This window comes from Carassius carassius, chromosome 43, assembly GCF_963082965.1.
Source record: "Carassius carassius chromosome 43, fCarCar2.1, whole genome shotgun sequence".
Classification (NCBI taxonomy): domain Eukaryota; kingdom Metazoa; phylum Chordata; class Actinopteri; order Cypriniformes; family Cyprinidae; genus Carassius; species Carassius carassius.
Window position 1 is genome coordinate 12,422,507 of NC_081797.1, and position 278,286 is coordinate 12,700,792.

Below are 278,286 nucleotides of genomic sequence, written 5' to 3' on the forward strand. Positions count from 1 at the left end.
TATTTATTCATCTTTGTTGGCATTAATTAATAAAAATACTACTGTAATTGTAAGCTCAGTTACCCCAGGTCCAATACATCATTTTACTATAAATACTTTAGATTTTAACAACGTATTAGTACATGTCGAAACAAACATTAACTAAGATTAATAAATGGTTTAAAAGTATTTTTTCATTGTTAGTTCATGTTAATGTAGTTAACTAAGTAAGGTCAACAACTGGGACCTTAATGTAAAGTGTTATCAATTACATTTCAGATAAGTCAAAATGAACAAATCTCTAAATTAATCTCTAAAATGTTCATTACAGCAGTGATATTTTAGTTTTACTTATAAATTATTATAGGTTTTATGAATATTTTAATTAGCTTTTATTTTTTATTTATTTTCATTTTAATATAATTTTAAGCTTTAGTAATTTTGTAATAAATATGTGCTTTTGTCATTTTTATTAGTTTTAGTTATTTTTAAATAAAATTATTAACATTTATTTTGTTATTTCAGTTTTAATTCACTTTCAATTTGTATTCATTTCTAGTTTATTTTTTAATCAGGTATGTATTTAGATAATAAGTGTATTAATTTAAACTTATTTTTAGTTTAAAAAATTCTTATATTTATTTCAGCTTTATTTCAATGAGCAAAAATGTATTTTGAATCGTTTTAGTTTAAGTTAACCATAATAAGCCTGATTGCAAGCTGCTAGTGCAACAGAGAAAGAATTGATGACCCCTGCACTAGTGTGTGTCATTTGTAAATGCACATGTCCTTGTTCTGGAGGACATTCACACCCCGCTCTGTGCAAATGCTTCTGAGCAAGGTGGAGATTGGAGAACAAATTGCCCAGATATTTGCACATGTGAGTACAAAGGGACGTAACAGGGGTCTATTTTAGTGAGCCATTCACACGCAGGATTCAACCCATAAATCCATCACGAAAAACATATAACGTTTATTGTTCTTCGACGCCACCACACAACTCATCGTGCTCTGATTGCCTCCTAGTTCAAGGTAAGTCCTGCGAGCATTCACAGCATGTTTACACCAAGTTTAAGGGAACCAGACATGTTGTCATAAATACTTAAGGACATTGGGTTTATTGCTAAACATTTGAGGGGATTTGTACTGTATGGTCTGTTTATCGCTCATAGATTTACAGCACACATTTGAACATTCAAAGATAATCATACTCGCACCTTCACTGTTGGAGGATGGATGTATGTATATGTACATCCTACATTCTCCCGTGTCATGACCGCGGCTCCCCGCAGGGATTAGTACACACCACACCATGTATTTCCGTAACAAGCCAGTTGTGTCAACTTTAAGGAATGTATGTTATGAAATACTATAGTTGTTTCATGGCTAGCTTAGACATGGAGAAGTGTGGATACAAGATCCAACGTTCTTGACTTGCCAGAGATTTGGCTCGCAGAACCAATTAGACCATGAAACCTGTTCTCAGGTGGTTTGTCTTGTACTCAAAAGCATACAACTTTAAACGTCATTGTTTCCTCATTATACTCAAATAATTTAGCTAAAAATAAATATATTTTCCAAAAATTTAGTTCTGGCTACCAAGAATTAAATGTTGCAGGGTTTTGGAAATAAAATGCATAAAAAATTAACAGTGCCTTTTTTTTACTATTTAGCAAAGCAGTGAAAATATCCTGACAAATGCATTAAAAAAAATTAACAGTGCATTTCTTTCTTTTGTACTTATAAGCAAAAACTCACAATATCCTGACAATTTATTTTGAAATAACAGCTATCTTTTCCAAAACATGATTCCTAGCCAGGATCCGTATAAAAGCATTAATATCCAGTGTGGTGAGTTCAAGACTAGAACTTGAAACTGGGCCACATGAAAGCATGTTCAAATTTAGCCAGGCTGGGAACACTAACAAGCATGTGCTTTATAAGGCACAATAGGTATGAAGGCAATGAATAGGTATGGATAGAGTGCTTGGCACCAGGGCTTTATATAAACAGTCTCCTTTGGATACGAGGGCCCCAAATTACATTTTCCTCTACATTGTGACTCCTCTGCCTTTTAAATACTTGGCACTCGTCACTTTTCCAGACTATGTTCTATGTGTGGACTGTAAGAATGTTTCCTAGCGACGCAAATCTGACGCACAGATTCATACACACTGAATGATATCATGACCTCCAAGACATTAAGGATCACATGGACAGCAGTTTTCCATTTAATGCAAGATATAATGTGATCATATATGTAATCTTGTGAAAGTGTCTTTATAAATACTTTATATGTGTTTTTAAATTATTTTTCAAAGAATTATAAAAAAAGTATTCCTTTTCAGCGTCTATACAGAGAAAAAAACATGTCTGAAGGGTAAGTATACTTTGACAGCCTTATTATCAAAATTCTAGATTGGATCAATTGCTCTTTTGTTAATGCATTTTGTTGTTTCTTTTTTTATTTCTTATCACACTGCTCTGTGCTTTGTCGTTGTAGACCGGTAAGTTTTGGGAAGATATACCATAATTCATAAATTAGTAAAAAATAATTTGGAAAGATTAAATATGACTTGTTTTTTTTTTTTTCAGAAAAAAACTAAGTATACTGCCACAAGGCGGCTGCTCTTGAAAGTAAGTTGCCTGTTTGTTTTTTAATCAAATACACTGTTTAATAAGTAATTTTTCAAAGAAATTCATTCATATTAATATTTATAACATAATCCTTTTATTCAGCAAGGATGCATTCAATGTATCAAACGTGACAGTAAAGACATTTATAATATTAGCTACCAAATATCTAAGTTTCATACTAAAAATTTCTTTTTTTGTCAGTTTTTCGCACAGTTTTGAACAATAATATGAAATGTTTCAGAAAATCACCATATTACAATGATTTCTGAAGGATCATGAAAACGCTGAACACTGGAGTAATGATCAGTAAATACAGTTTTGCATCACAAAAATATATTTTTTTATATATTCAAATAAAAAATAGAAGTTATTTAAATTTTTACTGTACAGTTTTTACTGTATTTTTGATTTAATAAATGTACCAATGGTTAGTATAACTTTCTGGTCCCAAACTTTCAACGGTATGTCATATTTGTAGTAATATTAATATGGTTAGTGAACAAATGCACATATTACTGGGGAAGTCGTGGCCTTGTGGTTAGAGAGTATGACTTCTAAGCCTAGGGTTGTGGGTTCGAGTCTCGGGATGGCAATACCATGACTGAGGGGCCTTGAGCAAGGCACCGAACCCCCAGCTGCTCCCTGGTCGCCGCAGCATAAATGGCTGACCACTACAGTGTGTGTGTGCATGTGCGTGTGCGCGCACTTTTTGATGGGTTAAATGCAGAGCATGAATTCTGAGTATGGGTCACCATACTTGGCTGATTGTCACGTCACTTTCACTTTACAGTAAATGTACTGTATGTAATGAAAAGTGAGACTAGAATCCATGATGAAACGGCTGGCTGTGTTAGCGCTAAGCTATGTGCTAATCTTCTGGAGCTTTATAGTCACATCAGTGCTGCTATGTTACAGAGCAAATTATTGAAGAAGGCCACGTCCATGCTGGCAGCTGAAAAAGAGCAGAATAAAAGAGAGAGGGATGAGGCTCTTAATGAGAGGGTTCCTCCTCTCAAACTATCTGGTCTGCCTGCACAGGAGCTCCAGGTATTTTCTTGAATAAGCATTTCTCCACAAGCTACATGCAGAAATAAATATTAATTATGAATGTCTTCAAGGTTTTTTTTTTTTCAGGAACTTTGCAAAGAACTTCACCGCAAGATTGATGTTGTTGATGAGGCGCGATACGATCTTGAAATTAAAGTGGCTAAAAATGAAATAGAGGTAATGCTTTTGTGATGTTTTGTGACTACTTTTACAAAGACAATCAATTGATTAAGTAGTAGTTTATTAATGAATACAAAAGTTAACAAGTATTTAGATCCCGCGGTTCTACTAAATAAAGCAAGAAATATATGAATTGGGATTCAAACCCATAACCTAACCGTTGTTAATGACACCAACAATGATTATGATTATGGATTTGAATCCCAGGGAACATGAAAATTGTGCTTGCACAATGTCTATCAAGCAATGATATTTTAGTATTATTTATAAACTCTTACAGTATGGATCAATATTTTGAATTTGCTTTTATTTTTTATATATTTTTAGTTTTTTTTTTTAATTTTAATTATAGTTAATGTGTTCTTCTGCCAATTATTGTCATCATATTATATATATATATATGTATGAATATATATATACATATATATATATATATATATTATATCATCATATAATTTTAATCTTTATCTTATTTTGATTTCAGTTTCAGTAATTTTAGTACCTTTAACTTATTTCAGGTAGTTGCAGAGGCAATGGTTCTAATTTACATTTAAGTTTATACAGTTTAAGTTATTTTTTTGGCATCTAATATTTATATTTATTTTATTCAAGCTTTATTTCAATTACTGTTTTTTTTATATATATTTTTGTCAGTAATGAATCTTTCCTATTACATTTAAAACACTCCTCTCAAATGAATAAATACAAAGCTGACATCATTGTGGTCCATTTCAGATCCAGTCGTTGACTCAGAAGATTTGGGAAATGAAGGGTACAAAGCAACGAACCAAACTGAAGAGAGTTAAGAAGTCACACGATGCCAAGCTCGATGCGCTGACTGAATCCAAAATGTCATCAAAGTCCGATTTCAAAGCCAACCTGAAGACAGTAAAGAAAGAAGAAGAGAAGGTAATGCATTTGATCTATGCTTTAGTCTTTTGGCATATAAATTCATTCATCATTTAAATAAATCAAACCTCATTCTAAACCTATATTTATATTCGTCTCATTTATAGAAAGAAGAGGTGACTGACTGGCGTAAGAATGTGGAGGCTATGTCTGGAATGGAGGGCAGGAAGAAGCTGTTTGATGCTGGACAATAAAAACGTAGCAAAGTAAACTTGTGACTTGACATCCAGCACATTTACCAACCAAGTTTGTTAATTCAAGGTTGCCATTGTTTTTTACTTCTCAGACTCTGTAACAAGAACAAATTGTACAAATTGGATTTCTTGTGACTAATAATATCAATTCAACACACAAAAACTGTTTATAATGTGCATAGTTTTAAGTGTTTTTGTAGGTGACATTAACACTTTGTTTATCTTTATCAGTTGTCCTTTGCTGCAATTTGTGGACAGATTATGTTTCAATGCATCTGAAATTAAATTTGATATCTTGTATATGAAATCTTAAATATTAATAATAATACGCATGAGAATTATAATCACACTGAAACTAATTGAATGCAGTGTTGTGAAATGGTGCTGTTAAGGAATAAAAGATGTCCAATATTGTAACACTTTCTATGCTACTGAAAGTAAAAACTGCAATTTAATGGCATTCCAAAATTAAATGACCCCATGCACAAAGATACACGTTGTGTCACTGTGCAGTTCCCTTGCAAAACAAATGCCGTCCTTGAAATGCATCGCTACACTTGGTTGTGTACCTTGCAAGTGTTAGCAAGTTACCACATGCTTTGTGTATATTTAATCAAATGCAATGCAGCTTTGGTATCATTTATTTGTATTTCATACTTTTTGGAAATCCATTGCAAACCAAGATTGTAGGAGTATAAAACATGGACAGACAACATAATACACTGATTCATATCTTCATATCAATTTAATATGTTGTTCCATATTAAAATGCTGACTAAGGTTTTTGAATAAAAGTTACTTTTTTCAAGTCTCTGTGATCACTTTCATTTGCAGTACAGTAGAGGTCATACAGCTATGGCTGACTTCAGCAAAGCCTTTTCTGCCTTGTAGGGTCAAATAATGGGAAATGAAGAGTGACTGGCAGTGGACAATGTGTGCAATTGTGTTTTGATGGTGCTGAGTAAAATGAGCCTCAGGGTGTAAGGCTTCAGTCTATTTTAGTGAGCCACTCAGAGGAGGCCAAAGAGGCCATAAAATGTGCCTGGGTTTTCTTCTGCACTGACATTGTCACACTCTCATTGCCTTGGAGTAGTCTTTGGAGGAACAGGTATGAACTACTGCACTATTTGGCACCATTAACTGTAAAACCAATGCATTTAATTTCTTTAAAAAGGAATATAACTGCTGACATAAAATTAATGCGTAGCATAGCTCAGATAGTTTGATCTTTAAAAGATTTGATGAGACATGGCTGGTTACATTGCTGAGATCTCTTCTGAAGCCAAAGGATAGTGTCAATCTGCACCTTTAATCGCAATGCTGACTGGGAGAAACAACTGAAGAAAGAATTTTCTTTTTTTTCTTTTCTTTTCTTGTTTCTAAATCTGGTTTATCCATCCGAAATTTATTTTGTGTGTGATTTGTGTGTGAACGGGTGCTACAAAATTTGGCTACAAGGTTTGTTAAAGTGTCATATGCTTCCAAAATACTACTTATGAACTGTGCTTATCAGTCACCAATCTTTATATTTCAGATTTACACTAGATTAAATCATAAAAAGGAAATACTTAGAAGCTTACAATGTCTGAGTCGTAAGTATTAAGTCTTTTAAGTTGTTAATATCTATATCTTGCTGTAAATGTAAATGTTTAAAACATGCCTACTTTTATTTCTTTTCATAAATTGAAAATTGCCAATTTAGACAGGTAAGTGGATTTTTATTACTTTTACTTTTTGTATATGGCAATATCATTCTTTTCTCCCCAACAAAATCTGATTGTGCCTAATTCTTGCAGCGACCCAAATCTAAGATTACGGCATCCAGGAGGTTGTTCTTAAAGGTATTTGGTTCTGTTGGTTTTACAGAGGAGATATAATTCCTGAAGATGATGCATTTAACAATACCTCTTGACATGTTTTCCTTCAGACAAAGCTGCTGAAGAAAGCAACCTCTATGCTTGTAACTGAAAAAGAAGAAAAGCAGAGGGAGAGAGAGACCACCTTGCGTGAGAGAGTGCCTCCTTTACAACTGTCCGGTCTGTCTGTTCAAGATCTTCAGGTAAACCAAATTCAAAAATTATACTTTTAATGAATTAAAAAGTATATATAAAATTAATTAATCAAACATTTTAATGAATAAAAGTAGGTTTTGAATAAATGTTTTATTATGTTTTCAAATTTATTACATTGTTAAGATTATAATTATAGACTTAATTAATAAATTAATTTTTTTTTTTTTTAAGTTATTATTTAAGAATTGGTGCCATCTGTACGGATCGTAAATGTAAAAAAAAATAAAAAATAAAAGTAAAGTATTGTAGCTTCAGTGATTTTCTAAATCTAAAAATAGCATTAACAACTGCATCAGTAATTTCCTGAGGTCATTTCATTGGTAAAATACTTTGTTTTCAGGCTCTCTGTAGAGACCTCCATCAAAAGATTGATGTTGTCGATGAAGAGAGATATGACGTCTCCGTCAAAGTGGCCAAAAATGAAAAGGAGGTACTACACCACCATTTATCTTATTACGTAGATTCAATGGAAATACACTTTATGTTGATCCACTATAATGTGTCTGCTTCAGATTACAGATTTGACCATCAAGATTACCGAACTTAAAGGTAAAATGAAGAGACCTGCACTGAAGAGGGTGAAAATCTCTGCCGATGCCATGTTGGGTGCTCTTTTGGGCTCCAGGGTCAAAGAGTCTGTGGATTTCAAAGCCAACCTCAAGACAGTCAAGAAAGAAGAGGAAAAGGTAAGCCATGTGACATTTTAAGGGAAAATTTTTTTTATTCTGAGTGGTAATGCATATGTAGTTTTGAGCTATTTTAAGACACCCCTGTTGTTACACCTGTTCTTCTCACAGAAAGAAGAGGTGACTGACTGGCGTAAGAACGTGGAGGCCATGTCTGGAATGGAGGGCAGGAAGAAGCTGTTTAATGCGGCACAATAGAAGATACATTTAAAAAACTTGATGGTTTGTTTGTCAATGATTGTCTTTTGATTGAGAATGTCTTACTTCAAATATTGTATTAAATATTGCATATGCATTGATTTATACACTTTAAGCACTGAATTTTATTTGTTTTCTTTCAGGTAACAACTACACCAGAATTAATAAACTTATTAAAATTAATGTATAAATCAATGCAAGTTCATAAAACACATATATCCTATTGTAATAATATCTTAGGATTATGACTTAATATTTTATTTTAGTTAAAAAGAAACTGCATATAAGATATTTAGACAAGAAAACAGTGTTTGAAACTTACTTGATGGTTTCTGCAATGTTGAGCCCATGTTCTGTCTTAAAAATAAAAACAAAGAAAGCCATAATATTTTGACCCTTACTTTTTTTTTTTAAATCTAAGTTTCTGCAACAAGGCCTGACGCTTAGGACTTCAGATCAAAAGACCTCTGGAAATGTTTGGATACAACAGCCCTAAATGTAGCAGGACCTGAAGTCTCTGAACTTGCCATGCACTTTTATCTATTTGACCTCACTTCACATAACACAACTGCTGTCTCCCAGGAATACCTTCAGTTGTTCTAACATCAATCAACGATATTTGTAAATTTGTGGAACAAAAAAAATACATGCACTTTAAAAGCTTTCAAACTAAATCACTAATTTAATTTTGTTATTAAAATGTCCCAAAAACTCTTAAGTATACCAACTGAAATCGTCCCAGTGCAATTTCTGCAATGTCAGACTAAGGCCCAATCCCAATTCTACCCCTTAGCCCTTCCCCTTTCCCCTGCCCCTCCGTTTCACGTGTTCACGTGAAGGGGTAAGGGTGTCTCAATTATCGTTTGGTTGGAGGGGTAGGGGAAGGGGAATCAGATAGCCCTTCAAACGAAGATTTTTCGGGACCACACTTCAGACGAAGGGGTATGAATTATCTCGGAAACATGGCAGCTACAGCGAACAAAAAAACACATAAATGTAAGCTTTTCTGGCATAAATAAAGATTTTAACGAAAAGTAATCATTTGTTTAATGTTACATTCAATTGTGAGTTCATATTAGCGGTCATGTTACTCAAAGAAATGTTTGCAAAAAATCGCTAATATTTGCTAAGGTCATATCATTACAGACTGATTGATAGTGCCACAGCATATGTCTGATCAGGGCGATACCGTAGACTAATCCCCCCAATAATTAGAAATCGCTAAACCATTTTCTCAAATATTGCCTATTCGAGAGAGAGAGAGAGAGAAAGAGAAATGGAAGTTGCGTGTATTCGCGTCTGTGCGTTTATCTTTTTTAGTGTGAGTTTACTTAAAAACAGCGATTGTATCCTCTCGTCGCTGGAAAATGTAATGTAGTGATTCAGTATTTAAACTGTATTTAATAAAAGTCGTGGGGCAGCGTTGACAAGTTTATTTTCTCCTGGATGTGTGAGCTGCGCGATTTCCGATATGTGTGTGTGTCAGTAAGCAGCTCATTAATACAGAACGATAATTAAAGGCTCTAATGTACACCAGTATATGTGTGTATTGTAAGAGCTAGACGACGAATGATGGCGTGTGACGTCATAGTAGTGGTGTCCCAATCCTTAGGGGAATATCTTCTCCCCTACCCCTTGACACTCTCTGTTTCAAGGGACAAGGGGAAGGGGAAGGGGTAGGCGGAGGGGTAGGGGTAGGGGAAGGGGTATAAAATAGAATTGGGATTGGGCCTAAAAGACCTTGATACATGCTAATTGACAACAATTGTCATTTTTGAGTTTAAATGTCAAAATTCTGACTTTTTTTTCTCAGAATTGCTAAATTATTTCTCACTGTTGCAAGTTATAAACTTGTAATTGTGACTTTATTTATTTGACCTTTTTTCTGAGAATTCTGTTTACATGTTGATTCTGTTTTGTTTGTTATCACCATGGAATAAAAAAAATTCAACTTTTTGTCAGAATTGTGAGATTATTTATCTGAGTTGCAAGTTATAAAATTGTAATTGTAATATTTTACATCTGACCTTGTTTTTTCAGAAATCTGAATTTACATTTAGCAATTTTGACTTTTTCCGAGAATTCTGCATTTATATCTCACAATTCTGTTTTCACCATGGAATAAAAAAACAGCGTCTGACAATTCCGACTTTTTTTAAGAATTGTGAGTCTATATCTATAGACCATATCTCACAATTCTGAATGGGAAAAATTGAAGAATTGTGAGATTAAAATGTTTTTTTATGACAATTTCTGTTATACAACTAGTCTTTTTTATTCTAATAATCTGTATTCTAAAATTCTGAGGTTTTATCTAAAAATTCTGAAAAAAAGAATAATTGTGAAATGTAAAGGTTAGTTGTTTTTCTATGACATTTTCTGTTATATGACTTATTACTTTTATTCTAAGAGTCTATTGTCAGGGTTTGGGTAGAGGGATGAGGCGAGGACTCAATGATGCAGAGAGAAGGGCTCTTTAATAGTAGTAATAATAAAATAAACAAACAAAAACTACCCCGTAGGGGAAAACAGACTAAACTTGACTGGCAAGGAAAGGCAAGGCAAGACACGATGTGCACAGACAAATGTTTGACGACGAACTAGCAACCAGACTGCAAACACAAGGACAATAAATAGGGAGCTAATGAGGAGGATAACGAGGGAACACATGTGGGGAAAATTACATCAATAATCAGGTAACAAGATGGGTGGGGTCAAGACAATTGACGAGAGCACATGGCACATAGGAACTAAGACAAAAGCCATGTGCTCACACAAAACAAAAAAACACAAGCACATGGCCAGCAAACCAATCACTAGCCATGTGCTTGAATAGACACAAACACGCAGCTAATGAGCAAGCTCATAAACCGCGTGTTCACACGAGACGGCAGGCAGCCAGTAAAAACTAAGCCGCGCACTCACATGAAAACAATGACATGAGGAGAGTATCAGGGCTCTGTCACAAAACCATGAATAACACTAGACTGGAGTGACAGAACCCTGACATCTATACCTTGCAATTCTAAGTTTATATATCACAATTCTGAGAAAAAAGCCATAATATCAGAATTGTGCAATTACCTTTTTATTTTGTGATGGAAACTGAAGTAATAAGCAACCAACTATGATACAATGATCCAATCAATTCCTGATGGACAAAAAAGTCCCGGCCTACATTTTTTCCACATGGATAAATACACACATTCACACACAAATAAAAATGCTGTGGCTTGAATGTAACTGCATGTAACATATTTAATGTATTTTTTTTTTATCTCTTAATGGCTCTATGAAAACAACAACAAATGCTCTCAGAAAAACAGGTACACAAGCTGTCACAGGGCATTAACTTTCCTAAAGAGTCCATACTGTGTCCTTAAAGGTACATATTAGTACCTAAAGTGTACATATTCATACCTAAAAGTTACCGCCCCAGTCACAGCTTTTGTATCTTTTTCTGAAAGTGTACAAAGCCATTTAAAGACAAGGACTTCTTGCATTTGGCATCCAATCATCTGGCCATAATGCCTAAAAATAAATCCAGGACAAACGGCAGGTGGTAATTCACTACATATCTCTTGGAGTGTCACCTCTCAGGGAAAATGAGGTGTGACGAGGGAAGCTCACATTACATTAAGGCAGTGCTTCCACCTGCTTGCTGTCCTCTAAACCCTAGATATGACTGATAGCATATCGTCTCCTGCCAGCTACTGGTCGCTTAATGTGCATGGAAATTATCACGTTCATGAGATAGCTGTAATAGCGTAACATCATATTGCAATTAACTGGAATAAACGTAGATTCCAAAAATATCTGTTATTTCCACTTCCTCACTGTTTAATTGTTGTCTTGACATCTTATCCTTTCCTGTTTTTAATAGATAATGTTTCTAATTTGAGTACAAGTTAGCTGTACCTTAATAAGTGCAAAATTCTTGCCTTATTTACTCTTTATAGACTGTCATTTCCACTCAGTTTATTTCCCTTATGACCAGCATTACCTTTAGACCTTTGAAATGGTCATCAAAATGGTTTTGACCACCAAAAAGAGGCATACAAACTGGTCAACAGTCACACTGCATAGCTGCATGTCTCTGTCCAGTTTTATACACTAGTTTACTGTGTGTATGGTAAATGTCAGTAGAGTGGCACAGACAGGGGTCTATTTTAGTGAGACCTTCCCATGCATGCTGAAACTATAAATCTAAGGATTTTCTTCTTTCCTCGGTCAGCCAGTTAACTCGCACTCCTGTCTTTTCTTCTTCTAGCAGGTATGTCTCTTTCAGTGGTCAGAGGCTAAAAGCTGTGTGTTTGGTTATTTGCAAATGCATCATTATACTGTTGTTAGAAAGGGTTATAGATTAGCTGTGATGGTAAAGGATTTATTTATTATTTATATAAAACTAGTAAGAAATTGGGCACAGTTGCATTCAGATGTCTCTCAAATTGGTGACAATCCTGGAAGATTTTCACCTATGCAAAAACTCACGGACGCTATGCACAGAACTCCTACCACTGTGTAGAGGACTAATAGGTCAAATGGATGGATTACCAATGTCATTAATAAATTAGAATTAAGTTATACATTAACTTTTATGGATTGCATAGATGCTACATTATATGAAACATGCTAAATTTGTCTTTTAATTTTGTATATATTTTTGCTGTGCTATAAAAAAAAATCTGGAATTGTAACTACAAAAGCAGCTTGAATTTTAAATATGATGATTATCCTAGTGTAAAAATAAATAAACTTAAAAGTATTCGAAATACATTTATTTCATGCTAACTATACAACAGATACATTTACATATTCATATACTTAATAAAACATACCGTGAAATTGGAACAATTAATTTTGTACTTAATACACTTTAATTCTGCAGAAGTAGTCCTGAAGTCCAAATACAGATATATTGAATTTTAGGCTTAATTTTAGGAAATGTGCATTATGCACAAGTAGTACTCCAAATAAAGTTTAATTATAACTTTTCTGTCTATAAGTCTCGAGTGATATGTCAGTAAATATATTTATAGATTTAAACTATACTTATTATGAAATAAATGTATTAAATACTTTTTTAACTAGTGAAAATATTTTGCATATGGTAGTCAACTTACAACGTCTAATACATCTGTGATAACAGTGACTAGCAATCAGCACATCAGATGGTTCCAACATTCTCTTTAAATGACTTTGTATGTAAAATAAAACTTTTTTTTCAGGTCATGACAACTACAGGATCAGTGTTTATTAAATAAAATAAAGCTGAAAAAATAAATACATAAATATTTAAACAAACCTAAACCTAAAATTACCTAAACTAAAACTGAAATAAATATTAAACATAAAAAAATTAAAATGGAAAAATTATAATTCTAAATACTACTTAATACTATAAAAGTGTCTAAAATACTAAAATCGCAGTGCACAGGATATGAGTCAAATGCTTGTTATCTTAAATATTCTGATTTGTTCATTTCCTTTATATGTGTTTCAGAGAAGAGATGTTATATTATTTATACAGTTATATTATTTCACAGATAACTGAGAACTACAGAAGGATGTCTGACGCGTGATTACCTCCATCAGTAATAACCAGCTATTTATGAATTCTGATATCTGTCATATGTGATATGTCTCTACTAGGACTTATCCCAATTTACACTGAATGATGTTTATACCATTGTTTGATGCAACTGCATGCCATATTGTTATATGAAAATAAGCTAAAAAACACTCTTAACTGCAATTTCTTTTTTTGTGCTTTTCTACAGTATTAAGGGCTCAAATGTCAACTATACACTGGATAAGCTTCTTATTTAAATTATATTAAAAAAAAAAAGGATGGATATATAAAAATATGAATTGTATTATAATGTTATACTAAAACTAAAATAATGGGAAAATCCCATAAGATAACATGTAGAAAGAAAAAAACACATCTTAAACACGCAGAATAACATAAGTGGACTTTGAACGATTAATTGCCACTTTGAACGATTACGTAATTGTTGCATCCATAATTGTAATCGCGATTAGAAATTCGATTAATTGTGGAGCCCTAGTCTCTATCTACATTCTCTTCTGTCTATGCTCCCAGGATCACTTCAGCTCGTCGGCTGGGCTTGAAGGAGAGCGCCACCTGCTGAACACAGTTATACACACAGTTTGCTGGATACTATTGGAACTTTTCCCTCCTCAAGTAGAGATTCTACACTGATAACAAAAGTAATAGCTCTTCGCTTTGATGTGACAACAGTGGTCCTGCCATCCTGAAGATAAGGCTGTTGAATACAGCTCTAGATATGCTGATAAAGAGAAGGAGAGAGAGCAAGAGCTCAGGGAGAGAGTTCCTCCGGCCTGTCAGTACAGGAATTAACGTTACAGGTAAATGATTTAAATGGACAATTGAACTCCTTTTATAAAACTTAATCGAATGTTAACCCAAAACCGAAACCTCTGTCATCAATTACTCACCTGCCTCGTGACCTTCGCAGGTGACATGTTGATGGAAAAAATGAAATGGTAGAGGAAAAATAAATGTATTTTTACGCTTGCATTCGCACGCAAATAATTTGCTTTGAACCGTGAGGCTTTGTTTGTGTTTGCTCGCAAAGAATGCAAACGTTTCTTAGGGGAACGCAAAAGTTTTGCGCGCAAACGTGGGGTATCTCGGGAAACGCAAGAATTATGCATCTATGAGATGGGATAAAATATATATTTCCATGCCTCTCACAAAAATATTACGTTTTAGGACATTCCAGGAGCAAAACAAATATGTTATATATCTATATCATTATCTCAGTGGTTGCGACCAGCTTTGATCTCGCCGGCGTCGCCACGCGGTCACGTGGTTCATGGAGCTCACCAGACAAAACTTCACACAATCCATTTGAATAGGTTTACGTAGAATAGACGACAGCTTCACTATACAGGCATTTGCAGCATTTTTTGGTAAACATTACAGCATATTATGCAGTGATTATTACATCGATGACATTTACTGTATCATTTTATTCTGGAGAGTGATGGAGAGGCAACATTAATATGGTTCCCTTTCATAGGTCACTTCGATGCTGCGGTGACGTCACCACGTATGGGAACACCTTCGGTGTGACGAATGTCTGAAGCCCTATACCATCCCGCCAATCCTATTGGCCAAATAGCGCGTGGCACCGCCCAGCATGCGTAGGCCGCGGATTTCGCCACCATTTCGGGCATGGCGAGTCATGGCTATACAGCGATACCGCCGGTGGAAGAGACTCTCGCCGAACATCTTGCGCCTAATTCGGCCGCGGCGTGGAAGTCCCGCCCCCTCCTCCCCTCGAAGGCGTGTCGAGTCACGTCTAGTTTAGTGGGAAAATCCTATATGGCCGCTGGCCAAGCGGCTGCTTCGCTTCATTCTATGGCGGTCCTTCAGGCCTACCAAGCGGAGCTGTTAAAAGGATTGGACGAGGGGGACGGCATTACACCTGAGGCGGTCAAGGAACTACGGCGAGCAACTGATTTGGCGCTTCGTGCTACCAAACATACTGCTCGAGCAGTGGGCCGTTCCATGGCTGGATTAATTACGGTTGAGCGCCACCTCTGGCTTAATCTCACCGATATAAAGGAAAAGGATAAATCTTTCCTCATGGATGCCCCTGTGTCTAAGGACGGTTTATTTGGAGAGGCGGTCACTTCAGTGGTGGAGAAGTTCAGAGCAGCGAAACAACAATCAGCCGCTTTCCGCCAGCTGATTCCCCGCAGACCCAGAGAGGTTGAACGCCGTCAGGCGCCCGCGCGTTCTCACTCAACCTCCTCTCACCGCCAGCGAGTGCCCTCTCGGGAAGAGCCTTCACCTATGGCGCCCCCTCGCAAGGACTGGGGCCCTAGGGTTGTTCCACCGGCTCAACAACGCCAGCGAAAAAGGTTGAACCTGAGTTCGACGGCCAATGCCTCTCGTTCTCGGGCACCTAACAGCAGCTCCTGATTTTTTCGCTGCCTGCCAGGGACTGTGCCCTCCGCTAGAGAGCGCTGTTGGACCGCTTTCGCGCATCCAACACTCTCATTGCAGTCCCCACGCTCAAACTCTGACTGTTTCGCCGCAAACAGCGCCTCGAACAGCATTGGAACGAACTGTAACACCAATCGCTTCCTCAGACACTATGCACGATCCAGTTTTCAGAGCTCGAGGAGCGCTTCAAAGGGTCGTCATCGAACGGCCCGTCATGACGGCTCGCACAGCCGCCGCTGTTTCGCTAGCGGCAGAGCCCGATGCTCAATCTGTTGGCCTAATTCCTGCCGTGGACACGTTTCAGGATTACGTACAACGAGATACAACTCCTGCTATGCATATACTTCCCCTGTGCACGAACACCGTGAGTCTTTCGTGCCCGGACAATTCTATGCGTGCAACAGCGTTGCAGGAAACGAACATGTTGAAACCGCTAATATTGTTTCGGGCCGCGTGGGAACGCTTGCCCGGCATTTCTCAATGGGTGTTACGCACAATTTGTCACGGATACACCATTCAGTTTCGGAAAGGCCCGCCCCCTTTCCGCGGAATTCTCTCCACGGTGATGAAACCGATGGACATGGCGGTGCTGAGACAGGAAATGTTAGCTCTACTGAGCAAAGGGGCTATAGAAGAAGTACACCCCTCTCAGATGGAGTCAGGGTTTTACAGCCGTTATTTTGTGGTACCAAAAAAGGACGGCGGATTACGACCCATTCTGGATTTACGCCGTCTAAATCTTGCACTCAGGTCGAGCAAATTCAAGATGTTGACGGTAAAATCTATTTTGTCTCAGATTCAACCAAACGACTGGTTTGTCACGATCGATCTGAAGGATGCTTATTTTCATATTCAGATCATCGAGAGACACCGGAAGTTCCTCAGATTCGCTTTGGAGGGCAAAGCGTATCAGTACCGCGTTCTTCCCTTTGGCTTAGCGCTAGCTCCCTGTACATTCTCAAAATGCATGGACGCAGCTCTGGCCCCGTTGCGGCTCCGGGGCGTCCGTGTGTTAAACTATCTGGACGACTGGCTGGTGTTAGCGCAATCTCAGACTCAAGCACACTCTCATCGAGATATTGTGCTGAATCATTTACACAGCCTGGGTTTACGCACAAACTTCCAGAAAAGTGTATTAATCCCCTCTCAACGGATTACCTTTCTGGGAATAGAATTGGACTCTCGCGCGATGACAGCAAAGCTTTCTGTCCCGCGCGCTCAGTCGATTACGTCATGCGTTCAGCACTTCAGGGCGGGTCACACAGTGACAGTGAGACTGTGCCTCAGACTACTAGGTCTAATGGCGGCGGCGCTTCCCGTGATTCATCTGGGTTTGCTTTACATGCGCCCGTTTCAGTGGTGGATGAAACGACAGAATATTTCACCCCGTTGTTCTCCGCATCGAACGATCTCGGTGACGCGGAGGTGTGTGATGTCGTTAAAACAATGGACATCAGCCGAATTTCTCCTCACCGGGGTTCGGCTGGGAATTTGTGCTTCCCGGGAGACTGTCACGACAGATGCGTCTTTGACCGGGTGGGGAGCTGTTTGTCAGGGGCGCCCAGCCCACGGAGTGTGGACAGCGGCACAACGCAGCTGGCACATAAACAAATTGGAATTACTGGCGGTTTTTCTGGCTCTCCAGTATTTTTCGAGTCTACTGACCGGCCGTCATGTGCTTCTCAGAATGGACAACACTGCGGTCGTGGCTTATCTGAACCATCAGGGAGGATTACCTTCTCGCCCTCTGTGCAGACTGGCAAGGCGGATTCTTCTTTGGTCTCACGACAGATTTCTGTCGATCCGGGCTGTTCACATCCCCGGACGACGGGACAGGGGATGGGACAGCTGTTGCTGGTGGCTCCGCGATGGCACACACAGCCGTGGTTTGCGGATCTCATCAATCTGTTAGCGGGCTCTCCGGTGGAGATTCCCCTCAGACGGGATTTATTATCGCAAGCACAGGGACGGATCTGGCATCCGAGGCCAGATCTGTGGAACCTGTGGGCGTGGCCTCTGAGCGGAGTGAGTTGATATGTCCCGGTCTTTCTGCTGAAACTACCGAGACTATACTGAACTCTAGAGCAGTTTCTACGAGACGCTTATATGCTTTCAAGTGGAAACTGTTTATGACATGGTGTGAAACTCATGATGTGGATCCAGTTTACTGCCCTGTGGCTTCAGTACTGGAGTTTCTTCAAGACCGTTTTTCGGAGGGATTGACACCAGCCACCCTGAAGGTTTATGTGGCAGCTATCTCAGCTCACCATGAGCATATAGGTGGTGTTTCAGTGGGTCGTCATCCACTGGTTTCTCGCTTTATACAGGGTGCGCGACGGTTGAGACCTTTCCGCCCTGTGCGAGTTCCTTCATGGGATTTATCCATTGTGTTACTGGGTTTGTCAGGGCATCCGTTTGAGCCCCTGGAAACTGTATCGGATAAGCTCCTGACTCTGAAGACACTTCTTCTCATGGCTTTATCCTCCCTCAAGAGAGTTGGGGATTTACAGGCTCTCTCTGTCTCACCTTCGTGCATGGAGTTTGCACCAGGCTCTGTGAAAGTGTTGTTGCGACCTAGGCCTAATTATGTTCCTAAGGTCGCGTCTAATCCTTTTCATTTTCAGCAGGTGGTCCTGGAGGCTTTTTCTCCTGCTGCGACAGAGTCTGGAGATCTAAGTCTTTGCCCTGTGAGGGCGTTGAAGACTTATGTGGATCGCACTGCCCCATGGCGTGAGTCTGACCAGCTGTTTGTCTGTTTTGGACATAAGAATAAGGGCCATGCAGTTACGAAACAGCGCATGTCCCATTGGCTGGTGGAGGCTATTTCCTTGGCCTATGAGGCGCGCGGGCTCGCTTCGCCCTTAGGAGTAAAAGGTCATTCCACAAGAGCAGTGGCTTCTTCTCAAGCCTTTCTCAGTGGATCTTCTTTGAATGATATCTGTGCTGCGGCAGGCTGGTCCTCACCGAGCACTTTTATCAGGTCTTACAGTCTGGATGTGAGGATGGCTCCTGGCTCCCGGGTTCTCTCCGCTTGAGCAGATGCTTCCTTGGATCCAAGCTATCAGGTACGTCAGGCGTGATGGTATAGCGTTCCCATACGTGGTGACGTCACCGCAGCATTGAAGTGACCTATGAAAGGGAACATCTCGGTTACGTATGTAACCTTGGTTCCCTGAATAGGGAACGAGATGCTGCGGTTCTGGCCGTGCCATACCTTGATAGCTTTCTTCTCTTCTTCGTCATGAAATCTGAGGTAAATGGCGCGCGGCACCAGGTATATATATGCCTACGCATGCTGGGCGGTGCCACGCGCTATTTGGCCAATAGGATTGGCGGGATGGTGTAGGGCTTCAGACATTCGTCACACCGAAGGTGTTCCCATACGTGGTGACGTCACCGCAGCATCTCGTTCCCTATTCAGGGAACCAAGGTTACATACGTAACCGAGATGTTTTCTTTACCCTCAGGTATTGGTTATAAAGCTACCATACACCTTAACTATTTTTCAGTTAAATAAGTATTCTATATTTTAGCTCAATAATATTTATTTAATATTTTGAAAAGATATTTTGGTACTAAATACTATTTGTACAATAATTATGGTCCATTAGCATATTTTTTCTAATATTTCTATTACTTGTATTACAATTAGTGTAGTATTTAAGGGTAAAATAGAGAAAAGGGCTAAAAATTGCAATGCTAAGAGGCAAATTAGAGTAATTTTGTGGTCAGAATTGTTATTTTTTCGTTTGTAATGTCATGGTTAACCCACTAGGTACTTGTATGGCTATTTACTAAATATATCTAGAATATTGCAGGCCATACCTGCTTAATTATTTTTAGGTTCTTCATTTGAATAAATATTTAGACATGATTAAACTCTAGATTTTTAAATGAATAATTTAAAAAGTTAATAACTTGCATCCTTTTTTAAAATGATACTTGCATAATTACACACAATGAATGCGAGCAAATACTGAATTTAAGTTTCAAATTGTGCTAAAAAAAAAAATCAACAGCATTCAACAAAAGATTTTTATCTTAGATTGATACTGAATCAAGATTGAAATCACCCCCCACCCCAAAAAATTAAAATAAAAACTTAAAATTTGGCAACCCTGCTAACAGAAGCCTTTTTATTTAGCAGCCTAAGCTGCACTTTTAATTACATTTTGTAACACGTGCATTTTCACAGTTCATATTATAATATTTAATAGTTTTAAGTAAGTTCATTTCTAAATTAATTTAAATATTTTTTATTATTTAATTCATTATTAACTATTTTGCGAACTCTATGTTTTGTGTGTAGCAACACTGCAAGGATTTGCATCACAAGATAGACGTGATTGATGAGGAACACTATGACATTGGCATTAAGGTGACCAAAAATGACAAAGAGGTATGAAAACAGAGTAGCACACATCAGTATTTTGTAAACAGTTAACTTTTTAACTTTTTCTGTAAACAGGCGGTTTTTGTGTTAATTGAAGTGCAACATGTGGTCTGTGTTGATAAAGATACAGGAAATGAATCAGAAGATCTATGAGATGAAGAGCAAGCTAAAGAGGCCTAACCTGAAGGGAGTCAAACTGTCAGCTGAACACATGCTAAGTGTCCTTCTAGGCTCCAAACACTCACAGTCCATTGACTTCAAAGCTAACCTGAAGACAGTGAAGAAAGAAGAGGAGAAGGTAAAACTATATATATATAAAATAAGTGCTTATATAAAAAACAATTATCTGTATTTATCTTCCACAGAAAGAAGAGGTGACTGACTGGCGTAAAAATGTAGAGGCATTGTCTGAAATGGAGGGCAGGAAGAAGCTGTTTGATGCTGGACAGTAGGCCCTAAAAATATATAGAGAGAGAGTCATTTTAATATATATTTTATTGCACAAAGATCTCTCTAAACATATGACAAGTAAGGGGTAGATAGAGACTAGGAACAACAACATCATATCTGAGCAAAATCTCTTTAAATGTCTTGCAGATGGCAGCAGTATCAAACCAAAGATGACGTCAAAGATGTAATCACTGTTTTAACTTCAGATAGTACTTTTTCAAAGTGTACAATGAACTTTGAATTACAATGTTTCACTGTAACGTGTTTTCTTACTATTAGTTAAGGCAAACTGATCAGTTTCACAGAATCCAGGGTAACACTTTACAATAAAATCCCATTAGTTAATGCATTAACTACATTAACTATGAGCAGTACATTTGTAACACTATTTATTCATCTCGGATGTTAATTTCAGTTAATTAAAATAAAACCATTAGTTCGTGTCAGCTCTATTATCCGTTAAATATTATTTCATGATTGATTTTACTTGTGACTTTAGAATTTTTGATTTTAATACTGTATTAGTAAGTGTTAAAATAAAAAAATAACCAAGATTAATACATTTTTTTAGATTATGCCGTTATCTAATGTTAACAAATGAAACTTTAGAAGTCTTAGAATCTGATTTAGCAGTAAATCAAAATGAAATGTTTTAAATACTTGCTTGTAAAATGTAGTATTTCAAATTAAAAGCGCTTTCTTCACATCTTGTCATATTTAATACAGCTGCAGTGCTTCTTTTGCCCTACAGATGGCAGCCTACAACAACATATCAGGAAGAAGAAGAAACACTCCGCATTCATCACTTCTTCATGTTCAAGGTCCCTTATTGATGGTGGTGAAATTATCTGTGATTTCAGATCTGAATTAGTTAAGCATTTATGAAAATATTGAAATAAGCTTCATTATTCCAATATAATCTTTAAATACAATAATATTATTAATATTTTCTTGTATAGAAGATATGAGAGATTGTTTTTTCACCAAGATATGCAGTATATATAATTAAAAATAAATAAAACACAAAAAACGAACAATAATACTTGACACTTCATTCCAGTTCAAATGAAATTAGATCACGCAATGTGTTCACACATATGGTCTCATTAATGCTGTATTGTTGGGCTCACCCTTAGTCTAGAGAACATAAAGTACACTTGAGCAGCAGGTGCTCCGTCACTCTGCAGTCTGGGATGTAAAGCATTTGACAGTAAGAATGGTGTGGACACTAGTTTATTTTAGCAAGCCTCTCACGAGTGCTTCAGAATCTATAAATCTGCAGAGTTTCTTCCCTGTGGCCAAAACAGTCATACTTCCATCATCTGAGAGGTAAGGACCTTCAGCTTATAACGACTTCTAGCAATTCATGCATATTAGATAGTAGCTATAGATTGTTTTGTGTTGCTTTTTACCCTACATCTCTTCACTGACATTACAAAAAAAAAGTAAAAATATGAAATGTCTTTAATTTAAATTTGTACTGTAAATGCTTGTATTGTTGTATGAAGCACTTATGTGTCTAATCTAGTTTTTTTTTTTTTAGAAATATTTTGTAATTTATAAGCCTCCAGGAAAAAACAAAGGCATTAAAATGTCTGAACCTGCGTAAGTATTTTCAAAACTTTTAGAAATGTTATTGAAATAATATATTTTTTACTATATTATAAATATAAAATAAATATGTGTTTTCATTTCCGGCCCTATCTGTGTCAGTCCGGTGAGTAATGGACACTGTATTTAAATACATTTGGACACTAAATTTAATAATATTTGACATACTTTACAAGTACATTTTATATTTTCATATCAAATTGAGCACTGTGGAATTTGTGATAGTCACAATATTGTTTGTTTGATATTGATTCTTTTCTTCAGAAAAAGCCCAAGATTTCTGCATCTCGTCGATTATTCTTAAAGGTTTGTTTCTTTTGTGTGTGTGTGTGTTTCTGAAAAGATTTTGACTTATGATTTTTTTATTAACCATATGAATGAACAACTCCCCATGATCCACATACGAATATTTTATGGCCATGCATCTTCTGTCATTTTAACGCACTGCAGACCAAAATACTGAAGAAGGCCAGCACCCTGCTGGCAGAGGAGAAGGAACAGAAGAAGACTGACAGAGAGCAAACACTCAGTGAGCGAGTTCCTCCTCTTCAGCTGTCTGGACTCTCTGTACAGGATTTACAGGTTCTTATTCTTTGGCCTATTGTCAGAATGCTTTTGAAACTATTCTTTCTTACATGCCATTGCTCTGTTTACAGAATCTGTGCAAAGAACTCCATCAAAAAATTGATGTTGTCGATGAGGAACGATATGACGTTGAATCTAAAGTTGCCAAAAATGAAAAGGAGGTACATTCTGTTGCTTTAAAAATGCCGTTATTGATGCATTCATTAATTTATGCATTGTTTTAATAGCCGTGACTGATACTTCTGCTATAGATTGCAGATTTAAACTACAAAATCTTTGAGCTGAAGGGAAAAATGAAGAGACCTGCCCTGAAGAGAGTGAGGGTGTCTGCCGATGCCATGCTTGGGGCTCTGCTAGGTGCCAAACACAAAGAATCCATTGACTTTAAGGCTAACCTCAAGACAGTGAAGAAGGAGGAGGAAAAGGTAATCTCAGTACTTTGACATCAATATCACACTCAGACTTTATGGATTCAGTGCTTACATTTTTCAGTATTAAATGATTTGTTTTGTTTTGTTGTTGAATGGGTGCCATCAGAATGAGAGTCCAAACATTACAATAATCCACACGATTCAAGTCCATAAGTTACCATTGTTACTATTGTCATGAAGCAAAAAGCCGCATGTTTGTATTAAACAAATTCAACATTAAGATGTTTTTAACTTCAAACCATTTCTTCCAACTAAAATATGAGTCCTCTATCTATAGCATTGCTTTCTCCAAGAAAAAGTCATCTAGTCTTAAGAAATCTGCATAAATCAAGCACCATTTTTAAGCAAAAACAGTTCAAAACAGATTTAATCAAATATCATATTCTCATAATTTGTCCAGAAGTGACCATTTAAAGTTGAAACACCTCAACGTTCAATTTGTATCTTACAAACAGAGTCATGTGGGTTACTTGTGGATCATTGTGATGTTTGTATCAGCTGCTTGGACTCTCATTCTGACGGCTCCCATTCACATTAGTGAGCAAGTGATGTAATGCTATATTTCTCAAAATATGTTGACTCTTGATGACTCTTGAATGGCCTGAGTTCATTTTCAGCAATCTTTCATTTTTGGGTGAACTATTCATTTAATGTGCTTTCTTTGACTCTGGAAAACCTGACAGTGTGTTGAATACAAATAATAAGAATTATTAAAATATGCATTTATTTGTAATCTGCACAGAAAGAAGAAGTGACCGACTGGCGTAAAAATGTGGATGCTATGTCTGGCATGGAGGGCAGGAAGAAGATGTTTGCGGGACCAAATGCATAATGAATTCTTTAAAAATTATAAAACAAATTAAAGTCCAAAGTGAAAGCTATTTAAAAATACACATATTTAACTGCTGTTTAATTGTGGTTATGTATTTGTTTTATTGCATAAACAGCGGTATTAATGGAAAACAATTGTATGAGAAATTCACAAAGCTGTGCTATTGTTATAACCACATTGATCAGTTCAAATATTGAAACATGATTTACGACACATATAAAACATTTATTTATGTTAATACTTGTTTATTATATAATTGCAATTGTCATTATATAATAACGGTTATATTGTAATAATATTTATATGTGATCGGTTGTGTGAATATTGAGGAACAATAAAGCTATCACTGTTTTGACCAGTAATTCAAGTTTTCTTGCTCTCTGTTAAGAGTTTTTTGGGTGCAAATACCATTTTTCCACATGATAAAGAGTCTGATTAATATATATATATATATATATATATATATATATATATATATATATATATATATATATATATATATATATATATATATATATATATATATTATGCTTTAAACAACATATACAGAACAATACAACAGACAATATAAAGCCAGGGTAACAAAGGATAAAAATAAATAAATAACTAAATAATATAAAATAATAATAATAATAAAAAAAATCCAACCACAGACAAGCATGACCTTTACAATACTCAAATCATTTTAAATATAGAACACAAACGGACCGTTTTAATTGCCTGTCTATTAGTGGCTCGATTTATTAACCTAAAAATAAATGGAACTGACGTTATCAACCTCAAAATAACAAGCAGTTCCAATTCGCCACTGTACTATTAAACACGCCTACTTATGGAGAACACGTAGCTGATTGGATGACAGAAGTGTCACTCAAGCAAACGCTGTCGGCGTTTGTTGATGCTGCTCTGATAGTTCCACAGTTCCTTCCTGTTGCAGAGCTGCAGCTATTCTAAGCTGGGCGGTTTCTGATCTGAAGGTGAGCACGTAAAAATTCATAGTCATTTTCAATTTGCATGTCTTATTTAATCTTCATTTAGATTTATAATTAAACGATACAGATAAGAATGTTTTGCGCGAGCACTGTGCGATGTTATTAAGACATGCTAACAGGCTAGCTCAGTTGTGTTAAATAATAATAGTAGTATAATACAATAGTAACGTAGTTTTGATACATCGCTTCTTTTCATTTCAGATTCACTTCAATATTTTGATACTTAATCATTTTAGCCTGTGGATGCGATATTTATATCTATTTTAGATTTTGAAAATAAGAGTTGGTCAGCGCTGGTCAGACCATTTGTTAAATTAGCATTGACATTTAGTTCATGACCCTTAACCTTTCAATCTTAATCTCCAGTTTGGTTATATATAGTTCATTATATTTTAACATATTCTTGCCTTATAAATGCATTTAGCAGATAGGCAATAATGAAGTTTCAAATTTTTGATTATATAAGAATCGAGCAGTTGGAAATTTGCTGTATAGCAAATATCTGCATATGCATCTCTTTCAGGCTTCTGTACAATTTCTTCTGAATGTCTAAATACAAACTCTTCCTTCTCCGACACGGGGAGGGGGCCTGGAACAAGGAGAACCGCTTCTGCAGTTGGGTTGACCAGAAACTGAGCGTGAACGGGGTGGTGGAAGCCCAAGAATGCGGCAGGCTCCTGAAAGAGCAGGGCTACCAATTTGACCAGGTTTTTACCTCCATACTGAGCCGCTCCATCCAGACGGCCTGGTTGGTGCTGGAGGCCATGGGACAAGAGTGGGTACCAGTCACCAAATCCTGGAGGTTAAACGAGCGGCATTACGGTGCCCTGATCGGCCTCAATCGGGCCGAGATGGCATTGAACCATGGTGAGGAACGGGTTAAATTGTGGAGGCGGAGTTATGACATCACACCGCCCCCCATTGATGAGTCACATCCCTATTATACTGAAATTTACAATGACCGCCGATACTGTACGTGCGATGTTCCGAAAGAGGAACTGCCCAAAACAGAAAGTCTAAAGGAAGTGTTGGACAGACTACTTCCGTACTGGAATGATGTCATTGTACCGGTGATCAAGAGTGGCCAAAACGTCCTCATCTCTGCACATGGCAACAGCTGCAGGGCTTTGCTTAAACATTTGGAAGGTGAAACATATATTTTTTTTAATTCTGTCATCATTTACTCATCACCATGTCATTTGCTGGCTTTTGTGGAATGATTTATTTGTGCTGTTGTTTTATTTTTTGGTCCATACGATGAAAGTCAGTTTGGTTTAGTGTTGTTTGAACCCCACTGACTTTCATTTTATGAACAAAATCATTCTTCAAAAATCATCTTTTAAAATATCTTCTCAAACGTAGTTATATAATGCTTCTAAAGGCTGCTGAGTTCAAATGACATGGATACGTTTGACTATAACCCTTGACCTTAAAGCGCTTGGAAGGTTTCTTCAGCAACAAATCGGCATTTTAGAATGATTTCTAAAGGATCGTGTGACACTGAGGACTGGAGTATGATGTTAAAAATGTAGCTTTGCACCACAGCAATAAGTTCCTTTTTAAATGTGTATTAAAATAGTAAACAGTTATTTTAAAATTTAATATTTCCCTTTAAATATTATCAGTAAAGTAGCACAGAGAGGGGATAGTATTGGTATTAAAACCTTAAATATTTGAATATTCTCTCACACACTTCTGTTGTCTTTCTCATCAGATATATCAGAAACGGACATTGCGAATGTAACGCTGCCCACAGGAGTACCAGTCTTGCTGGAGCTGGATGAAGATCTTCGACCAGTCAAGCCCCGTCAGCTTCTGGGCGACCAGGCCAAAATTCAGGCGGCCATCAGAAAGGTGGAAGATCAAGGGAAGGCTAATGCACAAAATAAATAAGGATTTTATTGTCGTTCAGTTAGGAACTGTTCAAACAGAAAGATTATAAGTCACTTAGTAGCTTCAGTCATGAAGCTCCTGGTAAAGATAGTTTGGGCACATACTGTAGGATGTGTCTGAGGTAGACTGGTTTAGTGGTGTTTTAGGAATCATGAAGAGATATATAAGTCAATATTTTGAATTCAAGCACTGGTTACTGATCCAAAATGCACACTGGGTTCATATAGTTCGTCATAGCAAGAGGTCGGTTGACCAAATGATAACAATGAAATAGATATTGATATTATATTATTTAAATTGATCATTTAATAATGTATTGTTATTTTTTTTTGTTAGCTCTTGCTTAGTTTTCCAAGGGATTTGTGGCCACGGAAAACCAGTGGTGCCTTCCTTTGGGCAATAGGCAATAGGATCCATCAGTTGTGTTCTAATAGAATTTTGTATTAAGGTCAAGCATATGCTTTTAAACATCTCTGTACAAAACAAAAGTTTAGGGTCAGTAAAATGTCACTTAAGCTCACAGAGGTTGCATTTATTTGATCAAAAATACAGTAATAATCTTTTAATATATCTTAAACCATAATTTAATTGTCAGATGATTCAGAAAGCATTCTAATAATCTGGTTTGTTACTTAAAGAACATTTATTATCAATGTTGAAAGCAGTTGTACTGCTTAACATTTTTGTTAAAACCATGATGTTTTTTTTTTTTGATGAATAGAATGTTTAAAAGAACAGCATTTATTTGAAGTAGAGTTCTTCTAACTATGTTTATTGTCACTTTTAATCAATTTAATGCAGTCTTGCAAAAACAAAAAAGAAAACAACCTTTTAAAAACTGGTAGATAGATTAACCCAACTGGAATGGAATCATTCTTAAAATTAATGAAAAAATAATAATAAAAACAAGCATATTATCCACACCACTGTCTGGACTTCCAAGTCACATATTAAATCTAATCTCATAGAATTCATATTTATATTTCACAAATAAGGTTTATTAAGCTTTACTATTTAAAATTCAAAATAGAGACTTCATTAGATGTCTGAAGGATAATTATAAATTATTTCAAATATTTAGTGTTACACAGCACTGTTAGCATACTTTAGGCAGTATTTTATTTAAATTATTTAAAGGGACATTTTGTTTTTATCTAAAATATTTATTAACAGAGATATTATGTGTTAAGGCTAAGTTACGAGTTTATCATGCACTGCCAAACGCATCCCACACTAGCTCTTTTGTATCTCATTGTTTTCTCCATCAAAGTAAATGCAAAGACACACCAGTCATACTGGTGAGTCAAATCTAGACATAGTTGTGGTTTAGAATGTCTGTGCACTGTAATACCTCTGTTATTACACTGTTTGTTTTTATGTATTTAATGTTGCTCAACACTGTACTGTATCTGTAGAGAAATGTTATATGTGTGTTGTTTCTGTTATAATGGCCATTGTGGCTCCCACTGTTACACGTCTACATGTTTGACCCCTGTTATGGCACATTATAGCTCACCTAATGTGGTTTTACTTTCTTTTTCACCACCCAGAAGCACTGGTCTGATGGGTTAAGCACATCCCTGAAGCATTTTCCTGACAGAATAATATATGAAAATAAAGATTACAGCTATAAAAGTGTTAATGTGTATTAAATGATGTGTGTGAAAAAGTATAAAACACCTATTAACCAGGAGGAGGTGCTACAGTGTTTTCTGAGAAGACATTTCTCCAGTGGAACCGATGTTGATCTTAATATAATAGCGGTGGATGGTGAGTTTATTTTTACAGAAAGCACTAATGACATGGGGAAACTGATTTTGGTTATTCAATAGGATGTAGCATTTGGCAGACTGTACATATCCACTACACCTAATAGCTCACATTTGTCTTGTTGAGCTGGAATGTTTAAAAAAGAATTGTTCTCATGGTCTTTAATGTCTTCTCAGAAGAATATACATTTTAACACATTATATGCTCTTGGGAAAACGGGCCACATCCATCTCCCTCAAAGCTTATTAAAAAATAATGTGATTTTCATTGAGTTTATTTGCCGATGCTATGAATACGTGACTGGACAGGCCGTTTCTGATTACACTTGATATTTTTCATGGACTGGGTTCTGAAACATGGATTTCACAGTCTTAACTTTAAAACATAGTTTTGAAACAGTAGAAAAACATCACAGGAATCTGACTGTAGAAACTCTGCCAAAGAGCCAGTTTGAGAACTGTTCGGTTTGGCTGAACACCAGAAAGGCCTGGACACAATGTAACCTCATCTTCACTGCCAGTCTGACACTGGTTTCTTTTAAAATGGTTATGGTTTGGATGTTAGCATGCCAATTTTTTCAGGGACATTACTGCAACATCTATTATTTTCTTGATGTGGCTGTAAACTAGCCTAATCCATGTTTTCTGTTTCCAAGTATGTACACAATAACTTTACACCATGCAAGCACATTTACAGAGCTGCAAAATACCATATTTCAAACCAAAATATCAAAGTTGCTACAATTATTGTTAATGTTAACTAATGAAACCTTAATTGCAATTTAAAAAACGTTTCTCGAAGGAGATTCCAAATGTAAGTTACTATTAAATGTTGTGATTTTATTACAATACAATTTTAATTATATTATTTTTATATAATTTGAATTTTAAGACCGGTGCAGACACATAAAAAAAATATATAATTTTAAAATCTAATGTATGCAATATATAAGTACAACTTGCACAGAAGTCACTTTCAAGTTAAACTGATTTTTTTTTTCCTATAGAAATTATTGGGATTTGCCTATGAAAATTTACTGAACAACAGTAAAATGTGATCACAAAATAACTACTGGGAGTATAGCAGAAGCATTTTACGATGACAGTATTTTATGACAGTGTAACTAATAGTTAAATGTGAAAAAAAGTAATTTCACATTTACAACAAAAATAACACACTAAACTAATTTTGATTTTAAAAACTTGGTTTAATACAATGTTATTTTTAACTAAGCTGCGAAGCTGCTCTGTTGGGGGCGATATCAGATAGAGTGTAGATTATGACATTGATCTATTAGGCTTCTTATGGATGGAGGAAACGCTGGAAGACTGATGCCGAATGCTCTGAAGTGATGGAGCTCAGGCAGAGGCGGAGTCTGAACCGCTGCACGTTTTATAAATGTAGAGGCAGAGCTCGTGTCATTCCTGCATTGCCCTTTCAGCAGCACGATCACACTTCAAAACTTTCAATTGGACAGCGCGCTGAAACCCGCTCCAGATCCTTACAGGTAAGGGTTACAAGTCCTTCTAATTAACCATTGAAAAGCTTTCTTAACTGAAATAGACATGCTTTTATTTAAAATTATTATAATTATCATCGTATAAAGACATGCTGCTGATGGCAACATCATTTACTGAAATTACATTTGTTGGCAGCGCAAGACTCTTGCGGTGGACAAATGAATAGCATGTTGAAAATGCTGCCACTTGCTCCCTTGTCAAGAACATCTGTGTACTTCCTTTGCATTTAAATTACCGTCCAAGTTAATTGGAGGGTTTCCAACAAATTCACTAACTACTAGTTGTGTTTAGAATGAGCTCATGCATTCTTTGGATCTTTACAGCGAGTTTCTGTGCGCGAGTAACGGCCAGCACTGCACCTGCATCACTACTTCTAAATAGTTCCTGCTCGCTGCAGAGAGAGAGAGAGAGAGAGAGAGAGAGAGAGAGAGAGAGAGAGGCGGGGGATAGATGTCACATTTTTTACAACATACAGTGACTATTCCAGGAGTAGTTTGCGGTACAGTATAGACATTAAAGTCTTGGAATAAGGCGTTTCCATGCACCGTAAATCCCAGAGGAACGGAATCTATTCACACATTTGCCAATCGCGAGGCATGTTGTCACGCTGTATATGGGGTAAGTTGTCACAACTTAACTTGCCAATGAGTAACCCTTTATACTAAAAAATAAATAAATAAATAAAATTAACTATATTGTTTTAATTATTTTACTACTACTCCCAATAATAATAATAATACAAGTTATTGGTAATAAAGGTTGAGATACTTTTTTATCTAAAAATAGTAACATATATTTCATTTAAAGAAAAAATATATATATATTTTTAAATATTATTAATAATAATATAATTTTTTTATAGAAATAATGAAATAGTAAGGCAAACTAATAATAATAATAATAATGATTTTATATATAAAAATATATAATAATTATTTAATAATGATAGCAAAAAGCCTTCATAATAAATATTTATAAATATTTTCTTCATGTATATATATATATATATATATATATATATATATATATATAATGACTAACAAATTTAGCCAAAAAGTATTTCTCATAAGAAATTTATTTGCTTATTATTATTATTATTATAGATTTTAGACCATAATATTGATTTTAAAAACATGTTTTTTTATTATTATTATTATTATTATTATACATTACACAAATTAATATACATTTTTCTTAAAATAAGGTCTCATTATTTTATCCCAGATTGCAGATTTGGTGACAGATGAAGCAGTGTGTGGAATGCACCGCAGCAGCGAGTGCTGTGTGTGTTTTGTGCAGCTGAACAGAATCTGGAGGCAATTCAGCACACAGTGATAACAGGGCCTTGGCACAGGCTGCGGGCAGGATGTTAGGAGTACTGCCCTGTGCTTCCGGAGTGGGATGGGACCGAGCTTGGGAATGCTGCTGGTCCCTAGTGCCCAGACTCAGGGGGAAGTCAGAGAGGGAGGGATGCTGGGTAAGCAGGGGCCCGTCAAGGATCAGGTAGGTTCGTTTCGCTCAAAGGAATCATCCAACAACATAAAAAGACACTATGTTATGTGAACTGGTGCTTTGGTTGGCGAGAATTCCAGTTTGGATATTCAAAACTAATATAAAGACATTTAAAAATCACAATCACTCATTACACTCATTACACAACTGGCTCAATCCTGACATCGGTTCTGAGCGAATTGGATATGAACCAGACTATGTCCTTAAATTAATCTATAGTTATTTCAATTGTGCTTGATAGAAGATTTGGACCTTTAGCACCATTCGTTTAGTTAAATATAAAACAAGACACAATCTCTTAGGCAGCTCATTTAATGCATACTTCACTGCTGCCAGATGTCGAAAAGCAGGTAATTTGAAGACCGAGTTTCCATAGTGCTGCCTTGAATTATGCAGCATTCATTTTTTGGGATGGAATTATATATATTGGAGCTGGAGTACCACTTAACCAAAGATGATAGACAACTGGCACATGTAGCATTCCCAAGGCGTGAGGTCACAGTAAGACGAAACTGAACTGTCTTTGGCTAAGTCCATCAAAAATGTACAGGGAAGTTTGCAGCTGCGAGGCCAGAATCCCAAATTCCGTTTTGAGGTTTATTCCTTGAACATGTTCCATCACAACATACTGTTTATCATACGTTATCCAGGCGTCTAGCTGTGGAAAAGCTTCGGCGCTGAAGCGCGTGCGTGCCAAGACGGGCCTTTTCCTTACATGGTATAAGCCACTAGGCATGAGACCATCTCCTTCCTGATACATGTGGATCTGTCTGGCCATGATCAATGTCTTGCTGCCCTGGAGATCTGGAATGTGTTTAACTGCAGTTAAGGTTCCTTTTCGAGAATCTTTTTGTCCTGTAGTCCACCTCCTTCGCACTTTCGAACCAATTTGTAAACTCTGAGGAAACATTTTTTACTTGGAAAATTTCTGACATAGTTTAAAGTGGGATCATTCTTACCTTTTTGGTTTGTTTTGCTAAATAATGAGATGGAATACATATTATTGCTCGCTATTCTTGGTCACAGTTGGCCACCTATCCAATGGTGTATTTAAACAGTGAAGCTCCTTTAATATTTCCTTGAATATGGCATATTGGAAACGATTGTTTGTGGTCATATGCAGGAAGCACAGATCTAATTATAATCCAAACCAGTTTTATTTGACTCACACTGCTTGAAGGGGTCTGCTGGAATGCATTTAATAGACAGAAGTCTGCAAATGTTTCCTCTTTGAATGCTGGTGAGAGTTTAAAGAGACCAAATGCCTGTAGTATTTGAAAAGAATGTATAGTAATGCAGTAATTCAGAGTTTACTTCACCTTCTTCACCATATGTCAAAAGTATGTGCACGACAAAGTGTTTTAATAGGGAGCTGGTGCTTCTGCTTGCACTGTAAATATGATATAAAATGAGAGATCATAATAAATGATAAAAATATATATTATATTATAATGTGACGATAGATTACATAAAATAGAATTAAATGCAATTTACAGTTAAATATCAATCAAATGGTCATTTTGTATGTGTGTGCCAAAAACTGTTCTTTTAAACTTTCTATTCATCATAGAGATTCATCAGAAAGCACAGTTTACATTACTAATAAATGTTTCTTGAGCAGAAAATCAGCATATTAGAATGATTTCTGAAGAAATCAGATGACACTGAAGACTGGAGTCATGATGCTGAAAATTCAGCTTTGCATAAATTATAATTTGTTTAATATATTAAAATACAAAAAAAGCTATTTTAACTTGTAATAAAATTGTTAAAATATATGACTGTTTTCACTGTACTTTTTGATTGTGTAAATTCTCATCAAAAAAAAAAGTTTGATGAGAAGCTGAAGTGCAGGGTGATGAAAATCATAGATCCATATTAGCAGAAGCTTTGTTCGTTTTGAATGCTTATATCTTGTAAATGTGAATTTTGGCATTATTTTGGAGCACACTAGCTTATATATATCATATTCTTACTAAAAGCCATAAAACTTCCCTTTTGATTTCATGGGGACTGTAAAATGTGAACTTTTTAACAGTATGTCTATATCCTGTAATTATAAAAAATATGAAATCTACTAAATGTGTGACTATTTCTAGTGGCTAAAAGGCTGTAGCCCTTGGCATAGAATTAGACAAAGACATATGATGTGGTTGTTCTGAAACAGAAGGTTTTCTGTTCTGTAAGGGGCACAGGTGCAGCTACCCTTAATTCAGGAGGAAATGGGCAGGTCAGAGCAAGAAAGAGAAAATGACTCATTTAGATGATCAAGACTCCACAGTTTAAGACTCTCAGGACAGTTTGTGCTCCAATGCCTGCAGGGCTGCACTAAATAATCCCATTTCCCCAAATTCTCAATGCTTCACAGCTGGTGTACAGAAATGAAAGGCATTACACAGAGACTGAAGGGTGACAGAGGGCAAAACTACTGCATGTGGCCTATTTAAGACATCAAGAGTCATGACTAATCACTGATGCATTTTTATCCGAGTGTTTTTGTTACTTTAAGTTAATTTAAAACCATGATGCATCATGCATTTCATAACTTACTCTATAATATCAGTGATCGTGCAGTGAGTCTTGCAGTCTAAACTGAAGCCCATGTTAGTTTCACAGGGTGAGCATCTTTATCCATGTTTGGTTATGCAAGGCCTCACCAGTGAGCAGCAACTCTGTCCTGTTACACACGTCATGGCACATATTTATCGGGTCAGAATTTTACGAGCCATTGATTCAGTGCATCTGTGGTTGGGAAACCCCTGTCTGTGCATCTAGAGATTGAGCAGGGGAGTAAAGGGACTCGAGAGGACTTTATTCCCTGCCAATGACCAGCTGCTTCAACTGCTGAGGGCATGTTGTTCTTTATGTGATTTGAGGTTTTGGTGTAATTGCCAGCACTAACGCTAATGGCACATCAAAAAGATGGGTTGAGGAAAAACACAAGATGTCGCTGCCTCGGTCTTTGGTGATTTTGATGAATAAAATGATATGCCATAAGTTAAATCATTCATCTTGTCCTCATAAATCCAGAAGTTGTCCAAATAAGCTGTAGAGCAGCAAAAGATCTTTGTTCTGGTTTATTGTTTAACTTCAGTGAGTTTTTTAGCATGTCCGTTGACAGGAAGAGTGAGTGGGGGAGTGGGAAATGACTCCAGATTTAAACCCATGTCACCCATAATTAAATAAAATAATAAAATAAATAAAGATAAATAAATACACGTCAGCCTAATTGAAAAAAAAATCCACAGAATATTAAATCATTTTATTTTATTTTTCAGAGTGTCAGTATGTCTTTATACAAATATAGCAAATACATAACAAATATCCACCACATTTTGTGTCCCTGGTCAAAAATAACCTTTTTTTTAATTGCCTGTAGATCTCTCATTATGCTATTTTATGTTTTCTTGTTGTTGTTGTTGTTTTAAAGCATTATTTTGACAATTTTGGCAATCTTCACTCAAAAAATGAGGTGCATAATTTCAGATCAATAAAGCTTATCAGTTTCAAAAAGAAATACAAAACCTGTTCTAGTGGAAAGAAAACAATCCAATATTTAGTAATAATATCGCATAACAATAACATTTTTGACCAGCAACAAGGGTGGAAGAAGATCCCTATTTTTGTAAAATGGATAGTTCACCCAAAATTCTGAAACTTCTGTCAAAATTCTGTCATTGATTACTCACCCTCATGTGGTTCGAAACCCGCAAGACATTCATTCATCTTCTGAACACAAATTAAGATATTTTTGATGAAACTCTCCTGAGATGTGTCAAAGACTGACACAGAAGAGAAGAAATTGTAGAAGAAATAAAGTTATTTTGTGTTTTCTTGTACGAAAAAGTATCCCGTAGCTTCATAACATTATGGGTGAACCACTGATGTCACATGGACTATTTTAATGATGTCCTAACTATCTTTCCGAGCCTTGAATGTGTCAGTTGCATTGTGGTCTATGCAGAGTTAGAAAGCTCTCGGATTTCATCAAAAATATCCTTTTTGTGTTCAGATGAATGAAGGTCTTACGGTTTTGGAACGCCATGAGGGTGAAATTAATGACAGAACTTTAGCGTGAACTAACCCTTTAAGTTGTTATATCTTGTGACTGTGGGCAAATAAATAAAATAATGACCATAAAATGTTAAACTTGAAATTATTTCATTATATCCCAAGAAAGAGACCACAGAGTGATGCAAGAGAGATGAAACTATAGCATCGCTACCTAACGTAATACTCCTTTCTAATGCACTTTGTCTAAAGGTCTGAATAAGTGAATAAATCAAATGGAAAGCAGGTACTTTATCAGTGTCTAGAAAATCATTTCAGCATCTTGCACAGCTCTCGTTGGTTTTGGCTTGGACGTAGATCCGCCCTGATGTGTATTCTGGCTCCACACGTTTCTCCTGTCCGCACATAATAAAGCTTTATTGAAAACCCACTAGACAGCTCGTTATGTCATTGTAAACGACTTCACCCAGTGTTACCTGGGTGGTAGCAACGGCTTCCTGGCACACAGACAGGCTTAAGATACGCCATATAAATCTGTTTAACAGATTTGGACATGATCTGTCAGTCTGTACTGTAAAAGTTCTAATGAGATTCATTTCATTTCAAGCTTCTTTTCCATCTGTGTACTTTAGTGCAAAAGCATTATGTTGGTCATACTAGTGGAGTCTGGTGCATTCAAACTCTCTGCATAAAAAATGAATAACATGAAACAGGCAAATTTCAGTCACAGATGTATAAATTAGAATACAGTATGTTCTCCGTCTCCGTCATGTGGAAATGATTTGTGGACTCGACGATAACTCGTGGTAGGAAGACTGGACAGCGAAAGGGAGTCTGGGAATTGTATAACATGCCCGCTGTACCCAAAAGCATTCTGTAATGAGCAAAAGAAATGGGAACAGAAATAGAAAATGCCTTTGAATTCTTCAGGTCACGTTTTATTAGCCTCTATTTTAACAGCTATTTTGCATTGAGGAAATTCCTGAATTCTTCAATATCTCAATTTGGTTTTGTATAAATGGTTAAATTCTCGTATTCGGTAAGAACAATAACTATTAAAATTGTCTTCAGACAATATTTAATGAAAGATTTTTTATATCAAATATTATGGACTTAACTCATGTATAACATTTTGACCATTTAATTTTTAACTAAATGCCTGTTCTACCACGGTTAGTAAAACAGGACCGATGCTTGTCCATGGGTTCCTATAAAAAACAAGTGCAGGCAATCTTCCAAATTTCATTTGTAAAACTGACAAAAGTGTTAAAACTGATTTGATGAATGCAGTGAAAAGTGCTCCACTGAAATCTGATCAATTCGCTAGCTTTCCACTGGGGTCACCAACACTTTCATTCAAACCTAATGCAAATGTAGGAAATTGCATACATATTGTCTTATGTGTGGTTGCAATACATTAACCCAGTGGTCAAAGCACATCAGCCTTCTGCTGACAGATGTGACAGGTTGTAGGCAGGAGTTAAAAGGGTTCAGGAAAGCCTTATGCGTCTGTCACCCAGAAAGCCCTCACATGAGGTCACCATTACAGGACTTTTTCAGTTTATGCACATATGGAGACTCTTTAGACTGGTGCAAGAGCCTTGTTCCTCTGCCTCTGGAGGAGAGCCAAACCAAACACGCCTGCAGCTCCAGTGGAAGCGAGTCCACTCACCTCTAGCCTGCTGGGTGCTTTCTGTCTGGCCCAGCGCTCCACATATGTGATGTGGAGAGAAGAACACAGAACAGGCTTTGTGACACAACCAACCTAATTGTTCCCATATCGATGCAAAGGTATTATAATATAAAATAGAGGCTGGTGTCTTGCAGAGAGACGGACTATAAAATCCTTACCAGAATTATCCAACCAAGTTCTGTCACAGATGTTAAAGTGCTCTCAGAACACTACTGTATTAGAATTCAAAGGCTTCAGTGCTGTGAAGGACTAGGACTGTGTAACAAGCAGTCCACTGAAGGCGAGTTTGAGAACCCAAGTGTAGATTTATTCCAAAAGTAATCCAAAACATTCCCCAAACAGAGACTTGACTTGGCATGAACTTAGCAACAAACCCCACGCTGCAGACTGATGCTTAAAAATAAAATCAAGCAAGAAGTTATACATTTTAATCAATGTTATAAAATGTGGTTCAAGAAAATAATAACAAATTTAAATCAACAAATATTATTTAGGCTAATTTAAAAATAAATGGACATATTTAAAACCGTAGGCTATATACAGTACTCTCCAATTACAGTCCATCTTAAATCGACTTTGAACTGTCCAAAGACACTTTTTGAGGGTAAAGTAAAACCAAAAATAAAAAATTCTGTCATAATTTACTTACTCTTAAGTTGTTTCCATTTCTTTCTTTCTTCTATCCACTGACTGCCATTGTATAGAAAAAATATAACAACTGAAGGCAAGTAAATGATGACAACATTTTCATTTTTGGATGAGCTAAAGAAAAGTATTTGACCATATGACAAAGAAAACAAACTTGCAAATCTTGCAAAAAATGGTAACAAATTTGAATAATTTCATTCATTGTTTTATTTTACCAACATGAATTATAAACGTTTATAAACATGGCTTCGAAATGTGATATATTTCCACTTTTTAAATTATAAGTTAAAATGTATTTCTTCATTTTATTTTTAAGTGTCACTACACTTAACTTAAGTGTATTACTACAGAAAACATTCAAGGCAAAAACTAAAAACATTGTTTGGTTTGTTTTTCGTAAATGTTTCGTTTTAAGTTTAATGATTCAAACCGCATTTCAAGTTCTTTCGTGAATTTGAAGTCATTAAAAAAAGAACCGATTCAAATCGATCGTTGTCGCGTTCAGACAGAAAACATTGCAGTGCACTTTAGCGTTATGAAATCCAATGAAATCGCAAGAGGACACTCACACGTCACAAAAGTGTTGTGTTGCGCAATTTTAACTTTTGTCCCATTCGTGACCATTTTAGTCGCAGTTTGAACACTAAATAGCATTCTTAAAAGGTTTTATTAAATAAGAAGCACTCGAGTGGCAAGACAGAACCAAATGGCCACAAATAAACAAACCTTTATGAGGACGTCTGCTCGGCTGACACATGGCAGCTTATGGTGACCTACAGCTCGACAGACATTTTTCCGCAATCACAAAGCCGGGCGTTTTTTCAGGAAAAGCGGTAATGTTAGGTCATCATGACTGCAGCTGCTTCGTCACGGATTCGTCATACCTCCACAGATGATGATGATGTAGCACAGAATTGACTGCATCAATACTGTAAGAGGAATATTTCAGGGACACATTCTTTGCTATGTTCTGTTAAATGTTTTAAACTACTTTCTTCCATCTCAGTTCATTATTACAAAGTAATAAAGAAAAGTAAGCATGGCCAGTGTGGCGGTTAATGATTCCCGCCTAAAACACTGTGGCGTTTTCTACATAGCAACATTGGTTCAACCAATGGCTTCATAAGATTCCGACCAATGACAGATGAGAAGTGTATTTGGGTAAACCATAATTTTTTTTGTATTAGTGTTGAAACAAAATTATCCAGTTATGATATATTTAATTCCAGGAATTAGATGATTTTTGCCCTTTTATATTGGTTAATGCACTTGGGTCTTGACGGATTGTTGTTCAGGAAACCCTCTTTTTTTGACATCATTTACCCTTCTAGCATTCATTATTCTTTATTTTAGAGAATGTAAGCAAACATGCTCTGGTTAAATGAAATTGGCCACTTCCTTAACTCTGTTTGGTGTTGGGCATACAATCAGAACACACAAAAACATGACTTATTTGTATGATATTCTCTAAAACATGACAGAAGACCAGGAAATGCAAGATGGAAAATTGAAACAATACATATGAAAATAGCTTATACATTATAAAAATTCTTAAAATTGTACAAACATTGTTGGCCTATGGCAAGAGCCGAGAGTTAAGGAGAATATTGAAACATAAAATAAAATGTCCATGAATAAAGAAGGTCAGCGGTGAAGTTAAATGTGTGGCATAGTTTGCCTTTCCTGGTAGTTGTTCCAGGGAAATGGATCAAGAATCTGGAATATTGTGGTCTTGGTAAATTATAAGCCAAACAGCTGACCGGGAACATCTTGAATTTGAATTAAAGTGATCAGGACAGTTCAAATCTTTATAAATCCCACTCTGTCTGACTGTCTTTCTGTCTCTCAGCTTGCACCCCAAGAGCTCTGTGCGAATCATGGATGAGGACATTGACTTTGAGCATCGCAGAGAGTTACGGAGACAAAAGCGAGAAGAGATGCAGCGGGAGGCAGAGAAGTAAGTCACAAACATCAATTTACACATATTTTTTTTGCTCTCTATTGCTTCCATTATCTAATGGGATTCATCATTTTAGATGATGCAGTAACATTCAGATCACTGTCATCCCGATGATGAGTTTAATACTATTTTAAGCCACCAGCGTGCTGTCTGTAATAGTCTGGCCAAGTTGGAGAGGCCTGTGTCTGCGCCATCCAAACAACCGTGCCTCTGCTCGCCTCTCTATTCCTTATAAAGGTTGACATGCTCGTAAATGTCTTCCTACATTTACAGTGCTTTGTTACAGTTGACGGGTTTGTAGAGTAAATCCAGAGAATATCTGATTTTAGACGGATGCACACTGGATGCATATTAAAGTTTCTTTCAGACAAGGACTAGTTAGACTGGAAAATGGGATGTGCATAATTAAGGTTTAATTTAGTTTAATGTTCCAACCTTGAAATCTCAGTGCAATAGGGTGTTATTTTAGTATCAATTAAATACTCTTTTGATGTTAACTAATATTTTGAATCAGTTTTTATATATTCTGTTTTTCATTTGTTTTATTTTATTAATTGTCTATTTCAGATTTAGTTATTTTTTATATATAAAGTTAAACAAAATTAAAATAAGAAAAGTTGCTGGGGTAACTACCTGAAAAAAACGTTTTTTTTTTATTTAATTTTATTTCGGTAAATGTTTATTTCAAAGTAAATTATTTTTGTATCAATATTTTTTAATAGTTTTAATTTTTGTTTCCATTTGAGTTTGAGTCAACTACAATCACACTGCTGTAAAACCAAACAGCAGAAAAATGAAGCATATTTTTCTGTAATTATCATTATTTTAATACAAAATTATTATTATTATTATCTTATTACTATATTACTGTAATTAAAACATGTATCATTTAAATAATAGATTATTTTTAAATAATAGCGTTTGTTGTACTGTCTAAATTATGCTGATATCAATAAAAAAAATAGTTATAGTAAATTTCAAATGAGAAGAATAATGGAAAATAAAATCCAGGCTCAATTTTATGGAAAAAAATATTAATATATAATATAATTTGTAAAATGTAGTATGTGGACCCAATGGAGCTAACTAAAGGTTACTAAAAATGCTTAGTGTCGTTATAAAAAACAGAGAAATAGCATGCCATTGCATTATTGGTCTTTTGTAAACAGTAAATGTCAGTTACTCCGTGTTTACACTGGGTTTGTTTAAACCAGATTAGATTTATTCATATGTTTCTGTTTTGATGGAAGCCTTCTGTGGAAATCCGCCTTTATTTCAAGAACTGCTTGAAGTGCTACCCAGCAGCGAACATTAACATTCTTGTGTAATATGAAAAATATGGACATTTAAAATGGTCATGGTAAAAGGCTTGCAAAACTTTATTCTCTTCATATTAATTCTTGAAATGCATAAAAACTGTGTATTAGCATGGGTAGTGTTCAGTGTAGGTTTGGCAGGTCAGGTTTGTTCAGAGTGTTTATAGTTCAGGATGACATGGCCCACTCGTCGACCGAGAGCTGCAGTTTCTCCCACTGTCCAGCGCTCCATTTAAGGACTGATCCGCAGATGTGGACTACTGGAGATGACAGATGCTTTATTGCTCTTTGTGAGGGGATGAAAACAGATGAATGCACACAATGGTGACTGTCAGCAGCACATGTGATCATCTTCACGTAGGCTACAATGCACATGATCAGTTTTGTATTGTTTGTGTATTTGTGGAAGGTGGTGGTGGTGTTAATGGACGGTATAGTGTACTTGGAAAAGCTACGAATGTTAGATCTGCATCATTCCAGTTTTTTTGGTGGTTAGATACTTTAATGATAACACACTATCACCCTCACACTTTTCATGGATTTCTGTTTTGCAATATTTAGAGTCATACAGAAGATTACAGTGTTTATCGTCAGGGACATTTGTAGTTTTATACAATAGTCTTTGTGATGAAACTTCAGAAAAGAAGAATAACACTTTCTATTAATTTATTAAAAATATATCAAATAAACTTTCCTAAGAAATTCTGCCACTTCTTCTTGATGAGCATGATTTTAATTTCTTAGTATGTATTTATTTTGTCCAGATCCAGTCCAAATGTTATATATATTTAGTGATACAGCAGTCATTAAATTTTATTTTTAATTATTAATTTTTTTTTTTATTAAAATAATTATATTATATTATACATTATTATTAAATTCAGAATAACTAGTTTGGAATAATCTTTTAATATAAAAAAACTTTTAATTTAAAATACAAAATATTAATAAAAACTTTAATAGTATTTCAATGATACTTGATTTGATCTTTTTTTTTAACATCAGAATATTTTACTGATTTTTTTTAAGACAATTTCATTGATTATTATGACAAGGCAAGATTAGTTTAGGTTGTAAAATGTTGTGTGGTTTCAACACCCCACACCCTCCCTTGTGATATTTATGAATTCATATTTTTGTTAAAAAAATATTTTAACCTAGAAAAATATGTTTAAAAACATTTCTAAAAATGATATTAAATCATATAAAGAGACAATTTCTTAGAATCTTGGAAAAACATTTTTTATTTTATTTCATAGATACTCTTATTTATCTTTGACCCAGTGGTCTCAGCTCAACTAAAAGAAAGTGGACTTACAAAAAAATGTAATAAAGAAAATCACACAAAAATTAAAGCCACTTTTAAGCTTCATTCTTCTTTCAAAGAAAATTATTTTCAAGTCCAGCAAATACTCAAGCCAAATCCACCACGCCTTACTTAATAACTTCAATCTGGAGAAAAGATGTATTCTGACACTTTCTCCCATTGTGTGCATGTTAAACTCTGAGTGTGGGGGAATATATTTCTCTTCTTCACAATCCTTCACTTCTGCTGCACAATGTCATATTTCAGTCTGGTCTCAGAAACTTCATTGCATATGTGCTGGAATGACCGAGAGAGAAACTTTATTGAGATGGATGAGTCTCAAGAAAGAAACCTCAAGGCATTTCTACCACATCCATTGGCTTTGTAGTGGAGAAAACAAACTTTATTGGAATTATATCTGGAAAAGAAATATTGTCTATAAAATTATTGATGCTAAAGAATCTGAACTCCCCCAAATCCCAGCTGCCTGTCATGGTTTCCAGTTCAAAACAGCAACAGAGAGAACCCGCATATTTATCTCAAAGGAAGTGAACATGGCATCGCCCATAAATCCCTTGTGCTCAATTTAACAGCTCACCAGATGCATCAGCATATTTTCTAAATGCATTTGCTTATTCAATAGTTTTAGCATATTACCACTTCAAAATGATGGAATCATAATTCTGTCTAATTTAATTTTCAAGTATCAACTATATTGTCAAAGAAATCATGTGTCTTCTAATTTATTTAACCAGATTGTGAATTATAGGGATTCAGTCTTCATGCATCTTTCAGAGACCCAAAAAGGATTTCTCAATATTACATCCGTTCTTTGATTGACATAACACTTCACCAATCATTTAGGCTTCAACTGATGCATTTTAGAGCATGCAAGAGAGTGAAGGTCACATGATGAATTCAAGGCCTTTCTATAGCAATGCAAGGACCACTGAGAACATTCTTGTAGTGTTTTCTTTCATATTGCATTACAAAATGACTTGTATTTTGTACTTAAAATGTAAAAAATACTTTATTGTACTTAAAGTACATGCATTTTCTTGTTGAGGGTAATATATATTTTCACCACAAAGTTTATTGCAATTTATATATATATATATATATATATATATTTTTTTTTTTTTTTTACATATATATATATATATTTTTTTTTTTTAAACAAATGTTGACATATTTTCAAATTTTCAATTTTGTTTTTAATGTTTTCATTTTAATGTTTATTTTTACATTCTTCATCTTTAAAAAATTCTGTTTTTTAAAGAAAAGAAATAGACCACAGAGTGATATGAAATACATGAAACTAGCACAGCTATGTATTTTTGACTACCTAATGCTTCCCAATAGCATTGTAACCCTATGTAGACTGTAGAACCCATTGGCACCAGGTTCACCTCTCTGGTTTACAATGGTTTTGAGAAACGCAACGCAGTCCAGGTTTTCAGTACAGTGGGAATCTGGTCTGTCATGTGCTGAATCTCTCTGCAGCAGGTTAAGGAAACTCTACAGACTATGGAATGATTTGACTGCTGCTTTTATTCCAAGATTCAGCCATAATGTTTCAGTATCTGTCAGAAGTGTGAGCTTTCTCCCTCCATCTCTCCTTATATTTCATCTGCCGCGCTGGAGGTCTGAAAGCTATTGTATTCATCCAGCAACACTTCTTACAAAAGACAGACTGTATTCTTCCAGGAAAATCACAGATACTCCATCTGACTGTCTTTTTGGATGACCTTTTTCGTACGGAACACCCTGAGAGGAACGGATTGTTTCGGATTTCCGCTGTTGGTCTCGGGATGGAGAAACAGAATTGCGGTCCCTGTTATAGGTTTCTCTCTACCATTTACAACATCTGCAACTGATTGTGAAGGGAAGTGAAGAGGAGAAGGGGAAAAAAATAAAACCCATCCTCCATCAATTGGCCATTTCAAGAGCTCTCACTGCCTTATAAACAACAACATGCCATGGCAAACTCAAGCCAGGCCGGACTCGATCAACTACAACTTCAAGACGAAAATTTGAGAACATCTGAGCCCAACAACAAGGCAACTCTGAGGGAAAACAGTACATTTGGCATTTGGCAAGTTTACAATCTTGCTAATTTACCATGACGCTAGGATGTTAACAATGCTTTCCCCTCAGACTGCAGTCCAGATTTCTCTCTGTATACTCCCATGTCTCAAAGATTTCATTACACTTGAGGTTTTTGGGTCTGACCATTATCTTAAGCAAGCTGGCAAACCAAGCATAAATAAACACAAAAAACTGTTTATATGAATCTTAAGGTCTAATTGACTCAACAGAAACGTATTGGTATTGGAATTGTATTGCTATCTTTATACCAAGGTTATACAATTTAAATTATATTATACATTATAGAAAACATTTAGTAGAATGATATTTCCATTTAATGCCATTATTGTGCCATGCTGTTTTATTAGAATATATTTTGTATATCGCAATAAACAACCACTCTCAGCATGACCAAAGTTTCATTTAAATAAATATATAAAATCATTTATATTATAATTGCAGTTGTATTCATAATTGAATGAATTTGAATATAAATAATTGAAAAATAAATGTTGACTAGTATTTTGTGCATAAATGTATCAAATGTATGAGGAATTAAAAAAAAAAAAAAGTTGTTTATAGTTTATATTTTTAGTAGACTCTGTGTAGATTCATTTCCTAGTTCACATTTGTTCGGATAATCATTATTGAGTCTTCAGGATGATGTAAAGTTTATGAAGTGTGTTTCCCACACGCTCTTAGTCCAGCACTGAGCCAAGAAGCATTCATATATCTATCAGTATTGTCTGTCTGCGTTCTTACTGAAGAATGAAAGTCTTTACTTACATGTCTGTGTCCCACCGCGTCTACAGGATGAACTCTCACAATGATGATGAGGAAGCGGCCCGGGAGCGCCGGAGACGAGCCCGTCAGGAATGCCTGCGCAATATGGAGAATGAGGAGTCGAATAACACTAAAACGGAAACCAACAGGTAGATCCATCCAAAAACTGTTTCTCATGCATTTTGCACAAAAAAAGCTGTCTTATTAATCATCTTTAAAATGTATTTGATCTAAAGTTTTATGTATAAATGCTTGAAATTAGAATTGTCTAATTAAAATTTATTTACAAAATTTTACAAGAATATGTAAGTTTTCTTTACAAACAAAAAGGCTCTTTACTAAAAAAAAGTTTAAAAAAAAAAAATGCTGAAATTAAAAGTTGTCGTTAATTACTCACCCTCATATCGTTCAAAACCCGCAAGACCTTCGTTCATCTTCAGAACACAAACTAAGAAATCTGTGAGCTTTCTGACCCTCCATAGACAGCAACACAACTGACAACATTCAAGGCCAAGAAAGGTAGTAAGGACATTGTTAAAATAGGCCATGTGACATCAATGGTTCAACCTTAATTTTATGAAGCTATGAGAAGCAGCACATTTGGCTTCTATATAAAGAATTGTTGAATAAAGTCATTATTTTTGTTTTCTTTGCACACAAATGTATTCTTGTAGCTTCATAAAATTACGGTTGAACCACTGATGTCACATGGACTATTTTAACGATGTCCTGGGCCTTGAATATATCAGTTGCGTTGCTGTCTATGCAGAGTCAGAAAGCTCTCGGATTTCATTAAAAATTTCTTAATTTGTGTTCAGAAGATGAACAAAGGTCTTACGGTTTTGGAACGACATGAGGGTGAATAATTAATGACAGAATTTTACATTTTGGATGAACTCTCCTTTAAAACGAAAAAAATATATAAAAACAAACTAACCAATTACTAAAATTAACTTATAAATATAAAATATAAAAAATATAAAAATTTATATTCTTGACTATACTGATAATTTTGTTCTTTTCAGTACAGAGACGTCCTCCTTGATCACTAGTTCTGCACCAACTGAGGATGATGAACAGGCTCTCTTAGAGAGGATCGCCAAAAGAGAAGAGCGGAGACAGAAAAGGATGAAAGAAGCTTTGGAGAGACAGAAGGAACTTGATCCCACCATCACGGATGAAACTGTAACCACCATCACCACAGAGGACGAGCCAAGTGGTAGAAATGGTGAACAAGAGTCCTCCCAAAATGATGTTCAGTCTTCAGAAACCAACTCTTGGAAGGAAAGGGAAGAGAAAAAAGAGGAAGAAAAGATAGAGGAAAGCAGCGTTGAAGTTGAGGAAGCAATCACAAAAAAGGAGGATCCAGTGCCAGTCACAGCAGCCGAGGAACCCAAAGAATCTTCTGAGAAGACTGATGAACCAGAAGAGGAAGATGGATCACAGAGGTCCTACCTCAGAGAACAGGTCATTTCCTCAACACTTTTTTGCTGTCATTGCGTCATATGATGAAAGTTTAGTACTGTATGTTAGCAATGCATTTTATGTTGTTTCTACAATATTAGTTCGTTCTGACACTTCATTTGTTACAGAAATCCACAGAGGAGAAACCCAAAGAACCTGCACTGAATGAGGTATGAGATTCTAAGAATTTGCTTGGGCTTTTAATGCAAAATTGCCTTTGAATTGATTTATAGTCTGAAAATATTTTCAATTATTTGTTATATTTTTAGGAAGAAACTAGTATAGAGATTAAAGAACAAACAAATGCAGATTTAGCCAGTGCAGATTTAGAAAAGAAAGAGGTTGAAGATGAAAGTCAAATATCAGGAAAAGAACCAACAAAAGAGGACCAAATAGAGGTGGAAGTCATAGTGCAGCCGACTACACCACAGAGTGAAGAGAAAAAGGAAGAACAGGTCAAGAAACCTGAAGAAAAAACGGTTGTGGTGAAGGTTCAAATTCAAGATGAAGCTCCAGTGAAGAAGGAAGATGAGAAACTTATGAAGGAGCAAGCGAAACCCCATGTACCTGTTGAAGAAACATCAAAAAAATCAATTAGAGAAGTTGAGGTGAAGGCCAAAACCCCAAAGAAGGAAGAGGAGAAACCACAGCTGAAGAGGAGTGTTGAAGAAAAACCATCAACACCAAAGAAGGTTGAGGAGAAACCTGTGGCTCCAAAGAAAGAAGCTGAGGAAAAGCCTAAATGGAAGAAAGAAGCTAAAGAAAAGAAGGTCAAAGTAGAAGAAAAAGTCAGATCAGACAAGAAGGAGGTATTCACTTCTTAGCCTGAGTCATGCATAGAAATCACAGATGTACTTCATGCACAGCCCACGCTTTTAATGCGCTTTTTGGCTTGACTGGATGGACACAGTATTTGCGTCAATCTCATGAAACCTGTGATGTGTTGTATTTAATTTATACCCGTTTATTTTTGTTTTACATTATTTTACTGTAATACACTTAAGATGATTTTATTACTTATTACAGCAATAAGAATGTCACAATGCACCAAAAAATCTTAAATATCACCTGGATAAGTTTTCATGAGATTAACCCATTTATGATCACATATCACTTACTTTTATCACTTGCTTTATTCATGCAGTTCTGAAAACAATATTTCTGTCAACACTGCCTTGTGTTGTTCTTTTTGCTGTGTAATTTGCATGAGGTATGTTTTTATCTCTTTAGGTTGTAGAGGAAAAACCAAAACCTTCCTTTTTACGTGACAAAGTAAGTTGATGTCCAAATACCATCACAGTTCTACCAAAACATTTATGACTGATAGAATGACATCTCAACCTGAGAATAAAATAATATTCATTGTTTCTCTATTCAAAGTTGGAAGTGTCAACAAAGCCACAAGATGTAGCTGACAGCACCGCCAAAGCCAAGAAACCAGAGAAGACACTAAGGCAAAGACTCATTTGTCATTTCATTATTTACTCTATTTGTATTCCCAGATTTTTCTGGAGAGCCAAAATAAATACAAAGACATTTTGTCTTTACATTTTAGTCCCGCCAGCTTGCGTTCTCCTGACACAGAAAAGCATGATCCTATTGCTAAGCTGGAGGCAGAACGCAAGCTCCAAGAGCTGAAGCGCAGGCGGAATGAGACAGACAGCGAGGTGCTGGAGAAGATGAAGCAGAAGCAGCAAACTGCCGAGGCAGAGCTCGAGGAGCTGAAGAAGAAGAGGGAGGAAAGGAGAAAGATTCTGGAGGAGGAAGAGAAGCAGAAGAAACAGCAGTTGGCAGAAAAGAAAGCCAAAGAGGAGGTAGAAAAAGAAAGTTGTGCGAATGCTAATTTCCATACTAATTATGCTTACTAAGTATGTACCGTGGTGTCTGTCTAACGTTAGTTTACGTAGAAAAGCAATTGAAAAGTAACGCAGTGGAATGTAAAACATCTAACTCAAATTTACGTTGAAAAACATTATAAAAGTAGTGCATTATAAAAGTTTTCCAAAACTTAATTTAAGGCCCATATTTTTAGTTGTGTGAGAAACGAGTGGAATGCAAGCAATGATCAAAGGTGTCCATCTAACATAAGTTTACATAGAAAAGCAATTGAAAAGTAGTGGAATGTAAAAATGCATCTTAATTCAAATTAATGCTGAAAAACATTATTAAACTAGTGCAGTGGAATACAAAAAAAATGCATTGTGCTGTGCACCAAAAATGAGTGCATTGCACGTGCAAAGGTCAAAGACACCCGTCTAATGAAAAATGACAAAGTAGTGCAGTGGAAAACCAAACATACTTTGTGTGAACAGCCCCTCAAACACTTTATTTGTGAGACATATGTTGCCCTTGTCTTCTTCTCATCACTAAAATTAACAGGAAGAGAGGAAGAAGATGAAGGAAGAGATTGAGCGAAGGAGAGCAGAGGCAGCAGAGAAAAAAAAACAAAAGGAGGAGTCGAAAGAAGGGAGCAAAGCACCATTCATCGCTCCGAAGGGTGCCTCCGCAAAGGTTAATGGCTCTATGATCTATTCTGACTCTTACAAAAAAGCACTGTAGTATTACCTTGTTTTCTGAACATACTATAGTAATATGTTTTATGTGATACTACTCTGTGACAGATTGGAGAAAAAGCTGAATTTCTGAACAAATCTGCTCTAAAAAGGTAAGAAGTGTGTTTACTCAACAGTCAAACAAGTACTGGGCTCTGGCATATACTGAGTTCATACTGTTGTTTATTTACACCAGTCCGGTTAAGACGTCACACACTCCATTAGTTTGCAAGATTGGAAACAGACTAGAGCAATACACTTCTGCTGTTCAGGTGAGGAATTGTAAACATTAGAGCAGCCACCTATTAATAACTCAGTTTGAGACTCTTATCTGTTGTTCAGCAGACCAAAGAAGTGACCAAATCACCCAAATCTCCTGTGGATGTACCTGTGGCTGAAAGTCTGCGGAGCATCAAGAGTATGTGGGAGAAGGGGAATGTGGTCAATCCCAGCCCAAGTCCAGCCAGCCCCCCACCGATCACCAAGGTACAAGAGACGAGAGAGGAGAATACATGACTACTGAAATAATCAGATGAAGCAGTATTAATCTGACAAAAAAAAGTATGAATTCCTGCTAACTGTCCTCTCAGGAAACAGCTGGTCTGAACATAGGTGTGGCTGGTCGCATTAACAGCTGGAAAACCAAAACTCCAGAGCCCAAGCCTGCTGAACCCAAACCAGCTCCTGAACCAGAAAAACCACCTGCTAAAACAGTGAGTCTGTCTTCCTCTACATCTGACTGACTATCTATCTATCTATCTATCTATCTATCTATCTATCTATCTATCTATCTATCTATCGTCTGTCTGTCCATCTGCCAGTGCTACTGTAATATTAGTTATGTAATATTATAGTTTTTATTAATATTCTGAATTAAAATTAATTTTTAGATTTTCATTTTAAAGGTCACGTTTTTCGTGCTTTTTTGAAGCTTTGATTGTGTTTACAGTGTACAATATAACATGTGTTCATGTTTCGCGTGTAAAAAAACAGTATTTTTCACACAATTCACCTTTTTTCTTTATACCGCTGTTTTCACTGTCATAAAAACGGCTGATGACTTCCTTGTTCTATAAAGTCCCTCCTTCAGAAATACGTAACGAGTTCTGATTGTGCCAGCGGTTCCTGTGTTGTGATTCAACACCAGCTTAGAGCATGCTGCCCTCCTGGAAACGCGATTGGGCTAGTTTTGGACTAGTTTTGAGAAGCAAGTGGGCAGGATTTGTTTTGAAAACCTGGCAATCCTGATCTGAACCATAGGCAGTAAAAGAACGCACGTGCTGGAGATGTACTTATAATCACAGGAGCGTTTTTACTGACGAGATGTGCATGAAAATCGCATTCGATTTTTTTGCACAGCCCTAACATCTAACGTTAGTTAACAAACAGCGTTGCCCTTTGTGTAATAAGTTACAGAAACTGTTAAACGCACCAACATAAATAATAAAATACACTTACCAGTTGTGGTCCATAAACAACGCCTTCTCCAGACAAAGAGGGAACTGCTCCATCTTTCAAGAATAATCTTTGTGCGAATCCGGCATTAAACTGATTGAGATTGAGGAAGCTGTCCTCAGCAAAATGTGCTGCACATAGTTTTACATGTGGATTATAATTTTCGGGAACCGAGTTAAACATAAATTGTAACAATTGTACAGCGTCCCTTTGAAGCCCAAACAAAGGTGATTGGACTCCAAGATGAAAATTACAGCGTTTCGACGACATGGCGACAAACACAAACGCAACTCTTCCTCCTCCTCCGTCGGAGCGCAACAAGACCACGCCCCCTTTTTGTGTGTTCATGTGGGCGTTATGTCAAAGGTTAGTCAAAAAACTGTTTTAGTGACGTCATTACTGCAGGAACTAGAGGGATGTAGTCCAAACGGGTCTTTTTTTTGTAGGCGAATTCTGTTAAATAAAATATCTCGTTTGGCATTGAAAAAAAATCTCTCTATAGTTTTATTTCATTTTTATACCAATTTTAGTTTTTAGTAATTTTCATGCTAAAGTTTAAAATGATTTAAGTTACTTGCCAGGGGTTCATTTTCTAATTTTCCAATGTTAGTGAAATGCCGTAAATAGGAAATGCTTTTCACATGGAGAGGAGCTTAATGGTTGTTTAACGCCATCTGTTGATGAAGTGGAAAGCTGGTGAGATACCAGAGATCTTGTGAACTGAAAATGAATGGATTTGAAATGGAGTATTGTTTTGTCAGCCCTAGAAACAAATTTATGCTTTGACATGAAACAAAAAATAGTGTTTTTGTAGAAATCAGTGAAAGGTCAAGTGTTGAAACTCACTCTGCATTGATGTGGCACAGCTCCAACCCTCTCTCCAGAGCTATATTTCACTCATTGCTCTATGTTTATTTTAAGCTTCTTTTGCCAGCCTTCAAGATCAGAGTCACTCATACTGTAACACACATACATTAGGAAGAGAACTGGAGACTCCAGTAACTATATAAGAATCAGACATTGATTACAGTGGACCTGTTCGCACAATCAATGACCATCACACAACCCTCTCTGTGGAGATTTTACCTACTTTGTAGATGTGGTTAGAGTCTACAATTTGCAATGATTACAGTAATAAAAAACTGACTGTGTTATTTATTTATTAGATTTAATTTGAACTTGTATCCGTTTTAATGTGTTTTATGTTCACAGACCACAGAACATTAAGGAGAATGGTCTTTATTTATGTATCTACATTTTCTATCATAGAATTCAAATGAACAGTGAAGTGTGGTTTCACACAAGTAGAAGTAAAATTAGATAAACAGTTTTATATTCTGCATGGTACAAGGTGGCCCTCCAGTGATTCTTCAGTGTATTGCATTTATGGATTAGATTTAAAAAGTATATAGAAAAAAAGAAGAAAAAAAACCTATATATATATATATATATATATATATATATATATATATATATATATATATATATATATATATATATATATATAATTTAAAAAACTACCTTACCATTAATAAGCAGCAAATTAGGATCTTGAGGCAAAAGTCATAGTTAATAGTTAGATAACAGTTAGAATTGATAATTTTTAAAATAGATGTATGTTTACAGTTCTATCTCTAATAAATTGGGTGACATTGATTTTTGGGCATGTGCCATAGAAACACTATGATATTCTTTAAAGTACCTTGGAATACCATGTAAAAACCATGGTACATGTTTACAGTTTTCATTCTGTACAATTCATATAAAATCTGTTAACCAACCGTATGTAAATTTAATTGGGGTGGTGTAATTTTGTGTTTTGTGTTTTGAAAGGAGCAAAAGCCAGCTGAGGTCACTAAACCACGTGGCCCATGGGAAACAAAGGGCTCCACACCTGCCAAGGTAAGCTGAATGGGTGGAAATATCATATGATGTTTAAGTCCATTTAAGTCAGTTATTTTATTGACTGTTTCCTTTGATCAACCTAGAAAAGACTGACAGATCTCGAGGTGCAACAGGAAAAACTTGAGTGGTGTTTGATACCTGTTGATTTTATGGTTTATTGTCCACTTTTACTCAAATTATTGGGTCATCTACCAACTTTACAATTAGCTAGCATGTCTTTAGACTTAGGATTAATCACAGGCCTCATAAATTCAACCAATGGCCCTGTTTCAAAAAAAGACCTTTCATCTTGAAGGGTCTGTGTCATCTCACTGGTTAATTTTATACTGTATATAACTGGATGGCAAAGGTTTGATGTACAATGGCGCATCCCATCGTCCCTCTCAGATATTGTTACCAGAATGTTTCTCATTATAGTTTTTTCCCCAATATTATTAACAGTATTATTACCAATACAAGCTCTTGGCACTATTTTACATTTCGACAATTTGGTTGCTAATTCATAGCTAATTTCATATGATTTGCTTACCCCCTAGTGATGTTTATGTTTAGGGGTGGACCTTCATGAATACTTTTTTTTTTTCAGGTGTTCGCAGCCAAGAGTAAATTTGAATTTGTCACAAATGGTGAGTGACCTTTGTGTGTTTTTTTTCTTTTTCTGTGGAACACAAAAGATATTTTGCAGAATGTTTCAACTGCTTTTGTCCATGCAATGAAAATCTAATGGGGTCCAGAAAATAACTTTCACCCTCATTGACATTCATTGGTCAAAAGAATGAATTTTCAAATGGTTTTTCAAAATATTTTCACACCAATGAGTAGCTTTGCTCCCTTAAAAGGGTGGAGCAGCCAGTGGGAGGTGTTTAAACTGACGATTCGGCGACAGCAAATGTCTGAAGTCATGACCCTTACTGGCCAGCAAGATTGTAAATCTCTCATTCGCATATCATCCCACACTATATTTAAAGCCAAGATCCTGTTCTCCTGCATTGGACGCCGGCGTGTCAAGCATAATTCCAATGTGTTTTTTTCACCCAGTGCTTCCCATTTAGCATTGTGTCGTGATGCGTCGCATTCCCTGCCGCAGCTGTTCTGTTGTGCCACTGCATGGGCATGAATCACTGGATTAGCATGATGTCACGCAGCAAAGCAGTTTAATATTCAGAGTTACAGAAAGGATAAAAGTATCACATTATGTCACATTAACCTCCTTAGCACCCAAATCTAGCACATGAGTCATGACAGGAATCAGTTTTTATGATTTATTACTATTAATTCAAAGGTACTAGTGAAAAAGCTAGCAAAGAAGCTAGTTTTGGCGACCTCTCCTGGTCTTTCAGCTGAATTTGTCCTTGAAAGTGACATAGATGACAATGTACCAGGTATTTATCACACTTGTGGCAAAACTTGAGACCTCTGACCATGTCAGTTGAGTGTATTCATCTGGGTCACGGCACGAACGTGTTAACTCTCTAACTGGGAACAGGTGCGGACGGCTGATGTATTTGCTTTTGTGTATTTGAGGAAGTGTTGAAAAAGCCTGCTGAGTTATACACAGGACATATGTAGAGCAAATGTAACTCACTCGTACTGTCTCTTATGATAACTCATTAGCACATTAACAACGTATTCCCTGATGTTTTACAGGAACAAGAAAATAAAGACATCCAACGGAACCCAGATCAGCCCAAGTGGAAGATGCATCCATTAAATGTGCATGATTTTGCAACTTAAGAAACATTAATCTTATATTGGAAATCAAATACGACTTACAGTACAAAATAAACATTTTGTAAGTTTAATAAAAGCTTTTTAACTAAAACATTTAAATGTATTAAAATGATCATGAATGCACAAGCCAAATAATACATATTAAAGTATTAAAGGGTTAGTTCACCCAAAAATAAAAATTCTGTGATTGATTACTTACCGTCTTGTTGTTCCAAACCCGTAAAGACTTCGGAACACAAATTAAGATATTTTTGATGAAATCCAAGAGCTTTCTGACCCTGCATAGACAGCAAGGGAACTACCATGGTCAAGGCCTAGAAAGGTAGTAAGGAAGGACATTGTTAAAATAGTCCACGTGACATCAGTGGTTCAACCTAAATTTAATGAAGTTAAGAGAGTACTTTTTGTGTGCAAAGAAAACAAAAAGAATGACTTTATTCAACAATAAAGTCATATCTTCTCTTCTGTGTACCACAACACATGCATGTGACACTACTGACACAGTAGCCGACAATCTGATGTCGAACCTGCATGCGCAAAAAGAACACATGCTCATTTCATTTGCAAAGGGAGGAATGCACGTGAATGAGTTGTGCTATTGTCGACTGACACAGAAGGGAAGAATCTGTTCAATTAAGTCGTTATTTTTGTTTTCTTTGCACACAAAAAGTATTATTGATGTATTATTAACCACTGATGTCAAATGGACTATTTTAATAATGTCCTTCCTAACTATCTTTCTGGGCCTTGAACGTGGAGGTTGCGTTGCTGTCTAGGCAGGGTCAGAAAGCTCTCGGATTTCATCAAAAATATCTTAATTTGTGTTCTGGAGATGAACGAAAGTCTTACGGGTTTGGAACGACATGAGGGCGAGTAATTCATTTTCATTTTTGGGTGAACTATCCCTTTAATAATCAAACATATCAAACATTATTAAAAAGTGACAGGTGGATTTACACCAACACACTGTAGAGTTTGATTGGACGCAAGTGTTTAAGTGGAAACTGTTTTCACTTATCTTTTAAACATTGATACACTTATTTATTTTGCTCTCATAACTATGCATGATTATATGGTTGAATTTTATTATTTGCATTTAGCATTATTTTGTCCCTACTGTCCGGAACCCTATAAGATAAAAACTTTTTTTTTTTTTTTTATCTAATTTTCTTATTGAATTATATAAACAATTTACTTTTTTATAACATCAGAAAATAAATGATAATAAACAATTATAATACAATTACAGCTACCAGTAACCATTAAAACAGATGCTGTCACATTAACAAAAGCGTCTTTTGTCAATAAGTGTAAACATGTACAGTTCATGCAGAAGTCACTTTCAAACCAAGTAAATTTGTGCAACCAATGTGAACCTGTTGCGAAGTCTGTGTGGGCCTTGAGCGAACTTCCAGATTATGTGGAATCCTAATGAAATGGCAGGATTTTTCTCATTAATATTTGCCAAACACTAAATTTAACTGCATCTTTCTTTAGACTGCATCTATAGTCTTGATAATGACATTCTTAAAAAATTACAATTTAAATTTTAACCTTCCTATTCACCCTCTGAAGTTTCAAGCATTCATGATGTAATGCTTTTTAACATGTTGTGGTTTAGGTGTTTGGTCATGCTTTGCTAATACTGCTTTTGCCTTATGACTTTCAATCATATGCTTTGCACTTGGGACTCTCAAAGTCATGCTACATCTTAACAGTCTTACTGGTACAGCATTATAAATCGTTTTGGTAGTAAAATAGCTCAACTCTTTCAAAATATCAATCAAGTTTGTCCTACCATAACAGCTCAGACTATCAGCAACTGTACAATTGTTGTATTGTCAAACAAGCTTTCACAGTAAAGTAGTGATACGTGCACACATTGCCTCTGTGTGTTTCCTGTACTGCACTCCTTGTCATTTGAGACAAACTGTCTGCTTCTTTCTTTGAATGGATTGGGTTTCATGAGGTGGTAAAACAAGGCAGGTCTAAGAGAAAGATTGGTTTTAGAAGTTAACTGAAATGCATCTGACAGTCTAACAATAGACGAAGGCTCTCAGTGCACGGCAATGTGAAGCGTTGTAATCACGTGGTCTTTTAGTATGTTAGCCTTGAGACTGAGGCCCGCTGCTCTTACACTGCGCTCTAAAAGAGAGCAGCTCCTGAGATCTCTGGGAGCCACACACAACTCAGGTAAGAGTTATCTATTCCTACCAAATCCCTGCCTTGTAGGAATAATGAACAGGATCTATTTTGGTATTGGTGTTGCATTTAACAATGTTTGTAATGTATCCTGCATTTAATCTTTGAAGTTCATAGTCATGTCTGACACAGAAGATGTGATGGATGAGGGAGTTCAGTAAGTAACAGTCTTTTACTCCAAAGTTTGCAATACTTTATAACTATATCATTTTTATGCATGATTTGTTATGATGAAAATGCATCTTATTTTCACTTACAAATCTCTTGTCTCTTTGTTTGTGTTTTATCTCATTTTATAAAAGGGAGGAAGGTATTGTATATTTTTATATTAAAATTTTATATTAATTTATTAAGTTATTTATTATAACATAACATATATATATATATATATATAATACAACATTTTTTTTTGCTCCAAGTGTAATTACCAACAAACAGAATACACCTTGTTTGAGCAAAATTTGTGGAAAATCATTTGGCAATTTGATACTGCCTATGCTAATTCTTATTATTTTAATAACATTTAAAACATTATTTATTGTTACTATTCTATTCATTTGCTGTTAAATACGCCTTTCTCCAATTACAGTAGATGACTCAAAATCCAAACCAAAGTAAGTCCATCGTTCTCTTGTACGTATCATTATAAAGCTAGATAAAAACTTCTTTTTAAAGGCTCAATCTTTTATCTTCAGATATCTATCAAATATCCAAGCACCAAAAATTCCAGAGGGAGAAAAAGTAGATTTTGATGTAAGTAGGAGATTTTTCTCTTTAAACACACACCCCTCTCGTGTTTAGACCACCTGTAACCTGTATCAATTATGTGTGTGTGTATGTGGCAGGACATCCAAAAAAAGCGTCAGGAGAAGGATTTAACAGAACTACAGTCTCTAATAGAGGCTCATTTCCTCCAGAGACAGAAAGAAGAAGAGGAACTCATTGCTCTGGTTAACAGAATTGTGAGTGCTTCCTCATAAATGTTGTTTATTGCTGATGTAAATGTCTTGCGTTTGTACAGCTCTTTTTATATAGTAATTCTTATAGGTTTACATGCTTTTTTTGTCTTTCTTTTTTTGTTAAATATCAAAGTCAAAAAAAGAGGTATTCTAATTTTTGTTTTAAACAAGATCAACATCTTGCAGATCCTGCAAGAGGTACATAAACCTCCGAGTATGTGAATATGTGTTTGAACAGGAGAAGAGACGAGGGGAGAGAGCCGAGCAACAGCGAGTGAGAGCAGAGAGAGAGAAAGAACGTCAGGCCAGACTCGCCGTGAGTTCCTATCATATTCTGACTGTCAACGCCTGGCATCTTCTGCAACACCAGCTGCCTACTGGAACACCTTTCCACCAATCACACCAAACTAGTCCTGAATTTACACCTTTGTTGAGGACGTTCATCAAAATCTCCTTGTATAGTCGAACGAATGCATTGTACATGCTACTGGATAATTTCTACAAAACTTTCAATCTAAATTTAACTGATTCTTTGCTCAGCCATTGAAGTGAAACGATGAACTACAGGTTTATAACAGAGCTGAAACCTACGATCTGAATTGTTGACAGGATGAGAGAGAAAGGAAGGAGCAGGAAGAGCAGAGAAAGAAGCAGGATGAAGATGCCAAGAAGAAGAAAGCTCTTACTAACATGACCCATCAGTATGGTGGCATACAGCAAAAGGTCAGTGTTTCCAACTCCGTAAACGTCTAAATATTTGAAGTTACATGATGATGTTATGCAGTTTCTTTCATTAATATTATAATTACTGCTGAACTAAAGGGTGAAGGACGCAAAGGTGCAAAGAAACAGACCGAAAGGGAGAAAAAGAAGAAGATCCTGGCTGATCGCCGAAAACCACTGAGCATTGATCATCTGAGTGACGACAAACTCAAGTACAAAAGCTTTCATATATTGGCACATATTATTTATATGCATATTATTGGGGCTGATTAATAGTTGACCTTTACCACCAATCAGTGACCTTGTGACTATTACTGTAAAAACTACAATTCACACTTCATAAACACTTATAGAAAAGAACATTGTCTTGAAACGCGATTTAGGAAATATTTACTATTTACAGAAGAACCTACACAACTAGTAGGCTATCAAATGAAAGAGAAAAAACACTTGTTGTAAAAGTGGCCATTCGCAACGCTTCATTGCTATCGGGTGCCGTTTGTAAAGCGGATCATGCTGAAAATAACAGCAACATTTTTTTTAAACAATGTTTAAAAAACTGGTATGAATTTTTGACGGTCACTTTTTAGCATTTACAACAATATTTGTCAACTTAGAGATATTTTAAATAGTTAAATATAAATATTAAATGTTACACCTAAATGTTAAATCTAAATGCTAAATCTAAATGTTAAATCTAAATCTAAATGTTAAATCTATACATTGCGTTCAAATTTTAGAAGAACGTGAAAAGAATGTCTCGAAACGCGTTTTTGAATTTAAACTGCAACTAGGCGACGATGAAAACCCAGTGGAAGTCAGAAGAACGCGTTCTGTGTGAACTCTACCATGTGTGTCTCTGGTTGCAGGGATAAAGCCAGTGAATTGTGGCAGTGGTTGATGCAGCTGGAAGCAGAAAAGTACGATCTAAACGAGAAACTGAAGCGCCAGAAATACGATGTAAGTGATAACTTCATTTACTTACTTTCAAGCTTTCAAATTGACGATACGGAGCTTCTGTCAGACCCAAATTTTGAGTCATCGACAGTTTAACAAAATCCAGTTCACGGTGAACAGCTGGAGTTTGGTCTGAGGTAATTAGGTTGCGTTCATTCTCACTGTATCCTGTTAGCACTTAGCTGTCACGTTTCTGTCTCTCACAGATAAATCAACTCCTTGCCCGCGTCCAGGATCACCAGAGGTATAAATCACAAGCTTGAAATCTCACTAACCACAGAGTGTTGAACCATGTTCAGATGTAAGGCCAAAAACTCATTTGAACCTTTTGTTTATCTCTCTTAGTGCCAAGGGACGTGGTAAAGGCAAGATGGGAGGAAGACTGAGATAGATGTTGGCAGCACATTTGAGAGGAATTTCTGTCCTCCTGCTTTAGTTTTGTTTGAAGATATTTAAAAGTCATTATTCAGAACTTAAAGAAATGCTCTGGCTGTTCAATTTTGCTTAGAAGTCGCTTGCTTATTTTTTGCCATGAATAAATAATAGCACTTGTTGCACTGTTAGCTTCAGTGTACTCAATTTATGTTTATATTATTTAAACAAAAAAAAAAAAGATTTAATCTGTGATTATTAAATTATATCAGCAACATATTGTATTATTATTAATATGTAACAGTAAATATATTTGCAGAACACCATAAAATGAACTGTTATGTGTGGAAATTATATGTGCAGATAAAAACACCAACACTGAATTAAACTACATTAAAAGTTTTAATTAATTTTATATGACCAGAAATGGAAAATGTAACAAATAACACTATGAAATTAAAGGTTCACCTAGTGATTTTGGTTTTATTATAAAAGTTTCATACGTTCACATAAAAGAGAGGAGTGCTGCTTATGTTTCAGATCATGGAGGCTCACTATCAAGAATCTAATAAAGGGGATTTGTTTACATTGAGCATGTCACCCTTATATACCAAGTTGAGATCACATGATCAGTCAAATGCTTCTCAGTTTATCTTGATAGACCCTCTAATTATGTTCAGAATACATTTTTGTTATGATCCTAAAACAATGTCAATATAATCATACTTAAAAAAATGACAAACCCTTTGATTTGTTTGTATCACTACCTTTAATTTAGGCTAGATCAGGGACACACAGTCCTTTAACAGGCCACACATTATCTGCAGCATACATTATGTATCTGCTTACATACATGAGAGAGATCACTGAATGGGACGTGTGCAGGTGTGCGCCCTCAGTGTAGTTCAAGAACTGTCCGTTGAGTACATCAAATTATATTCAATACACACTAACTGACACCAGTGCATTTTTCAAGTTGGCTGTCTGTGAAATCCAGACAGAAGAGAGACGAGGCTGACGCAGGCCGCAGGGTTTGAGTGAAAGCGAGAGGGGCCGGACTTCACCACAGGTGTGTTTCTCGGATCTCAGCGATCACATGACTGGCTTTCTGCAAGGCCTAAGTTTGAAAAGAATTGAAAATTTCTCATCATATAATATGAGAAAACACAATACAACAATTTCAAATAATAACACATTTTAGAAAAAAGTTAAATTAGCCTTTACATTAATATTAATTACTACACATTTTATATGAACAAATGACATACATAATTACATGTTTATTGAACACTATTGTTTAGTCTTAAATGATGCATTATTTGTAGCATTATTGAATAAAATTAATGTAAAGACTACTCTGCATTACTAATAATTTTCACATTAATATGCATTATTATTATTACTAATTTTAATTATACACACACTATAATTATTACATAAGAAATTATTATTAATATTAATTAATATGATTGTAATGTAAAGGCTACTCTGCCTTACTACACATTTTACTAATAAAATAATATATACACTAGTATATATAATAATATAATATTAAATAATTTAATACTATTATTTAATCTTAAAAAACAATGCATTATTTGTATCATTAAATTAATATTCATGTAAAGGCTAATTTATATACATTATTTTTACTTTATATATGTATATTATAATTCTATGTTTATATATATATATATTTATATATAATAATTAAATAATAATTATCATTATTATTAACAATTAATTAAATGTTATCGTAAAGGCTACTTTCCATTACAACACATTTTACTTTAATTGACATTATTATTACTAATTATACATTGTTAATTATTATTTAATTAATATTGTTTAATAGTAAATTACTAGTAGTATTATTAATATTGATGTAACGACTACATTACTGAACATGTTAGATTAATATATATTTATTATTGTAGATTAATATAATTACAAACGTTTTACTTTAATATAGGTCATTAATATACGCCGTTACCTTCAGCATATCTGCAGCCTCATTGCGGCGCTGGGCCATGTCCTCTGACTCTGTGAGGAGGTCGTCCAGCAGGGCAGGTTTATACAGCTGCCCCACCAGCTCGCTCTGTAAGCTGTCCTTCACATGGTTGACCAGGAAGTGCATCACAGCCTTTGGTACACTGCAGAGACAGAGACACAGAATGAGCAATCTGCTTAAAACATGAAACCAGAAACTGCTTCACGTGGCATCTACCTGTCCTGGATGTTTTTACGGACAATGAGGAAATAGGACTTGATGAGCCTCTCGATGACCTCGCAATCCCTCTGTTCACGAGCAGACAGTTTCCGGGTGACCGGCACAGGCTGGCCAAAGAGCAGAACAAATCAACACTAATTCATTGCTCTCTGTGTTTGAAGTCCTTTCTCCGGCACAATCAGATGTATGTGTGTTTTATGAACTCACCACATCAAGCAGGTTCACTGCATGTCCTTTCTGAGGGCTGGCGGGGACGGAGCTCTGAGGTTTAGTCTTGTCTTCACCCTGGCCTTCGTCTCCTTTCTTCAACATGCCTCTCCAGGTCCCCGTTCCTCCTTCCTGCTCCCCCTGAGCTCCTCCAGCCATCTGACACACACAAACAAGAACACCTTCAGAGGATTGAACACCCACAAGTGTTTCATGCACCTTCCCGTGCAGTCCATTTCTGTTTTCAAACTTAACAAAGGTTCATACATAAAACACAAATTTCAGCCTTCAACTGCAAAGATACAATGGCAAAAAACAGCAGCAGTTGTCCAGGGTCTTCAAAATCAACCTTTATAAATCAACTCAGCAAACACACAACAGAAGATTAAGAAGATCCTGACGAGTAAAATCAAAACTGCACAGCAAAATGTGATCTGCTGTCAGTTTCGAGGATGGTGAACATGCAGTCAGGGAGCAGTTTGAGTGGGTTGAAAATCAACTCCATGCTTTGCCCCTACACACCTTAGGACCATCGCCTTCAGCAGGCGGCTGCTCGGTGGGCGACACTGACTGCCCACCTGGACCTTTTAAGGACTACAAAGAGACAGGAAGAGAAGAGACTAGTCAGCTAGAGAGGAAGGCAGCAGGTTTGAAACTAATTCTAGAGACTTTGGTTTATGAAACAAACTCATTTAATGAGAGGAACAGAGAAGAAAAGATCACTGCAAACAGCAGCCCGTCAGGTTTTTGTGTGAAAAACATACAGTTTATCCCCTGATGATTTCACATCATACCTTATCACGGGGCACCGCTGAGGGAAGCTCTCTCATTCGGTTACGCCTCTGCTCCTGCAAGAATAAACTTTACACTGAAATATGTTCGAATCAATGCATTTCGGTCGCAAATCTAAACAAAATCGTCATTAAATTCTGTGTAAACCTCAATGTTGTTGTTCATGAGCCCACAGGCATCTGCGAAGTCTGGGTGTTTGGTGTTGATGTAAGCCAACTCAATCGCCACAAGATTGTGAACCTGGAGCACAGCGTAAACACTCATTTTAGAGAAGATACACATGCACATAAAAAGCATGAGGGGAAAAAAACCAACAAAAACAAACCATCTCATTGGTGACTGGTAGCCTCTTCCTGAGAAGAGAAGTGACCACTTCTACTATGGCATCGTGGAGCTTTGGAAACCTAAGCAACTCCTAGGAAAGAAATGTCAATAAAATAAATAAATCGCAAAAAGAAATTCAAACAATGCTGATAAAACCATCAAATAATTTAACTACCAGCAATTATATTTGACTGTTAGATGAAGAAAATGATGGATAAGAAATGGTTCAAGTAAAATGTCTTCAATAAACATTACATTTTGTACTCTTTAGCTTCATAATCAGCTTAGTATAATTACTAAAATATATATAATTAAACATAATTGTAAAATAATAATAACACTAATAAAACTACACACACACATATATACACAAATAAAACAATACTGTTGAACCTAATAAAACAGATTGATATTAAAAATATGAATATTATATAATAATATAATTTTATTAGTAGAAAGTCACAAAAATGAAAATGATAAAACAAAAACTATAATAGTAGTAAGAATATAATTATTATTAATCAAAATTACAACAATGCTAATAAAACTAATAATATTAATACAACAACTAACTAATAAACAACTAAAACAAATAAAAACAATAACTTTTTTTTAAACTAATCTAATCGCTTTAATTATCAGAAATGATACTTGAGTGTTGATGTAAATATGTAGCATATATAGATAAGAAACAAAATTAGAGAAAATTTCATTTTGCACATATTAATTACTAAATTAAAACTAAATGGAAAATACGCAAAATAAGCACACAAAATCGATACATTTAATATCAACACATCCTTTAAATTGACACAGTATTTGCTCAAAATTCAAAAACTGACACTAGGTGGTAGGTAGGACATGTTTATTTTTAATCAGTTAATCAAAAAGGTATTCGCAATTTTCGGTATTTTTCTTACAAATACACATTGATTCACTACAGAAGGCCTTTGTTCATCCCCGGAGCTATGTGAGACACTTATAATGCATTTAATGCATTGGTGATTTTTAATTAACTTCTTTTGGACTGATGCATGTAACACCCGCTGAGTGCCATGAAACAGCTCGGAAGATCAAAGACTTTTTTTTTTATATATAACTCCGACTGGATTTGTCTGAAAGAAGAAAGTCATATACACCTAAGATGACTTGAGGGCGAGTAATTTATGGGCTAATTTTCATTTTCGGGTGAACTAACCCTTTAAGCTCTTTAGAGTCGGAGGAATGTTTATCAATGCACTTATTGTTCATTAGTTGGAAAAACACGACATTGTTCCTGTGTCATTATTGTTATATTGATGAAGTTGACTTTGCTATCCATGTTTATTAAAGCTTCAGCTATTGTTCTTAGCATGAACAAGCCTTAACTGATGTACTGTATAAAAGTGGAAAAACTTTTTTTTTGTGGGGAAAAAAGCGAGACGATGCAACAGGCAAAAAACAACATGTCTATGCAGACCAACAATTAATCAGTCTACCTGAGTGCTGTAGTTGCTGCAGTGCTGAATGATCCTCTGCATCTCTTCATGCACCAGCTCCACACAGCGCAGACTGGGCTCCTCCAGACGCTTCACCTGCCTCTTCACCAGCAGCTCAAACGAAACCTCAGGCACGAACAGAGCAGGACGGGGACCCTGAGGAAACACACATCTACATTACAAAGTACAGAAATGTACACCTCATACTATCTAGCTCTACAGTGTAATACAAGAGCCTTTTTAAATCACTCTAATAATGAAAGTTTCCTCATTTGCTAAAATAGAAAGCTGCAGCACATGGCAGCTCAATGCAGAGCACAGCTGGCTGCAGTCTCTATCCATACAAGTACAGACGGCACTAAATGATAAAAAGGATGCAAGAGTCACTGCAAAACCTACTGTAGCGTTCCTAATAGCTGTGAGGACATCTATGGTTGTAAGTCCTCCAAGAGGATCGACCGACTCCAGTGTCCTACCAAACGTCTCATGAAAAATATAACAAATTCTTGCACCACCACACCTAAAATATTAGAATAAACAACTATGGTTAGCACTTACACCACCTGGTTTGGGGTCAGCAGGATTTTTTTATTTGAAAGAAATCAATACTTTTATTCAGCAAGGATGCAGTAAATTGATCAACTGATCAAAATTACATTTTGAAATATATAAAAAAATAAAACGGTTATTTTAAATTGTAATAATATTTCATAGTAATACTGTTTTTGATATAATTTTGAGCAAATAAAAGCTTTGATGGGCATAAGAGACTTCTTTCAAAAACATTTAATAAAACTGTACCAAGCCCAAACTGTTGAAGGGTAAAGTATATAGCAAATCAAACAGCTTTATTTGAGTGACTGGAAGAGAAAAGGAACTAACAGTTCAGCAGTTTCAATGTATTTGGCCGTTCCTTCAATAGTGTTGCAGTACTCGGTGGCGAACTTTGTGATGAGCTGCAGCAGGGTGGCGCTCATGTCCTCTACCGGCTCGCCGTAGCTGCCGAGCAGGGACTGGTATTGAGCTGCTAAAACATTGATACGTGTCTTCAGCTCCGGTAGACAGTCCCTAATGTGATGCATCAATAACCTGGTGGAAACAAAATATAGGATTTTAATACTTCAAAAAGCAGATATGCTCAGCAAAATTAATGAAATTTGATATTTCAAGCTTACACTCTGACCTGTTTAATGTTCTGGCGAGATACTTGGTTCCATTTCTGTTGGCGAGGGAGGGGTATTTCTTCTGCAGGAAAGCGTGCTCATCACGGATGGAGTCTGCCACACTTTTCTTATTATTGATATCCAGCTGACTCCTGTATTAGGACATTTAATCATCTTTTTTTTTTATATGTTTTGAACAGTCAACATTTTACTGTAATTATACATGCATTATATATATATATATATATATATATATATATACATTCACACAAACAAACACTATTAATTTGAATAATATTTAACTATATATATATATAAATAAGTAACATAAATAAATGAATTAACATTTTGAATGGATTGACAGCCATATTAATAGACATTTATCTTTTTGTACCTGTTGACCACTCCAATCAGTCCTAGTTTGACAGGAATGACTCTGCCCATGAGAACATCCATTGCATCAGTACCAGCATCCATCAGATCTAGTTTAGTCACTACAGCAAGTGTTCTGCGACCTGAAAGCAGAAAAGAAAAATATTTAAATTTCAAATGTTAAGTGTCACTAAAAAAGAAAAAAAAAGAAAAATCTTCATCACACAGCTATTTGGAAAAACACCACATCACACAAACTGAAAGGAACAGACAGTGTGTGCAAAAAAAAACAAAAACAAACAAAAACAAATGCACAGGCAGACCAAAATAAACTTTAGTATGCTGACCGTCTGGATCCACCTCACGGGCCACTTTCAGGGCTTCAGAGGTGGCCATGTCTGTGTTCGCTGCAGTGACCGCTAAAATGATGCAGTTGGGATTGCTGATGTATTTTAAGATCAGCTCGCGGATCTGCAGCTCGATATCTTTAGGCTGGTCTCCCACTGGGACCTGTACATGAATATATGTAAAATATAAAAAATAATCCACAAAAGGAATATTCAAACAGGCCAAGCTAAGCTACTGAATAAAACACCTTTGTGATGCCAGGCAGATCCACCAGCGTGAGGTTGACAACATGTGGTGAGAAGATTTTCAGTTGAATTGGCTCATCACTGATCCCCTGTGAAACAATGACACAACGTTCTGTATTTGTTAAACTGCCGATGTCAATGAAGATGGCACTACGGTTCAAAAGTTTGAGGTTGGTAAGATTGTATCACGTTTTTAAAACAAGTCTCTTATGTTCATTATGGCTTGCTTTTATTGGATCAAAAAGTAAAAACATAAATATTGTAAAATATCATTAAATTTAAAATAACAAACAAATTAAATTCATTTTATTCAAATCTGTTTTAATTCATTTAAAAAAATTAAATGATAAGAATCATTACTCCAGTCTTCAGTGAAACATGATCCTTCAGAAATCATTATAATATGATGATTTGTTACTCAAGAAACATTTCTTATTATTATCAATGTTAAAAATAGTTGTGCTGCTTAATATTTTTGTGGAAACTGCGATACATTTTTTTCCTGGATTCTAAAAAGTTGAAAGGAACAGCATTTGTTTAAAACAGAAATCTTTTGTAAATTTATAATATCTTTACTTAACTGATATTTTTATCAATTTAATGCATCATTGTAAAACAAAATCTTACTGACCCCATACTTGTAAATGGCAGCACACATACAGGTTTAAAAAAATAACCCATCATCTGATTTAGTTCATTTAAGGACTCTTCCTTACCTTGTTATTTCCTGAAACTCTTTCAGTTTCATTTTCAATTTCTTGTCTGATTTCATCAAAATCTGTGTAGACCTAAAAGGCAGAGATAAAATATTAACAATTATGACATCTCACTTCACAAAGACCCAAAGAGAAAAACACAACAAAGGAATAGCATTAATTTTACATGAGGGGAACATAAAGCATGTATCTGGACTCAAGACCACACTGAAAAAATCTCCTGGGATCATTTAGACCAACAGGAATCAAAGGACTTGTTCTTCTTCATCTGTTCAACATCAAACTATAAAACCAAACAAACTCACTGCACTGTTGTTTGTAGCACAGAAATGTGTCTGAGAGCCAGAAAGACTTGGTAAAACAACACTATGCAGTGTCTCTTTGATGTGAGGACTTTTTCCACCTTTACTCAAATGCGAGGTAAGCTATATAGAGATTTGGATGACACTGGGTCTCAATCATTAACTATACATACACAGATTTGTTTGTGATATTTGCATCTGTAATTTTCATGATAATTCATCAATAACTTTTGAACTAAAATGTCAAAATTACCAAAAAACATAGGAACAAATTAAACCAAATGTACACAAAAATAATCACATGCTCTTGGAGGTCTTACATTCATGTTAGGATTAAACATATATATTCTAAGCCCACGCCCCCTTAAAACAACTCGTTTAACCCCCCCCCCCCACACACACACACACATCTCTAGGTCACTGTGTGGGAATATTTGCATAACACTGCCAAGAAAGAAGGCGTAACTTTGATTCTCACTGTTGCCGCCCCCGCCATGTTGTGGAGACGCTGTGTGTTTCGGTGTGTAAGCGAAACTACTTTGTTTTGTCTTCCAAAACAGGACACAACTAGAAATGAGTGGCTACGTTGTATTTACAACATTGTTCCAGAACAGTTCAACCCAAATATTCAGATGTGCCTAGCGAATTTTACGCAGGACTGTTTCCTGGCTGGGCACAAAGCCTGTTTCTATAAAGTGGGGCAATTCCAACTTTGCAAGGACAGTCTGGTGCTTCTGACTCACAGTCTGTAAGTACATTTTCATATTCAAAGAATTTTCAGTTTTGAGCAGTGTTGAGTAGCGCTTGTTGTTTGTCGTTTCTCTGATCACAAATGCATACATGGTTTTATGTTTACGTGGCACGATACGCAACGCAATGCATGAAAGTCATTAAAATCAGTAATTATGTCCCCACTGGATGCAACAAATGTCTTGTTTGTAATGGGTTTTATTGGTTTTGTGTCGTCGCACCGGGAAACACAGCATCACAGTATGGTGAGGGGCATGACATTTCCATCACGCACTTGAGGCATTCGGCCAATCACAACGCACTGGATAGCTGGCCAATCAGAGCACACCTCACTTTTCAGACTGATGAGCTTTGTTAAAATCGATCATTTCAGAAAGGCAGGACATAGAGGAGGAACAATAATGTACAGTATGTGGAAAATAATGTGTTAGTTTTTTTTTTACCTTAAACCTCATAAACACATTGCATTACACCGAATACAAAAAATAATGTTCTTTTTAGCAACATCATATGAGCCCTTTAAAATCAATGACTACTAGTCGACCAGAAAAATCCTTAGTCGAGGGCAGCACTAATATATATACACACTCACCAGCCACTTTATTAGTTCAATTGTGTTCAATTGTTTGGTAACACAAATTGCTAATCAGCCAATCACATGGCAGCAATTCAATGCATTTAGGCATCTACAGTCATGGCCAAAAGTTTTGAGAATTACATAAATATTGGAAATTGGAAAAGTTGCTGCTTAAGTTTTTATAATTGCAATTTGCATATACTCCAGAATGTTATGAAGAGTGATCAGATGAATTGCATAGTCCTTCTTTGCCATGAAAATTAACTTAATCCCAAAAAAACCTTTCCACTGCATTTCATTGCTGTCATTAAAGGACCTGCTGAGATCATTTCAGTAATCGTCTTGTTAACTCAGGTGAGAATGTTGACGAGCACAAGACTGGAGATCATTATGTCAGGCTGATTGGGTTAGAATGGCAGACTTGACATGTTAATAGGAGGGTGATGCTTGAAATCATTGTTCTTCCATTGTTAACCATGGTGACCTGCAAAGAAACGCGTGCAGCCATCATTGCGTTGCATAAAAATGGCTTCACAGGCAAGGATATTGTGGCTACTAAGATTGCACCTAAATCAACAATTTATAGGATCATCAAGAACTTCAAGGAAAGAGGTTCAATTCTTGTAAAGAAGGCTTCAGGGCGTCCAAGAAAGTCCAGCAAGTGCCAGGATCGTCTCCTAAAGAGGATTCAGCTGCGGGATCGGAGTGCCACCAGTGCAGAGCTTGAGGACAGTGAGGCCAAGATTTTGGAAGATGGCCTGGTGTCAAGAAGGGCAGCAAAGAAGCCACTTCTCTCCAAAAAAAACCATCAGGGACAGATTGATCTGCAGAAAATATAGTGAATGGACTGCTGAGGACTGGGGCAAAGTCATATTCTCCGATGAAGCCCCTTTCCGATTGTTTGGGGCATCTGGAAAAAGCCTTGTCCGGAGAAGAAAAGGTGAGTGCTACCATCAGTCCTGTGTCATGCCAACAGTAAAGCATCCTGACACCATTCATGTGTGGGGTTGCTTCTCATCCAAGGGAGTGGGCTCACTCACAATTCTGCCCAAAAACACAGCCATGAATAAAGAATGGTACCAAAACACCCTCCACAGCAACTTCTTCCAACAATCCAACAACAGTTTGGTGAAGAACAATGTATTTTCCAGCACGATGGAGCACCGTGCCATAAGGCAAAAGTGATAACTAAGTGGCTCGGGGACCAGAATGTTGAAATTTTGGGTCCATGGCCTGGAAACTCCCCAGATCTTAATCCCATTGAGAACTTGTGGTCAATCCTCAAGAGGCGGGTGGACAAACAAAAACCCACTAATTCTGACAAACTCCAAGAAGTGATTATGAAAGAATGGGTTGCTATCAGTCAGGATTTGGCCCAGAAGTTGATTGAGAGCATGCCCAGTCGAATTGCAGAGGTCCTGAAAAAGAAGGGCTAACACTGCAAATACTGACTCTTTGCATAAATGTCATGTAATTGTCGATAAAAGCCTTTGAAACGTATGAAGTGCTTGTAATTATATTTCAGTACATCACAGAAACAACTGAAACAAAGATCTAAAAGCAGTTTAGCAGCAAACTTTTTGAAAACTAATATTTATGTAATTCTCAAAACTTTTGGCCACGACTGTAGATGTGGAAAAGACGACTGAAGTTCAAACCGAGCATCAGAATGGGGAAGGAAGGGGATTTAAGTGACTTTGAACGTGGAATGGTTGTTGGTGTCAGACGAGCTGGTCTGAGTATTTCAAAAACTGATGATCTACAGGGATTTTCACAAACAACTATCTCTAAGGTTTACAGAGAATGGTCAGAAAAAGAGAAAATATCCAGTGAGCGGCAGCTGTGTGGACGAAAATGCCTTGTTGATGTCAGAGATCAGATGAGAATGGGCAGACTGGTTAGAGATGATAGAAAGGCAACAGTAACTCAAATAATCCCTCGTTACAAGCAAGGTATGCAGAATACCATCTCTGAACGCACAACACATCGAACCCTGAAGCAGATGGGCTACAGCAGCAGGAGAGTACACCAGGTGCTGCTCCTGTCAGCTAAGAACAGGAAACAGAGGCTATAATTCACACAGGCTCACCAAAATTGGACAATAACAGATTGGAAAAATGTTGCCTGGTCTGATGAGTCTTGATTTCTGCTGTGACATTCAGATGGTAGGGTCAGAATTTTGTTGTAAAGTACATGAAAGCATGGATCCATTCTGCCTTGTCTCAACGGTTCAGGCTGGTGGTGGTGGTGGAATAGTGTGGGGGTATTTTCTTGGCACACTTTGTGCCCCTTAGTACCAATTGAGCATAGTTTAAACGCCACAGCCTACCTGAGTATTGTTGCTGACCATGTCCATCCTTTTATGACTACAGTGTACCATCTTCTGATGGTTACCTCCAGCAGAATAATGCACCATGTCACAATGCTCAAATCATCTCGGACTGGTTTCTTGAAGATGACAATAAGTTCACTTTACTCAAATGGCCTCCACAGTCACCAGATTTCAATCCAGTAGAGCAGCTTTGGGATGTGGTGCAATGGGAGATCTGCATCATGAATGTGCAGCCGACAAATCTGCAGCAACTGTGTGATGCTATCATGTCAATATGGGCCAAAATCTCTGAGGAATGTTTCCAGCACCTTGTTGAATCTATGCTACGAAGAATTAAGGAAGTTCTGAAGGCAAAAGGGGTCCAACCCGGTACTAGCAAGGTGTACCTAATAAAGTGGCCAGCGAGTGTATATATACAGTACATACACACACTCCGTTATACAGATACTTAATATTAAATATTCAATCTTAATCACCCTTCATTTTAAATCAAGAATCATCAATAACTTACTAAAATGTGGTATTAAAATTGGTGCTTAATACGAGATTTACCAAGAAGTAACAACTGAAACCATCTGAACACAAAATACTTACTGGCCTTATAAACATATAAAATTTTACTTAAATGTACCGCTGGCTAATAAAAGCACCAGTAATCAGTTTAAAATCTGTTTGTTGAGTTTAAACTGGTTTTGAGGACATCACACCTGATTTTGCTCGAGGAATTTGCTGCATGTTCTTATGGCCGAAAACGCATATTTAGGGAGCACTGCATGTTTGCGTGAAATTCCCTTAAATGGCATTGCAATACTACCAATTCATTAAGCTTAGAAGAAGGTTAAGAACAAATTCACGAGTGTGTGTGGGTGATTTAGGTGAAAATTTTTCATGGGAAAAAATGTTTATAAACAAACTATCCATTGTTCATAATGGATGCCTAAAAAAATTCAAAGGGTCACACATGTTTGTTATGACGCTGACTGTGAATTCTTTTTCTGAATATCTGTTGTACTGCTTTCCATACCTTGTTTTTGGTGTGTAGAAATTTCCCCCACTCTTCTCCATCCACTCCTGTGGGAAACAGCAATGACAATAAAATTATTAGTGACACAACACTAGGTTACATAACTTTTACTTTCTTCTGAGAGTTTACTCTGCTAAATAGGATAGGCTTTTGTTCCACAACAACGTTTTTCAAAAGCACCAGTACAGCAAATTAAACAAAAACTGCTACAAAACAAAGGCAAGCGGAGTGCATTGTGGGTAGCACAGCATACATAGCTTATTCTAACACACACTGTCCTAAAAAAAACTTTGAATCTTCACTACATGGTGACATTTAAATATCAAATGATTACTGTTATAGAGTTATTAGTAAGTAAACAGACATTCAGAGTCCCAATTTGTTCATACTCACCACTTCAAATATGAAACTGAAACTGGATTATATGCTAAATAATTCAGTTTTGGGTTGTTTAAACTAAGCCATTGCATTGGCAGCTTAACCAAAGCTTATAATCAAATAATGGAAGCAGGATGAGGAAAAACACAAAGCTGCTCAACACAAGCAAAAGGGCAAGGAACAAGGAAAGGAAGACCTTTGTAAAGACGCCCATTTTTCCACACATTGGGGTCTGTGTTTAAAGAAAGATGACAGAGGGTTAGCCTGCAGCAATTCAGTCTTTATAGGACTCTTGAGTAGCCAAAACCACATAAATGCAGAGACGCCCTAGCTAAAAGCTTCATCTATTGACTCTTATGAACTAGATTCCCTGTTTTTTAAAAGTTCACATATTTTATTTAAACACACAGCACACAGGAATAAACTGACTCAGATCACTACCTTTTCCTTTATCTTTTGACTAGTGGTGGGCATAGATAAATTTTCTTAATCTAGATTAATCTCACTGTGATCTTGAAATGAATCTAGCTTAATCTAGATTAAAATGGCTCATTCGAATTCTGCCGAAGGCATTCAGAATATGTGTTACACAAATAAAATTGACAAACAGTAAGTCTTTGAGAAGGGGTTTATCAAGCTAGTATACGCACTGCAGACGGAGTATGTGTGAAACAGGCGTGAGCAGGGCCGTAGCTGGGGTCAGCGGGGCCCCGGTGAAGGTTGTACCAGTAGGCCCTGTTTGAAATTGTTTAATTTGTATGTTCGTTTATTTTTAATTATTTGTGCTATTTACACAATGTTTAAGTTTTTTTTAAGTTTGTAGGTGTCAAGGTACAGAAACCAAATAATGAAATGTAAAATAGCACTGGATAGTCTTCAATGTAAAAATGAAATATACAATGAAACCTATTCAGACACCTTCAAAATTTCTCACATTATTACAGTTTTGCTATACATATCAAAAATTATATCTGGTGTCTGAATAATTTTTGGTTTGACTATTAAAACTACAAAGTAATTCAGTCAAGAGCAGTGAGTGATTTTCATTTTCTTGGATTAACATTACAGCAGCTAGTAGCTAAATTAGGCGCGGTCACTTTAAGAGATGATGAATGCATAATACACATCCCATTTTTTCCTCAACTGTTTACTTTCACTTAAGAAATAACTGACAGTTTTTTCGAGCATAATTTCCAAGGTGGATATTTTGACATATTTTGTATGTATTTGTCGGCACAAGAGCAAAAATAAGCAAATTCGATGTTCAAGTGTTTTGAGACGCCTTTCTCTGCGTGAGCCCTGAACACCAGAACACCGCGAGTACAGAATTGGGCTCTTTCGCATCTTTTTGTTTGTTCAAACTGCGATTTGTATTTGTTCTTTCAGGTGCAGGAGGGACTTCCAGGGGAACTTCGCAGAAGAGAGCTCGGTTCAGTGTCGCTGTCCGTGATACGCGGCTCTCAATCTCTCTCGTGCGCACCGAACACAGCGCGCGAGTAACCCAAGAGGGTCTGGCTGCAGACTTGCACTTGCACTCTCAAGGTGTTTCTCAATGTCAAGGAAGGATCCTGAATGTCGAGGATCCTCGGAATTTCAACCAAGGACTGAGTCCTTCGTTCGAAGAATATCCCATACACAGGAAAGGATCCTTCGTGCTCTTCGCGCTCTCAAATCACCCACAATCCTATTGGCGCAGCTTTGCTATCTTGTTCAAAAATAAAAAAATGTCGAGTCGGAGCCGGAGCGTTAACGGTTTTTATTTACGCTACCAAACATTTGTTATAACTGTAGTAAATATAACTAAAGTTTAACATTTAAATGCCAGTACAAATTCCTACCATATTGATACTGTAAATTATACAAATACAAATGGTTAACTGAACCGGACCTGTCATTTAACAATTGGTTGTGTCATCGGCTCGGCTCGGCGTTCATCTTCAGTTCTCTCTTCACAGCAGTTCAGTCAGTGTACTGTTTGAGTACATGAATTACTCCGGGATATTGGTTTGTTTGAAGTCAGAGGGAGTGTCAGCCACATTAAAAAAGTTCACAGCTGAAGTCATTTGTGGATTAATGCGTATTAGAGATGCGAACCGTTTAAAATGATTCAGTTCGATTTGGTGAACTGAATGATTCGTGCGCGAACCGGATATCCAGACTGCTTTGTTTTTGAACTCTCACACAAAACAGACACGGAAGAGAAGAAAATGCTGAATAAAGTTGTCGTTTTTGCTATTTTTGGACCAAAATGTATTTTCGATGCTTCAAGAAATTCTAACTGACCCTCTGATGTCACATGGACTACTTTGATGATGTTTTTCTTACCTTTCTGGACATGGACAGTATACCGTACACACAGCTTCAATGGAGGGACTGAGAGCTCTCGGACTAAATCTAAAATATCTTAAACTGTGTTCCAAAGATAAACGGAGGTCTTACGGGTTTGAAACAACATGAGGGGGAAGTTATTAATTGCATAATTTTGCTATCTGGGTGAACTAACCCTTTAAGGGTTTGTTTTTTTCTACAGGAGGAAAACGCTTAACGAAAGTCTTTGTGCATTGCGTTCATATTCTGCTGTTCTGTGGCCACGGATTTGCCGGTCTTGTCTTTTTCTTGCAGGACCCTGTACATTATAGTAGTAGGCCTACTATTTTAGTTTTAATCGTTTAATCACCACAACAGCGTCTTGTCTCCATTGGCAACACGCACGATTTGTGTTGATTGCAAGTGACGTCACAGGTAGCGGAGAGTGCAAGTAGCGATTGCAAGTGACATTGTAATTTACTTTATTTTTTCTTGTCACCACCTGGCTACTGTTGTAAAATGTTGAGAGATTCAAACAAAAAGTTATCAATAAATAGAACAAAAATAAATAAAGAAGTGACATCGCTAGCGGAAGCACAAGTGTCTGAGACTGCAAGTCTGAGAGTGCAAGTGCAAGTCTGCAGCCAGACCCTTCTCGAGTAACCAGCTACACTGTTCAGCTTTTCCGCGTCTTGTTTTTGGATGCTTTAATGTTTAAATCGACAAGCGGTAAGCCTTAAAAACACGTGAAAAAGATAAGCTTTCGTGACGATGCGCAGCAGTGGCCCGTCAACTGTCCTGAGCATATTTTTAGGCTGGCCTCAGCCAGTCGGTTATATAAAATATCAAGGTGAAAGACATCATAGCTTGCTTAGTATAGAACCAGCTCCCAACCCAACTTTGAGAATAGATTAACGGCGATATTTTTTTTTATCGCCCGATAAGAGTCTCACGTTAACGCAGCACGTTAACGCCGATAACGGCCCACCATTACTTTTGACTTAGTACCTGACACCACTGCATCGCCACTGATTGAGCAACCAAATTAGAAACAAAGCAGACTTTGAAGAGAGACTTCCTAAATCCCATAGACACACACTGCAAGTCATCAATTCATGCTTTTCTGAAATACAATTAGAATAAAGCAGATACCATTCTCCTCGCTGGTCTTTCTTCTGTCCTCGGGGTCTACGTGCACCAGCTGGAGGATGAGAGGCCTGCGGGTGACGATGCCTGTCCCACGGGGCAGGAGGTCTTTGCCAACTAAACTCTCCAGCACTGAACTCTTCCCGCTGCTCTGTGATTGAGATGAAGCATAAAAACAAACATGACTAAATACACCTGGGTTTCTGACCATTTAGGCCAATATCATATTACTAAGACATATTAATGGGAGATAAAGTGTGACAACTATATTGTTTGTTATGCATTTTAATAGTCTGTTAAACTGTTTTAAAGAATCTCATTTCAATACCATCACTAGTTTATTAGCTGAATAAGTTAAATAATAAGATCAGCATCAATTGCATATTTGCTCAGTTTGGGCCTCTGGATAAAATTGTAGTTTTTTTCTCCTCAGATGTAAGCTTCATATTACCACTATATGAGCCATAAAGCCTGATATTATACAAAAAAATGAAACGCATATAAAACTTTATTTTTTATTTCACATGTCAGAATTTACAGGGTTAAGAGACTTTCTTGGGCACCCAGACAGCCATATCATCTAAAGTGAATGAAAGTCCCTGCTTTAAGACTCTTTAAACTTATTATACCTTAAGTGTGTGTGACTCCTCTTCTTCATGAGTCATCCATTCAAGGTCTATTACAGTACTATCAAGTATGCAATACTTCCATAACGAAATTAAGCAGATATCTTGTAATGTCAGGATGGAAAAGATCCACAATCTTTTTTACCTTAGTTCTGCTCTATCTATTTTGTCTTTCATGTACAGTAATTCCTGCAGCTGTTCAGTCCAAACACGCTGCCAGAACTGTCAAGTTCAGACCGACTGTGGCGCATCTCTTCATGTGTTAGCTACTGTAACTCAGATCAACACAACCCTAAAACTCACTTTGTAATATTGCTGATACTGTTAAAACACAAACACATTCCTAAAAGTAGAAATTTTCACATTATATACCTGTGAAGTCAATTATTCAAAATAGGAATCAGAAAACGAGCGATGACTTGCGTTAGCACGCTAGTTAGCTGGACAGTGCCGATAACATTACTTGAAAGCTCGCTGCAGATTTGTATTGTATTGTCTTCATTTCCTTACTTTAGAAACCATTCCGAACTTTGGCGCCCAAAAATGATGTCTAGGTAGGTAAATTACCTCAATAGGATTTGAGACACTGCCATAGACCTGTTTCAAACTGAATGGAAACCGCAACTAAAACATTAACTTACCTGCGTCCCAACCACTGCAATCTGAGGCAGGTGGATAATATCCGACCCGACTGTGTTAAAAACATCCTGGAGTTTGTTAATGACAGGAATAAGAGCCTCCATCGCGTTGACGATCTCTTCCCCTGTCAAAATGAATGAGCTAAGGCAAATACCCCGGCTAAACACGGCACAAAGTCATCCAATGTCCCTCACAGGGGCACCATAAACCAACCAACCCGGCCGCGGAAAAACTGAGCCCCGGTGCATTCTGGGACTTGTAGTTTTAGACGAGACAACAGCTGGTGACCCACTTTTGAATTTTCTGGAAATAAACTACACTTCCGAACATTGTTCTGAGTTAATGCTTCAAGGCAACTGTAAATATGGGGTGCAACAAAAATATTTTGGAACTTTAGGAAAACATGTTTTGAACGAGGTAGCGCCGAGAATGCTTAAAGTGTCAATATTACATAAATTATGACACATGTAGACACGTGGTGTTATTAAAATGATTATCTGAACAACTATAACTTACATTAAGATAAATGGTTTTACTAACTTTAAGTCGATTAACATTTAAATAAAGATTTATATATATATATATATATATATATATATATATATATATGGATAGACAGATAGATAAGAGCCTTTCAATTTAAAATTTGTACACACAAAACATGTATTTTACAATCAAAATGTTGTAAATTCAAGTTTACTGAGGGTACTAAAAATGCTCCCATATCAATAAATATTTGCGTTATATGAAAATCCTGAAGAAAAAGTCCATCACATAGTTTTCAACGCTATTTATTGTTAACCCAAGTTAGGGATGGGACGGTATGAAAATTTAATATCACGATTATAGTGACTAAAATTATCACGATTATCAATATTATCACGGTTTTGTTGAAACGAGATGAAAGTGTTCAAAAATAGTTGATGCTCACACTGAAAACATTTCAGCAAGTTTTATATTTAATAATCAACAAACAACTAATAAAACAAGCAACTCTATGCACTTAATTTAAAGAAAGATTAAATTCTGTGGCATTTCCTTCCTTACAATGAAAAGGGTAGAAGCATAGAAAAGCATAGAAAAGTCACTGACTTTCGCCATTCCTTCTCGAAAAAAAACAAAAAAACATTGTGCGCTGCGCTTGCGTCAGACTGTTGCTGGCTGGACATGATTTAATAGCGAGTTATTAAAACCGCGATAATCAAACACGGTTTTAATGATAATTCATTTTTAAACGATATTACTAACCTTCAGCACATTTTATCACGGTTATCGATAAAACCGGTTATCGTCCCATCCCTAACCCAAGTATACATACATCTGGGCTCAAATTGTCCATTTCAGATTTATTTTCATCCATAGGATTACAATGAAGAAAGTGCCAGATGAGTCTACCGAGACTCATTTAATAACAACTATGTCAGCGGGTAACAGTAAAAACAACATGAGAACTGCCTTTAAATATTGCACACAGGATTATTCAACAAAACAGGTCACAGGTGAAGTCATACAGGAACACAGCTGTTATACATTGTATTTACAAAAAGAAAGAAACATTGTCAGGCAAATGCTAAGTTGGTACATTCCCCTTGCCTTTTTTATTTCAGGGGTAACACTGCCATATAAAAACAATCTCATGTGTTTTGTTACAAACATACACTATGTTCAGCCAAAATACACCTTGATTCAGAGAACAATGTCACACTTGTACTTTCCTAAAACAAAAGCGATTTACAAATCCAACTGGGTGACCGATGTCCATGACAAAAAACTGAGACCTACTTTCTCCCAGCCATGCAAACAATAATACACACAAGGTCAGAAAAGTGCTCCAATCTGATTACATTAAACTCAGTCTACCACAATGAGTGGGAAAGGCACCTCTCTAACTAACATGTCTGAGTTTGAAAGAAACTACTTCAATATAATGAACTATATTATTCACAGCAATGCAGAAAACGTTTGTTTAGCTTCACATAAAAATAAGAGACCATTTCATGAAGATGATTCATACCATGAGCGTTTAAAACCAACACAAATTATACAATTTTGGATAAGAAGAGAACATAATGGAAGAGCTAAATGATCTGTCTGATGCTTTCATCAAATTATGATTCAGGATTTCATTACATTTTTTAATGGATTTCATTTGCTAAATAGGCATAAATTTATTTTTTGTGTGTATAACAACTTGTTTCATATGATCAAGAAAGTGCAACTTAACCGTAAATGCACACTAATATTAGAAGGTCATCAAATGTAGTTTGTTTTTATTAACAAATTAATGACCATTTATTTTAATTTTAAATTTAGTGCTGCAGGGATGAAAGAAAACTCATAAAACGCCTAAAACTAGACTCTCGGGCTATTAGAGGAACGGTTCACACAAAAATGAAAATGTATAATAAAATACAAATTTCTGGAGTGAATGGGTGCCGTCAGAATGAAAGTTAAAAAGCACAACTCCAGTCCAACAATTAATGTCTTGTGAGGTAAAAAGCTGCATATTTGAGAAACAAATCCATTAAGAAGACGTTTTTAAACCAGTTCTTTGTTTATGACATTGCTTTATCAAGTGAAAAAGTCATCTTGTCTGAATCAGGAGAGAAATATGCACAGATCAAGCACTGTTTACTAAAGAAAACAGTTCAATACCATTCTAAACAAAAATTATGTGAGTGGTCAACAGGGCATGGGCTTTATAACTGGATAAAGCGTTATTATATTTTATTATCATTATTATATTTTTATCAGCTGTTTGGACTCTCATTCTGACGGCACCCATTCACTGCAGAGGATCCATTAGTGAGCTAATGCTAAACTTCTCTAAATCCGTTCTAATGAAGAAACAAACCCATCTACATCTTCAATGTACTGGGGGTGAGTACATTTTCAGCAAATTTTCATTTTGGGGTGTACTATTCCTTTAAGAGTCCACTATCCAACATAGTGTCAATTATAAATCTCAGTCAAACTGATAAAAACTCCAAACGCAACCATTATCTTAATAAATAACAGATCAGTCGCATGTAAAAATCAAACCCCACTTATCACAGCAGCAAATTAATAACTCCATCTAAATCAGACATAAAATAAAAGTGCGATGGTCCGATCTATGGCCCACTGTGAGGTTCAGGAGGATGAAGTGCAATCAGTGTACGTGGTGACCATGTTTCCCCTTCGCTGGGTCACCGTTCTGCAGTGCTGTTTGGCTGTGCCCTGAAACCTGCTCTCGGTCCTTTTTATGTGTCGGTCAAATGTAAACATCTTCTCCATGTCTTCAAACATGTCCTCAAAGACTCCACTACCAAAAGTACCCTGGGAGTGTCTCTTATGGCGGTTGTCAGCTTGCTGGTGTGCCCTGAAGTGCTCGTCAAAGTGCCTTTTTGAACGAGCTTGCCTGTTTTGGCTATAGATGTCAAAGTTTCTGAACATGTCGTCGAAGTTAAAATCAAAGGAATGAGGAGAACGCTGCTCTCCCCCTCTGTTCAAGTCTTCATTGCTTAATGTATTGTATCCTGATTGGTCATACTCCCGCCTTCTTTTCTCATCGGACAGCGTTTCATATGCTGCAGAACAAGTTAAAAATGTATGCATAACAGAGTGAACAATTTGAAGAATTTTTTTTTTTTTTAGGCTACATTTATTAGAACAAAAATAAAGGTTACTTACATATGATCATTGCTAATAATTCTTCTCTATTTATATACATTTTAAAATGTAATTTATTCCATTCATGGCAAAGACATTTATCATGCATTTCTATCTAAGTGCTGTTCCTGAGCAGACTCATGAATAGCTTTTTCCCTACAGCGGTTTCCTTACTGAATTCTCTGTATATTTACTGTACATTTGTAACATTGTAGACACTGTAAATTCTGTACTTACTGCACAACATATAAAATGTTTATAAATATTAAAATATATCAAATAAATGCAGCCATGGTGAGCATTAGTGACTAATTACCAAAATATGAACGGTTTGTAAATAACTACAAACTTATGACAGGTGCTCTATATAACCCACCTTCTGCAATCTCTCGAAATTTGGTTTCCGCATCGGGGCTCTTGTTCTTGTCGGGGTGATATTTCATGGCAAGCTTGTGAAAAGCTTTTTTGATCTGACGTTCGGAAGCATCTTTTGGCACCCCGAGGACGTCGTAGTAGTCCTTTCTGGCCAGTATGAGTTCTGTTATCATCAAAATGCAGACGGCGAACATCAGTGTTGACTGTGCCGTGGCCATACTTCTGGCTGTGTGATAACAGGGTGGAAGAGAGAGCAGGATTTTGTGAGATAAACTTGTCTAAAAACCAAACTAATTCATCGAGAAGATCCACACCTCTTTATTACAATTATTGTAATATAATAGAATGAATCTGTATACATTTCAGAAAAAATAAATAAATAAAAATGGATGATGCACCACGCCCCCTTTGCGGTTTTAAACATTATAATAAAATATTTAGATTACAAATTATATATACAAACCAATGTATATACAATATTATGTACATATTTGCAGTTTCTTTGACATTATAACGTTAATGTATTTTCTTTATATTGTTTGTGACATTATAAACCCCTAGCAATACGCCTTTCGAAACCAACTTTTATAAGACTGATGAACTCGATTAACGTTAGCCCGTTTGCTAACATGATGTCACATTACCAACAACAGATCCTTAGACATATTCACATTATTAAAACACGCCACATTATTTAAACAAATAATAATAAGACACTATATTTTAGCACTTGTACTCACTCCAGTTGACTGCACCGTTCAAAATGACCAAACCCGTCCGAAAGACACTGGTGTTTTTAATAGTTGGGCCGTACAACACGACTCGCAATTCTATTGGTCCAGCTCTTTACCACGTGATCTGCACACGAACCAGACACCAGAAAACTCACTGTTGCGTTGTATTTACGCAGAGTCTAATCTGTTTTAGAGTCATATTACAAATAGCAAATCAAAGCTTTCCAAACTAAACTCTAATTTCTGATATTATTTACACAGTGTCAAGGCAGATCTGTCACTTTTCGTCATGGCCACCGTAAACAGTTTAAAGATTCGTAATTTAAAAAAAAAAAAAGTGAAGTGATATTCAGCCAAGTATGGTGGCCCATACTCAGAATTTGTGCTCTGCATTTAACCCATCCGAGATGCACACACACAGAGCAGTGAACACACACACACACACACACACGGAGCAGTGGGCAGCCATTTATGCTGCGGCGCCCGGGGAGCAGTTGGGGGTTCGATGCCTTGCTCAAGGGCACCTAAGTCGTGGTATTGAGGGTGTACATGCACTCCCCCCACCCACAATTCCTGCCGGCCCGGGACTCGAACTCACAACCTTTCGATTGGGTGTCCGACTCTCTAACCATTAGGCCAGGACTTCCCTTAAGATACTTCCCTTTTAAGATATTAAAAGCCATAAACTTACTTATATCGACCTCCAAAATGATACATAATGGTAAAAATAAAGGCAATATCGTATTTTACTAATAAACACATGAATATTCAATATCTACTTTTAACTTGATATCTGTATTCCACGTTTATATTATCAATATTTGCCACAAATAATCGAAGGCTTGTTCCACAAATAAACAAATGTCCATGACAGACGTTTAGCAGAAACTGTTTTACCTGTAAAAAAAAAACAGTATTTACAGTATGTTAAAGAAATAAAGTAAAGAAATAGAGGAAGAAAAAATATTTTCTTAGTTTTGTAAAATAAAACACATTTACTGTAACCACTAGTGAGTCTATTTCAGCTAAAAAAAAAAAAAAATTCGGGAAGTCCAAGAATGAGGCTGATGTTTTGTTTTTGTTTGTTTGTTGTTTAAAGATTTATAAATACAGCCAAGATTAGGATTAGGATAAACAATGTTAAAAAAAATGTAAATGTCAATGATAAAAAGAGGGAAAACACATACACAGCTTTCTTATTCTTCTTAATATTGTTAAAATGTAATTGTAAAAACATAAATGTTAAAAAAGAAAAACACACACATATACAGCTTTTGTTATTTTTCTTACTTTTTTTTAGATATTGTTGAACTTCTGCATTTAAAAACAAGCTTATTTCCTATTATCTATTAGGAATAGCATATCATTTAAATAATATTCCTGATGATAAGACATGCCATAATTGAAAACTTGACAATAAAATTTTAAAAGATGAGCATGATGTGATCATTAATAAAACACAACAGAGATCTGACCAAAAACAAGCCGAATGCGGACAACTCCAAAAAGGTATAAAACTATAAAACTATGTTTCTGCATTTATCAATATAACAATTGAAAATATTTATAAATGAGTTGAATAGAAATTGATTTCATTTTTATTATTTAAATATTACAAATATTATTCCCAAATTGTAACTTTTAAATATATTTTATTCTTATTATTATCCAATAAATTAGATATTTAATTATTTATATTTACTTATTAAACTAGATGTTAAATATTAAAAAAATAATAATTACCTAATCATATTACATATTTATATGGCAGTTTCCAAATTTGATTCCAGATATGACAGGCCTATGATGACAACAGCTGCAAATCTTGCCCATGATGTCATTACGTTTCCCACAATGCCTCAGCAGCAAAACAACGCACGCGCTGTGCGCGTTTCTCAAGCGTCTCTCAAAGATGGCGGGCGTCCCTGATCCACTGGAAGATATGCTCTACTCCGAAGTGGACGAAAAAGCCGTCAGTGACCTCGTAGGCTCGTTGGAATCGCAGTTGGGTGGACAAAACAAGGCGGCCGGTCCTCAAGGCAACACTAGGAGACCCTCAAACGCGCTAAATCCACACTTGGGGAAATTGCTGCCCGCCCAAGTAGCAACAACACTGGAGCAGCAGCGACAGCCAGAGCGAAACCTGGAGGGAAACTCTCAAGAGAACGGTCCGGACAGGATACCGGCGTCTGGGGCTGTCCCGTCCACCGCGAACCTACCCAGCACCTCCGCGAATCCGGTTACAGCCGCGAACCGGTTGCAATATCATTCATCAAACCCATCAACTTGTTCAAGTGACGCAGCACCAACAGACTCTCACCCCAAAACAAACCACATCGCCTCTGCTGTCCAGTCGGTTCCCGCCAGAATACAGACTGTGAACGGAAGCAGTGGCATGTTAAACTCTTCTGTTATCGCTTCTGCTCCTGCTTCTGTAAACGGTATTGACATTGTTTCAGGTGTAGGTAATGTTAAAAGCAACATGTCTGCTCCTACTAGTACAAATACTGCTTTTTTGCCTGCTCAGCCCAACAGCACACTGCCACATGCAAATGTGTCACTAGATAGTCAAGCAAACCCCACCATTGCACTGCACAGGCCTCCTAACACCATCACAAGTGTCGTACACAACGGAGGTGACCCCAAAGTCTCAGGATTGCCTGTGCAGGGCACCGGGCTTGTGCCGTTCACAAACACAGAGCCCAAATCTGACCCTCAAAACCAGATTAAAGCCATCGTCCCGAACCAGCTCCCCGGAACCCCTGTTGGGTTGCACCCCAGCACGTCCGCTCAGATTATAGTGTCGTCCAGCCCGGTGGTGACCTCACTTCCTGTGGCAAGCACGCCCTCTGCCCTTGCAAAGCCAGCAGCGACTGCTCTCGTAGGACAACCAACGACCCTGTTGAGACCCGGTGCGCCCATCCAGGGGACGGTGACTGCGACACCCCTGCAGCGTCCAGGGGCTCCTACGACCCAGCTGATCGTCAGACCGCAGCAACAGACTACCATTCAGTTACCTCCGGGATTCACCATACCTCCAGGTAAAAGCTTAGGAAGCGATAAGGGGACCAGATGCCAAAAAGAGTTCACCCAAAAATTGAAATTTTGGCTTTATTTACAAACCTTAATGTTGTTCTGAACCCGAATGACTTTATTTCTTCTTCCGAACATAAAGAACTCATTTTTGAGGAATATTTTTGTCCATGTAATGAAAGTAAATAGGGTCCAAAACAAAATAACATTTGACCCTATTGACTTACATTGTGTGGATAAAAAGAAGTAAGCCATACAGGTTTGGAACAACATGAGTGTAGTAATGTTTTTACTTTTCCCAGCTATTTTAATTACTCCAATATGATTTGTTTATGAATTGTTTCCTGTGTTCTTGAGGTATGGTGCTGGTACGCACGGAGGCCGGTCAGCTGGCATTGGTTCCTCAGCAGGTCCTGGCCCAGGCCAAAGCTCAGAACCAAAATAAAGGCACCCTGTCACCAAGACCTGCTACACCCACTGCTGGAACCACTTTCAGAGTCACCACACCTGTTGCCCAGGTATGAGCAACACATTTAAAACTCTTGCTGCATGACAACACTCTGTTTTAGCAGTAAATAATAATTATATAAAGGAAGGCCATCTCTGTGACACTTTCAGTACATCTTTTTTTTCCATGCAGTGAAATTGAATGGTGATTGAGACGGTCTCTGTCTGCATATCTGCTACTTTTGTGTTCCACAAATGAAAGGAAGTGGTTCTCTTGTATTCTAAATCAACTTTAATGTAGTTGATATGACATTTGTTCTTAAAACCGTATGAAAGCTTTGTGCCGTGAAAAGGGTGAAATGTAAGTGATTTATCTGCAGACAGTCTCATCCTGATTTTACTGTCAAATCAAATGTGGTGCAGGTTGCATGACAGTAACAACAAACATCATCATTTCTCCAGTGGCTTGTAACCAAATATCTTATTTGATTTGCTTCAGATCAAATCTTCAAAGCTTCAGATTTGGTAACTAGCACTTAAATCAAGTATTTTCTGCTTTTTAAAATGCTTTTTTTGTCCTTTTTAAAGTTTAGAAGAACTTCCATTGAATAAAAAGATTCTTCGTCTATTTGAAGACTGTTGAAAAATTACTGTTTTGTCTGTTCTGCTTTAAAAATATTATGTGGGTTTGGAATGATGTAAAATTAATTTTTGGGTGAACTGTTTCTTAAATGTGGTGTTTATTGTATTATTTCAAGCTGAAAGTTTGGGGAAAACATTTCTTTTTGTCGTGGTGCACAAAACACTTGGCTTTTTTTTTGTAGCAGAAGACAGCAGTGGTAACGATTACCTCGGCTCAGAAGCCCACCACCACAGTCATTACAGCAGGGGCCCGTGTGCAGCCTGCGCCACAGACAGTTCTCAAGCCCTCTGTGACCCCTCCGAGTCCCATCAGCACCTCTGCTGCTGCCCCAGCTAACAGAGGCCCTGTCCTCTCTCAGGTAGTGCTACACTGTGTTCATTCATAATGGAAATGCCTATTAGTGGATATGGATTCTAATTCATTAGCTGTTGTCAAATAATGTCATTCCTCATTTAGGAAATGCAAGAGAATGTAAAGAAGTGCAAGAACTTCCTAGCAACACTCATCAAACTGGCATCCCATAATTCCCCCTCGCCGGAAACATCTCGGAATGTGAAGGCACTAGTGCAGGATCTGCTGGTAAGTTTGAGCTGTTTAGTATGTAATGATTGAGACACTTCAGTATTGCTTCATTGTCAACACAAGGTTTGATATAGTAGTGACAGTTAAAATGATAGTATTTCCTCTAGTGATATTCTCCTGCTAATCTGTAGATGTCAGCAACTGCAGGACTAAAAAAAACAAAAACAATTTTTTTTTTTGCCTGTTCAAAATTCCAGTGTAAATTGCCTAAGTATACAGTTATAATTGGTGTGTACATGCATTTATGTCACCTCTGAGCAGCATTACATCCCACTGCAAAAGTGCTTCTTCCCACCTTTACTGTGCAAATTTGGCATAATACTGGCTTTTTAGATATATTTTTTGCTATTAATCAACTTTTTTTTTTCCAAATAATTTGCTAGAAAGATATGAATTCACTCTTAATTTCCAGTGTGTTAAGTGTGACTTCATGGCTTAGTAGCAAATTAATTGTAGGAAAAAGTATACATTCTTGAAAAACCTCTAGCTCTGTAGCTTAGTTGATTTTTCTGCCATATTCTCAACAATGTTTAGTAAATCAAACAATCATGAATATTTAACTTTTATTTCAGAGCCCTCAATTGTTTTTTTTAAACTGGTTATTGAAAATTGTAGTACTTAAATTACATTTACATTTAGTCATTTAGCAGACGGTTTTATCCAAAGCGACCTACAAATGAGGACAATGGAAGCAATCAAAATCAACAAAAGATCAATGATATGCAAGTGCTATGACAAGTCTCAGCCTATTATATAATCATTTTTTATTATATAATACATAAAAGAAAACCGATAGAATAGATCAAGCTAGCGTTAGAGGCCTTTTTTTGCTTTTTGTTAATTGTATAATAAAAAGAAAACAGATTATAAAAAGAATAGAGAAGTTATTGTTATTTTTTTTCTTTTTAAAGAATACAAGCAGTAAATTAATAGAATGTCTAAAAAAGGCATTTAAAAAAGAATAGAATTAAAAACATGAAATAATCTTTTCATTAAGCATGTGTAATTTTATTTGAGATAACTGATGTGTATTTGTCCTTCTAAAATCTGCAAAGGATGCGAAAATCGAGCCTGAGGAGTTTACAAATCGCCTGCAGATGGAGCTGAAATCATCTCCTCAACCGTACCTGATCCCTTTTCTGAAGGTAGGACTCAAAAAAGCAGTTGTGCTTATTGTTCTTTATTACAGAAGCTTGAATAGAGAGTTTCAAAAAATGAAAATTCTATTATTCACACTCATGTCGTTCCAAAGCTTAATTATTTTGTGGAACACAAAAGAAGATATTTAAAAAGAAATGTTAGTTAATAGTTTCAATTCTCATTGACTTCCATTGTATGGACAAAAAATGCAATGACAGACAATGGATACTGAAACTGTTTGGTTATCAACAATTCTTCAAAATATCTACTTTTGTGTTCATCAGAAGACATGAAATAATACAGATTTGGAAAACATGAGTGTGACCAAATGATTTTTGGGTGGGCTATCCTTTCAAGGCACAATTTTTCTTTTGTGTTTTTTAAACCTGAAATCTGTCTCCCCTTCTCTTTGTACAGAAAAGCCTGCCTGCTCTGCGTCTGACTCTTCTGAACTCCCAGCAGTCTTTAACTCAGCTGTCTCAGACCTCTACTACATCCACCCCACTGACGGTGAACACCATTAAAGCTCCAGCGCCGAGCACACTGCCCACCTCCGTGTCTACCATCCGCCCGGCTGCTGCCCTGGCTCCCACTACCACCATGGTACTCCTGCTTTCCTGTGGTCTATTGTAGGCTTGGTCAATATATTATGTTTGAATATTCATAACATCTGTACAGTCTTCTGCCACTGAAATGATTATGAAAATTTGTATCATTTGAATGCATCTGTTTATTTGGCCATTAAGTTTACTCCGCTCATGTTATTAGATCAATTTTATGATCTAAGGCTCAGTTAGACATATTAGTGTCACTAATTCAAATATCAGCATAAAAAATAAGTTTGAATTTTCATATCCTCTGTGGTTTTGTTCTCCTCGGGCTGTTAAGAGGCCTGGGGTTCAGGCTACTCCGACACGGATGCCAGTGGTGATTACACAGACACTTCGTGCTCAAGGTAAGCTTTTGAGAGACTTAATAAGCTTAGAGTCCATTTTAAACCCACTAAAGGAAAGTTATTGAGTCTTAAGTGTTCCTTTTCTCATGCAAGAGTCCAATGGCCCTTCCCCAGTATAATTACAAGTTTTATTGCAGGTCCTGTTGGGACACCCTTGCAACTGAGGAGCCCCATGGGTGTGGCTGCTCAAGCGGCAGCCAATCAGAAACAGAAGCTGAATGACCCTGGGGGTGGGACTTTCAGGTTGGTGTTCTAAGAGTCCAGTAGGAGGCAGCGTTTCTCTAGAATTGTTAGTTGTTTTAATGGCAGTAGGGGGCATGACAGAATTTGAGAATGGGTGTGATGGAATGAAGTCATGTTCATGACTATTTATTAATATGGTGAAGAAAAATGTATCACTTTTAAAAGATATAAAAGTCCAGTAAGCTTTTCTTTAATAAATAAACACTGGCAGCTTCTCACTTATAAACATAAAAGACAACATTTGGTTTTAAAAAGAAAATAATCATAAAATAAATACAGTAATTAATAGTACTGCTGCTATAATAGTACTTCCTATTTTATATGCATTTATTTTTTACAGTAATTACAGTAATCTCACAGTAATTATAGTCCTGTGTAAATAACTTAATCCAGTATTGTAATAATATAATAATTTAATATTATATATGCTAATATTGTCTAAGTATATTACATAATATATATTAAGAATATTACAACTAAACTGAAAATCTAAGTAAACCTTTGGGTTGGGGGGGTGCTGATTGTTTCCTTTCTTATGCTTACACACACACACACACACACACACACACATATATATATATATATATATATATATATATATAACAAATGATATATAAATTTTTATATATTTGAGAATAAGTATATATCCATCATAATATACCTGTTTCATGCATGGTGAAGTTCTTCTTGTATCTCCTCCGTTTGTGTCTTCAGGGATGATGACGACATCAATGACGTGGCGTCCATGGCTGGTGTGAACCTAAATGAGGAGAACGCCCGTATCTTGGCTACGGGTTCGGAGCTGGTGGGCACTCAGATCCGTTCCTGTAAGGACGAGGCCTTCCTTCCTGCCAGCCTGCTCCACAAACGTCTCCTGGAGACTGGTACGCAATAACCCGCCACTGCAATACTCTCATCGGCAGTCTGGCAATGTGCTTGTCAGGATCAGTTTCTCCTGGCAGGTTTACAGTCATAAAGAGGTTTAGGCTGTACCGCCACTGTGTGGGCAGTTAATATTCTGTCTAATTACTGTATCAGTGTTGACTGACGTTGTTTGAGGGCGGATCTTTAAATGGGTGTGGGATTATGAATGGATTTAAACAAAAAGATGATGAAAGCTGGCCCGATGAGACAGGAAAGATGTGTCACTCTTTCTAAGCTTTATGATTCGGCTGCTTGTTTTAAATGCCACACAGAGAGAGAGCTTTTCAGATGATAGATCTTTTTGGCCAGTTTTACAGTCAGGCACATGAAAGAAATATACAAGGGATTTGAACACTAATACTTTGTACTACATGATTTTAAAATCAATGAGCCAATCAGTGGCCTAAATCCTTAACTGTTATCAGTCATAAAGAAGCACTGTATAATTAGGCTAGATTAATATTTCTTAATGTTAATTGCATTTTGGGCCAAATTATATATATTTATGCAATAATGCAGTTTTACTATTAGTATTTTTACTATTGCTGTTAATTCCTATCTATTTATACATGTACAAAATGACAAAGTTGGCAAAGCATTCTGTGCATTTACAATTTTTTTAAAATTTATTTTTTAAATGACTAGTTTACTTATTTTTAAAATTATTTTATAGTATTTATTATTATAGTATTTATTTCTATCTTTATATTTGGAATGACTCACCCTAAACTTAAAAAGCAGAGATTCAGAGATTGATGATGTTCCAGTCTTCTCTCCTTGATCTCCGCCTAAGACTAGGGCACTTTCTAGTGCACTTCCACTGGTCACTCCCTTGCTAAGTCAGGCTAATGAATGTTCTGTGTCCGAGTTTGAGGCCTCCTCAGGCTGCATATGAATACTTTGTAGGCCTTCTTCTGATGGCTCTCTGTTAGTTTGCTGTGTGCTGAAATGTGCGCTTGCCTCGGGCCTCTTCCCTGACAAGGTCACTTGCATACACTCTGAATGTCCCTGCCTAAACAAACAATGCACATTTCAAGGACTGGATGCCTTCGAATCTACATATGTATAGATGCTACATGTAAACAAATAGGATTTTCTGCATTTCAGAGTAAATGTGAGCACGCTTGCCCTCATAAGTCACAGTCATGCTAGTGGTGCTGAAGGTGATGCTGAAGTCTTCTAGATAGTTGCTGTGTGGTTCTTTGGGTATTCCGGAACACTCACTTGCTTGGTGACCAACACTAACAACTCAAGCATGAATGTTATGTTTTAAGTGTGATCTGTACAATGCTGGTTGCAACTGGCCACATTGATATAATCAAAAATGCTGTGTGTATATATATATATATATATATATATATATATATATACTTTAAAAAAAACTTAATATTGTGAAATGTAATTTATTTTTCTGATGGCTAAGCTGTCATTTTAATATAATTATTTGATGAAATCTTTCAAGAAATCTTTCTTATTATCAATGTAAAACAGTTGTGCTGCTTAAAGGCTTAGTTCACCCAAAAATGAAAATTGTCATTAATTACTCACCCTCATGTCATTCCAAACCGGTAAGACCGTTCATCTTCAGAATGCAAATGAAGATATTTTTGATGAAATCCAAGAGCTTTGTGACTTAAATGACAGCAACGCAACTGACATGTATAAGGCCCAGAAAGTTGGTAAGGACACCATTAAAATGGTCTATGTGACATCAGTGGTTCAAGTGTAATTTTTTGAAGCAGTATAATACTTTTTTGTGCACAAAGAAATAATGACTTTATTCAACAATTTCTTTTCCGTGTCAGTCTTTGGCTACGTTCACACTGCAGGGCTTAATGCTCAATTCCGATTTTTTGAAAAAATTTGATTTTTTTTGCAAGGCCGTTCACATTTTCAATTAAATGCGACTTTTGTGATCTCCTGTGTGAACGTGAAATGACCCAGAAGTGATCCGCATGCGCAGACGAGTACTCAACGGCCAACGACGTCACTCGTTGTTTGCGGAAGTAGCTAAACATGGATGTCAACAACAGTGTAGTCAACAGCGGAGCTCGTTTAGCAATATTAAAGTTATTTAAGCAGCATCGTCCGCCATGGTTGTTGTTTATCTTCTCATTCCTGCCTACTTCAACGCAGAATTATGACGTTTGTAGCGTGTCAATGACGTACGGGTCGGATACATGTGACCTGGCTGTTCAGACAGAGGTTGCATTTCAAAAGATCGGATACGTATCGGATTCAGGACCACATACCCAAGTGGCCTGGGTGGCATTTGAAAAGATCGGATCTGTGTCGTTCAGACTGTCATGAAAAGATCAGATACAGGTCGTATAGGGGCAAAAAAATCGGAATTGGGTCGTTTCAGCCTGCAGTGTGAACGTAGCCTTTGACACGCCTTCACGAGTTGAACCACTGATGTCACATTGACTATTTTAATGATTTCCCTGCTACCTTTCTAGGCCTTGAATGTGTCATTTACATTAATGTCTAGATATTTGATATTTCATCAAAAATATATTATCTTCTGTTATGAATATGAATGAAGGTCTTACGGGTTTGGAACAACACGAGGGTGAGTAATTAATTACCAAACTTCCATTTTTGAGTGAACTATCCCTTTTTTGTGGCATATTGCACAGTATTACTGATGTGTACTTCGTATGCAAGCTAAATATTACTCATAATTCCTTGGAAATAAAGATTAGTGGAAGTCTGCTGTCTTTTCTCCATTACTAAATAGGAAAAGGTGTATACCAACACAAAAAAGGGTCCGGAATCAAGACCAGACTCCCAAATTCTATACATGCAATCTGCAAACATACCGCACCAGCATCTCATTAATAATGATTAGTTAACCTTTGCATAAATCACTTTAAAGATGTCTTAAAGAGCACAAAGAAACAGGAGACTGTCATAGATGTGAAGCAGGTCTTTGGATCCCTCTCATCCAAAAAAGCGCCTTCCATTATTGTATTTAAGCAAACTCTTTCTCCCCCTGTGTGCTTGATTTAGCACACAGTGCATACCAATGAGTGCCTGCGGATATGTGCTATTACATGGAGCCCGGCTGTGGTTGTTATGCTGTCGCCAGGGGGGTGGAGTGTGTTAAAAATGTAAATCTTCCTCTGGGGGAGTTCTGTGTGTGTGTGTGTGTGTGTGTGTGTGTGAGATGATTTCAGCTTGATGGCTGGAGGAGGGAGCGGGGAGGAGGTGTGTTGCGCCACCTGCTGGATATGATGTGGAGAGAGTGATGGGAAGTGAGTGAGTGTGTGGGTGTGACAGATGCAAAGTGTGGCAGTGAAGTGTTTACTAGTTAAATTAGGTCATATCATGAGGTAGGTTTGAGAAGCAAAACAATAATTCTTGTCTCTTAATTGGTTTGGTGCTCCAGGCTCAGAGAACCGGTTTTCTTCACTTTTCCTCTACCTTCCTGAGCGACTTTAACACCAAACTTTGTGTTGTTTCAGCCAAGAAGTTCGGCGTGACGGAGATGTCAATGGAGACGGTCACTCTCATTTCTCACGCCACTCAGTCCAGGCTGCGCTCCGTCCTGGAGAAAGTCTCGGCTGTTGCACAACACCGTGTTGACTCCTGCAAAGTAAGAACCAATACTTGAGCCGAACCACAAACTGATTTTTCCCGCCAAACATTTCTCATTATACATCCTTTATCCTGAAAATGCAACTGTTAATGTTAACCCTAACCTGAGTCTTGATCATGGAAGATGCACTAATAAGAGTAGACCACACTAGTAAGACTTAAAAGGGTAAGACTTTTGTTGTACAGCATCCTACTAACTACTTCTAATTCCTATTTTAACTCCAAAGCAAAAATCAATCATCATTAGTTTTTTTTTAAACTGATTAGTTATTCTAACATGATTAAAGATGTGCTTTGGTGTTGATTATATAACTTGGAATTATGGACTGAAATATTATAAATATAATAATTGTGAAATATAAATCATTTAGAAATAATGGAATATATTTCAAAATGTGATTTATTTCTGTAATGACAAAGCAAAATTTTCAGCAGCCATTATTCCAGACTTCAGTCTCATATGATCCTTCAAAAATCTTTCTGATATTCTCATTTGGCTGTCAAGAAACAAACAAACCGTTGTGTTGCTTGACGTTTTTGTGGAAACCTTAAGAGATGCGTCAATCCTAAAATAATTCAGAAACCAAATTGTTATTGATCGTAATCGGTTGTAATTGTTAATGTGAAAAAGACAGATTTATTCGTTATTTAATTATCGTATCTTAAATGATCCTGGTTTTGTTAAACTTTTGTTAATCATAGACTGAAAGTAATGGAGCTTGAGGGAAAAAAAACTGTGGAAATCTAGACTTTCATTTTGTACTTAGAAGAAAAAAAATTACGCAAAGAGGATATGGTGTCATGTTGCTATTTGTTCCATTCTGATTTTGCAATAAACTGTTCAAAATGAGTAACTGGCACGGCTTTATGTAGTCAGCCTGTTGACATCAGCGAAAAACAAGCCCAACTTGATTGGAGACGGGAAAAGTAGGCCCTGTGAGTGAGGCGCAGCCTCAGCGTAAAAGAAAGCACGCAAGAAGAGATGAGAAGAGCAGTGCCGTTCCTGCTGCTAATAGGCTATAGCCTCAGAAGTGCATGAAAATATGTGGGTTTCTGTGTGTGTGTGTGTGTGTGTGTCTGTGTGCATCGCTTGGCTCCACTGTGCCTCACGCTGCTCTTTTACCTGCAACGCTAGAGAAACCATCGCAGGAAAAAAAGTCAGGGGTTGCCTCCCAGTAACACTGCGAAACACAGTTATTACATTAGCTCTGGGTGACCTACCAACTTCACTTTCATTTACGCACAAAAAAGGGAAAAAAGTGAAACTTTAGGCGAGCTGGAGAAAAAGTTTGTTCACTCTTATAACAACATAAAGGTGATGAACATGTTGATGATGCGTTTTGTTTTTACTTTCACCAGGATGAGGATCTGTACGAGCAGACGTCGGATGTGCGGACCCAGCTGAAGTTCTTTGAGCAGCTGGAGAAGATTGAGAAGCAGAGGAAAGATGACGAAGAACGGGAGCTGCTAATGAAAGCCGCGAAAGTAGGTTTGAGTGATGCGGGAGTGGCCGTCGGCGCCAGTCTGCCCATCAGCGCCTTGCCAGTGAACACTGGCTTTTCCCGCACGTGTTGGCCACTGTTTAAAAGAAACCGGTTGTGCTTTTAAGCCTTGGAGAGAAAAGGCAGTGTTATTAAGACACAAGATTGCACTTGGTCTGCTTCATACTGTAGCAAATTGCAGTAATGGCAAAGCCAGAGGGATTTATCCAGTCTCGAGTTGATTTGATTGTACTGTTGCCTGGACTGGAGTACATCAGGGGAAAGGAAATGAGTCTTCTTTTAGGGAGCGAGAGAGGATGTTTTAAATTTGCCTTGAAGTTGCTTTCTTTCTAACGAAGTGACACTATCTCACTCAGTGAGTTTGTTGGGGGGAAAAAAATTATGTTATATATAATGGATGAACCTTAAGGCATCACTACCTTTTTGGCACTAGTCAAGTGAATGCTGCTTATAAATTAATCAAGACTACATTACTTTTTTTAAAAACTGCTATGTAGGTAGACATGATGTTTAGTTCTGGGTTTTAAGCCATATTGGCAGGGATGGATTGGTAGGTATTTTTTGATACTAAATTTTCATATCTTAGATGTAAAGATTCACCGATATTAAAGTTCTGGCTGATACAGATACGGTAAGCCAGTAATTATTTTCAAATGATATGACTGATCAATGGATGATACCAAAATTCTGTACCATAAAAAAAAAAAATATATATATATATATATATATATATACAGTCATGGCCAAAAGTTTTGAGAATTACATAAATATTGGAAATTGGAAAAGTTGCTGCTTAAGTTTTTATAATAGCAATTTGCATATACTCCAGAATGTTATGAAGAGTGATCAGATGAATTGCATAGTCCTTCTTTGCCATGAAAATTTACTTAATCCCCAAAAAACCTTTCCACTGCATTTCATTGCTGTCATTAAAGGACCTGCTGAGATCATTTCAGTAATCGTCTTGTTAACTCAGGTGAGAATGTTGACGAGCACAAGGCTGGAGATCATTATGTCAGGCTGATTGGGTTAGAATGGCAGACTTGACATGTTAAAAGGAGGGTGATGCTTGAAATCATTGTTCTTCCATTGTTAACCATGGTGACCTGCAAAGAAACGCTTGTAGCCATCATTGCGTTGCATAAAAATGGCTTCACAGGCAAGGATATTGTGGCTACTAAGATTGCACCTAAATCAACAATTTATAGGATCATCAAGAACTTCAAGGAAAGAGGTTCAATTCTTGTAAAGAAGGCTTCAGGGCGTCCAAGAAAGTCCAGCAAGCGCCAGGATCGTCTCCTAAAGAGGATTCAGCTGCGGGATCGGAGTGCCACCAGTGCAGAGCTTGCTCAGGAATGGCAGCAGGCAGGTGTGAGCGCATCTGCACGCACAGTGAGGACAAGACTTTTGGAAGATGGCCTGGTGTCAAGAAGGGCAGCAAAGAAGCCACTTCTCTGCAAAAAATATATCAGGGACAGATTGATCTTCTGCAGAAAGTATAGTGAATGGACTGCTGAGGACTGGGGCAAAGTCATATTCTCCGATGAAGCCCCTTTCCGATTGTTTGAGGCATCTAGAAAAAGGCTTGTCCGGAGAAGAAAAGGTGAGCGCTACCATCAGTCCTGTGTCATGCCAACAGTAAAGCATCCTGACACCATTCATGTGTGGTGTTGCTTCTCATCCAAGGGAGTGGGCTCACTCACAATTCTGCCCAAAAACACAGCCATGAATAAAGAATGGTACCAAAACACCCTCCAACAGCAACTTCTTCCAACAATCCAACAACAGTTTGGTGAAGAACAATGTATTTTCCAGCACGATGGAGCACCGTGCCATAAGGCAAAAGTGATAACTAAGTGGCTCGGGGACCAGAATGTTGAAATTTTGGGTCCATGGCCTGGAAACTCCCCAGATCTTAATCCCATTGAGAACTTGTGGTCAATCCTCAAGAGGCGGGTGGACAAACAAAAACCCACTAATTCTGACAAACTCCAAGACGTTATTATGAAAGAATGGGTTGCTATCAGTCAGGATTTGGCCCAGAAGTTGATTGAAAGCATGCCCAGTCGAATTGCAGAGGTCCTGAAAAAGAAGGGCCAACACTGCAAATACCGACTCTTTGCATAAATGTCATGTAATTGTCGATAAAAGCCTTTGAAACGTATGAAGTGCTTGTAATTATATTTCAGTACATCACAGAAACAACTGAAACAAAGATCTAAAAGCAGCAAACTTTTTGAAAACTAATATTTATGTAATTCTCAAAACATTTGGCCACGACTGTATATATATATATATATATATATATATATATAAATAACAACTGCAAAAAACTAAATTTGGTCATTTTAGATACTACAAGTCAATTTAGATATCACAATGTTATAATGTACAGAATGAAAAATCTATATTTGTTTTGAGAATTGGGAAAAAATTTACTTGGAGGATAAAAGGATTAGATTATAGCGTTATAACAAAGAAATTAGCATGAATAATTAAATACCCATCACACAAAAAGTTTAATATCAGCTGATAATAAATGTACAGTCAATTTTTGAGTGGAAAATCTAAGTTATTTTCTGTGGTAATCAACTATATCACAGATACTGCCAATACAATTTGTCCTGAACAAATCCCATCTCTCTTAGTCTGTTCAGGAAGTTCATATTACTAGATATGTTCTGGCAAATAACCGATAATTGTCCGATATTAAAATTATATATATAAAAATTAATTGTTTTCCTTGCTAAAGGTGAGACATTGCAACATTTGTATTGTACAGTATCAAAAATGTATATTCATTTCGAGATTTACACTAAGATTACATTTTACATTGATTTTAATTAATTAGAAATTATTAGATTAATTTCAGGGGGTATAAGATTAAATGTACAAATATGAAGTAGGAACTGAGAATAAACCAATAATTAATAACAAAATTGGTCGATACCATTCAATTCAAATTTTTTACAAATAATATCTGTAATATCGGCCAATACTTAATGTACACATTTTTGGGGGCCGATACTTGCTTTGAAACCAGAACATTAAGGGGTTTATTATTTTTATTTATTTTTTTACTGTTATTTGAGTTAACCAAAACCAATTAAATCCCATCTCTATAAATAAATCTGTTCAGAAACGAAATTGCATATTACTTCCATCTCAGTTCCTAACTATTTCATTTGTGACAGTGGCACTTGAGACTGCATATAGATTCCAAAGCAGCAACAAACGGCTAGTAGCAACTTCCCAGCATGCATTGCTCTCCCTTGAAGTTTCACTCCTTTAGATACAGTGGGGGTGTGACAGTTCCCCACAGGAATAGGACATGGCAACATGAAAGCAGAGGTAATTAGTTGACTTAAACGACAAAAGCTGATGATGACGCCGACGACGTCCCGCTCCAGAGTGACTCCCAGTGCACCACCGTCCCTATTCTAATTAATGCAGTCCGCTAATTGAGATGTCAGCCAGAAGATAATTGTTCTTATATTTTCTGTTGCTGGACTCACATAAATACTGTTTGGGAATAGACTTGACCCATTTACAATTAGTTTGTCATCATGGTAAAACTATTGTCGCGCTTAATGTTTTCTTAATGTACAGCAAAATTTTAGGTGAAGGGATGGTATTTTTTGTCCTTATTCTCTAGTAATCCGTGTTGTTTCATATTTGTAATCTGACATTTTTCCTGTGAAACAAATTTGAACTATTTTCAGCAAAGAAAACATAAAATCAATTTGGAATAGCATATTAGTAAATAATGACAGTATATAAATTTTTGGATTAACTGTTTTTTTTTTATGTTTGTTACCTTTTGATTGTTTTCTGAATGGATATTTCTGCTCTAATTTGGGTCATCTAAATTCTGGCTCTAATTTAAACCAGACAATTAGTTCTAATGTTTTTCTTTGCTTGCAGAGTCGCTCAAGGCAGGAGGATCCTGAACAGGCTCGGCTTAAACAGAAAGCTAAAGAGGTGAGCTTTATGGAAGACTATTTAATAGTACTAATAAAAGTGCTCGACATACATTTTTCATGATTACACCATTGCTATGACTTTGACATCATTTAGTCTGACATTGAGACAAATGGTCTCATACGTTTCCTAACTAGTTTATTACCGCATGGCGGGGGGAAGTCATCATTTTGCTCAGATGTCACACCGCCCTGCTGCCATCATGAGTCTAATATGGGCTAATCTTTGGCTTGTGGGGGGCATGACATGTCTGAGTACTAGAGATTTTTCATCAGGTTTAATGGCAATGAAAGCAAAATGACTTCATTTTGTGAAAGAAACGGCAGGTATTTTGAAGAATAGTTGCTGTTTTCTATTCAGGAAGAATGGATGTGGACTGGTGCTGTCAATTTTCAAACTAGATACCAAAAATTATTTATATATGTGCTATATTTCAAGTTTTAAGAAGTAAAACAATAGCTTTGTTTCTGAAGCCTGAAAGCTCTAATCCACAATTGTTGTTTTTGCATGATCAAGTGTGACTAGAAAAAAATTCCCTTTTGTGACTTTGCATATACATTAGATTTATTTTTTAAAGAAGTGACCTGTTTCAACTTGGATTACTTGGGCAAAAAAAGAGTCATCATTAGCACAGTGAACAGCTTTGAGGCTGTTATTTTCATTAAATGCCAAACAGGAACTAACAATTTTGGATACAGGAATTGGCCCATTTTTAGAAAAAAAAACCCACACATTCCTCTGTTGTCATTTCCCCTCCGTTCTGTAAATAAGCAGTTTACACACCATATGTCGCTATGTCACCGTATGTCTCTGTTTGTACTCACAACCACTGTTAGATCTCATCTGTCAAAAAGGATCTTTTCTGAATCCCAGCGATCATTCGAAGCATGTTTTATTCAAATCTAGAGCCGCAGAGCCCATTGTCTCTCTGTTGCTGTGGATATAATGTTTGTTTCAGCACTCTGTTGTTTTTCTTACCTGGGGGCATATCGTTATGGAGAAAGAGAGAAACACTTCTTGAAGCTTCTTTGGTCTTGCTGCATCTCCTTTTTGCAGATCACAGTATAGCTAACTAGACTAGTAAAGAGAAACGCTGGACAGCACAGTTCTATATATTTATTTACATGGTTCACCTCAAAGCAAAATGGCAGCTCCTCCACTTTGTTGAAAACCTGTGTTAAAGCCTAGACAGCTGCCTCTGAACCTCTGTCTCTGATTTCTTACCTTGATCTTACTGAAACAAAAAGTTGGAGTGGAACATGTCAAAAGGGTCAAGTACTTTTTTATATATAGGAGATTTTTAGGGATTCAGAAAATATCTTTTATTCCAGTTAAGCTAGCAGTATTTTTTCAGGCAGCAATGTGTGTGTAATTTTATATATAATCAAAAATTTTGTTATATAATTTTAATATATATTTTTCTTTTTTTTGCTTATATATATATATATATATATATATATATGACAGTATTTCGATTTTTCATTAAACATTCTACAAATTAAATATTAATGCAAAAAATGTAAATATATTTGGACATCATGTAAATATTTATAATTTTATAATATATAAGTGTGTGTGTGTGTGTCAAAAAAATTATTTCTAATAAAAATATTTTTGCTTAATTTGTGTTTTACATTATACAGCTGTAAGCCCACACACACTTACTATATATATATATATATATGTGTGTGTATATGTATATATATATATATACATACACACACACACACAATGTTAACGGCAGACATTTTTTTTTACTTTTTGTTAAACGTTTTTCAAAATGTATTTACAAATTAAGCTAAACTTTTTCTTAACGTTTTCAATAATCACTTTTATTTATATAACTATAGTGTATTTTAGAATTGTAAAGTTTTAAACACCCATGGAGGTGGGTTTTTTTTATGGAGGTGTTATTTTAACCGTACAGATTGTTTGTTGATTCAGTTAACAAAACAAACCAATCAACATCTTCATTTAGCGCCCAAGATTTTCATAACTTTACGTGTTATACACACATTCTGATACTAGTGGGATGTGAAAAGAGTTTTTGGAAACTTGCTCTTCTGTCTTGTGTTCTTGGCTCATTATCAAGGGTTTACGCCTTGTGCTTCACCTTGTTAATAAGGAGCTCTGGAAGGTGATAGATCCCCCGAACACCCCAGAGCTCAAAACTGCCACTCACTCGCAGAAAGAGCTCAGCAGCTGATATTCAGCATATCAAAGACTCCCAGAATCATGCTAGAATTAGGATCAGGAATCGTGTTTCGTGTTTTCTCACATCCTTGACTTCATCCAGTACCCTAACTGAACCGCTACACTCGGCATCAACCTGTGCAGTTATTAAGGTGTTTCTCTCAGGCGAGTCATTCTGGTGGGCCGGACTGCAGATAAGGATCAAGAGAGATGGAGAGCAGTGCTGGCAGGCTCACTCTCTCTGCCTTTCTCTCTTGCGCCTGACCTTTTTAAATGATTATAGACCAGTGGTTCCCAAACTTTTCCATTCCACGACCCACCTAGACAAGTGTAATATATTTCACGACCCACCAAAATATTAAAAAAAAAAAAAAAACAACGAGTGAAATTACTTTAAACCTAATCTTACTTAAAATTTTTATGACAGAAATTAAGTATTTAAGAAAAATAACCATTTTATTTTAGAGTACAACTGAAAATTTCACTACAAATTTACAAGTTTTAATTTTTGTTTACTGGCGTTAAAATATGTAGTGTCCATAAAAACGTGAAGCAGGCTCACTCCAGTGAAGTGTGATCTGCGCTGCTGTGTTTTGTTGCATTCATGATCCTTCCGTGTGTGTCGGCGAGAACGGAGCACAATCCAACACTTTTTTAGAAAAGCATAAGAAGCAAAGCAGAACTATCTAAAACAGTTTGGAGATTAAAATAATTGTGAAATAGGTAAAAAAAGACCGATTGAACCTTTTAATGACATTGCTCTGAGACCTTCAAAACACGCAACGCACACGGACTTAATTGCAATTTGAAAATCACACTAAGGATATTGCAGTTCATTATTAATGTTGGTGGGCTATATCGTTGTGATGAGTGGGTTCCCAGTTCCCGCCTCCTTCTTCCTGTGATTGTGAAGATTTTAATGTTTTACACTGGTGCCGAAGCCAGGGAGGAAGGAGGGGCGCGCTGCCGAAGATCCTTCGCCGCTGGGGTGAATCCGCAGTGCCATCGAGCAGGGCGAAGGAGTCTGCCGCCGAGGGTGCTCGATGTGGTGGGCTGGAGTGAGTTGCCGGGGGGGGGGGGGGGGGGGCCAACTCACTCCAGCCCACCGCCTCGATGACTCCTTCGTGGAAAGAGGTGGGAACCGGCGGACAATCAAACAAAGTTTTAATAACCAAATAAACACAAAACAGCGCGACAGCCCCTCTCGGATGACTGCCGTGCACAAATAAAAAACAAACACAAAATAAAACCCAGGCCTGGTCCTCTCTCGTCCTTCACTGTCATCGCTCCTCTTTTGTATCTTTCCGATCTCCTCCGTGGTTCTTGAGACCGGTGAGTGTTGCTCATTTCCCAATCACTCCACCGGCCTAGCTCTGTTCCCATGGCACTAGGCCCCGCCCCACTCGTCACATTCGTGCAGCCCTAGACTGAACTGTGTTAGTGTCTGTGTGTCATTGAAACGCAAAATTAGCTGCAGCCAAGTGACTTTGTGCGACCCACCTTGTTCCATTCCGTGACCCACGAGTGGGTCGCGACCCACAGTTTGAAAACCCCTGTTATAGACAACAAGCATTTCTTTCTTCATCGCTTCCTGTCTCTCTGTCTCACAAGTAGATAGGTGGGCAATTTAGAGAAAGACATTTCCACAAAACTAGTAGTTTGCGCAAGTCCACATCAACACATCAACAAGTAATATAGCAATATACAAAATACATATATTTTTACTTTATGTATATATATATTGCATTTCTATTCATATGTTTTGGGTCAGTGCATATACTTAATATTTTTTATAAGTATGCATTTTAAAATATGCATTTAAAAGAATTATACTGTAATATTTTCAACTTTATTAATGTTTCTTTAGCAGCAAATCATTAGTTATTTCTGAAGCATCATGTGACACTGAAAACTGGAGTTTTCATCACAGGAATAAATTATATTTTAAAACATTAAAATAGATATCAACTCTTTAAATTGTGAAATCTCTCTGTGTGTGTGTGTGTGTGTGTGTGTGTATATATATATATATATATATATATATATATATATATATATATATATGTGTGTGTATATATATATATATATATATATATATATATATATATATATATATACACAGTACAGACCAAAAGTTTGGACACACCTTCTCATTCAAAGAGTTTTCTTTATTTTCATGACTATGGAAATTGTAGATTCACACTAAAGGCATCAAAACTATGAATTAACACATGTGGAATTATATACATAACAAAAAAGCGTGAAACAACTGAAAATGTCATATTCTAGGTTATATATATATAATATATTAAAAAAATGTGTTAACAGGACATACATCATCTGTTAATATAATAAAATGACTGCATATAGATTCCATATAGATTATCAACTTCAAGGGACAACGATGTATGCTGGAAAGCTGCTATAATTCGTTTGTTGCTGCTTTGGAATCTATATGCAGTCTCAAGATCATTATAATTATGATTATATTTTTAATTGTTACTAGTTATGATTTAAATAAATAAAAATAAAAAAACTAAAGAACAGTGCATTTTAAGGTCAAGTGTGTAATTTCTTATGACTGAATCGGTTCTGCATTTTGAAACACTCTGTCGACCATTGGTCATCCAAACAAATAGTCCTGCACCAAACTAGCACGACTGGTTAAGAAAACACACACACACACACACACACACACACATATATATATATATATATATATATATATATATATATAAAAATTACAAACTTTAGCTTTAATTTCAGAGGTGATAACTAGACTCTGTGAATTGAAAAGACTGTGTGAAAGAAATGTAAAGCAGTCATTGTTATTGCATACTATATTGAACACGTATATTTTCTTTAAAAATGCATGCCGTGTGCACGACTACTGGTTTACAGTATGTACTGGGCAGTTAGTAGTATGCTATTTCATTCTGAACACAGCCGTAGTGTTGCATACTTCAGATTTTAAGGAAGCAAGTGGAGGTTCTCCAATCGATATTCACAGTGGTGAACAACCGTGTTAAAGTTGAGCAGCAGGTTTTGTGATTGAGGTCAGTCATTAAACAGTCATTATGTGGAGCTACAGTGCTCTGGATTACAGATGGCGTAACTAGGTTCCCCTTTCACTCCTCATCAAATAATCGAATATGAACGCAAGTCAGCGCTCTAGCTGCAGGCGGTGAGAGAAGATCAGCCGTGACAACCAAACAGTCCCTGTCCTCTTAGAACCTTCTGTTAAACACTGCAAGTCACTGTACTTTATCTGTACAAGGCCTCCTTACATTGCATTACTTCTAATAGATTCACGCACACCCCACCGTCGTCTCTTTTATGTGCCTTTGGGTGAAATCACCGTAGCTGTCAGGGTCAGGTGAAAGTTTAGTGCACCAGATCGCTGACATGCAGCGGTGGCGCTGGCCGTGTTTACGTGTCAGCTCACTCTCTCCGGGGCATCCATGCGTGTGCATGCCGTGTGCACGACTTCCCTTCCGATTAGCATAACCCTGACTTAATTAGCATGTAAACATTGCCTTGAATTAGCGGTTTGTCAATTCCCCCCTCTTCATTATGTTATTTAGTTTGTATTTGTAAAAGGAGGGGCGGGCGGCGCAATTATTTGGACAAATTGTTTCTAGCAGCACAAGTGACAAATTCAGTCAATTAAAAGTAATCTACATACACAATGGAAATGTTTTGCTCTGCGACTGATTCACGTCATTCCTGCAAAAGGAAAACAGTGTGTTACAATCGTTTTTGTCTTGGTTCTCCCATAGATCCGTCTGTAAGACTCAAATACGCCTTTATCAGTCGACACAAAGAAATTTGTTAATATTAAATCACAGTATACTAGATATCAATAATCACTTTTATTAAAGTAAAAAATCTGTAGGTGAAAAAGGTCTGTTTATCATAATCTAATATATTTTAATATATAATACACATAAATTACTATAAAATATATATGAATGCTATCTATATTTTATATACTAATGCTATATTTTAAATATTCTGTGTGTGTGTGTATTAGTATATACAACGTCTATATGGAAAAAAGTATTGGGACACCCCTTCTAATGAACAAATCAAGGTTTAGTAATTTAGTAAAAACATAATTCCCTAGAATATTATTATATGCTTAAACATTAAGATTTATACTCATGGAAATGACTAAAGTAGTCAAACCTGTTCATTTGAAGATGGTGTCCCTATACTTTTGTATCCCCCTCCTTCACTTCATGACTCCAGCGGCCACTGTGGCTTGGTGAACACACTTTCAGATGGGGCCGTTGATGACACACAAAGCCGTTCTTGCTGCTAGTGTTTTTTTTTTTTTTGCGAGTTCATGGCCACAGTGGTGTAAGTGTCAGGGTGAGGAGAGGTGAGGACTCTCTGCATTCTGTGCCCGGCAGCGCTCACTCTGAGCGGGGAAACAGAGACGCGCAGCCCCCTCCTCATCCACCCCTCCCGGCGTGGCTGGCTCTGTCACTGCCTGCTAGGGTGAGATGACTTTACCTGCAGGCTGTGCTTTTTGAAAATCGCTCACTCTCTCATTCTCAAACACTCACTCACTTTCTCCCTTGTTCCCTCGTGGAAAGAAATTGAATTAAGCACCCAGATATGGCAAAAGCTCTGAGTTATTTGCTGCATTGAAGCTGTGCGTGATGTTCGGAGCTTCATTTGCTCTATAGAACTCTTCGGGGCAGTTTGGAATAAATGTAAAATACACAGCATACAAATATTTGAACATGATAATTCGTGTAAGGGAATGTGATACACAGTAATGCTTATTTAGGAACTTGTTATTTACAGACCTACACTATGTATAAATTGTCTTTTTCTCATGAATGGCTTTGATATAGCGTTCATACAGTTAATATTGATTTAATGTTCTTGCCATTCAGATGCAGCAGCAGGAACTCGCCCAGATGAGACAGCGAGATGCCAACCTCACAGCCCTTGCCGCCATCGGACCCCGCAAGAAACGCAAGCTTGACTCTCCTGGGGCCTCAGCAGGTGCAGAGGTAAGACCCTCAGGCCCTTATTTATATGGACCTCCATACTAAGGTTCATGTGAGCCAACACCAAGTAGATTAAAGCATGTCGGCTCCTGAAGTGTAAGATGTTTACTTCTCAAAGTCTCAAAAAAGGAATTTTTCAAATTCCGCGAATACTCAAAATGGACAACAAAAGCAAATCTTAAGGATACAAAATGTACGTCGTCATTGGCAAGATTTTAAGATTTTGCTTCATAAGTTAAAAATAGTACAGCAGTGACTGTCCAGTTTTAGATGCTTTAAAAAAAATTCTTCCTCATCATTCTTTGATATAAACATAAAGAATTAAAAGCCATAAACCAAATAACCAGATTTAAGATGGTTCACATTATAAACATAAAATAGAAACATGAATTGGAATAAAGACTGTACAAGATTTTATACTTTTGTGTGAGAATTACAAAGAACTTCAAATGTTGTCAAAATCTATGGTAAAACTTGGTAGAACTTGGAGTCACACTTTAATTTGGGGACCAAGTCTCACTATTAACTATTAGCTACGTTGTTTGCTTCAGACATCCAATTTGCTGGTTATTAATAGTTAGTAAGGTACTTATGTTTAGGTACTGGGTAAGATTAAGTGATCTAAAATATGGTTATGCAGAATAAGGTGTTAATATTTTCTTTATTAGTACTAATAAACAGCCAATATGCAATTAATATGCATGCTAGTAAGCAACTAGTTATTAGTAAGAATTGGTCCCTAAAGGGTTACCAAAAAAGTATCATAACAGTGAAGACATTTAAAAGTGTTAAAAGTGTTACATTTTTGTAAAAATGTTACAAAAGATTCCGTTTGAAATAAATGCTGTTATTTTAAATGTTCTATTCATTAATTAATCTTAAAAATAATCCATCATCGTTTCCACAAAATTATAACAAATAATATTGATGATTACATTTTCTTGACCACTAAATCAGCATTTTATGTTATAGGTTATATAATTTTTTTTTTATATTATTTCATAATATTACTGTTTTTACTGTTTTCATAAAAATAAATGCTGCCTTGGTGACCACAAGATACTTGTTTCAGTAACATTTAAAAATGTTATGACCCTAAATAAGTTCATAAAATATAAAAGGTCGGGATGCACCGATGTATCTGGCACCGATATTTATTAGCCAATTTTTTTTATTATTTTAAAGCTGTTGGCATTTCAGAAAAAGCATGAAAAATATAGTTAGTCAGACAGCATAGGACAGCCTATGCAAATGTGACACTGACACATCCAACGAGTGAAATGCTGCTCTCAGCTGTAAATTCGTCATAGGTAAGTTGCAATGGCAATGCATCGGCATTATAGTTTATCCGAGGATATGTCACGAACCAGCTGACAGTATTAGGCTGACATTTAAGTGAAAATGAATCGCAGGTAACATGCAGTTTTTTGTTTGAAACCAGTGTAAAACACTGATTTACACAAGGTCACATAATGCACCTGCAGCATTTCTGTGAACGGAGAAAACAATACAACTATAAAGGCTACGTAAAAAATGAATACATAGGCCTGTACACAAAATATTTCACTTAAAACATTAACAGATTAACAAAAGAAAATTATTTTTTTTGCTTATTCTTGGATAATTGTAATGCGCTCCATAGTTCACAGAAAAAAAAGCGAGACGGCAAAAATGTTTCTTTATTCTACAAAAGCTTTACAGTTTTAAATTATGATTTGCTTCTATCTGTATGACTAACCTGCATTGGTATGACCGTAAGTTATGGGGCAACAGTTGGTAAAACGATGCAGTGATCGCGTCGATTAGGGCTGTGACTGTCGCTGTGACAACCACGTCAGGTTGTCTACTGCCACTGGCGGTAATGCACGTGACGACACGCACTGTATAACAAGCATAATACAAAGTATTAAATACAAGTGTAATAACAGTAATAGTTGCAAATAGTTTTAACTAGACTTTAAATCTATGGTAATTCACAATTACCTCAAACACCATACACAGCGTTTCCTTTAGATTGGCAAGTTTGAGAGCAGGAAAATACAGTTTATGAATTCAGCAACCTTATTTTATTGTTGGGACCTTGTTGGCAAACCAAATACTACATCGCCGCGTCACAACAGGTTAAGTCTGACTACACAGGACATCAGAACTCTGTGTCAGTACCTCATAAATGGGATGAGGCAGTTTACTGTCAGGGATTTGTCTTGTCGTGTCGTGCAGCATACAGTGTAGCATCATTGATTATAATGAGTATTTTGTATTTTTGTTCTTCATCTGGAATTCAGCTATTAAATTTGACTTTTTTTCAACGTGGTAATAAGATAAAAATGTATGGCCATAACAAATGCCCCAACCAGTCACATGCTCACTAAATTTTTTGCTTGAGCAAAGCTTATTTTTGCTTATTTAATAAATCAAGCCATTGTCATTTAAGTTCTGTGTAAATACTGTCTTCACATGCTGCTGCCCATGGCATATAATCAATAAGAGACGTGTCAGATGATATTTCACATAAACGATCATTACCACTTTCAATAATGACAGTAGGGGCTGTGTTCTAATGACCCGCCACATGGCTAAGATCTTCTCTTTACTAGCATTTCAGCAATCTGCTGCTGTGAAGGGCACTAAATGTCCCTTTATGGAGAGCATAAATACCCAAATAAAAGCATTATTTCTGCTCTGTGAATGCACTGCCGACCTCTTTCACTATGGATTACCTTCATCCACCCACATAAAACATAACCAAAACAGATCAGCAAACCTGATGCTTTCGCAGATGAATTTTTGGCATCACCGGTAGGAACATTTGCATCTCACACGTCCAGAATGTAGTCAAAGAGACGTCTCCTCTCTTCATTTTCAGCCCATCATTTCTGTCTTTCACATCCAACTCAACGTTGCCCTCGGCGGTGCCCCCTCCCAACACACACACACACCCCCTCAATGTAGAGCAAAGTGAATATGACTTTTCTAAAGGGGTCGGTCCTTGCCTAGGGGTCCGTGGCTGGGCCTGCTCTGAAGGGTCCAGTCAGAGATTTCATCTCCACAGCAATGTGCCTGAAGGGCAGCATGGCCCGAAGCAGGAGACAGCCATGTCATAATGGCTCCACTCATTCTTCCCCCACCCCCGCATCCTGACAGCAAAATACCTTGTCCTTGCTCCACGTTCAGTTTTAAACAAAAGCTTCCTGTGGTGTCATTCTGCAGGGATCTTCACTGGGATAAAATGTACAAGCTCTTGTTTACAGCGGTTAAGGAAAGGGTGGTGTTTTCTGCTTGCTCTTTGTCTGACATAGACGCCCTTGAGGTGGTTTGTTGTTTGAAGGCTATTCCATCTGTCTTTGGGTTCATGAAGCATTTAGGCCAGAGGGCAGCCCTGCAGGACCCGCTCGAGGGTAGATTAGTCACAAAGGCAGGTGATGAGGATGTTTCTGAAGGGCGAGTTGAAGGGCACACTGTAATAAAGGCAGCTGAGTTCCTGTTGGCCTGCATACCACACTGAGCCTACGGGCAGATCACACATGAGGGTTCAGAGTTGAGCTGTCCTGACATGGACAGCCCATATTAACATGTTCATCCCAGTCCCGAGGCCAGGGGGATGGAGAGGACAACATATTGAGAAACAATCCATGTGGAAAAACAGGAAGAGAAGATGTTTTTGTATTGTGTCTGGTGCACTTCTTGTATTATTACTGTTATATTTCTTGAAGGTTGCCATGATTTTTGACGCCAATGAACCATGAGTTTGCTGGCCAGTTACATGTTGAGGACAAGTAAGGATGGTCTCTAAGTCCAGTGGCATGCACCGGGAGAGGGCAGTGCATGTGTGCCGGTGGGGCTCAAGTCCCTGCACCTTTAATTGTGTGCACTATGTGCCCCGGACCACGATTTCTACCAAGCCCCCCCATCCCCCCACTAACATCCGGACCATGATTTCTACCGAGGGGGACACACCCCACCACATCCCCAGCCAATCAGAACTCATCCTGCTTTGAAAAGAGCATTTAAAGTGGCAGACGGCAAAATGTTAAGGGTTATTCGCCCAAACATGAAAATTACCCCATGATTTACTCACCCTCAAGCCATCGTAGGTATAGGACTTTCTTTGGAGTTAAAAAAAAGAAACTTTCTCTTCCAAGATTTATTATGGCAGTGAATGAGGGATCAAGATTTTTAAGCACAAAAAAAAAAGTGTATCCATCCATCATAAAAAGTACTCCACATGGCTCTGGGTGCTCCTGAAGTGAAGCAATGAGTTTGTGTAAAAAACATCCATGATTGTTGTGCTGACATCTAAAGACTAATAAAATGTAGAGTATATCAAAAACAATTTACTTCTTCACATAGTTTTCCTACACCTAGGATGTCTTGAGGGGTAGTGAATCTCCATCCACCAATATCCATTTTTGGATAAACTATCTCTTTAACCATGTGCTTATAATAAACAATGTTAATATGTGTTGGTATAGATGTTTCCTAATATAGGAAGAATTATAGTGATTCTTGATGCCAACCAAACCACAAGCACTTTGTTGGTCTGCATACATTCCGTAAGTGTAACATGTTGTCCTTAACTTTCAGCTCAAGTCGAGAAAAGTGAGTATTGTGAGAAGGAAAAATGGAGACGGAAAGCAAGAAGAAATCTATCTCTCATACAAAAAAAGAAGGATGGGTATACGGTTGCCCTTCCCTCGACAGAATTAACAGGCATCACATGGAAAACAATCTCAGCCCCGGCTATGAAAGAGAGGAGTGGGCCATTAAAAGCAGCCTGAAGGGATGGACTGGACCCAATATCACTAAAGCAAGCTCTCACTCACTGAAGTGAGGGCTCGCTCACAGGCAAAGAACCGTGCAGAGTTCTATAGCCACAATTAAAATCTCCCCCTCTGCCAGATCGGCCAGAGGGCAGAGACTGAATGAGGCGGGGGGACGTGGGGGCAGACGTGGAATACCAAAGGCAGATTGAAATGTGTAGCCAGTAATGAGCACTACCAAAGCACAGCTTTTGCAGCAGTGGCATGGAGTTTAAACATTACCAGTCATTGAACTGAGAGTGTGATCTTGTTCAGGATGTATCATTAAAGGGGCTGTTCACCCAAAAATGTACATCCTTTCATCATTTTCTCACCTTCATGTTGTCCTAAACCTGTATGACTTTGTTTTCTGGACCTTAAAGACAAATTACAGATAGGGACACACATTAGATCAAATACTTTGTTTATTTATTAATGGTATTGATTGAATTTGTTGGATATTTTATTATTTCAGCCTATTTTACAAATTTTTGTAGTTAGGTTACCTTTGCTGTAATCTAATACTAGGGATGCTCCGATACCACTTGTGGTACTTGTCGATACCGATACAGATACCTGTATTTTTACAGCATTTGTCATTTTTTACAAACGTTGGCTATAGAGACAAAATAATAATAATAGTAAGAAGAAGAATCATGTTAGTTGGCTTCATTTAGCAAACGGATATTTCCTATTTCCACACTTAATTATACCTGTTAAAATGATTTGTATAAGCTTTTGTTACTTTCAGTTTTCATTTTAATGGTGCATTCGAGCTGCTCCATTGGAGATGCTCAATGATACTATAATCACAAAACATTTTCCAAAAATAATGCAGGGAACCACACGTGATGCATTATGAGTACGCTATACTATTTTGGTGATTTAATTTGCGTCACGCTCACTATACGTGGACCCTCGCGTATGAATAAAAACCATAATTTTAAAGCAAACTAAACACGTTTGCATTGGTGCAGAATGAGAGGGACACTTCTAGCCTAGCATATTCCACACAGTCTGCTAGTTTCATTTTTGCTTTAATCGTGTATGCTTGCCATTTAAAATAAATGTTTATAGTCAATGCCCATAATTTTGCGCTGACTCTTTCTCTCCTCTCTCTCTCTCTCTCTCTCTCTCTCTCTCACTTGCTCTATTACGCATCTCTCGCTCTCCTCACCGTGAAATAACTTGTGCATTGTTTTGCTTGCTTGCCTTTTAAATATCTGACCAAACTGCTAGGGCTGGGCAGTATATCGAGTTTGTACGATATATTGATATTTTCTTTATAAGTGATTCAATATGAGGCATTACAGTTTACTGTGTATCGATATACAGTAGTTTAATACGAGTGCATCAGAAATAATATGAGGATACAGACTGAGCTGCTGCGGAGAAAGTGCTTAATCCAATTTGTTCTTAACATGTGACAAGCTTCATATTAAGGCCTTTAAAAACTGGTAAGAAATAGTTTATAATTTCCTTTCGCAGTAGTTTAAGCGGCTCGGTCCGTTATATGCTCAGACAGAAAGGCTGTGTGTCCCTTTGACTGAGACACAGGCTACTCGGGCTGTTTAATGCGTTTGAGATGTGCTGTCTTCCTGAATGCATATCACAGGTATATCCTCCATCTGTAAATGTTAGAAAGCCATGGAAATATTTAAATTTTTCTGTCTGAAGTGCATGAGCCTTCTGTTCTGGGATTTTTGGCTAAACTTTAGTGAACAGGCACCTCCTCGCCCATGCGCACCAAACAGAGCTCAATTAAATAGGAGCGCTATAATTATAATCACACAAGTAGGCCTAAGTCTATTTTTATGATAGCACTGACTGTAAAGAGACTGCAATTGAATAATCAAAATAGCCTAACACAACTCTGTGCTTTTTTCCTCATTTATTTAAATTTTTAGTTTAGTGAATTTAACTTCTGCTTTAAAAGCCTTATTTTTGTTTTAGATTGTAATGTTAAAATTTTAGAATGAAATGTGATTTTAATCCTTTTTTGCACATAATATAAAGGCTTACATGGTTACATTAACTTTGTTTTCATAGCCTTTAATATGTATTGTTTTGTTGGACAACATTGGGTGGTAAGTGAAATAAATGGATATTAAATACTGATTTTTTTAATCCAAATACAAAAACGAAAATACTGAGATAGATATTGGATATTGTAAATCAGCCAAAAAATACGGAAATATCTTTTTTTTTGCCCATATCGCCCAGCCCTACGAACTACATACAGTGATGTCTGTGAGATTTTCACTCAACAAGATCGCGCATCTGTGCAGCCACGCATTCAATCCACTCAGCGTGCTCTGCTTATCACATCCGTTATACAGGCATATTGAATGTTTAGCATTATATTAGTTACTTGCATGTACTTCATAGACATCCTTAATCTCTAATAACACCATTCTACTCTGTTCTGTTGTCAGTGTCTCTTTTTCTGGACACAGCTCTGTTCACACACTGTGTGGGTATCGGCTTGGTATCAGGGCATTTTTACGAGTACGAGTACAGAAGCGCAGTATCGGGCCCGATACCAGTATCGGTGCATCCCTATCTAATATGCACCTGCTTTGTGTGAAATTAAGTTTCACATGGTCTGTTTTTATTTGTCTTGTTTCTTTTAATCAAAATATCATAACTTTAGGTGAAACTAGAGAATAAAATTGTCTTAGATGGCTAATGCCGGACTTTTCGTCTGCTTAAAGGGATATTCCACCCCAAAATTAAAAATTTTTCATTAATCACTTACCCCCATGTCGTTCCAAACCCGTAAAAGCTTTATTCCTCTTCGTAACACAATTTAACAGATTTTGGAAGAAAACCGAGAGGCTGGTGACTGTCCCATAGACTGCCAAGTAAGTTACACTGTCAAAATCCAGAAAGGTATGAAAGATGTTGTTAGAATAGTCCATCTGCCATCAGTGATTCAACCGTAATGTTATGAAGTGACGAGAATACTTTTTGTACGCGAATAAAACAAAAATAACGACTTTATTCAACAATAGCCGCGTTTCCACTATCGAGCTTAAACCGGGCGTGCTAGTGCGTGCCAGGGCCAGTCGTGTTTCCACTGTCACTTCCAGGGCTTGATCGTGCCTCGCCTGGGCTTCCTTGGGGCCAACGGCCAGGGTTTTTTGGCCCGACGAAAACCTTAAGCCAAAGCGGGCCAGCTGGGGCTAGAGGAGGGGTTATGAACAAAGGAGGAGTTTCTCCGTGAGAGCGTATGCGTTGCGGATCATTTCAGAAAGATAACAGCTTTAACACCGGTATTAAAGACTTTTAAAATAAATTGAGCTCAAAACTCACTCTTAATTAGCAGCAAGTGTTTGAATTAACTTGATCCGATGTGGATTATAATCACTAAACAAGGCAGAAATATTTATAAGCGATGTAAAAGACTATGCACGCTAAACATTAACGTTACCATAGTAAACTTGGTAAATATGACCGCTTGAAGAAATCAGACGTCAGCTTCTTATTCTCTATCACAATCGTGAACTTATTAAGTAACATTTTATCTGTCGTCTCGTCTCAAGAGTTTAGCTCCACGTTGCATATCATCAAAATATAATAATGATTTTTGTTCGGGAGCTTTTATAAAAATAAAGAGTCTGCGCTGCGGATCATTTGAGAAAGATAACAGCTATAACACCTGCATTAAACACTTTTTTAAATAAGTCAAGCTCAAAACTCACTTTCAGTCAGCAGAGAGTGTTTGAAATAACTTGATCCAATGTGGATTATAATCACCATACAAGGCAAAAATATTTATAAACGATGCAAAAGACTATGCACGCTAAACATTAACATTACCATAGTAAACATGGTAAATATGACCGCTTGAAGAAATCAGACGTCAGCTTCTTATTCTCTATCACAATCATGTATTTATTAAGTAACTTATATTATCTGTCACAAGCCTCGTCTCGAGAGTTTAGCTCATGTTGCCTATCATTAAAAAAATATAATAATGTTTTTGTTCGGGAGCTTTTATTAAAATAGAGATATTATCATTCATTCTAAATGTAACGGCTACTGTGGCTACAAATGAACAGAAACAGACTGAATAAGCAGGCTATTTTCATAAGCATTAAAAATAAATAAATAAAATAGAAATATTTATATGTATTTATGTGTGATTAATTTATCCTCTGTGTCTCTCCACATCACCGTAGTGCCATTTTGAAGAATATAAGTTGGAAGCACAGCTTAAGCTCTTCTGTGTCAGACACACTGCAAGGATACATTTTCTACATATATTTACAGTGTTATTTGAAAAAAAAACAGCGCATCCTTGCTGCGCAGCTGATTCAGAAGAGCATATGCTTCCTGCGTCCAACTCATATTGTCCAAAATGGCATTACACTGATGTGGAGAGACACAGAGGAGACGAATTGTTGAATAAAGTCGTTATTTTCATTTTATTTGCGTACAAAAAGTACTCAATGCTTCATAACATTACAGTTGAACCACTGATGGCAGATGGACTATTCTCACGATGCTTTTCATACTTTTCTGGACCATGTCAATGTAACTTACTTGGCAGTCTATGGGACAGTTACAAGCCTCCCGGTTTTCTTCCAAAATATGTTGAATTGTGTTCTGGGGAAAAACTAAGCTTTTACGGGTTTGGAACGACATGGTGGTAAGTGATTAATGACAAAACTTCATTTTGCCCTTTCTTATGATCAACTGCATCTAATTCTCATTCAGATCAGCCTCCTCCAGTTCAACAACTGTTCGATAGAACCATGTTCTTAATCTTTTGCTTAGATGTATGTTCCAATACTTGAGCAAATAAAAGAAAATCCTGAATTCACTTGTAGTATTCAGGGTCTAATTTTCAGTCTCTACATGCGTTTACCTTGGCCTACACATCATGCTTTATCTTTGTGGTTTGCTAACATTAAAGTTTAAAGTTATATCATTAATATAAAATTCATACATATTCTCTTGTTTCTTGTGGCAGATTTTGCTGGTTGATTGGCGCTCCAGTGTTTTTTCATGCACGGTGATGTGATGAGTCTTGTGTGTGCTATCTGTGGGTTATCTGCATGTGTTTTGACATGATAAGGAGGAGCATGAAGAGTCTGTTATCAGTTTGTAGAGGTTGCGTGGAATAAGGTAATGCCAAAAATTGCCTCTTTCTGACCTCAGGCTAGCATTGCAAGAAGAGGAACGTCTTTGTTAGTGGTAAGGGCTTTGTAAGAGTGATGATGTGTTCTGTTTTCCTTAATTTTATATTGATCAACTCCTGCTTTGACATAAATTTTTTCATCCAATATATTAAGGGAAGTCAAATTGGGTTTATTTGTTCGACCGAGATAAATTCCAGTGTCAGACAAATCAAATATTTATTTGTAGATCTGAATATTATGTTTTATTATGATAAATGTAATGCTAACTTTTGTTATGAACATCATCAATCCGTTTTGACCTACAACACTTAATAGAAAGCTTTGAAGTCAATGAACACTCAATGAACTTACTGTAGATTGTACGGGGAGTTGACAAAATGGAAAATCCCTTGCAGTATGTAGCTATGATCAAATGAGGAACAGGGCCTCCAGAACATTTTTCAGCTCTTCTTGGAATACTGGTAGAAAACTCTTGAAGTGTGAGGAGTGGAATATTGCATCATTCTCCACAAGGAAAAGTGCCTTGAAGGAGATGGAATTTGCTATTCCTACTGTGTGCTTGAGAACTTAACATGATGGTTCAACAATGCTCAGATTGGCAACTTGGGCAGACTATAAATGCATTTGACCTTATCTTGGCTTCAAACGAAACATCTAACTGTATACCTGTCTGGATGTAAGAGAAGAGAAGAAACACAGCTCGTCAGAACATATTTTTTTCCTCCATTGCTCTGGGGTTTGTGTGGTGTTCTTCCAATAATAACATCACAATAGCCCTCAAAGAGGAACGTTTTCAGCCATCGACTCTTTTAGAATGCAAGTGCATGCTTTTTGCTAGCTTATAATGATGCCCCTCTATTTTGCCCACATCAATGAAAAAGCATTCGGCTCCATCAACAAAGTGAAGCCTTTGGCGCTTTTAAGATGCCCATCTCAGAAATTAATTATCTCCCTTGTTAATCTTCACTAATTAAAATGGTAAGTTTTATTGGTTCATGATGGCCGTGGAAGGACAACACTCACCAAGTTCCCTCCAACTGCAAGAGCTTTGAGAAAGTTGTCTTCAGTGATGCCAGTCAGAACAAGGAAGCTCTTTTGAAAACATTGGCCTGATATAGCTGTTTCTACCTCAATAATTTCACTTTTGTTCTCACATATGGTGACATCCCTTGTTTTTCTTCTGTTTGTTTTGTGAAGAAAGGAAACAGTTGGTCCAAGATTAGCTGCAGAGGTTTCCTACATGTAGGCTAATCCATTAGTGTGGATAGGTTATTGGCTTCCTTTCTGCTGCTCAAATGGAAACCCATTAATGGAGGTAATGTGTGCCTCTGGTGAAGCCTATAGGCACGGAGGCAGTGGAGGGTGTATCTCTCATAGAGCAAACACACACTGGTGTTTAGAAGACTAACAGTCTCCTGAACCGATGAGCCAAATATTTCTTTCACTGTCACTTTCTTGCTCTCTTTTTTTAAATTCTTTAGGCTTGTAGTTTTCTTTGTCTTTTACTTCATATATCTCTTACTTTCAACTGTTTTCTCTCTCTCTCTCTCTCTCTCTCTCTCTCTCTCTCTCTCTCTCGCTATTTTGCTTTCTCCTGACGCTCTCTGGCTGACACTGGCTTGGGTACAGAGTCACATTGATCTGTGAAAAATCCTTCAGGCAATCATGAAATATTAAATTCAAGTCGTACTCTACCACTTCTCTCCTTTCTCTCTCTCTCATTTTCTCTCTATCGCTTTCCTTCCCGTTTCTTCGTGTCCTTCCTTACATTTAGTTTATTCGCACTCCATTTCATCAGTTGGAACAAGTTACAACCTCACAAAAGTCACACAGGCTGTGTTTTAAGCATTAGCATCTAAACCTAAAATGTAAATCTTACTAGAGTTTATTAACCAGAACACAGTTGCAAATCATTTCATCTTATCCAAGGATTCAGTAGCGTTCGTTAGTTGATATCATAAAAATAAAAAATAAAATGGTTTTGATTCTACTTTATGTACATCATGTGATTTCCTTAAATATTTATTTTATTTATTTTTATTAAAAGTTTATATTAGTTTCGTCACTTGGTATAAACATTGTGGTTGTGGATTTCTTCAGTTCTATTTATCATTCATTCTTTTATTATACGTGATATTTGTATGTTTTTTTAAAATGTTAAAAAGTAAACTTTTTTTTTTTTTATTATTATTATTATTTAACATTTCCTGTTGGAATTTCCACAGTTGTCATTAGGGTAGTATACCATGTTGCAATTTTGAGGGTTGATTTTTTTTTATATATATATTGCTATTTATATTTGTATTAAATTGCATTTGAGGAAAAAGAGTGCAGATGTGTTGATAGCATAAACAGTAAAAACAGCTGTAGATCTTAATGGTTATATACACTGTGGTCTTGGATTTCCTGCGTTTAATAGTTTTTTTTTTTTTTTTTTTACGTTAAAACGTTTACGTTTTTCTTTTTCCCCCACTCCCAGAGATGTCTGGTTGGTTGTGTAAATAATCTGTTTCATATTACCGCAATGACCCTCTGTGTATGTAGAAGCCAGAGGGGTATTGGCACCATCTTGGCTTACCCTCCTGATTCCCTCAAGCTGTTCAGCTACCATTACAGCTCATACTATTGCCATTTATACACTGTGTTTATTCTGGATTGAAACACAGTAGGCATGCATTTTGCTGTTCATAACGTAATGGCAACATTATGTGTATTAAATCCATTCCAATGATAAACAATGTCATTTCAACTTACTTTGAGAGTTATGTAAGACACAAAATCTGCATTAGTGCAGTCATTCACCACCCTGTCTACTTTAAATGGAACGTTTTTTGTACTCCAAACTAAGAGATTTTTAAAGACCATCGTGGTACAATCTTTGTTGAGCTACTTTTGTTTGTTTGTATAGCATTGCCCTCAAGCTTAATGTGTACCTTGTAGCCATGTAAGCTGTTGACAAGTGCTGTGTTTTTTTATGTACAGGCAACACAATGTGGGAGAGCTGTTTGAATTGCACGCAGATGTAGGCAGAATGTTGGTTCTCCCGCAAGTGCTGCCTGAAGCATCGCGGTTCTTTGTGCTGAGAGAGTGAAAGAGGACAAGAAAGGGATATGCTGTTTCTAAAACATGTGCAGAATAGTTGTGAATCTGTAGCATGGATATTTACCACACAAATTCGAAAGACTTACGTTGTCAGGGTGTCAAATTAGACACTTAAATTTAAGCTTAAAACTGAAGAAGAAAAACAGAATTGGAGAGGTCTGGAGGAGATGTCAACTCCCACAGCCCAGATGATTCACAGTATGTGGCATCTTCAGACATCCTCTGACCCAAGTGTTTGGCACACATGCCGCACTTTTGCATTGCTTTCAAGATTTTCCCAGTGGTTTCTAAAGCCGATTTAGTCTGAATTGGCATTCGTCATATATTCGATGGTTATTAGCAATGATTATGGCAGGTTTGAGAACTTACATTGATAAATGCCAATGATAGGTGCTTGGTCCATTGACTAAAACATGCTGTATTTATGGTACTGGAGACTTCAAGTGGTTTTTTTTTTAAAATGGAAAATGTGGTAAGCTACCACCAAGGAATTTAAACTAGCAAACAAATAAACATGGTAAAAAAACCTAGAATGCCTTGCATGTTTTCTATGGTTGTTAGTAGTATTCTGGGTAATTTTAGCATTTAGTTATGTAGTTTCTAAGGTATTTTTTATGGTTATTTAGATCCAGACCACCCTAGAAACTGCATAGCAACAAGGTAAAACAATGGTCCAGAATATCAGTTTTCTTCACAGCATTTAGTTTTATCTTTTTGGATTCATCAGTGTTTGAAGCTATCAGTTTTATTCCTTTAATGAAAGTTGAAGAAAACAACCCATCAGAGAAGTATTTGTTGTTGTTTTGGGTTCAGGGTTGATTAAGGGTTTGTGGTAATATCTTCACCAGTTGGGCTAGCATGCATACATTATGCTACAACCCGAATTCCGGAAAAGTTGGGACGTTTTTTAAATTTTAATAAAATGAAAACTAAAAGACTTTCAAATCACATAAGCCAATATTTTATTCACAATAGAACATAGATAACATAGCAAATGTTTAAACTGAGAAAGTTTACAATTTTATGCACAAAATGAGCTCATTTCAATTTTGATTTCTGCTACAGGTCTCAAAATAGTTGGTACGGGGCATGTTTACCATGGTGTAGCATCTCCTTTTCTTTTCAAAACAGTTTGAAGACGTCTGGGCATTGAGGCTATGAGTTGCTGGAGTTTTGCTGTTGGAATTTGGTCCCATTCTTGCCTTATATAGATTTCCAGCTGCTGAAGAGTTCGTGGTCATCTTTGACGTATTTTTCGTTTAATGATGCGCCAAATGTTCTCTATAGGTGAAAGATCTGGACTGCAGGCAGGCCAGGTTAGCACCCGGACTCTTCTACGACGAAGCCATGCTGTTGTTATAGCTGCAGTATGTGGTTTTGCATTGTCCTGCTGAAATAAACAAGGCCTTCCCTGAAATAGACGTTGTTTGGAGGGAAGCATATGTTGCTCTAAAACCTTTATATACCTTTCAGCATTCACAGAGCCTTCCAAAACATGCAAGCTGCCCATACCGTATGCACTTATGCACCCCCATACCATCAGAGATGCTGGCTTTTGAACTGAACGCTGATAACATGCTGGAAGGTCTCCCTCCTCTTTAGCCCGGAGGACACGGCGTCCATGATTTCCAGCAAGAATGTCAAATTTGTACTCGTCTGACCATAAAACACTATTCCACTTTGAAATAGTCCATTTTAAATGAGCCTTGGCCCACAGGACACGACGGCGCTTCTGGACCATGTTCACATATGGCTTCCTTTTTGCATGATAGAGCTTTAGTTGGCATCTGCTGATGGCACGGCGGATTGTGTTTACCGACAGTGGTTTCTGAAAGTATTCCTGGGCCCATTTAGTAATGTCATTGACACAATCATGCCGATGAGTGATGCAGTGTCGTCTGAGAGCCCGAAGACCACGGGCATCCAATAAAGGTCTCCGGCCTTGTCCCTTACGCACAGAGATTTCTCCAGTTTCTCTGAATCTTTTGATGATGTTATGATGAGATTTGCAAAGCCTTTGCAATTTGACGTTGAGGAACATTGTTTTTAAAGTTTTCCACAATTTTTAAGTAGTCTTTCACAGATTGGAGAGGCGTCTGCCCATCTTTACTTCTGAGAGACTCTCTAAGACAAAGCTTTTATAGCTAATCATGTTACAGACCTGATATCAATTAACTTAATTAATCACTAGATGTTCTCCCAGCTGAATCTTTTCAAAACTGCTTGCTTTTTTAGCCATTTGTTGCCCCCGTGCCAACTTTTTTGAGACCTGTAGCAGGCATTAAATTTTAAATGAGCTAATTAAGTGGATAAAAGTGTAAAATTTCTCAGTTTAAACATTTGCTACGTTATCTATGTTCTATTGTGAATAAAATATTGGCTCATGTGATTTGAATTTCCTTTAGTTTTCATTTTATTAAAATTTAAAAAACGTCCCAACTTTTCCAGAATTCGGGTTGTACATTTTGTTGTGTCTGTAGTTAATTATGTGGTGAGGTAATGATGGAACACCACAAAGCCTTGTTTTGGTTGGGGCCACAGGCCTGGATTTTATCCCAGCTCTGCCCCTCAGCTCCTCAACTCTACTGGAGGTAAAGAAACTGCAGCTTTGCCACCATTTCTCTAATTAGAAAATCCCCTTTCCCAAAACAAGACTTTTTAATTATGTGTAATGTCAACTAGTTTACAGATTTAATCCATGGTTAATACATACCAAACCACAAACTGGGATTGAGTCTTAAATGGGCTAGAAAAATTACCAAAGCCTTATACTTGTGTGCTGTCCTTACACTTTTTGCAGCAATAGCATAACTATTTTGGCTTCCCCAAAGAATCTTTCAGTGAACAGTTCTTAAAAGAACAGTTTTTTCTTTGTGTACAGAGCACTTTAATTATCTAAATAACCTTTATTCACTCTAAAGAACTATTGAAAGGTTCCATGGATGTTAAAGGTTCCTCATGGAACCATCGATGCCAATAAAGAATTTTATTTTAAACGGTATGTGCGACCCTAACTCTGCATCTTCTTGAATTATAAAACCATGAAGATGTTGTGGTTGAAGTGGCCTGTTTCGAAACCCAGCCATGTCTCTCATAGTTTTATAATTGCACAAGGTTAGATGGTCCTGGATCAAAGTAAAAGGCCGCCATCAAAAAGCTGGCTAGTATAGGGTTAACGTGAAGTAGAGCAGGGTAGTGTAGCCCCGGGCTGCAGTTCTGCAGAGACTGGGCTGTGTTCGTGCAGAGGCAAGGCAAGTCATTTCCCCAAACGCTGGAGACACACAGCACCCTCAGGTACTCTCTAACCTTTAGAGGCCAGAAGTGCTCACAGTCGTTTGGAGGAATAAGGTGGAGTAATAAGGTTTTTTCCACCTCCATTTTGTCTGGAGAGCATTTTCTCTGTGGAGGTTTGGTCACTTTGAGTTGAAGGGCTTCTCAATTCTAGGGTAGCTCTGGAGCAACGCTGCTTGTGCTTGTTTTGAAGATTTTAAGACCTTTACATCTGGTTGAAGTTTTCATGCCATTCTGCTCAATTCATGGCTTTCAGAAACCTACAAGTGTAAGCTGCCTCATCTCTTCAGGGTTTGGAGTCAGTTCCTCTGGAGGTGTTTGCTGTCCTACACACAGTGAACACACACAAACACAACTCAAGGGTTTACAACACACTTTAACCCTAATGACACTCAAAAATAGCTTCTGCACCCTACACATTCCACTCCACAGCTAATGTGGTTTAAAAAAATACATTTCTCTCAGGGCCTGGGGCATGTTAATGCTCACATCTGTAATATATTCATCCGTATCTTTACACATTTATGCAGGCTTAACAAGCTCCATCTCTAACGCACCACTAGGATAGTGGCAAAATGCCCTGAGCGTGTTCACCCACACATGCTAACTGTGAAACGCAGTCTTCCTGTACTGCAATGTCGAGTTGAGCAAGTACAACCATTTCTTACTGAAGGCTACAGTTTAGGTGGTTATATATTGGATTTTTATTTTTAAAAAATGAATTATTTTCCTGAATGTCTGTTTTGCTTTTTGTTATTTTGTTATGGGTCAGTGATAAGTGTCCATGATTTAAAAAATAAATAAATAAAAACTTAGTAAAATTGTGGTTTTTAAAGCAGGTTGCAAGTTCTTAGAAATGTACTCTATTCATTATAGTTTCAGTTTAAAGGGATACTCCACCCCAAAATTAAATTGTGGTTATTAATTACTTACCCCATGTCATTCCAAACCAATAAATGTTTAGTTCGTCTTCAGAACACAGTTTAAGATATCTTGGATACAAACCAGGAGGCTTGTGACTGTCCCATAGACTGCAAAGTAAAATAAAAGGTCCAGAAAAGAATGAAAGACGTCGTCAGAATAGTCAGTCCATCTGCCCTCAGTGGTTCAACCGTAACAACAACAATACGCAAAGAAAACAAAAATAACGACTTTATTCAACAATTCATCTCCTCTGTCACTCCACATCAGCGTAGCACCATTTTGGCGAATCTGAGCTGTACGCTGGCAGCTTACACTCTTCTGTATCAGCCGCGCCACAAGGATACATTTCTACGTATATTTCCGCTTTGATGTGAAAGAAAACGGCGCATCCTGTGTCACGGCTGACACAGAAGAGCATACACTGACTGCGTACAGCTCAGATTCGCCAAAATGGTGCTACGCTTATGTGGAGTGACAGAGGAGATGAATTATTGAATAAAGTTTTTTTTTCTTTTATTCGCATAAAAAACTTGTCGTCACTTCATAAACTTATGGTTGAACCACTGATGGCAGATGGACTATTCTGATGATGCTTTTCATACTTTTCTGTAGTACAGTCACAAGCCTCCCTGTTTTCATCCAAAATAACTTAAAGTGTGTTCCGAAGACGAACAGAGCTTTTACGGGTTTGGAACGACATGGGGTTAAGTGATTAATGACAAAATTATTTTAGAGTATCAGTTTAATGATTCTCAATGTCATGTGGTATAACCGTTGTCTAAAAAGTACATGTGAATGTACACATTTATACATCCTATTTTTTTTTCATATAAGTGTTTCAAAGATAAAAAGTATGTTTTGTAAATGTTATGAATTATTAATTTATAAATATGATTTTAGTTTTTTTGGGAAGTCGCATCACAACATTTTACAATCTGATTTAAACTTACCTCATCATAAAAAGATCAAATTATTAAATTAGCTTTTATTATTAAACCATATTTTAGTTTAATTTTTTTTTTTGGGGTTTGTTTTTTATTCTTAGTTTTTGTTTATATTTATATTTTGTATAATTTTTTTTTTTAGGTTTAATAATTTTAGTACTTAAAGACAAAAATGAGAATTGTTTCCAAGGCAGCTTACTTTTAATATAAATATAAACAGAATTTTAATTAAGAATGGAAAAACTTGTTCATTGTAGATGAGGTGTATTCAAGTCACTGCATATATTAATTACATTTTGAATAAATTGTGTAACAATCAGCCTAACAGGCTGGGTTATAAAGTTTAAAATGGGGTCAGATTTTACTGTGTGAGAGAACTGCAGGTGTTAAAAGAATGACTTAAAACAGAACTACGTTTAGTAAGAATGGTGTATTTACAATGTTCATATAAAAGACTTTAAAACAACATGATAGAACCAGGTAAACTCAGACTGTTAAAACAATACAGCTTGTTTGTCCATACCCTAAAACGGTCTATGAATCCCCGTGTGTTGATGAGTCTCCACCAGTGTATATACAATCCAAATTGAGTGATAATCCAAGTGAATCTGGAAAGGTAAGCCCACAGAAAGGAAACTCCACAATCCAGGTATGTATTGTTAGCTGAGTTGGTGGCTGAGTGTTTGTTGGCCATGCTGCTCTCTAGACAGTTCCTGCTTCCTGTCATGTGACTGGTCACCTGACAGGCCAACCATACATTTTTTTTAAAGACATACACACTAAAACAAGGATCCTCAAATTTGGCCCACTAGATCCACTTTCCTACAGAGTTTAGCTCTAACTCTAATCAAACACACCTGAGCATGCTAATCAGTGTCTTCAGGATCATTAGAAAATCAGAGGTAGGTGAGGTTGATCAGGGTTGGAGCTAAACTCTGCAGTGCATTGGCCCTCCAGGGTAAGATTTGAGGAACCCTGCACTAAAATGTTAAGAGGAATAAAATGGACTTAAGGAAACATGCAAACCTATTAAAACTCTATTATCCATAAAATGATTGCTATAAATAGAGCTGTAAAACATGTCTCTTGTGTGACAGTGTCACAATTGTAATATCCAAAATTTGTGCATTGTCATTGACCCATTTATTTGAAATCGCTAAATGTAGTGGGTCTGTTTTCAAGAAGTGTTTGTTGATTTGGTGTTTGTTGACTATTGCGTGGCATTGCATCGGATGTGAAATCACTAGTTTATATTGTTGTCTCCGCACACACAAACGGCATCCAGTGCTCAGCATTGATTTCAGGTTTAAGTGTGTGCAAAATATAACCAAAGGCTTGCTATCACTTGATCGCTTGTACTAAACTTCCTGGAATGGGCTCTTCTGGGTGTGGCTGAGTGAAAATTTTGGCATTAAGCTCTAATTTCAGTTTTGCATTTCATTCTTCCCTTAAAGTGCTCCTGAAAAATTTCAAATAATGACCTAACATTAACAACGTACAAGACTGCACACTGACCTGCCCGCATAAACATGTCGTGAGCTTTGCCAGCCCTGGGTGTGTGTGAGAGTGGGGATCATTCAGGGTGTGTAAGAGCATGTGTGAGGGTGATCTAGATCCCACAATGCTGCAGGTTGTTTCTGTAGGGTGTGGTGTGTTTGTTTTGTGCCCGGAGGCCGTCTTACACCTTTTCACGTGTACCTGGTATTCAGTGAAGGCACGAGACCCTAACCTCATTCCAGCCGACTGAAGTCATGCTATAGACCCCTGTACTGCTGATGAATACTATACACGTCATCTTCCTCCCTCCTCCTGGAAATTAGCTGGAAGGGCTTTTCCTTTGAGGTGGACTGTGTAAATAATCTGGTCACAAGCCCTCCGTTTCGTTGTCATGACTAAGCGTGGATTTTATTTTAATGGTCTTTATTGTTTTTCATAAGACTTTCGGTTTGATCTCACTCTTTCACACACATTTGTTGAGTGGAGTCTGAAGATGAAGTGCTTTGAGATACTGTAGTTGAGATCAAAAGTCTGCTGCCCGGGGCGTGAGGTGTGGTTCTCTAGCCTCCAGCTCAGAACAGATGAACACATGTTGTGCAGGTGTGCTGACAAACACACAAAAGCACAAAAACAGGAGGATCTTTGATGACTGCTAGGTCTTTGTTGCAAAAATGCTCGCATTATGGAATCAAAACAAGGCTGGGCTGGTTTTTCTTAGATTTAAGTAGCACAAAGACTTGCTTTAATTTTGGGTGATTTGAATTTTGACCTTTAAATAAAGATAAAACCATGTGAATCAATCACATTTTTGTCTAAAAAAAGCTTTTTACTATTGTAAATTTACACAAAAAAATCTGACTTAATTCTAAGTTTGAAAATAATGATGATGATAATAAATCATTACAATTTTAAATTTAACAAAACACCTAATTGAATCATTGAGAATTAAATATATATATATATATATATATATATATATATTTTTTTTTTTTTTTTTTAATTTTCTATTGAAGCCTGTTTACGCCACTGAATTAAAAGAACAACTGCGACTTTTTATCTCACAATTCTGGCTTTATTACAATTGTGAAATATAAATTTGCAATTGCGAATAATAAAGTCAGAATTGTGAGAGGTAAACTGGTAATTTTTTTCACAGAATTGCATTATATAAACTCACAATTGCGAGTTATAAAGTCCAGTTCTGAGGGGAAAATAATAAATGATTAACTTGAGATAAAATGTCAGAGTTGCAAGATGTGACCTCGCAATTGCAAGAATTTTTTTTTTTTTTTTAAGTTGCGGAAACATAATTTTCTAAAACCAGTCTGGCATAATACATTCTTTTGATAATATCTTTTTTTTCTTTTAACCTTGTTAAGTTAATGAACGCAAAAATAATGTGAACTAATCCAATGTCTGAGATGTATATACTATATCAAAAATGAGTGAACAATGACTTAATCAGTTCTTTCCTTATTCCCTTTCAGTTTCCTGTGGGCTCCTCCGGATCAGCGACCGGTTCTACCTCATCCTCCACATCCTCAGTCCGGCAGAGCCATCAGCGCATTACCCGGGTCAACCTCAGGGACTTGATCTTCTGCTTGGAGCAGGAGCGAACCACAGCCAGGTCCATGCTGCTCTACAAGGCCCTTCTGAAGTAGCAGTGATCCAGTGAGATAATGGTACTCCACCTGCTCGACTCTCAGTAATATGTTCAAGTCTTCCTCTCCTTCTCCGCATTCATCTCCGGTCTGTGCCTTCAGACTCACCTGTGGCATGTACTCTGTGTCATAATGAGCACGTTGCTGTAAATCTTCCAAACGTAGGCATTCTGGAGATGAGAAGGTTCTGGAAAACCGGCAGCGGCTGTGGACACCATGAATCCCCCCCTTTTGGGTCACCCTTTTATGGTTTTATTTCCCCTTTGTTTTGGATTAATGAGCCATGGTTTTGAGCAATGCTGATCTTTTTATTCATTAACTTGGACTCGGACCGGTTTTACGTTTCAGGATTGAGATTGAGATTTGTTTTATATAAATAGCGTCTGGACTTGTTTTTAACCGAAAGCCTCATTTGCAATAAAGACACTGGAAATGTGAATGCAAAGTTCCTGGTTTGAGAGGTCTAACGAGTCTGGAGTATTTTTAGTAACTTATGAGTAGCGCATCTTTAAGTCTCTGAGGATCCGTGTGGATGTTTTGGGGGTTTTTTGTTACCGATTTATGCAAAATGAAGAAACTCTGTGTTGTAAAACACTCTTTCATCCTATTGGATGGTCTTTTGAAATTAAGTGACAGTTTTTTTCTCGCACACTCAGTGTGGGGTTCTAAGTGTGTACGGTTTCACTAGTGTCTGCAAGTATACTGTGAAATGGTGCCTTACATGGCCCTCCTGGGGCACCATTGTTTTTAATCAAATCCACGGCATGAAATTATCTAATATGCTAATACTAATATGCATCGCTTCACCAACGATTCTAGAGCAGGATCTCTTGTAACTTATTTGTGGAGAAATGGCAGGTTGTTCATATTTTTCATTTTTTTTAAATAGGTTTAAAATGAGGTGGCTTTGACCGACTGCAGTAATGATTTTAGTATACTAATGTCACATTTTGGATCATGTACTTTTGTGTTTGAAATCAAGTTCATTATAAATTTGGTATCTGTCATTGGGCATTATTTTATGTCTCATGTACTGACTATTTCTATATTGCCCTTTATGCCATGCAGTAGGAGAAGAAATGACGTGTTTACCTTTAAACAGAGACAGTCAGCGTTCATGTCGTGTGCAATGATTCCTTTGAGATCTGAGGCTAAATCTTTTTCCATCTCTCAGATTGCTTTTAATTTGTATTGTTTGTGCTGGCGTTTAGACAAACAGTATTGTTGATCAAGGGATTGTCTTTTGTCTAAAAAACATATCTATTAGAATTTCTATTTTTGCTAAATTTAACAATTTTTGAATATTTGGTTGGTTTGGAAAAAAGTGCTCATCTCTATTAAATTTGTACTTTTGTAAAAGAATAAAGTTCCTAATTATAATTCTGCCAAGACTTTCTTTAATGATGTTTTACATTTAATGTGTCAAACATTTCAACAGCATCCCCAGAAAGTAAGGGATCAAATAAATGTGGCCTGATTTCTGGGACACTTTTTTTTTTTTTCCTGAAAACTCCATCAGGTGAGGCTCTATTCTGGTATTTACCGCCCACATTTCATGATTCAGTCCATTTCTGATTTAAAACATCACGTCCTGCCCTACTTTTTTTGTAGTTGAATATTTTGTTCAGAAAATTAATGCGGTCATTGATCTCATTGGGAACTGTTCATCCATGTGTCATTAAAAAAAATTGGCATTTTTAATCAAAAAGTCAGTCTTGTGTTTAAACAGATAGTTCACCCCAGAATTTAAATTCTGTCATTTATTACTCACCCTCGTGGCGTTCCAGACCTGCAAGACCTTTGTTCATCTTCGAAACACAAATGAAGATATTTTTGATGAAATCCGAGAGCTTTCTGACCCATAAAAAATATCTTAATCGGAGTTCGGAACGGAAACTCTTACAGGTTTGGAACAACATGAGGGTGAGGGTGAGACTTCTCTCTGCTGATATGTGCCATATTTCTCCATTAATTAAGTCTGCTGAAACTCTGCCCCTTTCTTACAATAGACTGCAAGTTCACGTTCAGATCTGCCTCCATCCAGTTAACAACTAACTGATAGAACCAAGTCCCCACAATTCTTTTTCCTCTTCTGAAGATTCACTCGAATGTACATCACAATACTAAAAGATCTTCCATTTCATAGTGAGGTTTTAGACTACTCCATCTAGGTTTTCCGACACATTCACATGCATGCTGCCAGTGGTTTAAAATAGGGAAAAAACTCCAACAATTTATTAAAAGTTTTTTTTTGTCAACACAGATTACAAAAAAAGTTACAATTCAAATAAACACATGCCTGACAAACGACTAGGATTCATATCAGTAATAATCAATTACAAAAAAAATGTTTTTATTTAAATATACATTTGGACCATACTGCAATATACATCTTGACACAACATCCATTAGAGCAGTATTTCAATTAAGATTTATGTAACGTCCGATGCAGCTTCTCCGATAATCGTCTTTGTAATGTTATTGTCCTTGAAATCGAAAACTAAATGGCAGTTGCGATGCAGCGAGATAAGTTGCATTTAGTGGGGCCTGCAAAGCATTTCGTGAGCCTTTATGTACAACAAATCAAGAAAATCTCAAAAGAAAAGCTGGTCAATTAAGACAACACTTAGCATAACAACATATCTGACATTTCAGTGACCCTTCTGTTTGAAATTGCGAGGCAAAGAACTCTTATTAAATGTGCCTTTTTACAATACATTATGCAATTCAGTCTGTTTACCAGCCACCAAGTTAACCTTTCAAGTTTATTCTCGCTCAGTCTCTCTCTGACTGGCTCTGATTGCGCTGTTTTGCTAAAGGAGAGTGAGTAAAAGGGATTGTGGGAAAGTGACCTTAACTCCTGAAGAGAAGTCTGACCCATAGCCCTTCTGTCTCCAGGCCTTGAGGGGCACAGTAATTCACATCTTCTCAAACGGTCCGAGTATCGCCCCCTGAAAGTGTTGCATTCATTAACAATCTGACTAATCTCATTTTTCCAAAAGGTGCCTTAATTAAACAAGATGTTGTTTTGGACACTGTAGCTACAAAAGATCTATACTTTTTAACTGTTTACTCAAAGCATTTATATATAATGAACCAGCGACTAGTTCAGGGCTAGTTTTGAAGAAAACGGGCACACGAAAAAAAAAAGTAGAGGATTTAGCAATGCCATCAGAAAAGCCTCCCACATGAGTCCAGGTTTCCCTTTAGACATGCTCAAACAAAAAGCCTCGCTGCCCAGCGCTGAATGCATTACCAGACCGTCTGCTTTAGCCGCCACGTAGCCTCAAGTCAAAGCGTCTATGCGGCTGAATCCAGACCGCACTTACAACCAAATGACTTCTGAGAACTGCTCTCGTATCCTTCATGTAGTGAGACAACAGCAATAAACCTGTAGGTCATAAAAGAACTGATTTACATAGATGAGACTGGAAAATGAGAACATTAGATATCTAGATTAAAAATGGATCAGAGGACAGACTTTGTATTTTGTGGTTAATTTCGCCCGGGAGCTTGGAAATCAGACTGCTGCATTATTTGAAAGTGTTTTAGCCAGAAGGTGCGCTCGCCATGAATGCAACTTCCTTGAGTTCCTCTTTTCGCTCTTTTATGCACATACAACAGCGAACTTATATGGATCTGTACTGTGGAAATATAGATCTATGGATGCATTTTTCATGACTGGAGCCAAAGAAAAGGCTAAAAAGTTCAACTGGAGGTCAGCAGATGAAAAGCCATCCTGTGCCTCGCTTGGGTTTGTAAAGCATTTTTTGGAGTAGATTTGGGGTTGGTGATTAAATACATTTACTAAGATTTCAGTCCTCTTGAAGTCCAAAGAGTTTAAGCAAACTGTTCTTGAAAATTAAGTCTTCTACTTGTCTGCTGGCATTTTTCTTCTTCTTCTTCTTTTTTTCGAAAGCAGACTGAGGTGTTCATGGTTAACCCAAGAGCTGGCTAGTCCAGAGGCTCCTGTTTTATCCTGATGGGCGTGTGGCTGGTCTGACACCGTCTGTCTTCCCGACTCAGGATGTATTCACTGAACTGGGAGGAGTCCACACCACCACCGCACGATGCCACCATGCTGAAGCCTTTCTGGAACAGTCTCTCCAGGACCTAGGAGAAACCAGGGACATTTTTGAGAACCTCTGTATCAGTACTACACCTAAATGTGACAAGACACCAACATACCGAACACTACGGGATCAAGGAAAAAACAGAAAATGTTTGCTCTTTTATAAACAAATCATAGATACAATTCTGAACCCTTTTAGAAAAAGTCTCTTCGGGATCTAAACTAAACCATTGGATATTTATTTTTGTATTTTGAGATATAAAGTTTCCCATAAAATAAATGAATGGTATCATCACTTCACATAAATGTATCAAGATGGCTCAAGACTGAAACCATTTGCAGTCAGTCTCTACAGGACCTAGATGGAACCAGTATTTTTATTAGTACTTCAAGATTATGCTTTCCATAAAATAAACTCCCGTGCTCCTCGTATCAGCGCTTCAGATGATTGCATCAAGACGAAACCACCTGCAACAGTCTCTCTAGGACCTAAGAGAAACCAAGATAATTTCTCTCAGTATTTCCAGCTCCACTGAATATGGGAAATTCTGTATGATTTTTGTCTCTCTATCAGAGCTTCATAGATGCATCAAGACAAATTCCATTTTGAAAGTTTCTGATACTGTTTGCTCCAGGACTCACAAGAAACATGTTGCATTTTTATTATTTAGAGAAGATCTTTGTTAAATCTGAGAAAATGTAGAGTTTTGGAGTAAACAATTTACGCTACTCTTTGCATAATTGCATCAAGATAGCAACCCATTCTGGAACCGTCTCTCTAGGACCTAAATGAAACCAGGGGAGTGTTTTAGTTTTTGAGATGTTCTCCATAAATTTAACAAAGTTATATCCTAGTATTCATGCAAAGGTATCGGCACTTTGCGTAAATGTATCAAGACGGCACCAGACAGAACCCATCTGCAACAGTCTCTACAGGACCTGGAAGAAACCAGGGACAATTATCAATATTCTCAAAGCAAACTCTATTTCTGCCTCTCAGTGCTTCATATAGTCGCATCAAGACAAATGTCATGTTGAAACTTTCCGGAGCTTCTCTGTTAGTATTGAGAAGTTCTTTTTTGGAGTTTTTGGAGTAAACAATTTATGCTTCACATAATTGCATCAAGATGGCAACCCCTCCTGGCACCATTTCTCCAGGACCTAATAGAAACCAGTGGCGTTTTATTCAGAGATTTTAGCATAAAATAAACTCCCATTCATGCTACTCCATCAGCACTTCAGATAATTGCATTTAGACGACACCTGCAACAGTCTCTCTAGGACCTAACAGAAATTTTTGCCAGTATTTTGAGTTCAAGTTCTCTGTTGAATATTAGAAATTCAGTATGAGTTTTTTGGAGGTAAACTCCTATTTATGCCACTCTATCAGCACTTCACATAGTTGCATCAAGACGCGTTTAAAATGTGCAATCTCAGTAACAGTGCTATCAACAACTTCACGCTTGCATTACCCTCAGACGTTTCTCACTCCAGACCATCCACCCGGGATGAGAAGGAGCGAGCAGACATCCCCTGGGCTGTTTACAGGGGTTTGATGCGGAGTCAAATGAGAATAGGCTCCCCCACTGACAGCCCACACTGAAGCCACCCGGCTCTTTCATTACAAACCCAATACACACAATCTCAGTTACTGTCAGAGATCCCTCACTGAGAGCCGTCTCTGGGCTGTCGCTGTCATTCCCGCCGCCGCAAAAAGCCAATGAAATGTTTTATCTGTTGGAGTGCTTGTAGATTTTTTTGAAATTCAATACATGCAGCCTTGAGTATTCACTTACTCCTGCACTTCTTTCAAGTGTGCTTCACATGAAAATGAAAGTTCTGGCTCGGGGCTACAGAGCCAGATAAAAGTCCCTCTGCAAAAAAAGAAAAAAAAGAAGACGAAGACTAAGGAATCAGTTGAACTGCACAGGGCCTGAGAAAAAATGTTGGAAGCTGAGGCTGCGGAGAAACTTGTAGAGGAAATGAACGCTTCTTATGACTTACGCACAGATTAGGTATGAAAGACATAAGCAGATGATTCAAGGGCCTACCGTGCGCAAAGAAAGATTGCGTTTTGAAGCATCTTTTCAAGAACATATATCAACATTAATGCTTGTGTAAGGTCTCGGTTGCATCAGTGTTACAGAAGCAAAACGTTAGACTTTGAAGTTCTTTTTGTGCGATTTTCAAACTTTTTCCACAGGGTTTCGAAAATTTGTCTTAAAGGGATAGTCCACCTAAAATAAAATCAGTATCACGATTTACTCACCCTCATGAAAAAAAGATGATTTTGAAAAAATGCCTCCGTGTTTGCTGATCATTTATTGATTTCAGTGTCCATTGACTTGATTCTTCATTGTATGATCAAAAAAGTATCTTCTTTTTGTATACCAATCTGGATTAAATATACCTTTAACTTGTATTTAATCCATTCATTTAATAAAATACATCCATATCTAGAGCTCTTACTAAATATGCAATGAACATATATAGAGTGTCACAAGTCTCTCAAGTATTCAGGCATCGATATCTGAAGGCTTATGATTTTGACATTACACTCACTGCGCTGATGGTTGCATCACTTACTAACTTTCTTACAGTAAACGGCTACAATTTCTTGGCAACAAACTGGCTCTCTCTGTCTTTTTCCATATCTCTCGTCCTCCGTCATTCCTCTCTGATCTATCTTCTCATATTTCATAGGTGGGTTTTCATGAACACCCGAGATGTGACAAAGACGCACTTAAAAAAAAAAACACTGCATTATTCAGTCAGTTAAGTGTGCAAAAAATAAGTGTTATCAGACACACTAATTAGTTATACAGTAAGTCAATTAGGCATGTATTAAAAAGTAGTGTAAACCAGTTTAGGTTGATCAAAGAAACCAAAGTACAGTATTAAAAATGTAGCAAGTGTGTTTCAAATGCTTCAGGCACAGAAATGTTGGAGCATTTTTTCAAACGAAGAGATTTGTCTTAAGGACGAGTTAAAAATAAATTATGCATATCATTTCCCTCTCTTCTCCTCTTGGTTTCATGACTACATATTCCCCACATTAGCATCGCCTCCAGGATTCAAGGTACCGGACATTATAAAACGTATGTATGTGGATGTGTCTGTGTGTACGCCAGTACAAGGTGTTTTAGCACCTTTCAAACAGCCAAATTGTGGCATATTTGAGAAGGTGACATGGGGCATAACTGCACCTCTGCAGCTGTGGAGCCACACCTCACCCCGCACCTGCCTACTACATCTTTCACCCTCGCACATCTCTTCTGGTTGGCAGGCGGCAGGCAAGCTACCACCGAGACACATCAGCACAGCACACTCAATATCACAGCAATCAACCAAAGTACAAGTCAAAACTTTCAAGTTCAGCAAATATGGCAAAAAAGTGATTGACAGTATTATTTAATTTAAAAGAATGCCATTTCATTATAAACATTTTTTTTTTTTTACATTTTTTGGGGATTGTGATGTTGCACTCCAGGTTCAAACCAGCATTTCTAACTTGTCTGCTGTAGTCAAAAAATATTTTCAGTTGCATTTTTTTATTGTGACATTAATCAAATTTTTTTGTATAAGTATACACTGCCGTTTAAAAGTTTGGGTCATGACATTTTCTTGGTTATTTGAAAGAACTAATATTTAGCAAGGATATATTAACTTCTTCATGAGTGACAGAAAATACATCGTTACAAAATATGATAATAAGACATGTTTTTTTTTAGCAACAATTCAGCATATTAGAATGATTTCTGAAGCATCACGTGACACTATATATATAATCAACTAGAAAATAGTTAGTTTAAATTGTAATAATATTTGACTGTTTTAGAGTATTTTTGATCAAATAAACTGCAGCCATGGTGAGACTTTCAAAAACATAAAAAAAAATCTTACTGATCCCCAACTTTTGTACAGTAGTGTATTACTCAGTGATGACCATCAAATACTGTTTTAGTAGTACTCGATGACAATGCTGTACCTGCACAGAGTTGAGCCTGCAGTAGCCATTCAGTGGAAAGCGAATAACGTGGGTTGGATCCTGGTTCCAGCCGGCATTGACTGAATTGCACATGACATCCCCTGTCTCTGGGAAAATTTCCTCTATAAGGGCCTTGTCCCCACTGATGGCAATCCTCTCGCCTAGGTCAGGGGTCACCCGCACCACCAGGCACTCGCAGGGCTGAGCTGTCCGCCGCTGCTCCCGGTCCTGTTTCCAGCGATCCAGCTCTTTCACCATGGGCGTCAGCTGGTAATACCGAGCCTCCTCGTACAACAGCTTGAACTCCTGCAGGAACAACACATGGATGTGAATGTACGCACAAAAAGAAAAAAAACAAATAATCCATCCAGCAAATGACTGAATGGCCAGACAAACATTTTTTTTACAAACACATGAATGAATGAACAAAAAATACAACAACTCACTGAGCAAATGAACAAACAAATGGGTGAACAAATAAGAAAACAAACAAATGTAAAAAATAATGACTGAACAAACATGTTTATTACAAGTTTATAACAAAAATGAACCAGTTATTTAGTGAATGATTGAAAAAGCAGAACAAAAATGCTCAAACTAATGACTGAAAAACAACCCACTGAGCAAATGTCTCAAGAATATAAACAAACACCAAGTAAGCAAATGAATGAGCAAATAAACAAACCACCAAGTGAGCAAACAAATGAGCAAACACCACCAAGTGAAAGAATAAATGAGCAAACAAACAACCAAGATATTGAACGAATGAGCAAACAAACCACTAAGTAAGTGAATAGATGAGCAAATGAACAAACCACCAAGTGAGCAAACGAATGAGCAAACAAACAAACAATCCATCAAGTGAGTAAACGAATGAGCAAACAAACAAACAAACCATCAAGTGAGCAAACGAATGAGCAAACAAACAAACAATCCATCAAGTGAGTAAACGAATGAGCAAACAGACAAACAAACCATCAAGTGAGTAAACGAATGAGCAAACAACACACAAACCATCAAGTGAGTAAACGAATGAACAAACAAACCACTAAGTGAATGAATAGATTAGCAAATAAACAAACCACCAAGTGAGCAAACGAATGAGCAAACAAAAAATCCATCAAGTGAGTAAACGAATGAGCAAACAACACACAAACCATCAAGTGAGTAAACGAATGAACAAACAAACCACTAAGTGAATGAATAGATTAGCAAATGAACAAACCACCAAGTGAGCAAACGAATGAGCAAACAAAAAATCCATCAAGTGAGTAAATGAATGAGCAAACAAACCATCAAGTGAGTAAACGAATGAGCAACCAAATAAACAAACCAAGTGAGTGAAAGAATGAGCAAACAAACCATCAAGTGAGCAAACGAATGAGCAAACAAACAAACCATCAAGTGAGCGAACGAATGAGCAAACAAACAAACAAACAAACCATCAAGTGAACGAACGAGCAAAACAAACCATCAAGTGATCGAACGAATGAGCAAACAAACAAACAAACAAACCATCAAGTGAGTGAACGAATGAGTAAAACAAACCATCAAGTGAGCGAACGAATGAGCAAAAACAAACCATCAAGTGAGCGAACGAATGAGCAAACAAACAAACAAACCATCAAGTGAGCGAACGAACGAGCAAAACAAACCATCAAGTGATCGAACGAATGAGCAAACAAACAAACCATCAAGTGATCGAACGAATGAGCAAACAAACAAACCATCAAGTGAGCGAACGAATGAGCAAACAAACAAACAAACCATCAAGTGAGCGAACGAACGAGCAAAACAAACCATCAAGTGATCGAACGAATGAGCAAACAAACAAACAAACAAACCATCAAGTGAGCGAACGAATGAGCAAAAAACAAACCATCAAGTGAGTGAACGAATGAGCAAACAAATAAACAAACCATCAAGTGAGCGAATGAATGAGCAAAAAACAAACCATCAAGTGAGCGAACGAATGAGCAAAAAACAAACCATCAAGTGAGCGAACGAATGAGCAAAAAACAAACCATCAATTGAGCGAACGAATGAGCAAAACAAACCATCAAGTGAGCGAACGAATGAGCAAAACAAACCATCAAGTGAGCGAACGAATGAGCAAACAAATAAACAAACCATCAAGTGAGCGAAAGAATGAGCAAAAAACAAACCATCAAGTGAGCGAACGAATGAGCAAACAAGCAAACCATCAAGTGAGCGAACGAATGAGCAAACAAACCATCAAGTGAGCGAATGAATGAGCAAACAAACAAACAAACCATCAAGTGAGCGAACGAACGAGCAAAACAAACCATCAAGTGATCGAACGAATGAGCAAACAAACAAACAATCAAGTGAGCAAACGAATGAGCAAAAAACAAACCATCAAGTGAGTGAACGAATGAGCAAACAAATAAACAAACCATCAAGTGAGCGAATGAATGAGCAAAAAACAAACCATCAAGTGAGCGAACGAATGAGCAAAAAACAAACCATCAAGTGAGCGAACGAATGAGCAAAAAACAAACCATCAATTGAGCGAACGAATGAGCAAAACAAACCATCAAGTGAGCGAACGAATGAGCAAAACAAACCATCAAGTGAGCGAACGAATGAGCAAACAAATAAACAAACCATCAAGTGAGCGAAAGAATGAGCAAAAAACAAACCATCAAGTGAGCAAACGAATGAGCAAAAAACAAACCATCAATTGAGCGAACGAATGAGCAAAACAAACCATCAAGTGAGCGAACGAATGAGCAAAACAAACCATCAAGTGAGCGAACGAATGAGCAAAACAAACCATCAAGTGAGCGAACGAATGAGCAAACAAATAAACAAACCATCAAGTGAGCGAAAGAATGAGCAAAAAACAAACCATCAAGTGAGCGAACGAATGAGCAAACAAGCAAACCATCAAGTGAGCGAACGAATGAGCAAACAAACCATCAAGTGAGTGAACAAATGAGCAAACAAACAAACCATCAAGTGAGAAAATGAATGAGTAAACAAACCATCAAGTGAGAAAATGAATGAGTAAACAAACAACCATCAAGTGAGAAAATGAATGAGTAAACAAACAACCATCAAGTGAGCAAACGATTGAGTAAGCAAACCATCAAGTGAGAAAATGAATGAGCAAACAAACAACCATCAAGTGAGCAAACGATTGAGTAAACAAACCATCAAGTGAGAAAATGAATGAGCAAACAAACAAACCATCAAGTGAGCAAACAATTGAGTAAACAAACCATCAAGAGAGAAAATGAATGAGTAAACAAACCGAATGAGCAAAAAAACAAACCATCAAGTGAGCGAACGAATGATCAAAAAAACAAACCATCAAGTGAGCGAAAAAATGAGCAAAAAAAAAAATTATCAAGTGAGCAAACGATTGAGTAAACAAACAAACCATCAAGTGAGAAAAAGAATGAGTAAACAAACAGAATGTGCAAACAAACAAACCACCAATTGAGCAAACCAGGGATTCTGCAGGATTTTTAAGGCCAAATTTAAGACTTTTTAAGACCTTAAATTTGATACAACTAAATGTAATACTTTTTAAGACCCCACGGAAACCCTGGCGAACGAATGAGCAAAAACCACCAAATGAGTGAAAAAATTAGCAAACAAACAAACCATCAAGTGAGCAAATGAATGGCCTTACAAATAAATAAACAAATGCACAAACAACCCATTAACCAAAGGAATGACCGAAGGAGCAAACCACCAAAAGAAAGATTAGAAACACACAAAAATTTACTAGTTATTTTTCATCACTATAAAGATATTTTTAGATTTAAATTCTCCACTAGGAAAGACATGATGGACTAATAACAACAGAAAATTACAGAAGAGATTCAATACCACATGATGACTGAATACTGCATGTTTCAAAGCACATGTTATTTAGCATTGAGCATGAACCCAGAACAACACAGCAATTGTGCCCATCTGACCCATCTTTAGCCAGGACAGGGCGGGGGGGTGGGGTTAAGCCCCCCGGTCCTCCCCTCACTCACAGACTCTCTGGTCGGACAGCACAGATTGCTGCCTCTGCCTAAGGCGTCCTTCACCCTCCAGCACATTTACCCCACTTACACTGGCCTTTCATTCACCACTAAGCCAGATGGCAGCATGCCTCAGTCCTGCCATTACAAACACTGCAAAAATTTTAATATTTCCATGTAAACATGGTGGTATAGGCATATTTCGAGGAAAATTAATAATAAACTAAAGTTAGCAGTGTTTCCACTTGTGAAATACTGCATGAACACGGATTTTATTCAGCAATCCATGCTTTTCTTATCTTCATTTTTAACAATACTACAAGTTTGATTGAAAGAAAAATATCTAAATATGAAACCCTCATGCTCTGTTCACACTTGCTTTGTCTTTAGATTTTTAAATAATAATACAAATTAAAGCTGCAAGCAGCGATGAAAGGGCCCTCGCACCCAGGCTCACCACCACCCGGTGCCCATAGGAGGAACAGTGAACATTGGGCCATATGCTTATAAAATAGTAAATATTTGTTCCACATTTCCTGCTGCCAACAGGTGGCGCTATGATTATAACTGAATATTGGCATGTTTATGTCTTCAGGCCAGGACTCTTACCAAACATGCAAAGTTTCGGGCAGATCAGACATCTCATGTTTAAGTTAGTATAAAATAAGTCATTTCCTGTTGCCAGCAGGCGGTGCTATACTTATAGTTGAATATTGGCCTTTAGTTGTGTTCAGGCCAGGACTCTTATAAAACATGTGAAGTTTGGATCAGACTGGGAATTGTATGCATCAGTTACAACAACTACCTGTTTCATAGTATTAATAGCATCCTTTAGCACATAGGAAGTGTTGCTAGCATGTTTGAGAATATTTCTAGCACGATTAGCACACAATGGAATATTTTAATGTGTTGCAAATAGTGCATACATGACACTTCTTGTTGCCAGCAGGTGGCGCTATGACTATAAACAAATAGGGGCATGTTGATGTATTTAGGATAGGACCCTTGTCAACTGTGTGAAGTTTGGGGCAGATCGGACATTGCTTGCCGGAGTTACTGCAACTTCCTTTTTCACTGCATTAGTAGCATGCTTTAGCACTTAGCTAAGTGTTGCTAGCATGTATTACTATGTATATAGCATGATGCCAGCTTATTTAACACTTTTTGACACTTTAATTTGTTCCTAGGAGTACATAAGAGTGTTAACCATATAACTTCCTGTTACCAGCAGGTGCCGCTATGACTATAACTGAATTTGGTCATGAGTGTTTGTTCAGGACAGAACACCTATCACACGTGTGAAGTTTGGGGAAGATCGGACATTGCTTGCCTGAGTTACATCAACTTCCTGTTTCATGGCGAAACATCAAACTTTGTCAGGCCGCCAGGGAAACACCCCTTGACGAAAACTCAAAACCTTCGCAATTTAACATAAAGGTCTTATGATGACCCTCATGAAATTTGAAGACAATCCGATTAAAACTGTAGGAGGAGTTTGTCAAAGTACGAGGCATGGAAATGGAGACTTTTTTGTAGATAATGGTGTGCTACAAGTACAAGCAGAGCTGGGGGCGGGGCTTTGGTTCGAATGAAGACATTTTATTGGTCGATGCCCGACCAATGAACAACGCCAACTGTTTTCACTGAATATCCTTAGCTTTGACAGGATTTTAAGACACTGCATTCATTTTGTCATTCAGGTATTATCTAGTAGACAAATAATGCAACATATTTTATATGTATATCCCACTGCATATCACTCTACCAGAGTTGCAATATAATGCTGTTTTTATTATTTTTATGTTTTGTAAGAATAATTTTAACTTCTTCATTGGGTTAAATTCCTAATTTGCTTGTCAGTAATGAACCTTTTTAAATGCAACATTATTATTATTTTTTTTTTATAAAAATTGAGTGTTTAATAATGTCTAAATGTACATTAAACAGCAAAACCTAAAAATAAGCACTTATGACCAGAAATACTGTTTTGAACAACTAGTAGAGCTAAATACATGTATTTATTAAACATCAACAAGGCCATCTATTGTTTAAGCAATGGAATTGCATATGAATATTATCTTTCTGGCCACCAAATGCCTCTAATTTAAAGCGTGCCTCTTTGCACTGGAATTTAAACCTAAATACTACAGTTATTGTAGTATAAATAATAACCATATTAGAAAATGTTATATTTCAAATGGTCATTCATGGACCATAATTACTGCGCATATTATTTAGTACCATGATCTCTTTAAATTAACTAAACAGGACTGAGTTAACATGTAGTACAGTTATTTTATTGGTTAAAAGTTACACTTACTTGTTTAGTCACATTTTAACTGCCAAGGAGGAGTATGAGAACATAATGCTGTTCCATTTTCCAGTATAAAATGCTATTGTAACATAGTCATTAGTCAACGTAGTTATCCATGCATAATCAATGCACTTTAAGTGTTACAAATTACTAGAAATCGCTGCAAATATAATGAAACTGCTGTCTGTCCCAATTTCAAGCATATTGACAAAACGTTTAGTTTAGTACTATTGATAGCTCCATGAACCACGTGACCGCGTGGCGGTGAGATCAAAGCATGTTCTGGTACAGCGAGTTTACTCTGTAATATGCAGTGGGATATACATATAAAATATGTTGCATTATTTGTCTACTAGATAATACCTGAATGGCAAAATGAATGCAGTGTCTTAAAATCCTGTCAAAACAATTGGCGTTGTTCATTGGTCGGGCATCGACCAATAAAATGTCTTCATTCGCACCAAAGCCCCGCCCCCAGCTCTGCTCTCTCACATCTGCATATACAAGTGCACAAGTGAGTTTTGCAACAGAATACCGCAAAAAGAGTAGCAAAAGTCAGAGCGCTAGGATTTGAACTTGTACTTCCAGATCTGAGAGGTTGTAAGTGCCGACTTGACGTTGTGCAGCGAAACTGAAGTAAAGTGCAAAAGTAAATATGTCGTAAACATGTGTGTATGTCATTTTCTTTGTGTTAATGTCATTCTACACATTTGTATCTATTAATCTACAACTTCCAATTCAAAACACGGGTGTTTTGATCATTGTCTGTGTGTGCAAATTGAAAGATTCAGCTTTTCACATCAGAGCTGTGAGTGTAAATTTTAACTTACAAATACAAATATTAATATGACAAGTTCTCACAATCAGATCTTCAACCTCTCGAGTTTTGCTACTGATTTACCTTCATATACAAGTGTGTACCAATTTTCGTGCATGTACGTGAAACGTGGCTTAAGGTGCACTCCGTTGAAATATAACAGGTGGCGCTATTGAGCCATTTTGCCACACCCACTTCTGAAACCTTTATCAGATGTAAATTTTCGCCAGTCCTGATGCGTGTGCAAAGTTTTGTGAGTTTTGGAGCACGTTTAGGACCTCAAAAATGCGATTCATTTCGGGGTAGAAGAAGAAGAAGAAGAAGAAGAAGAAACGGAGCAATTCCAATAGGGTCCTCGCACTGCAGTGCTCGGGCCCTAATTATAGCCTATATATAGGGTTAATTCGGATTGACTTGGACATTTTTCCCAGTCATATCAATGCCAAAAAATGTCCCACTTTACCTGAATTCAATCTAAATATATTATTAAATAAAGTAAAACTAAAACCATAAAAAAACATTTCTGAAACAAAATAAAATATAAACATTTACAGTTAGTTGCCAAGGCAATGCTTCTCACTTTGAGGAACTAAAATGAATACAAACATATATATATAAAAAAAGATTAAATATGACGAAACACACAAAAATCATAATAATAATAAAAAAATTTGGGTGGGGATGAAAATGATGAGATTATATATATAAATAATAAACAATTCTTTTGAATTATTTAAAGACCAATAAAATGAAAGATTCTTATATGATATTAATAGTAGGATATAGTTTGATATTACTAAATCAAACATTTTCAAGGAAAAAAAAAATCAGAAAATGGTAAATTTTTCAGGCAGGATGTTTGATGGATGTTATCAAGTTCAAATTTTGGCAGTTCTCATTAGATTAGGAAAAGTCATGAAGCGTTAACCTGATACTTCAATGTTAATGTTTTCCGAGATATTAAAAGGGCCTTGGGGTCTCTCAGACCACAAACACGAGGCCTGAAAGCCATTTCTGCTCCAAACTCTGTTAGCATTCTTGTGTTCTGCGCCTGGTGGCCGTGAGAGATAGCTGTGATCTCGACCCTGCTGGCTCTTCATCCCCACCCTGAAAGACTACTCTTTCCACTGCAGGCTACGCCACAGAGAACAATAGCACCGACCATCTCAGACACAACGCTATTTTACAATTACCACAAGAAAAGGAGTTGTTTTCTTACCCACACCCCTCCCTCAGCCTCTCTTCTTTCTCTCCCTCTTTATTCCCTATGTTCCTTTCTTTATCCCATACTGGTGCTGACAACATGGATACAGAGACTTTAGGCCTTCGGGCTCTTGCTAATTCAAAGAAAAACAAGCTGCGCTTCTTTCCCAGGTCTGCAGCGAAGGCTGGGTATGTTTTAACAGGACTCCTTCTGTGACTCACTTTTGCAAAAGAGAATGTAAAAGCAAAGGCCCACAGAAGAGCGAATTTAGTCTTTAGGCCATATCCATATGGACAAATGAAGCTAGATGCACTGCACGGTTTTCAAGTGCAAACTTTTCTAGAAGAACAAAATGTTTTCAATTAAGACAGTAAGTCGAGTCACAGACGTAACAGACACCTGGGAGGAGACCAAACGTACCCCATCACCTCTCACAGGAGGTGCTGCTCCATCTGACAACATGCATCATTTGCTTATGTACGGCCTCATTCAAAACTGTTCAGTGGCTCATTAGGTTCTGGATGAAAAAGAAAGGTCTATAGGCCTCAAACCCAACCGTGGCAGAACAGAGATCATATAGTCGTCGAGTATTCCCACTCGCGCAGGGCAAGGCACTGTGAGGTTTGATAGGCGAAAAGTGTGGAAAGTTAAGTATAATGGGATGTAATGATGTGCCTATGTGCAGCTACATATTTTATGTTTTGTTATCAAACGGTCTCGCAGAATAGAGGAAAGCTAGCCATGAGCCTGAGGCGCAAATGACTAGTCTCACCCTAATTAATCCCATTGACACATATACCTTTACCCATCTGATTTTTGACTGAGACGGGCATAATACTTCACCAGTTTATCTGCTGGCACTAAAGAAAACACTCATAACTATGTGTGCTTGAAGTCAGAAATTGCATTTCACACTATTTTGAGTCCTGCTTTAAACTCCACCTTAGACTTTAGGGTTCTTTCTTATTTTGTTTTTATTTTATTTTATTTCATTTTGCAATAAGTGTTTGGGAATTTAAACATTAGACTTAAGGGTTTATTTAATTGTATTATTTATTTATTTTTTATTCTCAAGCCAAACTTTTTGTAATACAGAAATTGAATTTTACACTAAATCAAACTTTAAACTTGTTTTATTTTATATTGCTATGAATGTTTGCAACTTTAATCCTTAGAATTATTTATTTTTTTGCTTGCCATTCACAGGCCAAGTTGGAAAGTTTTCTACCAATATGCAAAGGAATGACTAAGAAGTATGTTTGAAATCAGAAATTGTACTTTACACTATTTTAAACTGAATTTCCTTAGACTTTTTTCTATTCAATTTTATTATATTTTGTTATAAACTTATATTGCTATTTGTTTTATTTTGCTATAAATGTACTTTACCAATGTGGAAAGTTTTTTTTTTTATCAATATGCAAAGATGTCTCACTTCCTGCCAGCCATCTTTGCCAGCAAAAAGTTATACAACAAAAATCCAATTGCTCAGGTTTGTGAAGCTTCATCTCAAGACGATCTGAGGTAGTTTTAGTGAAGAGTGCAGAAACTTTTCAAGTAATGTCCCAAGAAAAGGATACATAAATATGTTCAAAATGGTGGAAAAGCACATGATAAACCTTGGAAATTGATAAGCGTAGTATTTAACAAGCATCCAGGAATATCTGAGACATAAAGCTTAAGATAATTCCAAACACATGGAAATCGAATAAAACTGCCGTGCAGTTCTGTCTGGGTCCTTTCTGCGTGTTTCAGCTCAATGCTAAAACTAAATAAATTAGAGGAACTAAATAAAAGTTTTTGAGCATTACCTTGAAGTCGTCAGGAAGAAGCAGTTTGCTGGTTCTCAGGTAGCTCAGGATAAAGCGGAATATCTCTCCGTCTCTGTCGATAAAATAATGCTGCTTCAGACTGTCCAAAACAATCGGTTCTGTGCCATTGAACAGGCGACTGATTCTGGTGGGAAAAAAATTTAAATCAATGATTTTCAATTTAAAGAAGTACTTAGTACTTCTAGTTTTATGCAAGCACTACACTACATTAAGAATGATTTTGCTCTTATCATGTAATAATGTAAAATATGTTCCCTAAAAAACTGCTTTCACTTCACATTTTACATTTGAAATAAGTTTAACGGCAAATGTACAAGTTGATTACTTAACCTGATTTAATTGCTGAAATGGGGTCAAGCTTTTGGAATTATGTCGTACACTATTTCTGTTCTTCGGATGAATCGACTTTATCTTTGCAAAATGTTCTTATTTCATTCTCTCCTCCTATTTCATTCTCCTTTTCTTTCTTTCTCTCCCTCATTCTGGAAACCGATGCAAAACACTTAAGAAAACCAATTCCCCATTTTGTGCCTCGGGTGCTCCTTTTCTCATATGGTCTTGCCGTTCCCCCAGTTAGAATTTCACCATATAGCTTTAGGCAATCTTAGTTTTTCATCTCAGCCTCTCTTTTTTTTTTTCTCCAAAAAGCAATTAAAATGCTGCCTGCTTTTCACCCTCCCCCCATTTTCCTCTCCTCCCTCCTTCCCATTGCTCTCTCGCTCCATATCCATTAATAAATCAGAGCAAGCCACGCTCTCTGTTAACCTGAACAGATGTGGCAAAGCTCTCATCTCTTAACAGGTGGTGTCCCTTTACCTAACTTCATCCGCAAACCTCCGTAGATTACATTTGGGATGGATGCAGCAGGTAGGAATTGCATGACTCTACAAGTGGCTTTAAAGTCATTTAAATGTAGAGCATTTTAATCTATCACACTATCTATACATAAATGCATTGCTAAATTAAGGAAATTTAGGTTGTCACAAAGGCACAAATGAAGTTGGATCACAGAACTACAACATAACTTCTCACGACAGCTCAGTATGACAATGATACAAAGTTTAAGTCAACATCAATCCCAGAAACCCCCCAAAAAATGGTTAGCATCAAAACACAACAGGTCTTACCTGGAGTCTGGGTATTTGGTGAGGGTGGCCAGACTGCTGGTGTACATGTGCCCACCTACGTCAATGTGGACTGGAGCGTTCGCTTTAGTCAGCTGAGCCGGCAGTGGGATTCCCTGAGAGGCCAGAGGAGACACTGGGGACCGGGTCAAAGACAGCCGAGACATGCTCCTTCCCTCCTGCACAAACAGCACAGTATCAAATAAACAGCTCCTGGTTCCCCTCATCTGTTCAATCTCTGAGATCTAAGATGCGATTCTGGCCTGCAAAAACACAGGAGATCACTTTTACACCTTCTCTTAAATTGCGTTTTTACCTTAAGAATTAGCACTACAAGCCTAATTAAGAAAATTTGCCTGCCGTTTTTTTCCCCCTCCTTTTTTCATAGAACCGGAGGGGAGAAATGGAGTGATGCTTATTAGCGAGCACGAAAGGGAGAGAAGGCGAGCGAGAGAGAGAGAGAGAGAGAGAGGGATGGATCCTAGTACTGTAGGTGTCTACCTCCAGGGAAAGAGGGAAAAAGTGTAAACTCCTAATTAAAGATATTGGGCGAATGTGTGAGATGCAAAACACCTCTTCACCAGCAGCTTTTCAGTTCTTTAAAAGTTTCTGAGAGCACATGAATCAACATTTCGAACTGAAGCCAAAAATGAAGGATAAATGAGACTTGAACACCCTCAAGGTCAAATATAAAAATCCAAATGACACTGCGTCATAAAGTTTCAGTTAGTGCAAAAGGTTCTTAATAATGCATATAATAATAATAATTGAAGTCATTGTCCGCTCCTGAGTAATTACAGCTCTACATTAAAACCATAAGAACCATGATGCTGCTACTGTGGCATGAATCGACCTTTGTTTGGAGTAACGAACAAATCTGCCTAAACAGATGGTTAAAGTCCCATTTCCAGAGGCACTATGCCTGGAGCAATGTATGCCCATGGTGTACATCAGACTCACATAGTACTGTGTAGGATTATGTGTCATGTGTTTAGCCTTAGATTTAAAAATAAATCTCAAAAATGAAATTGATCAGCTATAGTGAAGTTAACATTTTTTTTTTACAAAAGACAACTGAAATATTATGAGGGGTATGTATATATATATATATATATATATATATATGATATTAAAATAATGTCAATGGATCATAGCCTAAATTTCTTGTAAAATCCGAAAAGCAAACATGCAGCTGTACCAGTATAGTCCCACATCGAAAAATCGACTCTTATGACTCTTTTAATGAATCACTCAAAAAGAATCATAACTTACAATCAGTCTGACAGTCTTCTCTGAATGAACCCTGAATCCGTCAAAGCGGTATGAATCAACATCTCACTCAGTTAGTAACTGCAAATTATCATTAGTTTTAGTGATGTCCGTCTCGAAATTTTCCTGTACTTATTGTTCGTAAAATATATACCCATGTATAGGCTATATTTTTGAAACTGTCATCTAAAAAGTGTATGTTCCTATGTTTAGGTTTAGTCATTTTACTCTAATTGCATGTCCTTTCCTGTGCAATTAAAGTAAAATAACTGAACATGAATACAGTACCCTGATAAAAAATTAATAAAAAATCAGACGGCATGAGGCTTGTGCATCTGAACTCTTCATGTATAGCCTGCACACATTAGGTCGGAAGAAAACGTTAAGAGTATGAGTGAAAAATGAGTTATCATCGAAGTCAGAAATAATAGTTTGTGATGTCAAAAACTGCGCCAGGTCCCCGGAGTGCGTAAAATAGCCCTACAACTCTGTGTACAGCACTTCCTGTACGCAGTGGGCATACAGTAGTGCTCTGACCTCTCATTGTATCCTTAAGTCAGCCCTCCCTGATCTAAAACTGCAAAAGCACGACACACCGAGAACGAACGCAAAGATGCACCAGAGAGACATTCGAGAATTTGACAGAATCCACCGTACCGTTTCAAACATTTTAGGATGTCCGACGCGACCTGAGGAGGATTCTAGCAGACTGTCTCTGGTGAAGGTCGCTCGTCCTTTAGAAAGAACTTTTTTCGTAATATTTTCTCGGCACTCCAAGAGCTCCTCGTACAGAATCCGGCGACAATTCCGTTCAGAATCCAGCGAAATCTATCTCCGGTGTAAACGCAGCGCTAGGTCGCTGTGGCTTTAAAAACGCGCTTAAAACACAGACCATAGACTGCTATAGACACTTTCCACAAAAGCTACACAGGGGAGTCAGTCAAGGCTGCGTCCTTACCTTGGAAGACATAGCTGTAAATGTATCTTCAGCCCTTTTTAAATCATCGATCGTGGCGTGTCTTAGCCTCGCTTTTTTCTCTTGCTCCCTTTTTGTTGAAGCGTGAGAGTGCGTTGAAGGCACAGCGTTCCAGCCCGAATAACAGAGGACAGCTGAACAAGAATTCTTGCTCAAGGCTCTCCAAACGCCCCGGGGCAGGATTAGGCTACAATTAGCTCAACCCTGCCCGAGCTGGGGCGAGTTACTAGAACAACATTTGATCTTGCTATTCAAAATTAGAAGTATGCGTATATATGTGTTTTACTCTTATTAATCGTCATTTATTGCCACGTCCGAACAAAGATGTGCATGCGCCATGATAACGGTTTACTAGGTTACCTGGGTGCATATCTTTGACTAACCTTCAGCGAGCAAAAGAGAAACAATATTTTGTTTTAAACGGCATTACATACACTGTATTTTGATTCATGAATTCTGCATTTTTTTTATTTATGTTGATTTCTTACAGGCTTAAAATTATGCATCTTCTTAATTTGGTGTCATATGTTTCTCTCAGCGCTCTAATAATGTTCTGCTGGCCATGAAAACTAAATGACATATATCGATATGCATTGTGCCTCTGTAAAAGGCGCCCACTCAACCGCCTCGAGCCAAACGCGCCATTTCAATTTTTGCGCGCCGCTAGATAGAGATGTCTGCCTTGATGGCACACAGCTCTCAGGTGGAAGACAGTCTCATTGTGCTGAAACATTTGTACAAAAAGGATACTTGACTGTTTTCAACCACTGTAATATTGTTCCCATTCTCCTTAAAATGTTCTGTACCTTGACATCTGGCGCCAACCAGTGACCAAACTAAATGCAGCGAATAAAAAACGTTTTTACAACATTTCCAAAACGTTTCCTTAGGTAGCGTAGCACGAAAATGCCAGCTGAAAACTAGAACGTTTAGTAACATTCTGAAAATATTTAAAGGATGCTCTCAAACGTCAGTATAAAGTCAGACTCAGACGAATGTTTAGGAAATTTATAGTGTAATAGTTTAATAGTATAGTTTAATGTGTAGAAAATTATTAGCCTATTCCAAATACAAACGACGCTTTGGGTGTATTAACGTGATTTGTACATTTAAATGAAACATTACAAAAACACATATTATGACCTGTCCTCAACCCTTTTAAAACGCAGTTGTAGTTTTATTTATTCAAACAACATACGAACAGAGAAAAAATTCTGAATTAAGATTTCCATAAATAAATAGGCCTATATAGCAATAGGCTACATTTCAGTTCCGTTTTTAGTTATGCAAAACGGAAAGACAGGACCCTTTCATTTTCTTGTCAAAAATGTGAATTTTAAAATTTATTTCCAATTAGCCTACCTTCAGTAATCTTTTGGCAGAGAGCTAATGTTATCACCTTCGACATAATAGCCCACATTCTCCAGTGAAAACACAGCAAAGCAAATCTGTTTGTATACAGGAATATGCTGCAAAATTATTTGGATTTAACAAGCGGATTTTTCTCGCCTTTGGCTGAAATTAGTTTCCCACATCACACGAGCAGCAGGAAGACAAGATATTTTTGTTCAATTAAAGAAACAAGCCCGGAGTTAGTTCAATTACTTGACGCTGGAGGAAGATGTAAATTCAAAGATTTAAATAGCTTAGAATGTTGCCTCGAGCGCCTGCACTTCATTTCCTTAATTTACAGAGAGATGAGGGGAGTAATGGTTATCCCAATGATGTGCATCATGCCGAAAAACTATATATCTAAGTAACACTTACTACCCCTGGTCTTATAGTTTAGCTTAGCTTATATTCAAGCGAGTCAAACAAAACAGCCTGAAGACAGAAAAACAAATGCGTCCTGGTCATCATATAGCAGCTAAATCTACTTTCACAATTCACACGAACTCATTTCGTCTCAGTGGTCCGTATGACTTTATTAACATTAACATTGTTCATTCATAACCACTAATAGTATTTTAATTATAGTGTGATATTATTTAAATTAACCTATGTAGCCGCTCATTTTTTATGTAGGCAATATGTATTTCTACTATGATGAATTATTACACGTTTTAAGGCTGAGCTACTGTGTTGCCGAGGGAGACCGCTGTAATACCTGTGCAACATTCATAAACGCATAAATAAATCTACATATTCTCTTTTGGAAGTTGTTTTCAGATGATGCCCGTGTTCCTCGTTAGACCACAGCGCCATCTGCTGGACGTGACTTGCTACGTCAAACATCTCACCTTCTCACCTGCAACAACTTTCCACATTTTTGATGCTGTTTGCATTTTGTGTACACTTCTTTTGGTAATTAGATTTTCCAGAGTCTTTTTGTAATAACTTAATTTGTAAAAGTTACTTCACATCTCATTCTCTTGCCTCGAGCTCCTTTCATTCCAAAACCCAATCACACAGAAAACCATAATTTTTCTCTCACCCCCCTCCTTTTTAAATATGATTTTGGTGCTGAAGAATGAAAAATGGGGATTTTCTTTGTTCTGTCTTCCACGTGACAAATGGTAGCTGATTTGATGTGCCCTTTGAGTCTGTAGATTGTGTGAGAGAACAGGATGTCAAAGCCCCAGGCCCTGTGAGATAAGGAGGGGGGTAACGAGGGGGTGGAGCTAAAAAAGCTGCAGTTGCTCCAGGCGGCAGAGGACTACATTGCAAATGCTACGTTGTTGCGTTTGTATTATCTGCAAGCCCAATATAATTACAATCTATTACATATAATATAAATACAATATAATTAAAACCCATTACACATGCTTTTTGTTTCCCAGGTATATTATTTCTGCACTAATCAATAACGTTACGGCGTGGTAGCATTGCTAGTTAAGTTAGCTAACCTAAAAACAACAGAGGTTCATAAAGGACGTGCATTATTTACCTTATCGTCAAAGTTTGACTCCGTAAGCCGGTGTTTCACATGAGGTGCCAGCCAAGACAGGAATAAATAAAACGCTGGGACTTTTTTCCCTCCTGGATCCCCGCTCCTTGTGGCGAGCTTTTTACGGAGGCGAACGTACTTGTCTCGACAGTTCTTCCATCTCTTCATACAATCCGCTACATCCAAACCGACGTTGGAGGAAATCTCTCTCCACGAATTCGCTGCCATCTGGCAGTCTTTGTATTCTGCAGAAGACGAGTCATACAGATGGCTGTATTTCCGCACTTCTTCAACTAATCGCTCGGTCACTTGGTCCATTTCCATTTTCTTCACTGAACTTTCACCTGAACTTCTGAATTTAAAAATGGCGGGCGGTGCAGAAGAACACGCCGGAAATGCGATGCTACCAAGCCGACCAATCACAGATCTTGCGGTCCGCGTCGCCGCGACGCGTAGTTACATTTTTGAGGAGGTGCGCGTCAGGGTACGGCGAAGGGTACGACGTATGGTACACGTCAATGCGTATGCTACGCCGTACCTTCTACGCGCACCCGACGCAGAAGTATAAATTGGCCTTTATTGGAGTGGGAGGACAAGATGTAAAGATCAACACCAGTTTTGACTGCTTTAAGGCGGGATTAGACACCTGCTTTTGTTTCCAAAACTGGGATGAAGTAGCAGAAAAATAATAACACTACTGTATATGTGTGTGTGTAACTAGTGCTCTAATACATATTTGAAATAATTTTATATCTTAATTGTACATATATCTTGATGCTATATTTGGAAATTTCAGGCCGCCGGATGGCGCAACTGACCAATCAGAAGTAAGCATTCCTGAGATCCCTGTAGTAATGTGATACATTACTTCCACTTTATGAGTAATTTTTAACTTGAATGTGCAAAGCTTTGTTATTCTTCTGGTTACTTATCATTAGCGGCTATTGAATCAAAGATTCACAGGAAATAGTTTACTTCCGCAATGCAAAAATTACGTTGGATAACAATGGAAACAATGGTTACTAACCTTCAAAAAAGGGGTGAAAGATTGTGATGAGTTTACTGTACACCTCTACTAGTGACTGAGGCCTAGACATGACTGGAATTTTGATACGTCATTTTGACAATAAAGAAGGTAATCGCGCAGAGATGTCATCTAACTAACATTAAAATATTGTGCTGACATTTATTAATATACAGAAAACGTCATAATATGAGAAATGTGAAAGGAAAAGGTGTAGCAGGTCATGCTCTAATACATGACACATTGTAGACAAATCGTTTTTTATACATTCACCAAAAACCAGATTTTACCATTACCAGATGTACCACACTAAATCCAGCGACGGTCTGTCTCGTTGTTGAAAATGTTTCGCAATGTTATATCGAGCAGTGATACTCATAGCTGGACAATTTTCTTTCAACACTAATATAAATAACATCTTGACTTTTAATACACTCTTAGTAGTCTATTCATTCAAGGCAGTTTGAGACAGTCTGAACAAAATCACACACAACAAAGGGACAGTTTGCCCAAAAATGAAAATTCGGGCATTTTGTCCACCATAGTTTTTACAAAAAACAGCTGAAACATTCTTCAAAATAATTTGTTATTTGTTCACACTCGTTTAAAATTACATAAAGAGTGTGTAAATTATGTCCAATTATTATTTTTTGGGGCAGATTATCCCATTAAGAGGTTTCTTACTGAATAGAATTGAATATGTTTTGTAAATATCAAGATGAACGCAAGGACCAGCCTGCAGCGATAAGTACAGAATGTGAGTAATATTTCACATTGAAATTTGCTATCAAACAAACAATGACATTTGACAGTAATAAAATAACCTCACTAGGACTAAATGTGAACAACGGGCCAACAGAAAGTTTATTAGACTACTGTGAATGCCTCAGTATAAATCTTTAAACGGTTTGGAGTAGTTGAACATCAGATAGTCCATGTAGTAAAAGTCATATGCCCTTTGTCTCTCCGTCACATTTAGTTGAGCAAAATATCTCCTTGTGATATCCAAAGATGTCCTTTCTGCATTAGGGTTCCTGTCTTTAAAACTAGGGAATGTTAAATTTTTAGGAGCTCCGATACTTCTCAAAAGGAAATTGGCTTCTTCCTCCAGAGTCTCAAATTTCCCAATGAAATCATAGTCCAGCAGGCAGGGGCTGCAAAGATGTCCTACGGGCTCCCAGTGGATGTCCATGCCAACTGGTCGATGCACATCTAACAGATACTGGATGAATTCCTTGAAGGTCACACCCGCTCCTGTGCGCAAGGCGTACTGTGTCGCATTACTGCGGTATTTCGATATGATGGGCTTCCCGAACACGGGGTGGTAGTACGAGTTTGGGCTTTCGAACTTGTCCCGAAAAGCAGACACTAGCCTTTCGAAAGGTTCCCTCAGGAAGAGGACTTTGGTGTAGGTCTTCAGACGACGAATGATGCCATTTTGATCGAACGAGTCAAGACGCTTGAGATGATTCCCATAATGCACCTCGTCATGTTGGATCTCTCCAGTGGAAGAAGCGAGACCTTGAAGCACCATGAGCACCCTCTTCCAGTTGGAGCAGCCCGCCTTGGGCACCTCACAGTAGAGGAGTTTGTGCTTGTCCTCCACAAAGATACGGGACACATGCATGCGGGTTATAGTCTGTTTGGTGGATCCGCTTGTGTATTTGGCACAGACCTCCCTCATCAGCATCTGACGGGACAGCTGCACCTGAGTCAGTTGCTCTGGGTTCTCCTTGATCTGGCCAGGAGGGTCAGCGTTGAGCTGCTGGACAAGCAGACCGCTCTTAAGGAGGAGTTTACGGTGGCTCTTTGTGACATGGGCAGCAGAGATGTCTTTGGGGTTGATTAGAGAGGAACGCTGGACCCATGGGAAGACTGGAAGCTGCACCGGTTGTGCAGATCTAGGAAAGTTGTCTTCTGCTGGATCAGACTGTCTGGCATTGTCAGGACAATAAGGACACGGTTCCTGTATTTAGAGAACAAAAGTACTGTCAGCAACATTAACAGTGTTTCTTCAAATTGAGGCACACCCTTGTGAAAAGAAAGTGTGCTCAAGTTTATTAAATGTGCACTCGTAAAAAATGCTGGGCTAATGTTTTTAGACCCAAATGCTCGGTAATATAACTCAATGGGTCATTTTATTGTGTTATTTTTTATATTTATTTACCCAAGTGCTGGGTAGTTTTTCTGTAACTAAGCTGGTGCGAATAAAAAAAAAAAGCTGGGTTCTTTTTCTAACCAAATGCTGGGTAGAGCCCGTCTCCAGCAAAACAACCCAGCTGCTGAGTAACAGTCAGACCCCCAGCTTTTTGTGTCCACTACAGGAGAAAGCGGTTTTCAGCACCACCTCTGCCGATTTGGTGCATTTCTTCAGTGAAATCAAGGTTTGTATACATTTTATTTCATTTATAAAGTCTTTATTGTGCTTACTGTGCTTACAACATAAGGACGAGATGTCAGTCAGATGTGTCAGCAGTGGAAATGCCTTTCACCTTGCATTACATTAACTGATTTTATTCAATATCATACTGAATTTAAAGGGGTCCTATTATGCTCTTTTACAAAGTCTTGATTTTGTTTTGGGGGTGTACTAGAACAGGCTCTCATACTAGGTTGTTCAAAAAACAGGTTATTTTTCACATATTTTACATTATTACAACACCTCTCTCCGAGTCTGGCATGAACGGCTTGAATTGTTTCTGTATCAAACAGAAGCCCACCTTCTGAAATAGGAAATGTGTTGTGATTTGCAGCACTCGGCGCCTGGTCGAGAAATCTCATGCCTTACCACAGCCAAGTTGGGTTGTTTTTAACCTAGCATTTTTTAGAGTGTAGTATACTTAAAATCCTATAGTGTACATTAAAGAAATAATAATAATAAAATCAATTAAATAAAAGGCCACTTAAATTTACTTGTTTCTTAACAAACTTAAGTGCACTTTTAAAAAGTTAATTTTGTAATGGCAAATTAAAAGTTTAACTTTAAAGAACAATTTAAATCAATGTTTAAAAAAAAGCATTTTTCATGCTTTAAAGAAAAATAAATGCTCTAAAGAACTCTAAAGTTTATCTTACTGCATATAATAAATGTTACCTGTATTTTCATTTATCAGTATTAATTGCAATTAACATACAGTTAAGTGTTCAAAAACATTACATTAAATTTGTACCTAAATATATTCTTTTAAAGTATTAATTTACTCATGTCATAAGTACTCTTCTTAAAAATATGCTAAAGTTTACTACTTTTTCACGGGTATTTATGTAACGGGCTGATTTTTATTCAAAGCAACTTGGATTTAATCATTCATTCACTCTTTTCAAACAGATTTTTGTTTTGCCCAGACCTTCATTCTTAAACTATAAAAAGCCATCATAAAATATTAATATTATTCTAAAACTGATAATCTAAACAATGTGAGAAACATTGATAAAGCATTTAATTGTTTACAAATAGTTGTTTCCAAATAGTGTGTATAATAAAAATTACAATTATTTGTGTGTGTTTAAGATACATAAATACTAGATGATGAAATTACCCATTTACTGTTACATAACAATTACCTATTTTATTCCAAAGTTAAGAATATCATTTCAACACGTTTTGTCAAATAAAAAACATAATTTGATATGTGGTGGGAATTTATATGACTGATCCAGTATTCTCTGCTAGATATTGTTAGCAGACAAATTAAATAAGCAAATCATTCTAAATTAAATAATTAAGTGAGATTTTTTAATAAAGTCTTGTCTCTCCCAACAGCAGCCACCAAGTGGTGCCAGTGCACAGTAATTCCAGCAGCCATAGCACAAGCAGTGAAGCACTTATGTAAAACCTTCTGATCATTCAGACACATAGGCTTACCTTTCTTATGGCCTGTACTTGGGAGAATATGACCTTTGCACCTGACAGAAAAGAAAGAGAGGGAACGTTAGGATGACATTTCAGTCTTTTACATTTTTACAACCAGTGTACCATGAAAGTGAACTTCTGGGTTCAGGAAATTTCACTGAGCTGCTTACATTCAAAACGCAACCAATGAGAAGTTATACTGAAAGCCTCAGTCTGCCCTAATGTGCTGAAATAAAGAAGCATATGGCTCAGTGAAGTAGTGTCCTTGCTGGTGTTTTCCACCTCTTACACAGACGGAGTGAAGAGAAAGGGCGGGTGGACGGAGGGAGGTTGACTCCTGTGGTCGACTGCTAATGTTTATGTGCCACTGCTTGCAGCAGATCCAGATGGTCTCCCAGCAGCCTGACAAACATCATCTTGACATCAAAGGTTATTGTGTATGAACAGAAGTGTGCGTCCAAAGATATTCAGAAACATAATCGTTAAGTATTCACCGTGGAAAAAATCTAAAGTCCGAAGTCTATGTCTTCTTAATAGGGAACGAAACTGGAAGATGGAGTCATACTGAATCAGAGGCTCTGCAGCTCTGGCAGAGACGTCTCAATGCTTTGACACTGACCTATGGAAGGGCAGAGACTAGCATCGATTAGATGCCAAAGCCATGACACTTTTGGTTGATGGATTCATTGCAGGCACTGCTGTGACACGGGTTTGAGAGCTAGAGCAGGTTATTTACAGGCCAAGAGAAGAGGTTGGGGAGATGCCTGTTTTTCTGAGAGAGGCTTTCTCTACTGTAATTTGTTCGTACTTTAAATCAAAACTGAAAACAACCATTTTTTTCTAAGCGGGAAGAATGTTTTAACAATCTGAAGAACTTTTCCCAGTATACAACTTTTTTTTTTAAATTTGTTTAATGGAAATGTTGTGGATGTTGAAAAAACATATATAGCCTACTTTAACACGTTTATACAGAAAAACAGTTTTTAAAAAATGAGAAACTGTCCCTTATTCTTTCCCTGAAACTTTTCAGTTCATGATATATTAGGGCTCCGCTCTACCTAAATCTGTCACAAATTGTTCACATGACCAAAAAATAAACATTTTCCAAATTTTTTTGTGTGTGTTCATGTGCATGTCTGTGTTTCCTGCACACAACAACCCCTGAGTTGCTGCTGATTTGCAACACTTAATAGTTAGTAACATTAGTCAGTTTATTGACTTGTAATGTTGAAAACATTACTCAAAATCAATCAATTCCTCATGGCTAAAATCAAGCCCTGTTTGATATTCTGTTGAACTTGGAAATTCATGATGTTACAGATGTAAAATGGGTTGCTAACTTTTTGATTGATTCATCAAAAGCCATCATATATTTCCCTAGATTTTAATGTACTGTATAATGAATGCTAATATTATCTGTTTAGTGTATGGAATTACATAACAAGACAAAAACTTGTCTTCACAAAGTTCTGGGAAACAATACACTTCATTGCACTGGTGCATAAACCTACAGTCAATCTGATTTGGAAGTTCCCTGTAATGAGGACGCTGTATGCTCTAGGTTGTAGTTTCCCATAGATAACTGAGAGTATGAATTTCAAAGAGAATTTGCAAAATATTCCTGGTGTTTCTTCTCTTTTATTCATAAATTCATAGAATCCTGCTGGTGAGCCTGTTTTATCCAGCACAATTTGTGTCATAATGCATTATACTTAATCTGGCGGCAATACTGTGTGCTGTTGTACGTTAGTGTATACTAGCGTAAGGACCACCACATACCGTTGCCCCTTTAATCTAGCAAACTGTGCATAATTTGTCATGTAACCAACCCTATTCATGCCTATAACTGAGATATGCACATAAGAATCATTTTTATGCTGTTTTTTGCATGTCAAAATACATTTTTCCTACTGCAGATAAAAAGTCTAAAAATATAGTGAATCACCCATGTATAAACCCATGTCAATTATTTGGCAAAAAATCCATCATGAATTATTAAATGAACCATTTTTCCAAAAATGATGTGGGTCGGGGTAAGTTGTGCCAGTGGTGTGGTTTATGAAAATGCAAATAATCTGCAACAAAAAGTTATCAAAAAAGGTTTGTGCATTAATTAATTTAAATGAGTTTTTTCTTTTTTAAATGTAAATTTTATTAAGACTCCCCAATGATTAATTCTCTGAAAAGTCATATTTCTAAAGCCCTGTTTAATATATGTTTGGGATTTCTGTTGATTGCAGACATCTCATTTAAGTAAGAAGTGGCACAGATTATTATTTCTCAGTTCTGAGCACTTACCAATGAACCTGCTACAATTCAGAGGTCTCAAAGTTCTATTGTAAAGTTAAAAAAATGAATATGAAGCAGCACGAAATGAAAGATAAGATGAAAAGATATGCACTCGCACGGATGCACATCCTTGCGCGTTGACCCAACTGCAAGCAATTCTCTCACGCTCTATGTGTCTGCAAGATCTCTCACTTGAGTGGGAGGAGGTGAGACAGGAAGAAAAGGCAAAGGCAGGAGAGATTGTGTGAAAGATAATAGACGATCCCTGTAAACAGCTAATGTCTTTGCCGCTGTGCACCTCCCTCCTGCTGCTACCAGCAGATCACTCAGGTCTATTAGATCAGAGTCTCATCAGAGACGGCCGACTTAAATAACATGAGGCGAAGCATGAGAGCGACGCTGCTGCACGGTGGGAGCTGGCAGTAATGGAGCACTGCAGACAGCCTCGCTCCCGATGACTTCACAGCTTATGAATAACTCAAATCCCGGGAAGAGAGTAGGAACACGGAACGAGGGACTCTTACTGGTCCCACCACCGTCTGATCTTCTAGAACACTCTAGTACACACATGTCCTTACCTAAGTTATATTTTGATAAAAGGAACTGAAAAGTGTGCTGAGGGCCATTGTAACACGCTATGTGTAATGCAAACAAATTACTTTTTGGAGACTGTGATTTTAACAGTACTTGGTTAAAGGTAAATTACCCTAACTATATACAGTGAAAAACTGTATTGGACAGTTTTTGAAAGTGAAAAAGAATGTATAATTTACAGTGAAAAAACATGAGTTGACATTACCAGAATTCCCTGCATTAGCTTTCACATCTTATGTTTTTTTTGTTGAAATAACTTTAGTTTTTTTCTTACCAGTTGTTCATTAAGGTTGTATATTACATCTAATGTCAAATAAATGTTTATTGCATTATTTCAGGTTCATTTGTTACCATGATTGTGTTTATTGTTTGTGTGAATGACACATGTGCACCTCCTATATATGCTAGTATTTTTCCTTTTTGGCTTGTAGAAAACGGTTCGTCATGTGACTTTCTCATCACCACCTGCTTTTGGTGGTTATCAGAGTATTACAAGCAGATTTCAGTACTTCAGTAAGTTGGTATATTATCATATATCATATATCAGTATTAAATACTGATTTAAATGAAATTTAGGTTCAATCTGTAAAACCTAAAGTTTTGTTACCATATTTTTTACGGTAAAATTATGGCAAACACACATTTTTTTTCATACATTTTACAGAATTTCTTTTACAGTGTGTACAGTGGTGTTCTTTACAGAAAAATGTAGAAATGTTTGAATATTTGGTGTCATTTTGCACTTTTTCATCAATTAAAATGTTTTGATTACTAAAAATAAATATTTTAGTTTTAGTTAGCTTTTTTTTAGAACATAAATCATAAAAATAGTAATCTGACAAAGTAATAATGTAGTCATACAAAAGAGCTAGATATTAGAATATATTAGAAAAATGTATTCGCAAATGTTCAATGCAGATGTAATGCAAAACCAGTGTTTAGTTTTAGTATAATGTTATAGCATGTATTATTATTTACATCTATATTTATATACTGTTTTTATTTTAATTTGAGTTAGTTTTAGTGATTTTGTTAGTTGCATTTGCAATTTTAATTAGTTTTCTATTTGTTCAGTAACTTTAGTTAATAAACTAAAATTACAACTTTCTTGTCATTTGCAACATTTCTATTTTTGTCTAAGTTTGTAATCTTTATATATAGATTACTGTGTATCTTTTTTCACCTTTATTTCAATTAATGAAAACACTTTTTAAAAATGTATTAAATAAGAACTCCTAAAATTTCATAAAATATAAAATAATGAGAAGAAGTGCAATAAAATAACATTACTTTTAAAGGTAACGTCCGAACACTGGAAGCAGCTTACCATTGTATGAAACAAAATACCCTCTTGTTGTGTTCTTTTACGGCTCATGCAATTGATATGCATTAAGATACTCCTTCACTGATGCTTGAGTGCAGCTGTATACATATAAAGTTATACAACAGACATCTGAAGAGTCAGAGAATAACAAAAGCGAGCAGAGTTCCTGTCACATCTAATGCAAGAGCTCTTTGTTTACCACAGTGCAGCTTTCCACAAAACCAAATCAATATGTCATAAACATGGCCACAGTCACTGGCAGGATGAGATGTTACTTATTTGATAGAGACAGAGAAGCACAGTTTACTTTACGCTCAAATAGCAGCCAAGGGGGTCAAGGTTCAGATGGTTAGCATGGTCCAGTTAGTCCCTGCAAGTAAACAGTCCACTGAATAAAATTTCAAACCAAGTGTCACCACTACTGATACTTTACCACTATATACCTTACTTTCTAGACATTAATACACTGGACTGTTGTTTAGCAGTTGGAGGACAGCGAGTTATCATGTGTCCAACCACTGAGACCAATAATAAGGCTAAATCTAACGGTACAGTACGCAGCTGTCAACTTCTTCACTTGCACACTGTACAGTATGTGTGAGCTGTGGTGACCTAATATATGTGGTTTCCTAATATTAGTCCTCTTCATAAGACTTAATGCACTGTGAAAATCTCCCATCATTTTCACACAACTGAATCATATGCCTGTCTAACCTTGTTAGACTCCAGCAACAACTAAATCAGGAGGACTTTAGTGTATTGCTATAAATGATGGTAAGGAAGCCAATTGGTGCATTAGAGATGAGTTAAATTCACCTTGAAAGGCCACATGGGATGCTCAGTTTCAACTGTCTATATTAGCAAAGATAAGCAAGAAAACAGCTTATATCATTAGCAAGAAAACAGCTTATATCAGGAATCAAGGCAAAAAGTGTTAATTAGAATGGTAAAAGGCTTCAGGTATGTGTCCGTATGTATGTTAAGATTTATTTGCCAGACAGCGAGTGGGTGTATAAGTGTGTATCTGTGTCTTTTAAATAGCTTTAAAACTCAGAACTGAGTAGAAGATTTTCACCTTGCTTTGGAAGTATTTGTTTCCTGGCTGCAGGAATATGAATCGAAAAGTTAGTAATAATATAGAAATATATAATAATATATAAAATAATATATAAAAAGTTGATGTTAATGTTGCAGGTTCAAATCTATACTCTATTTTCAATATTTATGCTTTTTACTAAAGAAAAATATTTTGACCTGGGACCCACAAAAATGTGTTTTCTTTAATACATTTAAATCAGGATGTCAATCAAAGCATAAATGTGAATCTTTTATTTTTGTCAAGCACTTATACTCCCATTCAATAGTTTGGGGTCAGTAAGTTTTTTTGAATGTTTTTTGAAAGTCTTTTATGATTTATAAAGTATTTTATGTTCACCAATATTATTATAGGCATTTATATTTGATTAAGTCTTTACTGTCACTTTTGATCAATTTAAAATATCCTTCTTAAATAAAAGTATTAATTCCTTTCGGAATTTTTTTTTACTGACTCCAAAATATACAGCAGTGTATATACCTTTCCAGACAGATTTTAAACACATTTTAAATTAATAATATAAATAAATAAATAAATAATGTTATAATGGAAAATAAAGAAAATACTTAAAGGTGCCATGTGCAAAAATTGAGCTAAAAATATTCAAAAAATTACCTACACGCATCAAAAGTATGAGAAGAAATAAGGGCGATGATGTCATTAAAAAAAATGTAAAGTTATAGTGCTGCAGAGATATCAACCTTAATTAGCAGTAGCATTACTAGCCCCGGCCCGACAGGTGTCGTAATACCAGTTTCGGCCATGGGAGGCGGTATGCGGGCAACATAACCACCAGCCAACCTGCAATACACGAATAACTCGCACGGCTTGTGGGCGTAATCTAACCTGATGTCAATCAAGCGGAAGGATGGTTGAAGCCCTTGGCAAGAGACCACCACCCGCTACAGGGAAACAACCGCGCTCGGAATCACAAATCAAATCCGATAAGAAAAGGAGCCGAACCAGAGTAAACATCGGCACTGCTTTCAATCGCTGGAGACAACTGATGGACCTGAAAGAAATGAGGTTCGACACCGAACTTGCAACATTTCTTTTGGATTGGTAAGTTAGATGCTGTTAGTATTTCGCTAGAAGTTTGTTTTGTATGTTTGTGTATTTTTTTTCGGGAAGTTATAACATAGAAATGTATCGAAGGCTGTTCTATAAACGTGCTAATGTTAGCGATGGCTAACCGTAGCTGCGTTTGATAATTAGCTAGCTATAATTTACCCATATTTTTATATCATAAGTAACCTGCTCTGTCTAGTCTGTTGGTCTCCGTGTCCTCTTTGCTTCGTGGTTTTTCTGTACGTGAGAAAATTGATGTGTGGCATGAATGCGTGTGAAAAGAGTCAATTGCGTGTGTCTCACGGTGAATGCTTGAGAGTTGGCAGCTCTGGTTACGTTGGTTGGCACTAGCTTGGTCAACATCAGCTGTCTGATGTTGACCAATGATGTTGACAGAATGCTGTCTGTCAAATTAATTTAATTCCAATAATGTGTATATACAACTCAAAATGTAATATGAACAAAACGAATATGAACATATTCACTGGTAAAGGTGAAGGGGAGTAGCTTGAAGATGTCATGTTTCAAAATCACTTGACATCACCCAACGTTCCTCTGGAGGCAAAACGTCCTCTTATAGCAGCGGTTCTCAATTCCAGTCCTCGCGCCCCACTGCTCTGCATATTTTGCACGTTTCTCTGTGACATCATATACCTCTGTAAATCAATACAATTTAAATTTACGTCTTGCACACTTCAATGCACTTTGATTGGAACATATAGCTACGTTCACTTCGAACTGGAATCATGGCTGAATATCCTGTGATGACCACTTTGCAGGGCACTTATGTTCGAATAGAACAAATGTCTAAAGCGCTAAGAGAAACGTTCAAAATGTGCAGAGCAGTGGGGCGCGAGGTCTGCAATTGAGAACCGCTGTCTTATAGGCTTCGGCTATGCTCTAGGGTTGTTGTGAAGGTAGGGGCGGAGCATAGAGACTATGCTGTTTCTCGTTTGTTACTCTAGAGTAGACCAATTCACTTTATTGAGGCATACTGCCCCCATCTGGTATGGAATGTGGAGTATGACTTGATTTTTTTGCCAGATATGACAGATGGCACCTTTAAAGGGATAGTTCACCCAAAAATTGTAATTATGTCATTAATTACTCACCCTCAAGTCTTTCTAAACCCGTAAAACCTTTGTTCATCTTCGAAACACAAATTAAGATATTTTTGATGAAATCCGAGAGCTTTCTGACCCTGAATAGACAGCAACACAACTAACACGTTTAAGACCCAGAAAGGTAATTAGGACATCATTAAAATAGTCCATGCGACATCAGTGGTTCAGCTGTAATTTTATGAAAGTACGAGAATACTTTTTGTGCGCAAAGGAAACAGAAATGTCTTTCAACAATTCAACAATTTCTTCTCTTCCATGTCAGTTTTCAACGTGTGTTTATGCATGCGTTGTGGTACTCTCATGAATGCGAGAGTTTTCTTTTATCTTTGCATATTCTCGGAGCTTCATAAAATTACAGTTAAACCACTGATGTCACATGGACTATTTTAAAAATGTCTTTACCACCTTTCTGGACCTTGAACATATCAGTTGCATTGCTGTCTATGCTGGGTCAGAAAGCTCACGGATTACATCAAAAATACCTTCATTTGTGTTTAGAAGATGAAGGAAGGTCTTACGGGTGTGGAACAACTTGAGGGTGAGTAATTAATGACAGAATTTAGATTTTTGGGTGAACTATCCCTTTAATACTTCCATGAGTTTCTTTGTTAATATGAAGTGTAATGGATGTCTGTCTGAAAAATCTTCAGGCGACTGTCTGGAACGGACACTTCAAGTTGATCGTTTATGGCACTCTAAAGTGCATAAAGGATCACAACAATGTCTTTCTCTCTTTCTCTCCCTATCTGAATGGACCGTGACATTTAATCGGACCATCCACACATCAATATTTATACCTGGCAGTCACAGGAGCAGTAAACACCTCTAGCTGCCACCGTCAAGAAGGAGGCGAATGAATGAACTGCATGAGAGGGAGGGAAAATGAGCAAATCGCAGTGAGATGGAGGGATTTAGTGAGTGATGGGGTGATAGATTTCATGATTGATTGGACAGAGGAACGGTTAGATGGCTATAAGGATGGATGACCTGATGGATATGGTTGTTAAGAATGTAGTTTGCAATTTGTGTCTGCCCATTTCCTGCTCAAATCCAGCCCATTTCCAGTCAAGTGTCCTTCTGCCATCTGATGAACACGCTGTCGACTCTACATCCAATTATCGTCCCGCAGTGACACACACACACACACTCGCACATTTATTTACAAATAGCCAACTTTTCAATATATGCACTCTTTTCATCGAAGCTGTTGTCCTTGACTAACCCGGACATTTTGGAGATGTGTAAAGAGACTCATTTATTGTAAGCTGTTTACTTGTTTACTCCTGTTGTGAACCAGTGGGCCCCCTGGTGGCACAGCCGTCTGTTGTTAGATGCTATGCTGTTTGTGTGTGTGCATGTGTGTGTATTTGTGTGGGATATCTGGCTCTCTCTGCATGAGCCTGCACTCTCTCCTGAACTTCATTAGCTTGATTAACATTCATGTCCCACCTTCCTTCACCTCGTGCTGTCAGCCACCGACTTCTTAACTAACTTACACACCCCCTAGACCTGAGCACTGGGAGTTTGTCTTGACATTGGTACTGTCTTTCTGCCCACTTCAAGTTAATGTGTACTTTAATACAAATTGACTGGACATTTATAATAATAAGGGGTGAGAATCAAATTTCCTGATTTGATTTTGAATCTCAAACTCTCAATTTGATACATACGCATTCAAAAGTTTCGGGTCAGTAAGGATCTTTTTTTAAAGAATTTAATACATACTTCGATATATTCAGCAAGGATGCATTCAACTGATCAAAAGTGACAGTAAAGACATCTATAATGTCATAAAAGATTTCTATTTCAAATAAAAGCTGTTCTTTATATTAATCAAAGAATCCTGAAAAAGAAAGTAACACATTATCTACAGAGAGCTCAACATTTTCAACATTGATAAAATTAGGAAATGCTTTTTGGGCATCAAATCAACATATTAGAATGATTTCTGAAGGATCATGTGAAGACTGGAGTAATGGTTGATGAAAATTCAGCTTGTTAATGTATATTTTAATATATATTTAAAAAGAAAACTTGTTTTAAATTGTAATAATATTTCACTTACAACAGTTTTTAAAATGTAATTATTCCAAACTTTTGACATGTTGTGTATAATTTAAATAAATAATTAAATAATTATTTAAATAACTTATTTGTTAACTTAAAGTGATGATAACGTGATATGTATTTACTAAAGGATCCATCATACTGATTCAAATGTTTTAATAATTAATTTAAAAGACTCTTAAGAGACATTTGTTCGTAAATTGACCTATACTGTTTTTGATTTACTAAAAGTATTGTGAAGACAGCTCAATGATAAGATGAGTTTCCTTGCCATTATTTCACAAATTTTCAATCCGTTCCTCATATTAAGGTATCATTTGGCTTCAGAACACTTGGAAGTTAGAATACAAGTACCATACAATAAGTCAATTTTTTTTGTCAAATGATACTTTTATGTTGTTTTATGTAATTTTTACAAGATTGACAGCATTTCTCTCCATTGTGTGAAAAAAAAGCATCTTGGACATTCTGCCAAACTGCTTTTTTGTGCTCCAAGAAATTCATACAAATTTGGAGTAAAATTTACATTTTCATGGTGAACTACTTTTTACAGGGATGCCAGTAGGGCTGCTCGATTATGGCAAAAATCATAATCACGATTATTTTAGTCAATATCGTAATCACGAGTATTTAACATGATTATGAGGGGGGCCATATGACCAAAACATTATATGAGTGATTTATTTAAAGATAGTGATAGTCAAATATGTATTTCCTGTAAATAAGGTTGCTATGACATCTACATATTAGAGACCAGCGGGATTTCAAACAAACAAAAAGTCCTCAAAATGATTTAAAATAATTAAACTGACAGTAATAAAAAAAGCAAAGGACAAATACACTAGCATAAAAAGATACAAATGAAACAAACTGCGCTTTAATGGCTTTTTTATGCAAGTCTCAAGCAGTATGATTATTTCATTTATTCATTATACTATTTATTATTAATATTTAATTTTAGTGGTTCTAGTTTTGTATTTATTGCAGTTTATATGAAAAGGTTCATGTAGTGTGGTACAGCCTACTACAGAAATGAATAATCAAATGTAATATAAAACATAGCCCGCTGTCACTTTAAGAGCCGCACGGATCCAAATTACAAGCGTATTTTTATTCTCAACTCTTTACTTTCATTTATTACATGACTGATGAAAATACATCATATGAATAATCACCAAGCGCAGCATTTTTGCATGTATTTGACCGTTTAGGCGTGCACCTTGAGCTAAAAGATGACTTTACATGTCCGTGTTCTGTTCCATCTCTGAGCGCATATCTCTTCCTGAGGAGCTGCGCAAGTTCTCTTTCACGCTTTTAAAAACATGAATAAATATACTTCGATAAATCAAGCACGTCCTATTTTGCAAATGCGAAGCGCTGCAAATGGGTGCGGTATGGGGTGCAATAATCGTTTTCTCTCGATAATTGTGTTTTCATAATCGTTGGAGACCAAAATCGAAATCAAACCATTTTTCGATTAATAGCACAGCCCTACATGCCAGTAAAAAAACTTTGACAAACCAGTGGTTTTCGAATCCTTAACAGGCAGGCAAAGCTGAAAGTTTAATGAAACCTTCATTACACTGAATCACCTTCAGCCCTCCCCATGACCTCTCCTGACAATTTTGTCTTCTTCTTTCTTCCAACAGGTTGACTACACAGCAATATTTTATTTACTAGGTTGTGCATGATTTACACTCAAATTTGTTTACAGACAACAGCTGTAGGGTCATAGGCCATATCCTTACTCTGGTTTCTTTTTCCAAAAAAATACCCCATTTTTATTTACACCAATGTGGCCACTAGATATAAAACTGCTTTCCCCTAATTATCTATGGTATACATTCTCCTGGTGACTTCCATTAATTTGTTATATGCATCCAGAATGCATACAGCATGTATAAGGCACAGTGGAGTCTCATGAAGGACGAGACAGTCGACACACTGAAACACAACATGAGTTGAGAACTCCAGACCATGACCCCGACCAAGATATGTGCACAAAACAAATCCACATCTCCAACAGAAAAGGTGTTGTGTTGTATGTGAAAAACGTTCCAAAAATTAAACATGGTACCAGTAAAAAAAAAAGTTAATAATATATATTTTTTTTACATTTAGGCAAATGGTCGATTTTCTCATTTGAAAACTGGATGGTCAGTATGTATGATTAAAACCGAGTCCTTTAAAATCCAATACACATCAACCTCCACATATAACCCCTAGCTTTTGATTTTATGAGTCTTGAGAGCTACAATTGTTCCCAGAGGACGAAATCTCCGCACCACCTTTTGTTTGCATGGATCAATTTTAATAAGTAATGAAAATGGATTATTCCATGATTGAAATCTACATCGCGCCACAAATAAGATGAGACTGAAGACTACTCTTGACCAGGGTGAGAGAACTGCATTTCTATGGCTGAGAAAGGGGCTGGTTTCTACTGACCTTGAGGCGTTTCATAAGGAAACAGTGAAATCTGGGCTGCAGCGTTGCAAAGCTATTCTATATTAAAGCCAAAATCCTTTGCCTTCCCAATGAATGTCACAGCAGTAAAATGAAATCTTAAGCAACTTCCTTCTCTGTCTTGTAATGATATTGCACAGGATATTGCTGCATGCAGAGACACAAGGATTATTGTGTAGCGAGGTCTGCCGAGGATGTTTTCTGTGAATCACAGTGAGCTGAATATCAAGGGTCCAAAGTTCTTGTTTTCCCAAAACATAAGACCAAAATAATGTAGACCTGAAAAATCTCCTGTCAAGAAAAACAAACAATAGCATCTGCTACTGTCCTCTGAACACTATTGGGAAACCTTAATGCTGCAAAAAAAGAATCAATGAGCGAAGAAATATCTTTTTGTTATTATTATCATTCAGTCTTTTTAAACTATGAATTATATTTAACATCAATTTAGGATCGTTAATAAAAATAAGCATTCAAATTATACACAGCAAAATGTATTGCTGTGGACTGCAGGACAATATGAAAATAAATCAAACAAAATATTGATCATTTGTATCTTTCTTTTAAATGCTTTACTTATCTGTTGCTTAATGTATTGTCTTCAAATATCTTCATCTGGGGTTTTTAATCAGCAAATATTAACATATGTGATTAATGTGGTTAAATAATCAGCATATCATTTTTAATCAGCTGACAGACCTGATATAATAGTTTAACATTTGCCAGTTTTTCAATAGAAGACTGATTCAGCATCTAAAACTGGTTCAGTGCAAGGTCAATCCAACTTGAGTCCTTATTCATTTATGGTTTTTACAGTTAATTAAGACCATGCAAGATTGATCCAAATGGGGTATTAGATTATGGCACAAAAAACCGAACAGTCACTTGGAAGAGATGCAATAGAGTGAAATCTTCATGCAGTAAATGAAGCCTTTATTTTGGCTGTACCAGACCTATTCAGTGGGGCGCAATTCAATCTGTGCATTTAAGCAGAACTTTGCTGACAACACGACTACCAACTGCTGACCTGTCATTTATAATTTGGTTTTAGGCAACACTTTATGTATCTTTATCATTTCTAAGCCCTCATGATATGTACTAACTGGAAATATGGAAAATGCCTGCCTAAACTTCCTTCCTAAACATAAAAATGTGCAGCTTCGGGATTTATTTCTGTTCTGAAAGATCTCCGCTTTTATTCATGTAAAAAATAAAAAAATAAAATAAAAAAATAAAAGATTTTGAGTCAAAACAATAAGTGATCTAAAAAGAAATAATAGCCAAAAAGCCATAATAATTGGGAATAATCTGCGTCTTTATATATTTTTCGAACAGAAAGAGAGATGCTGGTTGTTAAACATCTTCAGTATTTGTAGAAAAGTGAGAGAGATGAAGTCGTAACCCAACACTAATGATCTGCCTACTGTTGTCCTCACAGAGACACTCTTCATAAATCAGACATCAGTTCTATGACACCATCTCATAAAACACCCCCGCTGTACATGTGCATGTGTGTGAATTCGGCCTCCGGCTTGTGAGTTTACTATATTAATAAAAATGATTTATGTGTTAAACGAGAGTATTTTAAGGAGGAGAAGCCCATTTTAAATGATTAAATTAACCTCATTTTTAGAGTTTAGGGGAATTCAGTAATGTCAATGTCAGGGTGTGTTCAAGCTGTAAATAGCATATTTAACTGACAGAACAGATTTAAATCACAGACGTAACAGATCATTAAAAGATATTTTTTTAGCTTTTCTGTAGGCTACTGTACATAACTTTACTTTACACATATACACAGTTTAATACATGTTACGCTGGATGTTGTGCAATGTAGGCTATGACAATTTGATATGTTATAGAAAATATCTGAACAACGTGAAGATCATCACCCAATATATCAAAATGATAATAGTGTTTTCATCCATCTGATTTTTTTTTTGTCCTTTTGGCTATTTTTACACGGAATGTTGGCAGATCTTCACACAAAGCCTTTAAATACATAAAAGTGATGCATCATGCCACATCCTTTATTCATTTATTAAAGACAGTTATATAACACCCAGTGCCCCATTCACACCTTTTGCATAATTGAGAACTTTTTGAAAACTGAAAAGCAATGAAAGAAGCACCAACATTTTGTGGCCATTTTATGACAAGATTGTATCAATATAATAACAAATTCGACATAAAACAAACAAACAACCAAAAAAAAGATACCTGACCTCATATAATGTTAAAAAAGTGCACAAATGCATAAATTCAGATGGGGCCAAATACTTTTTCGCAACATAGAAGGTACATTGTTGCATCCAAATTTATATTCACATTCATTCAAGTTTTTAAAAGTTACCCAAGTTTAAAACTATTGTACTATTGTATTATCACATCCTAGGTGTTGAATAGTAAGACTTTATTCTTTCACATCAGATGATCGGGTTAGACAATATTATATTTTCTGCATCATTAGAAGTCTTCGTGAGACATTTTTAAAGGAAAAGTTCACCCAAAAATGAAACTTTGCTTAAAAATGTGCTTGCCCTCAGACCAGTCAAGATGTAAATGTTTGTTTTTAACTTCAAACTGTTGCTTCCAGCTAAAATGCAAGTCGTCTATCAATAATATTACTTTCTCTAGTGAAAAAGTCATCTTGTCTGAATCAGAAGAGAAATATGCACATATCAAGAACCGTTTACAAGTGAAAGCTGTCCAAAACAGTCCTAATCAAATATTGTATGTTGATGGATTTTGATGAACAGGAGAAGGACTTTTTCACAGGAGTTATTGGTGTAACAAACATGAAGAATGTCACTTGTTAATTGATTGAATTACTTGCAGATTATTGTGATGTTTTTAGCAGCTGTTTGGACACTTATTCTCCCATTCAAACCTTTCAGGCTCCAGTTGACTACTGGCCGTTATTTGAATTTGTCATGTGGTACGGTAAGACAGGATGAAGTCCTCTGCACCTGACTTTTGCTGAACTGATGCACTGGTCACTCTGATTGGAAATGAAACGTGGATGCCAACGATTTCAGAAATGGCTTGACCTCTGACTGACATCTCTGTAACCCGAGGCCTTGAGCAGATCTCAGCTGAAATTCAGAGCACATGCTGCCCACACAAGGATTAGAAATCCCCAGGGAATGAACGACAATGAATTCCCAGTAAGGGGATAGAGAGAAAAGAGAATGGAGGAAGGCTGAACACATCCTGCTGGACTCAAGGGGACCGAAAGGACGAATCATGCATAAAATAGCCGCAGCACAAGCAGAGAACAATTCGATTGTTCCATCCCAGTATTACATATTCAATATTATGAAATCCTGAGTCTGAGACATCATGCGGTAATCTTCGAAAAAAAAAAAAATGATTATGATTTTGGTAGTGAAGTCATCAGAAGCATGAATATTTTTCACCTCTCTCGTTGTCTGAATAAAGCAGTGATATTCATCTATCCCAGCAATCTCCAGCTCTATTGTGGGGCAGCTGTTTTCCTAGCCACGGCTGAAACAGGGTCTACACTTGGATGGGTGAAAATAATTAAGTGCTTGTCACGAGAAAGTGGGTTGTGGCATACCACTCTAACACTAGGTCTACAGTAAATTAAATCTGGAAATGCCAAGTATCCAATTTCTTACTGTTGCCATTATGGTCACCCACCCATATCCATTTATCAATTTTACCCGGCGACGCCTCATTGCTGTACATCACACCACCGTCTGCTAGGAATCTTTAAACAGCTTCAGTGCACAAACTTCTCATAGGGAGATGGACTGTGCAGCTCTGAATACAGGGGGATAGACTCAGACACGCAAGAGACACAAACACAAATGCACTTGCGCATGGACAAACACAAATATACGCACCAATGCACATGAACAGACAGAGATAAAATGATCACACATACACTGTATGAAACTGAACACCTGCAACATGGCAGCCTCTGTTTAATACATGTTTCCACATGTGACAAAAAGACAAATTATTCCCTTCCTACTGTTCAGTATTGAGGGTCAAAATCAGTATTTTTGTCATGCATCATGTGAAAAATAAACCTTAAAACAAGATATATTTACTTGATAAGCAAAACTGCACAGAATATATTGTTGTTTGCAGAGTATTCATTTGCATCCAGTTTTTTTCTTTTTACAATGTCAAAATGTCATTTTAAGTATAAATATTAAATCATTAGGGGTGTGACGAGATCTGACTGGTCTCGCGAGAACATGACGACATCCTCGCCCCGACCTTTCAAATATATCTGCATTACACTTGCCCTTTCACCAGTGGTGTTATGTAAGATATTTTATATTCACATCAGGCGAGTGGACGCATGATAAGCCGGAAAATTATGCAGTGTAGTCTTTATCCAGTCATAAAAACTGAATTCATAGGTTAACGCGGAATAGCACGGAATTTGTCAAACTTTGAATTAATCAATCAAAAGTATTTCATTACACTTAAATCTAATCACAATATGTATGTTATCTGTAAATACAAAGCCACAAAAGTTGATTTAAATATGAATCCTGCAAGTTCTGCGTGTCTCTGTTAATGAATGGCGCAGACGCGTGGTTACATTTACTACACATATACTGAAATGCGCTGACGCTCGCGGTGATTTCATCATCTGCTATTTCATTAAATGAGGACTTGAACACATGAACAACATCTCCAGAACTGCTCTGAGAGTCACTTCATAAGAATTTGATCAATTGAGTAAAACTAACATCATATCACTTACACAGAACCTTAAAGATGTTCGCGGCAACCCGTCAAAATAAAAGTCAGGTACTATTTTTCAGTAAAACGTACATAGCCTACTACTACAGTACTTCTACTACAACTAAAATGAAACAAACATTATTATTATTTATTTATTTTAATTAATCACACAACATTTCTTCCATATTTTAATTTTAATAGTAAATCCCCTTTGTTTGCCAAAAAATAAAGCTTTCTTAATTTTCAATAATTAAAAGATAAATGATGAAAATAATGTTTTATGCCTTCATTTGATAACCAGAAAAATGTAAATACACAACACAGAATTTCTGAGGGAAAAAAATTCATAAGGCTACTTTAAGAAAATATACATTTAATAAATAAAGTTGTTTATACGTTCAAATAATTAGAAATGCTAAAACACAGAATTTGGTGACAATAAAAAATATAAATAATATAGTGAGAAAAAATAAAATATTTCATAGTGCCCTTAACATGACATTTTTGTTAAACTTTTAATTAATCGATGTGAAAATGTATACGCTCCATGAATTTAATTAATTAGACATGTTTTTTAATTGACTTTTTTATTTAACTATTAAAAAGGAGTTACAGAACAATTAAAATGGATTGAATTGAATTTTTAGTTTTTCAGTTGAATTACATATTTCATCAATGAGTATTTCTTTAAAATCTCATCTCATCTCCTCTCGGTCTCGTGAACCCAGTCTCTTGTCTCGTCTCGTGGGATACGTGTTTCATCATACCCCTATAAATCTTTTTAAGATTAAAAATATACAGGGTAAGAATAGATCTTTAAGTTACTCCAATGGCAAAGTTTCCTCTAAGCAGTAACCTTATTTATTTTTAACACATAATTTAATAAAGTTTTTTTGTGTGTCTTTTAAAAGAAGTCTCTTATGCTCATCAAGGATGCATTCCGTTTATCAAAAATACAGTAAAACTGTAATATTGTGAAATCTGGTCTTTAATATATTAAAATGTCATTTATTTCTGTGATGCAAAGCTGAATTTTCAGCATCATCACTTGAGTCTTCAGTCTCACATAATCTTTCAGAAATCGTTCTAATGATGATTTGCTGTTCAAGAAACATTTATTACCATTATAAATGTGGAAACGGTTGTGCTGCTTAATGTTTCTGAGGAGAATGTGACACTTTTTTTTCAGGATTGACCCCAAAATTTTAAACAGAAGTGTATATTCTCTGAAAACAAGCTTTAATGTTATAAACGAGCTAAATTTGTTGTTTTAAGCATAATTAGAAGTTTTTCTAAAATGTAAATCAAAATATTTATTATTAAAATTCTATTTGCAGTGCAAAAGTACAGCATTGGGGCTATTTTCTTAAAATAAAAAAGGCTGAGATATTGGCAAAAGTGTGAAATGCGACTTTATGTTGTAATGCAGTTAAGGAGACAGAGAGCTGACTGCTTTATGAATCTTTTTATTGTAATGCATATCTATAAAATGGCATGATTACAGATTAAAAGGTTGAGATATATCACATTTATGAGTCTTTGTACTCTCACTGAACTGAAATTCTAGCTGGGTTAACAATGAGATTCAGACCAGGGCACTGCTTTATAGCTTCAATGAATCTGGCATAAATAACCTTTCAGAGCTATTTTAAGAGTTTAAAGTGGCAAAGACAGCCATGTAGAGACATCTTCAAAATTCTTAAAGGGAGATATGACAGAGTCCTTTGCTTTCTTCTTTAAATAATTTCCTTTCATTTAGCGAGACAAGACAAGTGATGTGCAAGGATGCTCCTTTCATCTAATTAGAGTAACGACCATTAGTTAGTGAAAAATGACACCAAATTGTCACAACTTTTTGAAAGTTTACTGTCTTATTTGAAAGATTACAGTCTTTATGGAGTCAGAAGCCTCGATAATGATGTGGGGGGGGAATATGTATTGGTCACGTGTTTACCATCAAATGAGAGCAAGCATATCTTTTTTCTTCTTCAATTTAATTAGTGAAATCATTGACTGCAACACTCTTCTGCTGGATCCATTTATCCACAGTAATTTAAAATATGACATTTAGCTGACATTTATTTCTGGCTGCTGAGTCTTAAGCAAGTCTGCATGCAACAAATTAATTAACGGTAGGGGACAATATGACAGGATTTTACACATTTAGAATACATGTTGAATTTTCAAAGAGTTGTCAGTGACATAAAACCAAAGATCATACACTGACAGCACTTCCAGGGGAAATTTTAAAATTTTGCACATTATTGCACATGCTGTCTGCGTTGTTGTAGCACAGATTCACTAAAGTAAGTAGTATTATCTTTCTTTTCAGTGAAAACATACCCATAATAATAATAGTAACTAGGAGTGGAACGGTTTGTGGGAAAAAAATCTAACCATAACGGTTCTCCAAACACGTATTGTTTTTCCGAAAACATAGCACATAATAGTAACAAATAATAATAATAATAGTAACAACATCAATAGTTATACTTGTTATCAATAATATCGATATTAATATTGACATTAATATTAACCCTCTGGTATTGTTTTGGTTATTTAGGAGTCACACTCGTGTTGTTCATGGTCAAAACAGACTGGAAATCTTAATTTTATTAAATGAAAGCATCTTTCGTTTTAATAATGTTTTATATATATATATATATTTTTGTTATTTTGAGGGCATTCGTGTTACTAAACATTATCACACGGCTCTGTGGAACACTTGATTCTGATTGGTCAGTCGTGACATTCTGAGGTATGTTATCCCTCGATAACAACCAGTAAAAGCTAATAACACCGGCTCATCCGGGTAACAGCAGTCGGCGCTGTACTCTTGCTTGAACTATTTGTTTCTTGGTGGAAGCTTTGGGTTTATTTAGCTAATAAAATATAAAAACTCGATTCTAAATGGTGTACAATTATTTATTAATAATATTAATTATTAATTATTTCACCCTGGTATTGCGGACTCACTTTCGTTTTATTCAAATGCAGCTGCTGCCATTTTGCTACGATTGTTTTGTATGCTGTAATAGATTATAAAAGAGCTAACAAATTGGTATGGTTTCAAAATATTTTCGTCTTAATTCTTATTATTTCTGTGGTGAAATGTTGTGTAATACGTGGTTTGACTGCACCGTTTCCCTTAAATGTCCGTCTAGTTTGAATTTGCCGCTTGCTCGCAACTGCTGTCTTCACAGAAGCTTTGCGTTCAAATATTTCAACTCAAATCAATATTTCGCGTCTAATTATTTACTTATGTGGCAAGCAGCCATGTAATAAGTAGGATAATGTACATCCAGTCCGCTTCGCGTCGGGGTCCTGATCACCATGTTGGGGTTTATTCTGAGAGAACAACCAGCTGGATGTACATTATCCCTTACATATTCAAATCTAAATTAAGGAACATTTACTTCTATATAAAATATTTTTAAATGATTAAAAAAAACAACAACACATTAACAACAATTAATGTAGTATTTTTTTTTATAAAAATAAAAAAAAATGTCTAATATGACAACAGAGATTAATATTTGGATGTATTCTGAGAAAAGCAACAGTTACTTAGTTTAAAAATGATTAAAAATGTTCAAACTGAATTGTGGGATCAGTCAATAAAAAACAGGGTTTTGTACTGAAATGCTTCATGCTAATTTTGGAACAACTGTGCCAATTTTCTTTTTAAATATATATATTTTTATATGACAGCTTGTTCATAAAATGTCTATAAAAGTATCCCTATAGAAAACTTGAAACATACAGTATTGCGCAAAAGTCTTAGGCCACTAAAATGGTTTAAGTCAGTTATTTCTATCTTTTGCTGTAGTGTGTCAGTAGGAAATACCAGTTTACATTTCTGAACACTATAATTGTAGTAATCCAGTGAGACTTTGGTTTGCACAAGGAGTCTGACAGCAGCCAGTGCTCCACACAGAGATCTGATCTCACCATCATCAGTCTGTCTGGAATAACATGAAGAAACAGAACAAATTGAGACAGACTCAATCCAGAAGAACTGTGGCAATGTCGCGAAATGCTTCGAGAAACCTACCTGCAAAGCTACCTGAAAAACAATGCGCAACTGCAGCTAGGACAAAAGCTTTTTTTAACATATATTGTGTTCACACCAAATGTTGATTTAATTTAGTTAATTAATAAAATCTATTTATGGCATTATTTTGACGGCATCCTCACTTTACAGCATTTTTACACAAGTGCCTAAAACTTTGCACAGTACTGTAGCTTTGGAGGTAGGTTTCTTGAAGCGTTTTGGAGACATTGGGCCCTATCATACACCCGGCGCAATGCGATGCAAGGCGCAGTACAAGTGTGTTTGCTAGTTTCAGTCCAGTGCCATTTGCATTTTCCCGTCCAGCGCCACCTCGTTTAATTATCAAATGCATTTGCGCCTATTTGTGCGCCCATGGCCGTGCTGGTCTAAAAAAGAGGTGTGTTTAGGCGCATTGCTGGCACATTGCTATTTTAAGGAGCTGAAAATAGACTGCACCATAGACCAACTCAAACCTGGTCTAAAGTCTAAAGTCAATGGCGCAATATTTATTTTATTTAAAGAGCGCTTTGGTAGAAAATGCGCCTCTGGGCGGGTCCACAGTGCGTTTTGACTTTGCTTATTACACACAGGGATGCGCATCACACAAGCATGCCAAATATTAAAAACAAAAGTATTACAGTGTAAAAGAATATTATTGTCTAGGCTACATAAATATAAAAATTTAATGATGGATAGTCATTGCGTGTATTAGAATAAGGCTACCTATTTGCAATTCAGCCTATTACTAATAATGATGAATGAAATCCTACTTCATCCCACGCCTTCTTCATCTCGGGAAGCTTTGGTGGATTCCTGCTTGTCCAGTAGATGATCTGCTCATGCTCTTTAACTTCACGCACGAGCAGATCGATTTATTCGCTTGAGAAGCGTCCAGCTTTTCTGCCAACAAATTCCGGCATGTAAATAGCGATCCGCCATGGCACGAGCACATCTCACTCTTAAAAGGAATGGGAGATGACACTCTGATTGGTGTATTGAACGTTACGCCCATTACTCATTAAGAGAATCAGGACAACCTATTCCAAAAATGCGCCCCGGCGCACGGACCATTTTTCCGTCATTAAAATAGCAAAAGTGGATTTGGACACGCCCTGAGTGCACCTGCCATGTGCACTTTACACTTTGCATTTAGATCGTTAAAATAGGGCCCTTAGTCACAGTTCTTCTGGATTGAGTCTGTCTCAGTTTGTTCTGTTTCTTCATGTTATTCCAGACAGACTGATGATGGTGAGATCAGATCTCTGTGTGGAGCACTGGCTGCTGTCAGACTCCTTGTGCAAACCAAAATATCACTGGATTATTACAATTAATGTAAACTGATATTTAATACTGAAACACTAGAACAAAACATAGAAATAACTGACTTAAAACCATTTTTGTTGGTGAAGATATTAGTGGCTTAAGACTTTTGCACAGTACTGTACGTATGTTCAACAAAATTAATACTTGTTTGATCCTTTGCTAGTACTAAGTTCTACTGCCTTCAAAGATCAAAGAGCCAAATTAGAGTTCACATAGACGCCATCTCTACGAGAAAAATGCCTGTGCCCCTGAACTCTGCCTGAACTACGTGTTGAGCGATGCTTTCTGTTCTGATGATGCAGAATCCCCAAGACAGATCAGATAAAAGACTTACAGCTGAGCGCCTTCCTCCTGTCCGTTATGATCTCTCTGACCCTGTAAACTCGCTGAACCATACTCATTCCTTTAGTGAAGGATTTGTGTAGTGTGAGAAAAAGACTTGTGTGAATATTCACACAAATATAAGTCTGTTTCTTACGCAAATCTACTGTATGATTCATTTGTATTACTTTTAAGATACTTTTATGGTGTATTTGCATGGTGCATTCTGTTTGATGCTTTGTTTGTTGTTATTGGTAAATTGGCAAATTCCTCCTTGTGTGTTCTATTGAAGAAGAAAGTCATACAGGTTTGGAATGACACAAGTATGAATAAATGATGACAGAATTTTCATTTTTTGGATGAACGATTCCTTTAAAATATGTAGCTCGTTCATTCTGAATAATGTCTTTGTGTTAATTTTGGCATCGTGTTGTTTTGATGCTGCATTTCAGATGAACACATAATCAGCTTATGCTAGACAACCCTATCACTTCACATATGGCCTGGAGGTTTGATTTAATCAAAACCTTGCAGAGATTGTTATTTTGTCCTGTAAAGCTTATGGGAAAGTTATTGCGGGAGGAGATACTGTCAACACAGGTGTTTTGTTCATTATCTGACACTGATATTTACATGCAATGTAGCTAGTCTCTAATATAGAAGCATGAAGCTTCTCCTACCATGAATAAATGCTTCATCCACATGCCTGAGATGCACTTGTACAGCATCAGCATATTTCAGGCCTTGGAGGATAGCCGTGAGTTAATTTAGGCAAAAAATGAAAAAGGACTAAGCTTTAAATTACACTGCCAGAGACAGTCATTTCTATCAAAACAAATGTCTTAAAAGTGATAAAAACCCACAAGCATTTATATTCTCATTTGGTGAGTCTCACAGAAACAGTAATTTTAATATTGCAATAGAAGTAATCATTTATTTAAAAAAAAAACAGCAACTCTGCAGTTACTTTCTTAAACCGATAGCTGGCGTCAAGTCTTTATTGCTAAGTAAATGAATCATTCACTCAACCGATTCATTTAAAAATAGCTATTCAATCAGAAAAGAAACAAAGTGACTGTACTTACAAGTGAGTAAAGGAATCATTAACACAATCAATTAGTTCAGAAACACTGCTTCATTCAGGAACGATACAAGTGACTGTCTTTGTGAGTCATTAAATAGTTTATCAAACCAATTAGTTTTAAATGCTGATTCATTTAGGAAGGTAACATCACTTCTGTATGTCAAAAAACAGACAAATTACCAACAATATTGTGCCAAAAATGCAGGGTACTCAGTTAAAGTCTCTTATGCTCACCAAAGCTGCATTTAATTGATTAAAAATGCAATAGAAACTATAATATTGTTACAATTTGATTTTTTATATATATTTTAAAAAGTAATTTATTTCTATTATTACTCAAGTACATGATTTGCAGAAATCATTCTAATATGCTGATTTGCTGCTCAAAAAATATTATCATCAAAGAAAATATAATTAAATTATCATCAATGAAAATGTGCTGCTTTATTTATTTTTTTTTAAGACTGTGATTTTTTCCCCAAGAATTAACAGTATTTCTGTTAATATTATATATATCATATATAATATGATATATATATATATATATATATATATTTATACATGCATTATATACACACAAGCTTATGCATACTGTGACAAAATAGTTTGTGTAGCCACTTCAGTATGGCTAGTCTAACAAAAAAATAACTCAACCATGTATTCCCTCATTTCTCATCTTAATTAAGGAAACACCTGCTGTATGGACAGCAGCCAGTGGCCTATTTGTGTCAAGACTCCAGATCGGGTGCAAGGAGGAGCAGCTACTGTGCGTTTGAACAGGGATCAAATACTAGTGGCTGGGAAAGTTTTGCCCCTCTCAAAGGAAAGCAATAGCCTTGTGCTCAGATACCACAAGTCATGCCTGGCCGATAGAAAGTGTGAGAGTCTCTCTGTCATCTTTCATCTATAAATACCCCGGCCACAAACCGCTGCACCTACACAGCACAGCACCCTCACTGGGCCACGGGAGGGGGTCCAATATCAGGATTTCTATAAATAAAGAGATTGAAATTGCATTTTTTTGCCGCATGAAGTAGAGTATCGAACCCATTTGATTTAACACTGCAATTTATGCATGAAGCAAGGTGAAGAATGAGGCTGGGTAAAAGCGAGTGGCCTTAATCAAAGCTGTCTGGTAATTCACCTCCATTAATTCAGTGCTATATGAAGAGAATAACTCCCATCTTACATTGTTATAGGTGTCACGTAGTTAAAATGAACAAGAGCCACAGTATGTGCACTTTTAAAACGGCAAGAACCGTAATTGCACAGTGAATGCGATACTAATTGACCTTCGTGTCATGTGCCTAAACAAACTTACCGAGCATTATGACAGAATGTTAAATAGCTGTATATACTCAACACTAAAAAACATCTTTCAAATGTGATGACCTCCATGCCCACTGCTTTGAGTGGGTTTGATAGAACGATTCACAAAACCATTAACAGTCTATCTTTGCTTGCTTTTCCACGGTTTGTGCTTTCCCTCATTTCTTCATCACTGAGTCTTTACTTGAGGTTAAAAGGACATGTGAGAGGCAGTGATTGTATGTAGGAGAGTTGTATTGAACTGGTTTTATTCTGATTCGAGAAATAAATAAATACAGGCCATGTACAAATTTGAGATCTCCTTGAAAAAGTGCTTCACCTCTGGAGACAATGAAAGCATTGTTTGCATTTGTGATGTGAAGAAAAAAATAGTTTGCAGACAGTTGCAGCTAGGTTGGCCTTGGACCATCCGACCATCAAAGACCCACAGATCCCCATAGCAAATGAGCTAACAAATGCATCATCCAAAGTCCAAAACTAACATACAGTAAACTAAGTTGTGTGTATCATTTAATATTATATCAATATATTTTATTTAAATACTTAAAATTATATATAAGTGCTGTTAAAATTAATGCGTAAACACAGGTGATTAATGTCTGCCTCATCTAATAACTCGTCAGTCGATTAGTAGACTTTAAGACCTGAAGTTGCTTAAAGCTATTAAAGAAACAGCAGCCAAATATCCTAATAACCCAGTTGCTGTGATATCTTCTAATTAAAAGAAAAAAAGAGGAAATCAATAACTTTTATATAGCTTTAATATTTAATTTAGAATTTAGTGATTGATAACTTTATTCAATATCTGTATATTTCTTCTGGGTTTATGTGAAGATTGTTTTAAATTCACTTAAATTAGAAATTGTTTTTTAAAGTCTAATAAATGTTAAAATTGATAGCTCTCAATTATACTGTAATGTTGAATGGCTATAGTCAGTTATTAAATATTGGGGGGGGCTATTTCATAGAGATATCAATAGTATTGGTATTAGTCATGGCCTTCAGTCATAAAAAAGATGCCATTAAACAAATATTAATAAATATACTGTCTTTGTTGTTTGTTATTCTAAAGGTCCCGTTCTTCGTGATCCCATGTTTTAAACTTTAGTTAGTGTGTAATGTTGTTGTTGGAGTATAAAAAATATCTGTAAAATTATAAAGCTCAAAGTTCAATGCCAACCGAGATATTTTATTTAACAGAATTCGCCTACATCGAACGACCCGTTTGGACTACATCCCTCTAGTTCCTGCAGTAATGACGTCCCTAAAACAGTTTTTTGACTAACCTCCGCCCACAGGAATACACAAAAAGGGGGCGTGGTCTTGTAGCGCTCCAACGGAGGAGGAAGAGCTGCGTTTGTGTTTGTCGCCATGTCGTCGAAACGCTGTAATTTTTATCTCGGAGTCCAATCATCTTTGTTTGGCCTTCCCAGGGATGCTGTACTTGGAGATTAATGGTTACAATTAATGTTTAACTCAGTTCCCGAAAATTATAATCCACATGTAAAACTATGTGCAGCACATTTTGCTGAGGACAGCTTCCTCAATCTCAATCAGTTTAATGCCGGATTCGCACAAAGATTATTCTTGAAAGATGGAGCAGTTCCCTCTTTGTCTGGAGAAGGCGTTGTTTATGTACCACAACCGGTAAGTGTATTTTATTATTTATGTTGGTGCGTTTAACAGTTTCTGTAACTTATTACACAAAGGGCAATGCTGTTTAGCTTTGTTAACTAGATGTTAGGACTGTGCAAAAAAATCAAATGTGATTTTCATGCGCATCTTGTCAGTAAAAACGCTCCTGTGATTATAAGTACATCTCCAGCACATGCTCTTGCCCACTTGCTTCTCAAAACTAGTCCAATCGCGTTTCTAGGAGGGCAGCGTGTTCAGCTGCTATCGAATCACAACACAGGAACCGCTGGCACAATCAGAACTCGTTACGTATTTCTGAAGGAGGGACTTTATAGAACAAGGAAGTCATCAGCCCGTTTTTATGACAGTGAAAATAGCAGAATACAGATAGGTGAATTGTGTGAAAAATACGGTGTTTTTTTACACGCGAAACATGAACACGTTATATTGCACACCGTAAACACAATCAAAGCTTCAAAAAAGCACGAAAGATGGGACCTCTAAAAGAAGAGCTGTGCGTTCCAAGCATCATTATGCTATTTCTGAGTCATTGCACATGCACAGTCCTTTCAGTTTCAGGTTCAATAAGATCGAGTGTTTAGATGCACTCTCAATCGTATTAGAAGATGAATAAACCACTCCCTTCAATCCGATCCAAATTTCATTTCAGGTGTTAACATGAAGGATATTCAGTCCAATTGAGTCATCAATCCGATTACAAACAGATTATTTAGTTGCAAGTAAACGTAGCCACTGTGAACAAGTGACTGATCTCAGCCGGCACTTCAGTGTTCATTTATAGTATAGGGGGCGGGTGCCTTGGATTCTAGAGAGCATTTGATTGGTCAGAAGATTTCATGAGAAGCTGAAGTATGATGTGACGTATAAAAACAGACGTACAAAAATAGTGTTGATCTGTTTTGGCGGAAGTGACGATCTGCAAGCTTTTAATGTTTATATCTTCTAAATACGAATTTTGTCACTGTTTTGGAGCACACTGATTTATAGATAACCTTAAGACTGTTGTATTGATACTAACACCCAAACAATTTTTTTATTTTGATTTCATTAGGACTTTAAAAGTATATTTAAAAACTTTAATGTTATATGGGATTAATCGGGATTCATTTTAAGAAAAAAATGTGTGATTAATTAGTTTTTTTTATATATATATATAAATTTATATCTAATATATATGTAAATATATAATATTTTATATATTAAATATTTATTATTATTAGTTTTTTTTATATAATAATAGTAATGGTAATATTCTACAACCCTTTTGTTTCATAGTGACAATCACTGTGTCAATCACAGAATCAAATATGTCTCCAACCGGTCACAAAAACATGAATGATAAATGTATACATTTTTCACTACACTGAAAAAAACTACACTACTACACTACAAGCGGATGCAAACAATTTATTTTAGCTACATTAAAAAGGTTGAAAGTTAGTCAACTAAATGTATTTATTTAAATGTAAATTTATGTTAAAATTTGCAGCTCCTAATAAAGTTATATTTTACAATCCCCACTCTCTTACACTGAATTAACTCATGAATTATTTAAAAAATATACACACATAATTGGATTTGGAATCTCATAATCAGGTTAATCTAGATATAATCTTGTAACGTTATCAGAATTGTTAGGATGTGAGCCATGGGTAGATCTGAGAGAAAGTTGCTTCAAAGCACCGGAGGAGCCTAATGCAAGTATATATTCACATTCTCAGGCCACAGACTCTTCTTAAACCTGACTGTGGAGTGGTTCACTCTGCATGAACTCTAATTAAACTAAGACGCTCCGGTGAGACCTTCCCATGCAGAGACATGTTTGAGTGTTGATCCGGGATGCTGGAGATTTTCACACACCTCTCACCTCTGAGTTTTGAACCTTGGGGAAAGCATGTAATCTACAGCCTCACACATCTGAAGTAGAAAGGAGGAAAATGCTATCAAGTCACATGATATGTCTCACAGTTTCATCTTGGCAGAAAGGGAATGAAAATTTTGTCATCATTTACTAACCTTTGTGTTGTTTCAAACATGTATACCTTTAACAAAAGTTTGTCTCCTCAGATATTGTCAGGTCACATTGGAATGAGTGCATTTATGAAAAGACTGTCATGTGAGTTTCCACTAAGTAACATTTCTTTAAATCCTGACCTGCTGAGGCATATCAATTAAAGAACCATGAAAGAAACTAAGTGAAACTCATTTAGCTGGTTTAGCAAGTATCAAGAACTTAACATTATGTCATAATTGCTTACCATTTTCTATATAATATATAAAACATTTTAAATAAATCATATAAATAAATCACCTTTATTTATATACTGATGTGCGCTCTCTTATCCACAGCAAAGCTGCACTTATTAGATCAAAAATATAGTAAAGCAGTAATATTGCAAAAAATTATTACAATTTAAAATGACTTTCCATTTTTAAATAATGAATTCTATCTTAATATATTTCCCAATATTATTTATTTCTGTGATGTAGTTTTGTCAAAAGACCCGGTATTTCGATACCAAGTCGGTACTAAAAAAATGAAAATGTCATGTTACCAGGTTTCTTTAAGTACCGGTTCCTGACGCATACAGTGCTATGATTTCCATGATCCAAAATCCAGTCATAAAAATGAAACTTACATTTTAATATGGACAGTCACAGAATTTGTCAAAGTTAGCATAAATCAATCAAATCAAATCTCCATATGGACCAGTATCTGTAAATGTTAATCCTGCATGTTCTGCGCGTCTCTGTGTGAATTAATGAATGGCAGAGACGTGCAGGTTTGTTTACTTTATAGACTGAAGCGCGTGACGCTTGCAGTAATTTCAGAATCTGCCGTCTCAATGAGGACATAAATACATAAACAACATCACCAGAACTGTTCTGAGTCACTTCACAAGCATTTTACCATTTCATTTGAGTAAAACCAGTGTCAATTTAAAGGTATTCACAGCAAACCATCAAAATAAGTTCATTTTTACATTTTACCTTTTTCATTTTTAAGGCATTGTGCTAGAAATATTACTTTTAGTAGAATGTATGTGATACTGATACTACTGTTGAAAAAATTAATAACACTTTTTTTTAAAGAAATAAATCACACTATTTCTCACGTTTTAATTTTAATAGCAAATCCCCTTTATTTATCAAAAAATTTAATGTGTTTAAATTTCATTAATTAAAAGACAAATTAAATTTGGGTGAAACTTGTTTACTGTTTTTCATAATTATATTACTTGTAGAAAAACTTTAAACACAATTGTAAATAAGTATAAAGAATGGCATTGGTTTTATTTTTAGTGATAAAGTTTTTTTTATAAGAAGGCAGTGTGAGTATAAGAAGGCAGCAGGTGCAATGCATACCAGGTGCAATGCATGCCAGGTTTTCGCTGAGGAGCCGAGCCGGGGACCCGGCAGCTCAGCGGCGGTACAGCAACCATGGCGACGGGACGTGGCGTCTCCGTTCCCTCCTTCAGGGAACGAGGGTTACCATACGTGACCGAGACGTTCCCTTTCAGTCGGTCACTCTCGACGCCACGTCGGTGACCGACGAATATGGGATCCCTATCAAAGCGCCATGGGTGCTGCCCCTTCCAGTGCCCTGTGCGAGCCGCCTGCGCCCCTATTAGGTGTATGCCGGGGCTCAGAACAAGTAGCTCCACTCACCATTGTCAAAGCACTACCTCACTGGGTGAGATTGGATAACACTGGGAAAACGTACCCGGTCCGCTTGGAGCCGGGACGCTGCGGAAGCCCCATCCTTCCTGAAGGAGGTCTCGGAGGCAAATACACATATAGCATCCGTTTAGGAGTATACGGAGAAATTTGAGGTGATTAGAACCCTCTTGGGGAGGCAGAAGTCTGCCGGGGAAACACGGGCTCTAAGGCTATAAGGCTATGTGGACTATACACATACGAGTACCGCTTAGGTCTCAATATGGAACCCAGCCTTCCATGGTTCTCACGGATTCATCATGAAGGCCTGGCGCCGGACGTTCCGCCGCGTCCAGCTACCTAGGGTGATGGAGGATCTCAACAGGGTCTACAATACGGACACTCTGGAGCAGTTTAAGCAAGCCGACACTAACCGGGGCCTCTCGGTGCCACTACCCATTTGAGGTGAGAACAGAAGAGGATACCGGCTCTGCACAAAGGCTATAGAACCTAGCGAACGTGTTAGGGGTCACCCAGCCCGCAGCCTTACAAATATCTGTCAGCGAGGTGCCACAAGCCAGCACCAAGGAGGATGCAACACTTCTAGTTGAGTGAGCTCGCAACACGAATGGGCAGGGCACACCCTGAGCCTGATAAGCCAGGGCTATGGCATCCACAATACAGTGGGCCATCCTCTGTTTAGAGACGGCACTCCCCTTCTGCTGGCCTCCGTAACAGACAAAGAGCTGGTCTGAGGTCTTGAGGCTTTGTGTCTGGTCTACGTAGCATATCAATGCTCGGATGGGACAGAGCAAAGCCAGGGCTGGGTCTGCATCCTCTAGGGGCAGCGCTTGCAGGTTCACCACTTAGTCTTTGAAGGGTGTAGTGAAAAACTTGGGCATGTAGCCAGGCTGGGGCCTCAGAATTACCTGGGAGTCAGCCGGCCCAAACTCTAAGCACGAATCGTTGACCAAAAATGCATGCAGGTCCCCTACCCTCTTGATGGAGGTCAGTGCAAGCAGGAGCAGAGTTTTCAATAAAAGAAACTTTAGCTCAACTGAATGCAAAGGCTTGAATGGCCCCTGCTGTAGTGATTTAAGCACTAGAGTCAGGTCCCAAAAGGGTATAGAGGGGGACCAGGAAGGATTTAACCTCCTGGCCCCTCTAAGGAACCTGACGATGAGGTCATGCCTACTCAAAGACTTCCCATTCACGGGGTCATGGTATGCAGCAATAGCAGCTACCTGAACTTTGAGGGTGGAGGGAGACAGCCTTTGCTCCAGCCCTTGCTGCAGAAAGGAAAGCACAACTGCAATCGGGTATCTTCGGGGGTCTTCTCGGAAAGAAGAGCACCACTCGACGAACAGGTTCCAATTTAAGGCGTAAGCGTGTCTCGTAGATGGTGCTCTTGCCGAAGTGATGGTGTTCACTACCTCTTGGGGTAGGTCACTTAGAACCTCAGTGTCCCGTCCAGGGACCAGACATGGAGTTTCCAAAGGTCTATACGCGGGTGCTAAATGGTGCCCCATCTCTGAGTCAGTAGATCCTTCCTCAGAGGAATCTGCCAAGGAGGGGCTGTCGCGAGGAGCACTAGTTCAGGGAACCAGGTCGGGGTGGGCCAATACAGTGCCACTAGCAAGACTTACTCCTCGTCCTCCCGGACTTTGCACAGTGTCTGTGCGAGAAGGCTCACTGGGGGAAACGCATACTTGCGTACTGGATATCGCTGGTACGCTCTTTAAAGAGGGCCCAGCGCGTTCCGTTAGGTTGCTCCACTGGATTGGAGGTGCAAGAGGAGTGATGGTCCTGCTGGAAGAGGTTCTCGTCTGTCAGCCGCCAGAACGAGCCCCAGATCGTGGCAACGGGACTCCGCCCCCTGAAGGTAGCAGAACATGGTTCGCAGCTCCGAGATGGTCATGTTCTCGCAGTGAGAACATGACTCATCCACGAAGGCCACCTCAGCATGCTCGACGCCCAGACACGTGAGGCAGCGATCGTGACCATCACCCGTTGCCAGGTAACGACCGCACCCAGAAACGCAAGGGTGAAACAGCATCCTTTTAAGGACGATCCGTCTGCTTTACAAAGACGCAACCGTGAAGCTCTTTTAGAGAAATTTGCTCTTTAGGAAATGCTGCAACACGACGGGTAGTGCAGCCTGAAGTGTGCAATCCACTCGACACAGGAATGACCGCCGCTGAAGCGCCGACTCGCCAACACACAAAGCTTCCGAGAGCATGCTGAACTCGTAGTTCACAGCTGACACGGTTGAGCAGAACGATACTAACACTCGGCTCCGAAGCGAAAAGCAGGTATGCATTGCACCTGCTGCCTTCTTATACTTTCTTATACAGCCGGATGCAATAATTGCATGCTAATGTGCTTTGGCTCCTTTAGTTTACACTCGAAGTAGATTGGTTTATCGAAGCGATATCCCATTTTGCATCGGTCACCGACGTGGCGTCGAGAGTGACCGACTGAAAGGGAACCGTGGATTTTCACTGGTATCGGTACCGAATACTGAAATTTTGGTACCGTGACAACACTACTGTGATGGCAAAAAAATAAATAAATGTCTTTACAGTCAGTTTTTATCAATCTTTGATTCCTTGATATATAAAAGTATTTCTAAATAGTATTTTCAAACACAAAAGGTATTTTTCATCTTTGATGAATATAAAGTTCAAAAGAACAGCATTTATTTTAAACCGATTTTAAATAGACAGACAAATGTCATCACTGTCACTTTTATCAATTTAATGGATCCTTGCTGAATAGAAGTGTTCAACTTCCAAAAAAACTAACAAAAAAACTTTACATTATGGAAATATTTATAGAAAATGGTAGTTAACTATAATGCAATACATAATACAATGTTCTTGTATGTGTCTCAGTAACATTAGGTATTCACTTATGACACACACTTCAGGCTGATGCTTATGGGTCAAAGGTTAAGCACTCATCAAATTATTGACAATAATGATACCCTAAATGGGAAGTGGAGCTTGTTAATGTTCTGCAGAGGTGGGGTTAAAATTTACTTGAATAATTGCTCCAAATTGCCGTGTAAATCTAGCAGGGCTGTAAATGACTATTGATCTTGTTTAAGTGGTGTGCAAAGTGAGCTCAACGGCAATCAAATTAGGTGAGGAGACCGGTCGGAAATGCATGTGCTATGATGTAGTTCTTTATAATCCTATTGACTGCAATAGACTGTCTGAAAGCAATACAATTGATTGACCTGTGACTGATTCACATCCTTTCTCAGGCACTTTGCAATGTTATCACTGTAACTATGTAGTAATTACCTCATAATGGAGTGTCTATCACTGATCTGATAATTGTAAAGAGGGCTAAAAGGTTCAGACTGGACTTTCTAGAGCACAGTATTAAATGTCTGGGTTGAGGAAATGTCGGTTTGCTTCCTCTCTGCATAAAACACCATGTCCCCATCTATGTAAGAAAACACCTGGTGCATTTTTAATTTCTCTACGTTTCGTTAAACACATCAACAAAGTCTAAGGAAACAATGTAAGAACTGTACATTTCAGCAAGACGTCAAATTAGACAAGTGTTGAAAGATCCACAGCTGTAATTAGATAAATAAGACCGTCTTTATGTGATTCATTCTCTTTCATGCATGTCTTTATGAATGAAGATATGCCCTCTCCAGGGCCTGTAGCATTTCTTTCGATTTCTGTTGGCCAATATTCCAACACTCAAATTCTCCACTAGTTTTATTTCACCAACCGTCTCATTGCTGAAAGTGTTGTGTAATGCATCGCTGCTGATGTATTTGGATGAAAACAATTGATCATTGTACTGGCAAGTGTATAATAACCACTGACTGTAACTGCTCTGAAATAAATGCTAGTATTATACAGCAAGACTGGAGAGTAATATGAAAGCTAATAGAGCTATAGGCAGTCCATCCACAGCTTCTTTTGAATAGCTGTGAATGTCGAATTATGCTTCTTGAGTCTAGATAGTGTATTTAGACAGTATCTGCAGTAGCAGACGGGAATAATGGGTTCATGCTAATGCCCAGTTACCCACCAAAACCTTGGATTTTATTAATCCACCAGGAAGTCATGTTTACAAAAGAGCCAATCATCAAAACTCTACTTTTTGCAAATTAAAATCAGATTACACTGAGGACTACATGAACAAGGCGTTTTCAAACTCCAGAGGGCTGCTAGGGAGTCTGCTGAAAATTTGAGAAATACAAAAATAATGAAATGCATTTGAACAAAAAGAAAAAAAATGCAATATGTCTTTCTGGGGAAAAACAAGTAAATACACAAATACTTAATACTTTACATTATTTCTAAATAAAAAGTATTCAATTCTTTTCCAAAAACACATTTCAATATGGTTAAAAAAAAGTTATTATTACTCTATATTATATAAAAATGCCAGCCACTGCAAGCATTTTTGATCATTTTCACCAAAATTTCATGACCCCAAGAATATTTTGTTGCATGCATATCTGAACATGCAATACATCAAAATAAAGAACAGAGCCTCTACTTTTAAAAATTTTTTTATTCTATCTTAAATAATTATCAACACTTGAATGTAGGCAAGTTTCACTCAAAAAAAGCAACATTCTGAGAGAAAAAGCTGAGAATTTTTTTTATCAAATGCTGCATCTAGATCATATTCGGTGATCAAGCAAAGAGGCAGTAGATCGCTTCCATCAGCACCCCCAAAGCTTGCACAGTCCTTTGCCACTTCCTGGATCGACACTTCACTCAATAAGTTTAGGCAGTTTCAATTAAATGCTGTTTATTGTCGATGATCGCATTTTTTCGCTTGCAAAGGAGATCGCTCATTTTTGCATCTTCCTCATCTGTGTTTTTTTTTTTAATCGGGACTCATTCAGGAGATGCTTAATAGCGCCCTTCAGCGTATAACATCAAGAACGTGGAAACCCAGAAAATTATGTGTTTGCCAGGGAAAGAGTTCAGTAATCAGTAATATATTGTATTGTATTTTACAATGTATTCTGTCAAGTATCTGCTTGTCCCCATATAATTTAACAAATATAGCTAAGTTTAGTAGAAATATTTGTAAAAATTATTCTCTTCTAAAATGGAAAAACCACACAAGCCCTCAACAGATTGAAACACCTCTGTGCCAAAACTTAGTTTGAGCCGCAGTTTCACTGCCAATGATTCAGGGTCCACAGAGACAGCTGTCATTGACTGGGCGGGTTAGATCAGAGGGTATGGAGAGACAGATCAATCAGCACAGGAGAGATGAAACTGAATAGACTGCCTTTCCAGGGCACTATTGAACTGTTATTTAGCTTCCCCACCAATGACTGCTTACACAATCCCTCAGTCAATAGTAACGCAAGATTCAATCATCTCAGGTTAGTCATTCCCTTATTAGATTCTAATGCGCTAAAGTGCTCTACTTTTTTAGCAACAAACGTCTCAAATGTAATGCATTTAGGGAAGTTCAACGTAAATTGTTTGTGTCTTGTCAAGCATTTAAGCTTGAGGCTCATGTAAATGTTCAATTACTCAGGATGTGTAGGGAATATGTCAGGAATGACAATTCATGAACAGTTTACTGTAAAAGACTGTTTTATATGTATTAATATTATTATTTTTTTAATTTATGAATCGCCATAATTGCATTTTAAAATCATTTTCCAGCTAATTAATTTGATTTAAAATAAAAAGGTTAAATACTGCATAAACAAACAGCAGTGAGGTTGACAGGCAAATTTCCTTTAAGAAACTTCCTGTAGAGTTTTTCATTGACCCACATTTCCGAGAGACGTCGCAATATCTCCCCCGCGTCTCTCACAATCAGTATAATATCATTCTCATGAGCTTCTGCGCTCAGCTAACAATTGTCCTCTGTCGCAAGACGGAAACAGACAACATTAGCAGCTTTTGATGGCTCTGCAGGGAAGACACAGTGAGTTTTAAAGCCCACTTCACCGCATGCAAGCACTTCAAATAAACCAAAAAGTGACAGTAATCAAACACAGCATTAGCTCTTACAGAGGTGTACACTGGGATTTCACCATGTCTTAAATATAGGATAACTTATTAATATTGGTGTTATGGTACACGTATTCTTACCGAAAAAATTTGGTGTCGGCAGGGGCGGCGTTTCTGTATATGGCAGAGAATGGCAGTTGCCATACCCAGTCAGATGTGCCATGAAAAATGATCCAAACTTCATCTCTCTTATTATTATATTTAATAAGTGCTGTTGGTCTTTCTTATGTTTGTTTGTGGGTTTTACAAACATTTTTCCAATGAAAAGCATTAAAAAAAGCTTGTCACTAAAGCTTGTAATGCCATTAGATCCTCAAACTTTCAACAAAACCTCAAAACTTGTGTCTCAATCAGCTCCCTTGTTCATTAGTCAGGGCACTGATCAGGGAATCGGCCATTTTAAGGGCTGTCTCATTTGCAAAACCCTTCTAGTGCACTGGAACGTTCGCGCCATGAAATAAATCACACGATGCACTTTAAAAACACTCATCAATAGACAGGAAATGAACACATCTAACATTTATAATTAATATTCGACTGAAATGTTGTAAGAACATGTAACAGAACGATGTGTTTAAAGAGAATTAAAAATATCAAAAAGAGATCGTCCTGCCTGCTGTTTATTAATTCACGTGGTGGCATTGTACAATGTTATCCGATGACGCTGTAAGTAATCATGTCACTGGACTTCGAGTGATCACTGTCCCAATCAGGGTCAGGGAACTTACCAGTCAGGGAGTGGTGAGAGTCAGGGAACTTACCAGTGACCAAATTCGTGTACATAATATACTGATACACGAGTTCAGGAGCTAGGGAGCTGATTGAGATGTAACCAATGTCTGTAAAGGCTAATATTTTTTGTGTGTTTGAAGAGCGGAGAAGAGTCTAAGCTTTTACCGTCTAGTTGTAGCCATTTTACTTTTTTTACGTTTTAAATATTGCCCTTCATCGTTTATATATTATGATATTTCGGCCAAGTGTATTATACAACAAGAAAAAAAAATAAGCGCCCATATAGCTATAATAAAAATTATAACCTGTAAATTGATGAAAGCGTTTAATGTGATGCACTCCGCCACAGCCATCTAGATTTTCATAAAATGTTAAGTGTCTGATAAAGCCACAATACCAACTCTGACGACACAGTGTTTCATTGTATTTCTATTTCTATCTTCATGTTTGCATACAAGTTTTTAATTTGAGTGTTGATTATTACAGTTAAAAATAAATAGTAATTAAATGTAATATGCGCTCTGTTGTTAATTGTAACCTTATGGTAATGTAAAAAGGCTCCCTATAGTTTATAGTAGAAGCTAAGGTAGAATTTTAGGCCTATAGATTTTTATTTATTTTATGAGGTAGAGTTAAATAAAATTGTCATTATAATTTAATTTATTTAAAGAAATAGCAATTTGTTCAGTAAAACATTGTTTAATAAAAAAAAAAAAAAAAATATATATATATATATATATATATATATATATATATATATATATATATATGTTTAGTACGTTTGTGTACCGTTACACCCCTACTTATTAAACCATATACATTTTTAGCTTCAAGGAGATTATTTTATATTCAGATTTTTTAAAGATTTCTATATGTAATATTTTTTTATATTATTATTATTATTATTATAAATATTCTTATCTTTTGTCACCTGTCTATTATGCTTTGGTGATTTCTTTACATTTATCACAATTAATATTTTTATTTAGATGAATGAAAATTAAAATGAAATCCAAACTAATGTAGGGAAATTGTTTTCCACAAGTGTTATTGGATTCCTCTGATTTATCTCTGTTGAACTTTGTGAGAAGCAAGCTGTATTAAGTCATATTCAATTATATTTTGACATTAATAAAAGCACTTAATTTTTGACAGTCATAAAGATCAGATCATTTTAAAAGTGTGAACACTTTCCTCAAAAATAATCCAGATGTTACACAGACCTTGGTTTTGTTGCTGGAGTGTCTCTGTGAGGTCCTGTAGGTGCAGCAGAAGAAGACCTCCAGTGCCTACCAGCAGCAGGAACCAAAAGGAGCAGGGGAGTCTCATGAACGTTGATCGCAGGGACCTCCTTCTGCCTCCACATCCAGCCTCCAGCACCTTACACTCTACCCACATCACGGCCTGTGACGCACGGTGGGACCTACACACACACACACACACAGAAAAAAAACACTGTGCCTTAGCAACTGAGGCAGTCGTTACTGCTTTACTTCTGCAAGACGAGATAGACACAAAGCCGCTGGTCTTAGGGTCAGCAACTAGAAGTTTTAGGGTACTTTTTGAACACCTTGTAACACCCAGAAAACTACAGTGACAAGTTTTGTATGCGCAGACAGGACTCACATTTTCTCAGAAAATGAAAAAAATATAGTTAATTCTGCTGTTCGGAACTGTTGAAAACTTTTATTAGTTTCAGTCACTTATAAATTGAAAAGGACAATTGGCTGTCTGCCTTTGTGAATATTTTCATTTCTGTATCTTGCGTACTACAGTGAGCATGCATTTATATAAATAGCGTGTTGTGTTTTCACAGATTTATCTGATGAATATTCTGCTGACTGCAAGGTCCCATTTCCCATAAGAGAGGATGCAGGCAGAGAACAATAAAGAGAGAAAGGGAGGCACAGTTGTGTGTCGAGTGTGTGCCAGGTTTGCTGTTCTCAGCAGGTGAGAGCAGCATAAAGAATCATGTGCTCCATGCCTATAGGGACGTGAAGCCTACACGAAACATCTTGCCCTGCCTGTTCCACGTGTATCCTCTACACTCTGTGAGATTAGACTCCCTGACTCAACCGACCCACACAAACATAAATTCTTATTACAAACATTCATCATAAAATGTACCTCACCGAGCTTAACACCAAACAAATCTGGTGCACTGAGGAAGAAATTATAGACTGATGTGAATTAATTTGCTTCTAACATTATTAATAGGGCTGTGCATAATAACATTAAATGGCATTTTTCGCAAATAGACTGCAAAATAGGGCCTGAAACCACTGATCTATATATAATGACTGGATCGCTGATCGAGTTCAGAAGCCACCGGAAGTGTTCGAGCCGCCATCTTACTATTCCTTATTGGCAGAGAGCACATTGAGTCACAGCCAAACTGCTGACCTAAAATCACCCGATTTGAAGCGAATCAGTCACACGGGATTAGTTTTTGTTATGTCTACAGTATGTAAATTCATTTTTACTTCATATGTTATCTGCAATTTTTATGGTAATTTTGGGCAGGGTAAGCTTTATATTTAAATTGTTTAGGTGGGTATGTCTGCTGTACACTGCCGACACAGGATAACGTTAGACAAAATATAGCCTCTTTATGTACGTAATTATTCAGGAATTATTAAACATTAACTTATTAGTTTCAGAAACTGATTTTAATATATAATAATACAGTACAATACAAGCCTCTGTTGCTATATTGCTTTATGCTGTACTGAAATGAAAAGCTTACCATGCATCATCTTGGAAGTAAAGCTTCTTGTCTAAGTCCGTACTGTATGTAGTCAGTTATTTCTATGAATAAGTTCTGATATATATTATTGTCCTGTATATTTTTAATGTCCTGATTGAGCAACATCTATTTCAGACTCTCCAAGATTGCCCAAATATGGTGTTTTACTAGCATTTCCATTTTCATGTAAAATGTTATATATATAAATGTTAAATTAATAATTAATTTAAACACAGTTGAAATCACTACCTGTTTCAAAATGAATGCTGTTGTTGCAAGTCATTGTTAAAGCATTTGCATTTAGCATACTGTATGAATAAAAATGAGCAAAATTACATAAACAATGAATAACTGTAACATTACAATGTGAATAAAGGTATACAAAGCATAAATCTTTATTCAAATTTTAGAATGAGCACTTTGTCATTTGATATATACACTTTAAAAAAAAGGTGCTTAAAGGGATCATATGATGCTTTTTTAAAGGTTATTATTTTGTGTATTTGGTGTAACAGAATATGTTGACATGCTTTAATGTTCAAAAAACATATTATTTTTCAAATACTGTACAGTCGTGGCCAAAAGTTTTGAGAATTACATAAATATTAGTTTTCAAAAAGTTTGCTGCTAAACTGCTTTTAGATCTTTATTTCAGTTGTTTCAAAGGCTTTTATCGACAATTACATGACATTTATGCAAAGAGTCTGTATTTGCAGTGTTGGCCCTTCTTTTTCAGGACCTCTGCAATTCGACTGGGCATGCTCTCAATCAACTTCTGGGCCAAATCCTGACTGATAGCAACCCATTCTTTCATAATCACTTCTTGGAGTTTGTCATTATTAGTGTGTTTTTGTTTGTCCACACGCCTCTTGAGGATTGACCACAAGTTCTCAATGGGATTAAGATCTGGGGAGTTTCCAGGCCATGTACCCAAAATTTCAACATTCTGGTTCCCGAGCCACTTAGTTATCACTTTTGCCTTATGGCACGGCGCTCCGTGCTGGAAAATGCATTGTCCTTCAACAAACTGTTGTTGGATTGTTGGAAGAAGTTGCTGTTGGAGGGTGTTTTGGTACCATTCTTTATTCATGGCTGTGTTTTTGGGCAGAATTGTGAGTGAGCCCACTCCCTTGGATGAGAAGCAACCCCACACATGAATGGTGTCAGGATGCTTTACTGTTGGCATGACACAGGACTGATGGTAGCGCTCACCTTTTCTTCTCCGGACAAGCTTTTTTCCAGATGCCCCAAACAATCGGAAAGGGGCTTCATCGGAGAATATGACTTTGCCCCAGTCCTCAGCAGTCCATTCACTATACTTTCTGCAGAAGATCAATCTGTCCCTGATGTTTTTTTTGGAGAGAAGTGGCTTCTTTGCTGCCCTTCTTGACACCAGGCCATCTTCCATAAGTCTTCGGCTCACTGTGCGTGCAGATGCTCTCACACCTGCCTGCTGCCATTCCTGAGCAAGCTCTGCACTGGTGGCACTCCGATCCCGCAGCTGAATCGTCTTTAGGAGACGATCCTGGCACTTGCTGGACTTTCTTGGACGCCCTGAAGCCTTCTTTACAAGAATTGAACCTCTTTCCTTGAAGTTCTTGATGATCCTATAAATTGTTGATTTAGGTGCAATCTTAGTAGCCACAATATCCTTGCCTGTGAAGCCATTTTTATGCAACGCAATGATGGCTGCATGCGTTTCTTTGCAGGTCACCATGGTTAACAATGGAACAACAATGATTTCAAGCATCACCCTCCTTTTAACATGTCAAGTCTGCCATTCTAACCCAATCAGCCTGACATAATGATCTCCAGCCTTGTGATCGTCAACATTCTCACCTGAGTTAACAAGAAGATTACTGAAATGATCTCAGCAGGTCCTTTAATGACAGCAATGAAATGCAGTGGAAAGGTTTTTTTGAGATTAAGTTAATTTTCATGGCAAAGAAGGACTATGCAATTCATCTGATCACTCTTCATAACATTCTGGAGTATATGCAAATTGCTATTATAAAAACTTAAGCAGCAACTTTTCCAATTTCCAATTTTTATGTAATTCTCAAAACCTTTGGCCACGACTGTACATTATTGTAGGTCCTCTATGCCCCGCCTCTCTAAAACAGTTGCTTTCTACAATGTCCCTCCTCCAGACAAGCACAGTCTGGTCTCATTGGCCAACTGACCTAGTGCATTGTGATTGGCCAAACACCGCAAGCACTTGTCGGAAATGTAACGCCCCTTTCTATAATCACGTGCTTGAAATTGCATCATATGACCCCTTTAAGGGTTCTTCACAGTGATGCCATAGATCAGCAGTTCTCAATTCGCGACCCCCTGCTCTGCATATTTTGCATGTCTCTCTTTGTTAACACACCTGATTCAGATAATCAGTTTGTTAGAAGTGAGCGGGAGAGATATGGGAAATAGACACACAAAATGTACAGTGTTTGCATTGTGAGAATTTACAGGAATAATTCACATTTAAAAACGCTGACTTGTTAGGTGATGTTTTCTCATTGTCATTCCAGTTCTCTATTATAGATCAGTACCTGAAACTCTTTTTCAAAAAATAGCAAAAGTAAATGTTTAATCTTCAGAAAATGACTGAAGTCAACTTCAGAAGGTCAAACTGAATTTTACATGAGGTGTTTTATTTTCCATTCATTTTATATGAGGTTTGCAAACCTGTTACCCAATTTGGGACATGTCTAAATATATATATGTAAGTGAGGACCTCTGAAATGGGACAAAAATTTTAACTTGCAATTACAGAAATTATGTTTAGCATTGTATATGTAGCTTCATTTGCTTTGCAAAGACATTTTCATTAGCTTGAATGCATTTTCCATTCAGCACTTAAAAGTAAGTGCCACATTTTCCACTGTAAAACTGAACATCAAACCTTTGCCAGATGGAAACTGGCCTTATCATCTTCCCACATCAAAACACCAAAATTGCAGCTTGATGTGTACAGTCGTATCTTTGCAGGCAATCATGGCGGAGGTGATGGGGTTACATTTCTTAAACAACAGCTTTGAGTAAAAAAACACCCCATGCACCTGCTCCTTCATCGTATCCTCCTTTCCTTTTATCTGGGTTTGATTGCTTTTCCCTGGATTGCCCCACTTCCCCCATTACCCCAGTCCCAGAATATTGCTGATCCCTGACCTGTATGATAGTGGGATTTAAAAAGGTCTTGAGTAGCACAAGGAAAGCTGTGGATGTAATCTAGAGCTGCTCTCCTTACTAGAGCCAGAGGATCTTCTTTTAATGAAAGCAGCTCTCTCACCAGATGCTACTCTGCCTTTAAGATCTTAGATTTGACATCCAATTATACTTCTAATTCAAACCCAGGTCAAAAGGGCTAAATTCTTTCCACTTTGACAGTTTTTTTATAATTATTGCTTTTATTCAGCAAGATTTATTATGCAACTGTTGTATTTGCCCATTAGTCAGACTCAAATTTTCATGCAAAATATGGAAATTACATTTGAAAGTTATTCTTTAAATAAGTCACTTTCAAGCTCAGTTCAGGGTTCAGAGAAAAATTATAAAATAAAATAACATTTTGCCTTGTAAAAGATGGTTAATCTATCAGAGATTAATCACAATTATTTTAAGCACATCTAAAGTAGCAATGAAAAAAACAACAACAATATCAATATAATTTGATATACACAAGTATATTTTTCATCATAGAGGGATTATTTTGGGGTGTTCACAACATCAAAAAAGTTTTAAGTCTTCTAATTAAAAGTGAGTCAAAATGAAAAGCCATTTCAGAGCAGAGCAAGTTATTATTACATTCTGATGAAAGATCACAAATCAAATCAAACTTTTCTCTTTACATGCACATATGATGTAATTAGACCAGGAGCATGTATAAAGAAAGTAAATAAGATCCATTTTCTGTCAAGTCTGAAGTCATATGCTAGTGCTAATAAACTGTGTATAGTAATTCAGGTACAGCACAGTGGCTGGTTTCAATCATGTTTGATTGCAGTTTGGTGGATATTTGGAAGTTGTAACCACATCACAGACTTGCAAAGACCAGATGTGCGCAATTACCCATCATAAATTAAATCTGTGTATTTCCATAAACAGACAACATCAAATTTGTCTCACTTGTCTGGACAGCTGTTAATTACAAAAGATGCAAGGCCGTGTAGATGTAACAAGAACGTCAAATTGAGTTCTGCAAAAGATGAGTTCCTAGTAAAGGTAAGGTAAAAAGAGCATTAACTCTTAAATTACTGGTGTATCCAGTCCAAGCTTCTGTATGCTGTGTAGTGTCACATTAACATTCATTACAGTGACAGATGGAGGACATACTCGCAAATCAATACCACTGTAAGCTCCCCACCGTCTCTCTCCCCCACTCCCACTCCACGTCCTTCCTTGCCGAACACACATTCATCATTGCTCTGAATATTATACTTCACTTTTGCAATTATTACCCTGTTGAATCAGTACTCTGAAACTAGAAATGATTAAAACCATTGATCCAGTTTACAACATTCAAACACAGCAACCATATTGCATTGATTTGTCAACATAATCTCAGTGTAATCTTATTAAAAAAGCAGCGTTTATCTCCACAAGCTTTTTTGAATAATAATTCCCTTCCCAAGGTAAAATCATTTGATGATTCTCTGTGCTCAGTAGTGTCGGGCGATATGGTCATTTTTCAAATCGGCATATCGTCAGCCCATGAGATCGATGATACACGATATTATCGTGCATGAATGGGCCAAGAGAGAGTTGTCATAGCATAACTATTTAGTGTTTTAAACCATGCATGTGCATGAGAGTGAGCTTATATGGATGCACCAAAAAATATAATTTTAAACATACTGATAAACTAACATGTTAAATATAAAAACACTGTATTTAAAACAGCTAGTTCATATATAGTTGGATATAACTGTCATATGGTGTGTCTTGTGACAAATTTGCCACATCTGTGCATGGAAGTTATCAGTCTAAATGTTCTGCAAAGTCAGTCAACAGTGAAAAGCAATAGTAGATTTCATTTAACAGTTTAACAGTTTAACACTTAATATTGGACATAAACGAACACATTCAATTTAAAAAGTATTTAAAACAGGTAAGTAAATTGAATGGATACATCAGTCATACAGCGCTCCGGACCATGTGCCCGAGCCTGACGCACCACCACAGAAACTCTAACATAACTGTGGCATTAAACTCAGTTAGTGAGGGCTCAGTTAAAATATTGCACATATATAGGCCATTCAGATTACTTGTTAAATGCAATGAAATACCTTATATACCCCTACAGGCTCTAATCCTCATTTGCGGGCGCGTATGTAAAATACGGTGCCGAAGTGAAAAAGCGGGGCAATTTGATAGCTGAATTATAATAGGTCGTCTAATAAAACAATTATTAAGTATTATTATTGTAATTGAATACATTAATAGAAGAATGAGCCTAATAGCATCTTGACTATTGACAAAGACATCTGCTATCATCGATATCTCTGAGCATTGTCGATACAAGATACTATCGTCTATCGGCACAACCCTAGTGCTCAGGTAGTTTTGTTCAGAGAACTGGCACTGTAGGACTGGGATTTGTCCAGTAATTTCAATAACCACAGAGATACTAAACTAAATTTGCTATCTGTAATAAATGATATGATTAATTCAATCCAAGTTGTCAAATAAAGTTTTTATGTAAATAAAATAAATCCTAACCTACCTACAATATAATTACTAATTGTAAAAAAGAGTCTCTAAAGCCTTCTGAAAGCTGTGGAGGACCCAGTGATGTCAGAACCTTTGGATTCATGGATTATGGTATCTACTGAGCATTTAGGTTATTTACTCGAACATCAACAAGTGTGGCTAAATGTACAGTCTGAATCATAAATATAGCAGATCAGCTAAAAAAAAGAAAAAAGTGAAGAATCTCCACCGTACGCTTACCTAAATGACTTGATTTTACAATAACTTTTCCTCCCTAATCATATCGAAATGGTGAAATAAATCACTCTCGCCACACAGACAGAAATCAATAGATCTTTATATAAATGAAATATGGGACTCCTTTGCATTATTGACTTGATTATCAAAAATCTGCTTTAATGCTCTCTTGCGCATTTATTTTCTATACTTTACATCAAAGGAGAAAATAGCTTATCCTTGAAATATTCTCCAGCCCACTTCCTTAGGTATTCCTGGAGTGAATGAAAGATGTCTCATTATAGTGATGCTCTCACACTGAATAAAAATGATACTGCGGCATGCACGACTCACGGCTCATGTTTTCCAATCATACAGGGTTTTAGGATAGTGATTCCCAACCAGTGGTATGTGTACAACAGTGGGGTATTATACCTATAAAAAAGAAATAATGACTTTAACATAAAAGGAATAAACAGATATATAATAAAAAATTACATTTTACATTACAATGTTAATAATTATTGCTGTTGTTACTGTTCTTAATAATATTTCTATATATTTATTGTTTATATATCTGTTAATATAAAATAAATTATATTAATATTTTAAAGACCATAAAAGCTTACCTTCATGTCATATTTATTTTTATAATCATCATTATTATTGTTGTTATTAATCATAGATATATTAACACTACTACTAACAATAATTATTAGTAGTAGTTGTAATAGTAGTGACTGTATTATTTTATAAAATATAAGAAATAAACAAATTATCTTTAACAACAATAACTATTACTTTTTTGTAATTAATTAATTAATTAACAATTTAAGTATATTTTTAAGCAGAAAAATGTACCTATTTGTGTGGATGACCAGTATATGGACACCTGAGCCACACTTTAAAAATGCAGAAAAGTTTTACATATGTAATGTAAGAATATTTGATTAGTTACTGTTTGACTAGCTACTAAGAATACCTGATTATTATAAATTATAAAATAACAGATATACTGTTCAAGATTAAAAGGAGCACATTTTTGGTTTGAGTGTTGGTAGTGAACTATGGGGTCATGTAATATACAAAAAAGGCTGGATATCACTATATTTTGGACATTCAGCAAAAAAAAAAACAAATCTGAATAAAAAGGTTTGCCCAATCTTTCTCTGCTTGGGAAGAACTGTATTGATTCCCAGGCATGTGTGATATTAACCTGTGTGGATTAATGATTGGAGACTCGCCAAAGCCTTTTCATTTACAGATCACAGCATTTTTTCATTAAGTAAACTCCTGCTAGAACATGATGGAGGAAGGGCTGTGATTACTTGGGGATCAAAGGAAGGACAGAGAGGGAGGTTAAACCTGGTCCAATGTGTACACAGGACCCTCATCCATCAGCTGCCTTCCTCATGGATATGCTGAATAATCTGTAAAAAGAGCATGAATTTCAAAAATCTCCTCAATTTCTTTTTCATCTCATCTCATATCTAAAATCTATGCCCACCCATTTTGGTTTCATAAATCAAACACAATGGCACTGTATTTGCAGACAGTTCATTGTAGGCTATATCTTATAATCCATAGCTGTCAACGATCAGTAATTACTTGCACCACGTGATTGTTAAACTGGGATTTAGGGTGATCTGTTTATTACAAAACGCCTTGTCATGAGGTGCAGATGATCTTTCATCAGTCATTAGAGTGTTGTGTGGTGTGATTCACCAATACAGACTATGCATCATGGGGGAACCTTTAGCATTCATTATTCAGTAATTTATTATTGCAAAATGCCATGCATTTCTGATTTTTATTTTTTATATTTTTATGTTTACTTATATATCATTTTCATTTCTATCATTTATGCATGGTATTTAACTTTTTTTCTTTTTGGCATAAAGGAAACTTTACAATTGTTGTCCATAAGTTAATGTGTACATAAGGCATAAACATTATTTAAATACAGCACAGAACATTACAATACATTTCAAAATGATTGATTAACATTTACCAGAGACTTGTTTGTTGCTCTGCTCCACACAGACACTGGCAATGTAAGCATCATCTGAAATTGCAATTTAATAAAAATATAAAATTTCTTGCAAAATGATAATTCTGACTCCATTTGAAGGCTACATACAGTACATCATATCCTTAATAAAATGTTTTAATGAAACCATGACTCTTTAACAGTCCTTTTTTTCATTTGAATCAAATTAAGTAAGGCGTCTAATTCGACTAAGATGCAACCTGCTGAGTATATAGTCCCTAATGTCCTAAGAGATTCACTGCCATAGTAACTGGCCCCATGGAAGTCTCCAGAGGCTACTGTCTGCCACTGCTCTCACTCTCTTTTATCCTTCTACTACCCATTGACTTTATGATTTTTTCAAGCAGGACATTTTCACATTCTTGTTGGTCCTAGAAAAAAAAAATCATGATTTTAGTTATCATATCCCTCTAAATATAAGGGTGGTTAAAGAAATGGTTTCTTCATTGGAACAGATGTAGAGAAATTTAGTATTACATCACTTGATCACCAGTAGATCCTCTATAGTTAATGGGTGCCGCCAGAATGAGAGTCCTGTAAAATTAATGTCCTGTAAAAATGAAAATCTGCATGACTGTAAGAAACAAATCATCATTAAAAACATCTCAACTGTTGCTTCTGGCTAAAAGTAACGTGACATTCAGCCAAGTATGGTGACCCATACTCAGAATTTGTGCTCTGCATTTACCCCATCCAAAGTGCACACACATAGAGCAGTGAACACACACACACACTGTGAACACTCACCCGGAGCAGTGGGCAGCCATTTATGCTGCGGCGCCCGGGGAGCAGTTGGGGGTTCGATGCCTTGTTCAAGGGCACCTAAGTCGTAGTATTGAGAGATCACTGTACATGCACTCCCCCACCCACAATTCCTGCCAGCCCGAGACTCAAACTCACCACCCTTCGATTGCGAGTCCGACTCTCTAACCATTAGGCCACAACTTCCCCTGAAATATACAGTATAATATAATCCATATAAGTCCATATAATTCATTATAATGAAAAAAAAAACATTATAAAAAAAATCCGTCCCGTTGTCCGCTCACATCAAAATCAACCAACATATTTGTTTACAACAGTTTTATGACTAGTACATTATGCTAAATCTGTGCAGTTTTCGCTTCTGATTCAGTAAATACAAAATTTTCACTTGAGACAAATATTATGGTAGAAAACTTAGTGGTAGAAAACAGTTTAAAGTTAGTAACATCTTGATGGATTTGTTCATTACAAACATGCAGCTTTTCACCTCACAAGATGCTGATTGATGGACTGGAGTATGTGGATTATTCTGGATCATTCTGACGGCACCCATTCACTGCAGAGGATCCATTGGTGAGCAAGTGATATAATGCTACATTTCTACAAATCTGTTCCAATGAAGAAACTCATCTACATGTTGGATGGACTGAGACTGAGTTAATCTTCAGCAAATTTTCATTTATGTGTGAACTATTCCTTTAATAGTTACCATGTTTGCTTGATGTTGATCCAAATACATGTCCTGCTTGGCCAAATCATGGTCAACACATATGACCATCACCCAGCAGAAACTCTCATGCAGGTCCTGTTCTAGCACTACAGGTTCTCGTCTCTTACCAAGCTGCACATGACACACAAAATGATCAGTGCTGACAGGTCAGTCATCACTATGCCTTGCCCTCCCTCTCTCCCGTCATCTTGTGACCGGCCTCATGTTGTGACAGTGTAAATTACATCAGTCACTGCACTGGGGCGAGCACACGCCCGTGCACTCATCCGATACACACGCAAAATACACTCTGCTTGCTCACTACATAATACCGACTGTGTTTTAACAACTCGAGTTCTTTCCCTCTCACACACACACGGCTCAGCACCATATGTTGACCTCCCTTACACATGAGGTGCTCTGGCCCTGGAGGGAAATAATTTACACACTAATATTACTTTGCAGTGGCATGCTTCTCCAAAGGACAGATGTTTACTAGGGATGATCTTTAAAAAACAGCTCCAGACTTTTCACATCTTTCCCTCTCCTTAATGCTGGTCAAAGCTCACTGTCCCCTGACCATGAATATTGCTGTAACTGGTGGTCTAAGTCAGTTTCCTCACCTCTAATCAATACTTTAATAACTAGTGAGAAAGGAAAATCTGAGCTGAAATAATTTTACAAATGAATGCAAATTTTAAATAAACAAAAGGAGTGCAATTTGCAGATTAACCCATTAACACATTTTGCTTTGGTAGGTAGGACAGGGTTTTGCCATAACAAAAATAAAACACATTACATTATGCTTGATCTTAAGTTGCTTCATTAATTAGCAAAAGCAATGTGAGAACTGCTATATGCAGCCATTTGATTGTATGGTTCTTAATTGCAGGAAATCTATTTTAGGCACATACCACTAATGATGCACACTTTGTGTCCAATGACTTTATTAATGCATTAAAGACACAAATACCACATTTCTTTGTACAAAGGACTGCTATCTAACATAAAATTAAGCTTGCATTAAAAGTATCCAGTTTTATTAACATCTCACTTATTCAAGCTGTTTTAAAACAATGTATATTGTGCAAAGTGCAATAAAAACAGAATTGACTTAACTTCATTAACACAGAAAACATTCCTACCTAAAATAGAAATTTTGGTCTTTCCCACCACAGAGTTTTTGACCTTATCAACTATTGCCCCTCCCCTCGAACGCAGACAAGCCAGTGGCAGTTGAGTATCAATTGCATGGGGACTGGAAATCAGGAATCTTTAGGTTTCCACGTTATAGAGAATTATTCCAAGGTCTACATTTAAGTGCCTCTCCATACTAAACTAGTTAAATGTAAATTAATTTACTTCTACCTTGTCATCTGTGATCGTGACGACCAAAAGTCTGATGATACACGGGGCAAGTTTTTGAACAATATTGCTGTCAGCGGGCAACCAGGTGAGACACAGGACCCACGACCCATTTAAAGTATCCAGATAGAAATTTGTTACCCATTCTCAATGTAAAAAATGTGCATAAGCAGAATTGCTCAAAATAAATTGCCTGGCAAAATTGCTCAAAAAGTTTCCCCATGTATCATCGGCCTAACATTCTCCCGCATGCACAGTGATCTGTAAACACTCAGATTTTTATATATTCCTCCATGGCATATTTAAGTCCCACATGAATGCGCCTCGATGAGAGGTGGTCCTTCTTTGTCTAAAATGTATCTTCTTGGGACAAGGTTTTCAAACTGACAGCCAACATTGTAAGACAATGATCAACTACTTTTGTTTGTTCATTGTTCAACAGAGCAACAGTAACTAAGGGGGGCGGGGCTTACCAATAGGTCAATTCAAATGCATAATTTTTATATAATCCATAATCCAATGTAATATTCCTTACATTTGTGACATCTGAGAAATAACATCATCTTGACCCTTCTACAGCATTACGGAATGAAAAGTGAAAGTGAAATTTGAGCACAAATTGTTGTATTGACTTAATTCATCAAGATAAACCATTCTCTCTCTCTCTTTCTCTCTCTCTCTCACACACACACACCAGGCACAATTTTTACCCTGCTCATGGAGAGCATGTTTAAATGAATTATTTAAGAATAAAAATACAAGATATGCATTGGAATATCTGCACATAGCAGTCTTCATAGCTTTACCCTGCATTGCCTATGTCACCAGCCTCAATTCCATTCAGACAGTGTGATGAGCAGATCTTTTGAATGTCAAACCCCTCATCCTCTCAGGGCCTGACTAATCATAAAGAGTGAGAACTTGTCTTTTTACCTTCTCTCTGAGCTTTCTGATTTTGTCCTTGACATTCAGACAGCAGAGTCTGTCATGAGGCTCACAGAGGAATACTGTGTGGGTGCGAGGTGTGTGGGGCTGAAGAGCTGATGAAGACTTGTGTAAGTGTGGGAATGTGTGTGTGTAATTCCAGTTTGGATTCTCTGGCAGCTATTACAAAACATTAAAGTGATACTCCTTCAAGCAGGGCTGAACTGTTTAAGTAATTACTGCAGTGCTCTGAGAAAATAAATTGATATTATATATTGTTGAGTTACTAGTCTACTTTTGAATACAACATGCATCATTGAAAGAAATGTTGGTGAAGTCATTCAATTACTGTAGTACTAGAAGTAAATAACATGCACCAATCCATAGAGTCCTTCAAGGTTTTAATAACAATTTATAACCTCCATGGTTACAGATGAACAAAACATAACAGACGTAAGTCTGTAGAAGTGCTCCAAGTTTTTGGGGAAAAAATTTGAAAAGTGCTATATTTCTGATAAAAACAAAATTAAGGTATAAATTTTACATTTCAGATTTTAAAAATTTATGTTTGCTGTGTTTGGGCTGCACAATTTGGCCAAAATGTTGTAATTATTCATCAATATGGATATAAAATAATAATAATAACAGTAACAATAAAAGCTATTATTATTATTATTATTATTATTAAATAAAAATGCTAAAATAAAAAATATAATAGTAAATATTACTATTACTACTTAGTAATTTTTCACTGTAAAAAAAAATAAATAAAAAAAGTTATTCCAATTTTGTCCTTCTTCCAATATTCCATAATTGTGCAATGAATTATTTTTATTAAACAATGGCAATGACACCAAATTGAACCTAAGTCAACATCAGATTAAAATAATATGCCAGATGACTGCTACTGTTGTTAAAATGTTTGGTCTACAAATAAACACTAAGCAGCAAAAGATAATGGCAATTCAAAAAGTATGCATCACAAGCATATTTACAATGTATGATGGAAAACAACTGGATCCCGTCATCTTAAACGCACCGAGTATACAGCCAAAACAGAAACCAAAGTGATTTCTGTACTTAAGTGGTTGTTTTAAAATTTTACGACTCTCTGTGCCCTCCGCAAACAGCAAACATCCATTAGTATAATGCTAAAAAATGCATGAGTTGCCCAACAAGTATTATTTCCACAGAATTCAGGAGGCTATAATATAGGCAATTTCTGTGGCAGTGAAAGTAAAAATAACCCTATGTATAGACCAGGCTGAAATACAGGAGAAACTGTGACTAGACAAAGTGATCCGATAATAACCAAATGTTGGGCAGCCAATCAAATCAATCCCCTTGAGGGGGAAAAGAAGATCTCCGACATTCATAACTCACTCACTGAATAGTTGATGACCCAGATTAAAGATTAAACTTACATTTATTTTTAAATTGTTAAAAGAGACATGCATTTGGTAGATGTGCCATATAAAGTGACTTATTTTGATTATTAAAAAAATATTTTGGGTTTAGTACAAATTAAGCTTAATCGACAGTAATTGAAATGAACGTAGCCAATGCATAATAGTAAAATAGTTTCAATAGTATAGCCACTAGATTTAACAAAATATGTGCTTACATTATTTTAAGGTGAAAAACAACTGTTCACTAACATTTGTGTAAAGCTATTTGTATATTAAATTGTACAAATGTATTGCTATGACAATGTAATGCTGTAACCCTAAAATGACTATAAAAATGGTTTAAACAAATTTCCAGCTCAAACAGACATAATTTTAAACAGAATAACTGATAGTTTAAAGTGTTTAAGTGTTTTAGAAAACTACACTATCAATAAAAATGGTGTAGGATTTACTTTAAAACCAATTTCACCCAGAAACTGCTAGTATATTTTACAAATAAAAGCAAAAAAGTAATACAATTAAACATTATTTTTTAAGTAGAAAGACTGAAACATATTTTATTTTTGTAAAAACATACTCCAATAATCTTTTAATTTACAACTTAAAAAAGTTTTTTTTTTTTTTTTTTACAGAAAGCTTCATATTTATGCTTTTATATCCTCCAAAAAGGCCCCATTCACTATTTTTCAAATTATATTTTATTTATTTATTTTATATTTTATGTATTTATTTGGAAGAAAAGAGTAAATAAAAATCAGAAGGCATTTAAAAAACTCAGCACTTACTTAATTCCATCAAATTATTTTTCTGAAATCTTTCCGGGATGATTTATGACACAACACACATAGACATGAGACAGTGGGTGGTCAAATTGTTTCAGTATCAACCACTCCTTGGTTTATCATCATCATGTGGAAAACACAGAACATGTGCTAGAAGGTCTTGTCCTCTGAGCACATCTATTTCTTAACTAGAAGCTGGTGGGGACATGTCACCATCCTATTTATAGCCTGCCGAGAAATAATTCAAAGGAATCAGAGTGAAGATCTCTTAAATCTTCCCTTTCAGAGTCCTACGGAATGAAAAAGGGGAATGTCTCTTTCTGCCTCAAAAGCCATCTGTATGAGACAGTGAAGCACACCTCTAAAAAGGTGTGAGTTATATCATGAACATCACAGTGATGGATGTGGCATCTGTTGGACAGACAGAAAAGCACACATGGCGCTTGTTTCCAACTGTGACGGGCAATAAAAAATTGAGGCTCTTTTTCCAAAAGAACTTTCAAAAGTGAATTTAAATGCATGCTGGAATAAGAACTAAATTCTCTTAAAGGGACAGTACATCTAAAAATGACAAGTCTGTCATTCTAAAAGATTTTCTTTGCAGTCACCATGCACTTTTTCTTTCATAGGGAAAAAATGAAATGGTGAATGACTTACGCTTTTTTTGAGTTCTCATGCAAACGAAAGTCATGTACAGTTTTACCATGCTTCATTACAAATCCAAAATCCTGTACTCATCATTGCATTTATTATGAGATGGTGTGTTGGACATCACTTACCATATGTAGAAAACAGCACTGGCACATTTTTATCTATAAAGCAATGTTAGGTAAACTTGTCTTTGTTCTGGAAATTACAAGCTACGCCATTCCAAGTGTTTTATTTTTTAATGTACTTCGAGTTTGTACAGAACTGTATTTTCGTATTATGCACCCTGGGATGAAATAATTAGCAAAAAGATCTAAAACTTGATAAATGTGTGTCTATTGGTGAATTTAAAGGCATCATAAGCAGACTGGTAATTTAGGCTTGTTAGAGGATATTATGTTTAAGTATTGTTTTAATGTGTTTTAATATTTAATATTTATTCATACTTAATATTTGTTTTATTTTAAAATCTTGTCTTGGCTGCTACCTTGGCCAGGTCTCTGTTGTAAAAGAGATTTTAATCTCAATGAGACTTCCCAGTTAATTAACAGTAAACAAAATAAACAGAGACAGAATTTAGGCAAACTATCCCTTTAATCCAATTGAAAATAAATAACCAAGCATCATTTAAAAACACTGACTTGCTGACACTCAGTCCAACAGATGCTTAGAAAGCCGACTTGTTCAACTCATTAAAGTGACATTCATCATTTTCACCTGAGCAACCAATTGAATAAAACAACATTAACGTTACTTATTTAAACATATTTATGTTTAAATACAAAAATATGCTACAATATTTAAACAATTTCAAACAATATAAGTAACTGCCACCCAACCTAACGATACTGACAGCGTTTCTACTTCTTCTCACATTTATCTCAGTTTCCTCACTCCTCAACATTCGGACATTTGTACTTTCTTACCTCTTTGAAGCTCACATTTCTGGCCTGGAGGATATATTTCTACTCTTTCCTATAGGAATAAGCACGAAAAAACCGTTAGCACAGGCACCACTTACCTCAACAATCTTCATAGGCTCAAATGTGCCGCTGTAGGCGCTCCATTACGTTTTATGCTAGCTGAATTCAACGGTTCAAATTTCACTAGCGAGTTAGTAACTGAAGCATGGAAGGTAAATATAATGCAGCCCGCGATAAAACGTCTATCTACGGTCGGAGTGTAACTTTAAAGCGGCTGGCAGCGGTGTTTGGAAAGATGTGTGAACGCTCGCGCGGCGCTCGTGTGTGTTGGGCGTGCGCATCCTGTGCTTCTATTCTCGCGCGCTCTCTAGGGACACCGATGCTGCTGCTGATATTGCCAAGCAACAGCTTCTGTAATAACCCATCAAAGTCTGACGAAGCTCAAGTTTGACATGTTTTGTAACAGACGATAGAATTTATTTCGGATCGGATGAACTGGCATAAGATCGCTCTAATTTAGTGAAGCCATCATATGTCCCAATTGGATAACATCATGTTATAGTAACTTATAATAAATATCATTAACAAATATTAAATGGGACATTGCTTATGCTTTCATGTCCCCATTATGCATGTTTTAATATACTGGATACAACATTAAACTCACACTTTTAAGAATAGAAATCATTTTAGTTTTCTTTTGTCACATTCACCATTTTAACATTTTACTGTTTTTGCCGTGCACCTTCTATAATGAAAAAAAGCAATGTTTCTTTATTTTCTGTAAATCTAAATGTTACAAAATACTGGATGTTGCTTTAATATTACTTTCCATCTTGTTCATTTTCTTGCCATACATAGCCTAATAGTTATCATAGGCAATCAATCCAGTCAAATTAATCACTATCATTATTAAAGTTACTTCACATTTTAAGAAATTCATAATTTAATGTTACAAATAAATTAATACACTTTAAAGGTCCAAGCTTGCATTTTGCATTTAATTTATATTTTTCTGTTTCATTTTTAGCTAAAACTGTTCTGCATGACAAATACAATACAGTGAATTACTGTATTACAAGTCATCTTAATTACTTTCAAATATAAACATCAAAGTTTAATTAAAACAACTATTTGAATGTATGATATGTGAAGAATGATATAGGCTAATTATATAAATATTTAAATTATTAATATACTGCATTATTACAATGTATTACCTGTAATTAGTTACAATTTCAGCCATCTTGTATCCAGCTACGCTATTTAAAAATAAATAAATAAATAAATAAATAATTATGGGCATGTTTCATGCATGGTAAAATATTAACAAAAACTATAATAGTATCTCATTTACACTAAAATAACACTTATGTCATCCAACTACACTCTTTTATGCTTGTTTACTGGATGACGCTGAACAGGAGTCTATAAATAAGTATTCAGTCCATAAATAAATTCAGACTCTGGGGACTGACTGATTAAAGGAACATTGTGAATTTATAAAACTGAGAATGATATCATTGTGCAGCACCGCCCTATTTTACCAAGGTATGAGAATACAGCAAGCCCATTCAGTGTTTTTTTTTTTTTTTTTTTGGTTGCATGAACAATTTATTTAAGTCTAGAAGACCACGCTGATTAACCTTTCTCTTGTTGATCAGTTTTTATTTATGACATTATTTTGTCTATCGACTTGAGAAACTCCAAAACAATAGACTTCTACCGCCAAATGGATTAAATGATGTACCGGAGGCTGTTGTGCTACTCTATCCTGAAGGCACATATTGATTGCTTTATAGTAAATTACTGTCAGTTTACATCATTTCATTTCTTCACTGTCAGCATGAGGTAGTGCTCTCTATTCCTTACAGCAATTCATTTCACCTCGCTGGCCACAAGATAACCAATTGTTTTTTATTCACTGCAGAAATAGACAAAAGAATATTGATCTATATGATTCAGGTCTTCTTGTTGCTCAATCCTCACAGCCCTGAGATCTCTTCTCCAGTCCAAAATGTAAGGCGATATGGGACATTTTCTTCAAGGTCCTTTACTTGAGCATAACCATTGACGTAGCTGTCCAAGATGATATCTCAGCAGGTTCGACCATCTAATTGTGTTCACTTAAAGTTACTAAAACCCCTTAATGAAAAGCAGTAAATAGTAACTGCAGTTTATTGCAATGGTTTAAATATCTGCAGAACAATAAAAATAAAGATATTTAAGATAAAGCGACACATCTCCATTTTAACCAAAACATACTCTTATTTACTTTTTGACATCACTCTCCTTCCTGTCATTTCAAACAATAAAAATACAAAGTTCTGCCAGGAAACTCTATGGCACAGTCCATAGAGTCTAACTGATATAATGACATTATCACGTCACTACTGATTGGTTCTCTCCTGTATCGGTAGCCAATGAGCTCGCGGCTCAACATTCAAATACTTGGCGAGTGCTTGCTGAAACCTCCACCTTACTCAGCTCAACCGGTATAGATGCTATGGGGGCTATTCGTAAATGTTAAATGTGCAGCAGCAGTATTTCTAACATGCTCACAGCTGCATGCTATGGATGAAATGGCAGTAGCAAATCACTGTACTTGGTCTGCTGCAGCAGCAGAGTAGCAGATCTATTCCGCCAAGACCAAATACATTAACATCAGACAAATCCCTCCGAGAGTTGTCATAACAGATCTTTCGATAATGTTCATTATGTCAATTAAGATGTATTTACTGAAACCATATGAATTGAGTTGTTTAATCCAAGTTGTTTAATCCAAGATTTGTGAGGAGATAAGAATGATTTACTGAGCATCCATGTTTACCATATATGATGTGATTTATGTACATTTGTCTATCATTGTTTAGATGTAAATAAAAGGCTAAATTAAATCTGTTCATCATTCATATCTATTCACAAGACTTAAATTAAACCACTTGCATATTGATTCGTTTTACAACACCTTTATGGTCTTTCAGTGGAGGAACAGACATCTTAGTTGTCCTCAAAGTCATGCAGGTTTAGATCGATATGAGGATGAGTAACTGATGACTGACAGTTTACATTGTTGGGTGAAGTATAACTTCAATGCATGTTCGTATCGCGCACAATTTATCAGTGCAATTCATATGAAAAGAAAAGGTTTTGTTTCTTCAAAATGAACTAATACTTCATCTTTAAAGGGGTGGTTGTTTGCGATTTCACTTTTTTAAAGTTAGTTAGTGTATAATTTTGCCGTTTGAGCATAAACAATATCTGCAAAGTTGCAGCACTGAAAGTTCAATGCAAATGGAGATATTGTCTTTTAAAATTATGTCAGTTTAATGCTTACTAAAATCTGGTAAGGGACTAAAACGAGCTTCTTCCCGGGTCCGTTACGTCACAAATCCAGATAAACTGCTGACAGAAGCATTTAGTTGATCCTGATAAGCGCTCGTCATCACAGTTGTGAACACGACAGCTTTCTTCTTTCGTGAGGGGTTTGGCCCTATGGTATCTTTGTTTCCAGGCGGAACGTTACAGAACGCAACACACATGTCTCGTGGAAATCCTGTAGAATTCAACCAATCTGATGACGACTTTGACACTCCTGAAGTGTTTCACTTTTGTGTCCCATTTCCATCAGATGTTTAGCAAACGGTCCGGTCCGTGTGTGTGATATCTGAGGCTGAGACTAGAGCTTGAGAGGGGCAGGATGTTCAGACTTGCTCGAGGCGGTTTAGCGAATCACAACACATTGAGCCAGCCGACCAATCTCAGCCCATCGCGTATTTCTGAGGGAGGGGCTTCATAATAACAAGAAATAAATCGAGGCGTTTGTCAGAGAAGGGACAGATTAGTTTGGATTAAAAGTAAATTATGTGAAAAATAATGCGTTTAAAAAAAAACGAAACAGAAACACATATTAGACTGCACCCCATAAACACAATCAAGCCCAGAAAAAAACCCAGTCAACCACCCATTTAAAATGACTTTTACATTCAGCTAAAAACAAAATGACTCCATTCTGGTATGTAAAGAGCCCTTAAAGGGTTAGTTTAATAAAAATGAAGATTAGCCTGTGTTTTACTCACCCTCTAAGAATCCTAGATCTATATGACTTTCTTCTTTCAGATGAATCCAGTCGGAGTTATATTACAAATTGTCCTTGCTCTTCCAAGTGTTATCATTGCAGTCAGCAGGTGTTGCAGTTGAACAGTGCAAAAGTTGACAAATAAAGCGCATGCATCCATAATAAACATGCCTAATGTGGCTTCGGGGGGGTGAATAAATGTCTCCTGTAGTGAATCCATGTTTTTTTGTAAGAAAAGTATTCATATTTCAAACATAGCAAACACTCTTCTCTCACCTCCGTTATCTTCTGCGTATGACACTAAAAAGAGGCCTTTATTCACCCACCGGAGCTGTGTTACGCAAGTTTTATTATCGATGCACGTGCTTTATTTGACGACTTGTGGACTGTTCAACTGTAACACCCGCTGACTGCAATGATGGAGCTTGGAATAGCCAGGAGAATTTTTAATATAACTCTGAACTGGATTCGTCTCAAAGAAGAAAGTCATACCTTGGATTCCTCAAGGGTGAGTAAAACAGGTCATTTTTGATTTTTGGGTGAACTAACCCTTTAAAGGGAAATGGTCTTGAAAAATGATATAAGGTCATTATTACATAAAAATATATTTAAATGCTGTTTGCAAAAATTTTTTGGTCACACAAATTCTAACTAATTTTGGTTAAATTCTCACTATCAACAAACCATTACCTGCGACTTTTGCCTCAATAAACTCCTAATTTGCTGCTTATTAATAGTTAGTAAAATAGTTGATAAGTTTAGGTATTGGGCAGGATTAGGGATGTAGAATATGGTCTTGCAGAATATGTGCTTTATAAACAGCCAATATGTTAATAATAGGCATGCTAATAAGCAGTTAATACTATTAACTGGTCCTTGTACAAGTTTTTTCTTGCAAAAGTATTGCACTCCCTAAAGTAATTTTGCGTTCACTCACAAAACCTGAGAAATTTCTCAAAAGTTCTCAAGTTTTCTAAGCAAATGCAAAGTTTTTGGGGGGTAACAAAAGATTTGCAAAAGAACGTATAATTTTTCATGAAATCATATTTTTGTTTGATAGGAATTTACAACCTACATTTTCACTTGAAAATACACTAGACAGTAAAGCCAGTTGGGAATGCTGGCTCATATTGAATTTAACGCAATTACTGAAGAGTCCTTATTGATGTTTCAGATTATTAGCTTTTGACATCTACTCTGATTTATGATGTCATTGTTAATACGATTTTTCTGTCTAGTTTAGGGTGGCAAATCTATCAATGACTAAGCTGCACCTGGACTCAATCATTTGCTGCACTTCTTCCTTGTATGGATCTCCAACCAATACATAATTAGTTCATGTGTAGTGCTAGAAGCTTCTTTTAGCTCACTAATGGAGCTCTTACCAGGAGATCAAATAGCAGTTCAGTCAATGATGAGGTTTGTGGATAAAAGAGATGATGATGTCATACAGCCCCGCCGGCATGATTGCAAGACCAAACCTCAAGCCTGAAATTCAGTGCACAAACAAACAATAAAGTAGCTAATGCTGTTCAAGTACGTAAAAAACATGTTTTGAAGACCATCACATAGGCCTACATTTCAGTTGGGTAGTCAATAACTGCATCAGATGAACCAAAACTAATAAAACTCAGGAGAGTTGGCTATTTATGGAAATCACACTTCGTTATTGCATGTGACCTGCTTATCTCTGAGGTGAGACACAAATCTGACCCATGCCAGAAAACTAAACTTCTAAAACAAGATAAAACATCCACCAGGTGCTTCAGACAGAATTATTTATAACACAAAAGCCAAAATGAATAGTTCTTTCTCAAAGGATGGCACTTTCTGTCCTCTAACTGGATTTAGATGGCTGCCTCGGTCTTCTAAATTTAGATGAAGAAAGTGAGTCAGCCCACAGAAAGTCAATATTAATGGTGATTTATTGGAGAGCGAAAAAGAAAATGTAACCTCGTCGGATTTTAGTCAGTATGAGAGCACCTAGCCCACAGGCTCGAAGCTAGCAGCTTCAGAGGCAGCTCTCTGAGGCACACTGAGGTGGAGATAGTTCAGTCAGCTCTGTCTCAGCTCACACGACTGACCTCTGCTGGCTCACCGGACCACCACACAACACTGACACAGTGCATCCACCCAGTGCGTGACATTTCACTAAAGGCTTCTGAACAGATTGTAAAACACTAGGTGTCATAGTCATACCCTTGTCGACTTTGTAAATAGTTACAGAGGAAAAACTGTCTAAATAGCTTTGGATCACACACGACCAGACTTTGAAGTTGTTTCGAAGGCAACAAACTCATGTAGAAACATGGGGTTTGTTGCTAGGAGATACATGATAAATCAAAATCATTTGTCTATTAAAATCGGCTCAAAATAGCAAACATGTCTGAAATCCTACGACTGGATGAAAGAAGCCAAACAATAAATATAAAATAAAAAACAAATAAATCACATCAACCCCTGCGAGGACTTCAGAAAACACCATCTCTGATTTCAAAATAAAACCAACTCTAAATACAAATCTGTCAAGTTTAACATAAATTGTAATCATTATGATCACAATAGGTTATATAATCATTGCTTTGATGTGTTCATTGGTTCTGCTCAAATAAATTGGCCTACATGATGTTAACTATTTGCGTGATTTGTATCATCTTAGAACTGTCCATTTCTGCTATATGGACATTACTTTGACACAGTCACCACTGATAGCACTTAATTGTAATGTATGCATCTGTAAAGCTTATGTGGCCTACATATCACATGATATGTGCTTTTCCTGAACTGCACTGACCAAAATCTGGTGTAGAAGCAGTTTTCAACCAGAAATTGCTAGTAAATTCCACAAACATTTACATGGAAATAATAAGTAACAGAGTGAATTAAATGAAGTTTTATAGAAAAACTGAAACAGTATTTTCTCGTGAATTGTACTGCAAAGATCTTTATTTACTACTTAGAAAACTATTTTTTTTTACAGTGTAATAGACTTCAGCCAGGTCAGTGCAATATTTGATTTCTGTCAGGAATGAAAATGATGCTGTGAGGGATAGAAGCATGGTGTGTTTAACTGTACTATTGTTTAACAACAGACTGATTGTGAATTAAGCTGCAAAATTGTGTGATTCAGTAACTATGTTCATAATATCACAAATGAGCATGTAAATATATGACTGCCCATGCTATACACACATACAAAATTTAGAACCAATTTTCATGCAGAAATATCTACTAAAAAGAAATGTTCAACTAAAGAAATGTTCAACTAAAAAGAAAGCGCAAGCAGCACATTGAATTAAACATGAAATTTTAAAGTAGATAGACTGAAATAGTTTTATCTTGTAAAACACTCCATAAATCTTACACAAAAGTTAACATATTAGCAAATGTCATTGTTTTTCTTAAAGGGATAGTTCACCCAAAAATGACTGAATATCCCAAAAAGTATTCTCGAAGCTTCATAAAATTAATGTTGAACCACTGATGTCCCATGAACTATTTTAACAAAGTCCTTACTACCTTTCTTGGCCTTGAACATATCAGTTTGTGTTTCTGTCTATATGCAGGGTCCGAAAGCTCTCGGATTTAAAAAAAAAAAAATTTTTTTAATTTGTTCCGAAAACGAAGGAACGTCTTACAGGTTTGGAGACACATTTTCATTTTTTGTGTAATCTATCTCTTTAATTAAGTTTTATAAGTATCTTATTAAATGCAGCCTGTTTGAAGGTTTAGAGGGTAAAAAAAAATACAATCTTTTTGTTGAAATAAACAAAGCACACCACAGAGAGCAATAAAATTTACTAAAGCATTTACTGAATCAATATAAAAAGTGTTGGGGCGTTCTGAACTGACGACACTGTCTAGAGAATCACTCAGTTTATTTGTTGAAGGTGCTGCTGTTACATTCCTGCACCTCTAGTGGGCTCTGACTCTCGGCCCTCTAAAGACAAACTCTTCATTGGGTTCCCACACCAGAGCCACAGTCATCAAAACACTACAGACATGGGGAAAGAACATTATCAGCAGTGCATTTGGCAATTACCCTGAAAGGTAATCTATTTCTTGGGGCTACTGAGTCCCTCACCACATTAGTGACTCAAGGTTTGTGTGTGTGCTTGCAATTTTTTTCAATACCTTGTTGCTCCATTCAGTTAAAATCTAGGACCATATCAGAGTTTCCCACATCATGGGCCACTCATACTGCATTCCTCATCACCTGTATTATTCACATGAACAACCTCCTGTGACCTTTGACCTGTCCTACATGGAGCAGAGCACTTGGGGAATAGAAGCAAAAGCATTACTCTGGTGTGCTGATACAACATATTTATAATTTACTATATTTTCTAACCTACACATTGGCCCTGATGGCTGTATTCTAGATCAAGGTCATACATTTTTTGGCCCTTATGGCAGTAATGAATTTATTAGAGACTGATAGGGTGCAAAGGTCAATCACAGCACAATCCGCAGACCTCAATAAAAGACCTTGTTTGTATTGTGTGGCATGAAACCATGTGGTAATATGGTGGTTTTAACCAAATTAAACTGAGAATGAAACATTGAGTACAGAATGGAAAGTATATTTTGCTACCGGCTGAAACAAATCCTACCTTCTGTAAAATAAAAATAGCTCTAAGAACAGGAAAAAAGAATCGAGTGTCACCCCTTTAAGTCTATGTCTGTCACCTCAGGAAGTAAACAGGTCCGTGGTAAATCCTGTATAATTGACAGATGTCACCTGCTTGTGTCCAGTCGGTGGGAATCTGCTGCTCGCGTCACATCTTTAGCTGACAGGTGGCAGGAGTTTCAGGCTCAGGAAGTCGTCAGCAGAACTTTGGTGACACTGTCATTGTTTCGGCTGGCATCTGCCTGCTTGCAGAGCAGTGAGCAGAGACCACAAGTCCTACTACTTTCAGACAGCTCTTCAACGGCCCCCTTCAAAAACACATAAATCTTAATGACGGAAAGATAGAATAGACAGAACAATACACTGATAGATCTACAGAACGATAGACAGAATGATAGAAGAGTAGAACGAAAGAGAGACAGAGAGAGAGAGATAGAATGATACGAGAGAATGATACAATGATAGAACGATAGATAGATCGATAGATAAATAGAGATAGATAGATAGATAGAACAATATGAGAAAACGATGCAATGATAGAACGATAGATAGAACGATAGATAGATAGATAGAACGATAGATAGATACGAGAAAACGATGCAATGATAGAATGATAGAACAATAGATAGATAGATAGATAGATAGATAGATAGATAGATAGATAGATAGATAGATAGATAGATAGATAGATAGACATAAAAGAATGATAGAGAGAATGATAGAACGAAAGAGCAATAGGTAGACAGATCTGTCCATTATCATTCTCATTTTTTAAATCAAGTTCGTGAGTAACAATTGCTCTCACAATATCTTTCAGCTCCAGAGTCTATCAGAGAAAGCAAACAGCTCTGACTCTGTAAATATGACGCCTTTCAGGCTCACTTCCAGGTCTGCTGTAATGAGGATGCCGTGGGCTGCACGCTTTTCTACACAGAGAATGAAATCCTGCTACACTCCAGGGTTCTGCTGCTGGAAGACCAGCTATTTCGGGCAACCGAAAGGATTGTTTCTGCTGTAATATATTCAAATATATTATATCCCCGCAAATAACTGGGATCTAAAAACACTTCCAAGGGAACTCTGAAAAAAGTGCATTTAAGTAATATTATTTAATAATTTCAGTAGTGATAGTTCACAATAAAGTTCTATGCATCCTATACGTTAACAAATAATGCATTAGATATAATAATAAATTTAATAAAAAAAATATTATTTAATTCATAATTTATTTATACTATTGTTCATTGTGCAGTCATAACAAATTAAGTAATGTGCAAAATTCGTATATTTAGTAATTGGCATTAACTAATCACCCAATTTGCTAATAAATCTGATGTGGAGACCAAACGCTGTACTGAAAATCTCAAGAAAATAATGCATTCAATAATTCAACACACTGACTCAGTGATCTGGTTACAGTGAATCTCCAATTCAGGGAGGATTTTCAGTGAATAATGATTTAAATATAGTCTTTTCTTCACAAATCTAGTGTCTGGATTTCAAGCACATGCATATCTCTTTGAATTGCCCATCTCACTCTTTAACTGCTTTCTTAAATACTGTACGTGTATGACATGTCTTAAAAAGATCTTTCTAGTCTGATCCCTGTGTAAAATACAGAAACTGTGTTTTCATGTAAACTACAAGAGATGTGGCTTGACATGTCCACTATAATGACAGTATATCATTGAAGCAAACAATAAGTCATTCACCCTGCTTCATAGAGCTTCAGATCAAATCTGAAATTTCACACCCTGACAAGCATACATGGATTATTTGGTACTTTTAAATTGAGACGCTACTCATCCAGATGAGCTAATAAGATCATTACAGCCCTGTTTCTCTAGTAAAGAGAAGTCAGGAATACCGCAAACTAAATTTAGCCATACATACACAAAACTCAATTTATGTGACCCCCCCCCCCCCCCCCAGTAATTTAAGTATTTCCAGCATGTTCATACCACTGGGTCAATTTCTAGGGCGCAAACCAGATTGTTATTGAAAACAAACCTGCTCAGTCTTTATTAAGAAGCATCTATTTCCGTTGAAACCCAAGTTTGCACCAATACATTCTACCATCCAATTCTCTTTCGCTGGCACTACTGCCACAATTACATGCTACAGTGACTTTAAAGACCCTGAAAGGGCAGCCAAGGCGTTCTCAAGACACCTCTGCTTGGTGCTCATTTTGCAAGGTTGTTTCAAAACAAATCATCACCCTGGGCAACTCCAAAGTGAAGGAAAAGCGTGGGTGCAGTTGCAACCTGTAATTTTTTTATAATAATCTTCCAATCCACAAGGAAAACGACACATTGAATGCAGTTTATGTTGTTTATGATCACGCAGATGGTATGTTGTGCTAATTAGATGAATAATATGCTGTCCAACTGAACCACCTTTCTATTTTGTGTAGTATTTTTCTCTAACAGCACATTGTGAAATGAAGACATTACTAGTGGAAGGTTGTGTAACATCTAACCCTTTCTGTGTGAAATAGAGGAAGGTAATCGATTTGGATTTGGTGACCCTGCTGTATATCTCCAACTGTTTACATCAGATCAAAATGCTTTCTAGTGTATGAAACAAATGAGATTAGATATCCCTAAAGAGAATTTGTGAAACATTAAAGCAATTTGGTGGGAAATAGAGGGGAGCAATGAATTTCAGGAGTGTGTGATCCTGTTGTGTCCGATGCATTAAATGCATAAATTTAAAAAAAAAATGTAAATCATAGAGCAAGCTCTCGGAGAGCTCTGTGCACAAGTGCATTCTCACAGTTTCATGTCTTCCTGAAATCAGAAAAACTTGAGCACTCTGCTGCTTTCAAACAATAAAAAAAAAACCTCTCTGCTTTTGCAGACCGAGCCAAAGCTCTTGCTAACACAGCAAATGCATCTGGGCATTGTTGAGGTGACATCAGCAAGACAAGCTTCGTAGTTTGTATATGTCCGGCATCATTACCAGCTTGTCAAATAAGCTTTACAAAAAAAAGCAGCATAACAGTGGCCTTGTGAAGAAAATATGCCTCTGTGGAGTATCTCACTGGACAGCTGCCAGCGTCATGTGGCTGTTTTAGCCAAGAAAGGAAATTATCACGTCTAACAATGTGATACCACACCTCTTAGAGGTTTTGCAAAGAATTCAAAGCTATTGCTATTATTATAAAAAGAATTAACCAATAAAATAGTCAAACTCCACTACAAACATTAGGTCAATAGGTCATTAACAATTTCATCCGTGCTATTGTTATAAGCAATAACATATTGCATTAATATTGACGTTGCCTCGAGCTGTTTAGGCTGATTTGAGGAGATTAAAACCTAATACAAGTTTTTTCACACAGATGAATGTGCTGAACAACAACAATCTAACGTGTGGCATCATTTGTTCAGGTGTCATGGTCAAAGATGACAATACGGATTGACCTCTGCTCTTTACATCCGCTGGGCAGAGAGGCCCAAAGCTACAAGTGAGTAAATGAGAAACGTGACATGTTAAAAGGTACAATAGGAGGTACTCTCTTAAAATAGATACAATTGCAAAAACAGCACAAAAGCAGTTGCAGACTAGCTGTGGGCAATAACAGTGAAAGTGTTCAATAGGCTTTAATGGACAAAAGCTTGGGGTTTGGGTTTTATCAAATAAAACTTTTTTAAAAAGAAGTAATTTATGCTCACCAAGACTGCATTTATTTGATCAAAAACACAGTAATATTGTGAAACATGATTACCGGTATTATTTAAAATAACTGTTTTCAATTTTAATATATATTAATATGGAATTTATTCCTGTGATGGCCATTTTTTTTAAATCGTTATTCGAGTCTTAAGTGTCACATGATCCTTTAGAAATCTGATATTCTAATATGCTGATGTTACGCTCAGGAATAATTGCTGTTACTTTCTGGTGCGTAATATTCTCGTAGAAACTGCATAACTATTTTCAGTAAATGGAATGAAAGTTCAAATGAACAGCATATTTACATATACTGTCACTTTTGTTCAATTTAATGCATCTATATTGGATAAAAGAAAAAAAAAATTATTATTACTTACTGACCCCAAACTTTTCAGCAGTTGATGACAGAGGTAAAAGGTGTGACGACTAGCCCTGGTCTCTCCTGTAATGTAACAGCAGCTAGAGAAAGATCTGAAAATGCATTTTGACATTGATTTTACCCAGTATCAAACACACACACACACACACAAAGACACTATTACAGATGTAGGACCCATAAAGGAAACCTCTGGAGAAATCAACCGTGGTGTTACACCTGAGGTGCCCCACCGGGTGCAATGGGGTCCTTCCTTTCATCATCCCTTTAGATTCCCCTCACAAGCCGAATATAAAAGCAAGGACTAAACCAGAGTGTGTTGGAGAACAGGGTTAGAGGATCCATGGCTCTGTTTCTTTTGTCTTCTCAGAGTGAGTACTGTAGTCTTGAGCAGTTAACTGCATGCTAAACTCTACAGACACTTTTAGCTCAGGCACCAGAGTGAACAGGAGATCTATAGATACAGATATATAGTCTGAGAACAAAAGCCATTACAGATCTAATCAAGCATTCAACATGACAGAGATCTGAGCTGTGCAGCGTTATCCAGGAGAGAAATGTCATGTAGACTTTCTTGCTTTGCAGTTCAAAAATGAACTGCTGCTCTCTAGTGGTAAAACCTTTCGATTGGTTTAAGTACAACACCGCTTTTTTACCAGGTATGAATTATTTACTAATGAGCAAATGATGGTTTAAAAGCACACATATTGTATTTTTCACACAAACTGAATATTAAATAGATCACTGGAATTATATTAATATTCAAGGACCTTCAATAACAGTTTATATAATAGTTCAGAAATTAAAATAGAGGAAACTTACATAATTAGCTGGAACAATGTGCCTTTTATGCAATAAACATTTTGTATTTAGTTTCAGGGTTTGACAGAATATCCAGAATCCAGATCGCTTGCTGCGTTCGTCAAATAATTTTTTTCTGACACCGTAAAATACGAAAATAATAATGTTAAGAACTTTTTTTTTTGACCAATATTGAGTATTTCTTAATGTGTACAACTGTTTATGCTGAAAATGTCAAATGAAATAAATCACTTTCACACTATTTGCGTAATTAATAAACTTAGATTTAATACTGTTGTATTAATATTCAATACCAATATTCAAGAAATCTTAAATTATCTATTATAAATATTAAAATCGATGTCATTTTAACAGTCCAAGGTGTTTCACACAACACGTGTGTGTTTTAGTTCAGATATTCATGCAGTGCTTTGAAATGGATGAAACCGTTATAATTAGCTGCAACATTCTGTTTTTGTATTTGAAAAACCACTGTTTGACAAATTCTGAGGTAGGACTGTTGGTGAAATTTTACAGCTGTCATTCCTCACTGGAGGATCTGCTGTTGGAGCTCCGCCCACTTCTTCTCCAGCCTCTGTTTGATTGGCTCGGGAGCAAAGGTGTATCCAATGGCCTGCTGGGAGAGCGTCCACACGGCCTCCTGGCTCAAGCCAAAGATGGAGGCCACCAACTGGTACTCCTGAGACAGATCCGTGCAGAACACACCCTTGTCATCCGTCTGATGGAACAAGAGGAACAGGCATCTTGTTATTTAACTTAACACTTAAAAAAAAGTTTACATTAAACCAACAATGCCTACATTTCTAAGGCCTTTAAATTACTAACATGATCAAAACTTACTAAGACATGTTGTTGCGAGATATGGAGTGACTGTTTTTATATGCATTTTATAGTAGTCTTTTATACTGTTTCTAAAGATATTACAGATTTTCTTTACAAGGTATCAGAATTTCACATTTTAGCCATTGCAAATCAAATTTGTCAGGCTTTACAGGGATAAAGTGTCTGCAAAAGAGAAGGAAAAAGAACTCACGCAGAGAACACACGGATGTCCTCTCTTATACCAGTACTGGAAGTGATGCTTGTCATAGGAAGGCACTGTTTGACCTTTGACATTAGAGGTCAGACACATCTCTGCAATTCAAAATGGTTACATTTAAATAAACACAGTTTTAAAAAAATATATTATTTGAAGTTCTAGTATGTAATTTTGGAATTATGATAGGACAATGAATAATTAAAATAGTTAATTAGTTAAATGCTATTAGTTAATAAAATAAAAATAAAATAATAGAATAGTATGTATAATAATAGTTATTATATAATATTATTATATAATATATAAAAAATAATAGTTCAAGTATGTAATTTTGAATAACAATGGAAAACTAGTAAAAAATAATAAAATGAAATAAAAGTAATAAAATAAAAAAAGAAAGTAAATTATATTTTTAAAAAATAATTTAAGTTCAGCTATGCAAATACAATTGGAAACAATTATAAAATGAAAAGTTAGAAAAAAAAGTAAAATAAAAAATAAAATCGTAAAATATAAAAAAATAATAATTCTTTAAAGTTCAAGTATGTAATTTTGGAATTATGATAGAACACTAATTAAAAACAAAATAGTTAATAAAATGAAAAAAAAAAAGTTTAAAAATGCTTTAAAAAATACTTCAAAATTGTATGTAATTATGTATGCAAGTATGTCATTTTGGAATTTGGTGGATGACTAGTTAAAAAAATAAATCAGTTAAACTAAAAATGAAATAGTAAAATTCTCAATAAAATAAAATAAAAAAGGAAAAAAGAAAACTGAAAAAAAAAAACTTTAATATTCAAGTATATAATTTTGGAAGAACAATGGAACTCTTTTACCTATAGGAATATTAAGTTTGCAAACTTTATCCACAAGACTGTCAGAGCCACCGAACTCCGGGTGTAGGAAGGTTCCATGGCCGATTCTATCAGGAGGCAAGTTCAACAGCAGCTCAGACTCATCCCTCTGAGAAGGAACCTGAAATACACATGAACTCCTACCTAAACCATGTCAAATTATGCTGACAAACCGATTAATCATGATTAATCACATCCAAAATAAAAATTTGTGTTTACATAATATATGTGTGTGTACTGTGTATTATATATTTGTGATTAATCGAATTGACAGCATTAGGTTTACCAAAACATAATTCCAATATAAAGAAGTTTCCATGTTCTCTGACCTCTGAGAGATGTAGTGCCAGCTTCAGACCGCAGTTCTTGGCTTTTTCAAGTGCAGAGAGCAGATCTTTTCCATGACCCACCTGCAAGATCAAAGATATGGAAAGTGCAGATAGAAGCAACAAGTCGAGTATCAAGTTAATTGCAGTTAACCTGAACTCACTGTTGGGTCTCCACTGAGGTCAAGTCCAACTACCACTCCATCGCTGGAAAGCAGGAAGTCCTCTGCCAGCTTCACAGTCTCCATGGCAACCACGGGGCCATGTCTGCGGTCCACGGCTACGAGAAACCTGTTCAAACATTCAAAAATACAGCAGGTGACAATAAAAGAAGCAGGTTGTCACCCAGAATAAATACATTAATATTACCTGACATCAATGTCAACTTCCTCTTGTTTACACTGCCGGATGGCTTCGAGCACAGTTTCAATGTATCTTTGTTTAGTGAGACCTTTTTGTGACAAAAATAAATGTCAACAAGAAGCAGAAATGAGCTGCTAATAAATGTTTGACATTTAAAATGCTTCTAGTACCTGTTTCAGTCACTTCCCGTGGCGTGCTACGCAACTCCAAATATTTTACACCATCTGCCGCAAACTCCTGAATGACTGCTTTGGCAACCTGTTTGATAATCATAATTCTGTTTTAAAAATTTTTTTTAAAGGTGCAAGAGAATAAAACACTGAGTAAAACATTACCATTAATATGTCCTCTTCTGAATCAACCAGCTGATGAATCAATTTAAACACTTGAAAACACCTGTTGGAGAAATACATTTACTTAAGGAATAGTTCATTTGTATTGTTATTTCATAGTCTGACTAGGTGTAGTACACTATTAATAGTATACTTAGTGTGCACTACAAATTTAGTCTAGTTAGAAAAAACAATGTTTTGGATTCAAATATGTGTACTTCTGTAGTAAATAGTGGGCAAAAAAAGTATGTAAGATTAGTAGTATGTCCAATAGTATCATAGTATTTGTAGTAAAATAGTACCCGGATGACTTACTACTTCTGGTTCTGAGCAACACAACACAATGGAAACAAGTCACAACATATCGAAATCAGCATAACTCAACAAAATTAATCCTATACGTTGTGTTGTGGCGATTTTGTTGAGTTGTGTACTACTGGGCAACCATGTACATACCGTATTTTCCGGACTATAAGTCACAAACTTTTTTCATAGTTTGGCTGGTCCTGCGACTTACAGTCAGGTGCGACTTATTTATCAAAATTAACTTGACATGAACTGAGAGAAATGAACCAAGAGAAAACATTACCGTCTACAGCCGCCAGAGGGCGCTATATGCTGCTCACTGCTCCTGTAGTCTACACTAAGCAGCATAGAGCGCCCTCTCGTGGCTGTAGACGGTAATGTTTTCTCTTGGTTCTAAATAAATGCGACTTACAGTCCAGTGCAACTTATATATGTTTTTTTCTTATTCTTTTCTTATTCTTTTTTCTTATTTTTGGACTAATGCGACTTATACTCAGGTGCGACTTATAGTCCGAAAAATACGGTACATGTGGGAAGTCGTGGCCTTGTGGTTAGAGAGTTTGACTCCTAACCCTAGGGTTGTGGGTTTGAGTCTCGGGATGGCAATACCATGACTGAGGTGCCCTTGAGCAAGGCACCGAACCCCCAACTGCTCCCCAGGCGCCGCAGCATAAATGGCTGGCCACTGCTCCGGGTGTGTGTTCACAGTGTGTGTGTGTGTGTGTGTGTTCACTGCAGTGTGTATGCACTTTGGATGGGTTAAATGCAGAGCACGAATTCTGAATGTCACGTCAATTTTACATGAGGCCAAGGGGGGAGATATGTGAATGGTACTAGTGAAGTGACGCAACTGACACTAGGAGGTCATAAATCCCCACTTTTTAGTAAATGGTCTCTTCTTTTCTGAAAAGCATTTTAATAATAATTATATAAAGAATTCTTTAAATGTTGGATCCAATCCTACATTTAAATAACAAAAAGGCTTAAACCTCACCATATACCATGGCACATCATCTGGACATTACTTTAAATATGTAATTTCAAAAAACATAAAGGAAATAACACAGTAATTCACCGATATATTCATTCATAATGAATAACACATTAGTTGAAGATACTTAACTTTTAATCTTTATTGCCCTTTCTCTGATTTCTTGGATTTCATTTATAATTGGACATGACAGTGGAAAAAAACTTTACATTTAGAAACATATTTTACAGAAAAACTAAATTACATAACTAATCTGTAATTATTTTAATAACATTTTGCAGAAAAAAAATCTAGAATAACTCAAATCATGTCACTGGCCAAATGTAAACTTTTTACAGACAAATGTCAAAAGCTCGGATGTAGTACGTCCGGATGACATTCATACTAAGTACGTACTTGTTCAAATGAAGTACATATTCAGAGAATAGGCGATTTCGACCGCAGCCGATTTCTAAGATTTTTCTCTTACTTGTTTGAAAGGTTATTATCAGAGTATTGGTCCTAACCGTCCATGCTGTGGAGTGCGTTTATGTGGTGTGGTGTGTGTGTGTGTGTGTGTGTGGTGTGTGACACACACTCGTCCAGTGATCGTCTCTGTCCGCGGTGGATAGCGGTCATGCTGTGGTGTGTGTGTGTGTGTGTGTGTGAGCTTGTTTATGTGGTTAATGAGAACACAAATTTGTATAATGACATGGGTATGACACAGGTATTACAATGAAGATGTGATTTATGAGGACATTTTCAGTGTCCCCGTAATTCAAAAGGCTTATAAATCATTCAGAATGAGTTTTTTTTGAAAATCCAAAAATGCATAGATTTTCCCTTGAGGGTTAGGTTTAGGTGTAGGGTTGTTTGTACAGAATAAAAACCATTACGCCTATGGAGAGTCCCCATAAACCACATATACCAACGTGTGTGTGTGTGTGTGTGTGTGTGTGTGTGTGTGTGTGTGTGACACACACTCGTCCAGTGATCGTCTCTGTCCGCGGTGGATGGCGGTCATGCTGTGCTCGATGTTCAGATGAGGCTTGCGCTTTATAAGCGTCTCCATCGTTTCAAAACTGACAGAACCATTAAGATGTGCGTGTAACTCCTGAAATAAAGAAAAAACACAATTAAGTGTGATTACTTGAATTAATTTATTTACATGCATTGGATTGAGCTCTTTAAAGGATAATGTCTTGTTTTATTAATGGACCTATAAATGTTTTTCCTACCACTTTAGGCAGCTGACGATAGAAGAGATCCGCTTCGGTATCCATCTCAGTTTCGGTAACTTTATGAAATGTGAATTTTGAAAGGACTCCTGCGTGTGAGATAGAGACTGAGTGAACTAATTTTGACACATAAAGTCGGAATGTTTTTCCTGAAGCACCAGCCTTGCGTTACAGAAATAAATCTCAGACAACATCGACCTCTAACAATGGTTCCCACATCCATATTAATATTAAACTATCAGCAAACTTTCATTTTAATTTGAGTAACTCTAGTTTTAGTGATTCTGTTGTGTTTCGGTCACGTATATGCATAGGTATTATTTAAAGTTGAATTTTAATCCAACTTTTAGTATATTTTTGAGTATAACAGTGACTGACATTAAAAATAAAATTTAAAAAAAGAAAAACAGTTGCATATGCATTTGAGTCGCTGTCCTCAAAGCCAAACCAGAGATACATGGATCTGGAGAGCAAGATGAAATGCAGTACTGATTAAACCACAGATAAACATAGACCTTCTCTACATCTGCATGTATTTGAACAAGTGACTGTGCATTGTGTGTGTTAAATTCAAATAGGAGGGATAGGGATGTAATAATGTGATATAAAATGTTTGAAAATAATTATGATGACATTCATCCGGGTCCTCATTTAAGATTCATGTGTGTCTGGATGTTTATGTAGGGAACATGCACTTTATTTATTATTTGAGTGTTTGTTTGTTCGTGAAGTGGAATTTGTTGTTGAAAAAAAAGAACAAACTATGACTGGAAATCAAATACATTTATAAAAATATCAAAGTGATGAGTCTTACTTCTCCTCCGCCAGTTTCTGACTTTTCTCCTTCTGCCTTTTCTTCTGCAAGACCCAAGGTAAGATCCTTCAGCTGCCCTCCTATCATGTGTTTTAACATAAAAGCCATAGTTTTCTCCTGCAGAATACAGATATTAATCGCCTGCTCTGTGGATGAGATGTCAGTCACTTGAGAAACTCTTGCTTGAGTAATGTCTCATTCAACTATTGAGAGGAAAACAATGGCGCCACAACAACAGTCGATGTTTTTCTTTCTTCTTATTCATGACCTGTACAACGAGGAGGAATTTGCTCTCTCTCGCTCTCTCTCTCTCTCTCTCTCTCTCAAGTTTCTCTGTTTATGAAGTAACGTACGACTTCTGATTCATGACGCTCAAAAACAAACACAACAACCACAACATCATAAAGTATACTTTTTAGTGTATGCTGTATATTATACGTAGCCTACACAGACTTGTAGTATTGTATGTAGGCTATATTCTCTAAACCGCCTCCTCATCACAAGATCCTACAATAATTGCAACTCATAAATACAGAAATGTAGACATCAGATGTTTTTAATCTTTCATAAACTTCTATAACATGGCCTAGGTCACACTACCAAGTGTATTGTTGTAGATGCGGACACTGTTTGTCCTGGATTCATGGCACATTGCCGAGTAATCTATGCTACTTTTTTATAGTGCATAATACCTAGTGTTCAAATTCACAATATTTTACGTTATATATTTTTCACCATGTACACGAGGTTCAGCGGGCGGTGAACTGCTGTTATAAGGCTCAATTTCAGAGCACTGTCATGTAGAGACAGTCATGCCAACAAACGCAGGCATGTATGTAAACAGTAAACAGAAATGTGAATATAAAATATTATACATATATAGTAAGTACAGCATGGTAATACTATATACATTAAATCATCTGTATACTTTAAAATAAATGAAATATATATTAAATATAATTATTTAAAGATGTTGGAGGTGAATAGATGACACATAACAATAATACATTTACATTTTTGTGTTTTAGTTTCATTTTATATAATAATATATGTATATAAAATATGTGACATTGTATGAATCAAATTAATATAAATCATATACCAATATAAAGAATAATACAACAAATATATCATATAATTAGTACTGTCGAATGATGAATCGCGATTATGTTTTTTTTTTTCATAATGGGTGTGTACTGTATATTTATTATGTCTTTATAAATTCACACATACAGTATATATTTAAAAAATATTTAGATGTATAAAATTATATTCATAGTATTTATATTATACATAAATATATTTAATATATAAACATTTTTCTGAAACATACATGCATGTGTATTTATAAATACATAATAAATATAAACAGTACACATATGTAAAAAAAACCTTTTTTGGAAGTGGTTAATCATTATTATCATGATTAATAATAATAGATAGACAGACAGACAGACAGACAGACAGACAGACAGACAGACAGATAGATAGATAGATAGATAGATAGATAGATAGATAGATAGATAGATAGATAGATAGATAGATAGATAGATAGATAGATAGATAGATAGATAATGAAAATGAATATTTAAAAAGCTGAAGGAACTTGCTTGGGACAAATTGATACAGAACTTGTTAAATATTCATTTTTTCATTGTTATCTATATATTGTTTAGATGAACTGACAAATTGCTTTTCTTCAAACATGAATAAAATGTGTCTAAATAGTTCCTCTTTGGTTGATATGATGACCTTTCCCAGAGAGACCAGTGAGTCAATGCTTTGTATCATCTGGAGGAATTTTAACAATTACATTTGCTGTGAACATTCATCTTGCTGAATCTAACTGCTTTCAGATGGAAATCTCTGCTAACATGAGTTTTTATTCAGAGACGCCACACTGAATCCATTATCATATATGCTTTAAACATGACCAGCTGCAATCTGATTTGTCCTCATTTGTCCAGTGAAGAACAAGAGACTATAATGAATTGTATTTAGTATCTAAACAAAAAGCAGAGACACTTTCCCAAACTTTCCACAGTGCTTATATGAGGGTCAGTGATCCCTCAGATAAATGCCAGGGCATTGAGAAAGTTTGTCCTGGGACAAAGACACTTCCCCTTTCAACAGGACTCTGGATCACTGTACTCAAGTACCCTTCATGAGGCGAAATGAAAACAGCAGAGTGATGCTTTTGTATGAGAAGAGACCGTCAGAAAGGAAAGCATCTCAAGGACTCCGCTTCTAGTGTTGACTGGGAGTCAGTTGATTGTCAGTGCTTTTGTTCACCAAATGTAGATTCACCTTCGCCGAAAACCACAAATGCAGTATTTCAGTGGTTCAGGTTTCTTTCTAGCTGCATGCTCTTCTTGATATCATGCTGCTGACGAGAAACACGCACTGAGCAGAAGTACAGCATCCTATAGATAGACCAGAGAATGATCCCATCACATCCTGTGATGCCACTATCAAAACATGAGACATATGCCAAGCATCTGCAGGGCATTGGGATTACTATTACCATTGCACATACATGTGTCAAAACCTTATGGTGAAAATCTGTGACGTATCATGGCTGTTTGGGTCACTGCTAAACGGGCAGAAGCATTTCCTTTTCCCTGACTGACCTTTAAATTGAAAAACAGTAGTTACATTTAAACGCACAAACACACATTCGAAGCTTTTTGGCAGCCTTTTTATTTTTTTTGTCTTTATCTTTCATTTTTATCAAACTGTTCAGGTGGAATTATTTTTTTTATGAAATATGGCAGCAAAGAAAAAATGATGAAAAGTACTAAGATAAAATTAGGTCCTTCACAAAAGTCAACATACATCACAAATATTTCTCAAATCTGTGTTGCCTTTTTGTATAATTTCTCAGTTTTATTAAGGTTTTTTTTTTTTTTATTAAAGCAATCCGTCTTCCACACAAGCCACATCTCTTTTTAAAGGCCCACAATGTTTATATCCATCCTTTCTAGTTTTGAGGCTCAGACTGATGCATGTTTGAAAAGATGAGCAAGACAGCAGGAAATTCAAGCGCTTCTTAACAACATATGAAAATATAAAAAAAACTGACTTCTGGCATAAAGGCACTGTGAAATGGAAGAAAGATTCTCTGGTGGATTTCATTGGCTAATGAAACGGATTTGGGATGAGCATACGGTCTCCCTAAGTGCCAATTATTGTTCTTGGTTACAAGATTTTGCAGACAACTAGCCTTATGGGTGCCATTATATAGCATTTCTCGTTATATTTATTGTCTGATGATATTAGCTGATTTCTCTTTCTCTCTCTTTTATTTTTATTTTTACAGAATATACTAATCAAAAGCCCAAAATAAGGGAGCATGTGAGGACATATCAAAGGAGGCTGAAGATCTTCTAAATCAAAAAGAGGTGAGTTGTTGTTGTAGAGAAGGCCAGCCTCCCCAAAATTAAGAAAATCAAGCCATGAAAGCGATGCAAAGTAGAAAAAAAGAGTGCACAAATTTGGCTGATGTTTTTTCCAAGTCCACTGCTTTAGGAGTAGATTTTGGTCAGACTGTAAGAGAATGGTCCCGTGAAGGTCTTCCTCTGTTTTTTTTCCTTTAGTTTTTGTCTTTTATCGGTAAAGCTCATTGGCAATGATATCTTGAAGTTTCTGACTCAGTTCTCTGAAGCTGGGACGCAGCACAGGGTCCAGAGTCCAGCACTGCTTCATGATGTCATACACCACCGCCGGGCAGCCGTCTGGGGCGTCCATCTTGTAACCCTTCTCTACGCGTGGGACAACTTCCTTCAAAGGCTGAACAGAGAACAGAACAGAGGATGAAGGACACCACAACTTAGCACAAATGTGTTGAGGTAGACAACGGTGTCCTCTACTGGTACAATCTGCCTTGATACTAAAATTGTAGGACTTGGGCATAGTATGTTATGTTCAGAAATCTTGTGAAACACTTATTAAATTCACATAGAAATAACATTACAAAATGCATTATTTATAATATGCCAATTATTCTTTTTTTAAGAGTATTTTAATTTAAATTAGATTTTAATAGTACTACTACTACTAATAATAATAGTAGTATCAAATCAATAAAATATAATTATAAATTATATAACAATGATCACAAATGTATTTTTATTGGTAATATTTCTGCTTTGAAGCGACTTGAGTATTAATATCCTATTTTTAGTTATTTTATTTTAAATTACATTATTATTATTATCATTACTACTGCTGTTGTTATTATGTAAAATAATAATTAGTATTGTGTATGTATTGAAATGTATTTCTTATTGGTCAAGTTTGTGCTATTAAGGTGACCTATTAGCTAATTTTTTTTTATTATTATTATAGATTTTAATATACTATTTTACTTTAAATTAGATTATTCTTCTTATATAACAAAATTAATAATAATAAAAATAATAATAATAATAATTTTAAAAACTACTTTACTATTACAGTATTTTTATTGGCCATGCTTCTTTTTTGTGTATTGCATGTATTATATTACCATCTAATTTAATTTTTTATTATTTAATGTAAATTTAAAGTGCCCCTATTATGGATTTTTTTTTATTATCTTTCAAGCAGTGTGTAACACCGCTCTAAGTGAATGAAAACATCCTGGAAAGTTTGAAATCTGAAAGTGTACCATGTATACAGTTATTCTCACTCTCACTTATACTCACACACAAAATTAATCCTATACGTTGTGTTGTGGCGATTTTGTTGAGTTGTGTACTACTGGGCAACCATGTACATACCGTATTTTCCGGACTATAAGTCACAAACTTTTTTCATAGTTTGGCTGGTCCTGCGACTTACAGTCAGGTGCGACTTATTTATCAAAATTAACTTGACATGAACTGAGAGAAATGAACCAAGAGAAAACATTACCGTCTACAGCCGCCAGAGGGCGCTATATGCTGCTCACTGCTCCTGTAGTCTACACTAAGCAGCATAGAGCGCCCTCTCGTGGCTGTAGACGGTAATGTTTTCTCTTGGTTCTAAATAAATGCGACTTACAGTCCAGTGCAACTTATATATGTTTTTTTCCTCATCATGACGTATTTTTGGACTAATGCGACTTATACTCAGGTGCGACTTATAGTCCGAAAAATACGGTACATGTGGGAAGTCGTGGCCTTGTGGTTAGAGAGTTTGACTCCTAACCCTAGGGTTGTGGGTTTGAGTCTCGGGATGGCAATACCATGACTGAGGTGCCCTTGAGCAAGGCACCGAACCCCCAACTGCTCCCCAGGCGCCGCAGCATAAATGGCTGGCCACTGCTCCGGGTGTGTGTTCACAGTGTGTGTGTGTGTGTTCACTGCAGTGTGTATGCACTTTGGATGGGTTAAATGCAGAGCACGAATTCTGAATGTCACGTCACTTTTACATGAGGCCAAGGGGGGAGATATGTGAATGGTACTAGTGAAGTGACGCAACTGACACTAGGAGGTCATAAATCCCCACTTTTTAGTAAATGGTCTCTTCTTTTCTGAAAAGCATTTTAATAATAATTATATAAAGAATTCTTTAAATGTTGGATCCAATCCTACATTTAAATAACAAAAAGGCTTAAACCTCACCATATACCATGGCACATCATCTGGACATTACTTTAAATATGTTATTTCAAAAAACATAAAGGAAATAACACAGTAATTCACCGATATATTCATTCATAATGAATAACACATTAGTTGAAGATACTTAACTTTTAATCTTTATTGCCCTTTCTCTGATTTCTTGGATTTCATTTATAATTGGACATGACAGTGGAAAAAAACTTTACATTTAGAAACATATTTTACAGAAAAACTAAATTACATAACTAATCTGTAATTATTTTAATAACATTTTGCAGAAAAAAAATCTAGAATAACTCAAATCATGTCACTGGCCAAATGTAAACTTTTTACAGACAAATGTCAAAAGCTCGGATGTAGTACGTCCGGATGACATTCATACTAAGTACGTACTTGTTCAAATGAAGTACATATTCAGAGAATAGGCGATTTCGACCGCAGCCGATTTCTAAGATTTTTCTCTTACTTGTTTGAAAGGTTATTATCAGAGTATTGGTCCTAACCGTCCATGCTGTGGAGTGCGTTTATGTGGTGTGGTGTGTGTGTGTGTGTGTGGTGTGTGACACACACTCGTCCAGTGATCGTCTCTGTCCGCGGTGGATAGCGGTCATGCTGTGGTGTGTGTGTGTGTGTGAGCTTGTTTATGTGGTTAATGAGAACACAAATTTGTATAATGACATGGGTATGACACAGGTATTACAATGAAGAGGTGATTTATGAGGACATTTTCAGTGTCCCCGTAATTCAAAAGGCTTATAAATCATTCAGAATGAGTTTTTTTGAAAATCCAAAAATGCATAGATTTTCCCTTGAGGGTTAGGTTTAGGTGTAGGGTTGTTTGTACAGAATAAAAACCATTAGGCCTATGGAGAGTCCCCATAAACCACATATACCAACGTGTGTGTGTGTGTGTGTGTGTGTGTGTGACACACACTCGTCCAGTGATCGTCTCTGTCCGCGGTGGATGGCGGTCATGCTGTGCTCGATGTTCAGATGAGGCTTGCGCTTTATAAGCGTCTCCATCGTTTCAAAACTGACAGAACCATTAAGATGTGCGTGTAACTCCTGAAAGAAAGAAAAAACACAATTAAGTGTGATTACTTGAATTAATTTATTTACATGCATTGGATTGAGCTCTTTAAAGGATATTGTCTTGTTTTATTAATGGACCTATAAATGTTTTTCCTACCACTTTAGGCAGCTGACGATAGAAGAGATCCGCTTCGGTATCCATCTCAGTTTCGGTAACTTTATGAAATGTGAATTTTGAAAGGACTCCTGCGTGTGAGATAGAGACTGAGTGAACTAATTTTGACACATAAAGTCGGAATGTTTTTCCTGAAGCACCAGCCTTGCGTTACAGAAATAAATCTCAGACAACATCGACCTCTAACAATGGTTCCCACATCCATATTAATATTAAACTATCAGCAAACTTTCATTTTAATTTGAGTAACTCTAGTTTTAGTGATTCTGTTGTGTTTCGGTCACGTATATGCATAGGTATTATTTAAAGTTGAATTTTAATCCAACTTTTAGTATATTTTTGAGTATAACAGTGACTGACATTAAAAATAAAATTAAAAAAAAGAAAAACAGTTGCATATGCATTTGAGTCGCTGTCCTCAAAGCCAAACCAGAGATACATGGATCTGGAGAGCAAGATGAAATGCAGTACTGATTAAACCACAGATAAACATAGACCTTCTCTACATCTGCATGTATTTGAACAAGTGACTGTGCATTGTGTGTGTTAAATTCAAATAGGAGGGATAGGGATGTAATAATGTGATATAAAATGTTTGAAAATAATTATGATGACATTCATCCGGGTCCTCATTTAAGATTCATGTGTGTCTGGATGTTTATGTAGGGAACATGCACTTTATTTATTATTTGAGTGTTTGTTTGTTCGTGAAGTGGAATTTGTTGTTGAAAAAAAAAGAACAAACTATGACTGGAAATCAAATACATTTATAAAAATATCAAAGTGATGAGTCTTACTTCTCCTCCGCCAGTTTCTGACTTTTCTCCTTCTGCCTTTTCTTCTGCAAGACCCCCGGTAAGATCCTTCAGCTGCCCTCCTATCATGTGTTTTAACATAAAAGCCATAGTTTTCTCCTGCAGAATACAGATATTAATCGCCTGCTCTGTGGATGAGATGTCAGTCACTTGAGAAACTCTTGCTTGAGTAATGTCTCATTCAACTATTGAGAGGAAAACAATGGCGCCACAACAACAGTCGATGTTTTTCTTTCTTCTTATTCATGACCTGTACAACGAGGAGGAATTTGCTCTCTCTCGCTCTCTCTCTCGCTCTCTCTCTCTCTCTCTCTCTCTCTCTCTCTCTCTCTCTCAAGTTTCTCTGTTTATGAAGTAACGTACGACTTCTGATTCATGACGCTCAAAAACAAACACAACAACCACAACATCATAAAGTATACTTTTTAGTGTATGCTGTATATTATACGTAGCCTACACAGACTTGTAGTATTGTATGTAGGCTATATTCTCTAAACCGCCTCCTCATCACAAGATCCTACAATAATTGCAACTCATAAATACAGAAATGTAGACATCAGATGTTTTTAATCTTTCATAAACTTCTATAACATGGCCTAGGTCACACTACCAAGTGTATTGTTGTAGATGCGGACACTGTTTGTCCTGGATTCATGGCACATTGCCGAATAATCTATGCTACTTTTTTATAGTGCATAATACCTAGTGTTCAAATTCACAATAGTTTACGTTATATATTTTTCACCATGTACACGAGGTTCAGCGGGCGGTGAACTGCTGTTATAAGGCTCAATTTCAGAGCACTGTCATGTAGAGACAGTCATGCCAACAAACGCAGGCATGTATGTAAACAGTAAACAGAAATGTGAATATAAAATATTATACATATATAGTAAGTACAGCATGGTAATACTATATACATTAAATCATCTGTATACTTTAAAATAAATGAAATATATATTAAATATAATTATTTAAAGATGTTGGAGGTGAATAGATGACACATAACAATAATACATTTACATTTTTGTGTTTTAGTTTCATTTTATATAATAATATATGTATATAAAATATGTGACATTGTATGAATCAAATTAATATAAATCATATACCAATATAAAGAATAATACAACAAATATATCATATAATTAGTACTGTCGAATGATGAATCGCGATTATGTTTTTTTTTCATAATGGGTGTGTACTGTATATTTATTATGTCTTTATAAATTCACACATACAGTATATATTTAAAAAAATATTTAGATGTATAAAATTATATTCATAGTATTTATATTATACATAAATATATTTAATATATAAACATTTTTCTGAAACATACATGCATGTGTATTTATAAATACATAATAAATATAAACAGTACACATATGTAAAAAAAAAACCTTTTTTGGAAGTGGTTAATCATTATTATCATGATTAATAATAATAGATAGACAGACAGACAGACAGACAGACAGACAGACAGACAGACAGATAGATAGATAGATAGATAGATAGATAGATAGATAGATAGATAGATAGATAGATAGATAGATAGATAGATAGATAGATAGATAGATAGATAATGAAAATGAATATTTAAAAAGCTGAAGGAACTTGCTTGGGACAAATTGATACAGAACTTGTTAAATATTCATTTTTTCATTGTTATCTATATATTGTTTAGATGAACTGACAAATTGCTTTTCTTCAAACATGAATAAAATGTGTCTAAATAGTTCCTCTTTGGTTGATATGATGACCTTTCCCAGAGAGACCAGTGAGTCAATGCTTTGTATCATCTGGAGGAATTTTAACAATTACATTTGCTGTGAACATTCATCTTGCTGAATCTAACTGCTTTCAGATGGAAATCTCTGCTAACATGAGTTTTTATTCAGAGACGCCACACTGAATCCATTATCATATATGCTTTAAACATGACCAGCTGCAATCTGATTTGTCCTCATTTGTCCAGTGAAGAACAAGAGACTATAATGAATTGTATTTAGTATCTAAACAAAAAGCAGAGACACTTTCCCAAACTTTCCACAGTGCTTATATGAGGGTCAGTGATCCCTCAGATAAATGCCAGGGCATTGAGAAAGTTTGTCCTGGGACAAAGACACTTCCCCTTTCAACAGGACTCTGGATCACTGTACTCAAGTACCCTTCATGAGGCGAAATGAAAACAGCAGAGTGATGCTTTTGTATGAGAAGAGACCGTCAGAAAGGAAAACATCTCAAGGACTTCGCTTCTAGTGTTGACTGGGAGTCAGTTGATTGTCAGTGCTTTTGTTCACCAAATGTAGATTCACCTTCGCCGAAAACCACAAATGCAGTATTTCAGTGGTTCAGGTTTCTTTCTAGCTGCATGCTCTTCTTGATATCATGCTGCTGACGAGAAACACGCACTGAGCAGAAGTACAGCATCCTATAGATAGACCAGAGAATGATCCCATCACATCCTGTGATGCCACTATCAAAACATGAGACATATGCCAAGCATCTGCAGGGCATTGGGATTACTATTACCATTGCACATACATGTGTCAAAACCTTATGGTGAAAATCTGTGACGTATCATGGCTGTTTGGGTCACTGCTAAACGGGCAGAAGCATTTCCTTTTCCCTGACTGACCTTTAAATTGAAAAACAGTAGTTACATTTAAACGCACAAACACACATTCGAAGCTTTTTGGCAGCCTTTTTATTTTTTTTGTCTTTATCTTTCATTTTTATCAAACTGTTCAGGTGGAATTATTTTTTTTATGAAATATGGCAGCAAAGAAAAAATGATGAAAAGTACTAAGATAAAATTAGGTCCTTCACAAAAGTCAACATACATCACAAATATTTCTCAAATCTGTGTTGCCTTTTTGTATAATTTCTCAGTTTTATTAAGGTTTTTTTTTTTTTTATTAAAGCAATCCGTCTTCCACACAAGCCACATCTCTTTTTAAAGGCCCACAATGTTTATATCCATCCTTTCTAGTTTTGAGGCTCAGACTGATGCATGTTTGAAAAGATGAGCAAGACAGCAGGAAATTCAAGCGCTTCTTAACAACATATGAAAATATAAAAAAAAACTGACTTCTGGCATAAAGGCACTGTGAAATGGAAGAAAGATTCTCTGGTGGATTTCATTGGCTAATGAAACGGATTTGGGATGAGCATACGGTCTCCCTAAGTGCCAATTATTGTTCTTGGTTACAAGATTTTGCAGACAACTAGCCTTATGGGTGCCATTATATAGCATTTCTCGTTATATTTATTGTCTGATGATATTAGCTGATTTCTCTTTCTCTCTCTTTTATTTTTATTTTTACAGAATATACTAATCAAAAGCCCAAAATAAGGGAGCATGTGAGGACATATCAAAGGAGGCTGAAGATCTTCTAAATCAAAAAGAGGTGAGTTGTTGTTGTAGAGAAGGCCAGCCTCCCCAAAATTAAGAAAATCAAGCCATGAAAGCGATGCAAAGTAGAAAAAAAGAGTGCACAAATTTGGCTGATGTTTTTTCCAAGTCCACTGCTTTAGGAGTAGATTTTGGTCAGACTGTAAGAGAATGGTCCCGTGAAGGTCTTCCTCTGTTTTTTTTCCTTTAGTTTTTGTCTTTTATCGGTAAAGCTCATTGGCAATGATATCTTGAAGTTTCTGACTCAGTTCTCTGAAGCTGGGACGCAGCACAGGGTCCAGAGTCCAGCACTGCTTCATGATGTCATACACCACCGCCGGGCAGCCGTCTGGGGCGTCCATCTTGTAACCCTTCTCTACGCGTGGGACAACTTCCTTCAAAGGCTGAACAGAGAACAGAACAGAGGATGAAGGACACCACAACTTAGCACAAATGTGTTGAGGTAGACAACGGTGTCCTCTACTGGTACAATCTGCCTTGATACTAAAATTGTAGGACTTGGGCATAGTATGTTATGTTCAGAAATCTTGTGAAACACTTATTAAATTCACATAGAAATAACATTACAAAATGCATTATTTATAATATGCCAATTATTCTTTTTTTAAGAGTATTTTAATTTAAATTAGATTTTAATAGTACTACTACTACTAATAATAATAGTAGTATCAAATCAATAAAATATAATTATAAATTATATAACAATGATCACAAATGTATTTTTATTGGTAATATTTCTGCTTTGAAGCGACTTGAGTATTAATATCCTATTTTTAGTTATTTTATTTTAAATTACATTATTATTATTATCATTACTACTGCTGTTGTTATTATGTAAAATAATAATTAGTATTGTGTATGTATTGAAATGTATTTCTTATTGGTCAAGTTTGTGCTATTAAGGTGACCTATTAGCTAATTTTTTTTTATTATTATTATAGATTTTAATATACTATTTTACTTTAAATTAGATTATTCTTCTTATATAACAAAATTAATAATAATAAAAATAATAATAATAATAATTTTAAAAACTACTTTACTATTACAGTATTTTTATTGGCCATGCTTCTTTTTTGTGTATTGCATGTATTATATTACCATCTAATTTAATTTTTTATTATTTAATGTAAATTTAAAGTGCCCCTATTATGGATTTTTTTTTATTATCTTTCAAGCAGTGTGTAACACCGCTCTAAGTGAATGAAAACATCCTGGAAAGTTTGAAATCTGAAAGTGTACCATGTATAAAGTTATTCTCACTCAAAAGAAAGAGTCGACTCAGAGTAGAGTCATTAAAACGAGTCGTTTTTAAAAGAATCCCAAGCCGTTTCATGTTGACGTCAACATGAATCATTAGAATATTGCTCGCCCACGTGATGGTCTTTTCACTTGGACTGAATGAAAATGCAAATTCATTCTTTGAAACTAGATGCGATTTTGGAGAGGTAAAAATAGGGTTTTTTCCAGGTAAGGCTGTACACAAAGCAGCTCAGCGCTCACAAACGCTGCTTCATCAGTTATTACATGCAAGATCAAATTAAAATGAGACCAAACGAACTAATCAACGCAGATAAGAGTCACACAAAAGAGGAGTTTGGAAAAATGAATCGTTGAGTGAATCGTTTGGGAGTCATTGAGCAAGTAAGAAAAAAATAAATGCATATTATAAGACAATGAAAGTATTTTTTGACCTTGCATGCATGTCAATCTTTAATAAAACTATAATAATAATAATAATTGACTTTATTCGACATGTTTCTGTTTTGAGGTGTATAGAATTTGGATTAAAATGTACTGATTATTATATTCTATTTATTTTAGTAGTTTTAATTTTAACTAGGTGAAAGAAATAAGAATTGTATTTATGAACAACAACTAATAATACAAAATTATTATAAAATAATAATAGTCATGTTTTGAAGAGACTTACAATTCTTGGATAGGGTACCCGACCAAAGGAATAGATCTCCCACAGTAAGATGCCAAAACTCCATACGTCTGACTTAGTGGAAAACGCCTGTTTCAGACAGACAGGGAGAAATTAAAATAAGACAAGAGGATTGTTTTTAAACTCTCTCGTCTCTAAACATATTCAAACAAAAGCCGAAGACATACCTTCTCCCTTAAGGCTTCAGGTGAAGTCCACTTAACAGGCAGTTTGGCTGTATCTTGAGTAGATGATGCTTCCTTGGTGAGGCCAAAGTCGCTGACTTTTGCCATGTTGTCTTCTGACACTAAAACATTACGAGCTGCCAGATCCCTGTGCACAAAGTTATTGGCCTCGAGATATTCCATCGCCTTGCAGACATCCCTACAAAATAAAGAAAGAAATTCATTGAAAAAATATTAATTTAGCTGGAAAAACACAATAAAAGATGTGATAAAAAGAAAACGCACATTGAGAAATTGATCAAACGATCTCCACCAATAACACTACGTCCTCTGGAGCGCAGATAGTCCACTAGACTACCCTGAAAAAAAGAAATGAAGACATTCCAATACTGATTTAAAGACAAGATTAAATGTATACGTCCAGTTATTCTCTGTCAACATCACTCACTGACCTTGGACATATACTCAGTGACGATAAAGAGGCTGCCCTTCTCTTCCACGATCACCCCCAGCAGCTGTACCAAGTTATTGTGTCGGAGTTGCCTGTAACAGTCAATGTGAATATTTAGAGTTCAATATAAAAACATAAAAAGCCTTTTTATTTTTTATTCTCTGTCAATCGGGGAGGACGTACGTCATGACAGAAGCCTCTGCAACGAAGGCCTGCGCTGTTGCGTCATGTTTGATGCACTTCACCGCTACTTTCTTGCCTCTGTAGTCTCCCACCATCACATCTAAGAACCAAACAGAGCAGATTTTTCTAACACTTGCAAGTAAGGCTGCCTGTGTAGTTTATGATGCTATTAATAAAAGTGTGTTCATTTTTGTAAGCTGAACGATGTCAAATCTGGGCCCTGAACTCTAGATGTTATTTCTTAACAAAAAAAGTATCCGTACCTCCAAACTCTCCCTTTCCGATAGTCTGGATGAGCTTCAGTTCTTTCCTATTCAGAGCCCAGCCACCTGTGGAGAAGCTAGATTAATCATCCTATTCAAATATCTTTCATTAAACAAACCCTGAAGCCACACAGCAATTTAATTCTCTATAAATCAACAAATTCATGTGCGAGTATAGTCAGTAAGTATAGTTTCTTACTTCTGGAGAACTCATCCTGGGCCGCCACAGTCCCCTCCATGAGTTTAGGTTTGATAAGTCTGGTACAAAGTCCATCTGCATCATTAGTGTAGTGCTGTTAAAACACACAAAAGCAAATTAAGCTCATTTACAAACGATATACCATGGTAGTATAATGGTAAAATGTTCATGTAAATACCATGATACATTAAATTCAAAAAACAAATGAACATATGACTGAATTATGCAAATCAAGACGCAAATAAATGCACTTTACGACTTAAGATAAATGAGATTTGAACGTGCTATTTAAATAGGCAAGAACTCGTGAAATATAATGTGTCGTTAGCTTTAAAAACATTTTAAGACAAGCACATTTTAACGCAGTAAACGGTGATGGCCAGCAGAGGTCGTCGTTGTATTACGCATGTTCTATTATTGATAGAGCTTGCTCTCCTCTGATGAACAAGTCCACACAGGCGACTACATTCTTATCATTTCGGTGCTGAAATACGTGTTTCTGATTCTATGTGTCTGGGAGCTATAACCGTGAGGCCTTGCGGTGTGATACTAATCGATTGGGCGGTTGCAATGATCTGGAACCTGCTCTCGTTTCCTCTTTGTCACTTCCTCGTTATCGACTGTTCCAGGAACTGCGCCGCTGTTACACGCGCGCTCAAAATAACAACACATTTGCATGTCTACAAAAACTGCTCTCATTTTTGGACGTATTGATCATTTCCCTGACAAACAAAAATTAGCACGGTAACACACCTGAGTTTCTAAAGTTATTAACCATCATAAATGACAACATTGTTAAACATTTTATGTAATGTTCGAAATTTGGGGGTCAGTAAATAAAAATAAAAATAAATCTAATAAAATATGTCACAGAGGCTCCATGTATTTGACCAAACATATAGTAAAAACACTAATATGATAAAATTGTAATATTTCAGCATGATTACTCCAGTCAGCGTCACATGATAGAAATCATTCTAATATGCAGATTTTTGCTACTGAAGAAGCATTTCCTATCAATATTGAAAACAACTGCACTGCTTAATATATTTGTGGAAACAATGATAATTTTTTTCTAGTATTGTTTGATAGATAGAAAGTTAAAAAGTGCATTTATTTGAAACAGAAATATTTTGTAACTTTATAAATGTCTTTACGGTCACTTCTGAAAAATTCAACGCATCCTTTCTGAATAAATGTTTTTTTTTTTTTTATCGGTCACATTTAACAGCGACATAATGAGCCATTACAGATGACAGTGGACAGTATCAATTTACAGCTTTTTTTTATTTATTTTTTTTATATCTCTCCACTGAGAATTTTTTATTGAGGGGATTGTGGTTAGAATATCATCTGCAGTAATTTAATCACTATGAACATAAATGCTTATTGTAGACTGTTTAAGACTCGTCCACTTCTTTAGAAAGAGCACAACTGTTCAGCTGAGGTTATGAGGGTGGGAGAAAGAGAGAGAGGGCGACTGTAGCCAAAATTACACTAAAGAATGTGTGGAATTCCGTCATAGAATGGGTGAGGAGAGACTTGAGGAACCCAACTGAAGTCACCCAGACCCCAATCGAAAATAACCAAAGCAGAACCATTGACACTTAACAGAGCGGATCACTGGTTAATCACACAGACCATCCCAAATGAGGCCAATGGACAGTGTAATAAAAAAAAAAAAGATATGTAAAATTATACAAATGAGTCATTTACATCCTACATCTATGTAAAATTGGTTCTTTTTAAGCCTGTCTTTTCATTAGAAGGGTTCTCATCAGGGCACAGGCTTGAATTCACCTCAAATGACGAGGCCTGTTCGACAAAAGGTGTGCACTCACCAGAATATGAAAAATGGGCTCTTCTGATTTGTGCCAGTAAGCCGCCACCCAGAACCCCCTATGATCTGCACAGCAACACGCTAAAACCACTCAGAACACCTTAGCAACCACATAGCAACACTGGCACCCAATAAAAAGCTTGTGTGTTGGCTGCCAAAGTGGATTTGCACATGAAAATTTAAGTGGTGCTTGCTTGCCTAAGAAGATTTGAATATATCATCATTACATTATAAGGGGTTTTTAAACTTTCTCATGTCAAGGACCCAAAAATATAATGATCCTCTTATGATGATCGTCTCCTAAAATACATAAGACAGCTACTAGATGACGTATAAATCTCAGTTTCAAAATATTTACCCTTATGACTGGTTTTGTGGTCCGGGTATCATATGCGTATATAAACATTCTATAAATACATATAATTCAGAAGAAATAGCATGTCATTTTGCTTTCTCTGAAGGATGCTGCAAACGGTTTCATGTAAATACAATGGTAAATGAATACATAAGGGCTGTTCTGTCAGTCAGTGTGACATTCAACTAGTTCACCAAGCTCACCAAGTTCACCAAGCTCTTGTTTAGCAGTGTTACTTCCTCCAGAAAGACTGGACTGAACCTTTGACCTCATGGCACAAGATGTGCGTGTAAAAAATTGTTTCCTGGAGTCTATCGTAAATGCTTGCTCCATCTCTGTATCCACCGCGTCTGATGTGGACTGACTTCCTGATAAGGCTATTCTTGTATCTGCGTGCCGATCAATTTGAAAATGTCGACGAGGCGGTTAGAGGACTTCAGGAAGAAGCCTGTTGGTTTCACAACCCACTGGGCTAACTTTGGAGTGTGCTTGTCATCTATAAGACCATAAATAGACCTGTTTTCTATGAAAACAACAACTTAAACTTAAACCAGGACATAAGCCAATAACCCTCACCTCCATGAGCTGCATGAGGTTTTCAAAGTACTCCTCCTCATCGATGGACAGTTTGCCGTTGTGGTAGATGATGCGGTAATGCTCCACCTTGCCATCGCAGCTGACACACAGGGTGTAGTCGCCAGGGTAGTTGGTGCTCTCACGCACCAGGAAGAGGCCTGTCTCTGGGGGGTAAAGCAGCCTCTCGGCTTGGTCGCGTGTGATCTTTCCATGGAACCATCTGAGTGACCACAGATAAAAGACATGTGTTTGCTCTGTTCATCATTTACATACCATCATATCAAAGCATATTTTGTGTTGCTGTGGTCAGATGAATAATAGTTTTCAGTCTTATGAGCGAGTTAATTTAATGAATCAGTCAGAAATACCCAGGAACCCAGAAGTTTTAGTTTTGCATCGGTCTAACACACCAATTCATTATAAGGTGAAAAGGCCAGAGATACGTTTTTTTAAATTAAAACAAACTGCTTGTGATGTTTGGATAAAAGTGTTTGCTACCCGCTGTAGTGAAAATCAAGTTTTTTATGTTTTTATTTGTCTATATGGTGTTTTTTTATATGCTTTTAGACAAACAGTGATCCAATATATTAAATCAACACCGTAGCTCGTATTTTCTCCTTAAAACTATAGTTCCCAAAGGCATATTTTTCTGTCGAAGTTTCACTAGCTGTTGATATTTTCACTATTTTCGTGATGGCATGTGCTGTAACTCCATATTTATTTGTATTTGGAACCACTAACTTGAATAATAACCCCTGGCAACAGTGTAAAAGTAGCCGGGGGTCAGACCCGCATCTTCCCTCAATGGCATCCGCACTTCACTCACATATGCTCGCGGGCGCGAATTGGAATGTATTGCACTCTGCATTGCAGGGGATCGCACCCACCCGTCACACAGTCTCTTCAGCCTGCTGCCATCAGGGAGGAGACTGCGGAGTCTCCAGGCCAGGACCAGCAGACTGAAGGACAGCTTCATCCATCAGACTGTCAGGAAACTGATCTCGCTCCCGAATTTGCCCCCCCCCATCCGTCCCTCCTCTGCCCCAAGCACCACTGAACTAGGACCCCCCCACCCCACATCCCTAGGTCCTCCACCCCCCACCCCACCACTGACATGCACGATGACATGCACCAGTCACTTTGTGCAGCATTGGTCTGCTCACTCTGCCATGTGCCTTGCGCTGCTTTATTTAACTTTATTTTTAATTAAATTTTATTATATGTCATTTTTACATTCCCTTATTGTATAGCTATATCTTCTATTTTATATTTGATCTAGATTTATAGGCTCTACTGTAAGTGTTATCTGTATGCACCGAGGGTCTGAGAGAAACGCAATTTCGATTCTCTGTATGTATGTACTGTACATGTGGAAGAACTGACAATAAAGACTTGACTTGAATCACAAACTTGGCTGGATTTGAGTCTTCACAACATCGTCAAGTAATTCACTTTAACAGCTGTTACAGTATCCACTGTACAGTCGTGGCCAAAAGTTTTGAGAATTACATAAATATTAGTTTTCAAAAGGTTTGCTGCTAAACTGCTTTTAGATCTTTGTTTCAGTTGTTTCTGTGATGTACTGAAATATAATTACAAGCACTTCATACGTTTCAAAGGCTTTTATCGACAATTACATGACATTTATGCAAAGAGTCAATATTTGCAGTGTTGGCCCTTCTTTTTCAGGACCTCTGCAATTCGACTGGGCATGCTCTCAATCAACTTCTGGGCCAAATCCTGACTGATAGCAACCCATTCTTTCATAATCACTTCTTGGAGTTTGTCAGAATTAGTGGGTTTTTGTTTGTCCACCCGCCTCTTGAGGATTGACCACAAGTTTTCAATGGGATTAAGATCTGGGGAGTTTCCAGGCCATGGACCCAAAATTTCAACATTCTGGTCCCCGAGCCACTTAGTTATCACTTTTGCCTTATGGCACGGTGCTCCATCGTGCTGGAAAATGCATTGTTCTTCACCAAACTGTTGTTGGATTGTTGGAAGAAGTTGCTGTTGGAGGGTGTTTTGGTACCATTCTTTATTCATGGCTGTGTTTTTGGTCAGAATTGTGAGAGAGCCCACTCCCTTGGATGAGAAGTAACCCCACACATGAATGGTGTCAGGATGCTTTACTGTTGGCATGACACAGGACTGATGGTAGCGCTCACCTTTTCTTCTCCGGACAAGCCTTTTTCCAGATGCCCCAAACAATCGGAAAGGGGCTTCATCTGAGAATATGACTTTGCCCCAGTCCTCAGCAGTCCATTCACTATACTTTCTGCAGACGATCAATCTGTCCCTGATGTTTTTTTTGGAGAAAAGTGGCTTCTTTGCTGCCCTTCTTGACACCAGGCCATCTTCCAAAAGTCTTGGCCTCACTGTGCATGCAGATGTGCTCACACCTGCCTGCTGCCATTCCTGAGCAAGCTCTGCACTGGTGGCACTCCGATCCCGCAGCTGAATCCTCTTTAGGAGACGATCCTGGCGCTTGCTGGACTTTCTTGGACGCCCTGAAGCCTTCTTTACAAGAATTGAACCTCTTTCCTTGAAGTTCTTGATGGTCCTATAAATTGTTGATTTAGGTGCAATCTTAGTAGCCACAATATCCTTGCCTGTGAAGCCATTTTTATGCAACGCAATGATGGCTGCACGCGTTTCTTTGCAGGTCACCATGGTTAACAATGGAAGAACAATGATTTCAAGCATCACCCTCCTTTTAACATGTCAAGTCTGCCATTCTAACCCAATCAGCGTGACATAATGATCTCCAGGCTTGTGCTCGTCAACATTCTCACCTGAGTTAACAAGAAGATTACTGAAATGATCTCAGCAGGTCCTTTAATGACAGCAATGAAATGCAGCGGAAAGGTTTTTTTTTGGGATTAAGTTAATTTTCATGGCAAAGAAGGACTATGCAAATCATCTGATCACTCTTCATAACGTTCTGGAGTATATGCAAATTGCTATTATAAAAACTTAAGCAGCAACTTTTCCAATATCCAATATTTATGCAATTCTCAAAACTTTTGGCCACGACTGTAGTTGTACGCTAGTAAAAACAGTTTTATCAGTCATTATCTGTGGATCAGGAGGCTCTGGCTGGTGTGACTGAGTGGAGGCGGGGCTAATTTGCATATTCATAGATCTGCGTATAGTAAATGAGGCAAGGGTGTAGAGTTACATTCAAGCTATTTTAAGGCATGGGAAAATTATTTTCACAAGAAAAAAAAACATTTAAATACATCATGTTGATGTTGTTTTAAGGGATAACATTTTTTACCTCAGGGGGACTTTAAGAGACTGTTCTTTTAATGGATTAGTCAGAAGAGCTCATGAACTCACAAGTTATCATTTTTAATCAGTGTTGCACTTTGAATCATAAAAACACCTTAGAGCTGGACAATATATTGTTTCAGCATCTATATCGCAATGTGCGCATCCATGATAGTCACATCGCAGGATGTGCGATGTTTAGTACACTGATCGTCATCAGTTTGCTGTTGGGGAGTTGTCGTGATGCGCCGCATCCAGTGTTGTCAGACAGCATCATATAATGGCTTCTACAGTGTTTTGTCACATTGCGCCGTGCCGCTTGTGTCCGTTGTAGAAACGGTGAGAGCCACGCAGATGCACGTGAACACTGAATTTTGTTCACAACTATGTCAAAATGCATGTCTCTGCAAAGATCCTTGTAAACACATTTGCTTATGGCTTAGATGAAGCTAAACAATTGAGAAAGAAAATGGATGTGTAACAGTAGATTGGTTCAATTTAATGTTGACATTAATCAAAACAGAGGGATAAATCACTTTTTTAGCTTTAAATTTGATTTCATTTTCAATTTAATTTGATTATTACATTTTTGTACCTGAATACTGACTTACGATTTACTTGAAAATATATATAACTGTTTATTATTTTATTTGTATCTTTGTTCTATTAAATTTGTCTATGCTTGCAATTATTTTAATTTGTATGCTGATTAACTCGCCTACAAAAATCAACCCGATCATTGAATTTTTTTCTTCTTTTCCAAATAGTCCTATTCCATCTATTGTGATACTTGGTATTTTATGTAGAAAACGTAATATATGCTACAAAAATCATACAGCATTTTTTGTATAAATGCAGTTTGAACTGAAAGAAATTAAAAACATTTTTTTTTATTTGAAATCATCTAATTGCCTGTGATGCTCCTCATTTGATTTGGTTTGGATAAATACTAAATGAATAAATGTAGTCCAGTTCACAAAATAATGACTCTTATTAGCTGTTTCTTTAAGAGAATTAAGTGAAAAAGACTTGTGAACTTGTGAGTTAACACTTTTAATCATGCTAAAAACAAAAAACTGCTGTTGTAATGGTAACATTAAAATGTGTCAGAAAAATGTGTCAAAATAGCATTGTTTTGTTTCTAATTGTAGTTTATCTCAGATATGAATTGTATTAATTCAATCAAATACAGTATGAATTCAGTCACTGTATTCAGATTCACAAATGACTCTAATGAGCCAGTTCTTTTAATTAATCAGTCAAAAAGTCTCAGGAAAGTTATCCATTTGAATCAGTCAAATGCTTTATACGTTTTTAAAGAAGCATATACAATGAATGGTATTGTTTTTTTTAGTATATACTTATAAGGTTAGTTCACCCAGATAGCAAAATTATGTAATTAATAACTTACCCTCATGTTGTTCCAAACCCGTAAGACCTCCGTTTATCTTTGGAACACAGTTTAAGATATTTTAGATTTAGTCCGAGAGCTCTCAGTCCCTCCATTGATGCTGTGTGTACGGTATACTGTCCATGTCCAGAAAGGTAAGAAAAACATCATCAAAGTAGTTCATGTGACATCAGAGGGTCAGTTAGAATTTTTTGAAGCATCGAAAATACATTTTGGTCCAAAAATAGCAAAAACGACGACTTTATTCAGCATTGTCTTCTCTTCCATGTCTGTTGTGTGAGAGAGTTCAAAACAAAGCAGTCTGGATATCCGGTTCGCGAACGAATCATTCAGTTCACCAGATCGAACTGAATCATTTTAAACGGTTCGCGTCTCTAATACGCATTAATCCACAAATTACTTAAGCTGTTAACTTTTTTAATGTGGCTGACACTCCCTCTGAGTTCAAACAAACCAATATCCCGGAGTAATTAATGTACTCAAACAGTACACTGACTGAACTGCTGTGAAGAGAGAACTGAAGATGAACACCGAGCCGAGCCAGATAAGAAGAATCGAGGAGCTGATGATACCACGCATGTGTGATTCAACGTGAAGCAGACTGACACACAGAGCGTCTGAACTGAACTGGTTCTTTTGGTGATTGATTCTGAACTGATTCTGTGCTAATGTTATGAGCGCGGGTAAACGAAGGTTTGAATTAAGGGCAATCATCGCAAATGACGCCATAACGTCGAGTGCAAAAGAACCGGTGAACCGTTTTCTTCAACCGATTTATTGAATCGAACTGTCCGAAAGAACTACTGGTGATCCGAAAACCGATGCAACCGGTTCTTGACTCGTGAACGAGTCAGTCTTTTGTTCGTTATCTGGCTTGGCTCGGTGTTCATCTTCAGTTCTCTCTTCACAGCAGTTCAGTCAGTGTACTGTTTGAGTACATTACTCCGGGATATTGGTTTGTTTGAACTCAGAGAGAGTGTCAGCCACATTAAAAAAAGTTAACAGCTTAAGTCATTTGTGGATTAATGCGTATTAGAGATGCGAACCGTTTAAAACGATTCAGTTCGATTTGGTGAACTGAATGATTCGTTCTCGAACCGGATATCCAGACTGCTTTGTTTTGAACTCTCTCACACAACAGACACGGAATAGAAGACAATGCTGAATAAAGTTGTAGTTTTTGCTATTTTTGGACCAAAATGTTTTTTTGATGCTTCAAAAAATTCTAACTGACCCTCTGATGTCACATGGACTACTTTGATGATGTTTTTCTTACCTTTCTGGACATGGACAGTATACCGTACACACAGCTTCAATGGAGGGACTGAGAGCTCTCGGACTAAATCTAAAATATCTTAAACTGTGTTCCAAAGATAAACAGAGGTCTTACGGGTTTGGAACAACATGAGGGTAAGTTATTAATTACAAAATTTTGCTATCTGGGTGAACTAACCCTTTAAGACCAGCTATCAGGAAAATTTAGTGAGAAACTCTGATTCCAATACATAATATTGTGCAGAAAACTGAGAAAAGGAAGCTAAATTACAGGCTTCCAAAAGAAGCGCTGGCCTTGCCTGGCCCTTCTGTGGCTTCCCTGGCATGAGAAACATCCAATCTGTATCTCCCAATTACCCACACATATACATACACAGCATCGAAAATAAACCAAAGCTGTGCACTAGACCAGGGGTTTTCAAACTGTGGGTCGCGACCCACTCGTGGGTCACGGAATGGAACAAGGTGGGTCGCACAAAGTCACTTGGCTGCAGCTAATTTTGCGTTTCAATGACACACAGACACTAACACAGTTCAGTCTAGGGCTGCACGAATGTGACGAGTGGGGCGGGGCCTAGTGCCATGGGAACAGAGCTAGGCCGGTGGAGTGATTGGGAAATGAGCAACACTCACCGGTCTCAAGAACCACGGAGGAGATCGGAAAGATACAAAAGAGGAGCGATGACAGTGAAGGACGAGAGAGGACCAGGCCTGGGTTTTATTTTGTGTTTGTTTTTTATTTGTGCACGGCAGTCATCCGAGAGGGGCTGTCGCGCTGTTTTGTGTTTATTTGGTTATTAAAACTTTGTTTGATTGTCCGCCGGTTCCCACCTCTTTCCACGAAGGAGTCATCGAGGCGGTGGGCTGGAGTGAGTTCGCACCCCCCCCCACCCCCCCCCACCCCCCCCCCCCGGCAACTCACTCCAGCCCACCACATCGAGCACCCTCGGCGGCAGACTCCTTCGCCCTGCTCGATGGCACTGCGGATTCACCCCAGCGGCGAAGGATCTTCGGCAGCGCGCCCCTCCTTCCTCCCTGGCTTCGGCACCAGTGTAAAACATTAAAATCTTCACAATCACAGGAAGAAGGAGGCGGGAACTGGGAACCCACTCATCACAACGATATAGCCCACCAACATTAATAATGAACTGCAATATCCTTAGTGTGATTTTCAAATTGCAATTAAGTCCGTGTGCGTTGCGTGTTTTGAAGGTCTCAGAGCAATGTCATTAAAAGGTTCAATCGGTCTTTTTTTACCTATTTCACAATTATTTTAATCTCCAAACTGTTTTAGATAGTTCTGCTTTGCTTCTTATGCTTTTCTAAAAAAGTGTTGGATTGTGCTCCGTTCTCGCCGACACACACGGAAGGATCATGAATGCAACAAAACACAGCAGCGCAGATCACACTTCACTGGAGTGAGCCTGCTTCACGTTTTTATGGACACTACATATTTTAACGCCAGTAAACAAAAATTAAAACTTGTAAATTTGTAGTGAAATTTTCAGTTGTACTCTAAAATAAAATGGTTATTTTTCTTAAATACTTAATTTCTGTCATAAAAATTTTAAGTAAGATTAGGTTTAAAGTAATTTCACTCGTTGTTTTTTTTTTTTTTTTAATATTTTGGTGGGTCGTGAAATATATTACACTTGTCTAGGTGGGTCGTGGAATGGAAAAGTTTGGGAACCACTGCACTAGACGACATAAAAACGAATGCTACCGTCATAATCTGCTACAGCCAAACACATCTAAAACAAAACCTTCCATTACACATGGCTCAAAGCAGACATCCAGATCACATACATCAGGTTTGAAGGATTCACTTGATGCTGCATTTCCACGCTGAATAAACTGAGATGAAAGCGTCATTATAACCATTGTTTCTTCTAAAAGCTGCAAGTAATTGAAGAATATCGCATGCTCTCTTACAACCGAACCCTAATCGTGATGCATGTCTCTGGCCTTTGCATATCAGATGCTGAGAGATGGACTTTTTCCATTTCTCTGAGTGCTGCTATTTGTATAACTGTCTGATTTCTCCTTCTATTTTAAACAGCTAGCTGATTCAAATGAGTCCTTGGGTTATTGTGGTGGACCGGAACACAGGAAGTCATTTGTGTATTATTACAGATATACGGCAGTAGGTGATCTGTGATTATATCAGCGACACATGCTAAAAATGGCACAGTAATGTTTGTATGTATGAGATGCACACATACACTCTCTCTTATCGTAGTTCAAGTGAGGATCAGTGAAGAAAAACTGTCTTGTATATATCTAAAAAATAAGTGCATGCAAATAAACTATGTACTTACGGCATAAGGCTCAGTTTACTGCCTGATTTCACTCCTTCTCTCTTCTGAACATAGTTTGCTGGTATTATTCCCTCTCGTCCTGCTGCGTTTTTCGCTTTATACCAGTTTGGATCCTGGAAGGAAGCACCAGCAGACAAATTCTAAAGTAATGGGTGCCCAAAAATGAAAATGTATTTTGTCATATGTTGCTCCAAACCCATATATGACAATTTCTTTTGTAAAACACAAAATAGATATTTAGCAGGATGTTCATGCTGCACTTTTCAATGGAGTGGAAATCAATTTCAAGAACTACTGACTTGGATTTCAGTCCGTTTTTCACAAAAAGGTATTGTATAGCACATTTATTATAGTCTTTCTCTTTAAAATGTCTATCATTCAATTTTTGGAAATTTACCTTAGTTACTCCAATTATAGTAAGGACATCTCCTTTGCACATGGGCAAGTCCTGGTCGGCCGTTCCAGGGAAGTTGTACCTGGCTACACACTCGGTGCCGGGAGGCCAGATTGTCTAGAGAGAGGAATGGGAATATAAGGAAAAGTCATTGATGTACAAACACAGGATGCTGTATAAATAAAATAAAGTCATAATTCACATTATAGCCAAATGGCAACATTTCAAGGTCTGTGTTACCTCAAAGGTAGACATAACTGAGGGAAGTCGTCCTCTCACAGTCGACCCGTTTCAGCCGGTAACATCAGAGCTGAGTCTGAGGTGTACAGCTGCAGCCAGAACTGGCCAAAGATCTGGAAATAAAAATAAAAAGTAATTAGTGGATGCACTTTAAATTAAAATAACAAAACTATTTAATGAAACACTCAAATAAGATTAAAAACACTAAACATGTGCTTCAATGCTAAATCATGAAAAGTAATACAGATACAGAAAATGATCTTTAGCAATGACTCAAAGTTAGATTTACCAAGCATGTCCGCAAACTCTGTTCAAGCACACACACTTTCAAAAGGGAAGTGGCGGCTGTAGATTTTCCGATGCCTCAGACAGGAAGAAGGGCTGAGCAGCAAGCAGGCTTGCAAAAAGCCTGTTAAATATTCAGTGTGAGCAGAGGGCATCACACCCATTACACTTGGAAAAGCCTCTAATTAATGCTAAATGTACTGATGAATATATGGCCAATAACTGACATCTTTTAGATACTCAGAAGCTCTACATAGGCCATAATCACAAATGCACAAATTGCAATTATTATTACTTCAATATGTGAAATTAAATAAACTAAATACTAGTTTTTCTTTTTCATGCTAGTCTATAGATTTCAGATAAGTATGCTAGTTAGTCAGATCTCGGATCTCAGTCTGATTCTTCTGGTCTAAGCGGCCACTAAATTAGATCTAGTGCTGTTTACTCAAAGATCTGTTTATGAGACTTGGTCTCTTCGTGTTAACACGAGGTTAAATAAAACTGTGCTGTTCCACAAATAAAAATATATTACTATGGAAAAAATGAACTCGCACCACAGCTTGAGAATTGAGAACACCAGAAAGCAGAAATGAGAAGTAAAAAAAAAAACCACTTTTTACTTTCGTGGCGATGAGCAATGTGAATCAATGTGAAGTTATTTTTCCTTTCTATCCACTATGACAAGTTTTGTAGGGAGAAGAAACTTCTGAACTGAACTTGACAGCTGCAAGTCTGCCATCCTCACGCAACACTCTCATGGGAACAAATTAGCAGGCAGTTAGGGACGAATTCTTACGGGAATTAAGCTGCACCTGGAAGCAGATACCAAATTTACCTGAAACATCTCTGCTCTACATTAGAAGTGGAAATCTAACAAGTTATATATTCTTAAACAGAAAAAGAGCTTTAAAAGTCAACATGAAACAGCATCCGCAACCTATTTTGTTTTGTAATGTGATGTATTTCAACGAAAATAAGATGAGGGCCTTGATTTTATTCATCGGTGCCATTCATTTGTGCACAATATAACCAGGAACGGTCATTAAGAAAGTAAACAGGCTCCATTTTGTTGACTTCAATGACTGTGCACGCTGGTTTTGATACCTTTTGCAGCTATTTGCAACAGTTTTTTTATCATTCTTTGTGTGTAACAGTGAAATTCACACCGGTTCAATCCTCCCACCTAATTTTCACAAGAAGCGCAGTGCATGCGGTGTGCTTGTGGACTACATATGACACTGTGCCTTGACCTCATTAATATGTCAACCAACGCTGACTGCCATTCTGTTTAATGCAAAGTAGCTCTGGCTTGAAAGCTGCAGCAAGCTCCACAACATGAAGTCACTTCCTGTTTGAGCTGCCGAGACTTAAACGGTCTTCCTGTATTGGCACGCAGGCATTGGTGGGTGATGAGAACTACGGGTTGAAGGGTGCTGGCTGGAGCAGCATACAGCAAAAGGGGCGCCAACGTCGGCGCAATCCACAGAAGCCCTTACAGTGAGGATATAACACACTTCCCTTTAAAAACACAGTCTTCCCCTGCTGCTCGGACTACCTAATTTTATACTCCCCATACATAGGAATAGCATGAATCATCTAAAGACAGGAAACAAACTGTCGTTGTAGTAGCTTGCCATTTCAAATGTGTCCGAATTTGTCAGTTTAAACAGTAATTTTTCAAAATGCCAGAGTACACGAACAAGAAATTAATGCACTCATTTTGCAGGGCAGAATGAAACCATTTTGTTTGTTTTACAGTAGACCAGAGTTTTTTAGTTCAAGAACCCCTTGATGAGACATGGAGCAAGTTAAATATTGTATAAAATTGAGTGTTTCGCTTTAAGAAAACAAAACAAAATACAAACTAAACAAAACAATAAAAAATGAAGACTAAAGTCACCAAACAAAAATAAAAAGATCAAACTACAAAACAAGATCAAATGAAAACTAAACAAAAACAAGAAAAAAACTAAATACAAAACTACTTAACAAAAATAAACAACAAAACATTTAAACTATAAAATAAAAACACAAAACAAAATGAGAAACTAAACTAAATTAAAAAACAAGATAAAACAAGACAAACAAATAAACCTCAAAACAAAGTAATAATAAAAAACAAAACTAAGTGAAATAAACAGTGCAAAAACATATTGCCACAGGTGGTCTGCAAAAAATAGCAGGAAGATTTTTTTTTTTTTTTTAATTTAAGTAACCACCTTTCTTAGCCACACTGGTCAATTAAAGCAATGAGTTATTAATATCCCTCTCATTATCCACTTATTTGCCACTTGAAGCTACCTGTGTTTTACAAGACGCGTTATTAGTGTTGTTTGTTATGGCATACATTGTCTCTGTTAATATTCATCATCACATAAATCATCTGTCACATATACTTGTGGAAGAGATTTGAATAATCCCTCTAACCTCATGCAATACACTTTTGATGCAGAACTCAATCTGAAATTGTAAAAAAAAAAAAAAAAAAAAAAAAAATCCCATTGATTTTCAAAGAATCTGCCCATAACACCTAACCAGCCACCTAGAAAAATAAATAGAAATATGCTAACCCTGTAAACAGGCTCTGTGAAAAAATGTGAAGTAACATATTTTCGACTTGCATTAAATAATTTGACTGTCGCACTGACACTAAGCTGTGGAAATCGTCCAGATGGTGTTATTGAGTAAGCTCACCCTAAACAACTTTAACAGAGGGAAACAAATGATGCAATCATGTGAAAACATCTAAAGTTGCTGCACACAGACAAATATGTGTGTCACATCAAAAAAGCAGGATACTGCCAAATCTGAGCAACATCCAAGACCCAACCACAAAAAAAAACAAAAAAACGGTTCATTTAGAAAACAAGAGGCTGACATTCAAAGAGGAATGCATTCACCAATCAAAATCAATGAGGCTTTTCTGTGATCACCAACAATTTTGGGGTGTGCCTTGGCAAATCCCTCGTTACAAATGATATCATCGTTTAAGGACTGCATCGGCTGGGCTACGCCTCACACAAGAGAACTTTTCATTTCTTGAGTATCTGAAAACTTGCAGCAGACTTCTGGAGGCCAGCGGTCAGCTCACTGGCACTGAATCCAGGCTACTCTGGTGGCTCGAAGATGACACGGACTGCGGACGTTTCCAGAGGGTATGATGTAGAACCAAAGACTTTCCTTTTATTCACAGACTTCAACAAAGGTGTCTTTGTATGCCAGAACTGGACGCTCCAACCTGGTTCTATCAATGCTGGGTCAATGAATCCATTTTGGTTTTAAGAACAACACCAGTATCCTTCAGAATCTTATATGTAATTTCACATAAAAACATAAGTGTTTAGTAAAGGTGTTGAGTAACTTAAGCACTAACAAGTCTATGACAGAATTTTTTGCAGTGCTGATGAAGTTCCAGTTATTCCAGTTATTACTGGATAAGGATTAAAGATTAAAATTAAAGTAAGAATAAAATTATTATACAAGGTACCTAAGATATTGGTAAATAATGTAAATTAAGACTGCTGTCACAAAGAGGAATTAAAAAAATATAAACAATATATTTTAACAAAATATTAATAATAATAAGATTGCTCTCACAAAGAGGAATTTAAAAAATATAAACAAAATATTTTTAAATATGAATAAAAATAATAAACTAATACAACTACTAATACAAATGTTAATATTTATGATTCCTTTATGAGAGCAATCTTTTTTAAACTAATTATTATTGCAATTAACAACAACAATTAGTAAGAAACTACTATTAATAATTTATTAAAATATATTCATATTTTTAAATCCTGTACATGAGAGTAATCTTTGACTTTAAATTTATTATTTATTATTGTAATTATTAAAAAATAATAGTAAATTAGAAAATTAAAAAAGTAATTAATGTGAAAGTACAATTTATAATTTGCTAGAATACATTAATATTTTAAACATTTCTCTTTGAGAGAGAAATGTTTGATCTGTTAAAATAATTCTTGTTATTAACAAAATTAGTTTAAAATCAAGCAAATAAAGATTGTGAAAGATTATGAACAATATAATAATTTACTAAATTTGTTAAAATGCAAAAATGTATGTATGTGTGTGTATATACACACACACACACACACACACACACACACAAAGTGCCTTGCGAAAGTATTCAAACCCCTTCATTTCTTTCACATTTTGTTATGTAGGCAGCCTTATGTTTAACTGCTTTAAATTACTTTTTTCCCCACGTCAATCTACACTCCATACACCATACTGACAAAGCAAACAACAGGTTTTTAACATCTTTGCAAATTTATAACAAAAAAATAAAAACCTTGATTTCATTTCATAAGCATTCATACCCTTATTTAGTTACCACACTTTAAGTGAAGTTAACCTGTGCCAAATTCACTTGAATGGGTATGATTTGGAAAGGCACACGCGTCTTAATATAAGGTCTTATAGCTGAAAATGCATATTAGAGCAAAGACTAAGCCCTGGCCCCTTAGAAAACAAAATCTGCCTGTATAGCTCAGAGACAGGCTTGCATCAAGCCACACATCTGTGGAAGAGTTCAGAAAAAAATATTGTTCATTGAAGGGTCACATAAGATTGTAGTCTAGGGCTGCACGATTAATCAGATAAGATTGTCATGCGTGTCTCGTCTGTAAAGCTGGTTCTGATTAGCAGTTAATGTCCATCACCTGCTTTCAAATGGAGCAGCACTTAATATACAGAGCCATAGTTTACTGACAAGCTACACAATATCGCGTTCATAACTGCATGCGATTCGTCTGTGATTAAGACGCGGTATTGCGTAGCTTGTCAGCGAACTACGGCTCTGTGTAGTAAGTGCCACTCCATTTGAAAGCAGGTGATGGACATTTAGTACTAATCACAGAACCAGCTTTACTGACAATCACATCTGATGAATCATGCAGCCCTAATGTAGTCTCTGTTATCCTTAATGGAAGAAGTTTGGAACAACCAGGACTCTTCCTAGAGCTGGCCAAACTGAGCAACTGATGGAGAATGGCTTTGGTTAGTGTGGTTACCAAGAACACACTGGGAATTTGCAAATAAATAAATAAATATGCACCTAAAGGACCCCCAAACTCTGAGAAACATGATTTTTTGGTCTGACGAACCTCAATTCGAAGCATCATGTTTGAAGGAAACCAGGCACCTTCAGCGTAGCATCCCAAAAGTAAAGTGTGCTGGAAGCAGCCTCATGCTGTTCGGCTGTTATTCAGTGGCATGACTGAAGGACTCAGACTAGAAGAAATGCTCAGTGCAGCAAAATACAGAGATGGCCTTAATGGAAAGCCAGTCCAGAGCATCTAGAAGCTCAGACTGGGCAGAAGGTACACCTTCCAACAGAACAGTGATCCTAAGCACACAGCAAGAGAGGTTTATAGACAACTGTGAATGTCCTTGAGTGGCCCAGCCACAGCTGGGGCTTGAACCCAATCAAATATTTCTAATCTGGAATCTGGAAATGTGCAACTGCCCTCATCCCACCTGACAGAGCTTGAGAGGTGAAGAGATGAGGAGAAGGATAGCAGATAATTGCCATGTGCAAAGCTTGTCGCATTCAAAAAAAAAAAGACATAAGTATTCAGTACTTGGCTGAAGCTTATGTACTACTTTAAATTAAAAAAAAAAGTTAAGTAATAAAGTAATAAAGTTGTGGTTGTTCCTTTTTTGCTTTGCCAGTATGGTGTATATAATATATATAAGATTCAGTTAGTTTAAGGTTAATTTCTATGACTTTTCCAGACCCACTTTTCCCCTCATATTTTTCCACGATGATTTCTGTGATTTATGCTGTCATGTTCAAAGTGAAGCACGTGTGAGAGCAGCAGTGAGACTCGGTGGGGGAGGTATGACAGTTGCCTTCAGGCCACAAGAGGAACCAGGAAACCAGCTTCAATGAGAGAGTACAGAGACGTGATGTGCTCGGAGATAGAGGATTCCAGCCTCACAGCCGTTCATCCCCTAAATCCATCTACTTCACATCCTCTTAACAAAACATCTGACCTATTAGGATGCTCACAAAATACTTCAATGGGTCAGCGTATGATCCTAACGTTTGGATGCTCTTCAATTCTCCCTTTCTGCCACAAATGGGGCATCTTTCAGCATGTTCATTTAATGAGTACAGTCAGAGTGTTTCAGGAGGGCCGCTGAGATATGCTCTCTATTTTTAGATCAGTTATGAAGTGCTAATGTGTCAGGGTGTGGATCTATGAACAATGCTCAATATCAGGCATTCATTTGTATATATTCGTTTTCATGCATTACTGCTCTTGAAGGTTATTCAGAAAGGCTTTGCTGAACAAACTGCTTTAGTCTGTAGTTATAACATGGATATAGAGTAGAAGTACTAATCCTTCTGATATTACCAAAATAATGAACATGGTAAGTAGCAGATTTTTTAATGCAGTAATGCTGTAGCATTCTTTCAATGAAAAGAATTATAGTTACATGAATCTGATCATCATGGTGGTACAATCTGAAACAGTAATTGCACCACTATTGTACTGTTTGTAAAGGTAATTATTGGCCTTGTGCTGCTAAATGTGTAAGAAAGGATGAAAATGAAAGTGAAAAGCTGCATTATGTGAACTTCTTGTGAAACTTTTACTATCAGTGCATTGGGGCGAGATTCAACAGGTTGAGAGATTGTGACCTCGGGTATTCTGCTCACCACCCCCGAGTCTTAGAAGGTAACAAAGACAAAATGAACACACATAACCATGATGTTATCTCAGCTTCTTAAAAAACGAATGCAAATAATCCACACACACACACAAATAAAAAATTGGCTGTTGAAAAATTTTGCCGGTTTTGCCATGGTAAACATAAATGACTTCTTTCAAAAAATATATATGTATAATTACTGCCCCATGATTCTAGATGCATTCCATTTAAAATTGAAATATTAACAGTTTTGTTAGTTTTGAATCATGTGGCCTTTCTTCATTTTAGAACATGTAAAACACTATTAATACTTAATTGCAATAAAAAAAAAAATCATTAAACTGTTCAACATGTATTTAAGTAATAATCATCAGTTGCATTTGTGATTACACAGTAACACTGACACTGTGATGTTATTGGTTTATCACCAATAAATTCCTCAAGCGTGTCATTAATATTAATGTGCAAAATTCCACAGTGATGGAAGACAAAGCAGTCCCACAAGGGCGACAGGGAACAAAGTGTTGGGGCTGATAAAATAGCCATTTTCATTCTGAAATATTACAAATTATAGAATATGGTTGAATATATTTTGTTTAAATGCAAATAAAAAGTATTACATTATTTTAAATATTATTTTTTTTTCTTGAACATTAAAATAATGTGAACTAAGAAAAGTGAGATTACAACACACTATAATGGCTATTTAATGAATAACACATTTTTATACTTTATGAATACACTATATTTTTTACTGTATATACACATATGTGATCCTGAACTGCAAACCCAGTCTTAAGTGTCAATTTTTGTCAAAAAATATAATAACTGAGAAAACCACCTTTAAAGTTGTCCAAATGAAGTTCTTAGCAATGCATATTACTAATAAAAAATTATGTTTTGATATATTTACGGTAGGAAATAATAATTTTAAAAAATCTTCATGGAACATGAGCTTTACTTAACATCCTAATGATTTTTGGCATAAAAGATATCGCTAATTTTGAACCATTTAATGTTTTTTTGGCTATTGCTAAAAATAAACCCCACCGACTTAAGACTGGCTTTGTGGTCCAGGTTCACATATAGGCTATACACACACACACACACACACACACACACACACACACACAGACACTACTAAGTGACAAGTGAGTATTATTGTATAATATATACTAGATAGAAAGACAGACAGAAACATTTTCTCACAAAATTGGATTGGACATTATTTAATATAAATAAAAAATGCAAATACAAGACTAAAAACAACCTTAGAAATGCAACGTGAGGGTCACATTGCATTAGCCTTCACAATTACACTCAGTTATTTCCTTCAGTTCTGTTAACACAAGGCTTTTTAAGCTCCACACCAGCCAGTGTCATGGCAGGGGGTGTCTCACACCAGCCTGACCCTGCAAATGCTCTCCACTCTGGGCAGAGCTGCTCCTCCAGCTCCCTTTGATGCTTAATTACACCGCTCTGTCATCTACCGACAAGCCACTGTGACAGTAGGGAGGCAAAGAGACGACCAACATAAACAAGACAAGAGCTCTACAATCAAACATGCAACTAGAGCCACTTCAGTTTAGGTCTGATCCTCTAACAGAAGACTTAGAACATAACAAAACACAACATTTAAGGCCATTTTCCGCAGCTTGACAGTATCTGTCCCCTGGGTTTGAATGCCAAAATAACACTGCAAGGAGATTTGACATTAATGAGCGGTATCAGTATCGCGTGTCTGGCTCTGTAAGGAAGTGTTGCTATTAAACTGAGCAGTATATGAGAATAAGGAAATAGCATATGTCGGTAAAAAACTGACTACTGTTGGCAACATAAGCAAGAAAACAATGTTCTCGCACATAAGCCGAGCAGTACACCACAAAACGCTTGAAAAGCACAGTAGTTTAGCAGCAGGGGAAATCCCATGGCAAATTACGGAGCCGAGTAGAAATACAAAAAGACATTGATTCTGACAGACACTTCAAAATGCAATGAAGCCCAACGGAGGAGCTTTTGCAGATGTGAATTTAAGGAACTGAACAGGAAGTGCTGTTTTGATGCTCTTCAAAAAAAGCGGCTCTGCTTTTAACGGCCATATGTGCGACGACAAGGCCAGTTGATACAATTTTAAGCAACAAAGAATTAATCAATTAAGGCATAGATACACATATAATGATGACAAAGGAGATATTCTGGGATAGCTGCTCAGTTAACAGTTCAATCATAATTTATTCAAACCTCAGGTCGTTCCAAAGCTGTAGGCGACTTCACTTTTTTAGTGGATGAAAAATATAAACAGGGACATTGTAGACAATTTATTTGGGAACTGGTAATCCCCAAAAGCACCATAGAAGTGCTTTTGAAATATGACATAAAATAGTCATATTACTTTTGTACTATATTCTAACTTCTGTGGTAAACATGCTGAAATCTAAGTCTATAAATCTAAATCTAAAATCCCCATGCTCTGAAGCTTTCAGATCTAATGACTATTAAACACCAACATTATTAAAAAGCAGTGTTATACTGTTACAGTTATTAATATTTTCCATTTCCATTTTAGTTTGTATATTTACTTATTCATACATTTGGTTGTGTGGTTTTGTCATTTTGAAATATATGTCTATATAATTTATGCCTATATGTCTTATACATTTTATTTCAGTTGTAGTTTATCAAGTTAAATGTAGGCCCATTTGATTTAGAATTTATAATTTAATACACACGTTAAACTAAATAAAACTGAGAAATGTTGCCTTAACTAGCTGAAGAAAAATATGCTTTTTTTTAACATCATGTATAATTTGAGTTTATTTACATAACTGCATATTAAGTAATTAGATATAATATATATAAAAACCTGGGTACACAGAAATTCAATTACCAACAACCCTTCATACCATTTTTATAGAATAAAAGTATTTTTATGCATTTTTTACTGTCATTATGCGAAAAACAAGATTGGTCTGGATATTCTTTAAAAAAAAACATACATACATGCATACATAAATTCACACACATATACATATATATACACATATACATATAATATATGTGTGTGTGTGTGTGTGTATATACATATATATATATATATATATATATATATATACATACATACACACAGTTAGAAGTTTTGAAACATGGCAGTAACAATTTGGGGAACTGGTTCTTTAAAATCTGCTCTTTAGCAGGAGGAAGTGACCTTTGGATTTCAACCTTTCTAAATTCATCTCATTAATATTAATGAAGACCAAAAAAAATACACTGAGGCCTTTCTACTATGATTTGAATAACTGCCCTTTCAACATATGATTTTCTTTCCTTCAAATATCATGTAACCATTCTAGGTTAGGTTACAAGTGACTGAGCTGTATGTTTACTAGTAAATAAGTGTACAATTTCATGCTACCCAGGTGTCCCATAACAGCCCAAAAAATAGTGTATGACTCCAAAACCCCATTTCAGTTATTTACAGACCAGTCCCACATTAAGATGTTGTTATTAAACACTCACAAAACCATGACAACATAACAGTCCCAGAATGATGTGGATGGGCAACCGCACTGCTGATCCAGTCAGGACTGACAATGAGACCATACATCTCAAACTGGGACTAGTCCATTGTGCACCATCCAATGCATTTTACAATGCATCTTAGACACATCCTTTAAGATGATTAACAAATCATAATGGACCTCAAAAGACTCGTTTTGTCTCATGCAGGAGCCTCAAGTGGCTCTTGTTTGGACAGCTGGGAAGCAGACCATCACATTCAGATTCAAAAACACAATGCGCCTCATTCTCAGACATGCAGAACGATGAAAGAAGCAAATGGGTGGTTAAGAACATGCTATAAAAATGGCACAATAATACATAAAACATAACAGTACCTAAGCGTTCTGTAGACGATCAGCCCTTGGTGTCCCAATACCTTAAAGTTTAGATGATTTAGACTTGTCCACTTAGTCCATGTGTGGGTCAAACCCACTAACGTTAGATTGTATCAACAGAAGTTAACGTTAAACAAGTGGTCATTCACACATTCGGCAAAATAGATCTTCCGGGGAGGTTTCCTCTAACATCAGTAAAGACAAAAGATGATCGGCTCGTCCATGCGTACAAATATTGCCCAAAAAGCCGTTAATACAGCGGCGAACGAATGCGATTTAATTTAAAAACACAATGCGCGAGGAAACAAACGGCTCGGCTTAAAAAACACAACTGTTGTTGTGTCTGAAGTATGGAGCGAGCCGTTTTTAAGCGTTACGGAAGCGCAGCACACCCAGGGGCTACAGCTGTCTCTTACACACACACACATACATGCCATTGAAAAGGAAACGCACTTCTTTAGACAGCCCAGTGCATAGTGCGCATGAGTAAGTGATGTGTCGTTCTTGAAGGATTCGTTCTTTTTGAACGAATCTTTAATGTGACTCGGGAAGAACGAGTCGACTCGGGGGTGATTCGTTCAGTCGCCTTACAGTACTGCAAATACAGTAATTATGTGTTATATTCGCGGTTGTAGCTAGAAGGGAACCAGCTAAAGGAAACCAACAATAAATATTATTTTCTACCAATTAGATTGCGTTTTTATTAAAGTCTACACCTATCCCAACCCTAAACCTACCCTTAAAAGGACGCGATATTAACCCTTTCATGCATGAATTATGATAACCTCAGTCAGGATTTTTTTCCTATGTGTTTTTATTGCTCTTAGGGCATGAAAAACAAGAATTGATTTTTATTTTATTTTTTTACAAATTTTTCAAAGAGATCTTCAGATGTCCACTTGAGTGGACAGCATGCGGTTGGTTTAAACTGAAGATATGCTGTATTAAATATAAGACAATAATCAAACAGATAAAGTATGTGAATTTAACAAACTAATCAATGCAATTATATCAAATAATGTGAAAACTATAAAAATATATGCAAAAATATAAATGCAAAATATTGCAATGGCTTCATACAACTTCATACAAGTTGCACTTCGCGTATCTATGATATCAGAACATGAGGACGTGATTCTATCAGAATTTTCAACAGCCTGTCAAGGTACAACTGTGGAAACCACTCAGGGAGCCTCCAGTGCACCAGAGTATGGAGATTTACCCTTATTAGCTGATAATTATGATTATGTTCAAGATGGACATGCACATTTCTATCATAGCCCTCCTCTGTGAAAACCTAGTGATACGTTTTTTCAATCTCATCTGAAATGATCAGTGTTGGGGGTAACGCATTACAAGTAACATGAATAACATGCATTCAGATAACTTTTTTGATGTTACAAGTAACATGCATTACCTAATCAGATTACTTTTTGATCTAACAAGTAATTAACTACAAGTAATGTGCATTACCTAATCAGATTACTTTTTGATGTAACGAGTAAAGAAACGCATTACAAGTAACATGCATTACGTAATCAGATTACTTTGTGATGTTATGACTTATGAGTAAAAAAACGCATTACAATAACGCACATTACATAATCAGATTACTTTTTGATGTTATGAGAAAGGAACCGCATTACAAGTACAACCCGAATTCCAGAAAAGTTGGGACGTTTTTTAAATTTTAATAAAATGAAAACTAAAGGAAATTCAAATCACATGAGCCCATATTTTATTCACAATAGAACATAGATAACGTAGCAAATGTTTAAACTGAGAAATTTTACACTTTTATCCACTTAATTAGCTCATTTAAAATTTAATGCCTGCTACAGGTCTCAAAAAAGTTGGCACGGGGGCAACAAATGGCTAAAAAAGCAAGCAGTTTTGAAAAGATTCAGCTGGGAGAACATCTAGTGATTAATTAAGTTAATTGATATCAGGTCTGTAACATGATTAGCTATAAAAGCTTTGTCTTAGAGAAGCAGAGTCTCTCAGAAGTAAAGATGGGTAGAGGCTCTCCAATCTGTGAAAGACTGCGTAAAAAAATTGTGGAAAACTTTAAAAACAATGTTCCTCAACGTCAAATTGCAAAGGCTTTGCAAATCTCATCATCTACAGTGCATAACATCATCAAAAGATTCAGAGAAACTGGAGAAATCTCTGTGCGTAAGGGACAAGGCCAGAGACCTTTATTGGATGCCCGTGGTCTTCGGGCTCTCAGACGACACTGCATCACTCATCGGCATGATTGTGTCAATGACATTTTTAAATGGGCCCAGGAATACTTTCAGAAACCACTGTCGGTAAACACAATCCGCCGTGCCATCAGCAGATGCCAACTAAAGCTCTATCATGCAAAAAGGAAGCCATATGTGAACATGGTCCAGAAGCGCCGTCGTGTCCTGTGGGCCAAGGCTCATTTAAAATGGACTATTTCAAAGTGGAATAGTGTTTTATGGTCAGACGAGTCCAAATGTGACATTCTTGTTGGAAATCCCGGACGCCGTGTCCTCCGGGCTAAAGAGGAGGGAGACCTTCCAGCATGTTATCAGCGTTCAGTTCAAAAGCCAGCATCTCTGATGGTATGGGGGTGCATAAGTGCATACGGTATGGGCAGCTTGCATGTTTTGGAAGGCTCTGTGAATGCTGAAAGGTATATAAAGGTTTTAGAGCAACATATGCTTCCCTCCAAACAACGTCTATTTCAGGGAAGGCCTTGTTTATTTCAGCAGGACAATGCAAAACCACATACTGCAGCTATAACAACAGCATGGCTTCGTCGTAGAAGAGTCCGGGTGCTAACCTGGCCTGCCTGCAGTCCAGATCTTTCACCTATAGAGAACATTTGGCGCATCATTAAACGAAAAATACGTCAAAGACGACCACAAACTCTTCAGCAGCTGGAAATCTATATAAGGCAAGAATGGGACCAAATTCCAACAGCAAAACTCCAGCAACTCATAGCCTCAATGCCCAGACGTCTTCAAACTGTTTTGAAAAGAAAAGGAGATGCTACACCATGGTAAACATGGCCCGTCCCAACTATTTTGAGACCTGTAGCAGAAATCAAAATTGAAATGAGCTCATTTTGTGCATAAAATTGTAAACTTTCTCAGTTTAAACATTTGCTATGTTATCTATGTTCTATTGTGAATAAAATATTGGCTCATGTGATTTGAAAGTCTTTTAGTTTTCATTTTATTAAAATTTAAAAAACGTCCCAACTTTTCCGGAATTCGGGTTGTACCATGCATTATGTAATCAGATTACTTTTTGATGTTATGAGTAAAGAAACGCATTAAAAGTAACATGCATTACGTAATCAGATTACTTTTTGATGTTATTAGTAAAAAAACGCATTACAATAACATGCATTATAAAATCAGATTACTTTTTGATCTAACAAGTAAAGTAATGCATTACAAGTGTCATACATTATGTATTCACATGACTTTTTTCGATGTCAATGAAAATTACATTCTAATAATACAAATACATTTATTTGCAGTAGAAAAAGTCAATGCATATTAAGTTTTTAAGTTTTAAATTTCAAAAACAATATTCACATTATAATTATGAATTGTAGCTGAAATATAGCCATTGCATGTATGATGTCCACTACAGTGGACATGTGATTAATCAAAATCAAAACTTGGAAAATTTTACTGTGATATGACTCATTAGATATTGCTTTATGCTGCAATATTTTTTTTACCTACAAGAGTCTCCTAGGATAGAAGGAATGGGTGGATATTCTGGAGCAACTTCACTGTAAAAAGTTTAACTATTATTCCCTAAATTTTTATTGGTGAAACATTTTTACACTCAAAAAAAAGTAAATTTTAAAACTGTGAAATCAATGAAACATACTGTATGAATTGAGTAAATGCAAGTAAAAAAATTAAGTAAATCTGAGTAACTGCATCTGGTACATTAACAAATAAAATTGAGTAGAAATAATTGAACATTTAAACATTTAAAAACAATATTTATGAGTAATATTAACTGTTTTTATTAATGAGTAATATTAACTTTTTATTTTCTCTAAACCTTTGTAAAATAGTACTCCACACAACCACCAGTATACATGACATTGGCCTTTATTGTCAATGAGTACAGCAATACAGCACATTTTACACTGTATACAATATTGCCTACATTTAAACTCATTTAAAAAACATTTTATAAGTAAAAATTAAATATTTAAAAATTCAGGTAGCCTAATTCAAGTGTAATCAAATCAACCCAATATCCACCGGATCAGCGCTGGTCCTCGTGACGGAGACGGACTCGCCTCTGCGGGTGAACTTTGAACTTCATACCGCCGTCCTGCGTTTCACTCACAGCCGATAGATACTGCGAGTGACTGACATAACCTGCCAATAAACAAACAGTGACAGTTCTGAGGACATTTTATCATCCAAATTATAATAATTATATTTATTATCATTAGGAATTAAGTCATGTGTTTATGCAAAGCGTTTCAATCATGCAAAAAGACAGGCGCGACTCTCATTTAGGTGTCGAATCACGTTATGTTGTTTTGCATTAAATATGATTTAAAGCACAGTAAAGATTTTATAGATAAAATAAAACATACACAAACCTGAATTTCACAGAGGAAATGCACCAAATCTGCGACGCTGAGAAGAGAGCTGTTGTCTGGAGACTGGAGAGTTCAAACTGCCTGCGCTCACTGACTCAACCAACCGTCGAGTTGTCGTCACGTCAGAGGGTGGGGGAGGGGTGCATTGTTTTAATTGAGTAAACTTACTCAAATTTTAAGAGTGTGTTAAATATATTAATAATATTGATTTGAATTAAGTAATATTTTTGTTTCTTGAAACAGATCAGTTTAATTCAACATTCTCAAATATTTTGATAGAAATTTCACAAACATATTAAGTATATTATAAAGAAATAATTGGTTAGTCAAATACTAAATAATTGTATTGAAAACAACTTAAATATATCTGTAAATTTTAGATAAAATGAACTGTTGGATTTTTACTCAATTATTTTGGTATGTTTAACTCAAACAATCAAGTACACAATATTCAGAGATTTTATTAAGTTAATAAAGTTAAAACTTTCTGTAATATTTACTAAGCCACAGAATTATTTTTTACAGTGTTGGCATGTCTGACTGACCCTTGGCCATCTTGGTTAGGGGGAAAAAATCGAAACACAAAGGCTTGCAACTTGGTTGCAATTTATAGGATGATGCACCAGGGTCCAATGAAGAGATTGATGTGCAACTTTGCCATAAAAACCCGTGCAAATTCAAGAAAATGCTTTTTTAATAGCTGTCCACTGTAGTGACCACTATGCGTGAAAGGGTTAATGTGCGCATTAGGGATTTGCACATCGATGCTGCAGTATCGATTTATCAATACTCAGAAGCTACTATTTTGGTATCGATATTTCTGCAAAGTATCGATACTTAATTATATTTATAATTTCTTTGTAACTAAATGCTTTTAGCAGTGTGTGCGGGCCGATCTCTCGCGGACGCGGTGGTATGACGTCAACACCGATCGGTCTGCGGCTGCTCGCATGCAATGTTTGTGATAAGAGAGTCACACACTGCAACAATACAAGCAACCTTTTTAAACACTTGCAAACAAAACACCCTAGAACTTTTAAAGAGGCTGAACAAAAACAAGCTGCTCAGTTTGCAGCTGCCCAGTCTTCCTCTGACCAGTCTTGCTCTGTCCGACAAAAGACATTACAGGAGAGTTTTCATGGAGGCAAAACTTATCCAGGTACAAAGAGCACAGTCATTAACTTTTTAACTGTACTTCTTGTCTCTGTCATAACCATTAGGAGAATATGAATAAATATAAAGTGCATATGTTTGTGTGGGGTGTCCTGGAATTCCTTATAATTTTATAATAATATATAATATATAAAAACATTTTGCATGGTTTTTGTTTTTAATTTAACTAGTATTTTTAGTCTTTTGTTACAATTATTGATAAAATATGCTATATCTAACAGTTTTTTTTCTGGAAATCATCTTGCGACTCCTCCCTCGCCATATTGATATATAAAATAATATATGTGGGTGTGAGTGTGTGGTGTGTTAATCAATATTTTTTGGCAAATATTTGGATATAGTACAATAGAATTTTGAAGAATAAGAAAAAACTGCTTGTTTCAAAAAGAAATAAGTAAAAATATGCACAGTTTATGTTGTTGGTATTTTTGTTTATTTAATTAAGATTTAAGTTCGTAAATCAATATTTTTTGTAAGAAGGTTGTTTAAACATTTTTATTTATTTGTTAAATTTGCTTTTCTAATAAATGAGTTTATATATATATATATATATATATATTTTTTTTTTACATTATTTTTAAAGATCACATACACTATTAAAATTATAAGCAGTATCGTATCGGTATCGGAATTGTATCGCATGGAAAAAAAATTGGTATCGCCCATCCATAGTGCACATGCGCAGTAAACCCGGATAGGAAAATCTGACGGGTAGGATAAAATGTCAGGACACCGGAAAGAGAATTTTTATTTTTTATTAAATAATACAAACATTAAAACATTAATACAGTATACTTTAAATAATAAAGACAAAAAAACAAATATACACAGATTCTTTTGTTATGCGGTAACAACAAGAAAAACGAGGTAATAAAATTACATCTTAAGAAGACACAAATGACGAATATAAAGAGACTGTTTTCATAGCTTTCAAATTAACAGAACTTTGGATAGTTTCCACTTACCTGTCTAAGTCCACTTTGAATAAAGAAAAAAGAGGTTTAGAGCCAGTAAACTTTTGTTTATGAATGTGGAATTTAGCTAACAGGAAACATTTAATTAATTATATAATATTTTCAAGTATTCTCTTTGGAATAGTCAAACAATCCAAAGAAAACATCATGAAAACAAAAAAAGAAGTCACTTACAAGATAAGACTGAATAAAAGCCAAAAGGTCTGACCTAAATGTTTCAGTGTAGGAGCATTGCCAAAATAAATGAATAAAGTCTTCTTCATAAGAATGACAAAAACAGCAACTCACATCAATGTCTGGCTTATATTTCCTAAGAAAGCCTTTAATTGGGTAACATTTGTGAATTAATGTTATTTCTTTCACTTTATTGGTAAGCAGATATCTATGAGGCAAGGTCCATACTTTCTCCCAAGGTATGTTCTCCACAATGCTATTCCAATAAGCTATTATGTAAGGAATCGTTATTATCTCTCTCTGAAAAAGAGCTCTAATTTTTTTTTATTTTTTTGTGGATCTACAGAAAAGCCTACATTTCCAAACATTGTGTCAGTTCAATTCAGAGTGTAAGTACATGGCCATGGAAATGTGATACCTTGCAACAGAAAAGACACACCAGATGGAATGGCATTGAAAACGACAGCATATTCATCAGCAGATACAGGCATATTATATTTCTGTAAGAAATCGGAGTAGTTGTAAAGTCTGCCTTGTGAATTAAAAAGCTGTCCAACTAAAAGAAGATTTTTTAAACCAATTGTTTAAGAAAAGTGATTTATTCTTGTAAAGAATATCCTTATTGTTCAATAAATAAAATCTGTGCAGAGAAAAGTTTGTAGTGTTTGTATATTAAGGACCAGGCAAAGAGCATCTGCTTATGGAAATTAGAAAGTTTGATAGGGGTTTTTAAAACATTATAATTACAAAGTAAAAGGAAATTCAGGCCACCAACTTTAGAGAAAATATAATAAGGGATAATATTCCAAATTGAGATCTGGGAGGCATAATTCAGAAATAAAGTAGTGTCGTCAGCCAGCTGGCTAATAATAATTTGTCTATCATCAATTGTGATACCTTGCAAATTATTAGTGGAAATAATGAAACTGAAAAATAATGTAAAAACTAAGAGGCAAGTAAGAATAAATATGGAGATATAGGACAGCCTTGTCTTACTCCACGTGACAAATTGAATCTCAGTGAGGTTCCAAATTTTTACTTAATAAAACTATTATTATTTCTGTATAATGTCCTGGTGGCTTTACAAAAATGATCTCCAAACCCAAATTTGTCAAGAGATTGAAATAGGAACTTGTGCTCAAGCAAATCATAGGCTCTTAATCATCTTAAATTGTTCATAATATGATGTTTCCCCATTAAATCTGATTGTGATTTATCAATAATAGAGTTAAGGACGTCTTTAATTCTTCTTGCTAAAACTGAAGCTAAAATTTTGTTTTGTAATCATTATTTAAGAGGGTGATTGGCCTCCAGTTTTCTAGAGACTCTTTATCTTTGTTGAGTTTGGGTATCAGGGTGATAACTCCTTGTGTCGTGGTTAGTGGAAGTGCTTCCAATTCAAGACTTTCTTCGAACACTTTTAATAAGGAGATACATTTTTAACAAACATCTTATATAGCTCAGCGGTTAGACCATCAATGCCTGGACTTTTATTATTTCTTAAACTCTTAATTGCCTGTTCAATTGCTGACTGAGATATATCACCATCACAAGCTTTTTTTATCTTCTAATGAAATAACTTTATTTAGATTTAAACGATTTGGCTGAATTATTACAATATCTTAATAGCGTAATAAATAGCGTATGGGTCTGTCACGTGATTAAGGAAAGACTTAAGCCCGAAAACTTGTCTGAAAAGAGGAGAGCTAATCACAGACTGAAGGCCCAGGTAAAGCATTAATTAATATTTTCTGTTTATTATAGCATTTTAGTTTTGTATTGTTTGTAGTGTGATCAAAGTTTGTGTAAGTACTAGATGTGTTG

General features: G+C 36.5%; 14 protein-coding genes and 1 long non-coding RNA gene across 24 annotated transcripts; 9 read left to right on the forward strand and 6 right to left on the reverse strand.

Annotated features, from left to right (window-relative positions):
- The first annotated feature begins 872 nt into the window (after positions 1-872).
- tnni4b.1 (troponin I4b, tandem duplicate 1) lies at positions 873-5,047 on the forward strand. Its single transcript, XM_059536487.1, has 7 exons — positions 873-1,011; positions 2,328-2,363; positions 2,575-2,616; positions 3,532-3,663; positions 3,751-3,840; positions 4,579-4,752; positions 4,860-5,047. The coding sequence occupies exons 4-7, from the start codon at positions 3,559-3,561 to the stop codon at positions 4,944-4,946; spliced, it is 456 nt and encodes a 151-aa protein (XP_059392470.1). The 5' UTR covers positions 873-1,011; positions 2,328-2,363; positions 2,575-2,616; positions 3,532-3,558; the 3' UTR covers positions 4,947-5,047.
- Positions 5,048-5,973: 926 nt separating this feature from the next.
- Positions 5,974-8,179, forward strand: LOC132125202 (troponin I, slow skeletal muscle-like). The gene is made up of 7 exons (XM_059536486.1): positions 5,974-6,054; positions 6,481-6,542; positions 6,743-6,787; positions 6,874-7,005; positions 7,359-7,448; positions 7,531-7,704; positions 7,816-8,179. Exons 4-7 carry the CDS (start codon positions 6,901-6,903, stop codon positions 7,900-7,902), a joined length of 456 nt encoding a protein of 151 aa, XP_059392469.1. The 5' UTR covers positions 5,974-6,054; positions 6,481-6,542; positions 6,743-6,787; positions 6,874-6,900; the 3' UTR covers positions 7,903-8,179.
- Positions 8,180-11,507: 3,328 nt separating this feature from the next.
- Positions 11,508-21,778, forward strand: LOC132124807 (troponin I, slow skeletal muscle-like). The gene is made up of 8 exons (XM_059535960.1): positions 11,508-11,512; positions 12,173-12,175; positions 14,226-14,295; positions 20,214-20,303; positions 20,422-20,595; positions 20,663-20,745; positions 20,895-20,931; positions 21,499-21,778. The coding sequence occupies exons 1-8, from the start codon at positions 11,508-11,510 to the stop codon at positions 21,616-21,618; spliced, it is 582 nt and encodes a 193-aa protein (XP_059391943.1). The 3' UTR covers positions 21,619-21,778.
- Positions 21,779-22,338: 560 nt separating this feature from the next.
- LOC132124808 (troponin I, slow skeletal muscle-like) lies at positions 22,339-24,559 on the forward strand. Its single transcript, XM_059535961.1, has 7 exons — positions 22,339-22,352; positions 22,461-22,464; positions 22,623-22,664; positions 22,809-22,940; positions 23,015-23,104; positions 23,195-23,368; positions 24,117-24,559. The coding sequence occupies exons 1-7, from the start codon at positions 22,339-22,341 to the stop codon at positions 24,204-24,206; spliced, it is 546 nt and encodes a 181-aa protein (XP_059391944.1). The 3' UTR covers positions 24,207-24,559.
- A 517-nt stretch (positions 24,560-25,076) lies between these two features.
- On the forward strand, positions 25,077-27,294 carry bpgm (2,3-bisphosphoglycerate mutase). The gene is made up of 3 exons (XM_059535653.1): positions 25,077-25,183; positions 25,722-26,344; positions 26,913-27,294. The coding sequence occupies exons 2-3, from the start codon at positions 25,744-25,746 to the stop codon at positions 27,089-27,091; spliced, it is 780 nt and encodes a 259-aa protein (XP_059391636.1). The 5' UTR covers positions 25,077-25,183; positions 25,722-25,743; the 3' UTR covers positions 27,092-27,294.
- A 120-nt stretch (positions 27,295-27,414) lies between these two features.
- On the forward strand, positions 27,415-28,733 carry LOC132125213 (uncharacterized). The gene is made up of 2 exons (XR_009426869.1): positions 27,415-27,515; positions 27,586-28,733. It is a non-coding gene; the product is annotated as an uncharacterized LOC132125213 (long non-coding RNA).
- Positions 28,734-30,212: 1,479 nt separating this feature from the next.
- On the forward strand, positions 30,213-55,043 carry cald1b (caldesmon 1b). Its single transcript, XM_059536261.1, has 17 exons — positions 30,213-30,368; positions 40,095-40,202; positions 45,728-45,847; positions 46,724-47,165; positions 47,291-47,332; positions 47,432-47,971; positions 48,393-48,434; positions 48,543-48,616; positions 48,718-48,976; positions 49,542-49,673; positions 49,784-49,827; positions 49,911-49,986; positions 50,060-50,200; positions 50,305-50,427; positions 53,003-53,071; positions 53,661-53,700; positions 54,722-55,043. The coding sequence occupies exons 2-17, from the start codon at positions 40,123-40,125 to the stop codon at positions 54,733-54,735; spliced, it is 2,238 nt and encodes a 745-aa protein (XP_059392244.1). The 5' UTR covers positions 30,213-30,368; positions 40,095-40,122; the 3' UTR covers positions 54,736-55,043.
- A 2,552-nt stretch (positions 55,044-57,595) lies between these two features.
- Positions 57,596-60,409, forward strand: tnnt2d (troponin T2d, cardiac; the record flags this gene model as incomplete). Its single annotated transcript, XM_059535962.1, has 9 exons — positions 57,596-57,621; positions 57,703-57,760; positions 57,853-57,969; positions 58,205-58,282; positions 58,576-58,689; positions 58,789-58,901; positions 59,559-59,649; positions 59,853-59,890; positions 59,992-60,409. Coding segments are annotated over 9 exons (681 nt in total), but the record flags the coding sequence as incomplete, so codon positions are not given.
- Positions 60,410-60,760: 351 nt separating this feature from the next.
- Positions 60,761-78,213, reverse strand: dnm1l (dynamin 1-like). Of its 4 annotated transcripts, XM_059535980.1 has the most exons (20): positions 77,977-78,213; positions 76,716-76,860; positions 73,453-73,488; positions 72,879-72,925; positions 67,894-67,965; positions 67,180-67,266; positions 66,932-67,094; positions 66,607-66,727; positions 66,233-66,364; positions 65,932-66,138; positions 65,449-65,569; positions 65,050-65,205; positions 63,573-63,662; positions 63,395-63,487; positions 63,250-63,303; positions 62,978-63,049; positions 62,456-62,614; positions 62,246-62,355; positions 62,012-62,171; positions 60,761-61,135 (listed from the first exon to the last, which is right to left on the reverse strand). In XM_059535980.1, the coding sequence occupies exons 1-20, from the start codon at positions 78,076-78,078 to the stop codon at positions 61,079-61,081; spliced, it is 2,184 nt and encodes a 727-aa protein (XP_059391963.1). In that variant the 5' UTR covers positions 78,079-78,213; the 3' UTR covers positions 60,761-61,078. The 4 variants fall into 4 exon arrangements, with proteins under 4 accessions (XP_059391963.1, XP_059391964.1, XP_059391965.1 ...); XM_059535981.1 differs by lacking the exon at positions 73,453-73,488 and having other exon boundaries at positions 77,977-78,212; XM_059535982.1 differs by lacking the exon at positions 62,978-63,049 and having other exon boundaries at positions 77,977-78,212.
- A 1,087-nt stretch (positions 78,214-79,300) lies between these two features.
- Positions 79,301-82,866, reverse strand: dnajb9a (DnaJ heat shock protein family (Hsp40) member B9a). Of its 2 annotated transcripts, none has more exons than XM_059536124.1 (3): positions 82,731-82,866; positions 82,002-82,226; positions 79,301-81,543 (listed from the first exon to the last, which is right to left on the reverse strand). In XM_059536124.1, the coding sequence occupies exons 2-3, from the start codon at positions 82,216-82,218 to the stop codon at positions 81,107-81,109; spliced, it is 654 nt and encodes a 217-aa protein (XP_059392107.1). In that variant the 5' UTR covers positions 82,219-82,226; positions 82,731-82,866; the 3' UTR covers positions 79,301-81,106. The 2 variants fall into 2 exon arrangements, with proteins under 2 accessions (XP_059392107.1, XP_059392108.1); XM_059536125.1 differs by having other exon boundaries at positions 82,741-82,840.
- Positions 82,867-84,523: 1,657 nt separating this feature from the next.
- On the forward strand, positions 84,524-129,746 carry LOC132125106 (transcription initiation factor TFIID subunit 4-like). The gene is made up of 14 exons (XM_059536332.1): positions 84,524-85,775; positions 86,125-86,285; positions 87,039-87,215; positions 87,314-87,436; positions 88,495-88,584; positions 88,997-89,181; positions 89,458-89,534; positions 89,672-89,777; positions 90,492-90,661; positions 94,169-94,299; positions 95,661-95,786; positions 99,728-99,784; positions 106,885-107,004; positions 128,193-129,746. The coding sequence occupies exons 1-14, from the start codon at positions 84,566-84,568 to the stop codon at positions 128,364-128,366; spliced, it is 2,907 nt and encodes a 968-aa protein (XP_059392315.1). The 5' UTR covers positions 84,524-84,565; the 3' UTR covers positions 128,367-129,746.
- Positions 129,747-130,569: 823 nt separating this feature from the next.
- Positions 130,570-150,157, reverse strand: LOC132125105 (BTB/POZ domain-containing protein kctd15-like). Of its 2 annotated transcripts, none has more exons than XM_059536330.1 (5): positions 149,949-150,157; positions 147,725-147,900; positions 146,577-146,721; positions 136,427-136,732; positions 130,570-132,479 (listed from the first exon to the last, which is right to left on the reverse strand). In XM_059536330.1, exons 1-5 carry the CDS (start codon positions 149,958-149,960, stop codon positions 132,321-132,323), a joined length of 798 nt encoding a protein of 265 aa, XP_059392313.1. In that variant the 5' UTR covers positions 149,961-150,157; the 3' UTR covers positions 130,570-132,320. The 2 variants fall into 2 exon arrangements, with proteins under 2 accessions (XP_059392313.1, XP_059392314.1); XM_059536331.1 differs by lacking the exon at positions 149,949-150,157 and adding an exon at positions 149,648-149,942.
- Positions 150,158-154,003: 3,846 nt separating this feature from the next.
- si:ch211-269c21.2 (carbohydrate sulfotransferase 8) lies at positions 154,004-196,073 on the reverse strand. Of its 2 annotated transcripts, none has more exons than XM_059536327.1 (3): positions 195,886-196,073; positions 157,743-157,783; positions 154,004-155,843 (listed from the first exon to the last, which is right to left on the reverse strand). In XM_059536327.1, the coding sequence occupies exons 1-3, from the start codon at positions 196,058-196,060 to the stop codon at positions 154,764-154,766; spliced, it is 1,296 nt and encodes a 431-aa protein (XP_059392310.1). In that variant the 5' UTR covers positions 196,061-196,073; the 3' UTR covers positions 154,004-154,763. The 2 variants fall into 2 exon arrangements, with proteins under 2 accessions (XP_059392310.1, XP_059392311.1); XM_059536328.1 differs by lacking the exon at positions 195,886-196,073 and adding an exon at positions 157,901-158,546.
- Positions 196,074-226,733: 30,660 nt separating this feature from the next.
- Positions 226,734-232,087, reverse strand: adal (adenosine deaminase-like). The gene is made up of 10 exons (XM_059535688.1): positions 231,924-232,087; positions 231,669-231,799; positions 229,413-229,473; positions 229,248-229,335; positions 229,084-229,165; positions 228,879-229,005; positions 228,718-228,798; positions 228,371-228,509; positions 227,526-227,626; positions 226,734-227,210 (listed from the first exon to the last, which is right to left on the reverse strand). Exons 1-10 carry the CDS (start codon positions 231,966-231,968, stop codon positions 227,019-227,021), a joined length of 1,047 nt encoding a protein of 348 aa, XP_059391671.1. The 5' UTR covers positions 231,969-232,087; the 3' UTR covers positions 226,734-227,018.
- An 11,568-nt stretch (positions 232,088-243,655) lies between these two features.
- On the reverse strand, positions 243,656-270,004 carry csk (C-terminal Src kinase). Of its 4 annotated transcripts, none has more exons than XM_059535650.1 (13): positions 269,531-270,004; positions 258,656-258,768; positions 258,419-258,532; positions 258,022-258,161; positions 249,745-249,964; positions 246,974-247,067; positions 246,775-246,840; positions 246,512-246,611; positions 246,330-246,420; positions 246,163-246,236; positions 245,881-246,076; positions 245,696-245,782; positions 243,656-244,145 (listed from the first exon to the last, which is right to left on the reverse strand). In XM_059535650.1, the coding sequence occupies exons 2-13, from the start codon at positions 258,668-258,670 to the stop codon at positions 243,963-243,965; spliced, it is 1,380 nt and encodes a 459-aa protein (XP_059391633.1). In that variant the 5' UTR covers positions 258,671-258,768; positions 269,531-270,004; the 3' UTR covers positions 243,656-243,962. The 4 variants fall into 4 exon arrangements, with proteins under 4 accessions (XP_059391633.1, XP_059391632.1, XP_059391635.1 ...); XM_059535649.1 differs by having other exon boundaries at positions 269,527-270,004; XM_059535652.1 differs by having other exon boundaries at positions 258,022-258,134; positions 269,527-270,003.
- Between the last annotated feature and the right edge of the window lie 8,282 nt (positions 270,005-278,286).

What these genes read in the sequence shown, in the direction of transcription:
- tnni4b.1 (XM_059536487.1), top strand. Translation starts at nt 3,559, where the DNA reads ATGCTGGCAGCTGAAAAAGAGCAGAATAAAAGAGAGAGGGATGAGGCT. An exon ending in TGCCTGCACAGGAGCTCCAG is followed by an intron (nt 3,664 to 3,750) that starts GTATTTTCTTGA and finishes TTTTTTTTTCAG; the next exon opens with GAACTTTGCAAAGAACTTCA. An exon ending in TGGCTAAAAATGAAATAGAG is followed by an intron (nt 3,841 to 4,578) that starts GTAATGCTTTTG and finishes GGTCCATTTCAG; the next exon opens with ATCCAGTCGTTGACTCAGAA.
- LOC132125202 (XM_059536486.1), top strand. Translation starts at nt 6,901, where the DNA reads ATGCTTGTAACTGAAAAAGAAGAAAAGCAGAGGGAGAGAGAGACCACC. An exon ending in TGGCCAAAAATGAAAAGGAG is followed by an intron (nt 7,449 to 7,530) that starts GTACTACACCAC and finishes TGTCTGCTTCAG; the next exon opens with ATTACAGATTTGACCATCAA. An exon ending in TCAAGAAAGAAGAGGAAAAG is followed by an intron (nt 7,705 to 7,815) that starts GTAAGCCATGTG and finishes TTCTTCTCACAG; the next exon opens with AAAGAAGAGGTGACTGACTG.
- LOC132124807 (XM_059535960.1), top strand. An exon ending in TACAGGAATTAACGTTACAG is followed by an intron (nt 14,296 to 20,213) that starts GTAAATGATTTA and finishes TTTTGTGTGTAG; the next exon opens with CAACACTGCAAGGATTTGCA. An exon ending in TGAAGAAAGAAGAGGAGAAG is followed by an intron (nt 20,596 to 20,662) that starts GTAAAACTATAT and finishes TATCTTCCACAG; the next exon opens with AAAGAAGAGGTGACTGACTG.
- LOC132124808 (XM_059535961.1), top strand. An exon ending in CTCGTCGATTATTCTTAAAG is followed by an intron (nt 22,665 to 22,808) that starts GTTTGTTTCTTT and finishes AACGCACTGCAG; the next exon opens with ACCAAAATACTGAAGAAGGC. An exon ending in TTGCCAAAAATGAAAAGGAG is followed by an intron (nt 23,105 to 23,194) that starts GTACATTCTGTT and finishes CTTCTGCTATAG; the next exon opens with ATTGCAGATTTAAACTACAA.
- bpgm (XM_059535653.1), top strand. Translation starts at nt 25,744, where the DNA reads ATGTCTAAATACAAACTCTTCCTTCTCCGACACGGGGAGGGGGCCTGG. An exon ending in TTTGCTTAAACATTTGGAAG is followed by an intron (nt 26,345 to 26,912) that starts GTGAAACATATA and finishes CTTTCTCATCAG; the next exon opens with ATATATCAGAAACGGACATT.
- cald1b (XM_059536261.1), top strand. Translation starts at nt 40,123, where the DNA reads ATGGATGAGGACATTGACTTTGAGCATCGCAGAGAGTTACGGAGACAA. An exon ending in CTTCCTTTTTACGTGACAAA is followed by an intron (nt 48,435 to 48,542) that starts GTAAGTTGATGT and finishes CTCTATTCAAAG; the next exon opens with TTGGAAGTGTCAACAAAGCC. An exon ending in AAAAACCACCTGCTAAAACA is followed by an intron (nt 50,428 to 53,002) that starts GTGAGTCTGTCT and finishes GTGTTTTGAAAG; the next exon opens with GAGCAAAAGCCAGCTGAGGT.
- dnm1l (XM_059535980.1), bottom strand. Translation starts at nt 78,078, where the DNA reads ATGGAGGCTCTTATTCCTGTCATTAACAAACTCCAGGATGTTTTTAAC. An exon ending in TTCTACACACCAAAAACAAG is followed by an intron (nt 67,966 to 72,878) that starts GTATGGAAAGCA and finishes TCTGCCTTTTAG; the next exon opens with GTCTACACAGATTTTGATGA. An exon ending in CTGATTGGAGTGGTCAACAG is followed by an intron (nt 66,365 to 66,606) that starts GTACAAAAAGAT and finishes GTCCTAATACAG; the next exon opens with GAGTCAGCTGGATATCAATA.
- dnajb9a (XM_059536124.1), bottom strand. Translation starts at nt 82,218, where the DNA reads ATGGCCACGGCACAGTCAACACTGATGTTCGCCGTCTGCATTTTGATG. An exon ending in ATTTCGAGAGATTGCAGAAG is followed by an intron (nt 81,544 to 82,001) that starts GTGGGTTATATA and finishes CTTGTTCTGCAG; the next exon opens with CATATGAAACGCTGTCCGAT.
- LOC132125106 (XM_059536332.1), top strand. Translation starts at nt 84,566, where the DNA reads ATGATGTCATTACGTTTCCCACAATGCCTCAGCAGCAAAACAACGCAC. An exon ending in CTGGCTCCCACTACCACCAT is followed by an intron (nt 89,182 to 89,457) that starts GGTACTCCTGCT and finishes TTGTTCTCCTCG; the next exon opens with GGCTGTTAAGAGGCCTGGGG. An exon ending in ACCGTGTTGACTCCTGCAAA is followed by an intron (nt 94,300 to 95,660) that starts GTAAGAACCAAT and finishes TACTTTCACCAG; the next exon opens with GATGAGGATCTGTACGAGCA.
- LOC132125105 (XM_059536330.1), bottom strand. An exon ending in TTCTTCCTGACGACTTCAAG is followed by an intron (nt 136,733 to 146,576) that starts GTAATGCTCAAA and finishes TTGTTCCTGCAG; the next exon opens with GAGTTCAAGCTGTTGTACGA. An exon ending in GCAGGCTCAACTCTGTGCAG is followed by an intron (nt 132,480 to 136,426) that starts GTACAGCATTGT and finishes GGTTTCTCCTAG; the next exon opens with GTCCTGGAGAGACTGTTCCA.
- si:ch211-269c21.2 (XM_059536327.1), bottom strand. Translation starts at nt 196,060, where the DNA reads ATGTGGGTAGAGTGTAAGGTGCTGGAGGCTGGATGTGGAGGCAGAAGG. An exon ending in ACTCCAGCAACAAAACCAAG is followed by an intron (nt 157,784 to 195,885) that starts GTCTGTGTAACA and finishes CTTTTCTGTCAG; the next exon opens with GTGCAAAGGTCATATTCTCC. An exon ending in AAGTACAGGCCATAAGAAAG is followed by an intron (nt 155,844 to 157,742) that starts GTAAGCCTATGT and finishes CTCTAAATACAG; the next exon opens with GAACCGTGTCCTTATTGTCC.
- adal (XM_059535688.1), bottom strand. Translation starts at nt 231,968, where the DNA reads ATGGATACCGAAGCGGATCTCTTCTATCGTCAGCTGCCTAAAGTG. An exon ending in GAAGTTGACATTGATGTCAG is followed by an intron (nt 229,006 to 229,083) that starts GTAATATTAATG and finishes ATGTTTGAACAG; the next exon opens with GTTTCTCGTAGCCGTGGACC. An exon ending in TGGCACTACATCTCTCAGAG is followed by an intron (nt 228,510 to 228,717) that starts GTCAGAGAACAT and finishes TGTGTATTTCAG; the next exon opens with GTTCCTTCTCAGAGGGATGA.
- csk (XM_059535650.1), bottom strand. An exon ending in TCACTGAGTATATGTCCAAG is followed by an intron (nt 246,237 to 246,329) that starts GTCAGTGAGTGA and finishes TCTTTTTTTCAG; the next exon opens with GGTAGTCTAGTGGACTATCT. An exon ending in CTGAAGCCTTAAGGGAGAAG is followed by an intron (nt 245,783 to 245,880) that starts GTATGTCTTCGG and finishes TGTCTGAAACAG; the next exon opens with GCGTTTTCCACTAAGTCAGA.